Source organism: Pygocentrus nattereri, chromosome 18 (assembly GCF_015220715.1).
Source record: "Pygocentrus nattereri isolate fPygNat1 chromosome 18, fPygNat1.pri, whole genome shotgun sequence".
Lineage (NCBI taxonomy): Eukaryota > Metazoa > Chordata > Actinopteri > Characiformes > Serrasalmidae > Pygocentrus > Pygocentrus nattereri.
The window spans coordinates 21,927,997-22,157,996 of NC_051228.1; the positions used below are offsets into that span (position 1 = coordinate 21,927,997).

The following is a 230,000-nucleotide window of genomic DNA, read 5'->3' on the forward strand; positions in this document are numbered from 1 at the left end:
ACTGAGAAAAGTGGTGAGAAATAGAGTCATTGAGAGTTTTGAGCAGAACACAGCTAGAAAATGTGAAATTAGCCTATTATAGCAGGCCTAAGGACTGCTAATGTGTATAGGCATGTATTGTATAGAAGGACATTATAACACTGTAAAAGCCTCATTATGCCTTATGAAGGCAGTAGTTTTTAATTAACTAGTTTTTAATTACTTAATTATGAAGCATGAAATAGCGTGAGTTAAGAATTCCCAAGGGCTCTTTTATCTGTGTACTTAAGATCATAATGTTTTGCACCTCTTACAAGTTCACTGTTTGACTTTATTAAGGTAGTAACTAATGAACCATGTCAAAAACTTTCAAATACTTTGTTGCTCATTATTACATTATTAGGCAAGAACAACAGCACATTAAATATTTTCCAAAGCATCATTACAGCTCTAATTAAGCTCTATAGAGATAGCAGCTGCAAGCTAACTGGCTGCTCATTACTATGACATAGAAAACACGTCTAAAATTATATAACTCAATGTGATTCAAGAGACTACAGTGGTGTAAAGTAAATAAAATAACTTAAAGTAATTAACAATAAAAGCAACATCAGTTTATCAGTCATTCTTGCATGATCACTTTGTTAATTCAAGTAGACGGAAATCAATTCTTACGGTGTCCATGTTACAGTATTAATATTTATCGCCTTATGTATATCACTTGCATTCAAATGAGCAACATTGATGCTTAATTGGGATTTTCTCCTCCTAGACCTGCTGTTGCCCACAAATCCCCCCATCAATTTGAGCAAACTGGAGGACAAGGAGGCGTCAGCCATCAGCTCCCACTTAAAGAACAGTGGCCAAGCTCAGTATCAGGACTATGAGCTGCTGCTCATGAAGCTGAAGAGGAAATGGACTAGAATATTTTCAGAATTTAATGGTATGTTATAAATACTTTATTAATTGCTCAATATTTTTATGTGAAACATGAAATTTCTCATGTATTGTTGTTATTTACTTAATGGAGTCCATTGTATCTTCTGCTTTGCTGTGTTGTAGCTGTGAAGATGCCTCTGGTCCATCCTCCGACCTCCAGCCTCCACAATGATACCCCAGTAGACCTGCATCTCCATCTGAACACCACAGTGGACTCCACCCTGAAAGAGGAGCTGAAACAGATGGATATGAAGAGGAAGTGGATGAAACGACTGAGGGAGAGGGAGGAGCTAAAGAACCTGACTGACAGTTCTGATGAAAGGCCAGCAGATGTCAGCAACACTGAGAAAAGTGGTGAGAAATAGAGTCATTGAGAGTTTTGAGCATAACACAGCTGGAAAATGTGAAATTAGCCTATGATAGCAGGTCTAAGGACTGCTAATGTGTATAGGCATGTATTGTATAGGAGGACATTATATCACTCTTTTCAAGCCTCATCAGGCCTTATCAAGGCAGATATTGCCACTTAACTGTTTGCTAATTAGTACATTATAAAGCATCAAATGGAGAGTTAAGAATTCCAAAGGGGTCTTTTGCTCATTGCTATGATGTAGAATACACAAATGAAATTGCTTATTTGACTATATTCATGGCATAATGATGTAGTAATTAGCTTTCAGTTAATAACCAATTACTGGCTTGTTAAGGCTCAATAAGATCATTACAGGTCATCTGGAAAATGTTTACTTCACCCCAGTTATTGTTGATTTAACAGGTACTGGATGCTCATTACTACATTTGTAAAGGAATAAATGGTCAAAAACTGAAATGTACACAATTTTCAATGTACAGCAGATGTAGCTGATGAGCCGAGACATTTTGGTCTCCAAATTTTGCGTTTTTAGCACTGGAGTCATGAGTGTAACATTGACAGCAAGCACTAGAAGACAATAGTCACCCATATCCTCTCTGTATATGTCTGTACATATATTCAGCCTGCTAAAACCACATCTGACTCTTTATTAAAGTTGCAAATACATGTCCATGTGCTGCAAGACACCGTATGTCTTACTCTGATCTATGAAACGTCATTGTGCAGCTGAACACTTTTATGTAAATAATGTGCTGATTTCTGCATTACCTGCAGAATTTGACTTCACCACACTTACACACATCACACAGGCCTATAGACACTAGAACACATTCTTAATGTGTGGTTTCTATTTATGAATGCTATATTGTGAGATTTCTTCCATTTTTAAGCAAAACATTTACTTTTCTGTCCAGCTTGCAAAACCCCTGCTGCATGTAAGGCATCTGAAGAGATTGCAGCGTTGTGTAAAAGTGAGGATGAAAGAAAAACAAATGAAAGCATTTAACAACAAAAGTCAAATCAGTTTATCAATCAGACTTGTAAGATCACTTTCTTCAAGTAGAGTTTCACAAATTCATGACAACTAACATTAAATCTAAATTTACAGTGTATGATACACAAATACATTTACTCTGGAAAATGTTAATTAAACTTCAAAAAGCTTATAAAGGTTTAAAAACTTTATCTGCCTTTAATAAGTGCTCTATAAAGCCATTTTAATGTCAGCATATACTGAAGTGTTGCCAGCTATAGGTTACTCAAAACACGTTCTCTAATACTCAGTTTTAGTCAGGACATAAAATAATTACTGAATATTTGATATTTTATTTGTTGATTGTTGATCAGATTCTGAAAGCAAGCAAGCAGGATGTGATGAGCACCTACAGAGTTTGTATTTTTAAGTTTGTGTTTTCTTCTTTGCTGTTTTGTTCTGTAGTTCAGTCTCTGCCTCTACACCCACCACGGACCACCCCTCCTAATGTACACTCACCAGTGAAGGGACACAAACAGATGAAGAGGCACCTGAATAAAACCCGCACTTGCTCTCAGGAACAGGTTCATGCAAAGAAGGCCCAGAGAAAACTGAGCAAAAATCTGACGTAGATGTACAAAACGTCAGGATGACAGACAGAACCCACCAATAAGCATCACAAAAAAAAAAAAACTTTACATGTTTACACATTTTTACACATTTACATATTTTTACATATTTACATGTTTTTACATATTTTACACATTTACATATATTTACACATTTACATATTTTTTTTTTACATATTTACATATTTTACACATTTACATATTTTTACACATTTACATATTTTACACATTTAAATATTTTCTTCTTTATCTTCTTTACACTTTTTACATACTTTATATACTTCACATACTTTTTACATTTTTGTGCTTTTTACTGTTTTTCTTGTTGTTTAAATGTAGTACTTTATGTGTCTATTGCTAATAGTTAATAAAATGTTTAAGAATTGTTGAAATACATTTTGTCTCAGATTTGTGTTCATTGCACAAGATCCTTGTAAAAAAGTCATCATTTAAAGAGCAATATGCAAGATAATGCAACCCACTGTAAATAAATAAAGGGCAATAGGTCACACTTTATTTGGAAGGTCACCTATAGATGCTCTACAGCTATTTAAATCATTAACAAACTTTCTGGTGATCCTCAGTTGATTATCATCAACATTAAGGTTAGGGTTAGGTTTTGCCTTAAGGTTAAGATTAGGGTTAGGTTTAGGGTTTAGGGTTATATTTAATAAACTCTTCCACACTGAACCTCAAGTTCAGTTGAATTTAATGGATATTTATTTGGATGTTATTGAGAGGCAGACTGAGCATTTACAAAGCATCTACAGAGAACCATCGAAGTAACATTCAGCTTCAAGTTCAGTGGCGTGTAATGACTATTCAGTTGAATTTTACTTAAATATTTGCTATTCATTTACAAAGACTCCACAGTGGACCATCCAAATCAATAAAGGGCAATATGTCACTAGAAATTTGTGGTGTCCACTCCTATCGTAAGAAACGAGGAAATTCCCTCCTCCTTCCTAAAACTGCCTAGCTGGGGGTGGGACCTTCAACATGACTCACAATGCTGCTTCTTTTTCCTCTAATTTTGCACTGATCGCGGATAATTATAGATTATTTATCTCTAATATTTGAGTATTTGTGTGTTGCTTATAAACTTGCCTCAATTCATCACCAGGAGTCAGAAGTACCGGTGGTTTAGTGACTTTGCTAAGCTAACGCTAGCCTCTAGCGCAGATGAGGACATTTAAGCAACAGTAACTAGAGCTAACAGCTCTACATGCAGAGACACAGGTGTACTTGCTCAGATGTTTCTTCTCTGAATTTGCGGCTTCATTGGACCTGCACTTATTCAAACTGTAACATTCTAGGCTCCTGCTAATTGCTACCTGCCACCGCTACCTCTAAAATAATCAACTCCATAAGTCATATATCACTGTTCATAACCTACAGGAATCAAATGCTGCCAATCATACACCAATAAGATGTGAATTCATGTGATAATTCATGCTCAATCATTTCCATAATCATTTTTAACAATGTTTATTGTGAATTATTGCAGCTTATTTCGCAATTATACGTTATTTTCACATAAAAGAGCTCCAAATATGTACTAATACAGGTTATAATTATAGTGATAAACACGTTTGAAGTGTCTAATCAATTTTTTTTCTGGAAAAAAAAACAGGATCTTAAACTTCCAGTATGTGCTCCTTGATAATGTGTATATGCTGTTACTTTTTGCTGCACTTTTGCAGGACATATTTATTCCAGTGTTATATGATATTATATAGAATGGCAAGAACACACTTATTGTCCAAATAAATGGATTTAAAGGATTTTCTGATGTGCCATCATTTAGGATTTTTTTAGACGTAAGTTTGGGGATGGCGAAGTAAATCTTTGAAGTAAATCGAGGTTGATTTTGGTGTTTGTTCTGAATCATTATCTGGTTCTAATTACTTTTCTCCAGGTTCTTCATGGACTATGTCACATTTGCTTTCATGTGATGTTGATATTTAGGAGAATTTTTGGTAACACTTTCTATGAATCCGGTATCTATAATGCATTATAAGTGCATTCATAAACATCTATAAAGCATTCATAAGGCTTTATAATGTTTGACATAAGCATTTGTAACTGTACATAAGTGTTTGTAATTACACACATAACATGCTGTATAGTGCTATAATGCTATAAAGTGCTATAATGCCCTATAATATATACATGTTCCTGTTCTCTGGAATATTGGTGAGACCAGCATCATAAAGTTTTATAACAACTGCTTTGTTTATTCTCATAATGCTTTATAAAGATTCACAGTGAGAACCCCATTCTCACTGGCATACTCTCTAATGCTCATCAGTATCATTAAAATAAAAATGACTTTAGAAGTGCACATAACAATTAATGAACATTTATAAGCGCTCCTTACAGACTGTAGGTAAAGTGATGTTATTGATCAGCTCTATATGAACTTATAACAACTTATAAAGCACTATAAGCACTCCTTACAGTCTGTAGGTAAAGTGATGTTATTGATCAGCTCTATATGAACTTATAACAACTTATAACTCACTATAAGCACTCCTTACAGGCTTTAAGTAAAGTAGGATTGCCATCTATAAGAATGCCTAAACAGAAGAGTAAAAGAATTGTACGTTTTTACGGTGAACAGGTCATCATTTATTGATGATTTACATTAAACATGATTTACATCAAACAGGCACTGACTTTTATACATGGATATAATTACTTTTAACCCTGTATTTTTTAATCAAATTAAATTAGGTTTTCCAGTGTAACATAATTTCTGAGGGTTAATCCTAAACAAATATTTTCTTAATACAACAAAAGCTTTGTCATTCAAAACAATATTAAACAACCTCAGTGCCATTTACTTAACAAAAGGTTTTCAAGAATTTAAGCAAATCTAGAAAAACTGCTCATTCCAAAAGAACAAACATTGGAATGTCTTCACTGCTGAACTTTTTTTTCACCTCAGTGGGTCGTAGGTAACAGTTCTCCACAAGCCTTCATTTGCATGATTTTTTCCTTGATTTCGTCAGTTGTGGCCTCACGACATCTATCTACAAATGTGGACAATTTCTCTACTTGGGCATTCCATGGAGGAAGGGCCTGAAAGACACCAGGTGCTGCTATCGCAAGCTCAGGAATTGGTGATGTCCTGGAGATGGTATTGCGATCCACCCCAACTTTTTGGAAAGCCTTCTTCATTGAGCCACCTTGGTTAAAGGCATGTAGGGCACGCTTTGTAACGCATTATTACTCCGCCAACAGTTTTTGCTAAAAAAAAAAAAAAAAAAAGAATATCTTTATTCAGATAAGCCACAGAACCACTGCAAAAGTATATTATAATCACTATTAGTTATTACCTCGAGTTCGACCCAGGTCATCTTGCTTTGTTGATCTTGCTTTCTTTCCTTTTGAGGGAGGTTTCATCTCCTCATCATCTGAGTCATCAATAGTTGATGATTCTGTGGAGAGAACTTGGCAAAACAAAACATCTGGATTTACTAGTCGTCTTTAATTAGGTTATTCCAAATTCAATTTCAATTTAATCCATACTCAAACTGAACTTAAATAAGAAAATAATAATAATGTTAGTAAGCTGTATCATTGTTTTTGATAGTTAGAAATGTAATGGAATGGGAAAAAAATGCAATACCACTATTTAACTGACCAAAAAAATAAATTGTTATTATACTGTTAAAATCTGCTGAAAATGTTTAAAAAGTACAACCAGACATACTGAAATCATTTAACCAAGTTGAACCACAGTTGAATGATCATACCAAGCATGTGTATGTCATTAGTAGAGCATAATTACTTTTTGAGAGTTTTAAAGGGTACATTTTTTTTCATTCATCTCATCTGATTGACTATTTATGATAAAATTGGGACATTTCTCGGCTATTGTTTTATTACACATGACCGCTTAAATCATTTTTCACAGAAAAAGAAAATAATTTATTGGTACTTGTGATATATTCTACATGTATTATTGAGTGAGTAATAGTTTTCATCTTACCTGCTATCTCATCCCTTGACTCTTCCTCCTCTGTTTCAATAGCCTTCTTTCCTGGGTAGAACAAATCACATTTAAGTATTATAATTAGATCAATGACACTAAAAATTGTTGCATTCAATGTACTTAATGTCAAATGTTGGTAATAGATTAATGAAGTATATACCACCAGCAAAATTACTGTTAATCGATGACTTTTTTTGCAATAACATTATATGGAACTTTTTCATGCTGAACCAATATATAGTGTCAGATCTGTGGCAAAACTGAATATCACATTCAAACTGATAAGTACATTTGTGTGTCTCTGTTCTGCAGTACAATGACAAACTTAAAGTCACAGGACTGCAGTGGTGTTACCTCAGGGGGACAGCTTGGGAAGACAAGTTTGGTATTGTGCTGGACTCATGACATCATGTTATATACAAGTACTTTTTTTTGGTTTTATGTTTAGCTATTGTGCTTTATTATGATCATGTATACTGGGATTGTGAAGTTGCTAACTGGACCTTAGAAGAGGACTAGCAACATTTAACGATGAGAGACAATACCAATTGTTTTGTGTTGACAGTATAGTGTACCACAGACCCCATGAAACCATGGACCCTAGTTGTCAACATACCATTGTGCAAGCTGCTGGTGGTTAAATACTGGTATGCCATGTGCATTGCCTTGCCATGCATACGCTGCCCAGTGTTTAGCCTCACTCACAGAATAAAACCCTATAAAGATGTGGGTGTTTCCAAACTACACCCAGAGAAAATGCTATTTCATATTCAATTTACATACTGCTATGCCATGATTTTCAGAATGTGAATGTATTATAGCTTGAACTGTACACTGCAATACATATTTGTGAATAGACATGTGATTCTGCATTACAGTTAGCATCTGTGCAGATTGTAACTGTATACTGCAATCTATCAGTTGTTGTTACAGTGGCTGTAATTACAGGGATATGCCCAGTTTTTACAGGATATCCTGTTTTGAAAATTACAACATGCTCATTTTGATAGACCTTTAAACTCTTTCAGGGTAAACTAAGTGATTGTCCTGAAACAAATATCACTGCTATTTAGCTTTACCGTGAAGGAGGATTTACTTTAACTTGGAAAAAAATACATGATAGTGCTGCTTATAGCCAATTTTCAAAATGTTGACATTGTGTTTTTTATCTCCTTTACACATTTTTAGGATTTATAAAACAAAAACAGCATTAAGAAATTATTGCACACTTAATCATTTGAATTATTTTAATACAACTTTATGTGAACAAGCCATGCATTAAGCATCACTTCATCAAAGTGGTTTTACATCTATAGCCCACATAGGCGTATCATCAAAAAGATTTATTGTTATTTACAACGTAACAAAGTTAGTTGGTAGATAAAATAAATGTATTAATAATGAATAATTAATTCTCCTACATATAGTAATGCTATAAGTCTGCAAAGCTTAACACACAGATCCACCTGGCAATATGGGAAGCTTAAATTAGCACTGTGTAATTTTCAGTTTTGTAAGAACAGGATATGTACCTGTAGTGACAGATCCATTAACAACATCTGATGGGCTGCAGTTTGGTGTACAGTTACAAGCCATCATATTGTAGATGCTAACTGCACTGCAGACACACAATTGTTTTCTGTGCACAACAAACCAATGATGTCTTGTAATTAAAGCAATATCAATGCCCTCAAAATGTAATTAACACAATGGGACAGTCTTAGGCAAACAACTAAAGTTTTATGACTGTCACTCAAGTGACATTTGTTCAGTGTGTTATACACACGTGTGAATGAAGGCAAAAGGTAAAGATTTTGGAGGAAGTGGGTTAGCTTCTTACCTTTTCCTTTTGGAGCACCTGTAGATGATCCTGAAATGCTTGATGACCTAGAATCGCTAGAAGATGAGGCTATAAATGAACAGAAAAAATACATGTTTACACAGTAAACACACATTTTATGCCAAGCAGTTAAGCATATTCAATTATGGGAACATCATGATTAAGGAAACTGATTTTGATCAAATTACAACTTTATGATCAAATGTTAAAATATTTAACTTGTTTAGCTAACCCTTCAATTTACCTGTCATTCGGGAAAGTTGATCTTTCAGGAATTCCTTGTCTGCCTGAAGATGTTTTATTGTTTCCTGAAGACTTTTAACTTTCTCCTTTTCAGCTTCAAGAAGCGTCTTTGCAACTTGTAAATCATGCAAAGCAGTTGGTGATACTGTAATAAATGACAAACAATATTAAAGTTTTTTGGTATTCACCACAACCTGTTACTTGTTTAACAAAATAATCTACATGTTAATGTATAACATCTGTTGATTTTGATGTACTATACTGTATCAACTGCAAAGTAACCCAGTGGATTACAGCAGGACAAAGGATTTGTTAGTCCTAAACTTATTTTAGTGTGTTTTGCACCCCTTACATGGTGACGTGGTTTACCCAATTACATTGTTTAATTTTCAGTTTTGTAAAAACAGCAAATGTACATGTTATGACAGGCACTGCAACAACAGCTAATGGCTTGCAGTGTACAGTTACAATCAATAATATTACAGATACTAAGTGCAGAATGGAAACAGAGGTTTATTAATTATTTTATTAGTTTATTAGAACCCGAAGCGTTGTGTGCGGTTAAAAAATGTCATATTACAGATAACTGCACTGCACTGGCGTATATGGTTTAACTGAAAATCACATATTTCAAGTTGAGGTCAAAAAAGGAACAGATATGGATTAAGGTGAACACACATTTTAATGAGCTTATGATATCATATAATATGTTGCAGTCTGTCCACTAGACACTATTAGATACAGCTTTAGTGTTCATCATAGAAAAACAGAAAAAGCCCTTTCCATAGGTAGGTTAGGTCTGCTCATTTTTCAGCAAGGAATTTGCGGTTGAACCTGCATGATCTTATTAAATCTGACCAGCATTTCAGTTAAAAAAAATTGAATTTGGAACAATTTTCTACACCTCAAGAATGATTTGGTTGTTTCACTAAAAGTAAGCAAACTGGTTATCTTAAAAAAATGCATTGTTGAATTGTAAGTTTAAAAATGTATGGCATAGATTACTTTTATTATTTATTTATTAACGTATAAACCTTAGCTGACTTTGAGGAGTAGTTAAAACTATGCAGCTCTGTGCGTCACCAGAGAGGATTAAGAAACACTGAATTCTGCACAAACATTACAAAAAATAGACATTGTACTAAAACATGTATTATTATTTTAGTGAACTCATACACAGCACATGTAAAACCAACATTACCTGCTTTACTCTGCTGTGGTGACTGAATACCACATCTTTTGCATGAAGTCACGTCAGAAGTACATGACTTTGCATCAGATGTTGTTGGAGACAGGCTTCTTTGACTTCCGTCCACGAGTTTCCATCTAGGAGAATAAAGTTAAATCATAAGCTAACACTAAACTCTGCCATTAGTAGCTAATAAAACAGCTGTTTCGGTTGTTCCATGTTTAAATACATTTCGATGAATGTCGTGTTGGTCTATTTCATGGACAGTGACATTTTCATGTGTTCAACTGTGACCAAAGTTACGCTGTCTATTGCGATCTGCCCAGGAAAGGATCAGGGCATTCTGGCTAAGCTAGCTATGCTAATGGTTGACTAGCAGCGCAATGGGGTATGCTATTGATGATGTTGTTGATATGTTGGCTCAGCTACAGTTACGATTAAAGAACAAGAGTTTTTACGTTTACATAGTTTACATGGCACAATAAAATGCCAAACACCGTCCTATTCCTGACTTACCTCTTTATAGCAGCGAAAAGGTCTCCTTCACTCTTCGCGCCTGAAATGATGTTGTACAGTGCGCTGCTGTATCACGTGACTGCAGGTCCTCCGTTCATGTCAAACATGGGAACGGAGCGATTTCAGAACAGCTCACAGCAGGCTTGGAAGATGTCCTTAATCCAAAGAAAAATTCTTGGGTTGTTACAAGGAAAGGATAGTCCTCGAAATAGATGCAAAATTGTGCGATGGATGCAGAAAAAAGAGATTTTGCACGGAGCAATTAGATCCAACTCTTGCAACAAAAAAATGAAATGACACAAACGGGTCCAGGAAGACGGATATCAGCGGTGAGATTTTGATGGTTGTTTTTAAAACCTGACAGTAGAAATGTGTTGCAAAGTGTTAGATGTATTCAGTGTAAACTACTTCACTTAAGCTTTGTTGCTTTGGTTGTCCAAACAAATATTGCCAGGTGCTGCACAAGAAATGCTCATCATAGTTCCGATGTTACAGCTTCTGTCCGGAAGGGGTCTGTGTTTTTTCGTTCCGGTTATCTCTTCGACAGCACTTAGAGTTCATCTACAGGTAAGCAATTGTGTTTCCTTTGTATAAAATATAGAAAATAGATTTTGTAATTTAAGGGTCAAGAAATGAATTGACTATTAATACTAGTGAACAGCAGCTATAATAACAGTATGGCTACAAATAACACAAAATAACATGTAAAGATTTTCTCAGGGACTGAGACTGAGACACATGGATCTTCTTGAGGATGGAGTTGCGGGCAGTAGCAGAACTCTCATCAAGATGACATCCACATTGAGGAAAGTAAGAGCATTTTTACAGTCCTGGCTATTATTTAACCTCACTTCAAATTATTTTCCAATTAAAGTAGAATGAAGTAGTAATAATAACAATGTTCTTACCATGGCAACATGTCTGTGCTAAAGGTGTGCATCTCAGGGTGTTACGAAGTGACACTCTTTTGCACTCCAAGAGTCCAAGTTTGCACTCCAAGAGTCCAAATAACAAATCCACAAAACCAGCAGAGGTGCCAAAAGGGATAGGCAACAGACGTAGTCGAAAAACACGATTCTAAATGGTCGAAATCACAGTCAGTCAAAGACAATCAAATAACAAGAAGGAATCCGCTCAGTAAGTTTCTAGGAAAAACAATACTTTGCACTGACTGTTTGTCTGAGCAGAGCTTAAATGCTCAGCTCTAATGAGGTACAGGTGACATTCCTTAAAAGTCTGGGGAGAGTGAGCGCTGATAGGTGCGCGTACCGGAGTCCAGAGTCACATGATCTCCCAGGGTGTTCTGGGAGTTGGAGTCCGCTCGTCGAGCTGAATGTGTGACAGAACCCCCCCCCAAAGAGTCCGGACGGGCCACGGAACGGGGACGACCCGGACAACCACTCCCACCACCCGGTCCATGAACAGGGGTCGGAGTACAGCTGTCAGGACGCCGAGATGAAGGGCCCTCCCTGCGGTTCCTCAGACGGGCGGGCAGTGAACAGGGGAGCCCACCACATGGACGACCTCTGGTACGAGGAGCTGGTCTGTCTGGGTTCCGGTTGTGAAAGTCCCGGATAAGTCCTGGGTCCAACACATCCCCAGCAGGTACCCAAGACTGCTCTTCGGGTCCATACCCTTCCCAGTCCACCAGGAGTTGTCCACCTTGTCTCCGGGAATCCAACAAATCACGGTCAGCATAAACCAGAGCCCCTTCAATCATTTCTGGTGGTGGGGGTATGGCCTCCGGAGTCGCTTCGTCCATGGGCCCTGTAATCAGAGGTTTGAGCAGTGAAACATGAAAAGCATTAGAGACCCTGTATCTGGGGGGCAACTCCAGTCTATATGTAACGTCATTGATCCTCTTGATAACCTTAAAGGGCCCTACATATTTGGGGTAAAGCTTACGACAACGCCCCTCTGAACGTCGAAAGTCCTTGGTCGCCAACCAAACCCGATCTCCAAGTTGGAAGATCGGGGTCGGGCCTCGGTGCTTGTCTGCCTGTTTCTTTTGACCTTGTATGACGTTCTCAATTATTTGGTGAGTCTGTTCCCAAACCTGTTCACTGCGTCGCATCCAATCGTCAACTGCCGGCACATCGGTCTGTGCTCCAGTCCAGGGTGCTGACAGGCGGCTGATACCCTAAAACACACTGAAAGGGGGTTAATCCTGTCGTGGAGCTAGTCAAGGAGTTCTGGGCTATCTCAGCCCAGGCCAAGAATTTGGACCAATCTGCAGGGTTGTTATGACAACATATCCGGAGATATTTGCCCAGTTCTTGATTAGTCCTCTCACATTGCCCATTTGTTTGTGGGTGATATCCCGAGGACAAACTGAGTGCCACTCCTAAGTGCTCAAAGAAAGCAGTCCATACTCGAGAAGTAAACTGAGGGCCCCTGTCAGATATGATGTCCTCCAGAATTCCATATAGTCAAAACACCTGCTGGAATATCGTTTCCGCTGTTTCAAAAGCATTGGGTAAAGACCTGAATGGTATGAAACGGACTCCTTTGGAGAACCGGTCAACGATAGTCATGATGGTGGTGAAACTCTGTGATTCTGGCAGGTCCGTAACAAAATCCACAGGCAGAACCGGGCACAGAGGCAGAACCGGGCACAGAGGCAGAACCACAAGAGGCAGAAACGGGCACAGAGGCAGAACCACAAGAGGCAGAACAAGAAACAGGAACAGACACAGACGGAGACACACCAGACACAGGAACAGACGAAACAGAACGAGGACAACAAACGGAGGGAGGACGAGGAGGCACAACACAAAACGACGCCGACCGAGAGACGACCGGAGACACAGGACGAGGAAAACAAGAACGAACAACAGACCATGCAAAAGACAGGGGAATAGGCACCAAGAGAGACACAGGAACGGAAACAGGAACAGAAACAAAAGGAGACACAGGAACGGGAACCACAACAGGAACGGGAACCGAGACAGACACAACAGTAGGGAACAGGACAAAACCAGGGACCGAACAAGGCAGAAACAAAGGAACAGAAACAGACACAGGAGGCACAGAAGGACCACGGGGAACAGAGACAGAAACGGAAGGCCCAGGGGGAACAGACACAGGTGAGGGCGGGATGGGCGGGAACAAAGGGGATGTAATGTCCACGGAGGCAGGCGGGCCTGCTACGATGTCCACGGAGGCAGGCGGGCCTGGAGGCGCGGCGACTAGTGGCGGGTCCGGAGGCGCAGGCGTGCCGCGGGGTGCGGCCACGGGATCAGGAGTGCTGCAGGGTGCGGCCACGGGATCAGGAGTGCCGCGGGGTGCGGCCACAGGATCAGGGGTGCCGCGGGGTGCGGCCACGGGATCAGGCTTTCGGGCTGGGAACCTCTGCTCCAACCTGGAGGAACACACAGATACTGGACCCACTCGGCCGTTCCCAAGGCTCACTCGAGCGATAGGCAGCTCGCAGTGGCGCTTGAGAACGAGCTGAGTTCCAAAAAACGGGTCATCTGAATGCTCCTTCCGTCTGACCCCGTCTTGCACTGCAGGTCGCTCCTCCCTGCAGTGGCGCTCAAGACGGGCAGACCCAAGGCGCTTACCTGAGCTCTCGTCGCCCGGACTCAAGGAGGGAAGGTCCTCTGCTTTCTTGCGGGACCGACGAGACGGTCGTGTTCCCTCAGCGCCAGGGGATATGCTGTCTCCAGCTTGGTGGCGTTGGGACACGTCGAACTCAGGCTGCTTTGAAACAGCCGGAGTTTCGTCCCAACGGAACAACCACATGCCGGAGTCTCGCATACCTGCTGCGTCCTGTGGAGGCCAGTCTTTCTGTAAGGGGGAGCGAGGAGGCGGACGCACACGCTGAGATAAGCGAGATTTATTATGGGCAAATCCAGGGTCGTGGTCATAACAGTCCAGGGTCAATGAGCCGATACGTACAGATTGGGGGACAGACATGACAAAGAACCAGAATCCACATCAAACAAAGACCAGACACAAAGATACAAAGACTGGCAAACACAAGGGGCAAACACAGGGCTTAAATACATGGAACAACGAGGGACAGTTTATTTCCCTGTTTATGTACAAATGGATAGAACAAAACTAATCCCATTTACCTGCTTTTTTTCCGAGTATACAACCGCCTACATGTCCGGCTGGACACTGAAGGACGACTGACTGCCGAGCCCCCCTGCTACCCACTTCAGACCAGCTGCCCACGCCTCAGCTACCACCAACCACCTTGGATGAGCTGCCCACCCTACCCTGATGTTCTCATAGACTCCTAGATATTCCTAATATCAATATTACTGCTGATAATATTAGTAGTATAATCACCTGTAGGTAGTTTGACCAGAGGAGGATGGGTCCCCCCTGGTGAGCCTGGTTCCTCCCAAGGTTTCTTCCTCAGTTCTGAGGGAGTTTTTCCTTGCCACTGTTGCCCCTGGCTTGCCCACTGGAGGGTTTCTGTACATTCTGTACATTCTTTCAGTCCTGTGGAAACTTTGTCTTTTCTGAAATCCTGTAAAGCTGCTTTGTGACAACATCCGTTGTAAAAAGCGCTATACAAATGAATTTGATTTGATTTGATTTGATCAGAGTTACACAACCAAAACACGAGCACATGGACAGGACTGGGAGGGGCCAACCGTGACAGATTCATAGAAAGTATTACCGAATTTTTTCTTCCCTCTATCCCTGCAACATTTCCCTTGCCCCTGGCTGCCATATAACATCATAGCATAATAGATCCACTCCCATGCATACAGTTAACAAGGTGTTCTTTTCATCAAATCCTGTTCTTTTTTCTGTAAACATACCTTTGGTTACTGTGTCCAAATAGTAAAATGTTTGCTTCATTAGACCACAGGACTTGATCTGAAGTGCCTCTGGCTAAGGGTAGTGTTGCGTTCTTTACACATTGACTTTTGCGATGAGCTCCTTAACATCACAGTTACAGTTTAAGCTCTGATTACCTTTCCATGTAGATGACATTTGTCTAATAACACTGCACTGTGGGCGAGTGCATACCTATGCCTGTGCCAGTCATTCCTTTCAATAGGTCCTTTGTAGTGATGTGTGCATATTTGACCAGTCTAAGAGCAAATCTTTTCTTTTGTCTTTCAGATCTTGAGAAACTACTTGACGTCATTTTGGACTGTGAAAATTACAAGTACAAAGGGCTTTAATATCTTTTATAGCTTTTCTTCCTTTGTAAGAGTTGTTATAATTAGTGTCCGATCCTCAGTCAGTGGCTTTGAGGAGCCCATGGCTGCTGTGAGCATAAGAGTGTGTTTGAAGGTTCAGCTCATTTACTACACTCTGGAATTATCCACACCTGACTGGGATCAAGGAGTATTGAATCAAAGCTCTTAAACCATTCAACAGATAACACTAATTTGCAAAACTGTGTCAAGTTTAAGTTTGTCATTCATGTGTTCACATTTGAAAGATACATTTAACATAACTTTTGAACAACGTTTCTCTGAGTTACAGTTGGTGGTCTCTTTTAAATATCATTGTATACATCAGATTTTCCAATGAAAAGTAACTTTGTTGAGTTATTAATGCTCCTTGTTTGTTCACATGTTTGACTGTTTCAAATGTTCTTAACTGCTTTTTGTAAAGAGCCATTATCAGTTATTTTTCCATCAATGAGCTTTTAGTACTGTGATTTTTTTTTCTATGGTTCTACATAGAAGCATTTTCTTTTCTAAAGAACCCCTAAAAGAACCACGTTTTTAGGAGTGTATAGTTCAGTTTTAAGCACGTTTAGTTGTTAAAATTGGCTGAAACTAAAATAGCAAATGTGCACATGCTTTGAGCTACTAAAAAAAACACAAACATAATGTTTACATTAAACGATGGAAGAAAAACCGACATACTGAAAACGTGTTTATTGATTTTAAGCTGATTAATGATCACTAAAGCTACACTTTAGAAAATAGACACATCTTGAAAACTTGTTTCAAGCTTTTTTACTTATAATTAAATCTGCATTTTAGAAAATGGAAACAATTTGACTTCTGATTTAAATGGCTTATTAAACTAAAATTCATGCTCAATAACCTGCATCACAAGTTTTAACAGTGTATTGTTTGTTGTGCATTATTACAATAGATGATGTAATTAGTGAGTTTCACATAACAGACTTCCTACTGTGTCCTAACACAGATTATAATGAGTAAAAATGAGTAAAACTGCAAATAAACCTAAGCTTAAGTGTCTAATATGAGTTCCATTGAACAAAGCTCAAGGCCTTAATGAAGCTCAGTGTCTGCTTTCTTTAAAATAAAGTGCTGTAACACTGACAAGCACTCATAGTTGTTGATATCGTATGTTTGCTGTCACTATTTTGTTCAGGATCAAAACATTTAGAGCAGTTTTATGGAGGCTTTTCTCATCTTATCAGTTAAAATGGCAGCATGTGGTTCTGCTATCAAACTGGACTATTATGACATCATTGGAACTCTGGATGTCACAGGCACCTGACAGAACTCTGGCACTGAGTCAAAATTCCGAAAAACACAGATTTCGGCCATTTTGTTCCTGAACATCGAACAACCAACAGCCAAAATGCTGCTCTGCTGCTTTTGTCGGCCACGAGTTGTGGATGATGAACCAAACGAAGAGCAACCACTTAAAAAAAGAAAATGGTTTAAGAAAGAGAAGAAGAAGAGAGGAGAGAAGAGGGGGAAGCTGGAGGAGCAACTTGAGAAGGAGGTGGAGGTGAAACAGACAAATGAGAACGGAAGGAAGGAAGTGGAGGAGGTGGCAGTTGAAGAGGTGAAGGCTGAAGAGGAGAAAAATGAGGTGGAGAAACAGCTTTTGCTGAAGGAGGTCAGCATTGAGTTAGTGAAGGAAGTGCGGATTGACCTCGAGAGAGGAACAGGGGAGCTGAAAGATGAGGAGACATCTCTGAAGGAGGAGCAGGTGGAGGAACCTGTCCCAGCTGATCCACTGGGTAAGTTCAGACAGGAACACATGAAGGAAACTAACAGACACAGTTCAGATTCAGTATTTAATGGTGGATAAAACAGCTGCTAAAACCTCGAGTATCCTTCCAGGTATCCGAGATGAATCCAGTGATGACTCTGCCAGTCAATCTGAGCTAGCTGGAACATGGATTGAAGGTAAAAAAACTTTCTCGTTACCTCAACACTCAATTCAGCCAAGAACTGTTTGGTGTCTGTGATTCACTTCTGTAATTTGGCTTTCTATAAGGAAACTTTTAGCCCACTACTTAGCACTGTCCAAACTGCCTGCCTAAACTGTGACACACTTGCTTCAACCCACATTGAGTTAAACGGGAATTTCACGGTTTTTTAAAATTGCAGCAATTTTTTTAAGATGTAAATATAGTCATTCAGAGTATTTTGATGTGAAATGATTCTTCGTAGACTTGCTTTGCAGGTAGGGATTTCTCAAAGTGGGAGTGATAGGAACCACACATCCAAATCTTTTAAGGCTTTTAATAGTTCCCTCACAGAAAGTTAGGACAGTGATTATGAATACCCGGCCTGATGTTTCAAACATCACTGTATGATCATTTTGAGAAAATACAGAAAACATGTTGAGTTTCACTTGTCATTTTTGATATTAAATAAAATGTTTATATATGTACTGCCAATATAGTGACCCGTGGTTCCCATCACCACCACTCAGGTATTGTTAATTGCTATGGTTGCTAGAATGTTGTTATAAGGTTTCTGTGTTGTTACAGGTGGTTGCAGTGGTGTTGCTAGGTAGTTGCTTTCGTGTCCCAGGGGGTTTTTAGGGTTTGACTAGCTGGTTTCTATGGTGTTCCATGTGGTTATAATGGTGTATCTTGGTAGACTTATTTTTCTCTGAGTGGTTTACTAGGGTATTGTGATCTGGTTGCTATGGTATGCAAGGTGGTTGCTAGGATGTTTTGTGGTACATTCTGTTGTGTCTCAGTAGGTTATTAGGATTGCAAAGTTGTTGCTATAGTACCCAAGGTGGTTGCTAGGGTGGTTCCAGGTGGTTTCTATGGTATCACAGGTGTTTTATAGGGTGTATTGTTTTGGTTTCAATGGTTTCTGTGGTCATTTTTAAGGTGTTGCCAAGTGGTTGCTATGGTATCTCTGGTCTCTAATGTGTTTGTATCATTGTAATATAAACGGGTACCCATACTTTTGCTTATATTCTGTATTGTGCTATTCTTTGGATCATTTCATCTTCAATATGGCTAATATATATTTTTCTTTTTTATTAATCTAGTAGTGTTAATCAAGTTGTTTTTCCTTCTATCAGAGCTGCTGATTGACGTTGAGACCATCTTCACAGCTCGTGAGAACATGGACAAACAGAATTCACTGGATGCTCACTGTCACAGCAAAGGTGGAGCTCCAGTGGAGGTGAAAGAAAGGAAGGAAATGGAGGAGATGAAAGTGTCAGAGGTGATGGTTCAAAAGGATCAGGAGAGAGTAAGAGAGGAACTGAAAGATGAGGAGATGTCTCTGAAGGAGGAGCAGGTGGAGGAACCTGTCCAAGCTGATCCACTGGGTAAGTTCAGCTAGGAACACTTGAGGGAAACCAGCAGACACAGTTCAGATTAAGTATTTAAAGGTGGATAAAACAGCAGCTAAAACCTTGAATAGGTATCAGAAATTAATCCAGTGACGACTCTGTCAGTGAATCGGAGCTGCACACTACAGCATGGTGTAAAGCTGAGAGTGAAGAATTTGATTCATTGTTTTTATCAGGCTATTAAAATTCTGTATATGTATATGTAGGATTACACAAGGAACAGGTAAAAATCATCAGGTCTGACTGACCTTGGTCATTGTAAGGAGAAAAATAACATATTAGATAAAATATGTGCTCTTTACTGATGTGAGTACTGCAGTAATAATGCTGATGTATATCACACTTCATAAATAGAAGAAAATTATAGCATAATTGGGATTTACGCCTCCTAGACTTGGTGTTGAACTTTCTGGCAAATGTGGGCAAACTGGAAGACAATGAGGTGAAATTAGCCTATTATAGCAATTTTAATATGTCTCCAAAACTCACTTCACCTGCTCAAACCACATCTGTGTTTTCATTAAAGTCGCACAGACTTATCAATGTGGTTTAGGACAGAGTATAAGTTACTGTGATATATGAAATGTTGTTGTGTGGTGGAACACCTCTGTATAAGACATGTTGTGCTGAATTCTCTTCATGTCACTTTCAGACACATCACACAGGCCATGATACTGATCATCTCATGTATGTCACATGTATTCAAATGAATGAAATTGGTGTATAATTAAGATTTACTCCTCCTAGACCTGCTGTTGAACACAGTTCTGGCCAACAGTCTGAGCAAACTGGAGGAGAAGGAGACAACAGCCATCAGCACACACTTTAAGAACAGTGGTGATGCTCAACATCAGGACTATGAGCTGCTGCTCATGAAGCTGAAGAGGAAATGGACTAGAATATTTTCAGAAATGAATAGTATGTGATAAATACTTTATTAATTGCTTAATTTTTTATGGGAAACATGACATTTCTCATGTATTGTTATTATTTACTTAATGGAGTCCATTGTATCTTCTGCTTTGCTGTGTTGTAGCTGTGACGATGCCTCTGGTCCATCCTCCGACCTCGAGCCTCCACAATGATACCCCAGTAGACCTCGATCTCCATCTGAACACCACAGTGGACTCCACCCTGAAAGAGGAGCTGAAACAGATGGATATGAAGAGGAAGTGGATGAAACGACTGAGGGAGAGGGAGGAGCTAAAGAACCTGACTGACAGTTCTGATGAAAGGCCAGCAGATGTCAGCCACACTGAGAAAAGTGGTGAGAAATAGAGGCATTGAGAGTTTAGAGCATAAAATCGCTAGAAAATGTGAAATTAGCCTATTATAGCAGGCCTAAGTACTGCTAATGTGTATAGGCATGTATTGTATAGAAGGACATTATAACACTGTAAAAGCCTCATTATGCCTTATGAAGGCAGTAGTTTTTAATTAACTAGTTTTTAATTACTAAATTATAAAAGAATAAAATAGCGTGAGTTAAGAATTCCCAAGGGCTCTTTTATCTGTGTACTTAAGATCATAATGTTTTGCACCTCTTACAAGTTCACTGTTTGACTTTATTAAGGTAGTAACTAATGAACCATGTCAAAAACTTTCAAATAGTTTGTTGCTCATTATTACATTATTAGGCAGGAACAACAGCACATAAAATATTTTCCAAAGCATCATTACAGCTCTAATTAAGCTCTATAGAGATAGCAGCTGCAAGCTAACTGGCTGCTCATTACTATGACATAGAAAACACGTCTAAGATTATATAACTCAATGCGATTCAAGAGACTCCAGTGGTGTAAAGTAAATAAAATAACTTAAAGTAATTAAAAATAAAAGCAACATCAGTTTATCAGTCATTCTTGCATGATCACTTTGTTAATTCAAGTAGATTAACATCAATTCTTACGTTGTCAATGTTACAGTATTAATATATTTATCGCCTTATGTATATCACTTGCATTCAAATGAGCAAAATTGATGGTTAATTGGGATTTTCTCCTCCTAGACCTGCTGTTGCCCACCAATCCCCCCATCAATTTGAGCAAACTGGAGGACAATGAGGCGTCAGCCATCAGCTCCCACTTAAAGAACAGTGGCCAAGCTCAGTATCAGGATTATGAGCTACTGCTGATGAAAATGAAGAAGAAATGGGCCAGAATATTCTCAGAAACGAGAGGTTTGTCATTAATACTTTATTAATTACATGATTACATGAAGCAGGAATCTTCTTATGTATTGATTTTATTTATTTAATGGAGTCCATTGTATCTTCTGCTTTGGTGTGTTGTAGCTGTGAAGAGGCCTCTGGTCCATCCTCCGACCTCCAGCCTCCACAATGATACCCCAGTAGACCTCGATCTCCATCTGAACACCACAGTGGACTCCACCCTGAAAGAGGAGCTGAAACAGATGGATATGAAGAGGAAGTGGATGAAACGACTGAGGGAGAGGGAGGAGCTAAAGAACCTGACTGACAGTTCTGATGAAAGGCCAGCAGATGTCAGCAACACTGAGAAAAGTGGTGAGAAATAGAGTCATTGAGAGTTTTGAGCATAAGACAGCTAGAAAATGTGAAATTAGCCTATTATAGCAGGCCTAAGGACTGCTAATGTGTATAGGCATGTATTGTATAGAAGGACATTATTACATTGTAAAAGCCTCATTATGCCTTATGAAGGCAGTAGTTTTTAATTATCTAGTTTTTATTTACTAAATTATAAAAGAATAAAATAGCGTGAGTTAAGAATTCCCAAGGGCACTTTTATCTGTGTACTTAAGATCATTAAGTTTTGCACGTCTTCCAAGTTCACTGTTTGACTTTATTAAAAAACTTTCAAATAGTTTGTTCCTCATTATTACATTATTAGGCAGGAACAACAGCACATTAAATATTTTCCAAAGCATCATTACTGCGCTAATTAAGCTCTATAGAGATAGCAGCTGCAAGCTAACTGGCTGCTCATTACTATCACATAGAAAACACGTCTAAAATTATATAACTCAATGCTATTCAAGAGACTCCAGTGGTGTAAAGTAAATAAAATAACTTAAAGTAATTAAAAATAAAAGCAACATCAGTTTATCAGTCAGTCTTGCATGATCACTTTGTTAATTCAAGTAGATTAACATCAATTCTTACGGTGTCAATGTTACAGTATTAATATATTTATCGCTTTATGTATATCACTTGCAGTCAAATGAGCAAAATTGATGCTTAATTGGGATTTTGTCCTCCTAGACCTGCTGTTGCCCACAAATCCCCCCATCAATTTGAGCAAACTGGAGGACAAGGAGGCGTCAGCCATCAGCTCCCACTTAAAGAACAGTGGCCAAGCTCAGTATCAGGATTATGAGCTACTGCAGATGAAAATGAAAAGGAAATGGGCCGGAATATTCTCAGAAACGAGGGGTTTGTCATTAATACTTTATTAATTACATGATTACATGAAGCAGGAAACTTCTCATGTATTGTTTTTATTTACTTAATGGAGTCCATTGTATCTTCTGCTTTGGTGTGTTGTAGCTGTGAAGAGGCCTCTGGTCCATCCTCCGACCTCCAGCCTCCACAATGATACCCCAGTAGACCTGCATCTCCATCTGAACACCACAGTGGACTCCACTCTGAAAGAGGAGCTGAAACAGATGGATATGAAGAGGAAGTGGATGAAACGACTGAGGGAGAGGGAGGAGCTAAAGAACCTGACTGACAGTTCTGATGAAAGGCCGTCAGATGTCAGCCACACTGAGAAAAGTGGTGAGAAATAGAGTCATTGAGAGTTTTGGAGCATAACACAGCTGGAAAATGTGAAATTAGCCTATTATAGGAGGCCTAAGGACTGCTAATGTGTATAGGCATGTATTCTATAGGAGGACATTATATCACTGTTTTCAAGCCTCATCAGGCCTTATCAAGGCAGATATAGCCAATTAACTACATGCTAATTACTACATTACAAAGCATCAAATGGAGAGTTAAGAATTCCAAAGGGGTCTTTTGCTCATTGCTATGATGTAGAATACACAAATAAAATAGCTTATTTGACTATATTCATGGCATAATGATGTAGTAATTAGCTTTCAGTTAATAACCAACTACTGGCTTGTTAAGGCTTACTAAGGTCATTAGGTGGTCTGGAAAATGTTTACTTCACCCCAGTTATTGTTTCTTAGTAATGTATTAATTAGCAGCCAGTTAATTAATAGCTACTGGATGCTCATTATTGCACTTTTAAAGAACTGAATGATTGAAAAATGAAATGTACACAATTTTCCACTAAGCACAGATGTAGTGGATCAGCCGAGGCATGTTTGGTGTCTATATTAGCTTCTTTACTTTAGTGCTGGAGTTGCAAGTTTACTATTGCTAATAAACACTAGAAGTCAATAATCACTGAAATTTTAATATGTCTCCAAAACTCACTTCACCTGCTCAAACCACATCTGTGTTTTCATTAAAGTCACACAGACTCATCAAAGTGGTTTAGGACAGAGTACAAGTTACTGTGATGTATGAAATGTTGTTGTGTGGTGGACCACCTCTGTATAAGACATGTTGTGCTGAATTCTGGCTCCCCTGCCGAAATTGACTTCATGTCACTTTCAGACACATCACACAGGCCTATAGACGCTAAATCACATGCGCAATATGTTATTTCTATTTATGAATGCTACATGGTCAGATTTGTTCCTTCTTTAAGCAAAATATTTACTTTTCTGTTCAGCTTGGAAGATCACTGCTGCATGTAAGGCATCTGAGCAGGCAATTCAAGAGACTTTGTTATGGAGTAAAGGTGAGGGTGATATAATGAAATAACTTAAAGTAATTAACAATTAAAGCAAACTCAGTTTATGTCAGTCTTCCACGATCACTCTGGTAATTCAAGTAGAAGTATATCAATTACTATAATTATAATTATATCAGTGTTACAGTATTAATACTGATCATCTCATGCATGTCACATGCATTCAAATGAATGAAATTGGTGTATAATTAAGATTTACTCCTCCTAGACCTGCTGTTGAACACAGTTCTGGCCAACAGTCTGAGCAAACTGAAGGAGAAGGAGGCAACAGCCATCAGCACATACTTTAAGAACAGTGGTGATGCTCAACATCAGGACTATGAGCTGCTGCTCATGAAGCTGAAGAGGAAATGGGCCAGAATATTTTCAGAAATTAATGGTATGTTATAAATACTTTATTAATTGCTCAATATTTTTATGTGAAACATGAAATTTCTCATGTATTGTTGTTATTTACTTAATGGAGTCCATTGTATCTTCTGCTTTGCTGTGTTGTAGCTGTGAAGAGGCCTCTGGTCCATCCTCCGACCTCCAGCCTCCGCAATGATACCCCAGTAGACCTCGATCTCCATCTGAACACCACAGTGGACTCCACCCTGAAAGAGGAGCTGAAACAGATGGATATGAAGAGGAAGTGGATGAAACGACTGAGGGAGAGGGAGGAGCTAAAGAACCTGACCGACAGTTCTGATGAAAGGCCAGCAGATGTCAGCAACACTGAGAAAAGTGGTGAGAAATAGAGTCATTGAGAGTTTTGAGCATAACACAGCTAGAAAATGTGAAATTAGCCTATTACAGCAGGCCTAAGGACTGCTAATGTGTATAGGCATGTATTGTATAGAAGGACATTATATCACTCTTTTCAAGCCTCATCAGGCCTTATCAAGGCAGATATTGCCACTTAACTGTTTGCTAATTAGTACATTATAAAGCATCAAATGGAGAGTTACGAATTCCAAAGGGGTCTTTTGCTCATTGCTATGATGTAGAATACACAAATAAAATTGCTTATTTGACTATATTCATGGCATAATGATGTAGTAATTAGCTTTCAGTTAATAACCAATTACTGGCTTGTTAAGGCTCAATAAGATCATTACAGGTCATCTGGAAATTGTTTACTTCACCCCAGTTATTGTTGATTTAACAGGTACTGGATGCTCATTACTACATTTGTAAAGGAATAAATGGTCAAAAACTGAAATGTACACAATTTTCAATGTACAGCAGATGTAGCTGATGAGCCGAGACATTTTGGTCTCCAAATTTTGCGTTTTTAGCACTGGAGTCATGAGTGTAACATTGACAGCAAGCACTAGAAGACAATAGTCACCCATATCCTCTCTGTATATGTCTGTACATATATTCAGCCTGCTAAAACCACATCTGACTCTTTATTAAAGTGGCAAATACATGTCCATGTGCTGCAGGACACAGTATGTCTTACTCTGATCTATGAAACGTCATTGTGCAGCTGAACACTTTTCTGTAAATAATGTGCTGATTTCTGCATTACCTGCAGAATTTGACTTCACCACACTTACACACATCACACAGGCCTATAGACACTAGATCACATTCTTAATGTGTGGTTTCTATTTATGAATGCTATATTGTGAGATTTCTTCCATTTTTAAGCAAAACATTTACTTTTCTGTCCAGCTTGCAAAACCCCTGCTGCATGTAAGGCATCTGAAGAGATTGCAGCGTTGTGTAAAAGTGAGGATGAAAGAAAAACAAATGAAAGCATTTAACAATAAAAGTCAAATCAGTTTATCAATCAGACTTGTAAGATCACTTTCTTCAAGTAGAGTTTCACAAATTCATGACAACTAACATTAAATCTAAATTTACAGTGTATGATACACAAATAATTTACTCTGGAAAATGTTAATTAAACTTCAAAAAGCTTATAAAGGTTTAAAAACTTTATCTGCCTTTAATAAGTGCTCTATAAAGCCATTTTAATGTCAGCATATACTGAAGTGTTGCCAGCTATAGGTTACTCAAAACACGTTCTCTAATACTCAGTTTTAGTCAGGACATAAAATAATTACTGAATATTTGATATTTTATTTGTTGATTGTTGATCAGATTCTGAAAGCAAGCAAGCAGGATGTGATGAGCACCTACAGAGTTTGTATTTTTAAGTTTGTGTTTTCTTCTTTGCTGTTTTGTTCTGTAGTTCAGTCTCCGCCTCTACACCCACCACGGACCACCCCTCCTAATGTACACTCACCAGTGAAGGGACACAAACAGATGAAGAGGCACCTGAATAAAACCAGCACTTGCTCTCAGGAACAGGTTCATGCAAAGAAGGCCCAGAGAAAACGGAGCAAAAAAAATCTGACGTAGATGTACAAAACGTCAGGATGACAGACAGAAGCCACCAATAAGCATCACAAAAACAAAAAAAAACCTTACATGTTTACACATTTTTACACATTTACATATTTTTACACATTCACACATTTTTACACATTTACATATTTTTACACATTTACACATTTACATATTTTTACATATTTACACATTTTTACATATATACACATTTTTACACGTTTACATATTTGTACATATTTACACGTTTTTACACATTTACATATTTTTACATATTTACACATTTTTACACATTTACATATTTTTACACATTTACATATTTTTACACATTTACATATTTTCTTCTTTATCTTCTTTACTCTTTTTACATACTTTATATACTTCACATACTTTTTACATTTTTGTGCTTTTTACTGTTTTTCTTGTTGTTTAAATGTAGTACTTTATGTGTTTTTTGCTAATAGTTAATAAAATGTTTAAGAATTGTTGAAATACATTTTGTCTCAGATTTGTGTTCATTGCACAAGATCCTTGTAAAAAGTCATCATTTAAAGAGCAATATGCAAGATAATGCAACCCACTGTAAATAAATAAAGGGCAATAGGTCACACTTTATTTGGAAGGTCACCTATAGATGCTCTACAGCTATTTAAATCATTAACAAACTTTCTGGTGATCCTCAGTTGATTATCATCAACATTAAGGTTAGGGTTAGGTTTTGCCTTAAGGTTAAGTTTAGGGTTAGGTTTAGGGTTTAGGGTTATATTTAATACACTCTTCCACACTGAACCTCAAGTTCAGTTGAATTTAATGGATATTTATGTGGATGTTATTGAGAGGCAGACTGAGCATTTACAAAGCATCTACAGAGAACCATCGAAGTAACATTCAGCTTCAAGTTCAGTGGCGTGTAATGACTATTCAGTTGAATTTTACTTAAATATTTGCTATTCATTTACAAAGACTCCACAGTGGACCATCCAAATCAATAAAGGACAATATGTCACTAGAAATTTGTGGTGTCCACTCCTATCGTAAGAAACGAGGAAATTCCCTCCTCCTTCCTAAAACTGTCTAGCTGGGGGTGGGACCTTCAACATGACTCACAATGCTGCTTCTTTTTCCTCTAATTTTGCACTGATCGTGGATAATTATAGATTATTTATCTCTAATATTTGAGTATTTGTGTGTTGCTTATAAACTTGCCTCAGTGCATCACCAGGAGTCAGAAGTGCCGGTGGTTTAGTGACTTTGCTAAGCTAACGCTAGCCTCTAGCGCAGATGAGGACATTTAAGCAACAGTAACTAGAGCTAACAGCTCTACATGCAGAGTCACAGGTGTACTTGCTCAGATGTTTCTTCTCTGAATTTGCGGCTTCATTGGACCTGCACTTATTCAAACTGTAACATTCTAGGCTCCTGCTAATTGCTACCTGCCACCGCTACCTCTAAAATAATCAACTCCATAAGTCATATATCACTATTCATAACCTACAGGAATCAAATGCTGCCAATCATACACCAATAAGATGTGAATTCATGTCATAATTCATGCTCAATAATTTCTATAATGATTTTTAACAAAGTTTATTGTGAATTATTGCAGCTTATTTCGCAATTATAAGTTATTTTCACATAAAAGAGCTCCAAATGTGTACTAATACAGGTTATAATTATAGAGATTCAGATTCAGATTCAGATTCCTTTATTGATCCCAGGGGGAAATTGCAGTTGTTACAGTTGCAGCCATTTATGTAAAAATAAACACTTTACTAATAATTTAAGACAATATAGAGAATTTACAGTATGTACACCAGATTTAAGTACTTAAGAATATAGTAAGGAGGCGGTGATTGTGATAGTAATGTGAAACATCAGGTATAAAGCAGTTACAATTATTTAAATTATTTAAATTAAGTTAGTGTCCCTCTGAGTTATTGCACACACAATTGTTATTATTGCACATATGAAGAGTTTCGTATTGAGTTTGTGAATCACACACTGAGGGAGGAGTAAGAATGACTTCCTGTGGCGCTCTGTGGTGCATTTTGGTAGAGTGAGTCTTGAGCTGAATGAGCTCTTGTGTCTCATCACTGTGTCGTAGAGTGGGTGGGAGCCATTGTTCATAATGGCCCGCAGCTTAGACAGCGTCCTCCTCTCCGACACTGCCTTCAGCGAGTCCAGCTCCACACCCACAACATCGCCGGCCTTGCGGATCAATTTGTTGAGTCTGTTGGCATCTGCCACCTTCATCCTGCTTCCCCAGCATGCAACAGCATAGAGGATAGCACTCACCACCACAGACTCATAGAAGATCCTGAGCATAGTCCGGTAGATGTTGAAGGACCTCAGGCGCCTCAGAAAATAGAGACGACTTTGGCCCTTCCTGTAGAGGTCGTCAGTGTTCTTAGCCCAGTCCAGTTTATTGTCAATATACACATCCAGATATTTGTAATCATCCACAGTGTCCACACTGACCTCACTGATGGACACAGGGGTCACCGATGCCTTGTCCCTCCTCAGGTCCACCACCAGTTCCTTTGTCTTTGTCACATTGAGCTGCAGATGGTTCCGCTCGCACCATGCGACAAAGTCCTTCACCGTCGCCCTGTACTCATCCTCTTCACCCTTGTTGATACATCCAACTATTGCAGAGTCGTCAGAAAACTTCTGAAGGTGGCAGGTCTCTGTGCAGTAGCTGAAGTCCGTGGTGTAGAGGGTGAAGAGGAAGGGAGAGAGGACAGTACCTTGTGGGACTCCAGTGTTGCTGACCACTCTGTCCAACACACAGTGCTGCAGGCGTACGTACTGTGGTCTGCCAGTCAGGTAGTCAACAATCCAGGCCACAAGGGTGGCATCTACCTGCATCACTGTGAGCTTATCACCCAGAAGAGCGGGCCAGACGGTGTAAAATGCGCTGGAGAAGTCAAAAAACATGACCCTCACAGAGCTGGCTGGCTTATCCAGGTGAGCATAAACTCGGTTCAGCAGATAGATGATGGCGTCTTCAACTCCCAGGCGGGGCTGATAGGCAAACTGGAGGGGATCTAGAAAAGGCTGGACTATCGTCGGAGCTGATCCAAGACGAGCCTCTCCATGGTCTTCATGACATGAGACGTCAGTGCCACTGGCCTGTAGTCCTTGGCGTCACTGGGGCGTGGCGTCTTTGGGACAGGAACAATGCAGGATGTCTTCCACATCATGGGGACCCTCTGGAGACTCAGGCTTAAGTTGAAGACATGATGTGATGAACATGTTTGTAGTGTCTAATCAATTTTTTTTCTGGAAAAAAAAAACAGGATCTTAAACTTCCAGTATGTGCTCCTTGATAATGTGTAAATGCTGTTAATTTTTGCTGCACTTTTGCAGGACATATTTATTCCAGTGTCATATGATATTATATAGAATGGCAAGAACACACTTATTGTCCAAATAAATGGATTTAAAGGATTGTCTTATGTGCCATGATTTAGGATTTTTTTATACCTAAGTTTGGGGATGGCGAAGTAAATCTTTGAAGTAAATCGAGGTTGATTTTGGTGTTTGTTCTGAATCATTATCTGGTTCTAACTACTTTGCTCAAGGTTCTTCATGGACTCTGTCACATTTGCTTTCATGTGATGTTGATATTTAGGAGAATTTTTTCTTCCCTCTATCCCTGCAACATTTCCCTTGCCCCTGGCTGCCATATAACATCATAGCATAATAGATCCAGTCCCATGCATACAGTTAGCAAGGTGTTCTTTTCATCAAATCCTGTTCTGTAAACATACCTTTGGTTACTGTATCCAAATAGTAAAATGTTTGCTTCATTAGACCACAGGACTTGATCTGAAGTGCCTCTGGCTAAGTGTAGTGTTGCGTTCTTTACACATTGACTTTTGCGATGAGCTCCTTATCATCACAGTTAAGGTTTAAGCTCTGATTACCTTTCCATGTAGATGACATTTGTCTAATAACACTGCACTGTGGGCGAGTGCATACCTATGCCTGTGCCAGTCATTCCTTTCAATAGGTCCTTTGTAGTGATGTGTGCATATTTGACCAGTCTAAGAGCAAATCTTTTCTTTTGTCTTTCAGATCTTGAGAAACTTCTTGACGTCATTTTGGACTGTGAAGATTACAAGTACAAAGGGCTTTAATATCTTTTATAGTTTTTTCTTCCTTTGTTATAATTAGTGTCCGATCCTCAGTCAGTGGTGTTAACGGAGTTAACGGAGCAGCTACAGAGGAGAAATTGCGACAAAACCCTCGGTAATACCCTACCATACCTAAGAAACATCTCAGTTCCCGTCTGGTAGTAGGAACAGGAAAACTCACCACTGCACTGACCTTCTCGTTCAGTGGACAGACCTTTCCTTGACCAACTTGTTTACCCAAGTAGGTCACAGTAGCCTGAGCAAATTCACATTCAGCCAAATTTAAGGTCAAGTTTGCCTTTGCTAAATGGGTAAAAACAGACCACAAAGACGTGACTCTCCCAATCATGGGAATACACAACAATGTCATCAAGATAAGCTTTACAATTTGGTACATCAGAAAAGATGGTATTTACCAACCTCTGGAATGTAGCTGGTGCATTTTTAAGACCTAAAGCCATCACTGTATACTGTAAAAATGCATCAGGAGTGACAAAAGCAGATAGTTCAGCAGCTCTAGGGGTTAAAGGAACTTGCCAGTACCCTTTTAAAAGATCCAACTTGGAAATAAAATGTGCAGAACCAATATTATCAATGCAGTCATCTATGCGTGGAAGAGGAAAGGAATCAGGCACAGTGATTGCGTTTAATCTACGGTAATCTGTGCACAACCTGTAAGTGCCATCAGGCTTAGGTACTAACAAGCATGGTGAACTCCATGGGCTGCTACTAGGTACTGCTAAGCCATGTTTCAGCAAGTAGTCTACCTCCCTCTTCATGATTTCCCGTTTCTGAGCATTTACACGGTATGCATGCTGTTTCAAAGGTTTTTCAGTAACTACCTTGATGTCATGTTGAAGAACAGAGGTTTGCTTCGGTACATCACCAAGTATAGTAGGAAACTCTCTTATTAGTGCTATAACACCTGCACGTTGCGGGCCAGGTAAATGTCTAACCAGGGATGAGTGTTCACAATCTAACTGCGCCAACATTCAGAATTTGTTAATCTTGCTTCCAACTGAGAAGCAGCACGCAAAACAAATTCTTCTTTTTCCAAAACGGGGCCATTTTCCACCGTAGAAGCTAAAGCTACAGGCAATTCCACCAATTCAAGAGGTTTACTGCAAGTAGGCAGCCGCTCATAGTAAGGTTTAATCATGTTCACATGACAAATCCTATACTTACGTCTGCGGTCTGGAGTTTTTATTTGGTAGTCAAGATCACCCACCCTCTTTTCTATCACATAGGGTCCAGCAAAACTGGAAGACATGGAAGAGGCAGGAGAAGGTAAAAGCAGTAGAACTTTATCGCCAGGATTAAAATGGCGAATAACAGCCTTTTTATCAAAGCAACATTTCATCTTGGCTTGGGACTGGCACAACATCTCTTTTGCCAAATCACATGCACGATGCCACCGTTCACGAAAAGAGCTGGTAAAATCAAAGACATGTTTACTCACAGGAGCCTGTTCTGACTGAAACATCTCCTTTAACACTTTCATTGGGCCTCGTACAGAATGTCCAAAAACCAACTCTACAGGGGAAAACCCTAAAGACTCCTGCTTGGCTTCTCTTGCAGCAAAAAGAACAAAAGGTACACCTTCATCCCATTCTCGTCCACTATCTAAACAATACTTCCTCAACATACTTTTCAACGACTGATGAAAACGTTCCAAAGCCCCCTGTGACTCTGGATGGTATGGACTAGACATTTCATGTTTGATCCCCAACATTTTGGAAACCTGAGTAAAAAGTTTTGAGGTAAAATTTGAACCTTGATCAGTTTGTACAACTTTTGGAAGACCAAAAGTAGTGAAAAATTTAAGCAAGGCTTTGACAATAGTTTGGCTTGTTATTTTCCTTAAAGGAAGAGCTTCAGGAAAGCGTGTGTCAGCACACAAGATGGTTAAAAGAAACTGATTTCCCATTTTTGTTTTGGGCAAAGGGCCAACACAATCTATTAAAACCCTCTCAAATGGCTCACCAGTCACTGGAATTGGTTGTAAAGGTGCTGGCGGAACAGGCTGATTTGGTTTTCCTATCTTTTGACAAGTATCACAAGAACGACAAAAGGCCACGACATCTTTTCGCAAACCAGGCCAAAAAAAATGTTTTAAAATCCTAGCATGAGTTTTGGTAATACCTAAATGACCAGACCAAGGATGATCATGAGCAACACTCAAGACCAAAGAACGAAAATCAGACGGCACTACAATTTGAAACACAGCATTTTCATAACTGGTAACTGAGACCCACTTACGCATCAATAGGCAGTCTTCCAAAAAGAATGCTACCTGTTTGTCTCCCAATTCATCCGAGTTACACACAGACTGAAAACACTTGTTTAAACTGGCATCCTGCTTTTGTGCAGAAATGAATTCTTCCCTGGTAAATTTGCCTTTAGACAAGGTTGACTCAAACAAGTTTCTCTCTTCTACAGTGGAAGAATGTGGAGAAGACATCACTGATACATCTGGTAAAAATGTTTCTGATAAGTCAACAGGCTCATCTTCACCTCTAGCAAGCTTTTGAGACCTTGTAACTGCACAAGCAGGAAATATACTTCCATCAGTGACTTCACACTGAGCTTCTAGCGATCCTGAAACTACTAAAACAGGGACAACTTTTCCTCCTGCCAAATCATTCCCCAAAATTACATCAACACCCTTTACAGGCAACATGTTTCTAACTCCTACCTTAACATCACCACTTACAAGATCTGATTGCAAAGTAACAGTGTGTAAAGGTACCCGCACATAACTCATCTCAATCCCTTGACAAAGTGCATAAGATCCACTAAAAGACTTTTCAGACAAGGGCACTACACCTTCACGAATAAAAGACTGTGCTGCACCATTATCACGTAAAATGACCACAGGGTAGACTCTCTCAGACTCTGGCACAGATATTGAGCCATTCAAAATAAAAGGATGATAACATTCATCAGGAGATTCAACAGATTCAGCAGACATGCTCTGAATGAACCCTACACTCTTTGCTTGCCCAGTTGACTGTTTACCTTGTCTTTCCTGTCTCTCCTGTTTTCGTTTGAGACTAATACAATCCGCAATTTTATGACCCAGATTGTTGCAAAAATAACACTCCACCGGCTCAGACCTCCCCTTTTCTCTAATATTTCGCGGAGGGGACCTTTGACCATGTTTTAGTGCACCTGAAGGCCGAACTATGAAGCTATTCTTATGGGTCAAGACAAACTCATCAGCTAAAACGGCAGCTTGAGACAAAGTACTCACCTTGCTCTCATTGTGTGGGGGGGTGCTGGAGCCTATCCCAGCAGTCCTCGGCCAGAAGGCAGGATACACCCTGGACAGGTCGCCAGTCCATCGCAGGGCAGACAGACAGACACTCACACCTAGGGGCAATTTAGCATGTCCAATTGGCCTGACTGCATGTCTTTGGCCTGTGGGAGGAAACCGGAGAACCTGGAGGAAACCCACACAGACACGGGGAGAACACACAAACTGCACACAGAGATGACCCCGATCATCCAGCCAGGGAATCGAACCCAGGCCCTCCTCACTGTGAGGCGACAGCACTACCCACCACGCCATCGTGCCGCCTTGCAAAGAGCCATTATCAGTTATTTTTCCATCAATGAGCTTCTAGTTCTGTGATTTTTTTTTCTATCGTTCTACATAGAAGCATTTTCTTTACTAAAGAACCCCTAAAAGAACCACGTTTTTAGGAGTGTATGGTTCAGTTTTAAGCACATTTAGTTGTTAAAATTGGCTGAAACTAAAATAGCAAATGTGCACATGCTTTGAGCTACTAAAAAAACATAATGTTTACATTAAACGATGGAAGAAAAACTGACATACTGAAAACGTGTTTATTGATTTTAAGCTGATTAATGATCACTAAAGCTACACTTTAGAAAATGGACACATCTTGAAACACTGAAAACTTGTTTCAAGCTTTTTTACTTATAATTAAGTCTGCATTTTAGAAAATGGAAACAATTTGAGTTCTAATTTAAATGGCTTATTAAACTAAAATTCATGCTCAATAACCTGCATCACAAGTTTTAACAGTGTATTGTTTGTTGTGCATTATTACAATAGATGATGTAATTAGTGAGTTTCACATAACAGACTTCCTACTGTGTCCTAACACAGATTATAATGAGTAAAAATGAGTAGAACTGCAAATAAACCTAAGCTTAAGTGTCTAATATGAGTTCCATTGAACAAAGCTCAAGGCCTTAATGAAGCTCAGTGTTTGCTTTCTTTAAAATAAAGTGCTGTAACACTGACAAGCGCTCATAGTTGTTGATATCGTATGTTTGCTGTCACTATTTTGCTCAGTATCAAAACATTTAGAGCAGTTTTATGGAGGCTTTTCTCATCTTATGAGTTAAAATGGCAGCATGTGGTTCTGCTATCAAACTGGACTATTATGACATCATTGGAACTCTGGATGTCACAGGCACCTGACAGAACTCTGGCACTGAGTCAAAATTCCGAAAAACACAGATTTCGGCCATTTTGTTCCTGAACATCGAGCAAACAAGAGCCAAAATGCTGCTCTGCTGCTTTTGTCGGCCACGAGTTGTGGATGATGAACCAAACGAAGAGCAACCACTTAAAAAAAGAAAATGGTTTAAGAAAGAGAAGAAGAGAGGAAAGAAGAGGGGGAAGCAGGAGGAGCAACTTAAGAAGGAGGTGGAGGTGAAACAGACAAATGAGAATGGAAGGAAGGAAGTGGAGGAGGTGGCAGTTGAAGAGGTGAAGGCTGAAAAGGAGAAAAATGAGGTGGAGAAACAGCTTTTGCTGAAGGAGGTCAGCATTGAGTTAGTGAAGGAAGTGCGGATTGACCTCGAGAGAGGAACAGGGGAGCTGAAAGATGAGGAGACATCTCTGAAGGAGGAGCAGGTGGAGGAACCTGTCCAAGCTGATCCACTGGGTAAGTTCAGCTAGGAACACTTGAGGGAAACCAGCAGACACAGTTCAGATTAAGTATTTAAAGGTGGATAAAACAGCAGCTAAAACCTTGAATAGGTATCAGAAATTAATCCAGTGACGACTCTGTCAGTGAATCGGAGCTGCACACTACAGCATGGTGTAAAGCTGAGAGTGAAGAATTTGATTCATTGTTTTTATCAGGCTATTAAAATTCTGTATATGTATATGTAGGATTACACAAGGAACAGGTAAAAATCATCAGTTCTGACTGACCTTGGTCATTGTAAGAAGACTTAAAGGAGAAAAATAACATATTAGATAAAATATGTGCTCTTTACTGATGTGAGTACTGCAGTATTAATGCTGATGTATATCACACTTCATAAATAGAAAAAAATTATAGCATAATTGGGATTTACGCCTCTTAGACTTGGTGTTGAACTTTCTGGCAAAAGTGGCCAAACTGGAAGACAATGAGGTGAAATTAGCCTATTATAGCAGGCCTAAGGACTGCTAATGTGTATAGGCATGTATTCTATAGGAGGACATTATATCACTCTATTCAAGCCTCATCAGGCCTTATCAAGGCAGATATTGGTAATTAACTACTTGCTAATTATTACATTACAAAGCATCAAATGGAGAGTTAAGAATTCCAAAGGGGTCTTTTGCTCATTGCTATGATGTAGAATACACAAATAAAATTGCTTATTTGACTATATTCATGGCATAATGATGTAGTAATTAGCTTTCAGTTAATAACCAACTACTGGCTTGTTAAGGCTTACTAAGGTCATTAGGTTAATTAATAGCTACTGGATGCTCATTAATGCACTTTTAAAGAACTGAATGATTGAAAAATGAAATGTACACAATTTTCCACTAAGCACAGATGTAGTGGATCAGCCGAGGCATGTTTGGTGTCTATATTAGCTTCTTTACTTTAGTGCTGGAGTTGCAAGCTTACTATTGCTAATAAACACTAGAAGTCAATAATCACTGAATTTTAATATGTCTCCAAAACTCACTTCACCTGCTCAAACCACATCTGTGTTTTCATTAAAGTCGCACAGACTTATCAATGTGGTTTAGGACAGAGTATAAGTTACTGTGATGTATGAAATGTTGTTGTGTGGTGGAACACCTCTGTATAAGACATGTTGTGCTGAATTCTGGCTCCCCTGCCGAAATTGACTTCATGTCACTTTCAGACACATCACACAGGCCTATAGAAGCTAAATCACATTCACAATATGTTATTTCTATTTATGAATGCTACATGGTCAGATTTGTTCCTTCTTTAAGCAAAATATTTACTTTTCTGTTCAGCTTGCAAGACCACTGCTGCATGTAAGGCATCTGAGCAGGCAATTAAAGAGACTTTGTTATGGAGTAAAGGTGAGGGTGATATAATGAAATAACTAAAAGTAATTAACAATTAAAGCAAAATCAGTTTATGTCAGTCTTCCACGATCACTCTGGTAATTCAAGTAGAAGTATATCAATTACTATAATTATAATTATATCAGTGTTACAGTATTAATACTGATCATCTCATGCATGTCACATGCATTCAAATGAATGAAATTGGTGTATAATTAAGATTTACTCCTCCTAGACCTGCTGTTGAACACAGTTCTGGCCAACAGTCTGAGCAAACTGGAGGAGAAGGAGGCAACAGCCATCAGCACACACTTTAAGAACAGTGGTGATGCTCAACATCAGGAGTATGAGCTGCTGCTCATGAAGCTGAAGAGGAAATGGGCCGGAATATTCTCAGAAACGAGTGGTTTGTCATTAATACTTTATTAATTACATGATTACATGAAACATGAATCTTCTTATGTATTGTTTTTATTTACTTAATGGAGTCCATTGTATCTTCTGCTTTGTTGTGTTTTAGCTGTGAAGAGGCCTCTGGTCCATCCTCCGACCTCCAGCCTCCACAATGATGCCCCAGTAGACATGCATCTCCATCTGAACACCACAGTGGACTCCACCCTGAAAGAGGAGCTGAAACAGATGGATATGAAGAGGAAGTGGATGAAACGACTGAGGGAGAGGGAGGAGCTAAAGAACCTGACTGACAGTTCTGATGAAAGGCCAGCAGATGTCAGCCACACTGAGAAAAGTGGTGAGAAATAGAGTCATTGAGAGTTTTGAGCATAAAATCGCTAGAAAATGTGAAATTAGCCTATTATAGCAGGCCTAAGGACTGCTAATGTGTATAGGCATGTATTGTATAGAAGGACATTATAACACTGTAAAAGCCTCATTATGCCTTATGAAGGCAGTAGTTTTTAATTAACTAGTTTTTAATTACTAAATTATAAAGCATAAAATAGTGTGAGTTAAGAATTCCCAAGGGCTCTTTTATCTGTGTACTTAAGATCATAATGTTTTGCACCTCTTACAAGTTCACTGTTTGACATTATTAAAAAACTTTCAAATAGTTTGTTGCTCATTATTACATTATTAGGCAGGAACAACAGCACATTAAATATTTTCCAAAGCATCATTACAGCTCTAATTAAGCTCTATAGAGACAGCAGCTGCAAGCTAACTGGCTGCTCATTACTACGACATAGAAAACACGTCTAAAATTATATAACTCAATGCGATTCAAGAGACTCCAGTGGTGTAAAGTAAATAAAATAACAAAGTAATTAACAATAAAAGCAACATCAGTTTGTCAGTCATTCTTGCATGATCACTTTGTTAATTCAAGTAGATTAACATCAATTCTTATGGTGTCAATGTTACAGTATTAGTATAATTATCGCCTTATGTATATCACTTGCATTCAAATGAGCAAAATTGATGCTTAATTGGGATTTCCTCCTCCTAGACCTGCTGTTGCCCACAAATCCCCCCATCAATTTGAGCAAACTGGAGGACAAGGAGGCGTCAGCCATCAGCTCCCACTTAAAGAAAAGTGGCCAAGCTCAGTATCAGGATTATGAGCTACTGCTGATGAAAATGAAGAAGAAATGGGCCGGAATATTCTCAGAAACGAGAGGTTTGTCATTAATACTTTATTAATTACATGATTACATGAAGCAGGAAACTTCTTATGTATTGTTTTTATTTACTTAATGGAGTCCATTGTATCTTCTGCTTTGGTGTGTTGTAGCTGTGAAGAGGCCTCTGGTCCATCCTCCGACCTCCAGCCTCCACAATGATACCCCAGTAGACCTGCATCTCCATCTAAACACCACAGTGGACTCCACCCTGAAAAAGGAGCTGAAACAGATGGATATGAAGAGGAAGTGGATGAAACGACTGAGGGAGAGGGAGGAGCTAAAGAACCTGACTGACAGTTCTGATGAAAGGCCAGCAGATGTCAGCCACACTGAGAAAAGTGGTGAGAAATAGAGTCATTGAGAGTTTTGAGCAGAACACAGCTAGAAAATGTGAAATTAGCCTATTATAGCAGGCCTAAGGACTGCTAATGTGTATAGGCATGTATTCTATAGGAGGACATTATATCACTCTATTCAAGCCTCATCAGGCCTTATCAAGGCAGATATTGCCAATTAACTGTTTGCTAATTAGTACATTATAAAGCATCAAATGGATAGTTACGAATTCCAAAGGGGTCTTTTGCTCATTGCTATGATGTAGAATACACAAATAAAATTGCTTATTTGACTGTATTCATGGTATAATGATGTAGTAATTAGCTTTCAGTTAATAACCAACTACTGGCTTGTTAAGGCTTACTAAGGTCATTAGGTGGTCTGGAAAATGTTTACTTCACCCCAGTTATTGTTTCTTAGTAATGTATTAATTAGCAGCCAGTTAATTAATAGCTACTGGATGCTCATTAATTCACTTTTAAAGAACTGAATGATTGAAAAATGAAATGTACACAATTTTCCACTAAGCACAGATGTAGTGGATCAGCCGAGGCATGTTTGGTGTCTATATTTGCTCCTTTAGTTTAGTGCTGGAGTTGCAAGTTTACTATTGCTAATAAACACTAGAAGTCAATAATCACTGAATTTTAATATGTCTCCAAAACTCACTTCACCTGCTCAAACCACATCTGTGTTTTCATTAAAGTCGCACAGACTTATCAGTGTGGTTTAGGACAGAGTATAAGTTACTGTGATGTATGAAATGTTGTTGTGTGGTGGACCACCTCTGTATAAGACATGTTGTGCTGAATTCTGGCTCCCCTGCCGAAATTGACTTCATGTCACTTTCAGACACATCACACAGGCCTATAGAAGCTAAATCACATGCGCAATATGTTATTTCTATTTATGAATGCTACATGGTCAGATTTGTTCCTTCTTTAAGCAAAATATTTACTTTTCTGTTCAGCTTGCAAGACCACTGCTGCATGTAAGGCATCTGAGCAGGCAATTCAAGAGACTTTGTTATGGTGTAAAGGTGAGGGTGATATAATGAAATAACTAAAAGTAATTAACAATTAAAGCAAAATCAGTTTATGTCAGTCTTCCACGATCACTCTAGTAATTCAAGTAGAAGTATATCAATTACTATAATTATAATTATATCAATGTTACAGTATTAATACTGATCATCTCATGTGTGTCACATGCATTCAAATGAATGAAATTGGTGTATAATTAAGATTTACTCCTCCTAGACCTGCTGTTAAACACAGTTCTGGCCAACAGTCTGAGCAAACTGGAGGAGAAGGAGACAACAGCCATCAGCACACACTTTAAGAACAGTGGTGATGCTCAACATCAGGACTATGAGCTGCTGCTCATGAAGCTGAAGATGAAATGGACTAGAATATTTTCAGAAATGAATAGTATGTGATAAATACTTTATTAATTGCTTAATTTTTTATGTGAAACATGAAATTTCCCATATATTGTTATTATTTACTTAATGGAGTCCATTGTATTTTCTCATTTTTTGTGTTGTAGCTGTGAGTAGACCTCTGATCCATCCTCCGACCTCCAGCCTCCACAATGATACCCCAGTAGACCTGTATCTCCATCTGAACACCACAGTGGTCTCCACCCTGAAAGAGGAGCTGAAACAGATGGATATGAAGAGGAAGTGGATGAAACGACTGAGGGAGAGGGAGGAGCTAAAGAACCTGACTGACAGTTCTGATGAAAGGCCGGCAGATGTCAGCCACACTGAGAAAAGTGGTGAGAAATAGAGTCATTGAGAGTTTGGAGCATAACACAGCTAGAAAATGTGAAATTAACCTATTATAGCAGGCCTAAGGACTGCTAATGTGTATAGGCATGTATTGTATAGAAGGACATTATAACACTGTAAAAGCCTCATTATGCCTTATGAAGGCAGTAGTTTTTAATTAACTAGTTTTTAATTACTAAATTATAAAAGAATAAAATAGCGTCAGTTAAGAATTCCCAAGGGTTCTTTTATCTGTGTACTTAAGATCATAATGTTTTGCACCTCTTACAAGTTCACTGTTTGACTTTATTAAGGTAGTAACTAATGAACCATGTCAAAAACTTTCAAATACTTTGTTGCTCATTATTACATTATTAGGCAAGAACAACAGCACATTAAATATTTTCCAAAGCATCATTACAGCTCTAATTAAGCTCTATAGAGATAGCAGCTGCAAGCTAACTGGCTGCTCATTACTATGACATAGAAAACACGTCTAAAATTATATAACTCAATGTGATTCAAGAGACTACAGTGGTGTAAAGTAAATAAAATAACTTAAAGTAATTAACAATAAAAGCAACATCAGTTTATCAGTCATTCTTGCATGATCACTTTGTTAATTCAAGTAGACGGACATCAATTCTTACGGTGTCCATGTTACAGTATTAATATTTATCGCCTTATGTATATCACTTGCATTCAAATGAGCAACATTGATGCTTAATTGGGATTTTCTCCTCCTAGACCTGCTGTTGCCCACAAATCCCCCCATCAATTTGAGCAAACTGGAGGACAAGGAGGCGTCAGCCATCAGCTCCCACTTAAAGAACAGTGGCCAAGCTCAGTATCAGGATTATGAGCTACTGCTGATGAAAATGAAGAGGAAATGGGCCGGAATATTCTCAGAAACGAGGGGTTTGTCATTAATACTTTATTAATTACATGATTACATGAAGCAGGAAACTTCTTATGTATTGATTTTATTTACTTAATGGAGTCCATTGTATCTTCTGCTTTGGTGTGTTGTAGCTGTGAAGAGGCCTCTGGTCCATCCTCCGACCTCCAGCCTCCACAATGATACCCCAGTAGACCTGCATCTCCATCTGAACACCACAGTGGACTCCACCCTGAAAGAGGAGCTGAAACAGATGGATATGAAGAGGAAGTGGATGAAACGACTGAGGGAGAGGGAGGAGCTAAAGAACCTGACTGACAGTTCTGATGAAAGGCCAGCAGATGTCAGCCACACTGAGAAAAGTGGTGAGAAATAGAGTCATTGAGAGTTTTGAGCATAAAATCGCTAGAAAATGTGAAATTAACCTATTATAGCAGGACTAAGGACTGCTAATGTGTATAGGCATGTATTCTATAGGAGGACATTATATCACTCTATTCAAGCCTCATCAGGCCTTATCAAGGCAGATATTGCCAATTAACTGTTTGCTAATTAGTACATTATAAAGCATCAAATGGAGAGTTAAGAATTCCAAAGGGGTCTTTTGCTCATTGCTATGATGTAGAATACACAAATAAAATTGCTTATTTGACTATATTCATGGTATAATGATGTAGTAATTAGCTTTCAGTTAATAACCAATTACTGGCTTGTTAAGGTTCAATAAGATCATTACAGGTCATCTGGAAAATGTTTACTTCAGCCCAGTTATTGTTGATTTAACAGGTACTGGATGCTCATTACTACATTTGTAAAGGAATAAATGGTCAAAAACTGAAATGTACACAATTTTCAATGTACAGCAGATGTAGCTGATGAGCCGAGACATTTTGGTCTCCAAATTTTGCGTTTTTAGCACTGGAGTCATGAGTGTAACATTGACAGCAAGCACTAGAAGACAATAGTCACCCATATCCTCTCTGTATATGTCTGTACATATATTCAGCCTGCTAAAACCACATCTGACTCTTTATTAAAGTGGCAAATACATGTCCATGTGCTGCAGGACACAGTATGTCTTACTCTGATCTATGAAACGTCATTGTGCAGCTGAACACTTTTCTGTAAATAATGTGCTGATTTCTGCATTACCTGCAGAATTTGACTTCACCACACTTACACACATCACACAGGCCTATAGACACTAGATCACATTCTTAATGTGTGGTTTCTATTTATGAATGCTATATTGTGAGATTTCTTCCATTTTTAAGCAAAACATTTACTTTTCTGTCCAGCTTGCAAAACCCCTGCTGCATGTAAGGCATCTGAAGAGATTGCAGCGTTGTGTAAAAGTGAGGATGAAAGAAAAACAAATGAAAGCATTTAACAATAAAAGTCCAATCAGTTTATCAATCAGACTTGTAAGATCACTTTCTTCAAGTAGAGTTTCACAAATTCATGACAACTAACATTAAATCTAAATTTACAGTGTATGATACACAAATACATTTACTCTGGAAAATGTTAATTAAACTTCAAAAAGCTTATAAAGGTTTAAAAACTTTATCTGCCTTTAATAAGTGCTCTATAAAGCCATTTTAATGTACATGTGCATATACTGAAGTGTTGCCAGCTATAGGTTACTCAAAACACGTTCTCTAATACTCAGTTTTAGTCAGGACATAAAATAATTACTGAATATTTGATATTTTATTTGTTGATTGTTGATCAGATTCTGAAAGCAAGCAAGCAGGATGTGATGAGCACCTACAGAGTTTGTATTTTTAAGTTTGTGTTTTCTTCTTTGCTGTTTTGTTCTGTAGTTCAGTCTCTGCCTCTACACCCACCACGGACCACCCCTCCTAATGTACACTCACCAGTGAAGGGACACAAACAGATGAGCTGGAAGAGGCACCTGAATAAAACCAGCACTTGCTCTCAGGAACAGGTTCATGCAAAGAAGGCCCAGAGAAAACGGAGCAAAAATCTGACGTAGATGTACAAAACGTCAGGATGACAGACAGAACCCACCAATAAGCATCCCAAAAAAAAAAAAAAAACTTTACATGTTTACACATTTTTACACATTTACATATTTTTACACATTTACATATTTGTACATATTTACATATTTTTACACATTTACATATTTTTACACATTTACATATTTTTACATATTTACACATTTTTACACATTTACATATTTTTACATATTTACACATTTTACACATTTACATATTTTTACATATTTACACATTTTACACATTTACATATTTTACACATTTACATATTTTTACACATTTACATATTTTTACACATGTACATATTTTACACATTTACATATTTTCTTCTTTATCTTCTTTACACTTTTTACATACTTTATATACTTCACATACTTTTTACATTTTTGTGCTTTTTACTGTTTTTCTTGTTGTTTAAATGTAGTACTTTATGTGTTTATTGCTAATAGTTAATAAAATGTTTAAGAATTGTTGAAATACATTTTGTCTCAGATTTGTGTTCATTGCACAAGATCCTTGTAAAAAAGTCATCATTTAAAGAGCAATATGCAAGATAATGCAACCCACTGTAAATAAATAAAGGGCAATAGGTCACACTTTATTTGGAAGGTCACCTATAGATGCTCTACAGCTATTTAAATCATTAACAAACTTTCTGGTGATCCTCAGTTGATTATCATCAACATTAAGGTTAGGGTTAGGTTTTGCCTTAAGGTTAAGTTTAGGGTTAGGTTTAGGGTTTAGGGTTATATTTAATAAACTCTTCCACACTGAACCTCAAGTTCAGTTGAATTTAATGGATATTTATTTGGATGTTATTGAGAGGCAGACTGAGCATTTACAAAGCATCTACAGAGAACCATCGAAGTAACATTCAGCTTCAAGTTCAGTGGCGTGTAATGACTATTCAGTTGAATTTTACTTAAATATTTGCTATTCATTTACAAAGACTCCACAGTGGACCATCCAAATCAATAAAGGGCAATATGTCACTAGAAATTTGTGGTGTCCACTCCTATCGTAAGAAACGAGGAAATGCCCTCCTCCTTCCTAAAGCTGTCTAGCTGGGGGTGGGACCTACAACATGACTCACAATGCTGCTTCTTTTTCCTCTAATTTTGCACTGATTGCAGATAATCTATAGATTATTTATCTCTAATATTTGAGTATTTGTGTGTTGCTTATAAACTTGCCTCAGTGCATCACCAGGAGTCAGAAGTGCCGGTGGTTTAGTGACTTTGCTAAGCTAACGCTAGCCTCTAGCGCAGATGAGGACATTTAAGCAACAGTAACTAGAGCTAATAGCTCTACATGCAGAGACACAGGTGTACTTGCTCAGATGTTTCTTCTCTGAATTTGCGGCTTCATTGGACCTGCACTTATTCAAACTGTAACATTCTAGGCTCCTGCTAATTGCTACCTGCCACCGCTACCTCTAAAATAATCAACTCCATAAGTCATATATCACTATTCATAACCTACAGGAATCAAATGCTGCCAATTATACACCAATAAGATGGGAATTCATGTGATAATTCATGCTCAATCATTTCCATAATGATTTTTAACAAAGTTTATTGTGAATTATTGCAGCTTATTTTGCAATTATAAGTTATTTTCACATAAAAGAGCTCCAAATGTGTACTAATACAGGTTATAATTATAGTGATGAACACGTTTGAAGTTTCTAATCAATTTTTTTTCTGGAAAATTACTTTTTGCTGCACTTTTGCAGTGTTATATGATATTATATAGAATGGCAAGAACACACTTATTGTCCAAATAAATGGATTTAAAGTATTTTCTTATGTGCCATGATTTAGGATTTTTTATACCTAAGTTTGGGGATGGCGAAGTAAATCTTTGAAGTAAATCGAGGTTGATTTTGGTGTTTGTTCTGAATCATTATCTGGTTCTAATTACTTTTCTCCAGGTTCTTCACGGACTCTGTCACATTTGCTTTCATGTGATGTCGATATTTAGGAGAATTTTTTCTTCCCTCTATCCCTGCAACATTTCCCTTGCCCCTGGCTGCCATATAATATCATAGCATAATAGATCCACTCCCATGCATACAGTTAGCAAGGTGTTCTTTTCATCAAATCCTGTTCTTTTTTCTGTAAACATACCTTTGGTTACTGTGTCCAAATAGTAAAATGTTTGCTTCATTAGACCACAGGACTTGATCTGAAGTGCCTCTGGCTAAGTGTAGTGTTGTGTTCTTTACACATTGACTTTTGCAATGAGCTCCTTAACATCACAGTTAAGGTTTAAGCTCTGATTACCTTTCCATGTAGATGACATTTGTCTAATAACACTGCACTGTGGGCGAGTGCATACCTATGCCTGTGCCAGTCATTCCTTTCAATAGGTCCTTTGTAGTGATGTGTGCATATTTGACCAGTCTAAGACCAAATCTTTTCTTTTGTCTTTCAGATCTTGAGAAACTTCATGGCGTCATTTTGGACTGTGAAAATTACAAGTACAAAGGGCTTTAATATCTTTTATAGCTTTTCTTCCTTTGTAAGAGTTGTTATAATTAGTGTCAGATCCTCAGTCAGTGGCTTTGAGGAGGCCATGGCTGTTGTGAGCATAAGAGTGTGTTTGAAGGTTCAGCTCATTTACTACACTCTGGAATTACCTACACCTGACTGGGATCAAGGATTATTGAATCAAAGCTCTTAAACCATTCAACAGATAACACTAATTTGCAAAACTGTGTCAAGTTTAGGTTTGTTCCATACAGCTGTTATATAAACTTCTTTGCACTTAGAAAATTAACAAAATTTGCAGTTTATCCAGGGGTGCATAACATTTCGCATCATAACTGACTCTAACAACAGGGTCAAAGACAAACACTCTGAAGTTTAGTTATGAAAGGGTTAAAATAGCAGCAGTCATGTTCCCTCAGTCCTGCTCCTTGTTGCAGGTGCGTTTGTACTTTTGAGCTTATTGTCATAAATCAGGCTGCTACCGTGTCGCATTATTACTGATGTCCTGTCATACTGCAAACAAAGTGTTTCACTCAAAATACACTGAGGTGCGATTCAGCAATGATGAATATGTATGAATTTCACAATCCATTGAGGCAAGTGGAAAGACAAACATTTAGTCAATGCTGAATATTTGCATATTGGCTAAAGCAGCGCTGTCACACAGAAGGGCTGAGCGTTTGCAGCATAAACAAACCAAAACCTTGTTAAAGGCATACTTCACCCAAAAACCCTTACAATTCTAATGGCGCCCGACATGTGTGGGTGAAATATCTATGTGTGAAGTGTTACTCTAGTGATCGTTTAAGAATAAGACACTGTTCATTTTGTGTGTTATTTCCAGGTTGCTGAAGGACCTTCACAAGTGTTTAATCTCCATAAGAAATAAATAAATGATTTATGAGCTGTTTTCATTCTACACTTATAATTGGACGACCAAGCTGAGTGCGTTAAGCATACGCATATAAAGGTGCCAAGAATTATTCTTTTGCGCAGTCTCTCTGACTAACCACGTTTGGTTCCTTAACAAGCCTTTCGATTTGATTTTTAAAGTGATTATTGTGTAAAGGTTAGAAACCACCCTTCATTTATTTCAAGCTGACTGGACATGCTAGGCGTGTGTGTGAGTGTGTGTGTGTGTGTGTGTGTGTGTGTGTGTGTGTGTGTGTGTGTGTGTGTGTGTGTGTGTGTGATTGGATATGTCTGTTCATCTGCCCTGTGATGGACTGGCAACCTGTCCAGAGTGTATCCTGCCTTCTGTCCAATGAGTGCTGGAATAGGCTCCAGCTCCCACCATGACCCAGAAAAATAAGCGTCTTAGAAATGTACTTATAAACAGGGTGTAATGTAATCCACATGCATAAGAGGAGACAAAGGAAATAAGTTTTTTTAAAAAAACTGAAGTTTCCAGAAAAGAAATATTAAAAGATGCAGAGAAAATGAGACTCTGAACAACTGCACAAGACCTGGCAGACCACCAACACTGTCCTCATCAGATAAACTGCACTTAAAGCTTCCACCTTTGAGAGAGAGGAGAAAATCAAGCTGCTTCAGACCGGAAAACATCCACAGGAGTTTCTGTCCATCCTTCCACTGTGAGAAGGAGATGTAGCTGTCAAGAGGTCCTCACTGAGAAAAGGAAAGACTGAACTTGGGAGGTGTGGAACAATACCCCTGCAGATTCCTTTGAAAAACTGTGAGCACGTCTACTGAAAAGAATGTAGTGAATGAAAAGATTACACTCAGCACTGAAACCATCTGATTATATTTTGTTGTTGATGATTAGTTGTTGATGGGTGGTCTCTGATTTTTGCACAGTACTGCGTCGTATTAGTACATGAAATATTATAAAACCCTTGTAATGCTGTTATAAAGCTTTAACAAGCCAGTAGCTGGTAGTTCCATGGCTGTTCATTACTACTTAATTAAGCAGTATTTGGACTAATTTAAAACCTTAAAATTACATTACTACGTTTTTTTCCTTTTTTTTGCTTGGACCTGTATGTCCTGAGACTATGCTCAGGTAATGATTCAAAATTATGATATATAATACACAAACAAAAACAAGTGAAAAATTCATCCTAGTTATTGCTTAATACAGTTAATAAGCAGGCAGTTAATAAGGAATTACTGGCTTGATAGGATTAGATACCAGCTGTTGGTTGGTTACACATTCTAATATCTCTCTATACTGAAGTGTTACTGAGAAATATAGTTCATGTTTCCATATATTTATCCAATGACATACAAATTTCAACTGAGCAAATTCAATGCATCCCTTTTTCCAGTGTACCTGTCCTATCATAAGCCACAGCCTGGGTCACATAGCCGAGTGATTTTGCACAGATTGTGTCAACCGCAGGATGCTGTTGTGATAGCAGAAGGTAATGATATAAATCTGTATGTCATTGCGTCCCCAGGTACCTCCATCTGCCTTTAAATCAAATACAAGCTCAGGCAACACTCAGCTTTCAGCAGACATCATGGCTCTAGTTATGGTTATGGCTATTGTTATGGTTATGGTTATGGCTATATTTTATGAGGCCCTTAAAAGTAAATAAAGAAAAAAAAAGGATCTTGATAAACAACAAAAAGGACAAAAAGAACATGCTTACATGAAAGACACTTCTAATGCAGCACATTTGTATTTGTCATGTACATTTATAAATAGCATAAAGTAATGCAATGTAATAGAGAATGTGACATCATATTTCAGACACATCACGAAGATGCTTATAACGCTTCATTCGCTACTGAAATTAGAATTACATTACAATGCTTACTAATTATTAAAATGCTATAATTATTTTTTTTTTTTATGTGGTGCAATGTAAGAATCAATACATCATCATCCACTTGGTAATTATGTTATACTGCATGCTCATTATAAATACAGCCATTGTGCGCCATGCACTACGCAGTCACTGTAAAACGTTATGTTACATAGTTTTCAAAGAATGCAATGCATTGTAACAGTGAATATGACTTCATCATGCATCTGTGTAGATAATTACATTAAACCATGTATTAATTCCAAATACACTCATCATACATCATCCTCATCACACATGCATAGACAGCCATACTGCAAGTTATTGTGAATCTGTTTGTGCCACTTTATTCATAATATATTTATCGCCAAAATAGTAACTTTACAGGAGAAGGAAGAAACATACTTTACTTTTAATGTAAGTCAATGAAACCAGACATTTTTCCAAGTAATTTTGGGCCTCTTTTGGTTCTTACGTTATGAAATTTTCACACAACGTTAAAAGAACAACAGGCATTTTCAAATTATGTAAAAAACTGAAAAGCAACAAAAATGGAGACAAGAGGTTTTGTTCCAATGACAGTGTTATGCTGACAGTCAACTACTGACAGCTACATTTATGACATACATAATGTCATATTAATATGCAAATGAAAGACACACAAACAGATCCCACTGTGAAATGGCATTTTATTAACGAGACAACAATAATTTACAAACTATCTACATTCATTACAACAGTTGACTAACATAACAATCTAAATTACCCAAGAGGTTTTGTCCCCTGGCTGCAGGCACAGCCAGTTATGTTTTCAAACAGAAAACTTGTCTATACAATGTAATAGTGAATATAACCTCATGACACATTATCCAACACTGTTGCCTCACAGGAAGAAGGGCCTGGGTTCGAGTCCCCGGCCGGTCGACCAGGATTCTTTCTGTGTGGATTTATATGATCCTCCTACAATCCAAAGGCAAACTGGAGACACTAAATTTCCCCTTGGTATGAGTGTGTATTGTCTGGGTGTCTGCCCTGTAATGGACTGGCGACCTGTCCAGAATGTTTCCTTTAGAAGTACGCTATAAATTTGCTAACTGTATAGTTATCATACTGTATAGTTATGAATCATTCATCACACTTCATCTACTGCAGAGTTGCAATAAATACACAATAATAAACATGTAAATATTATCAAAAATGATTGGTTAATATGCAAATAACACAATCCACTTAATACTTTAGTTTAGTCATTATAATTATGTTGTTATGTAGCCATTATACCTATAAAAGATTAATTATATAAATATAGCCATTACAATTATCAAAAGGGTGTAAGGCAATTAATGCAATGTAATAGTCAGTGTGGAATCATCAGGGCTTTCAAGGTCTTCATAGCAGGCCTAATGGTCTCTGAGAATTAAAATTACATGTCTGTAATTGTTATCTAACAGAATCATCATGATTGCTCTATTTAAACTTTGTAAGTGCTGAAGTGATTCTCCTGCTTCATTGTTTCTGTTGGAAACCGAAAAAACAAGACACTTGTAGGTAAATACAGCCAAGCAAGCTCAACCATCGGTTAGGACTTCAGGAGCTGGACAGAGATTTTACATGTAAGATTGCTAACAAAATTGGAAACTGGCAGTGCAATCAACCAGTGAGGTTTTCATTTTTAATGAATGGGAGTCCTTTGTGTGAGAAAAAAGTCACAGGGAATGCAAACCATTGTCTAACCAGAGTTGTTAGTTGATAGGAATGAAAGCCAGCAGCAGCTTTATGCTGAAAAATGCACTGTAAAACAGTTACATACAAGGCCAAATATTGTCATATCTGTTAAAAACTTCAAAAATAACATGGAATATCTTTTACAAGCTTTAAATATCTGTGTTTGATCTAGAACAGCCAAAACACTCATATGCACCAGCATTAGATTACCACTGACACTATTAGAAATGCCACAGAGGCTCTAGCTGAAATTAATATATATATATATATCTTTTGATTGAATATAGATACTGTGACTGTTTTTGCCTGAACTGAAGGCCTAGCTGGTCTCAGTTCATTGGTAATAGTGAATAGTCTCTATACTATACCTTCTGCTCATCTCTCATCAGATACCAAATATATGTGTGTTTATGTTTGTCCTTATCACAGGAGTTTAGAGACAATACGCTGGCTCCTAAAGGAGTGTAATGGCATCTGGAGTGCATTTGAGTGCTGTGGATCTCTTGTGTGCACTGAGGGAATGAAAACGTGCAGAAAAGGGACAATTAAAGCAGCTTGTTCAGGGAAGGAGCATAATTGCTGGATATTCAGGCACATCCAGTTATTATGCTACAAATAGCACATTCCCTAACATAACACAAACCTCCTCACTGTGAAAATTGTTACCCTCTATTAATTTATTTATTTACTCACTATAGCTACAAGCAATAACGGCACAAAATCTTAAGACATGCCAATGTTTACTTATTTCATTCTTTTATACTAAATTGACACTTCTGCTTATGGTTGAAGCAGCTGAATGGATAATTTCATTGCACTGGTACTAGTTGTGACTGCAAGCCCAGTTCCAGCCAAAGCATGAACAAAACCAAATGAACATTTCCTGCATGTGTTTGCATGAAGTCGCCATCGCTGTGATGCTAAATGCCACTTTTGTTCATTTCATAATGTTAACTATGCATGTTTATGAAGATAGAACTCTCTGTGTTTGCCAGACATTAATTTGTTTGGCTTTTTTTAACTCCTTAGACTTTGCAGTTGTGCTTATGACACAAAAGCATGATGTAATTTTCTACTGATTATCTAGTGGATTCTAATCATTGGCTGTGTTTACATACACAGATTTTTGCCAATCTGGGAGACTATATTCTGATTATAGATTATTATTATAGTCTTTTTCTGCTTCTTTCTTTGTTTTCTTGTTTCCCAGCACCTTGTGCATTTATGTCCTCCATGTGCTTTTGTTGATATGTTAGCTCCTCCCCTGTGTTCACCTGTTATTTGTTTCCTAGCCCCACCTTTTCATTTGTCTCAGGTGTTCCTTGTTTTCTCAGTTAGTATTTATACTCCTGAGTTTCCTTTGTTCCCCAGCCAGTGTTGTGTGGCATTTGATGTTGTTGGTCAACATTGTTAGGTTGGTTATATTTGTGTTCCTCTTTCCCTGCTCGCATTTTCTTTGCGTTTGTCAAGACTTTGTTTCTTGGTTTATCTAGTCAGTTTGTTTTCCTAGTGGTTCCCTTTGTTGCCTGGTTTTCATATGTTTTCTATGGATACCCATACTGTTTACATACCTGTCGCTTGGAGTATTTACATAAGGCATTTGATAAAACACACTTGCACTTGTACCCCACCTCCCCAGTCTGCCTCGTCAGCCCATTCGTTACAACAAAAAGCATCACGAGTCCAGTCAGAGTGAGACGAGCAGCAGTGAGCAGTGCTTATGTTGTTAATTGCTTTAAAATGATGTTGAATTTACTGTTTATTTTACGAATTCATTTACGAACTTACTGTTTATTTACACTACTCTGATGTGAGAACTTTTAGTTTTGCTACATTATATACATTATATATTACAGGAGAGGCAAAAACACTCTTACCTTTCAATGTAAGTTAATATAAAGAGGTTACAAGATGAAGTAGTTCACTGAAACAAAATATTATCAAGCATTGTGATTGTCAGTTAGACCTGAGTCATCACCAACTGCATTTATAATACTGACCTCAATGTAAATAGTCAAAAACCTGTAAGAATATATATATATATATATATATCACAGCTGATTATTATATTGTTTGAACGTATACTTACCTGTAGTGAGTTACCTGAGGTCCTGGGAGGATCCATTCCACTATGGATCAGTAAAAGAGAGAAATTTGGTTAAAAGCATGTTATTGATAAATTGTGGTTTTATATATATATATATATATATATATATATATATATATATATATATATATATATATATATATATATATATATATGTATGTATAGGCTGGGTCATCCAACTCTCTTACCGGTGTGATAGTGCTGTGGTTTAACAACTATCAGCCATTACACCATCTTGGTTGGAAAATGTAAATGCATTCAAACATGTCTTTGTGGTAAGAATAATGTGTCAAAAAACTCCATAAAATGATCTGTAGAAGAAAGACTAAAAGCAATTGAACAAGCTTCGCCCCATCGCTGTAATACCCACAGACAAGCTGTTTAAGGCTGCACAAAGTACTGGTCACTTCCCAATATGCTGACCTATGTCTCCCAGACAGCACAATACTTTGCAAAAATCTGCAATAACTAATCTGCAATAATAATTATTGTAGAATTGCTGTATATTCACATCTTTGTAATGACATGCAGTAATCAGAAGAGTTTAATAACCTCATGACATCCAGAGAAAGCTTTTCTTTAGTGTTAAAATGCCTATAACATCCACTGTAGCATGCATTTTTAAGGCCATTCCATTACAATATGTATTTCCTGAGCATGAATGGAGAGATTGCAGGTCGTACGCCAGCATGCCTGGACCAGCACTCGTTTCTGCTCAGGTGCTTTAAGTGCTTTTCTGTTCTGAGTGGTGGGATTCAAACCTCCGAACCCTCAGGGCATAAACCGAGAGCCTGAGGCCGCAGTGTTTGCATTACCATCGAGCTGCCAGAGCCGCCCAGCTCAGCGCTCATGGACACAGTGGCAGCTGCTCACTGTGAGCAATGAGAATGAGTGTGTGTTTATATATTCACTCCTCGTTTTTACTGCCACAGTTGCTGGGCACTAGCCTGTAGCTTGAGGCTCTGGACTACCATCAGCTGCAGCATTTATGCCCATGAGTTTTTGTGGTATGAAATGTGGCTCTGAACCTCGAGCTGCTCATGTAAGTTCCTTTAGCGTATTGATACTTCGTGGTGCTGTTATTCAAATTAGCTAATTAGTTCAGGATTATACTGTAAATGACAACATTCTTGACAACTGGATGTCTCCACGTGACTAAAACTGCACAAAAGTGGAGTTTTATGAGAGCGATTGCTACTTCAAGGGCACCAAACTTTGTAAAATTATAAAAAGGTCATTGCATCCAAAAACTGGCATTTAATATTCTTATGTAATAGTCTGTAGTGCAGCACTGCATCCCTCAGCATCATTAGTTTGACAGAGTTCACTATTTTCTATATTGCGGTTTTGTCTATCTCTCATTACAACACCCAGTAGGCATTATTCCAGTATACTATATGGACAAAAGTAATGGGACAACTATGTATTACACTAACAGAAACTTTTATGATGTCCCCTTCTGAATCCATGGGCATTAATATAGAGTTTGTACCCCATTGCTGCTATAACAGCTTCCACTCCCCAAACTGTTCTCACAAAGTTAGAAGCACAGAATTTTCCAAAGTGTCTTGGTCTGCTGCAACACTAAGATTTCCTTCACCGGAATTAAGGTATCTAGTCCAACCCCTGAGAAACAACCTCATATAATTAGTTCCTAATGCACAGTTCTTTTGCTGATGTTGCTTCCAGAGGCAAATTGGCTCTGTGGGTTTGCATGGCCTAGTGCTTTGTAGATAAGCTGTTGTTGCTCCTAAACATCTCCATCTCACAGTCATAGCACTTACAGTTGACAGGGGCAGATCTAGCAGGACAGAAATTTCACAAACTGACTTGTGTCAGAGATGGCATCCTATGACAGTGCCATGTTTAAAGTCATTGAGCTCATTAGTACAACCCATTCTACTGCCAGTGTTTGTCTATCGAGACTGCAAGGCTTTTGTCTATGCAGTGTACCTCATATAAACATCGGCAGCCCCCTCACTGTAATAAAGAAGTTCAGTTTGCAGTCGTGGTCTGGAGGTTAGGGAGCCAGTCATTTGACCGGAAGGTTGCTGGTTCGATCCCCTGAGCTGACAGGACATGACTGAAGTGCCATTGAGCAAGGCACCTTAGCCCCAGCTGCTCCGCGGGTGCTGTGGATAGGGCTGCGCACCGCTCTAGGCAAGTGTGCTCACTGCCCCATAGTGTGTGTGTATGTGGTGTTTCACTGCACGGATGGGTTAAATATCGAGGTGAATTTCCCCCCTGTGGGATTAATAAAGGCTAATTTAGTTTCACTACAGTAACATTAGCTACCTGGTTTCCTTCTGTATCGGCAAATTGTAGTTCCATCCACCTTCATGATACATCATCAGAAGGTGATTGTCCTAGTCTTTAAACTGGAATTTTTTATTTCCATGACTATTGTGACACCACAGTCAAATGTCAGTAGGCATGTTTGTAACAGATGTTGCATTTTTTCATATTGTTTGGAACATCACTTTAATGCAAATCAGAATGCTTAGATTTTCAGTTTTCAATAAATTAACATTCTGTATTATAGGCTACGCAAGTTTATTTAGAAGAAACAATATCATGCCTGTAAATATCCGTGACAGTATTAGTCACACTACGACCCAAAAGGATGAGCAGAAATAAAAATAGAAAATTGGTCTTGGGCCAAAAACGTTGTACCATATCCTTTCAACGATAGTTTGGGGAAACTTTTTAACAAAACCTGCTCTCAGATACTTTGATGAATATGAAGCCAAATGTTGAAGATAAATAACTCCAAAGCAGTAACACATTGCTGTTTTCTTTTTTCCTAAAATTGCAGTTATTTTGTCTCACTTAATTTAACAATAACAGTGAGAAAATTCCATAAGTTCCATAAGAACTCGAGGTATCCCCAAACTTTTGACAGGCATCATAAGCCTCCAAACTGCAAGACCTTTCATACATAGCAATCAAAGTGTAGTACAATAAATGAAAAGGGTTTACGCTGCAATATTCTCTATTCTATATTTGTTATATATTCACCCTGCAGTTAATTTTCTGTCAAAATACCACAGCCAAAGCAATAGACACAGTAGGAGTAGCAGTATTTATCACACTGCAGCACTGATAACTCACAAGTAGAAGAACCCAGAGGCTCTGGCTATAAAACCAAAGCAAAATGGTGCTGCGTCCCTTTACTGCGTCCGTGCCCTTGTGAGCGCAGCACTCAATCTCAAATTACTCCTGAGGGACCCTCACTGTAATTGCAATCTTTCACTTTAGGCAAAAAAGTGTCCGGTAAATTGTGTAATAATAATAATTAAAGCTCCCAGTAGTAGCGTATTATCCTTACAGTGGTTATTGTGATAAAGCGGCATATGTGGTGAAACTACAAGGCAAAAACACTGAAGGAGAAAGCAAACGTCTCCTATTTGACCTGAAACTACATTCGTTTATCGCTTAGATCAGTGCCTTGCTCAAAACATACAATACATCAGATGTGGTGAGTAGGTCTTTTTACGCGGTTACATATACTTAAGTAGAACTTTAATAGATTTTTAATAGATTTCATAGATAGTTTTGGGCCATGTTGGGTTCGGGTTTGTTTTCTAATGTGTGATTTTCTTATCTAGTATATTTGTTATCATTTAAAGGAATATGGCTACATAAATTGCTTTCTGTTTCTTGCACACTCCCCCTTAGTTAGCCAATAATCGCACTGTTCACCATGGCCAAGAGAAAATTAAAGTGCTTGTTAAAGAAAGTGTGAAAAACACCCTTAGTTTTCATGAACAGATGAGGAGACTGGAGGCAGGAGTTGGAGACGTAGAGCTTTTTATTACACCAAACCCATAAATGCTTAAGCCTTTCAACTAGTGCAACAAAATAAGGACTCGTTCAGTTGTGAGTTTTCAGTCTCTGCTCTGCGTCTCTTCGTCTCTCGCGTCTCTGACCGCCTACTGAGAAAAGGCCTGGTTTTAAATAGGCTGTCAGAAACAACACACAGGTGAACACCATCAGCTACTCAGCCCGCTGGTTCAGCATGACTGGCTCTTCATCCTGCATGTGACGCCTGACCACGCCCCCACCTCCACTGTGTGTTTAAGTGCCCATCTTGGAAAACTGACATTTTCACCTTTTTTTTTTAAAGAAATAAAAGAGTTCTGAGTAGTGAACACTGTTAAACACTCACTACCGTTCACTACACACTCTCAGAAAAAAAGGTACGACACTGTCACTGGGGCGGTACCCCTCTTGTCACTGTGGTGGTACCCTCAAGGGTCCATCTCAGTACCTTTAGTCAGGGAACATAACTGTACCAGAATCCATTGAAATGATATTTTCTAAGTTGTTTTGATTCCACATACCCCGCCTCATCTCCAGGGTTTTTATTTTAATGTTCTGATTTAAAACATCCGGTTGTGAAAAGGTACAAACATCTACTTTTCCAAAAGGAAAAACTCATGTAAGGTACGCCATTGAACCTTAAAACCACTGTTGTGCCTATGAGGGTACACTTATATTGTTTGTACCTTGATGAATGAATCATGTACCTGCATGGTATGTTTATTTCTAACAGCACATAGTGCATCTACAAAAACTAAATTGCGAAAAAATTCAAGAACTATAATGAATCTAAAATTCCAGACATGCATTTTTTATTTCACGCAAATCATTATGCCTTCTTTGGAGGCCTTAACGACCCTGAGGGTTCCCCCTCTGATGTAGACCTCTACAAGTTCCACTGCAGTTCTGTAGGAAAATTGCAGGGAGGGGTTTTTGGACTTTTTGTACTTGGCTACTTTTACTTCCTCTTGTGTCATTATTTCAATTAATGTATTAACTTATGGGTATGACTTTAGGCTAGTCCACCCACATCTGCAGCACATCATGTGCCGACAGGGACTGTTAGAGGAATCAGACTGAGTTTATTCACAAAGAAGACTTTACATAAACAGATTAGGTGGAAAGCACAAAGCTGCTGCTGTAGGTCTCCTAATAAAACGTATGTGATTTATTACTCTCAGCCTCAGATCTGTCAGGCTGGTTGTGATTGGTTGTTTTGCTCCCTATTGAGCCTGAAAAGGAAAATAATAGTCACAGACATCTTCTCACAGCAAGAAAAGACAATGAAAACAGCGGCAACAGCAGCAAGAAATAGTTGTCTTTTTAATTAAAGCACCAGCATGTTTCAGTCTGTTGACTTTTCACCTCATTTTTTTAAGCAGACGTATTATCAATCAGCAGGTTTACACATTTACATAATTAGGATGAAACATTCTGGCACAGTCACGGTGCCAAAGCCACCCATTTAGAAATAACAACCCAAATTCAACGTGCATTACAATTGCAACTCCAAGAGTGTGCAGAGAGACTTTATCTATACATAGACTTTTAGTAGTCTGAAGCTATTACTGTCCCATTGCAACATCATTTCATCCTATTTACATTGTAATTACATAGTTTTTAAAATGTAATTACTATGTCAGTACCTGTAAATATTAATTAAATGTAGCTAGTACTGCAAAATGAGAGTAATACCTCCAGACTTCTCAATACATCTATGAAATAAAGTCAAAAGGCCAAGCCTTCAAACCTTCAGTCTAATCTTGTGAACCCTTTGAAGCAGTAACAACCAAAGCAACTACAGTAAGCTCTGACATGTGTCACATGTTACATGTGAGCCCCCTTGCATGTCAACCAAAATAAATCACACAATTACTTTTCATTAGCCTCCTGGGTCAGGGCCGGGGCACCGGGGCTGCACAGCCACAGAGAGGCTGCTGCCCTTCATCTCTTCACCTTCACGCAGTGTTAATGCTCTAAATTATATTGATACATTCCTGCTGCCTTTGGAGTTGGTGAAACTTCAAACTATGGTACACATGTAATCAGATACAAACCAAAATAGTAAACTTCCTCTTCAACAATATACTGTTAGAAATAAAGGTTCTGAACAGGTACGTTAATCATTCATCAAGGTACAAATAATGTAATTGTACCCTCAAAGGTACAACAGTGGTTTTAGGTCCAAATATGTATGTTAAAAACATTTTCCAGGTGAAAAGTACATATTTGTAACATAATGTTTTAAAACAGAACAATAAAATGAAAAGCCTGGAGGGGTGTGTGGAGTCAATACAACTTACAACATAAATATAATTTCTATGGATTATGGTACAATTATGTTCCCTGACTAAAGGTGATTGAGATGTACCCTTGATGGTACATCAAGATGCAATGAAGTTTAAGAGACCCTTATTAGTCCCACAGTGGGGAAATTTCACCTCCGCATTTAACCCATCTGTACAGTGAAACACCACATACACACTAGTAAGGACACACACTAGGCGGGGAGTGAGCACACTTGCCCGGAGCGGTGGGCACCTGGGGAGCGGTTGGGGGTTAGGTGCTTTGCTCAAGGGCACCTCAGTCACAGACTGTCGCCTCATAAGATCGAACCTGGTTCCCTAACCTCCTACCCATGACTGCCCCATAAATCTACACCATGCTTTTGTCATCGCCAGCAGTGATTGTGACACGTAAGGGGTAATTTACAACTAAGACTTCAGTGTTTTACTGCAGATCTGTGGTTGAGTCTCTGTGGGGTAATAACAGGTTACATGGCTGTATTGTACCTGTGGAAACACCAGCTGACTTTAATCAGCACATCATCTTCCTTCCAAAGCTCAGCCTGGTGACTTGCTGTGTTTGCGCATCAGCATGCGTCAGACGGCCGGTCAGGTGCATGTTGGGTGCCGTCCAGCATACGAACGCTTTGATGGTTCCAAACAGATGCTGTCTGTGTGTGGCAGAATTGTGGCAAACTCCCCAAGGACTCTCCAGAGCAATTCCCCCAAGAGCTGGGCAGGCCTGAGGGAAAAGCATTCACACAGCAGGCTGAATATTTCCATCCTCATTCAGAAACTGTTGATCCATGCACTGAGCATAGACAATTCACAAAGCTGGATTTTTAAGGATTTCTAACTTAGGCAAATAAACCAAAAATCAAGAATCCATTAAGTCTGTCTTTTATTTTATCTTGAATTGAGACTTATCTTGAATTGAGCTTGAATTAAAGTTTTGTACGTTTAGTTGTGCATTTATTAATTTACCTCATTCGGTTCTTTAACCCTATAATACACATTTTACTTCCACTCACTGGGCACTTAATTACAAACATCAACCTCATATTTCCACCGACTGGCCACTTTATTAGAAACACCTTGCAGTTCCACTCACTGGCAATTTTGTTAGCAACACCTACCTTGTACTTCCACTCACTGGCCACTTTATTCAAAACACCCACTTTTTGCTTCTACTCAATGACCACTATATTAGAAACACCAACCTTATGTTTCCACCAACGGGTGACTTTACTACAAACACTATGCAGTTCCACTCACTGGCCATTTTATTAGAAACATCCACCTTGTGCTTCCACTCACTGACCACTTTATTAGAAACACCTACCTTATGTTTCCACTCACTGGCCACTTTATTAGAAACACCTACCTTATGTTTCCACTCACTGGTCACTTTATTAGAAACACCTACCTTATGTTTCCACTCACTGGTCACTTTATTAGAAACACCTACCTTATGTTTCCACTCACTGGTCACTTTAGTATACACACTCATTTTGTGCTTCCATTCACTGGCCAATTTATTAGAAACACCCACATTGTGCTTCCACTTACTGGCCACTTTATTAGAAACATCCACATTGTGCTTCCACTCACTGGCTACTTAATTAGAAACACCCACATTGTGCTTCCACTCACTGGCTACTTAATTAGAAACACCCACATTGTGCTTCCACTCACTGGCATTGTCATTGAAACAACCATCATTTAGGTCCACTATCAAGGTATAAAATTATAGATTGAAGCCCATGTCTTGCTGCATAATTCATGATCCTTATCAGACCACCACAGAGCAGGTATTATTTGCGTGCAGTGACATTGATGTGGTGGTGGCATGTTAGTGTATGTTGTACTGGTATGAGTGGATCAGACACAGCAGTGCTGATGGAATATTTAGAGTATGTCAGTGCAATGGGGTGGCAGGCATTTCTTCTCTTTTCTCAAAGCATTCTATAATCACTCTGCTCTAGCTCTCTCTATTTCCACGCCTAATACTTGGCCCTCATTGTATAAAAAATTAGTTAAACATTACTCTGTGCTACACAGGCTTATTTTGGCAGTTACAGGCTTGAAGTGACAGCCCAATCGTAAGCCAGAAAACTAAGCAGGGTGACATATGTACATGCTTTTATTACCATTTACTTTCATCATTCGAGCAGCAAAATGGACGACATAGGACTAACTCTGAAGAACTAGAGGATGACTAACACAAACTGCAGCAACAGATGAGCTACTGTCTCTGACTTTACATTTACAAGGTGGACCAACTAAACTCCAGAAGCTCTGCTGTATCTGATCCACTCATCAGTGTGACTACAATGCTGAGAATGATCCACTGCTCAAATAACACCTGCTCTGTGGTGGTCCTGTGGGGTCCTGACCATTGAAGAACAGGTTGAAAGGGGTTAACAAAGTATGCAGAGAAACAGATGGACTACATTTTGTAATTGTAGAACTACAAAATGTCCTACATTGTTAGTGGAACTGATAAAATGGGCAGAGTTTAGATACAGGGAGGCTGACTTAATAAATATGACTGGTCAGTGTATGTTGCTTTCTGTGACTTCACAAAACAATGAAATCAAAACAGACTGTTTTTGCAGCTGAGTTTCTATATATGGACTGTATGGACTGGGGAGTAAAAGATCTCTCCTGACACTTTCACAGTGTTTATGTACTGCATGAAACTCCTAGTGAGCATGATAACTTCCAAGATTTGGCCCCTTTAATGCTTAGGATATTACAAAGGTTTATAACTTTGTTTATTTGAATTACATTTTGTGTTAAAACTGCTATGAATACATTAAAGCAAATACATTAGACAATTTTGGGTCATTTTCATATGTGGTAAAAATGCATTTCGTAAAACATTTTGCATATGTAATTGTTCTGCATAGACAGCTTCCTTAAACAGCATAGAGGAAAGTATCTCTCTCTCCCTCTCTCTCTCTCTCTCTCTCTCTCTCTCTCTCTCTCTCTCTCTCTCTCTGAGCTTGTGGAAAATCCACTCGGCCCCCTAGAGATGGCGTAGCGCCGGCTTTGTAATGAGCTGCAGCAAAAGGGTGTTAAAGCAGGAAAAAGCGTGTGAAGGTAAAGAGATGAAGGGCAGCAGCTCCTCTGCGGCCGTGTGGCCCCGGGGCCCCGGTCCTCACCCAAGAAGCTAATGAAAAGAAATTGTGTGAATGACTCGTGTGGTTTATTTTGGCTGGGGGGTTAGGGGGGCTTGTATGTAACATGCGACACGTGTCTGAGTGCATGCAGAGCTTACTGTAGCTGCTCTGGCTGTTACTCCTTCAAAGTCTTCGCAGGATTAGACTGAAGGTTCGACTGCTTGGATTTTTGATCGTAGATGCTCTGAGAAAATGAATACCAAGGAAGTAATAAAACAGCTATGAGGTGCAAGATTAAAGTAGAGGCAGTTTGTGCGCTGTTTTAGCCTAATATAATTTGGGTTTATTACTGAAAAGTGATGGCATTGCACAGTGGTGAACCCTCAGGGAATTTCCACAAATTAAAAAATGCATGTTTTGAGTAGAAACAACAGGATAAAACATCCACCTGAAAAATATCTAATGCATTTTTTTTCTCCATGGTATCTGCATAGATACAGCCAAGCAAGCTTTCCCATTGGTTAGGACTTCAGGAGCTGAATTGTAGGCCTTACACGTTAGATTAACTTCATTAGTAGATAATTAGAAACTGACAGAGGAAGCAACCAATCATGCTTTGATTTCCAGTGGGTGCAGCCAATTCTGTGACACGGCACTGTGAAATGGCACTCTTGGCCTTCTGGAACTCGTAGATACGTCACTGACTGTCAACACAAGCTGAAGTCTAACCAAGTTTCAGTCAGTTGTTCAGAAAAACTGAAAATAAAACAGACTGGTAATCTATGCTACAAGCCACAAATAAAATGCTTTGAATGTCTTTTACAAGCTTCAAATACCTTTGTTTAATCAGTCAAAAAAAGCTAATGTGCACAAGCTTTAAGTCAGTGCTAACATACTATTTAAAATCCCATGGGGGCACTAGAAATTAATATTATCATTAAAGTGTGATTTTTTCTTATTTTTAACCAAGCTTTGACATTTATGAACTGAACTGAAGGCTTAGCTTTAATAATCAGGATTGCCATTGACGTAGTTATATACATAACCAGCCTACATAGCACCCTATTCTGTATCATAATATTTGTGTTTACACAATTGTTTTCTATCTGATTTGATCATATCAAATGATAAAAAATCTGGGAAAATGTAAAGCATGATTTTTATTATTTTATTATACAAAAATAACCTTACTAACTTTAAATTTTAAAATATATCTTATTCTACTCAGAGCTATGGAACTGAGTGAAAGTGTAACACACAGACTTAACAGACTTTTTTAAAAAAATCAATAAAAATTGATTTGTGCTTTTTTTTTTCCTTATAACAGGCAATAACTGCGACTTCCAAGCAGGTATTTTTGCTTCTATCATAATCAATGCATGGTTCACATGTGCAATCTAACAAACTAGGTCTTGTTGGTGAAACAGTTATTAACAAATGCAAAACAAAAAAAGAGAGAGAGAAAGAGATTAATTATGCAGTCCACAGCTCATGAGTGCTGTTATGGTACAATGGTGGGAAAATGCATAAGTACTGTGTTCACTCCTTATTAATTTGCACTGCATCAAAAGCAGAGCTGCTGATGGTGCGCCATTTAAATCAAATTGTTCGTCTACTTGAAAAATGAACCAACACCGTGAAGCAATTATGATGCCAATACTTTCATATTATGCCTAATATGATAGTAGCAATGGCTGTCATGTTATTTCTTCCTAATTAGACACCTGCTGAGTTTCAATCACACAACAGAGTGAGATTAGAGAAGAGCAGTCCCAATTGCTTGTGTGATCATCCACCCTCATTATATAATGAAAGGACGTGCAGGAAAAAGGAAAGAAAAACAGAAGCGCTTCGGTTCTTGGATTCTTCTGTCAAACATATTTCAGTGTTTTCTTGGTCTACGACATCTGATTTAACTCAGGTCACTTTTACAAACTACATGAGGTCAAAGTGGATGCAGTCGTCGGCTTTTTAAAGGATGGTTGCCTGAAAAAAGTACCAAAAGTGCTTATAGGCCTGAATTTTTTTAAACATATTTTTGAGAATGACTTCTCTATAACATCTCCAACACCAACAATATCCACTTTGGCACTGTAAGCTAAAATAAAGAGCGTGAACGGATATGCAGACTAAATCGTTGCATAAATAAAGTCTTTACCTGGCAGTAGTGTGCACTACAACTTAGCCAAGCAGCCAACCTAGCAGCTAACTTTGTTAGCTTTTATGTTTTGTCTGTTAACATAATGTGTTAGCTAGTGATGCTACAGGGCATCTAGGTATGTAGCGCTGGCTTGTCAGAAGTAGTAAAGCTTGTTTCTCTGTATTTTTATTAATATTATTGCGATATTACAGTGCAGAAATACGGTTCAAATATTTCCTAAATCTGTAGTATCCCTTTCCATTCCATCTTATCATAAGATCATGCATGACTCACATCCAGAGTTGAGCCAGAATTTGAGACACACACCATCTGCTTCTCATTGTGTGTAACTGGTGGCAGAGGTGGGCAGTCAGTATGTTGCAAGTAACAAGTAAGTCTCACGTCATGAAACTCTTTGAGTCCTGAACAAGTCAGTATGAATTCTTCAGCTAATTTGAGGCCATAACACTAAATAATGGCAACAGTATTAGAACATTTTAATGACAGCATGTTAGTAGTGTATGACTGTATATTTATTTATTTATTTATTTATTTACCCTTCCAACTAAAATACAAAATCCATGGCACACAGATAACCATGACAGGCATACTGTGTACACAAAGAGTTGTCCAGCTACACATGGAAAGAAAAAAGTACTACTACTGAAAATATAATAAAGTAATTTTTGATGATTTTTGGGAACATTGGGTGCACAGGATTAATGTAACAACCTGCTCAGCACTAAAAGTAACTCAGCCAACTTAAGGAAATCACTAGTTTGAATTGAATTTAGACAATAAACTAAAACGAGCATCCTAAGCTGAACAAAGTTTACAGAAAATATAGCAAAATGATGGTGAATGTATGAAGTTGAAGTTAACTTTTTCCAAGCCAACAGCATCTTATTTGAATTTTCCATTCCACCTTAAATGGTGCAGCAGTTATGTTCCCACGTCTAACTGCTGCACCATTTAAGGTGGAACAACACATTCCAATAGGAAGCTGGTGAATAAAAGTCAACTTCAGCCTCAGATGAATGTTGTCCTTGTTTTACCAGCAGAAGCTTAAAATTGTTTCAAATTTAAGTTACATGAATTAAAAGTTAAAATTGTTAAAACAGAGAGAGGTGTGTTTCAAGAAAATGGTCAGTTTGCCTGGTGAGTTTCAGTTTAAGTGCTACAGTTACAGTTTTGTTGTTTGTTGTTGTATGTTTAGCATATCATTGCAGACAATACCGTTTTTGTTGATTATCAGAATCATAATCAAAATCAGGTTTATTGCCCTAAGTGAAGTATGTTGGAATTTGGTTCTAGCTGTCGGTGCCTCTCTAGAATTAAATGCAATATTTATGGCATTTGGCTGACACTCTTACCCAGAGTGACTTACAATTTGATCATTTTACACAAGTAGGCAAAGGTAGTGTTAGGAATCTTGCCCAAGGACTCTTATTGGTATAGTGTAAGGTGCTTACCCAGGTGGGGATTGAACCCTAGTCTTCAGCATAGAAGGCAGAGATGTTAACCACTACACTACACCCACCACCACAAGATACAAACAAAGTACAAATAATTTATAGATGATAATGTTCAATATACACAATATACACATAGCACAAGCAAAATGCGGACTGTATATAGATAAGTAATTTACAGAAAATGTACAGACTATACACAATGTACAAGCAACATACAGATCATGTAGCAGCCCACAAAATACATAAGTGTGTGTGGTAGTGCAAACAACATTAATCTACATCATGTATGAGAATAAATTGTGGTGCACATGGGGATCTAACAATTATCTGGAGAAAACAATCATGAGAATATCACTTCCATAATCAGCAAGACTTTGAATTGCAATCATTCCTGAGTGAGTCACTGCATACAAAGAATGTGTCACTTGAACAAAAGCTGCTCACATGTTGAAGATTTTATGGCTATATATAATTCTTACTGTAGTAGTCGAGTCCAGTCTTAGTCTTGAGGCCATAAATCAATGTGCCTTGGTGTTGTCTCAGTTTCTATATCATTTGGACTTGGTCTAGTCTCAGGCTTGGAGTAAGTTGGACTCGGAAATTGTTCTCGAGACCAGCTGTCTGAGGTAACCGGAAATTGAACTCCTTCCTATTATTACTGAATGTCAACAAAACCTTCAAACAGAACAAACAGTAATTTCTTTTTCATCAGGGGTCTCAAAGTTGCAGCCTGTGGGTCTGCCATGTGCCTGATTCGTTCAGGACACAGTGGTAAATACAGCCTGTCAGAATTAAGAAATGAACAGGATTATAAAAATGAGTCCAGTGAGAACTCATAATTTACTGCTCTCCATGTCCAGCACTTCACTCATAATGTAGTAACTGAACACTAAATGAACACTAAATTGTTTTAGATGCTTTGTGTATTTATATCATTACAATCATCACCACGTAGTAGTGGTGGTTTGTGGTAACAGAAGACATGTTAAACAGAAACATGGTCTAGACTATAACATTCCTTCCTACTATTTTAATCAACATGTCATACAGTGTCTGGAGCCTTTAAAGGACACATGAAATCACTACTCAGAGCTGAACTTACATACATTTGGTGCTTGGTTAGTAACAACATTTTAAAAAGAGCTACTTTTTTCATTTTATAAGATGAAATCGGTGAGCTAACCACCTGTGAACAGCTAATAAAATGCACTGAAATGACAGTTGAAATAGACCCACCTTCTCTTTAACTTTGACAACAACCATTCAATATTCTGGAAGAATAAAGCTGACAGTTTGAGCTCCTTTAAATTATTCTCTGTAATCCCTTCCACTTGCATTACACATATCCTAAAAATCACCTGTAGATAAATAATGATACATTATGCAAGAAAGCAAATTCAACAATTAATAAGGTTCAAAATATTTAGGGGGCTATTTTGTTCATAACTGCTTTTCTCAGAATCAGATCAAATTGGAATCGTTCCATCCATCCATCCATTTTCTAAGCTGCTTCTCCCTTGCGGGGTCGCGGGGGGGGGGGGGTGGGGGGGTGGATGATGGAGCCTATCCCAGCGGTCATCGGGCGAAAGGAAGGATACACCCTGGTACCTTGTCTGGTCTTTTCAGTGTGTTACATGTCATACATGTGTTCACTCACCAAGACAAATTCCTTGTATGTGTAATAATAGAATAGCTCACAATAGAATAAAATAAAAATAAAATACATAGAATAAAGAGTAATAGACGGCTAATGTAAAATGAGCTAAATAGCTGTCTCTATACTTATGCAGGACAGAATAGATATGTAATAACTATTATCTGCAGAATAATCATTATGCTACATAGGGGTTACCACCATAGATGTGTCATCTGCAAAAGTCAGGATCTTCACAGATTGTTCCTTCAAGGCACAGTCGTTGATGTAGAGAACAAAGAGAAGAGGTGAGAGCATGGAACCTTGTGGTACTCCAGTATTGAGAGTTCCTCTATATTCTAGAGGTCTGATGTGTGTTTTCCATGTCTCACCTGCTGTGTCCTGTTTTTCAGGAAGTCCATGATGCACCAGCAGATGGGATCTAGCACAGACAGCTGAGACAGTATGACTTGCAGTAGCTCTGACATTATGGTTTTGAATGCTGAAGTCCTTAAACAGAACTCTAGCATAGGTTCCAGTATTGTTGAGATGTTGAGATGTTAACATCTTGTTGAGATGTTGTAGCATGAAGTGTAGGGTCAAGCTGACCATGTCACCAACAAAAATGTTAGCTCTGTATTGCAGCAGATCCAGCAAAGGGTTTGTAATGGCCTACAGGTGGACTAGGACCAGGTATTCAAAGATTTCCATGACTACAGAGGTCAGGGCTACTAGTCTTTAGTCATAGGCCCAATCCCATTTCTTATTTTTAGCCTTACCCCTTATTTTTGAGTGCCATGCCTTGGTCCTTGGAACTGTTTCACAAGGAAAAGTGGTTGAAATCTTCCCTAAATGAAATGGGATCCTCAAATACAAAAAGAACATTACTATATTAACAGCTACTAGCACTGCTCTGTAGGCGACCCTGCCAGTCTGCAGTGATAGCAGAGGAGGGTAAAGTTCAGCAGCCTCACTGCTGGGCTTTAGTTACATTTAGTCATATGTCTTCAAAGAGCTATAATTATTTATTACCGCCACCACTAATTCTTCAGTGATATGATGCTGAATTCACCAGCTTCTTTTTCAAATTTTCCCATTCCACCTTAAATGGTGCAGCAGTTTTAATGCCTCGGGCATTATGTAACTGCTGCACCATTTAAGGTGGATAGGGAAAATTTAGCTAGTTAGCTACCAAGACAGCATACTACTAGCGATTTTTTATGATTGTTATGAAGAAAAGGGTCAAACCAATATATTAAACCAATATATTACAGTGGCCACTCTAATTTTTTATCAGACAATATAATCACGCTTGTGGCTTTCTTTGGTTGCTTGCTCAGCATGCTTGCCGTTTTTTCTTTTTTCTCACAACACTCTGTTTGGATTATGGCTCTGAAAAACCTGTTTGGAGGGCCATGTAGTCCACCCCTCTATCTCAACAAAAATCAGCACACCCACGACCCCTAAGAGTGAACACGTAAAACGGAAGGGTAAGGGCTAAGTGGAAGGGGAGAAATGGGATTGGGCCATAAAGTCCGGTGTTATTTTGCGGTGAACTAAAATGATGGTATATGTCTTGAAGTTTATAGGAACAGAGAAAAGTTGAAAATCTGCGTGAGTTGGTCACAGCAGTGCTTTAGTGTGGATGGAGCGACAGGTCTCAGGGCTTTATTCAACTTGTTAAAAATCTGTTAACAACCTGCTCGTTGATGGTGAGATGAGCAGGGTGCAGAGGTGAGAGCACCAGGTTGGGGGAGGAGGGTTGGGGACTGCGAGTCCTTGTTCATGGATTCAAAGCAGTCCACCTCTTCACTGTTGGGATGACAGGTTTGTTGGTTTTGAGTTTTTGCCTGGATATTGGGGTGAGGTGAACAAGACTGTGGTCAAAATACCCGAGAGCCGCACCTATTACAGCGCAATAAGCATTTTTAACAGTGGTGTTATGAATTATCCAAAATGTTCTCTTGTGGACAGATGACATGCTGTCTGTACTTGGGCAGTTCTTTTATTAGATTTGTGGTGTTAAAATCTCCCTGTCAATCATGCTAATGACAGACTGATTCACCTATTTGACAGTAACATGTACAATGGAAAAGGTACAGCATTCATTAGAATGCTTTGTATTTGAATGTTTCATTTATTTGTTTGTTTTACACTAAAACATGTAAAATGTACCCCAAGACTCCAGTACCTGGGTTTGGAAATGCTGGCCTATTTTTTTTACCAAATGTCTGAGTCTAAGACTGATCTGAGTCCTGCTGCTAATGAGTGTGATTAAATAGATAGGGCCTATAGGATTGATTCGAAATCAGTAGTCTTTCTTGGAAATGCTGGATAAATGTGCTACAATTCCAGCTGTCTGAAGACAACTTAACTGTCAAAAGGTGACAAGAGCTCTCTCCCAGCACTGCTAAGAGAGGAAATAAGATTAATGACATTTCTGCGATTTTCAGCAGTTACCGCTAAAGCTCCCAGAATCCAGCCACCACAACTGAGGTGCTCTGTTTCTGTTTAACCCCAAACAGTGCCATAAACAGGTCAGTGCTCCAGAGAGGTGATTATCCTATTGTGTGCTTAATGGCCCTTAATGACAGCGCTTAATGAGAATTAATGAAGGCCTTTACGAACACACCCTGCACATGCGCGTGCCCACCTGAGTGAATGTGTAGGCACTGCCTTTCATAACTCTGGAGTCATTTTAAATAACCATTAAGGACACAGTATTTTGATAATTACTGTGCTTTATTACACTTCATGGAAACATATGCACACAAACCTATACTCAAGAGGAGCTGATACTACAGTCAGAATTCCCAGTGATGCGTTCAGCTTCCGTTTCTGTATTACATGCTATATAATAAACTCTTATCTGAGCGAGACTGCACATGACTTGACAAGGGCATCATTAGATTCAGTAATAATGTTCCACAATGTGGGTAATCTTACAGTGCAAAATCATAATCGGATCAGACAAAACATGATGAAAAACACCTTAATTACATCCCCGTTCATTAGTTTGCTTTTGCAAATACACTGGGAAAATAATGAAAGCAGTGCATTGAATGTACCTACTTGATTTAGATGTTTACCCAGTTTATACTTGAATAAAATATATTAAATCAACACAACATCAATTGTTGCCAGAAAGAAAACCGAAGAGCAAATTTCATACTAAATGATCGACACAGGAATGATATAAAGAGCTCATGTCATCGAAAATTACCGTTTTGAAATAATAGTGTTTGATGTCACATGTAATCTCTGTGAATAGTCCACACAGCCCACAGATCAGAGCTGGAACTTCTGGAAAAGAGGGGGCAGTCATGGGCTGGAGGTTAGGGAACTGGCCCTGTGACCAGAAGGTGGCTGGTTTGATCCCCAATGCTGACAGTCCATGACTGAGGACTTGTGTCCTTGAGCAAGACACCTCACCCCCAACTGCTCCCCAGGTGCCGTGGATAGGGCTGCTCACTGCCCCCTAGTGTGTGTATTCATTAGTGTGTATGTGGTGTTTCACTTCATGGATGGGTTAAATGCAGAGGTGGGATTACAAAAGTATCGCTTAATAGGGTGGCCAGGTTCGACCTATAGATTTTTTTGAGGTGGCACAAAGCTAGGAACTAACAAAACGTGCTGTATTAACATGAAAATAGCAATGTATTGTTTTTTTTTCTCTGTACATCTGTGCCAATGTACAACTGAAGACCGTCAGCATGAATTAAAAACATAATTACAACCTTAATAAAATATAGCATCGGCAGAGTTATTGCCAAATAGAAACACATTTGACTCAAGTGAATTCAATGCATCACTTTTATTTTCAGCACCAAACATTAAGTTATACGAACATAAGTAAAATATTTCATGCAGACACTCAGTAGAAGTTACTCATTTAGGCTTTCAGGTTACACATGAGCCTTATGTGTGCAAAGCTAGCCAGACGGCAGGTATATAGTGAGTGAAAAGGCCGTCCTAGCTTGAATTGACCTCAGATTATTCTAGCCTACAACACATGCAACCATTGAGTTTACAGTATATATGCATAATTTGTTAGCATGTCAAATTATTATAGCTAATTTTTGATAACACATCTTACCATAAGACAGCTTGCTTCATAATGTAGTGTGCATTCACTTGCCTGCTTGGCAAAAAGATACACTGAGTATTAAATGTAGCATCACCAGACACTTAGAACTGATTAGTAACTACTCTGATAGAAGATTTTCATTGCAAAGTGTAATGTTCATATAGGGTAGATAGGACTTTTCTCTGGTGACTGCTTTATTGATGAGGGCTGACTGTCTCACTTTCCTTAACTGGAAAGGCCAGAAGAGTGGCAGTGCTTCATGCTAGGATGGCCCTGGCCACCACTGGCCACCCCCTGGCTGTGCTCCTGCTACAGAGAGCCCCCAGCGGGCCCATATGGGCATGTTTGTAAGGTAATGTTATAGTGTTGAAACTTAATAGTAGACTTACTGTCATGCAGTGCCTTTTTACAGCATTTTACAGCAGAAGTAAGCAGAAATAACGTTATCTACTGTCAGTGCAAGTTAATGTAAAAAGATTTAATTCCAAGCAGTTTTGGAGCATTTCTATTGGTCGATTCATCATGAAATTTTCACACAATGTAAAGGACAGCTGCTGAGCTCAAATGATGTAGAAAAGTGAACATGGAACAAAATGGAGATACATGTTTTTCTTTGGACAGTGACCATAAATGTAACCCAATTTATATTTGCTACACCTTAACGACAGCTTGTTATAGGCACTGAGAAGGATATCTGGCAAAAATAAAGCGTACAACTAATCTTTGCCCTTAGCACAGAAATTTGGAGAGCTAATGCAAGCTAATTTAACTTAACTATAGTAGCTAATGGGCTCAACCTAGCTAGTGACTATAGTGGGTGCTAACTAAATTGAACCTAACTCTCCTTCAGGTGGGTAGATGTTTTGGCACTGGCAGTGTTGGTTGACTGCAAGCCTGTATCTGTCATTAGAAATATTACTTTTTTATTTTCCACTTTGTCTAAAATTAAATGCAGGGCACTGATGTATGTGATGTGTTGTTGTTCAGACAGAATGTCTAGTATTGCAACGCAGAGTGTGGAGGCAGATGCATGTGCTGAGATAAGCGACTTTTATTGAGGGCAAATCCAGGGTCATAGTCATGAGAGTCCAGGTTCATATAATCAACATGGAGAGATCAGACATGACAAAATAAACACAGACTGAAGTACAAGACAGAAGCCAGGAATAACAAAACATCCAACAAACATACATCAAACAAAACAAAGGCAAAGACAAAGGGCTTAAATATGACACCGGGAAGACAAGGGACAGGTGAAAACAATCAGGGGCGGAGTCACAAAACAAGGGGGCAGGACTAGGGATACCAAAAGAAAGAAGCATGTGGACTATCAAAAGGTAAACAAAAAGCACATGGGGGAGTGGGAGGGCCAAGCATGATATATCCCCCCACCTAGGCGCTCGGCTCCAAAACGAGCCAAAAAAAAAAAAAAACAGAACAAAACCAAACAGACACCAAGGACAGGACTAAACAGGGACAGGAGCCTGGATACAAGGAACGGAGGACGGAACAGGCACAGGAGCAGGAACGGGAGCAGCAACAGAAACCAAAGTAGAAACAGGTGCAGGAACATAAACAGGAACGGGACCGGAAGCCAAAGGCACAGACACCGAGACAGGAGAGGGAACAACTGGAACCATGGGCACAGGCACAGAAGCAGGAACAGAAGCCACAGCACCAGACACAGGAGCAGACAAAACACAAACAGATGGAGGATGAAACACAGAGGGAAGATGAGGAGGCACAACACAAAATGACGCCGAACGATTGACGAATGGAGGCACAACAAGACGAGGGAAACAAGAACGCAAAACAGACCACGCAAATGACAGGGGAACAGGGACCAAAACTGACGCAGGCACAGGAACGGATACACAGACAGAAACCGGGACAGAAACAGAAGGAGAGACAGGAACGTGCACAGACACGACAGAAGGGAACAAGACAACACCAACAACAGAGGAGGACAAACACAAAGGCATAGAAAATACGGGACACAGAAGCAGAAACAGGAAAAACGGGGAGCAACATACACAGGAGAAATGGGAGGCCCATGGGTAGCAGACACAGGAGAAACGGGAGGCCCACGGGGAGCTGACACCGGAGAAATGGGAGGCCCACGGGGAGCAGACACAGCTAAAACGGGAGGCCCATGGGGAACAGACACAGGCGAGGGCGGGATGGGTGGGAACAAAGGGGCTGTGACATCCATGGAGGCAGGCGAGCCTGCAACGACGTCCATGGAGGCAGGCGAGTCTGCAGCGACATCCACGGAGGGGTGGCGACTGGCGGCGGTTCTGGAGCCACGGTGACTGGCGGTGGGTCCAGAGGTGCGGGAGTGCTGCGGGGTGTGGCCACGGGATCAGGCTTGCCGCGGGGTGCAGCCACAGGATCAGGAATGCCACAGGGTGCGGCCACAGGATCAGGCTTGACATAGGATGTGGCCACGGGATCAGGAACTTGGGCTGGTGACAGCTGCTCCAACCTGGAGGAGCACACAGATACAGGACCCTCTCGGCCATTCCCAAGGCTCACTTGAGCTATGCGAAGCTCACAGTGGTGCATGCCATATTAAGGGTTGTCTGTATGCTCCTTCCGTCTCACCTCGTCTTGCGCTGCAGGTCGCTCCTCCCTGCAGCGTTGCTCAAGCCAGGTGGACCCAAGGAGCTTACCTGAGTTCTCGTAATCCAAATCGAAGACGGGATGGTCCTTCGCCTTCCTATGGGACTGATGAGATGCTCGTGTCCCCTCAGCGCCAGGGGATTAGCTCTCACTGACTTGGCGGCATTGGGACGCGGGTAACTCGGGCTGTGTAGAAACAGCGGAGTTTGGTCCCAACAGAATAGCCACATCCCAGTTTGCAGCTTACTCACTGTGTCCTCTGTTGGCTGGTCTTTATGTAATGCGGAGCGAGGAGGCAGACGCAAGTGCTGAGAGATGTCGCTTACTCGCTTACTTGCTGCGTCCTCTGTTGGCTGGTCTTTATGTAACACGGAGCAAGGAGGCAGATGCATTGAGCAAATCCAGGGTGGTGGTCATGACAGTCCAGGTGCATAAAACCAACACGGAGAGATCACGGGACAGACATGACAAAATAAACAAAGACTGAAGTACAAGACAGAGGCCGGAATAACAAAACATCCAACAAACATACATAAACAAAGACCAGCAAAAATAAAAGGCAAACACAAGGCTTAAATACGACAGGAAATACAACGGGAAAAATACGACGGGAAGAGGAGGGACAGGTGAAAACAAAGTCATAAAACTAGGGGCAGGACTAGGGATACCAAAACAAAGAAGCACGTATCAAAAGGTAAACAAAAAGCACATGGGGGAGTGGGAGGAGCCAAGCATGACATGTATATTCTAAGGAATATACAAGGAATGTAAGCTGGTGTGGGCAAACTTGAATGTCACTGTGGAATCTAGTCTAACGCTTTGGAGTCAACTCTCGAGTCCCGAATGCTTGGAATCGAAGGACTGATTCTTTTTGGGATCGACTCCCAGCCCTACTTAGAAAAAAGCATGATTTGCCTTGAAAGCACTGCCTTTTTTGGATGTTTCTGCTGTTCATACCCAGCCCAGTAAATTCAATTTTGGCTTGATATGATTTGAATATATTAAAATCATATCAAGCCAAAATTGAATTTACTATGAAGATTTTCCACCATTGGTCTAAAGACACAAGGCTAGCTGCTGCTGCATGTACTTTAATATGCTGTTGGCTCGTGTCCAGGGAGCTGGCTCTGCATTTGCTCTTTCCCGCGCCTCATACCAGATTTCTCCCCCAGGATGGAGAGTCCATTTGCGAGGAGAGAGGGAGAGAGACAAGCTGGAGTGGTCAGGTGGCGCTGCGGCCAGCTTTGCCTGGAGATTTGGCAGACATTAGCATGACTCTTATAGGCTAATTAAACAGCCGTCCCTCAATGCCTGTCAACAGAGGGAGAGTTTCAGGGGAGAAGAAGCATGCCAGAGATTGAACCCCCCACCACTGACACTCTGACACCGATTGGTTTGTTTCCAGAACCTCTTTCCCTTCCACTTATCCCTCTACCCCTTTTTATCCTAGCCTTCCTCTCTCTCTCGCTCTTTCTCTCTCTCTCTCACTCTCGCGCTCTTGCTCACTCTCTCCACTCACTTTCAGCACTTGACATTTAGGTTTTTGTTTAGTGCTGAAGTGCAGTGGGGCAAGGCTGCCATCATCTGAGGGGAGAGTGAAAGGTTTCCTTCAGTTTTCACGCAGCCTCCATTTCCTGACAAACACATGCACAGCAGCTCAGTCAAACCATCAAACCTTAAAGGGCCTGTATCCTGCATTTTTTTTCCCTCTTTGAGTTCTTTCCACAAGGTCCACTAATGGCACTTTTTTGTGGCTTTCTGCTCCAAAACCATTGAATGGAACATGGAGCTGACAGTATTTTATTCATGTAGAAACTATTTATGGATTTTGATTTTAATTAAAGGGCCCATCTCATAGATTTTCTTGTGTTTTATTTATTTACTTTTTGTGGGGCGATATTTATGACATTTGCAGCACTTTCTATTTTTATATGACCATTTTCCAACCTCTTATTCACTCTCATACCTAAACAGGCTGTTTGTGTTACTCTGTAAGATGAATATGTGTAAATGAACTCTAATTGGCTGCTCTGTATTGTGCCTCATTCAAAAACCAGTCCAGACTGAAACACTCCCCACTTCAACCTGAATGGACATAGCTGAACTGCTGTAGGCTGAATATGTGAATGCCATGTTTTTTGTGACATCACAAACATTTTTCCAGCTAGTTTCCACATATAGGCTATATGGACTATGGAGTGAGCATGGAACTTTAACCATCTTTATACACTACATCAAAATTTTTCATTTAAAGAGCCTATATTGTACTTTTTTTTTGCAAGCTATTCTTTTTCTTGAGGTCCATTTAGGCCTTTTGTGTAAGTTTATGTACCAAGAACAATAATAATTCATTTTTACATGGCAAATTTTCAACCTCTCTTAATCCTTTACAATTAAACAGGCTGTTATTGTATCTTCATGTGATGTAAGTACAACAGAGCTGACTGGATGCTCTGTATTGTGCCTCATTCAGAAAGCGGTCCAGGCTGAAACACTCTTTATAACATACTACATCAATATATTATATTAAAAACACATTAGGAAAATTAATTTTTCAGTGATACGGGCCCTTTAACCAGCACAAGCCAAACCACGTATCCGATCTCCACTCAGTTAACCATTTCTCTTACACTGGATATTGCAGAGATAATGGACTGTGAAGCTATTTCTAGATCAGCCAGAACTGCCTGCAACTCGAACGTCCCTCAACAGCAGCGTGGTGCAATACTGCCATCTGTTGGTGGAGGCAGAAAGGTCCCAGGGTTTCACACCTCGCTCTGTGATAAAGCGTTCACATTAGGAGCTCCTGAGACTCGTGCTGCCAACCAGTCTGTTGGATAGGAAAGACAACCATCTGCTGCCTTATTCCTAGTTAAGTGTTTACCGGAATACATCATCACCATTATTTTCCCTTTGAAATGTGCTCTGCCTCAGACCATTAGCCTACTCTGTCAAACTGCTCTGCAAAAACCTGCTCACTGTGAGGTTTCTGTGCCTCGTTCAGTGCGTTGTGAAATATGGATTTAAAAGTTTTCTAAATTTAAAGGTCTGCGTTCATTCTATGCACATGTAAAGTGTTCCAAAAGGGGAAATAAAGAACGATAAATAATATTTATCAACGATAAATAAAAGGAAAAAGATGATGATTCGCACCTCTGTGAAATAAGCAATAATGCACAAAGTCAGATGATTAAAACCTTTGGAAAATGATCAGTTGGTTGTTTAAGTGTCCCTTTTCTGAGCTTTTCTGTGGTTTACCGTAAACTATGAAGAGAAGCCCTTGTAGACATTTATTCCGCAGAGTGGCTGGTCAAGAGCATTTTTGGTCAAAACATCACATTAAAGGGGACGTCCGTCCAATTTCCAGAATTTCCAATCCAATCGATGGAAACAAAAGCATTCAGAATGGTTTAATGTGAATTTGCTCAATGTAGAGAAAGGTACTTACTAACAGCTCAGATTTCTTTACAATGGTGGTGATAGGAACCAGGGGTCGCACTGTCTATAACACAAATATGGCCATTTTATTTACTATCCAAAACCACCAGTCAACCTACATGTCTTCCTTTTTGTGTGTTTTTAGATATAATGTTAATAATGACATAATGGTGGTAAATATACGTTTTAGGTCAAAACCTTCTCAAAACTATTATAAAACAATGTCTTACACATCAGCCAATACCTTACTGTGAGGTTGCTTTAAGAAGCATGGAGCTTTAAATGTCTGGTTCCTATAACTGACACTGTGGACACTGTGGACTTGATAAGGTTAGAGTGGAGCATTTCAGGCTAAACCACTCTGAATGACTCCATCTTAATGATTAAATTACACAGACATTTTAAAAAATCAGTGGAATTTCCCTTTAAAATTTAAATTTTTTATATTACAAGCTTCGCTTATTGTCTTTTCATGTTTTTTTTCTCATTTTTTTGGCTGAGAACATGTATTGCCCATAATTCTTGAGGATGTATTTGCTTTACTTTCTCATTTTCTCCCCTCAGTCCTTCCTCTCCAAGCATGTATTAAATCCTTTGTGCTGGAATCAGCCAGGTTGAAGCTGGCTGCCAGTTGCTGCTGCAGTACCTGAAAGCTGGGTCACTTGTTCAGCTTCCACATGCCTACACAATGAGTCAGCCTCTCCGCTCCGCTCTTATCACCACCTCCACTGCTGCTCCCCACAATCCTGTCTGTGTGCCTACAGTCACTGGGAGAATTGCGCTGTTTTCTAATTCAGCAGCTCAAGTCTGAAATGAGTTTGCTTTACCTGCTCCTGCTGCCCACACCGAAAGTCAATGGCCCGGCTGCCTAGGAATGAGACGAGATGGATTCAGTAATATGAGGGGGGAGCAGAAAGCTCTTAAGGCGTTTGTGTTTGTGACTGAGCTTCACAGCCGTCTGGAGGGAAAAAAGCTGGATGTCCTTCACTCTGATGCAATTCATTAAAGTGGTAGGCCAAAAAGGGTCTGCGTTCATTAGGCTGGGCATTTGATTTGATTGCAGGATTATATCTCAGAACAAAAGTAGTTTGGGCAGATGGCTGGACAGAGAGTAACCAACTGCAGAAAGGTTTAGAATTTTCCCAGCTGCAAACAATCTGTAATACACCTGTATCTGCAACACAGAATATGGAATCAGCAAAAAGCAGAACTTCTTCTGCCAAACAGATTAATTCATAAACTGAATATGAAACTACTTTATGACATTTACTTCTTTTGTATCTCTAAAGAATCTTAAAATATATTGATGTATATAAAAAATATATAAATGTAAAAAGTGGACAATCTTTTTTATGGGAAGAGACAGAAAATAGAACATCTATGTAGTGTACTATAAAACACCTATGTGGCCAAAAGTTAGTGGACACTGTAAGCAATCTGGGGATCTTGACCACTAAACTATATATTTCTGGGGGGGGGGTCTTGCTTTTCCAACTATATGTTATTTAATGGTATTTTAAAAGAATCAGAAATATATGCCAGTGTGGAGATTGTTGGTTCTTTTGTGCCTAGAGCTTATCTGTGTCAAGGTTGGGCTCGAGGGAGCTATCAGAGTCAGGCTCTACTCCAACACACACACACACACACACACACACACACACACACACACACACACACACACATACACATACCTACCTGAAAACCTACCCATGCATAGATTAGAGGGGCGACTATCACTCCAATTGACGACATTTCAACGCTTATTGACAATGAGTGTCTGTCTGGTGGGGGTTATTAGTTAGATTAAAGGTTTCTGTGCCTGGAGGCTATCTTTACGATGCTCAAGGCTGTTTCTATCAAGGGAACGGGTAGATGTTATGTACAACTTTAGGCTCCTTTAAGTCTGCACATCCAACACACACACTTACATCCAATAATACATCCTGCGCATCATACACACACACACACACACACACACACACATGAACATAGAGGCACACCTTTCACCTCAATTCATCACACTTCATCTTTAGCTTTAGGTAGTATAAAAATCAGGTATTACAATGTTCTTAGGTGTATTACAATGTATGTTTCCTGAGTGTGCAGTTGGGTCGTTCATCTCTGTAGGCCCTGACAAAGAGGGCTTGTCTCTCTGGCTAATGCTGATTGGGTGAAGAAGGTCACTTCACGCAGGGTTGTTATAAATTCTTTTGGTAAAACCTTAGCAGTCAGTTCGGGCAGGAGCACAGAGAATTGGGACTTGGAGAGATAAGTGGGAACTCTTTGTCTTGGGAGATGGGAGAAAGAGCGAACCCAAGTCCACACTCAGGTTTACTGGGGTCATGGGTGCCCTAAAGGCTCTCAAGCCTAATTTTTCCATTTTATCTCATTTTCTTAAACTTTTCATATTTAGCATTATTTTTCTGTCTTGATTTCTATTTTTCATATTTTCTTCATTATCATAAAAACAGTTTTGTCCAGTGTTTTTTTTCAATAAACTGGTAAAACTCCTTTTGAACTCAGGTTGGGTTTTTTACACCTCAACTGACAATTTTTCCATTTTTACAACACTTATCTATCACACCTATATGAGTTTATTGGACATCCCATTCTAAATCCAGGGGCATTAATATGGAGTTACACCCCTCCCGCCTTTTGCAGCTATACCAGCTGCTACTCTTCTGGGAGCGCTTTCCACAAGACTCTGGAGTGTGTCTGTCAGAATTTGTGCCCATTCAGTCAAAGAGCATTTGTGTAGTTAGGCATTGATGGTGGGTGAAAAAGCCTGGCTCACAATTGACATTCCAATCAATCTCACAGGTATTCAGTGGGGTTGAGGTTATGCACAATGTGCTGATGCTGCTTCCAGAGGCAGTTGGTGAAGCAACTGTGGATAGGTGAATTTTACGAGCTAAGCACTTCAAAACTCAGCAGTCGCACTCTGTGAGTTTGTGCGGTCTACTGCTCTGTGGCTGAGCCGTTGTTGCTCCTGTATGCTTCCATTTCACAATAATAGTACGTACAGTTGACAGGGGCAGCTGTAGCAGAACATAAATTTGTGACTTGTGGTACCGGTGGCATCACATGACTGCACTATTTAAAGTCATTGAGCTCCTCAGTACAATCTATTCTCTAATGTTTGTCTATGATTGCATGGCTATGTGCTTGATTTTATACACCTGTTAGCAAAGTATGTCTGAATCACTTGAACTCAATCATTTGAAGGGGTGTCCACATATTTTTTGAAAAATCAATTAATGTTTACAGCAGTATACAAGTTCTTTCTTGGTGTAAGTAAAGCAAAACTGTCCAATAAAAGCAACGGGTGTCAGGTTTATAAGGGAATCTTTTAGAATAGAGTTGCAGCAACACCTTAGATGCATAGCTTCATTCATTTTACTAAAGAGCTCATTCCATGGAAAATTGAATTTTCCACATAAAAGATTTTGATGTAGTATAAACACTATGAAAGTTTCAAAACAGCATGTGCTATCCAGTCCTAAAGCAGCCTGGTTTGAATTCACTGTTGTTGTTTTTTTTTTTTTTTTATGGTTCCACATATTCGGCCTTTTAGCGATTTAGCTCTGCCCACTCAGGCTAAAGTTATAAGGAGTGTTCTTGAATCAGTAACAATACAGCAGTCAGTCAGAAAATAACTCATTCACATGTTTCAATCTGAGAAAGAAGAAAGGTTGAAAAATGATCATATTACAATTACTTATGACTGTTTTTGGTAAAGGAACACAAACAAATATAATAAGTGGACAAAGGTAAGATATAGACCCTTTAATGCAAACTGCATTCTGATACAGTGATTTAATTAGGAAAATATTGTGATATTATAAACTTGAAAATATGAACTTTTTCAATGCCATTTAGATGTAGGAGCACTTGCCTGTTATACTGCTTACTGAAACTAGGACATGAAATGTCCATAGAGACTAAGATCCTATATACTAAGATTCAGATCTTCCAAATATATATATGGAATATTCTACTGAATTGGTTCAAAGTCAGAGACCTTTTAAACCGTTGAGTGACGCTATAATTATGATTATTTTGTTATGAACCAAATAACTGAACATTCCATTTTGTTAGTACTAAAACAAATCATAACATTATCAAAACTGGATTTGTCAGTATTTATTGTTTCAGTTGTGATCATTTTGGCTAATGTTGAGTCAGAACATGACAAACAAACAAAGCTTTTTTGTTAAACACATGTAATCATCATATTTTTCAAAAAACAGTAAAAAGTTAACTCAAGTGCAGAAAATGTGCAGTGAGTGATACTGTTCCACACTGATTTTGGGAAACATTTACTTCAAAACAATGAGATCTAACTGCTCAAAATGTGGCCATGTTGGACAGGGATTCAGTCTCACTCCCTGCTCTAAAATACAGAGGCTTGGCTAAAATAAGACTCCGTCTATGGGCTACATCTCTTCAGCGATGTATAGAAAAAATATAGGGAATAGAACAGGCGTCAGACACAGCGTTTGTGTTTCAGTAGTGACATGAAAAGGTGGGAAAACATTTCTTTATAAATTAAACTCATGCTAAATCTAAATAAAAAAATAGAAATTTTAATAAAAGAAATCAAAAAGATCTTTTACAAAACAAAATAAAATAAATGTATTAAGTTTGCAAGTGTAAATTTAGTGGTTAGGACTTGGAACAGACACCTCCTTATAGAAAGTACCCTATAAAGGATGAGTTTGTATATATTTAGTTACTATCTTTCTAATTAGTTACTAATGACTATCTCTATTAATGCATTGGGTTTAAACAGATCATCATCCAAGGTCTAAATACTTCACTGTTTTTTAAGATGGGACCACATTTTGAAGTAACTTGGTGGAATGGTTCATCTAACAAATTCACAGTTTCTACTGAATAATCAGAATCAGAATCAAGCTTTACTGGCCAGGTATGCAATGCATACGAGGAATTTGGTTTGGGTTACAGGAGCACACAGTGCACAGTATGAGACAGACATTCACATATAGGGAATAAGATAAAATAAATAGAAAATAAAGTAAAATAACAACCTGCATTCCTCTCACTCACTCAGACACACACACACGCAGTCATACCTGTAAACCTTCCGTTGTGCAATGTATGAGTCTAAAGTTAAAGAGCTGAGTGCAGCGGCAGTTAAAGGGTGTATGGTGGCAAAGAAAGGGGTCAAAGAGGCTATAATTATAGAATTTATAATTATATATTAATAATATAGAATAATATAGAATTTAAAATATGCACACTGGAATGTACCTCTTATTTCCCTGATATTGGTATATTAGGCAAGTTCCTTTCAGAAATAAGTGATGTTATACTCCCTATGGAGGCTCCACCCACTACTTAGAAGTCAAGTTAGAGAGCATAGAAGATTTCAACACACCACTTTCTATGGCTGCATATCTGCTGACACTGGTATGTAAACAGCAAATAAACAACATGAACAGACTGTCCTATGCTGTCACCAGGCTAATTTAGCACTTTCAGTTCACTTATCCTAAACATAGCCTGCTATAATCCTAGTTCAGCTTTCCGTTATGATTAATGTTAACTTGTCTTGGTGCCCTCTTCCGGTGCCCCTGGGCTGAGATAAAGCTACTGCACAATGGATGTGACACGTCGCACTGGACATCGCACTGCGTAGTGTCCAAAAATGTAAAACTATTGTTTTACATGAAGGTACTCACACCCATGTCAAAATTCCATGTGGGAGCTCCGTGACTCCAAGTACCGTTCAGCCCCTCAGACTGTACCCTCTTGATGGGCATGTATAATAAATGTGTTTTATACTGTAATTCCTTTCAGCCCCCTCTGGTGGAGCACCGTGACTAAGACTGTGGAGATTTCCTCTCAGCAGCTCTGACCTGTTATGGATGCACTCATCACATATGAGTCGGAAATGGCATCAGTAAAGCACACAAAATCTAGGATCACACTGCCCAATGTGGTTATTTTCATCAGGAATGGGTGCCAATTACTTGCTAAACCAAGCGTTTGTTATTACAAAGAACATGTAATTATGCGCCTCTGTAAAGCTCTTTAATACAATTCTGACAGTGTGACAGTTAGATAGTATAGCGGATTACGCTGCAGCCTTGCATACTGGAGACTGGTGTTTGAAACTCCGCATGGCCAAAAAAGCTCATATTTTTGGCTGCCTTTGAAAAAATCTTAACACTAGTTTTGTTTTTTCAGAAACATGACTACACTGGCTCTTGACAAGAGCAGCTGCAATTTGAAAGTTTGAAATCCAGATGTTTAGTCAAGGACATCATGTACCAAGAAACCACACAGGGCTCTGAAAAACATTCAATGCATTAAAGGTAACTAAGGCCTCTTAATATGTTTTCATCCAGCTGGAAGACTCAGGTCCCTACATCATTTAACACCATGAATAAAACAGGAAAATGTGAAATACCAAACTGCCCAGCATAAAGGCATAGTCTATTGCTTTGGGACACTGCCAGGACTTAATTTAACAAAAAAATGAAACAAAACTACTGTTTGCAGTAGCTGTTCTGTTATTTAGCTTCTAGCCTAATGGGGAAGCAGTTTCTCTCCATCTTGCTAGGTGATACGCTATAAAATTAAAGGCTAACTAGTATCAAAGTCTATCTAAGGCCTTGTTCATTTTTTGGCACGTCCAAAAATTTGAGCAGGACTGATTCAGTCTAAAAGCAAAAAAAACAGCAAAGGCATATAAAATCAGATTTTTCCAACTGGATCCAAACCACATTTGTAGATAGTTTCAAAGCTAATTTAAATCACATTTCTAGATACGTGACTCAACTTGACTGGTCAGGTCAGATTCATGTGTTTTTCTGTCATTCAGGCCGTGGTAGTTCATGATGATAGAACGTGCAATGAAAAAGCCAGAGGTGCATCTTCATATATTACAGCTTAAACTGGAGAGCAGAAGCTTTTAACAAACATCTTCATCTTCTTTAATCGCTTGATCCAGCCAGGGCTGCGGTTTAACAGATATCTGGGTAACATATTTTACTTAGTATGCTGTAGTTCACTGTGACTGCATCATTAATAGATTTGAACTTAAAGCCTGTCTCTGATTAGTTTGGCGAGCAGGTCAATCTTCACAGATGTCATTTTCTGTTCATGCATGTTGTGAAATATAGCGTGACTGTTCTGTTCGCCAGTTGCTGTTGTTAGGTTTACCTAGTTTTGAACTTGCTTGATCAGCATATGTACATTTGCGTCATTACTGCAGCAACCAGTGTGGATATGCAAGCAAAAGCAACTACAGACTGCCTGCATAAATCAGATCTGGTCACTTGTAACTTGAAATCTGAACTTTTAGTCTAAAATGCCAGGTGCAAAAAAACAAATCCAGTTTGTGATTGTGCACTTTGGCTGTCCATCATCACTAAACCTGGATTTATCACAGTCTGAGGATCTAAACATAAATTAATCACAGTCTGTATCTAAACCTGGATTAATAACAGTCTGAGTATCTAAACCTGGATTACTCACAGTCGGAGTATCTAAAACTGCATTAATTACAGTCTGAGGATCTATACCTGGATTAATCACAGTCTGTATCTAATCCATTGCTTATCTGTATCTAAACCTCACAGTCTGAGGATCTGAAACTGGATTAATCACAGTCTGATGATCTAAACCTGGATTAATCATAGCCTGGGTATGTACACCTGGATTAATCACAGTCTGAGGATCTACACCAGGATTTATCACAGTCTAAAGATCTACATCTGGATTAATCACAGTCTGAGGATCTACACCAGGATTTATCACAGTCTAAAGATCTACATCTGGATTAATCACAGTCTGAGGATCTACACCAGGATTTATCACAGTCTAAAGATCTACATCTGGATTAATCACAGTCTGAGTATCTAAACCTGGATTAATCACAGTCTAAGGGTCTAAACCTGGACTAATCACAGCCTGAGGATCTATATCTGGACTAATCACAACCTGAGGATCTAAACCTGTACTAATCACAGTCTGTATCTAAATTTGGATTAATCACAGTCTGTGTATTTAAACCTGGATTCATGACAGTCTGAGCATATAAACCTGGATTACTCACAGTATCTAAGACTAAATTGATCACAGTCTGAGTATCTAAAGCTTGATTAATCACAGTCTGAGGATTTTAACATGAATTAATCTAAGTCTGAGGATCTACACCTGAATTAATCCTAGCCTGGGTATCTACACCTGGATTAATCGCAGTCTGAGGATCTAAACCTGGATTGATCACATTCTGAGGGTCTAAACCTGGATTAACAGAGAAAATGTAAAAAATGTTAATTCCTTCTGTGAAGTTCCTGCCTAAATTGAACCTGCATTATTAGACTGATCCCAAAAGTTCCCTACTAAAGCGCTATTCAAACGGGATTATCCTCCTGTTCTTCGTCCTCATACTGTTCCTACATATTCCTCACTTCCATTCTATAGCTCTCCCCCCCCTCTCTTTTCTCCTTCTATACTTCTTCCTATTCTTTCTCCTTCTTCTTCATCCTCCATTTCCTCTTCATCCTACCCTTCCTTTCTTCCCCCCTCATGTTCTTGTACTGATCCTTCATCCTTCTTTCTTCCAACCTACCCCTCCCTTTACTTCTTCTCCTCCTACCCACCCTAACCCTCCATTTTCTCCATTCTTGTACTGATCCTTCATCCTTCTCTCTTCCATCCTACCCCTCCCTTTACTTTTTCTTCTCTTACTACAAACCCTACCCCTCCATTTTAGCCTTCTCTCCTTCTTCCATTCTCTTTCTCCTACTTCTTATCCCATTCTTTTTCATCCTACACCTCCTCCTCTCCAACTTACCTTTCCCTTCTTCCCTTCCTCCCGTTCTTTAACCTGTTCTTCAACCGTTCCTTCATTTTCCTCTCTTCCTACCCTCTTTTTCCTTCTCTTCCTCCTGTTCTTCATCCTTGTACCAGAGCCGGTATATGAGGAGCCTGGCCGGCCACTCCCTATTCCTCCCATTATATCAAAAACAGGACTGCTAATCAGCAGAGGGCGCCCGCGAGTGAGTCCTCAATGAATGGGAGTAAATGGAGATCTAGGGCTAAAAAAATAAAGTTAAAATAGTTTCTAATCACTCGCCCAGAACGTTTCTTTAATTTTAAAAAGTAGAAAGATGTATTTAACTAAAAAACAAAGGAATCTTGCCAATATATTTCATTTTTTCTACAGCAGAAGACGTCATGGACATGAGGCGCTGTTTTAAACTCCTATAACTCGAATTAAAAGCTCTTTAAATTTTACAGCGGTGTTAAAATGTTTTATGATGTTCGTTGTTCAGGAAATGACCGCATTTATTTGACATTAAAAATGTGTAAGCATTTATAAACTATGATTTTGCTCATATGCTCCATATCAACCCACTCATTTTGGACTCACTCGGGAGCGCCCTCTAGCGTTTGAGAAAACCGGAATACGTTGCAGAGTGGTAAAATTCTCCTCTCTATAAGGTCTCTGCTTGTACTAATCCTTCGTTTTCCTCTCTTCCTCCTCCCTCCCTTTCCTTCTCCTCCTCTTCACCCACTCGTTACGCATCCTCCTCCCCTAACAGAGCGGCGCGCACGGATGGCGTGGCTGGTTGGGAGGAGGTTGCGCCATTTTGAATGTGGACAGCAGCAGGAGAGAGTGGGAGGAAAAGCTAAAGGGAGTGAATGAGCCGTGTTTCCACTGCTGGGCTTCAACAGGGACTCGGGCAGAAATAAACCAGACAAACAGAACAAACCAAACAGCCCGAATTTCTCATCTTCACACCGTCCACACTCCCTCAGTCTCAGACCGACCGCTTTGCAACAACACAGAACCAAGAGTTGACCGAGACCGGGCTCCCTCTCGCCATGGCAGGTAACCATGCTAACGCTGGCTTTAGCCGCCAGCGAGCTGAACCGACGAGGTGGAAGTCGGCTTCTTATCCGCCACATTTTTGCTCGATAGTTCCTATTCCACGTTAAACGAAGCAGCGGTTACAACCTGACACCCGATAACGTTACTGCTGCACCTTTTAAGGTGGAACGAGAAAATTCGACCGAGAAGCTGATTTCAGCTTTGTGCTAAAAACCAGACGGTAGCTCGTTCCTGCGCCCGTCTGAAGGTGTGAAACACACCGACAGCACCTTTAAAATCTCTCTACGGTTATATAACCTTAACGGTGTCGGTTACCGTCTCTAAAACGTGCTGGTTTAACGGGCGTTTTCGCTTAGCGTGTTAGCTTAGCCACACTGCGGCCGTCCTGCCTGATTTTCCCTCCTTGCTAGTCGAAGCTTTTTTGCTCGGAGTTCGCCTAAAACACACAAAGCAGTGCGTGCGTTTGTTGCCTTTTTCTTAGTTGTCGAAGGATAACGTGCGATAAACGAGCAGTAGTTTCTTGTCGTTATTTGATGAGCTAACGTTAACATTAACGGAGTAGCCCAGCCTATGTCGGTTAACATTAGCCCGCTAACGTTAGCGTGAATTCCCTCGCTGTTTGCCAGAGCAGGTGGATGCGAGGTTTTTTTTTCCATGCGTCTTACTGTGATGTGAAGTGATTTAACATGTTAACTCGAGGTCTGTTCATGTTATTTTTGCCTTGGACTCAAACTACCTACCTATTTGAACTCATTAGTTAAAGTTGGTAGTTGAGTTGCTGAAGCTAGGTAGCGTTAGCTCACTAACGTTAATGAACTTGACCCGGCGTTTGTAGAGTCCTGAAATTGGGAAGTTTGCAGTTATATAAGCTAGTTTTCCAGTCTGAGTACCAGGAAAAATATGAATAGGCTCGTATAAAAGAAAACGTGCATCAAAACTAGGCTGTATTTTTTTTTTTTTTAACGTTAAGGCTGTAAACCGTAGCTAACGCTAACTTCCTCGGAGAGAACTGGACGAGTGTTTATGCAGGTTCGATACGATTTTCACATTTGTGGATAAAGTCGACTCGTTTTTATGTAGAATGTCTCCTAACCAGAGGTGGAGGACATGGCAAAAATATAGCACAATACTTTAAGACGTTTTAATGATGCAGTGTTTATTTTTCCAGATGTCAAACATCATTTTAAGATTTTCAGACACTGAATGAAGTGATTTTTTTTTTATACGGCATTGCGCTTAAACAGGACTAACTGTGCTCGCTTTATAAATAAATCAGCAGCTGGTCGCTGTTGTCAGAAGAAAACCTTGTATCTCCAAAATGGTAACTTTACAGGAGAAGGAAAAAAACCTGTTACTTTTAGTGTGAGTCAAAGGAACCAGACTTTTATCCAAGTCATTTTGGGCCGTTTCTTTTGGTCCATTTATCATGACATTTACAGACAATATAAAGGGCAACAATATATTGCTATGTTGCCCAGCAATACTCCTAATTGTAATTGTATATTGACACTAATTGTAATTACACATTAGAGATGGGTAAAATGGCAAAAAGACTGTCACAATACGCATTATGTATTAGTTTTGTTGGGTTGTAATGGTGCACCAGCAGTGCAACATTGAAAACACTGGAGAAGTATGAATAACACTACTTCTGTTTAATTCAGCATTTCCCGTACTGTGCTGCACCAAATCCCATTAAACGGGACCAAACATACACCCCAATTTCAAATTTTTCTTTCTTTTTAATGAGTCAGTTTCCTTTAAGTTCTGATGATATCCACAATATGCTCAGAATGGAGTACTGAGGTTTACTGACGTCATTTCACAACACAGTAAATTGTCTAATTGCCCAACACAACTACACAGATTTAAGTAAGAATTACATTTCCATCATATACTCTGATAAATGTATGACAGTAATGATAAAATATTGTCCATTGTGGGCAATATAAAAACTTGATCTGTCAGTATAGGACCCCAATGTTGTAGTATCACTTAAAATATGTGCAAATTGTATGAGTCTGATGCTAAACATCAGCTGTGTAAGCTACTGTTTCAGTTTTTGTGTCGAATTGAATTCGCATTTGGTGTGAGAAACCATTGAGAGAGATTTACATTTACGTTTACTGTTTCAGACATTTTTAAGTACTGCATTGCAATTGTTAAAACCGTAGTAGGAGATTCTGCTTAGTTCACACGCTGAGATATCTCTCCAAGAGCTGCTGGAAGAAATTCTATTTTAGCTTCCAGATTATTTTTGTGAAAGCCTGGCGGAAGTGGCTTCCATGTTTGAGCCTCTTGACTCAGTTACTGTAGCTGCATGCAGGAATGAATAGCTGTTTGTTGTATAGCTTTGGCTGTGGTTTTGAAGTGGATTGTTTTTGAAGTGATCGTGTCTCATGTTGGCATGGGCAGGATCCTTACCCTGAAAAAAGTTTAATGGGCTCATTCAACCAGTTTATTGTGCAGATTAATACACTGTCGCATAGGAGTTGCCCAACCTGTTTCCTTTAGCCATCTAATCCTAACGCTTGGGACATGAAGTCATAGGGTGTGATTTGCTCCGAAGAGTATGGTTCTCCTGTGGTGAAGCACAGTGGTTGTGTGTTTTAATTGTACGCAGGTTTTAAAAGACATGCATGATACTGCCGGGTCAGGGACACCCCCACTCTGTCTGTCTCACTTCCATCCTAACGCCTTTCTGTGTGAGCGTCACACATCCTGGTTTTTCACTACCTTCTAGCTACCTCTTTTGCTGGTTGACTCAGCTTTCCCCTTTATTTCGATCAGAGAGCACTGTTTAGCAGGTTTAAGCAGTTTCTTAGCATGACTTGGTTTTTTATTTGGAGCGTATATACAAACAGAGAGGAGCTTTACATTTAGAGTATGATGTGATTAGTACTGGAAAGTATTGATAATTCATTGTTGTTTCCACATATATCACAGTATCACAGTATAAGGTATCTTAATAAATCAATACCTTTGAATACTGGTGCTCTAAGTGGTAGGGGCAAGGGGTGAAATTGAATTGGGTCTGACAATGGTTTACACAAAAATCTGTGAATAATGTACAAGAAGATGTATTGCAGCACAGTTTTAAAATTTTGATACACTATTTTGAACATTCATTTTTGATTTTTCGATACCACATTTAACTAATTACCTTCTCATTAAGGATGAGCAACGGTATTGAAGTCATATCAGGATGGACTGATGTTTAAAATTGCCTGATTTTTCAAACTATTGTTTTTTTTAAGTTATTTTTATTTTATTAACCCGATTTTCTCCCCAATTTAGTCGTTTACAATTCCACCCACTACTTAGGACTCCCCCGGTCACACGATACTACCAATGCTAGGAGAGTGAAGGCAAGCACAGGCTTCCTCCGAGACCTGTGAAACCAACCACTGCTTCTTTTCGAACAGCCGCTCACGCAACAACACGGGACAGCCGAACACGGTCTGAGGAAAGCGCCAACCGCCAGATTTGTTAAGTCAGCTAACAGATGCCTGCACTGACTAGTATCGCATTGAGTGATGTGGGGAGAGAGCGAGGCCAATTGTGCTCTCTTGGACTCCCGGCTATGGATGGCTGTAGCATCACCAGTGATCGAACTCGTGATCTCCTGATGATAGGGCCAAGGCATAGACGATTGCGCCGCTCGGGAGCCCAGCTCAAACCAATGTTTGATGATGCATTTATTGTGCTCCCTGTTTTAGTGATGCTGGGCTGCTATGTTAGTTTTTATCCTCTGGTTTGAAACATTATTTTTGGGGGGGGTTTCATTTTAGCTCTGTGGTTGGAGAGTTGATGATTTGGGCTAGGGTTTAGTGGGCTTTGTGATTTGGGGCGATAATTTAACACAAACTCTCACTGCAGGTGCCGGAGGCGGGGGCAATGACGTGCAGTGGTGTTTCTCACAAGTAAAAGGGGCCATTGATGATGACGTAGCTGAAGGTAAGTGGACCCTCAGATAAAACATTCTCCAAAGCTGTAAAATGTTTACATGCTTATGATGTGCAGTAATGCACTGTGACAGGAGGAACGGTATGTACCTGCTCAGCCTCTAATATACTAATATAATATTTGGATGGAATGACAGTAAAATTGACATGAGCTAAGATCTGTTGCCACATATGACGCACTAAGAGGATAATCCAGAGTTTCACAATCTGTTCTCACTCTTCCACATCTATAGCACCCTATTGATTCCTGCAGGCAATAATTTCCCTGAGCTTTGAAAAGAACAGAAGCCAATATGCAGGAGCTTCTATTATGTGAATGCTTTGATTCAACTTCTTTTTGGTCCTTTACTAAACACAGAGATCTGCATAATTTATTTTCTGTTGTAATCAGTTGTATGCCACAGAATAGAAATATTCCTTTGAGTGGTTTCTTGTAGGGAGAGAGAGGTTTTAATTGCATCTGGAAGGCTTGTGGAATTGACGTGCAGTTGACTGGCTGAGAACATGCCTGAAAAAAGTGTGAAGAAAGTGAGGAAATCTTGCCTCATAATGTTCGAAATGCTGTTCCCACATGGGTGAACTTGATTCTTTTACCGTAGCCATATGTCAGCTCTGTACTTTTCCAGGTAGTGAAGTTTTGATCCTACATGACTTTTGCGAACAGCATAAACACCACCCCGCATGCTGTAGCTTGTTGCTTGGATCCTTAAGTGACCCAGTATTACAGAATCCCACAGGTTGTTCTTTTTCAGAGAGTACATTGTTCTTATCAAGGATTGCATCATCTCTACTTAAATCAGACTCTTTTTTTGCCCTTTTCCTGCACTAAGCGTAAATGATTAGTTGTTTAAGAAATGCTTGGACATTGGACTGATGTTTTGATTTCATTATTATTTTAAAACCGATGATGTATTCACTGCCTGTATAACCCTACAGAAATAAATGTTACATTTCTCTGTGTTGCTGATCTAGGTAGATGTACAACCCCAATTCTAATGAAGTTGGGAAGTTGTGCAAAACATAAATTAAAACTGTTTTTTGCAAATATTCACTAATTTTGAATTTGATGCCTGCAACACTTTCCAAAGAAGTTGGGACAGGGGCAACAAATGACTGGGAAAGTTGAGGAATGCTCAAACACCTGTTTGGAACATTCCACAGGTGAACAGTTTAATTGGAAACAGGTGAGTGTCATGATTGGGTGTAAAGGGAGCATCCCTGAAAGGCTTAGTCGTTCACAAGCAAGGATGGGGCGACGTTCACCACTTTGTGAACAACTGCTTGAGCAAATAGTCCAACAGTTTAAGAATAACGTTTCGCAACATTAAGGAATTTAGGGATTTCATCATCTACAGTCCATAATATCATCAAAAGATTCAGAGAATCTGGAGAAATCTCTGCAAGTAAGCGGCAAGGCAGAAAACCAACATTGAATGCCTGTGACCTTTGATCCCTCAGGCGGCACTGCATTAAAAACCGACATCATTCTGTAATGGATATTACCACATGGGCTCAGGAACACTTCAGAAAACCACTGTCAGTGAACACACTTCGTCACTCCATCTACAAGTACAAGTTAAAACTCTGCCATGCAAAGCGAAAGCCAAATATCAACACCCAGAAACGCTGCTGGCTTCTCTGAGCTTCTCCCGAGCTCATCTGAGATGGACTGACGCAAAGTGGAAAAGTGTCCTGTGGTCTGACGATTCCACATTTCCAATTGTTTTTGGAAATAATGGACGTTGTGTCCTCCGGGCCAAAGAGGAAAAGGACTGTTCGGATTGTCATCAGTGCAAAGTTCAAAAGGATAACTTGCACATCTGTGAAGGCCCCATTAATGCTGAAAGGTACATACAGGGTTTGGAGCATCATGTGCTGCCATCCAAGCAACGTCATTTTCAGGGACGTCCTGTTTATTTCAGCAAGACAATGCCGAGCCACATTCTGCACGTGTTACAACAACATGGCTTCGTAGCAAAAGAGTGCGGGTACTAGACTGGCCTGCCTGCAGTCGAGACCTGTTTCCCATTGAAAATGTGTGCCGCATTATGAAGCGTAAAATGCGACAACGGAGACCCCGGACTGTTGAGCAACTGAAGTTGTACATCAAGTAAGAATGGGAAAGAATTCCACCTACAGAGCTTCAACAATTAGTGTCCTCAATACCCAAACGCTTATTGAGTGTTGTTAAAAGGAAAGGTGATGTAACACAGTGGTAAACATGCCCCTCTCCCACCTTCTTTGGAACGTGTTGCAGCCATCAAATTCAAAATGATTGAATATTTGCGAAAAACAAAGTTTATCCGTTTGAACATTAAATATCTTGTCTTTGTAATGTAGTTTCAGGTTGAGAAGGATTATCTGCCACTTCTGTGTAATATGGTCGATTACAACACACAATAATTTTGCCATGCTTTCTTGTGCTTTGGGGAAAAATAGAACAAAAAGAACAGAGCTTGTTTGATCAAAACAAACTTAAAATAGAAGCCAGGATGCAAAAGCAAACTCAAAGAGCCCGTTGGTTACTTTTGTATGTGTTTTTGAGACCATGGGTTTTCTGTTCAGGGAAGTGCATAGAAGTCTTTGTGGTAATTGGCTATACAATACAGATGCCGCAGATAGAGATTAAGTAGCTAGTTGTGGATTAAAGCATCCTACTAGGCCTTTCATTTAGCTTAATATCTATCCACTGTGTAATTAAGTGAAACTCAGGACACATGGCGCCAGTCTTATTTTTATTTCCTTTGTCACAGTATTCACTGAAATAATCGCAAAATGGAAAGCATTGGCCACATTGGAAGATTACCAGTTCAGTGGTCATCCTGGCAATGCCACAGCCATTGTGTCTGGGAGTCTAGTGGTGTTTTTCCATTGGGCAGCACAATGCAGTCGCAATCCCAAACTTGGACCCATCAATACCCTGACTGAGTACCTGTGGATGTTTCCCATCACGTAACAGAAACGTGGTTCTCTTAAGTTTGTGTGGTCGCACCATTTATCATGCAAATCTATCATCAGTAATCTCAAACAACTGTTGCAACAATGGGGGAGCTTCAGGTTTTGATTGATACATTGTGTTTGGTAATACGTGAGTCACAGACACTATTAATGGAATTATTTTTTTCTTTTAGCAGCAGTTATTTGACTCCAGTGACCCCACATAAGAATTCTTTTTGACCATTTATTGGATTGCTCTGTTACAGGCTCCTACAGTGTTTTACTGCTTGGCACACTTGATACTCTGTCACAAAGGGTACCCAAATTTAGCACGGCTCCTGAGGGATGATGCGGTAGGAAATGACAAAATGCGTGATGACAGATTTGTAACTGTACTGCACCTCACGACTCAGTGGAAAAATGTCGAGTGTATTTTTTTTTTTTTATGGTGAGTAGGATGGCCCATCCTCTTCCCTCGTTACTCCACGTGATGCTAGCCAACTGTTTGCTGAATTGAGCCGTCAGATAAAATTGCTTCACAGAGGAAGGACGTGCTTACCTTTTGTGGTGTGTGTATCCACTGCACCTCATGTTACCACGTTGAGCCGATGCAGTGCGCTACATTGCATGTGAACTGTCTTCTCGGTTTTATTTGATTTAAATTTAAGTACTTTTCCCACCACACCCTTATCCCTCCAGCTTGGTGGCACTGTGTAGTGGTAAAGCCTAGCTTACTGGTGTAAATTGACTGACTGAAATTACGGAGAAAATTCCTGCTTTGATTCCCTCTCTTCATATAACTAGAGTGATAAACTACTCTCAAATAAATGTGATTTATCTAGGCAACTTTTTCTTTTTTTTTTTGCTTTAATGTGGCAGTGTTTATGGCAAGAACCCAAACTATCACAAAGACACTTTTTACTCAGTACAGTGAGGTACGCTCTCTCGCTCATGCCCCTATTTACGTGGTCTAGGCCCAGTGTTCTTCCCATCCCCCCCGTCCAAGCACTTTGTCTATGTATATGCTGTGTTTAAGTCTTTGTGTCTATTATTCCTGATTTGAAAAGAGAAATGTCCTATTCATTTATGAACTTATGGCCTGATGCAGTGCCCCCCCAGCCTTAAATGCTATCCATCTCTATCTTCTTTCCTCCCACTCTTTCACTCACACACATGCATGCAGAGGCCCCAGGGAGTTCAGGCCTACACAAAAGCTCCCTGCTGCAGTCTTTCTGCTGTATTGTTCTTCTGCTCCACTGGCCAGCTAGGGGTTAAATCTGTGTGAGTCACCCTCCATCTCGCTCTGTGTCCAACATCGAGACTCGGGCTGCAAGGCTGCTGTCTTAGCCACATGTCTTGTAGTGTGGTAAAGACAAGATTAAAGCAGTGAGGGGCTGTGAGTGTGGTGTGTGTTCCTCTAAAGTCGTCTGTTCACTGTGCAAGATTGTCATGACTAGTGATTTACACAATTTAGGAATTTCACTTTATTTGGCGTGATCTTAGACATCACACATAACACTGGACTATAACGACACCCAGTACAAGAGTACTTTTATTTTTAAGTAGCACTAACAGCAATGAAAATGTAGCAAAATGTGCAGCTTAACGTTAGCTGATTTTTGTCTAATTTAGCTTGCTGGCTAACAAATATTTTGCGTTAAAGATACTCAGTCTCAGTCATCATATGAATCCACATGTGATTTTAAAAGGTAGCCAATCTGATTCTCTGGATAAATTAATGTAATCAATAAACATGACATACACATTCTTACAATCCTAAAATATTTAACTGTAGAATTTCTTATAACATTGTTATTACTATTATCAGGCCTTCTAGGGCAACATCATCGCTGTAATCACAGGGACACAGTTATTTCTGCTGTGCACTGCAGTGCTAGTGTTGCATGGATTCCCCTTAACGTACTTTATGTGCATAGAATTGAAAATGAATGTGATTGTGTTTTGCAGCTTAAGCTTGCCTCAGAGTGATTAGCTGCAGTAAAAATATTATTGGTTTTTATTGTTTAATCATATTTAGAGATCAACCAGGCCTAGTTCAAATCCCTGTATCTCCTCTTGTTGGTGACCCTTGTCTGTGAAACAAGTTTAAATTGGGATATTATTATTTTCTTCCATTGTTTTTTTTTTTTTTTTTTTTCTTGTTAAGACAGGAAAAGGGGAAATAGGGCGAAAAAGATGAAAATTGAAGATGCTAGCCTTCACTCTCAGCTTGATAGCATTGTGTGATTGACCTAACTAACGGGTGGAAATGGACATGAATAAATGGAGGCGTCAAGTGTTAAATACTAAGTAGTACAAACATGGCCTTATTTAGCATGTTCACTTGTTAAGTGAGATGAAGACAGGTTATGCAACATCATTTTGTAACCTATGTAACGTTCTATGCATAACAGAATATTGAATGGTGTAAAATTGTTTATTATGCCTTAGAATTAAAGTAGCATTAAACACATACATACAGCACTACTTCATAAGAGGACTGTGGACATCCTCCTGTTGCTATATCTGTTTGACAATCCTCTGATTAAAGTGAATGCTTCCATCTGTGTGTGTCTCAGGCTGGAAGCCAGGATTTCTCAAAAAGGGTCAACTGTCCTTTCTTTCACTGTTTGGCTTAAAATGATGAAAGACATTTGACAAGCATGTTTGTCTGTATCTCCAACAGCTGACATCATATCTACTGTGGAGTTCAACCACTCAGGGGAACTGCTGGCCACAGGAGACAAAGGCGGTCGGGTCGTTATCTTCCAGCAAGACACTGAGGTACTCGCTCCTCTGAGTCTGTGCTGGAACATCTTTGCACACCTGCACTCATTTTCCATCTTCCTTTCACCTCCAAAGCAGTCTTTTTCTTTGATTCAATTTAATTTGGTTAAGGTTCTGTAGGACCATGAAGTCATTTTCATTTTATGACCTTAAATTTTCTAACAGATGAATGATGGTGGCGCAGCGGTAATGTCACGGACTGCCAATCCGTACAGCAGCGGTTGGAACCTAGCTCAGGGATACCCTATTAATTTAGGGCAGTCGTGAGCTTGAGGTTAGGGAACTGGCCCTGTGACCGGAAGGTTGCCGGTTCAATTCCCAGCGCAGACAGTCCATGACTGAGGTGTCCTTGAGCAAGATACCTAACCCCGCAGTTGCTCCCCGGGCACCGTGGATAGGGCTGCCCACCGCAACGGGCAAGTGTACTCACTGCCCCCTAGTGTGTGTGCTCACTAGTGTGTGTATGTGGTGTTTCACTTCACAGATAGGTTAAATGTGGAGGTGAAAGTTCCCCATTTGTGGGATTAAAAAGTGTCACTTAACTTAAGTTTTAAAAATACCCTGGATGCATAAATGTGACTAGAAACTATTTGTTCGGCAGAATACTGAAAAGACAATAAATACATTTAAAATGAACATAACCTAAGACTTACTTTTTAGCCACAAAGTAGTGCATAAATGTTATAGTAGACAATTTGATTGTACAGTAATAAAGTTGAAAAGCCACCTAAAAGTTCATTTGTGCATTTTTAAAAATCCTTGTGCTCTGTGTCTTTTTATACTTTCCCCACAGAACAAGAGTCAGCCACAGTGCCGCAGCGAGTACAATGTTTACAGCACGTTTCAGAGCCACGAGCCCGAATTCGACTACCTGAAGAGCTTAGAGATCGAGGAGAAGATCAACAAAATCCGCTGGCTGCCACAGAAAAATGCAGCACAGTTTTTGTTGTCCACAAATGGTTAGTGCAGGCACACTCTAGTGTTTAAGTACAGCGTAATATTTGACAGGACTTGACTGATATACACATTAACTGATACCTGTTGTAAGTAGCTGAAACTTAAGATAGTATAATGATATGGATGATGTTATTTATGTACTCCAAAATGAAAGCAGAACTTTTCTTCATAAGATTGAGTTATCAAAAACATCCTGCCTGCTGTATTCGTTGGCATATAAAATTGGCAGATATTCATCCACAGCATTGTTGGCATCAGTTGTTAGTTGACCCATGACGCACTCATAAACTTTCTTGGGTTTTTAACTTTTAATATTTCTCTACATGAAGAGAACAAACATACAAACGGTAATAAACAGAAACCAAAACCACGGAGCATTTTTGGTAGCTCCACCCTCAGTGCTACAATGTTTATATTGTGTAACACTGAGTTTTGACTGAGTTTAATTAACTGCTTTATATGATGGTAAAGAGTTATTTTTATGTTTCAGTGATTTTAATTTATCTAAAATATACACTCACTGGCCACTTTATTAGGTACCTTGCTTGTAAAAGGTTGGACCCCCTTTTGCCTTCACGACTGCCTTAATTCTTCATGGCATACTTTCAACAAGGTGTTGGAAACATCCCTTGGTTGTAACAAGTGGTTATTTGAGTTACTGTTGCCTTTCTATCATCTCAAACCAGTCTGCCCATTATCCTCTGACCTCTCACATCAACAAGTCATTTACGTCCACACAACGAAACCATTGGACCATTCTCTGTAAACCCTAGAGATGGTTGTGTGTGAAAATCCCAGTAGATCAGCAGTTTCTGAAATACTCAGACCAGCCCATCTGTTACCAACAATGTCACGTTCAAAGTCACTTAAATCACCTTTCTTCCCCATTCTGATGTTTGCACAGCAAGTTGTCTTGACCACCTCTATATGCCTAAATGCATTGAGTTGCAGCCATGTGAGTGGCTGATTAGATATTTGTGTTAACAAGCAACTGTACCTAATAAAGTGGCCATGGGTGTATATAAATTTGTATCAGCCAATAGCATTTATTAGAATTTTTAGCCCCTTAAAATTGCTGTCACCCACAAAATTTTCCTATTGGTTGGAGCTATTAAATACGACGGTTCACATTATTTTCCCTTGAAGTAGTTTTGTTTTAAAGTTTACAAGTTCTGCCTACATTTCTGTGTTAAGATTACAAAATTTAGCAATTTGTCTGTGGGCTTTTCATGAACACCAGAAAATGTTTCACATAGTATTTTATTGGCTGTCTGACATCAGTTATGCTGAAGTTTAAGAGCCCCAGTAATCGGTCTGTGTTTGTTGCTTTAAGTAATGTGTATGGCTAATCACGGGGGGAGTAAATGCACCTGAGATTGCCTCCCGTTGAGAGAACCCAGTTGCAGCAAATCCTCCAAATCAGAGTGATTTTTGCTTGTGACTCACCAGAGCTGTCTGCTCTGTCTAAAAATATGATCCCTGATGTGTTATACAACCGCTTCATATTTATGAGGGCATTTTGGAATGCTGGATTGCAGCTCATCCATTGCTAACCCTTTCTTTCACAGCCAGGAGGCAGCCATTTGTACACAAGAACCTATTACACTGAGGAGGAGTAGAATGTGTTCAAACTGGCAAAAATGAAATCATGATCGTTCTCTCTCCGCTCTGCAAGCAGGGCTTTTTGTAACACACTTTGGCTCTTATTTTTATTTTGGCCTAAATAATAATGGTTAATGGTGCCTTTGTGTTTACTTTCATATCTAGGCCGTTATTCCTTTCATACCGGCTAACACCTTTCGTGTCTAGAGAAAAAAAAACTGCTCAACAATTAGCGCCCTAATTTGAAAAGAAATGTTACATCATGTTTTTGTATTTGTAGTAGAGTCTTATACTCATCAGCCTAGCTGTTCATGCTTGCAAGTCATTTGACTGTGTTGTACTGTGATTGACAGATAAAACTATAAAATTATGGAAGATAAGTGAACGTGATAAGAGACCAGAGGGCTACAATCTTAAAGAAGAAGATGGACGCTGCAGAGATTCGACCACCATCACAACTTTACGGGTATGTACTCGCACACCCAGGCCCTAAAGTGATTTTTTGTGGATTTTCAAGGCCCAGGAAGTAAAATATTATAGTCCCAAAACAGGTGACATGGCTAAACATGACAACGGTGAGAAAATGTTAATGTTAGGTCTTAGCTGCCTTAGCTTAGGTTATTTATTCCTTGAGTTAACATTGAAATTCAGTTAGCTATGAAACTGTGCTGTGCAAAATTCAATGACCACTGTTTTGTGTATTTACATTTCAGTCCAAAAGGGTCACTAAGTACTAGTTAATTTATTTTTTTTCTACTGTCAGTAATACATTTAACAGAAAATTTCACAAAAGCCTCAGCAGGTAAATACAAATACCAAATAAACATTTTCTGTATTTGTGTCCACTTTGTATCTTTGTTACAGCTTCTGTTCTTTTTGGAAAATAGGATTCCTGTAAAAAAAAAAAAATCTGCAGGGATATTTTTCTACAACTTAAAAGTTTAGTCTTAGGCAATGTTTTCATTTTCTGCTTGCAGTCGGCGTAATACCGAGGTCTGGACTTTTTTGTGTCAGTACATTTACTAGGTCTTGCATGGTCTTTAAGATTCCCGTTTTCTCTATAGCTTTATATTGTTGTTTGTGTTTGTTTTATTTTTTTGGTGTTTTTTTGCACAGTAAAGTGTAGCTTTGTGTCAGTCAGTGAGCTTTTACTGCATGCTTTTGTTCTTAAGCATTTGTGGCATTTAGTCAGCCGATGTCTTCACGAGTGTTTGAAAATGACGAGTAGTGGATCTATATTTTAGCACAATATAGAAAATGTCATACCTAAGGTTGTTTATATGATGCTTTGTAATTTTGTTAGTGGTCGATTAATAGTGGTTTACTACAAGGCTAATGTAGCTAATCAGTTTAAGTCTGTTGCCGCAAATTTTTTTTATAATTTTATTATATTAGCCTCGTATCACCAGTACAAAATTAAACATGTAAAGTCTGAACACTAAATGTCTTTTGTATAAAATAACTTTTGAAATAAATAGTGAATTAGATTTTTGATTACCATTCCAATTAAATTGATCACTCAGTAAATCTGGGGAAGGTGTGGGTTTTTTTTTTTTTTTTTTTTTTTTTTAACCCTTTGTAATAAATTTATAAAGACTGTTTATTAGGTTGTAGGTTGTGCAGAAGTGTAGTTTTAAGTGATGCCAGATGTGTAACCCCTTGTTCTGGATGTTTACTCTTTGTCCTCTTTTTGTCCCGTAGGTGCCGGTCTTTAGACCCATGGACCTAATGGTGGAAGCCAGCCCTCGCAGAGTTTTTGCCAACGCTCATACTTACCACATCAACTCCATCTCAGTCAACAGTGACAACGAGACGTACCTGTCGGCGGACGACCTGCGCATCAACCTATGGCACTTGGAGATTACAGATCGCAGCTTCAGTATCCTGCAGACCATTTAGGAGGCATAAAACTAGACATTTTCAGAGTAGGAATCCCGATTTGGGGACAGAGTCCTCTGTGTTTATGCTGATCCTAGTGATAGAGTAAAGATTAAAGAGCTTTAATCAGACCTAAAATTTTCAGCTCAACCCATACATGAGCCAAGAACAGTGAGAACTGTGCTAGCCTGAGCCTACGCTCTGCACCAAGTTTAGAAACTGGCTGTAGCCTGACAAAATTCTTTCCAATCCCAGTGTAGCCTGACAGAATTTTGTCAAATACGGGACTGTTCTTTCCCCTCTCTGAAAGTTAGAGGTGAAATTCTGAGCTGAAGCATATAAAGGGACAAGTCAGCTGAGACATTTAAATGAGAATCTGGGACAGGAGTCTTGCAGGGCTGGACATAATTTCTAGGGTCATTATCATCTTAATTTCAGAGATTCATAAATGAGATGGTGACCACCTTTAAATTCCATCAGGAAGTATTACATCCTGATGTTGTGTACAGATATCAAATAAACAAAATGGAAAATAAAAATTAGTTGAATTAGTAAAATTACATTTGTAGCGAAGCAGGGAAGGCAGCTTTACCCCCAACCCCGAATCATAACTACACACCCATACGCAAGACATTTTTGGTAGAAACTTTACTATGGTGTTTGCATCATGACAAAAACAGTGCACTAGCTCTTGAAGTAGAGAAAGCATCATTTGCTCCTAATTACATGAGAAATAGTGACATTTGACTACTTTCCATTTTGGAAACTTGAAAATACCGTTGAGAGCATCAGTTCATCGAGAAGCTGAAACTTTGAGTGCTTTCACATACAACTGTGATGCCCACAGCCCAATTTGAGTTCCATTTCAGCTGCTTGTGGAGATGCTACTGCCATCCATAAGGAAGCAGAAGAGAAACTAAGCGTCCTGATGTTTGAGAGAGAAAAAAAATTCCATTTGCTGGCACACAGCTGATCTATTAACTTGGTTGTTGCCATGCCAAAGACAGCCATTGTTTGAAGTATCGCATTTGGCATGCGAGATATCATTGCTATATGCATTCTCAAATTAATTTATTGTTGTCAGAATAAATTGCACAAATAAATTGTGCTTAATGTGTGAAAGCCTTAAGATTTTAGGATCCAAACCCATATGTAGCCTGACAAAATTCTGGCAAATAAGGAACTTAAAATTTTACATGCCTTTTACATAAATGAGATTCTGACCACCTTTGATTCCAGAATTGTATTTATTTTTGTTTATTTTATTAGGTGAGAAATTAATTTTGCTGACAAAAATAAAATTAACATCTTGCCCAGATGTCCCATTGTACAGAAAACTCCAGGTTCATGGTGGGTGTAGACATTGTAATAAATTACCTGTTATCAGTACAGCATAGGAGGGAGAGAACTTCTCCCAGTTGTTACAAAAAGATAAGCCTATTTGCCTCTGAGGCTTTTTTCCCCTCTTTTTTCTTTTTCCTGCCCTTGTGACTGTTACTAGAACATATTACATACCTTACATAGCTTAGAACTGATCATGCACTGTTGTTAATAATACAGACAATTTTGTGTTAGTGCTTCCTCAGATAGTGTACTGTCTTTGGAAGCGGTATCTCTTCCTTAACCCAGTGCTAGACATCGTGGACATAAAGCCGGCCAACATGGAGGAGCTGACTGAGGTGATCACAGCAGCTGAGTTCCACCCTCACCAGTGCAACACTTTTGTCTACAGCAGCAGCAAGGGCACTATCCGCATGTGTGACATGCGCGCCTCCGCGCTTTGTGACAAGCACTCCAAGTGTGAGTAGCACCGTGCACTTTGTTACTTACAGTAATGATATTCACAGAGCAGGGTCAAGTTTTCCCAAGGCAAACAGGTTAGATGTTCAACCAGGTGTCACTCTCCGTATTCTCTCTTGCTGTTAAAATTATCTTACCTACAGGTTTGAACCACAGACCTCATAGCTGTTCAATTCAGTGAATCCTGAAATCTCTGCAGTTTAATACCATTTGATTAATTATTTTTGTGCGATATTTTTTTTTTTTTTTTTTAGATATGCACCTTTAGAAATGTAGACTCCCCCCGTCCAAACTGGTTTCTGGTATCATTGATTTTTCATACCATTTGTTTATGTGCTTTCCCTCCTTTGCCAGTGTTTGAGGAGCCAGAAGACCCCAGCAATCGCTCTTTCTTCTCAGAAATCATCTCTTCCATCTCAGACGTGAAGTTCAGCCACAGTGGCCGTTATATGATGACTCGAGACTACCTGTCTGTCAAGATCTGGGACCTTAACATGGAAAACCGCCCAGTGGAGACATACCAGGTAGGTTCTGGGAGAGGCGAATGTGTGAAGCAAATAAAGATCTAATAGACAACTTAAAAGCAAAAAAATAAATAAATTGTACAGCTGCATAGAAGTAAAATTGCAGCTGTACAATTAATTTGGTTGAATTGAAGTTGACAGGTATTGTGTAAAATGAAATCTAGCTAATACACAATGCTTGAGTGTTGAATGCATAATTTTCTGCCAACTTTGTAGACTGAATTGATCAACACTAGTTGATAGTGTTATAGATTTCCAAAGAATCTGTGTGCACAAAATTAAGTTCTCATGTAGGGTGCCAACGGGTCTTGTCTGAAATTACATTTTACGTTTTAAAGGACCTTTCAAACTCCTTGCCAGTATTCAATTACTGAAATCACTGATTGGTTATTTATTTTGTCACAGGAGGACAGAAAAAATATATAGGCCAGCTGTTTAGTGGAGCAGTTTTGTAGATAAGGTACCTTGCCTGATGTTAGCTTTGTTCAGTATTTGTATTTCTCTGAGTACTTCCAAGTAATTGGTTGTGCAACAACATTGTTGTCACCTAAAAAGGTAAGCCTCCAGTCATGCCGCTGTTTTTCCTTACCTGCGGATAATGGTTATTCATTCATAAACCCTAATGGGTGCTCCACTATCAAGTTTAGTTAGAATGCACAGTCCTAAAACCATGTTTGCATGGTCTGACAGCTCAGGTTCTGGCAGGCTACGTCATGTGGAGGTGTGGAGTAAACTATTGTTACCTGCTAGGGCTTAAACAATGCAGTTACCTTGAAGTAATGAAGTGACCAGCACCAGTCAAGACTCGAGGCTGGATATGTTCATGTCATACACACCATTCTGCCTACCTCCCAGCTTAGCACAGTGTTTGCATACCTAACAGAGCTGTTTTGCTGTTAATGGCAGATGATATTTGAGTGGCTTTGTTTGGTTTGTTACACTGTTAAAGGGTTTATCACTGTCATGATAAAATGTGATCAATCCCGTGGAGAGGGGATATGCTTAATGTTGCTGATTAGGGATGTACTGTTTAAGATAAAACAGAACACTTCACATTTTCTATTTTATAGTCTTTCTGTGTACCAGCATTATCTGAACCACTAGAGGGCACTGCTTGGCCTTATACAGTACATGAACATGGTAGTTTAGTGTTTACCTGCATTAAAAGACCTGATTCAGCTTATAAAGGAGTTGGTGTTTGGCTTATGAGTTGCATTAGGTTGGTTAGGACAGAGTCAGCACTAAAATGTGTAGTGCAAAAACAGTGCCAGATGCTGGGTAGGGAAATGCCAGTGTGGCCAGTAGGGAAAAGCTACTGTGTAGGATTCAGAATTTTACAGATTGAGGAATACTTTTCTTCTTCAGTGCCTTCTTATGAGTACATAAGTACATAAGTATGGTATTGACACAGGATTGTTCAATATTTGATGTTGAAATAATTCCGTTGGTACCATGAAAGTATAAGTAAGGCTGGGTGATAAAATGACGATAATTATTGTGATATAACTTCTCAATAGTACTATAAGAAATGTTCAATACATTTTCAATATAAAAGACCATTCTCACACTTTCACGTTCTAGCCTTTTCTATTGCAAGGAAAGCGACACTACTCTGCTGTCTCCAGGAGAGGGCACACTTTTTTTCGCCATGAATAGAGCAGGCGGGACGATGAGTGAAATGAGTCACCAAATATAATTTAGCAATGTCTGAAAAATGGAGTTATGCCCTTCATGTTTGATCAGCGATCTGTGTAAGTGACGAGATGAGTGGTGTAACTGTACTGTCCTACAGTGGACTTGCGTCTTTCCGTACATCCTAACGAGCTTTAGCAGCGTTAAATCACGTCTGCTCCTCACAACTACAGCGCTGCGTTACAGTGCCAAATAGTCATATTTTAGTATTTGTACATTGCCAAGCAACGAAAGTGAAAGAATGAAGTGGGTTCGTGCAAGTTACAGCCCTGATTTAAACAAAAGTAAACTAAAGAAGGTATGAGGCATTGGAGAGCAGGAGAACGCTAGCTTCCCGTGCTAGCTATTTTGAGCTGGCTAACTTGGAGCAGCGTTCAGTCACTCACGCAACACATTGAATTGATATCGTAGATCAAACAAGTCACAGAAGCACAGATTTCTGTTTGAACGTAGCTAAAAGAAGGACTCAGTTTGTCTGGTGTGAAAGCATTAACTGCCGTGTCACTCTTAGACAGCGAGTCTTGGCTATATTGCGGTTCACCCCTCAAACTACTATGATAGAGAAATCACTGCTGACTGGTGTCTGAATACTGCGATATGCTCTGACATGGATATGTTGGGATTGATGGCAGTAAGGCAGGTAATCAATCACTGACCTACCGAACCAGCTAATGTTTGCTGTTCAAATTAAGTTGATGTTGTTGAGAAACTAAACAGTTTACCACTGTTGTTGGCCACTTGTTTAGCATTTGTAACAGACAACTAAAATCATCTGTTTTCTTTCTTAAATTATGACTGTTACAAAAAATGCAGCCATGCTTTTCCAGCTGGTAAAAAAACAACTAATCATAAACTTTCTCCCACTGTCCCAGGACAGATTGGTTAAATGTTCCATTGTTTGGCAAATGTATGTTTCACCATAACGTATAGTTTAAAGTTTGTTAACCACTCTGGAGCAAAAATTAGTCTTCAAACTTGAAAGTAATAGTGATTTGACATTTATTGCAATGTGTCGATATCGAACGCTATGAATTTGAACATATGAATATCAACATTTTTTGGCCATATCGTTCAGCTCTAATTTTAAGGATACGGCTACTGTTTCGTTATACATTATAAATACTTCAACTGAACTCTTTGTGATGTGTTTAAAGATGACCCTAATTTGTATATATTGGTTCATGTGTGTGCCTTGATTATTCCAAAAACCTCAAGAAGTGATTGAACTGAATTGATCATGCTGTGTTTGGCTGGAGACCTATTTATATATTGCTGACTTCTACATCACTATTGAAACGTTGTGATGAGAGTGAACAAGTAGTATATTGTGCAGCTTTGGTCTACAGTGGTAGTTGTTAATAAGGGGTTGCTGTACAAAAATTGTATTATGTTTGACTTCTTGACACTCTGCCGTCTATACCTCCAGGTTCATGAATACCTCAGGAGTAAGCTGTGCTCACTTTATGAAAATGACTGCATCTTTGACAAGTTCGAGTGCTGCTGGAACGGGAATGACAGGTAAAGAGGAGCTCTATTTATGGTTGGATATTTTATTGATGAATCAGCATGTTCATGGTTGCTTGTGAGTAAAAGAATAACAGTTTCGGTCCATTGTCAAAATAAACAGTTCATAAGTATACTGAAATGCAAACCTGTACCACCTTTACGTCTCACTCTCTTCCAAGCGTCTCTTATTTAGCGTCTTTTGCTGAAACTACTATGAGTGATCAAAACTAGCCATCTGCGTGCAGCCTGTAAGAGAAGAGTAGCAGAGAGTTTATTTTTTATCAAATCACATTTTGAACTAGTATCGAACTTGAAAATGTCATTATACCCCTAGTAGCATATAATTAGAGCTTGGTAGAGTCCAGATGTTTTTAACATGCATAAAATAATTACAAATTGAGTCAAATCTTGAAATAATAAATCATATCAGACCTATTATACAAGTGTATTGATTAGGCCTGAAACTGTTTGACTGTTGCCACTGAAGAAATTTGAATTTATGGAAACATAATCTGGCTGCTTTCTCAGCAGGCTGTGACTTGTGGTTAGTAGAGCTTGAAATATAGGCCTAAATGCAACAGGACCTGACAGCTCAGGCAGAGGATTCTTTGGCTGTGTTCGGGTTTGGGCCAAAATTTTTGGGCCTGGTTAAATATCTAGTGTTTACGCACATGCTCTCAAACTACCATGAGATGTATGTGCCTACAAACAGGCCTACTAATCATCCCAAGATCCCAGTCTTGATAACTGCACATTTTTGTTTTCCCTGATCTACCCATGGGAAACTAGTTAATTAGTTACTCAGTAGAATTATAGCAGGCCTGTCGTAGCTCTTATCAACAGAAGCCCCTCTTATCACTGGCTGGCAGGGATGTGGGGCATGTCGCCCTGGGTCAGTTTAACATTGGGATAGGATGTCTTCTGTCGTCAGTTATATTGTCATACCCTCACTCATACTGACCCCACTAATTTTAATACCAAGTTAGCAAAGTCAAATATCTCAAATATATAGTGCAGACTTCAGCAAATCATTCCATGACTCATGAATATGTAAGAAATGTTGTCCTTATTAGTTATCACTAAAACACACCACCTCTGTTGAGACAGTGTCAAAATAGCTCTACATCTATAATCATGGCATGCTTGGTCAGATCAGTCAAATTATAGCTGTATTTTCTTGGGCGTAAATGTCATTTACATTTTTACCCTGTTTTGGTGTAGCAAATTAGCAGTACAATGCATCATACTATAATGTATGCTATTACATCGCTGCGTTGTGGCTAACATGTTAGTTCATGCCCATAGCTTTAGCTCTAGCATTTTAGCATGTGGCTAGCATGTTAGTTCCCAGCTGCAGTAGCATGTCCACTTATCTCTACACATCACCCTTTTCTGTCTGTCAGTGGAACAAGACAATAATAAGTATGTTGCTGTGGTTGTTAAGTGGCCATTCATCAAAAAATCTGTTTATGTAACACTAAAACAAAATTAACCAAAGACTCACCATCACTTTATTATTTGAGCACTGTCTGGCTAACAAAGAAAAACGTCTGATAACACATCTTTGAAATGTTTAAATGTATTTTCATCCTTTTTATCAGTTTGTGTTGTGGTTAGTTCTATAGTGTTGAATTGTTTGACCTATGTTGCCAAGTTTAGTTACAGTAGTCATTGTGCTTTTGTAATGTTGATGTCTAACCATAGAGAGACACCATGTTGAACCAAATCTCATTCTTTGAGTCATTACACCACTAATAAATTATATAGTGTAATTTGAACTGCTGTAATTCAGAAATTCTTTTTAATAGTGTGTTTACATGACAGATGGACCATAGCAAACTGATATTCCATGTTTTTCCATCAAGAGTAGAATTTTCAAGCTTCTTGCAGATGTAACAATAAAATGAAGCATGTTAGGGGTGGGCAATACCACATCACAATACCTCGAGACATTTTCTCAGTATATGAATGGTATTTTTTTTTTTCCCCCCTCAGAGTTTGATAAGTTGAAACAGAAAAAATAACAATCAGTATCTATAATATCATTTTTATTTAACATCGTGTTGCATGGAAGTACATCAAATTAAACTGGACTTAAAAACACTGACAAATAGCATGTTAAGTTGTCAGTGTTTTAAAATATACATGACCGCCAAGAAAACCAACCCTGCTGTGTGGATACTTGTTTTGTTAAGTGCAACATTAAGGCCGTTAAACACTCCAAACCACAAATATTAGAAACATTTGTATTATAATTTTTTTTTATGGAATACGGTCATGCTGTCCATGGAGGGAAAAAAATGCGGTAGAATAACGGGGTAGAATAAAATGTTTTGACCAAAAATGTGGGCTTTATTAACTATGTAACTACGTCTCCAGATTTAAAGTATTTTTTAACGCTTTGTATTTGATGTACCTGTGTCTCTTTCCTTTCAACTGGCCAGCGTGGTGATGACTGGCTCCTATAACAACTTCTTCCGCATGCTGGACCGTACACAGCGGAGGGACGTGACCCTGGAGGCGTCTCGAGAGAGCAGCAAACCGCGGCAGGTCCTGAAGCCGCGGCGGGTGTGCGCCGGTGGCAAGCGCAAGAAGGATGAGATCAGTGTGGACAGCCTGGACTTCAACAAGAAGATCCTACATACCGCCTGGCACCCACAGGAGAACATCATCGCCGTGGCAACCACCAACAACCTCTACATCTTCCAGGAGAAAGTGAACTAGCGCGCTTGGCCATCGTGGCGATAGATAGATAAACCGCCGAACCTCTGTCTGTGTGTTGGGGAGGGCGGGGTTGGGGAATGAATAAATGATGAACTAGCGAAGAAAAATAATCGTTTCTGTGGCCACCACCACCACCACCACGACCACAACAACCAACACCACCACCATCGTCGTCATCATCACGTACCAACGGGCACCTGCTCCAGGACAGGGTGAACCGGTGGCCCATAACCATGGCAACCAATAGTGAGCCGGTTCAGACTGATCTGGAGAGAGGGCCACCGGACATCCGGGCTCCGGGCTCTGTGGCAACATGATGCACGCCTTCCTCCGGTGATGTGCCATCTGCTGTCTGTACCTACAATCCCCCTTTCCCCGCTTCGCCCGTAAGACCCAGCGGCAGGGCGAAGTGGGCAGCAGGTTCCAGTATCTGTCAGACATCAGCCATAGTTTTTTTTTTTTTTTTTTTTTTTTGTTTGTTTGTTTTTCTGTTTTTGTATTCTTCTTTTGGTTTGTTCAAGGTGTCTGTGTATAAAAACAGAAAACTGAACTTATGGATGTGTCCCTGTATTCTTCTTTAAGCCTCAGCTTATTTTGTGCCATTGTACTTTTTCTTTTTTTTTTTGTTTTTTAATTTTAATCTTCAGTGAAACTGCCAAGATGTTTAGGTTGTTTTAATTCTGTTTAAAGAATGTTTCTTTTTTTCTTTATTATGCTCAATAAATTTTCTTCGATACTGTCCTTAAACACATCTGTTCAGTTAGAAACTTTTTTTTTTTTTCCTTTCTATAAATGCAGTCCTTTTGTGAAACAACATAGGCTGTGACTGAAAGGGATCTCTACTCCATTACTATTACACTGTATAGCAAGGGGAGAACTGTTTAGGTTACTAAATAGTGTTGGAAACATGCATTATTAAATAAATTTGGACATTTTATCCTCACCCTGCTTCAGTATTCACCAGTCACATAAACAAATCAATCACTTGCTTGAGTGAGGCTGAACCTTGCCATGAACATGAGCATGACTTTAGAAAAGGAGGAGAATCAAGGTTTGTTTCTTTTTTTTGGTCCATAATTGCAGTAATCGGTGTTAAAATTTTCATTTTTAAGAGCTGCTATTTTAGTGTTTCTCCAGTTTGTTTTCAGTGGCTCAGGCCTGCTTTTTTCTCTCATTTTTGGGTGCACATTCAGCTGATGCATTGTGGGAGATGTAGTAGCCAAAAGTAAAAATCACTCCAGAATTCAATTTGTGTGATTCAGACACTTAATAGAAAAAAGCCGACGTATGTAACGGTGTCATAAAATGTAAACAGGGATCCATTTCGGTCACAGCCACACATCACCCCAAAGCTGAGTAGTCTCTGCAGACAGGCTCACGGCAGAAGTCTTGTAGTCGTGTGATTTGTTTGCTGCAGTTCATCTATACTCAAACTAGCACAGCCCTGTAGACTGATAATTGGCGTATAAAAACTGTTGCCCGTACTGTACCCTTTTTTATGTTTGTTTGTTTTTAACCCCTTTGTTCCCCACCCTCACTCAGTCTCTCACCCCCTCTCTCTCTCTCTCTGCAAGTTGAGAAAGATTATAGAGATTACGATAATGAAAAATGGTATTTATAAACTGAACAAACATTACACTCAAAGTTGTGTCTCTTTCTTTCCAGCAGTTGACTGGGCATTACATTGCAGTTTAATTCTGTGTAAAGTGCATCTAAGTTGTGTATGACTGTCCATATAGCATCTCATGTGCAATAGTGTGGGACCAGTGCATTTCCCCCCTACTGCTTTAAAACTGGTAAGCAGAGAAAGCCACCAAAGATTGTTGCATATGCAGTTTTTCTCTGGAAGATTTAGGTCAGACTTAGCAGTTATTGAAGGTTGTGAAGGGTTAAGGTTGTCCCATTTATTGTAGGTTTCTTAAAGGAGCACTCTGCCCAAGACTAAACATGTAGCCATTGCTGGATCTGTTATAAACATGCCTACTCGCCTCTTATAACAGTGTTGCAGTAGTCTTTACAGCAAGGTTTTTGCTTTTAAAGACCAGGAAAACCCACTTCTGAGGATGTACCTTGAAAAGGGGAGGAACTTTGGAAGAACCGCATGCGCTTTGGGAGAATATTTGAGGCCTTTACATGACTGGCTGTGCTAGTCAGGCTTTCTTTTGATTCCCAGGTGTGTGACGTACTGTAGTGAGATAAAGGAGTTTTAGTCTGAATCACCCTTTTACCAGTATTATGAAGGCAACTGATCTAAGCTCAAGAAATGAATGAAGTGTTAAGGCTGTATGCAGTTAGTGTATCTCCATCTGCTAATAGAGCATACATTTTTTGGTTTCAGTGATAGGCTAAACATTACCCTAGTCTATTTTGGGTCAACCCTGCCCAATATAAATAACTAGCATTATCTTGTACCATCAAAGAAGGCAGCAGCATCTAGCGGTGTGCAGAACCACTCGTAAAAATTGCTGAACTCTTCTGTGAGAAGTATTGTCAAACACGCTTACCCAAATACAGACAGTTCAGGACGGAAGAAAGTTGATTGAGTACAGCAGCTATCCAAAATGTGGCTGTAGTCTGTTGCAGAATGAAGTTAAATGAGAGGTTTTAACTGCTTTTAGAGAGATCAAGCCAGGTCCTAGAATTAAAAGGCCCATAGCCTACATTTTGTTCCAGAGATCTGCCTAGTCTTATCTGCAAAGGGCAGGTGTGGCTGAAGGTTTTTTTTCTTCCCCCAAACAAGCTGAAATACATCTGAAACCATCTGTTAAATCAGTTGGTCTTAGTCTTCAAACTTAATCAGGTGATCTGCTTATTTGGAGTGAAAACCTGCAGTCACACTGGCCCTCTGCAGATAAGAGTGGACACCCTGGCTTCTGATGTTTGGATGGGTTTAGGTACCAGCAACAGTCGTAATTGATTGACTGCCCTGCATTGTGCCTCATTCAAATAGCAGTCAAGGTTAAAACATGCCTTATAACACGGGGGCCCAATCCCCTTCCTGGAGATCTGTCAACCTGGAGAGTTCAGATCCACACCTGGCTGGAATACTCACCTGCCCCTGAAGGCATTCATTACCTGAATCAGGTGTGTTTGATTAGGGCTGGAGCTAAATTGCAGGGTGGTAGATCTCCAGGATAAACAATGGGCACCCTGCCTTAAAACTTCAGCAGAAATGGGTGGAGCTCAACTGCTGTAAGCTGAATTGACAGCTACAAATGTATTTGTTTTTGTGACATCACAAAAACAGTAAAATCAAAAAGGGTTTTTTTTTGTGGCTCATTTTGTGTATGTGGACCACATGGACTGGGGAGTGAATGGTACAGTGTGAAACTTAATACTGCATGAATTTGTTTTTCAGAAAATTCAGTTTTCTGTTATATGGGCCTTTTAATGTGGATTTTTAAAATGAACCAGGGCCTGTAATAGTGTGAGTGATCAGTATCCTGGAGCTTTTTGGTTGCAGTCACAGTGCTGCTAAAGGTAACCAGGTCTTGCTCAAATGCTGCAGTGACGCATATCATTATGCTGGAAGTAAAGAGTTGTGTTTTAAGATCAACCAGGTTCTCCTTTATTCTGTTTCCTTCCCTGAGCTGTAACTGCTTTGCTCTCTAAAGAACAAGTCATTGCTATAGGATGCATTAGAGAGAGTACAAGTGTAGAATGACAATGAGGAGAGTGGTAGAGAAAGCCTAGCCTGAGCACTGGTCATTCTATGCAGTGTATACACTCAATAGATTGGGTGCAGCTGCTGAAACACTCTTTCTTTATGCATTACAGCAAAACAAGTCCTTTGACAAGCAAGACACCTGAATTTTAATCTGTGTAAGACTCCAGCTCATTTGAACTTATTTCTTTATTCATGTATGTATTTGTTTATTTGTATTTTCTTTTAGTTATTTATTATTTATTTAACGCCTAAATTCAGTTCTCTATTTGTGTAGAACTACAGTTGTGTATTTGTTTATTATCTATGTATTTAACACCTAAATTCTGTTCGGTATATAATTCCATGTATTTATTTACTTTGCCTTGTTGGCACCAACCACAGTACGCGCGTTGCTGTAACCCTCAGCCGCGGATTGGTTCGAATCTCGTCAATATCGCTGTGAGGCCCGCCCTCTTTCAAAATGTACGCATCCTCATTGGTTAAAACAACTGTCAATTTTCAAAAACCGTTAAACGGTTCAATTCCCTGTAATCTTTCGTCACTGAAAGGCTTGTAAAATATACGAAAAGCAAAAAAAAAAAAAGTTTTAAAGTTTTAAACACGAAAACTTAAGTTAAAAACAGCATGCTATTCCTGTTAGCTGCACTGCGCGTCTACCATCTGTTTATCTTTTTCTATCTTACTTCGTTACGTAATCGAGTAGCGTCGTTTTCATTGGTCAGCTCCGCGACTGCGTAATTTCAGACGACGGACTGCTCAACTTCAAAACAAACCCTCATCTGTGTTTTTTTTTTCTTAGGGAGGGCGAAACGGGGCCTTTTTATACCAGAGACGACTTATCCCTCAATTTAGACGATCTCAGGTCAACCCCCTTCGCAGCTACGCGTCTGTGTGCACGTCCCAGTGCGTTCATGTGGTGAGGGACTGACAGTTAGTCTTACGCAAGCCTCCCTGTACGCTGTACACTTTAAACCATGTCCGACACTGCTGCTCCGACGGAGAACAACGGAGACCCGGGATTAAACGGTACGTTGAGATGTCTCTGTACTTTATACTATTCTGTCATTACCAGAGAATTAATGTGAAGCTTTCAAGACACGAAAATGCGTCTTTGTAGGGACTCCTTTGCCTTCGTTTTACGTAAAATACGATGTTATCTGAGTTTAATACTTCTGCGGAGAAACGGTGGGCTCTCATTTGATTGAAAGACGTGCTAGCCAATGGGGACGCGCGAGTTGTAAGAATGGGCGGCTACAGAGGAAGGAGCGACAGGTTCTCAACCAATCAGCGATCGTGCAGTATTAAAAGGCGTGCAGTGCTCGATGTCAACAAGACGAGGCGACTAAAAAAATAGACATTGTTGCTAGCTGCTGCTGTTCATAACATATAGTTTGTTTTACACCAAGTTCTTCTTTAAAAGGCCGTTTTCAGGCAAAGGAAGTTTATATGAGCAAAGCGCTTTTTCCGCCTTATTTATTACGAGGGTTCCTATTCGGTAGTTTGTTCGAATTTTTCCGTTCCACCTTAAATGGTGCTGCAGTTAGTCTGGCGCTTCTGGCGTTATAATAAGAACTACAGCAACATTTAAGGTGGAACGGGGAAATTAAAACAAGAAGCTAGCGAAACTGAGTTTAGCTTTATTTATTTTTTTCAGGTGATACCTTTAAACCTTTTGTGTAAGCTTTGATAGCTAGCTGGCTTAGGTAGTTAGCGTTAGCTGACAAACCCAAGACTGGAGTGATGTGGTTTGCTGAAAACCCTGTCCGTTTTGTAGGATTCCTCACGGGTGTATCATCTCTCTTAAACCCAAACTGAAAGCAGAGATGTAAACATGGAGCTCTGCTGAAAGGCCTGCAGTCTTGTACCTCCCATAAGATATCATTTAACTTGGCTAGTAAACAACTCTTGAGTGGTGCATTTTAATTTTCATGATGGTAGGATATATATTACACACTTTTACACACCTGCCACTTTGGTATATGCAGTCCCTGCATACCTGGAATCATCAACAGGCTTTAAGAGCAGTTGTGTTTTATATGTTGCCCATTTGTGTCTAAATATTGAGACAAGCTGTGTGCAGCTAAGACATAAAGACATTTTCTGTCTTGTCTGTCACACCATGCTGAGAGCAAACAGCAAGTCAGCACTTTACTGGTGGCTGAGCTACAAGCTGGCAAAGAGACACTGACTCCCACACCATGAGTCTAGATCTCTGCTGGACCTCTGGCTACTCTATTTCTGGCGGTGGCAGAGCGTACGTTTTGGACGTGTGGAAAGTGAAGAAAGTTTTTTACGAAATGGAAAATGTAACCAGGGAGATGGTTAGGAGTTTGCGCCCTGGCATTTCACTGTACCATGACTGTTTCTTTCTCTGTTACATGACATGCAAGTTGCTCTGTGTTAAAAGTGGTTTACTGTGTCATCTGTGGTGATCCAGATGATTATGTGTAGAAAATAGGTTAAATCCTTTGGAAATTATCCTGTGGCTAATAATATCTGGCTAGCTTTTTGTAGTTGTATAAAAAGGCTATATATGATCAGCATAAGTTTTGTTTTTATTCATTTTCCTGACTGAAGTACAGTGTAAAAGGTTTAGGTGCCAATTTTTCTGTCTATAAACAGTTGGGATGTCAGGGGAGAATTTATGCCAATGTATTACGTGCCCAGTGACACGAAGAAGATTAGGCTCTGATCCAAAGATTAACCTTCTTACAGACTTCACTACAAGTTCAGATTTGCATTTAGTGCTGGGTGGTACTCAGGAAATTCAGAAAGAAAGAGCTTTCATTAATGAAGTGAATGCATTTATGCTTCATAAGTACTGCTACATCTTAGAATCCCAAATAAATTTTTTTGGCCTAAATCGAAATCACAGTTCTCAATTATGTACCACATTATACCAGTTTAGTAAAGAACTTTGTATTTTTACTAAAGCTGTGCCCAACCATGCGTGTATAGTAGTAGCTTGGAGATCAGGCATAAACAGCTATTACAAATATATCAACAAATTCATGAACAAACTGAGTCGATTTGCATTAAGTAACAAATCGAGAAGCTGATTTTAATACTTCTTTTTATGCAGCCCTATCTGAAGCACCCAAAAAATGACACAAAACTAGTTGGCGAACAGCCAGGTCAGATCCTGCAGATACACCATATCTAAAGTGCACAAAATTCAATTTTATACAACTAAAAAAAACTGCTTAGCAACAAAGACACTTGTTTTCTTCAATAGAATGTTGTCATGGATATAATGCTTGTTATATCAGTAACACCTGGTTAGGAATGAATGATGCATCAACTCACAATTTGAAAGAGTGCAATTTTTAATTTATGTCCTACATTTCATCATTCACTATTCCTGTCACCACTATGACAATGATTACATAATATCTTATCACTATTTGAGATGATCACAACTCTAAAAGTTGACTGCAGTCATTTTCCACAGTTGTTAGATTTCACAGTCGAGTTGGATTGTGGTGTACAAAACACGTATTAAGTGTTTAGTTGAGGCAAATAAATGTAAATAAAAGCAAGCAGTAAATGCATTCATTGACACATCATTGGAATTATGAAAACATAAAAAGGTCTTACTTCTTGCCTGGTGCTGTGGGCAGCACTGAGTAATGTTATGCTGCCAATTCTAACGTTTTAGCATGTTTGTTAGCTGAATGTTTTTTTTTTTCTTTCTTTCTTTCTTTCATATATTTTTACACTTGTGAAGAACACAGTTTTTCTTAACGCTACACCTAATCTGTGTAACTGTAGACCAGGGTGTCTCTCCAGTGACCAGGGCTTGGCACCTCAGATGTAGACATTTGTGAGATTGTGCATGCAGTATTGATTCAACAGCACAACCAGTATTAGCAATGTAAACGTAAAGAAAGTAAACATAGCCAGCAAGAAAGGGGGCTACTCAGCCAATTTGGCTTGTATTTTAAAAGTTGTAAATAGTAAACAATAAAATACAATAAAATCATCAATCACAAGCTAAAATGTCGTAACCATGACAGCCCTAATATTCACTGTCTTAAAAACTTTTAAGTGAACAAATTTAACCTAGTAGAGCTTGTGAACTGGCAGTGAGTTCTGAACAGTGGATATGCTGGTCTTGATGATAAAAGGCCCTGAAATTGGATTTAAGTGGTCTGAAAATTTACGAATAGATATTTTTCCAAAGTTGTGCTGAACAAATTATTCACTCGGTTCTGTTTTCTCTGTTTCCCCATCTCCTTTCTGTTCCTTTCTCACTTTTGTGTTGTTCTAAAAAAAATTTAAAAAAAATAAAGCTTGCTCAGTTCCTCCTATAGCCCAGCATTTTTCCACCAGTGTTCCTGGAGCATGAATTAGCCCAAAGTGTTGTAGAAATGGTCCATTTCAGTCTGCAAGTGTTCCTATGTATAAAAGCCTTGATCACTATTTGCCAAAAACAGGACCACAGTTGCACTAGGATTAGCCCTGAGTTTATCAACACGCAGTAAACATGCATGTTGTCTGTTTCTGAAGGACCTGACAGTACTTTAGGATTAACAGCATGTCCATTAGACATTTTTGTTTTAAGGAAGAGTGATGTAAAGACTTTCTGAGCTGCTGCTGGGTTGTATCCAGTGCCTTTGATCTCCCTATGTAAACCTGTATGACAGCTGAAGCCCTTGTGACTCAAGCCTGGCCAGAATGTTCAGCCTCCACTACGGTATGGCGACTATTTGCGAGTGTGGTTGCGAACAGAAGCTTGTGGACAGCAGTTTAGTAATAATCATTCCATGTTCTATGTCAAGGTTAGAGTGGAGATTAAGTGTTGCTTTTGGGTTACTGAGGTTAAGGTTACCTATCGGTACTTGCACATAATTTCTGTGAGAACAAGACCTCATATCTCCAAAACAATATCTTTACAGGAAAAAGAATCGTTCTTAACTTTCAGTGGAACTTAATGTAAAGAGATTTTATTCCAATTAAATTTTGGTGATTTCAGTTTATCAAAAAATATCTTCGTATTGTAAAGAGTTGCTAGATTTTTTAGATTATATAAAAAAGAGGAAAAATAACAAAAATAGAGAATATGCTTAGATTATTAGATTTTTATTTGTTTTTTGTCATCATTTGAAAATGACAGCTGCTATTTACACTGTCTCAAAAATTATTTCATAAAGACCTTTAGACATATACATGTTTACACGTATGTATGGCGGCATAGGGGTTGACTTTGCCTATTGCCCAGTGTTCCTGGTCACAATACATTAAATTGCATGGCCACAGATGTATGAAAATCAAGAATGGGTCGCTCTCAGAAGCTCAGTGACTTCCAGCATGGTACCATGAGAGGATGCCATGTGTGCAACAAGTCCAGTCGTGAAGTTTCTTTACTAGTAAATATTCCACAGTTAACTGTCAGTGGTATTATAACAAAGTGGAATCGATTGGGAACGACAGCAACTCAGCCACAAAGTGGTAGGCCATGTAAAATCAGCAGGGTCAGCGGATGCTGAGGCACATAATGCGCAAAGGTCACCAACTTTCTGCAGAGTCAATCACTACAGACCTCCAAACTTCATGTGTCCTTCAGATTATCTCAAGAACAGAGTAGAGAGCTTCAAGGAATGAGTTTCCATGGCCGAGCAGCTGCATCCAAGCCTTACATCACCAAGCACAATGCAAAGTGTCGAATGCAGTGGTGTAAAGTGTCCCACTGGACTTTAGAGCACTGGAGACGTGACTAATCACGCTTCTCCATCTTGTGCCAAGTGTAAAGTCTGGTGGAGGGGGGATTATGGTGTGTGGTGTTGTTCAGGAGTTGGGCTCAGCCCCTTAGTTCCAGTGAAAGGAACACCTAATGCTTCAGCAGACCAAGAGATTTTGGACAGTTTCATGCTCCCAACTTTGTGGGAACAGTTTGGGGACGGCCCCTTCCTGTTCCAACATGACTGTGTACCAGTGCACAAAGCAAGGTCCATACAGACATGGATGAGCGAGTTTGGTGTGGAAGAACTTGACTGGCTTGACCTCACAAATGTGCTTGTGGAAGAAAAGTCAAAAATTCCCATAAACACACTCCTAAACCTTGTGGAAAGCCTTCCCAGAAGAGCTGTTATAGCTGCAAAGGGGGAGTTGACATCATATTAAACCCTATGGATTAAGAACTTTTGTCACACCTTTTGGCTTCTAAAAATGCTCAGGTTGTGGCTGTGTGGCCACTTTTATTAGAGATTTTTCTCATTCTTTTCCCTAGTAATGTGTTAAATAAGCAGCTGTTACTGTGAGATTCTGTTTGTCACTGCAGTAGCTAAACACTGCCTAATAGCTTAGATCAGAGGTTGTCAAGGTGAACCTGTTCAGCAAGGAAGACCACCACAGTAAGCACAACAGCATTAATATTTCTTTTTTCAAAGCAAATCTTGGCTGTTTTTTGATACTAAACCAAGCTTGTTAATTGTAAATACAATGCAAATATGATCACCATGTTATTATTGTGGCCACAAGTTCTTCGTTTTGGCCACTAAACTCTGGCTTGGTGATCTGGCTATAACATCTTTATCTCAGTCTCACTTTCTGACCTGAGTCAGTGGGAGTTCTCCAGTCACATGACCTCAGTGTTTACTCAGTTTGAGGAAGTCATGTGCTCAGCCTGTGCATTCTTCCTTTCTCCTTTTCCTGGGAAACAGCACCAGAAACTTTTTTTTAGTTTTGCCCAAGTCGTGTTTCACTTAGTCAAAAGTGCAAACACAGAACTTGTGATAGGTTGCAATGAGGCAGCAAAGCAGGTCAGAGGCCACCGCGAGACACGGAAAGTTCAGCTCCTCTCTGCCAAGTCACGAACAATAAAGATAAGTGTATGTGTTCCTGCCTTTGCTCACGTAGAGCCCTGAGCAGTGAGCTCAGACATGGCTCGTATATCAGTGAGCTTGTTCAGGGAGGGAGAGGGAGGCATTTACTGTTCTTTCACCATGCTGTAAATAGAGTTTAGGCCAGAACAGCAGGGGCTTAAGGGGAATCCCTCTGTCTCCGTTTCTGTCTGTGGCTATTGCTATAACTCATCTCTTTTTGGATGGAGGGTGGGTGGTTGCGCACCACTTAGAGATCTCAAAGTGATGGGTTTATTAAGGTTTATTAGTTTATCATTACTTGACTCATAACTCGTAAATCAAATAGTAAAGTTGAATACCGTTCTCATTATATTGTACAAAGATTAAACAAACTGTTGTTTACAAAATATTAGAAAAAATACTCAAATTGCATTAAAATTGATTCCAAAAACACTAAAGTACTTAAATAATTTAATATCCATTGCTTTTTTGAGGTCATACCACATGATGTAAAAAAGTGGCAACGACATGCCGGCCATTAAAAAGGCTATTTTTACCAAATTTCAGAGAGATTTACAAATGCATTTACATCTTTTTTAAACTGAAAAAAATGCTGTCGGACAGAAAGTTTTGACCCATTGACCCAACTGACCCAAATACAGCTTCTAAGAATTCTTGGATAAAGAAATGCAGATCCTAGAGAAAAGTTGCTGTCAAGGCAAAGTTTATTTATGTAAGGCTTTCTATAACAGGTGTGGTCAAAAAGCAGCTTTACTGGAAATCCAAGCCCTAATGAGCAAGCCAAGAATGATAGTGTGCAGTTTGCAACACATTTTACTTATGCAACTATTGATGGAGTGAAGAGTGAGCAGGTGAGTTTAGAGGCCTGTAACAGAGCAGTGGACACTGTACATGCTTGCTGTATAACATTGGCTGCTGGTGGTTTTGTAAGCTGTTTCGACATCAGTCTAAAAATAACCTAAAGCCTCTCGAGGGCGTGCTACTGTGAGCTGGAAAGGAAGGAACTCTTGACAATGAAGATATCCAAGATTTGTTTGTGTAACTGCTAACTCCTGTTTTGCAGAGTGATTCGGAGAAGCGCAAATAATAATAGAAGTTGAGGGAAGTTCATTCATGAGTTTAGAGCTTTACTGGTTTGCTTAAACGTAGAGAAACAAAATGTGCTCAGAAATGCTGTTCAGTGTTTTTCCAGCTCCTGCTCCCTTGATTCAATTCGCATTGGCCTTTTCAGACTTGATTTAGGACTCTTGTAACGTTTGCAGGAAGATTAGATTAGAATAACACTATTGTCTACCATAATGGAAACTTCTAGTTTATTGCCGTATTTATAGTTCTGTAAATATGAAGTCAAATTGTGGCTTTATGCCAAAAATGTACACTAAGATTGCATATTTTAGCAAATTTTAAGATGATAACACTCAGTTTGACTGTCCATACTTATTGTAGTGCCACAAATATGTGGACGCTGTGTCAAAACACAGCTGGTTTAGCTTTTTGCTACGCACAAGATTCACTTCTATTGTTTTAGTAGATCTTTTGATTAAATGATGACTGGCAGAAGGATGGTTTGTGAGAGAGTGTGTCAGTATATCACTCAGTCAGTGAGAGGGTCATTAAGGGTCAAATTGTTGACTTCAGTCTTGGCAGTTCTGCACTTTAGGATGTCCTTTTCTGAGTAACAGTACAGCACAATGTACAGTATCATGCAAAACGTCATGTATTTGATGTCAAGTCAAAAAAGCTATTACATACAAAGTGTTTGTCACTGTTAGAAACAAACAGAAAACGTGTTTACAGAAAAAAAATCAGTTTGTCTGTTCACTCTACCTTTATTTCAGCTTTCATTTGTTTCAGCTGACTTGCTTTCCGTATTTCACCGGCAGGGTTATTTTTCCACACCTTCAAAGTTCATTCTTAGACGTTCGTTCTGCACTTTCTACTTTTCACCATTCACGTTATCCCAAACACATTCACATCCCAACTGGACTCTGGGGTGGTCAGTGCTTTGTTCTGAGAACACCAGCGACTTCTTTGTTTCATACGTCTGTCTCCTTTTCTCAGTGAGGCTTCTTGACAGTTACACATCCTTTCAGACCCATGGAGCTAAGTTGTCTTGTCACAGTGGAAGCAGGGAAAGAAACACCTGTGGAATTTTCCAGATCTGAATCAAGATTGGAGCTTGATTTTGTCCTGTCTTTCAAAAATGAAAGCTTTAAAGTTTTTATCTGCTGATCCTTCAAGACTTGCACAGTCACATATCTTATATCCAATCTCCTCAGAAAGATCTCCAAACAAATGAATGAATTAAAGTCTGTGTTGATTGGAAATTGAATAAATAGTGGTCTCTGATTAGTAACATGGTCTAGAAAAGTCCTAGAAAATGATTTTATAAAAAGAGTAAGAACCCTAACCTCAAATAGCCAATTAGTAGTGCAGTTCAGCAATCAGGCGGCTTCAGGTATGGGGTAATTTCAAAAGAGAAGGCAAATAAAAAGGATTGCAGTAGGACAGACCTTGTTCTTTTTTCTCATCATTGTCCCTTTTCCTCAGGCTCATGGGTGGAGCTTGAGATGAACAGAAATTCAGGAGAGTCTCAGGCTTCGTCCACCAACCTGGCGACACCGGCTTTAGCCCAGGTAGTGGAGGAGGATGATGGGATAGTAGGTGGACTGGAGCATGTCCCCTCCTCATCCTCCATTCATAACGGAGACATGGAGAAGATCTTGCTGGACGCTCAGCATGAGTCCAGCCGCAGCAACTCTTCCTGCGACAGGTAGGGGACACTGGTCAAGTCTTCATTTTTTTAGCATTGTCACAGACACATCATCAGGTCCTGACTTCTATTTCTTAGAAGAAGTGGAATCATTTTACATTGTTTGTGTGCTTATTGAATATAAAGCTTTGGTTTGGCATTATGTGGAGAAACTTTCGTCTTTCAAATTTCAGGCTTACATGAGACTTCATTTCAGTGTCGTTGTGCAGTGTAAAGCCTCCTGCTTGAAACCTGTTTGATAATCTGCTGCAACCAGGGATGTGTCAGAATATTTGGCTTTTCAATAATTGAAAAAAATGTTAATGGTAATATTTTTGATCGTCACATTAGCTTCACAGTAAAATTTATGCATATTCATATTTAAGATTCCTGAGATATCTGAACTGTATTTAATGTTTTAGTCAGAATTTTTATCTGTTGAGTCCAAAGTAGGAAGCATAGAAAAACTACTGCAGCCCTACCGCACAGTGGATGTGAAGCTCTGCTGTAGTAGTAGTAGTAGTAGTAGTAGTAAATGAAAAAAATGAAAACGAAAATGAAAAAAAAATTACACTCTACTTGTACAGACTTGTATTAATTATTTAAAGATTTGCTTGTTTTGCAGCTAAAGAATAGGAGGTGAAATTTGATGTGACTAGGCTGGTAACATTAGCAGAAGTGAAAACAGACTTTTAGCATTTTAGACTGAGTGCAGTTCTCACTGTAAACTTCAAGCCATCTCGCTTACTCTGGATTTGGTCTGGGGTCGGGTCCAGTATAGTACAGCAATACTAAGGCTGTCTCAGGTTCAGTGTGTCCAGTGTGCAGTGTGGGGGTAGTAGAACAGTTCAAAAGAATTTTAAATAATACATTACAAGTTTGAACATGAAACTGGATTAAAATGTCCATGTTTAGTCTCAATTTACGAGATAAAAGTTTTATGGAGAACCTGTGGGCAGCACGGAATTCTGCTCATATTGACATAAACATAATCTGTAATGACTCCATGGAAGCATATGTCCAGTAATAAGATGACATAATCGCTGATTTACATCACATGTCCGCGTTTAATTTAAACATTGTGACATGTTTCATGACTATTACTGATAATGGTAGCATGAGACTGTTATATTACTGAATATAATCTGTCATGACATCTGATGATGACATATGACACCTGCTATGACATGTTTATGGCAATGCTATGTCATTATGTGGCAGAGTTCAAGTAAAAGTTACCAGTTTTTGTTAGCATGACAGCTGTTTGATTAGTTGTTTGTTCTGCTTTGTTATGCTGTTATTATGATCTATGTGGCTGGTTTGGGCAACAGCAGATAAAGCCCAAGATTAACTGGACAAATGATATAAAGACACTAAAAGATTTGGATGTAAAATGTATGTGAAAGGTACTGGCTATTTCTCTTTATAACTAGTGGAAAAAATGTTTCATATAACTGTCAAGTTGCACATAAATTGTGCTGTATGCAGATCACAACTGCAGCTAGATTTCAGCATGTAAAGCCAGCCTAGAATGTGGACATTCCGTGAAGCTTAATGGGTTAATTTGTTCAGCAAGGTACCTGAAGTACATACTAAGGTTCAGAGAAAGTCTGTGTTTCACTTACACAGAGGTAGAGCCTCGATTCTGGAGAGCACAGCTCTGAATACTTTACGCCTGATTAAGGTCCACAAATTATCAACCAGATTTCAAACCTCAGGAGTGGAATCAGGCATGATAGAGCAGGGAGCGGCCACCCATGCACTCATATTTATACACTCATATGGTATAATTGGAGTGATTTGTTTGTTCATCTCATTCGAGCTGTGTACATAATGTGGGCATCATCCTACAAGTTGTTGTGTTCGTGTTAAACATGCTGTTATAAAAACACTCTTATCTGAGTCAAGCTCTGTGAGTCATCTGGCCGAGTGTTTACCGAGAGTCAGAACGATCAAAGAATTTTTCATCATACACAAACACACTAAATACTCTCACTATGTCCTGTCACTGTCACTCTCACACAGATACATTTATGAGATGAAGGGTTACATACATGTCCATATAGCGAAGAAAAATGCCCAAAAAGTTAGTTTGCAGTGTTTCCCAACACTGAAGCAGATGTTGAAGCAAACCCAGTGATGGTGTGTGGGTTAAGGCTTGATCTTTGTCAAATAAAATAATGTAATAAAAGCAGCAGTAAATAACTAAATAGCATAGTTTAAAACATCAGTGGTACAAAACTGTAATCAGTCTAGTTAGAAAGAACGGAACGGCAAATGTCACAAACTTTGGCGGCAGTCATGGGCTGGAGGTTAGGAAACTAGCCTGTGACTGGAAGGTCGCTGGTTTGATCCCATATCTAGTGTGTTTGTGGTTTCACAAGAGCTGAGATATGAGTATTTTTCTTGAGATCTAAAGCTGTTTTGTCTGATGTCTGACACCCAAAAATGTGGTCTTAGGATGCAGATGTTACCATAGGTGGCTTTTTGTACAGGCATGATATCTGCCTGCTGCAATGGCACACAGTGCGCCCTCCCTGGTCGTGAAATTTCCTCTCTACTAAATATTCCACAGTCAACTGTCAGTGGTATTATAACAAAGTGGAAGCGATTGGGAACAACAGCAACTCAGCCACAAAGTGGTAGTCCACGTAAAATGACAGAGTGGGGTCAGCGGATGCTGAGGTGCATAGTGCATGGAGGTCGCCAGCTTTCTGCAGAGTCAATAGCTACAGCAGCTGCATCCAAGCCTTACATCACCAAGCACAATGCAAAATGGCAAATGCAGTGATATAAATCGCCGCCACTGGACTCTAGAGCAGGCAGAGAAGTGTTCTCTGGAGTGACAAATCACGATTCTCCGTCGGGCAGTCCGATGGACAAGTCTGGGTTTGGTGGTTGCCAGGAGAACGGTACTTGTCTGACTGCATTGTGCCATGTGTAAAGTTTGGTGGAGGGGGGATTATGGTGTGGGGTTGATTTTCAGGAGTTGGGATTGGCTTCTTAGTTCCAGTGAAAGGAACTCTTAATGCTGCAGCAGACCAAGAGATTTTGGACAATTTCATGCTCCCAACTTTGTGAGAACGGTTTGGGGACAGCACCTTCCTGTTCCAGCATGACTGTGCACCAGTGCACAAAGCAAGGTCCATACAGACATGGATGAGCGAGTTTGGTGTGGAAGAATTTGACTGGCCTGCACAGAGTCCTGACCTCAACCCGATAGAACACCTTTGGGATGAATCAGAGAGGAGACTATGAGCTAGGCCTTCTCGTCCAACATGTGTCCGACCTCACAAATGTGCTTGTGGAAAATTGTGGAAATGTTCCCATAAACACACTCCTAAACCTTGTGGAAAGCCTTCCTAGAAGAGTGGAAGCTGTTATAGCTGCAAAGGGTGGGTCGACATCATATTAAACCCTATGAATTAAGAATGGGATGTCACTCAAGTCATGTGTGTGAAGCCAAACAAGTGAATACTTTTAGAAATATAGTATGTGTGTGTGTGTGTGTGTGTGTATGTGTGTGTGTGTGTGTGTGTGTATATATATTTATGCATAGTATATCAAAACACACAAGCATTAAAGAGCAGAGATGTATGATTGGAATCAGCCAAGATCTGAATCCTTTTGTTCAAAACATGAAATCCACAAAATCAGCTAGTGTATTTTTATTTTGGCAGATCTGTCTTGCAATTTATGAAATATATATTTAACATATTTAAAAATGTTTGAAAACGCAGGTGGTTACTGTGGTTTTGTGCAAGATGAACTGCATTAGATCTGTCTTGGCCTGCCATGTGAGATTTGTTTGTTTGTTGTTTTTATTGTTTTCTGTATTACAGGAGGAATGCACATATATATATATATATATATATATATATATATATATATATATATATATATATATATATATATATATATATATATATATTTAATAATCCTTTATATTCAACAATAATGTATTGAATAAAACATTATTGCCAGAATACCTGCATGTTTTCAGTTCCCAAATCAATTAATCAAAGACATAAGCCATTTTTAACTGGCACTAAGTTTTCTTATTTATGTGTCTCTCTTTATTTACGTTTTTTGGTGTATGTGTGGGTGTGTGTGTGTGTGTGTGTGTGTACAGAGGATTAGCAAAGAATTTCTAGAATTTCTAGAAAAGCTAATCGATATAGTTGTTAACTGCAGCTATGTGACATAATTTTTCTCATGTTTGCTCACATTAATTACTTCATAAATTGCAAGACAGATCTGCCAAAATAAAAATACACTAGCTGATTTTGTGTTTTGAACAAAAGGATTCAGATCTTGGCTGATTCCAATCATACATCTCTACTCTTTAATGCTTGTGTATTTTGATATACTATGCATAATTATATAAATACAAGTATTCTGTTTTATATTATTTGTCACAGACAGCATATTAGTATCAGAGGGGGTGTCTGTATTGGGCTGATATCAGTAGAAAATGCTGGATGAGGTTTTGAAGTGAGGAAAAAAAATGACTGTCATTTAATCCTTTGACAAATCTATCCTGCAGTAGCCCTCACACTGTGTCTTGTGATGCTGTTAGCTGTGTAATTCTTCCTGTGGGGCTAATAAAGTGATGGAGTGGCTTCAGCATGATAGACCTCTTTACGTTGATCACCTCAACTAAAGTGCTTCAATTAAAAGCAGCCCATTTTTAAGGGTAGAAGAAATGTTAGATTGGTATCTGCTGATACTCAAGGTTTTACTGTCAGTATTGGAGAAGAAAAAGTGGTATTGTGTCATTAATATGTATACAGATATATATTTAGTTTTATACGCATACTGTAATAATATGGTACTTTGTTACTGTAAGGTCATGTTGTCATACACTGATTCTTGAGATGGGTGAGTTGGGAGTGGTGTGTTGAAACACTTTATGGACTGTGTGTTTTCTTCCTGCAGTCCCCCTCGCCCCCACAGTCCTCAGGATGAAGGTCAGATCAGCTTCGACGTAGACAGAGGAGAAACTCAGGTACTTTTGATAATTTTGATTTTGATTTATATATGAACAAGTTAAAAAACGCAATGCACTGAAACGAAGTACTTCTAACCGATGATGATATTAGTAGTAGTAGTAGCAGCAGTAGCAGTAGCAGTAGCAGTAGCAGCAGCAGTAGTAGTAGTATCATCTTCATTATGTGAAAACATGAATTAATTCAATTTAAACTGCATTTTGTCAGATGCAGTTGAAAAACAAACAAAAAAATACATACATAGGGACCCTGAATGGCTGCTCATATCACTTATAGTGAGAAACAACTCGGCTAAAGACATTGAGGACAGTAGATGACAGCCTTATTTTCACTTGTGATGACCACAGATGCAGAAGTGCTGCTATGCCTCTTAATCATGTAATAGCATCTATTTATGACGTGTTATCCTTTCCCTGTCATTATACCTTTATGGTGGTTGTGTTATTTATGATGTTTAATTTATCTTGTATTCATTTTTATTTATTTATTTATTTTAATTTTTTTAATTGCTTTTTTTTTTTTCTTTTTTTTTTTTCTTATTTCTGTGCTCGGTTCAATTTCCCCACTTTAAAGGTGAAGACATTGATGTAGGATATAATAAATGGTAGCCCTTGTAATTAGAAAATTGCGCTCTTTCAAATGAAAGGTAATCGTTGAGGCCTGTTGTAGCAGCTGTGTGGAGAGATTAAGATAATGGGCTTTAACATTTGAACTAATTGTATTTTTACTTATACAACCCCAATTCCAATGAAGTTGGGATGTTCTGTAAAACAAATAAAAACAGAATGTAATGATTTGCAAATCCTTTTCAACCTATATTCAATTGAATACACTACAAAGACAAGATATTTAATGTTCAAACGGATAAACTTCATAGTTTTTTGCAAATATTCACTCATTTTGAATTTGATGCCTGCAACATGTTCCAAAGAAGTTGGGACAGGGGCATTGGGATGTCCTTGCTTATTTCAGCAAGACAATGCCAAGCCACATTCTGCACGTGTTACAACAGCGTGGCTTCATAGTAAAAGAGTGCAGGTACTAGACTGGCCTGCCTGCAGTGCAGACCTGTCTCCCATTGAAAATGTGTGGCGCATTATGAAGCGCAAAATACGACAACGGAGACCCCGGACTGTTGAGCAACTGAAGTTGTACATCAAGCAAGAATGGGAAAGAATTCCGCCTCCAAAGCTTCAACAATTAGTGTCCTCAGTTCCCAAACGCTTATTGAGTGTTGTTAAAAGGAAAGGTGATGTAACGCAGTGGTTACATTAAATATCTTGTCTTTGTAGTGTATTCAATTGAATATAGGTTGAAAATGATTTGCAAATCATCGTATTCTGTTTTTATTTGTTATACACAACGTCCAAACTTCATTGGAATTGGGGTTGTAGTTCCACACAGTTTCACTATGTGCTAATACAGCTCTGCCATTTCACTTGTGCTGTTCTATGAGTGTTTCTGTGTGTTCATGGACCTGTTTGGTGCCCTAGTCAGTGTGACCTCCATTCTCATCATCACAGACTATACGTGCTGTATCTTCTTTAGGCTTGATGATTCAGCTGGAGTTTCACGTTCAGATAGTTGTCAAAAATCATGATGGATTGGTTGAAATCCTATATTAATTAATAATATTAATATATAATCTTAATATTAAAACAACGAAAATATCTAAAACTGTCTCTGTAGTAATTCCTCTATGCTGTTTTGTGTGTATATTTTCATTTGTGTTCAGGAGGTGCTGGAAAAGATGAGGGATGATGATATTCTGATGAAGGATTCAGATTGGGTGGCAGATTGGTCCAGCAGACCAGAAAACATCCCCCCTAAGTGAGTACCATTTACTCCAGTGCTCAGGGGTCTTTCTACCCTTCTAGCTGATGCTTTGCCGTGGGCTTGGTGGCCTTAGCCTAATGTATGGCTGATCCAGAGAATCCTCTTATACTGATAACTGCTTTTCTATGGAGATTGTACAAGCTGTGTATGCGTTATTGAAAACCTGTCAGAAAATGGTTAACCTTAAAATAGCCAGATTCACTCATTCGATGCCTTTATAACTTGTGTGGACATGGTGTTCTTTTCAATATCTTGTTTTAGAATTATACAGTTGTATGTAAATGTTTGAATATCAAATTAGATATGTTTTTGATTTAAGTGAAAATAAGTTCATTATAATAATTTCCTCTAAAGTGAGCAAGCTTCAATATCTGTTTTTTTTATGCACGTTTTTACCATTTTGAGCAATTGGAAGTTAAAATGTTGGAAATTTAAACATTTTGTGCCATAACTTTTGCACAGACAACTTTTTTAATATGTTCGATTTAGCCAATGAGCAATAATAGTCCATTAAATTGCGCAGAAGAGTGTTTTGTGTAGAGAATGTGTTATAAGAAAATCAACATAATAATTTGACCTAACCCACCCAAACTTTTTCATATGACTGTATGTGTACCATGGAGCATTATTACATTAAAATGACTTGTTTCCTCAGGCTGTACTGAAGCAGGACATTATAACAAACAGTGATTTTGTTGTGAAAAAATCAAAACTGATCATAATGATAATGAATGAATGAATCCTGATGATAATGAATAGTATTAGTGAGTGTGGGCGGGGTTTGTGTCTTTTCAGGGAGTTCCATTTCCGTCACCCCCGGCGATCAGTGACACTCAGCATGCGGAAAACAGGAGCAATGAAGAAAGGAGGAATCTTCTCCGCTGAGTTCCTGAGAGTGTTCATCCCCTCGCTGCTGCTCTCACACATACTGGCCCTGGGGATCGGGTGAGTGCATATACACATACACACACACATACAGCAGGTACATCGCTTATACAAGTGAGTGGTGTTGGGTTTAACTGAGCTATAAAATGGGTTTTAAAGAGAATGCATTTGAAGAGGTACAGTAGTAAAGTAGTTTGAACACCCCTGATCAAATTGTTTTGTTGATTTTCAACATGAAACTAATTTAACACATTCTCTACAGAGAATTCACTTAAATATGGCATTTTTTCTGTGTTGCATAGTTTCTATTTATTTTCTAGAGTCTAGCATAAAATATTCCATAACCTTCACACGGGCACAGTTAATGTAAAGAGATTTTATTTCAGTGGTTTTGGAGCTATTCTATTGGTCAGTGACTGCTGGGATAGGCTCCAGCACTCCGTGGCCCAGGAGGATAAGCAGCTTAGAAAATGTATTCCTATCATGCATCACACACCTCCTAGTGACATGGTGCTTCTCAAAAAAAAAAAAGAGGAAATTTGTTGTAAATGCAGACGTAAATATAATGTAGCATAAAGGTTTTATCCCACAGTGAGTTTATTCATAGTTTCCTGTTTTGGCCAGTAGAGGGAATCCGAACACTGTGGGAGCGGCTGCACAAACTGTCTGCATGTCTGTCTGATTCCCTCCTGAACACACATATGTCACACAATTAAAGTCAGATTGCAGAATAACTGTGCTTTCATCTCTGTCTTAAGCATCCAATTAATCTGAAATCCTTTGATTTTTTTTTTTTTTTTTTTTTTTTTTTTTTTTCTTCTGTCTCTCTCAGGGTCTATATTGGAAAGAGGCTGACGACTCCTCCTGCAAGCTCCTTTTGAGCCACAGAAGCAATGAGCCTCAGCCTACGGCCCATGTGGATTTGTGGGAACGTTGCAGTTTGTACGAGGGATTGCGCCCTCCTGCTCACCCCAAAATTAACCTGCCCCCTCCCTCACCCGTCTTAATCTTTTATTGGTAAAGTCTGTTTGTGAATCTCCTGTTTAGCCCTTCCAGGGTTCTCTGCTGGCCTGGAAAGTGGCATGTTATAGGAGATTAGACAGACCATTTTTATTTCCTCCCCCTTTAATTAGTGGTCCTAATGAGTGATTGTTCAGTTTCCCTCATGGTCCTATTTAGATGGTAGTGTTAGAAAGTTTGGGGTGTAATAAGGGGGCAAAGATAAACCAAATCCATGAGAGACTTCCTTTCAGCAGCCGTTGAGGATGTGACCCAAAAACTGAGACTATCGCTTCCATTTAATGGCTGGGTAATGCACTCAATCCCAAGGAAAAAAGCAAACAAAAAAACATGACCCTTTAAAAGGGATCAGCCAGACTGAAAGTGCGACTAAATACATCAGCATGCCTTTATAGTAGATTATCCTTTGACAAGCGAATAGTTATTTCACAAGAATCAATGATTGCAATCATTTATATAGGCATTTTAATTTATTCTTCAGCAGCTGTGCTTCACTGATTTGATTGATTTGATTGATTGATTGATTGATCTGTTGGTTGAGACTTGTATGTGCTCAAGGACTGGACTTGCCATAGATTCCATACCCAGCCAATTCAAACGACCTGGAGTTTTGAAACTTTCTAAAAATACTTGTAATCTTGAAGACATGCTTGTTGAGACCTGTTACATGTGAAATTAATGTAAAGTGTTTTGTATGATGTATTTAATTTAATGTTACACAGAACATGGCTCGATTGGTGTGGGATGGCATCTATGGGGGCCTGTATGAAGAGAGAGAACATTGTTGTGTCTGTCTTTCTCCATGTGTTTTTGTTTTGTCTCGTTTTGCTTGCCACATGTGTTCCTTTAACTGCATATTAGGGTTGTGCTAAGCATTTCTTACAGTGAAATACAGTGAAGTTTCTCTGCTATGCAATTGTCTCCGTCAAAAAATGTTCCCACGATTCAGCTTCTGATGGCTTTATTTGGTACTAAATGGCATAAATCTGAAAATCAGCTCAACCAACAGGAAACGTGGCACAGCTAGTGTTAAAATGGGAATATACTCGCTGCACTTTGACAATATAAGCTGGTGCTCAAAAGTTTGGAATCAATCTGCACATTGACAATTTTTTGTTGGTTTATATACAATAGTGACCTATACAACATGGATGGGAATATTAGATAATACTGTAACTACACCCCACATGCTTTATTTAATATAATAAATAAAAAATGTTATTACAAGATTAATAATCTACCTTAATTAGGCTTTCATTCTTTTTGTCAAGGTTGCTGCCTTAGATTTGATCAATGATGAAATATGATGAATTCTGTACGTTAATTTCATTAGACTGAGTTCTCAGTGTTCTATAGCTTTGTCATTTAAAAAAAACCTGATTCTAAACTTTTGAACAGCGGCATGCTTAGTACATACCGTCACATGCAAAAGTTTGGGCACCCCTGGTCAAATTACGTTTTGTTGATTTTCTAAGTGGAAATAAATTAAAACATCCTCTACAGAAGCGGTCACCAGACCTGCTCCTGGACATCTACCTTGTTGCTGACTTTAGCTCTAACCCTAATAGACCCCCACCTCATGAATTTCATTAGTTCCTTCAGGTGGTTCCTTGGTTAGATAAGGGATGTGTGTTAGATGAGGGTAAGAGGTGAAACCTGCAAAAAGTTAGAATACCAGGAGTAGGGTTTGTGACCACTGCTCTCCACTGCACACTGTAATGCACAGTTACTGGCTGTTTTATGTTTAAGGATGTGTTTACTTGTTTTCATTTTAAAAATCAACAAAACATGATTTGACCAGAGGTGTTGAAATGTCTGCATATGACTGTGTGTATATATATTACAGCATATTAGTTTTGCCGGAGACACTTGAACACTCCATCTCCAGTAGTGTCTTAGTGAAAACATGCATGCAAACGCACATGTACATCTGAGGTGGAACATCATGATTATTTTCTTTTTATTTATTCAGATCAACAGCAACAGGTTAGGCAATGTGAACATTTGATGTTTTTTGAAGGGTGGGCCATTTGATGAAATTATATCATTATGGTAACTGGAAACTCTGAACAGAAAATATGTTGGCATTTTTAAGCTACTTGTAGATTATACAAAAACTATAAAACTAAATATCACCATATGCGTCCTGTGCTCTGACATCTTCTGGTATTTTAATGTTATATTTTTCACTGGATTGCCCAACCCTTTTCAGATGTTCATGCTCCTGTTTAGCCAAAAAAAGGAACAAAATTTTTCTTTTCAGCATTGTAAACTGCTTTGCTGTTGCCAAACGCTTGTCTCATAAAACCCTGTGCCTGACCTTACCAAGTCCTAACCCAGTTGCTTTTGTGTTTCAGACAGTGGCCATTTGCGTTTTGTCACTAAGCTTTTCTTGCTGTATTTGTCGGCCCATGAACATACGTGGCAGTTGGGAAGCTTTTCGCACGCATGTGTATTTTGGTTCATTTTTTTTTGCACTCTTCAATACCTGAGATGATCCAGTCTGCAGAAGTTCCAGTGCGAAAGGTATGCAACAGGCGTCATAGAGAAATGAAGGGGATTTAGATTGATTTTGTTTGCATTATGTATTTTAATTATGGCTGAGGAAGTACGGAGAGCTGCTGTGGAAATAGCGCTGCCTAGAGGCTGACAAAAGCCCCTTAACAAGTCAAAAAGCAAGTTTTATTGAGTTGACAGTTTTTTTCTTTTTTTTTCCCCTGGACAATTAAGATTGTTTTGACATTAAAATTTGAAGAACAAACTGCACTATGGAAATATTTTCTTTTTGTTTGCATGATATTTATTTAAATATGATTACTGTGATTCTTTTTTTTTATTGTGTTGATTAGTATCAATATGGTGCATCAGCAGTAGTTATGACACTTTGAACTGAAGCCCATTTTGTGCTTCCTCTTTGGCTTTGTTGAATGAAGCATTACATTACATTACATACAGATGTGAGCAAAGATTGCATACGAGCAGTGGAACACTGTAGTCCCTGTGAAACGTGTTCCTTGCATACTGTCCAGCTCTGTGTCCTCGCATGCCCTGTTAGATCATGGTGTTCTCTCAGTGTGTCCACTCTGTACTCAAGGGAGTGTCTCTTAGTGTTGCTTTGCTGGACAGATTAACGCAAGTCCTGAGCACAGCATTCTGTAATTTCTCCACTGAAATACTGAACATACTTATTCCTTTCAGTTGAGAATGCTAGGTAGTCCAGGTCTAGGCTTAATTTCTGTCAAAGAAAGCAACCATTAAAATCTAAGTTACAGTTACAGTTTCCTTCTTACAACAAAGTCAGTTGACTAAGACATGTTTGGTGTAAGTTATTATTATGACTATCAAATGTGGCAGTTTTCCAAATAAGAATATTATAGATTTTATTAGGAATATTATAGATATTCCGAATATTATATTTTGCTTTTATGAAAAAGAAGTGCCTAAACTTGAATGGGTTTGTCTGGTGCTTCAAAGTGAGTACAAAGTGAATGGGTTCCTATAGAGCTTCTGTACAAAACAACAGTAGATAATAGTTTGTGAATTCCTAATCATTTTATACAGAGAAAAGCACAATATTCACAACAGAGAACAGCATAAGATAAGATAATCCTTTATTAGTCCCACAGCGGGGAAATTCACAGTATTACAGCAGCAGCAGAGTAACAGGAGTAAGGCACTCAGTAATAGAAATGGGAAACAGTATAAACATTATCAACATTATAAATAATAAAAATTAAAGCTAAATCTCTAGACTATTTACAGGAAAATAAAATAAGAGTTGCATAGAAATCTGTATTGCACTTAGCATATTGCACAATGAAAAATGTTCGCATTCTGAATGTAAGTGTATATTGTATGTGTGTGTGGTCTACTGGGAGCAGTGCTGGTTGAACAATCTCACAGCAGCAGGAAGGAAGGACCTGCGATAGCGCTCCTTCACACACTTGGGGTGAAGGAGCCGGTCACTGAAGGAACTGCCCAGTGCTGCCAGAGTCTCACGCATGGGGTGGGAGTCGTTCTCCAGCATGGATGCTAGCTTGTTCAGCATCCTCCTTTCTCCCACCGCCTGCACTGGGTCTAGAGGAGTTCCCAGGGCCGAGCCGGCCCTCCTGATCAGTTTGTCCTGTATCTTGCTGTCTGCAGTGGAGATGCTGCCGCCCCAGCAGACCACTCCATAGAGGATGGCTGATGCCACCACTGTGTCGAAAAATTTCCTCAGGAGTGGCCCCTGCACTCCAAATGACCTCAGTCTCCTGAGCAGGTAGAGTCTGCTCTGTCCTTTCCTGTAAAGTGCAGCTGTGTTGTCTGACCAGTCCAGTTTACATAAAAATACATTCAAAACTGCTGTCCTGTTTCTGAGTGCTTTTCAACTTCAGGTCTTTCTATACCAGCTTATGTGCATCAGCTGATCAGCTTGCCTACCAGTCAACTCTCAGTAGCAGTAATGCTAACCAATCAGCTCTCAGTAGCAGTAGTGCTAACCAATCACCACTCAGTAGCAGTAATGCTAACCAATCAACTCTCAGTAGCATTAATGCTAACCAATCACCACTCAGTAGCAGTAATGCTAACCAATCAGCTCTCAGTAGCAGTAGTGCTAACCAATCACCACTCAGTAGCAGTAATGGTAACCAATCAGCTCTCAGTAGCAGTAATGCTAACCAATCAGCTCTCAGTAGCAGTAATGCTAACCAATCAGCTCTCAGTAGGGGTAATGCTAACCAATCAGCTCTCAGTAGCAGTAATGCTAACCAATCACCACTCAGTAGCAGTAATGCTAACCAATCACCACTCAGTAGCAGTAGTGCTAACCAATCACCACTCAGTAGCAGTAATGCTAACCAATCACCACTCAGTAGCAGTAATGCTAACCAATCAGCTCTCAGTAGCAGTAATGCTAACCAATCACCACTCAGTAGCAGTAATGCTAACCAATCAGCTCTCAGTAGCAGTAATGCTAACCAATCAGCTCTCAGTAGGGGTAATGCTAACCAATCAGCTCTCAGTAGGGGTAATGCTAACCAATCAGCTCTCAGTAGCAGTAATGCTAACCAATCACCACTCAGTAGCAGTAATGCTAACCAATCAGCTCTCAGTAGCAGTAATGCTAACCAATCAGCTCTCAGTAGCAGTAATGCTAACCAATCAGCTCTCAGTAGGGGTAATGCTAACCAATCAGCTCTCAGTAGGGGTAATGCTAACCAATCAGCTCTCAGTAACAGTAATGCTAACCAATCAGCTCTCAGTAACAGTAATGCTAACCAATCAGCTCTCAGTAGGGGTAATGCTAACCAATCAGCTCTCAGTAGGGGTAATGCTAACCAATCAGCTCTCAGTAGGGGTAATGCTAACCAATCAGCTCTCAGTAGGGGTAATGCTAACCAATCAGCTCTCAGTAGGGGTAGTGCTAACCACTGTGTTTCTGCATTAGAGCTCAGGTTTGGCTTTGGCATGGCATCTTTGTTAAGTACTCTAGCTGATGTTAGCTAAGTAAAGAAACTGATATGTATAATTCTCCTGCTTTTGATCTTCTACTTGTACTTTAATACATGCAATCCAACATGTTCTCCTTCTCTTTCCAGTCATGCTGCTCTAATACATCAGCTTTTTAAGCTCAACTTGTATATCCTGACAGAATTCAGCACCGTTTTCCTCCTTTTCCTTTTCCTTTCATTGGATCTGTATATACAAATTGCATGAAGGAGTGGAGAAAATCCACTTACTACTGAGTCCATTTGTTGTATTGGTTTGGCATTAAACTGTAGACAGCTCAGTCCATATGATTATCTGTCCAACCTGTTCTGAGTGACTATAAACCAATATAGTGTCCCCAAATGGCCTTTTCAGCTTTACCTGATCTGCCTCTCTCTCTCTCTCTCTCTCTCTCTCTCTCTCTCTCTCTCTCTCTCGCTCTGTCTCTCTCTCTCTCTCTCTCTCTCTCTCTCTCTCTCCAATAGCACAGCTTAGCAGTGTGTTATTGGCAAGAAAACAGCTGTCTCACTCTTTCCTTTCTCAGTATTCTGCATGTGCTGTGCTCTTGTGGTTAAGAGGGGAACTGCAGGGCGTGTCTCAGAGTCTGTGATAGAGCAGCATCAACCTAAAGATGCAGCTCCAGCCATGAACAGTTACTAGCCACTTTATCATCACCCCTTTCCTTGTAGCTCCATGCTTATAGCATACAATTACAGACTGTAGCCCAGAAGTTGATCTGTTGATGCAGTTTCCCCTGATCCTGCATCCACACTGGTAAAAATGGTCCTTTAAGGGTTCTTTAGTGAAAAAAAGTAAATGGTTATAAACCAGGAACACTCAAAGAACTATTTGAATGTATAAATGATTCTTTGCATGGTTCATTATTTCTTCCCTTAGACACGACTGATATAGAGTGTAGCTACAGATGAGCTCCGTTCAGTAACTATATTCACTTACCAGCCTAAAATTTGCTTCTTCAAGGGTTTTTTAGTGAAAGCAATGGTTACATATAGAACACAGAACACTGAAAGAATCATGTAAATGCATGGTCTGCTCCATAATGGAAAACCTGCGCTATGTAATCGCTGTTTGATTTTTCTACATTATGTGAAATATTTGCTGTCCTATATGTCATGTGAAAATTTGATGATGAACGTGTCAATAGAAATACTCCCCTTTACATTCACTTCCATTAAAAGTTAAGAACATTTGCCTTCTACAAGTTAGTCATTTAGAGTGTTACAATCCTTTTTTTAATAGTGTATGAAAATAAATGTCTTTTTCTTAGAGTGTACAAACTTAACCTATATGGTGGGTGTTTCTGATAAAGTGGCCAGTAAGCATAGGCCCATGGTAGGGATTTTAACTATACGGTCAATACAATGTAAATCACAGCATTCAAAGCTCTGCAGCCAGAAGACTGCACAGAGGCAGAATCTGATGAATCAGCAGTCTGTGGTTTCCTTCTTTTACCAGCACAGTGTAACATGCTCGGAGATGAACTACAGCAAAAACATCCATCACGTATATGTGTAGCTCTTGGCCACACAAGCACAGCTGATGTCTGCCAGATGTTACTTCTGCTGTAAAAATGATTATTTCTTGACATGACTTCACTGATCACGTTGGTCTCTTCATTACAGGCCAAGACCTTCTGAATTTAGACTGCACTGTTATCCATATTTATAGATGACCATGTCATGCAGGGTCAGAAGGCACATGAGCTGTATTAGCCTCGCAGCTCCAGTGTAAAACTAACAAAGCAAGCCAAACTCATCTTGGCTGATGGCCAACTTCTGGCTTAAAAGGAAAAACTGGAAATTTGATTGGGTTGAATTGAAGTTGTAATATTGGCATAATAGCTTAACCTCATGCGTTTGTCTGCAGACAAAGTGGATTCATTTGATGCAACACTTCAACAGTAGTGTATATGCTCACACCCTCACTGCCACCTCCCAGTGACCCAGTGACATCACCAGTGGAGCTGAGGAGGAGGCGCTTACAGGCTGCTCTGTTATGATAGGCTTAAACAGGTGTTATGATGCTGTCTACAGGGACCGTGGGGAAGTGGGCGGAGGAGGATGAGGAGACAGTCGGAGGGGGGCCAAAGTGTGTGTGTGTGGGAGGGGGGGGCAGGGATGTTCAATAAGGATTTCTCAGTGGCTTTAGATCTGCCTCTTTAAGATAGTCCTGACTTTTGAACTTGAGTTTTCCTCATAAAACGTTCCTTAATGGTTCTTTGCTTGGGTACACAGTTACCTACCATCCATCCATCCATCCATCCATGTTCTAAGCCGCTTCTCCGTCAGGGCCGCGGGGGGGTGCTGGAGCCTATCCCAGCAGTCTTCGGGCAAAAGGCAGGATACACCCTGGACAGGTCGCCAGTCACACAGTTACCAGTTACCCTTAATTGTTATAGACCCTTTACATTATGTGGATGTTCCTAAAGGTTTAGAACGGTTCTTCATGCTCACACATCTCATTTACAAAGACGGTTTGTTGAGGAACTTCCAGGTAATAGGTTCCATGTTACCTAAAGTGTTCTTCTCTTTGAGTTCCTGCTTTAAAACACAGAAGTTCCACTGCATTGCAGGTTTTCTCAGTTAACCAGATCACTTGAGCTAGAAGTTATATAGCTTGTCCAATAAGTGAAGAGGTCATTCATACAAACCAGAGAAATACCTTGAAAACAAACTACAGTGTATTCAATTTACATTTTGGAGAATTTCCACAACATTTAGCAACACATTTCATTTTCACTGAGCCAGAGATGCTTATGTCGGGAAATCCTCACTTCGGGCTTAAGTTGTCCTGCTTAGTGAACTGTGTTCATACGTACCAAACTGTGTGCAGAGGGTATTATGAAGTTGGTTTAAAATAAAACTTTTGTTATTTAAACTTTAATTCATCACTCTGAATCCTCTGCAGCACAAAGCCATGAGCTCTCTGAGGGGTGAGGCAGCCGGACGCAGCGTTGTTATGGAAACTGGACTTAGGATCCATCAATTATGGTGGGGTCGCTTTCACAATGAAAACAAAACAGTCCTTGTGTGTGTTTCAGACTTTAAACTGTGCAACGATCTGATCTGGGGATTCTCTTATGGTATTATAGCTTAACAACATTAAGCAACAGTGCAACTAAATTAATAAATAAATGCTTACAGACATACATGCAATAGAAACTTGTGTTATGGCAGGTGTTTGTGAGTTTTAGTCCATAGAGCTTCAAGAAAACTACAACTTTGTGTAGTATAGATTAAGATTTTAAGGCTTTTTACACCTGACATTCATAAATGACTGTAATAATAATAAAACAAAATAATAGTTACAGACATACATGAAATACATTTGTTCTAAAATGCATGGGGACATATTACACATAGAAATGTACCATAGAAAACTAAATGTATGTAAATGTAATTATCAAATACATTTGAAAATGAAAATAACCAAATTGAAAAAATGAAAATAAAGCCAAAATAATATCATATTTTATTTATATAATCTAATAATAATCTAATGCACTTTACTGTTTCGATACCTTTGGAATTGATTTGTATTCCAGTATCTTTCATGTATTAGCAATGAACCTTTAGCATGGCAAGAACCAGTACTGCAGGTATTGATAAACTGTAAAAATGCAGTTTATTTATAATAACAAATAAACTTGTTTATTTGTAATACATGTTGTGTGAGCACTGCAGTCCACATACGCAGGTATTATTTATACCTGTAACCTTTGTTAACACTGCATTCAAATTGAAAAACATATAATAACAAACACAAATGTATGCATTTTAAACTAATATAAAATAAAAAGAAAATAATACATTTAACAGATGCATGTTTGGTCATTTTCATACTGTTACATGTTGAAAGCCAAAGGAGACGAGAGGGCAGGACGCAATTGTGAGCTAGCTGTTTTATTGTTGTCTTTGCGGAAGGTAGCAAAGAAAAAACGAGAAACAAAAGAAAAGCAAAAGGATGGAAGTATTAAAGAAATGATAAGAACCACCAAAAGCAAAGAACAGAGAACAAAATGCATAGAAATAACAACTCGACCTAAGAATGAGCAAAACACACAGCAAACAACTCAGATCAATAGGAATACACAGTCAAAGAACACATGAGAAACACCTGGGGCTAACGAGAAGGCGGGGCTACAGACAACACACAGGTCGGACAGATGACTGGGGAGGAGACAGACCAAAACAACAAAAGCACATGGAACGACAGACATCATGGGAAGACACACCAGGGAAGATAAACAAAGGCAGACAGACAGAAATGAGAAAAGACTAAACAGGGCAACGCAGGATGATACACATGTATTGCATTGTTTTCTGAACCTGGAAAAGTAAACAACTTGTACTTAATGGCCATTTTGTCTGGACATTATGTACATGAATGGTGGTCTGTGACTTTCACACGGTACCATATGTCTCTCTGTCAGAGTTCCACCAACCTTACATGTTCACGAGGTACATAAATGATAGACTCTAGCCTGTTGGCACCCCTTTCCCCCATTCATCATTGGTCAGTTTCTGATCGCAGGACCACTGTTGACCCTAAATTATTTGGGTGGTGGACTATTCTTAGCACTGCAGACAGTGACATGGTCATTAAGCACAGAAACCCTGTACTCGTATAGTAGCTCCACTTTGCTGGTGTACAGTTAGAGACTGTAGCTCATCTGCTGATGCAGCCCTTCATCAATGGGCAGTTTCTGACCACAGATCCAGTCTCGGCTGGATATTGTTTAGGTGGTGGACCACTCTCAACCTAGCGGTGGCAATGATGTGCTGAGAATGGTCCACCACCTGGCCTGTGGCGGTCCTGTGGTGGTCTCTTTCCACTGATGGGTCCAGTGTGGATGGTGCAGCTGGCAATGGGAAGATACTCCTTTGCAAGCCTCAATAAACATAAGGGAGATATGCTGGAATGGTGCAAGATGGTCATTGGTCATCCCAGTGGTCATTGGGCAGAAGGCAGGAAACCCCGGACAGGTCGCCAGGGCGGAGAAAGCAGCCCTTCCCAACATTAACTGTGATTGTTGATTTTGGTGCACATGCTTCCCTAATATCAACAAGGCTCTTCAGGAATTCTTGACACTGTAAAAACAGAAGAACCCTTTTTGGTGCCAAACAGGATCACATACGACACAGTCTCCATCAATCTTTTCACCATGCAAAGAACCACTTAGATGATTCTATCTAGAACCCATAGTTCCAAACAGAACCACTTCCTCCAAAAAGCCCTGAACCTTCTTTTCTAAGTGCGGAATTCTCCTTAGAGTAAACTCAGTGAACCCCTCTTAGACTGCAGTGGGCGCGTGGTGCTGAAGGGACAGCGCCTGGCCTGGGCGTGGCCACGGGAGCAAGGAGCCTCCCGCATCTCAGCTGGAGGTGGAGGCGGGAGTGAGAGACAGAGTGGTGGGAGAGTTTCAGCGCTCGAGCTGCAGCTGTAGGGGCGTTGGTGAGGCTGGTGCACCCCAAACCTCTGAGGTTCTGCTGGGGAAAAAGAGGACGACGAAGCTTCGCGCGCCACGAATGGACCCTTAGTTATGGATTAATTGCTTTTGTGAGCCTCTCACAGCGCGTCACTTCCGGCCAAGCCCCACTGCTCCGAGCTCCGTCCAGCAGTCTCGAGCTCCTCCTCATCTTCCTCACCATCCTCACCATCCTCACCCTCGCGCCCAGCGCTCCTGTGCACGGTAACGCGCTGCTCTCTCTTCGTTCCTCATGTCAGTCTGCGTCACTTTGCTGTTTGTGCGTCGGTCATTCCGTCTCCTCATCCGCACAGCGCTGATACCGGCTTCATGCAGAGCTCGCGGGAGTCTGATTCGCCCAGGCTGCTCTGCTTTAGTGGTGTCCAGCAGATTAACCGAGCCGGGCTCTGTCCAGCTTTACATCAGTGAGAAACCCAATAGAGAGACAGAGAGAGAGAGAGAGAGAGAGAGAGAGAGAGAAAGAGCACTGCTAATGCATATGATCCTAAAACTCTTTCATCCGCTGTTACAGTAATAATCATCATTATTCCTAGTCATTTGAGCCAACTGTACGTTTAATTCTGCTTCTTAGCCTTTATTGAATATTCTTATTATTTTAGAACTGTTCTTACCTCTGCAGCTGCTAAGTGTGCATTTCCTTGTTGTTTTCAGTCTCTTATAATATAATATAATATAATTTCTATTATTATTATCATTATTATTATTATGACTGTACATTCTGTTTTGCTCCTCAGTCTTGCTGCATTAGTCCCTCTGTCTCCACCTGTTGGCCTTCACCATGTCCCTGTCCTCTGGAGCCGTGTCCAGTCCTGGCTCTGGCCGGTTCTGTGGTTTGTTGTGTCCACTGCAGTCCGAGGCGGAGCAGAGCGTGCGGCCAACAGACTCTGGGCGGGTCATTGAACGGCAGAGAGACGCTCAGGGCCGCAGGGTGGAGATCCGAAGGAGTGCAGGGAAGGAGCTGCTGCAGAACATCAACGACACGGTGAGGAGGAGCGGGAGGGAAGGGGTTAAACAACTGCTGACTGTCTGTCTGTGTGTCCCAGCGTCTGTCGTACTGATGAACCATGTATCTGTCTGTCAGTCTGTCTGCTTACCTTCCTGTCTGCTTGCCTGTCTCTTTCTCTGTGTCTTCATCCATCTGTTTGTCTATCCATCCATCCATCCATCCATCCATCCATCCATCCATCCATCCATTTCTCTGTCCAGTTATATATCTATCTATCCTATGGGTGTGGCCATTCCATCCATCCTTCCATTCATCCATCCATTCATCTGTCTGTCTATCTATCTGTCTATGCTTTGTATCTATCCAACCATCACTTCACCCATCCATTTATCCATCCATTCTTCCATCCATCTCTCTGTCTATCCATTTATGTGTCTGTCTATCCTTTGAGTGTGGCCAGTCCATCCATCCATTCATCCATCTGTTTTTCCATCCATCTATCCATGCACCCATCCATCCATCTCTCTATCCATCCATTTATATGTCTATCTAACATTTGGGTTTGGCCAGTCCATCCATTCATTCTTCCATCCATCAATTCCTCTATCTATCCATTTATATATCTATCCTTTGGGTCCATCCATTCATTTATCTGTGTCTATCTATCTGTCTATGTTGTGTGTTCATCCATCCATCCATCCATCCATTTATCTGTTTGTCAATCTGCCTGTCTATCTGTCTATCCCTGCTTTGTATCCATCCATCCACTTATCCATCTGTTCTTCCATCCATCCTTCCTCCTATCCATCCATTTATATGTTTATCTATCCTTTGGATGTGGCCAGTACATCCACCCATCCATTTATCCATTCGTTCTTCCATCCATCCATCCATGCATCCATCCATGCATCCATCCATCCATCCATCCATCTCTCTATCTTTCCATTTATATTTATATCTAACCTTTGGGTTTGGCCCATCCATCCATCCGTCCATCCATCCATCCATCCATCCATCTATCTGTATATCTATCTGTCTATGCTTTGTGTAGATCCATCCATCCATTATTCCATTAATCCATGTATCAGTCTGTCTATCTATCCTGTGTCCATCCATCCCTGCATGCATTTATCCATCTATCCGTCTGTCTGTTTATCCATCCATTTATGTCTATATGCATGTCTATCTGTCTATGCTTTGTATACATCCATCCATTCATCCAGCCCTCCATTTATCCATCCGTTCTTCCATTCATCCATCCATCTGTCTGTCTCTCTGTTTATCTATCCATCCTTTTATCTGTCCATGTGTCTATCTATCCATCCATCTATCCAACCATATTTCTGTCTATGTAAGTGTTTGCCTCTCTTTCTTTATATCTATATTTCTATCTATCATGTACAGAACTGTCTTAAGCAGTTCATATGAATGTGAAACTGTAGAGCTAGGCTGGGGGTTAAGTTACTTCTTTACAAGTACAAACCAGTGATTGCAGCAACAAATCAGCAACATGACCAGAAAAGTGACCGTGTCTTCAGTTGCTGAGTCAGTCGTCTTCCAAAGTGCTGGACATTCATCTGTGTTAAACCCATTGTGAATGTATGAAAGTAAAACACATCACTTTTGACATGAAAGATTCCATTATCACACTAATGAAAATTAGTATAAAAGCAGTGCGCTTAGGCATTTAGGTGAGTAATGCAGTAGGCAGCCTTAGACGAAATGTAATAGAATTACATTCACTTAATGTGATTCATGCAAACGGGTGCAATCTACTATTAATCCTGGTTCACTGTATTGTGTATTCAGTATGCACATTGCATCATATATTCTGAAAGTTGTATAAATGTGAAGCATTTTTATGAACATATGCCATTTTCTTACCTGTGGCAGATTAGTGGTATTTTTTAAAATACTTAGCAAGTAATATGACATTTTTTTTCACTCTATAAACCTGACACACCTTTCTGAGAGCTCATACTGATTTCCATTGCCTCCAAAGACATGCTAAGAAAGCAGCAAGGCCTCTGTGTCTAGGATGCAGTAACCATAGTTACACGGCCAGCGCAGTGGTGGCGACTGATGGCTAGCAATGAAGTTGACAAAGAATTTGTGGAGTAGTGATTCAGGAGAATCTGCCTTCACTGTTGCATTGAAAAAAAAAACATCTCTACAAGAAAGCGCAGAGAACGGCTCTAAATATGTCACTCACCATATCATCATATATCATCCTGTGTCTCAAATCAAATACTTCTGCAAAGTTCTAGCCACTTACGCAGCAAATATTGGGCTCACTGGAAGGATGTACATACTAGAACAGCTGAAAAATGCAATGTTAGCACCCAGTGGCTGCAGCCTGACACAGCTTAACACTTGGGCACCTCTAGTTAATTGATACATTCATTGTCTCAGTGTAAGTAAGTTAACAAATTCTTTTCAGGTAACATATTTCAGTTCAGAATTTCTATTGTATTTGCTAGATTTAACATATTTAGCAAGACAAATACAGCACAAAATGTGGCATAAAGCTTTGCACCTTTTGTACAAGGCACATTATGATTACTTCAGCAAATAAACTAAAATTGTGCATTAAAATACGCAGACAGTCTCCTGTAGAGGATGTGTTCAAAACAACAGAACTTATACGGGTCCTTATTGCTTTACTACAGTTCATTTTTATAACTGTTTGATTTCTATAGCACTGTGCTATGTAAGTCCTGTAGTACTGTTTCTCTTATAGCTCAGCAGAATAATCTGGTTATTCTGTGATGGCAGTTTGCTGTCCAACTTTGACTCTGACCACATTTCAGTCACTGAAGTCGCTAGAAAAACCAGCATAGACCAGCATGGCTGGTGACCAGAAAAACATGAAAAACCACAGCATATGTTGTGTTTTGGATGTTAGTAGGGTGGGCAGCAGCAATGGAAGTTAATAACTAATTAACTAATTACCAGCTAAACTAGCACCAGACCAACATAAACAACCATAAACCAGGTAATACCAGCATAGGCTAGTCTCTGCTGATTTTTTATCAGCAGGTGACTGTCTTACACATTAGCTAGCTGAAGTTGATCTCCTGTGTAACAGTATGGCTAAACATGCTGTGTTTAGGAAGGTGTTATACAGTGGAATGAATTTAGCTAGCTGACATGGAACCAAAAAAGACCACTTGATCATCGTCTTTACATACTGTTTACTCTCTGAATGCCAACCACTGTGAAAGATTTTCTTAGTCTGAGAACTGCTGTAAATTTACTTTGTCAATCATCTATCCAACAGGGCTGTCCAACAATTTCAGTCACACAAAGAAGCAGACAGAGAAGCTTTCTTAGTAAATACACTGCTTTGTTCATTCCAAAGTGAAGGGTTTTAGCCACTGTGAGTACAGCAGCTAATGCAATAGCTAACTTTTAATCTTAGACGACGGAGTCATCTGCATGAGGTCATGTTGGCTTCATGATAACACTGAGAACAGAGAAACATCTTTTCTAATTTCAGCTAGCATGGTTAGCCTAGCCTAGCCACACTTCAGACTTCACAGTTAAGTCTGTGGCACATTAAGGCACTCGTGTTTCTTAATAATGTTAATGAATTAAAATAATATGAAACAGTAAGACACACTGAGTGAGCAGGTACTGAATGTCCGCCTGCAATGTATCTCCAATGGGTCATTTTATCTACCGCGCCTACTAAATGCTGACTTAACTACAGGTTGCTGGGCTAAACATCGAGACGTAACTATAGTGTAGCGGAATAACTATTTGTATGGTATCAAGTTTTTTCAATCTGAACTATTAACATTTACAATTCTTTGTCTGAGAAGTTGACCCAGCAAGAATGTTGTGTCAGTTTTTTACAACGTCGGCTATTTTCGTTAGTTTGCTAGCTGGTTTGGTTGCTAGCCCAACATGAACTAATTAGCTAATAGCTAATTGTTGCTGTTGCATTAATCAGTTTTAGCTCTAGTACTACAAATACAGCTATCATTCTAAAGCTACACATGCCTGAAAGAGCTCTGACACTCTGAGGATTGACTTGAGGATTGAGAAATGCCTAGTTATGTCCATTATATCAGCGCATATTACTTCTCATTCACACTTTACATTCCATCTTAAGTGGGGCAGCAGTTTGGCAGCAAGAAGCAAGTCCTCCAGAATATTCCTGATGCATAATTTAAGGTGGAATGGAAAAACAAGAAGCTAGCAAATCAGAAGCCAACATTTAACTACCAACTCACACACTGTAGGGGGCTGGAGTGCAGTGAGTGAGAAGCAGCTCTGAAGGAGTAAAAAGGACATCACTGATGAGTAGAAGGGCTTTGCTAGAACCATTCAGGAGCCCTTTAAGCCCACCCTGACACTTTCCATGCTTCACAGTACTGAGATACACTATATTGCAAAAAGTCTTCACTCACCCATCCAAATCATTGAATTCAGGTGTTCCAATCACTTCCATGGCCACAGGTGTATAAAGACAAGCACCTAGGTATGCAGACTGCTTCTAGAAACATTTGTGAGAGAATGGGTTGCTCTCAGGAGCTCAATGAATTCCAGCATGGTACCGTGATAGGATGTCACCTGTGCAAGTCCAGTCCTGAAATTTCCTCGCAACTAAATATTCCACAGTCAGTGGTATTATAACGAAGTGGAAGTGATTGGGAACGACAGCAACTCAGCCACAAGTGGTAGCCCATGTAAAATGACAGAGCAGGGTCAGCGGATGCTGAAGCACATAGTGTGCAGAGGTGATCAACTTTTTGCAGAGCCAATCACTACAAACCTCCAAGCTTCATGTGGCCTTCAGATTAGCTCAAGAACAGTGCATAGAGAGCTTCATGTAATGGGTTTCCATAGCCGAGCAGCTGCATCCAAGCCTTACATCACCAAGCGCAATGCAAAGCAATGAATGCCGTGGTATAAAACGCCACCACTGGACTCTAGAGCAGTGGAGACGTGTTTTCGGGAGTGACGAATCACTTGTCTGACTGCATTGGGCCAAGTGTAAAGTTTGGTGGAGGGGGGATTATGGTGTGGTGGTTGTTTTTCAGGAATTGTGCTTGGCCCCTTAGTTCCAGTGATAGGAACTCATAATACTTCAGCAGACCAAGAGATTTTGGACAATTTCCCAACTTTGTGGGAACAGTATTTGGATGGCCCCTTCCTGTTCCAAGATGACTGCGCACCAGTGCACAAAGCCAAGTCCATAAAGACATGGATGAGCGAGTTTGGTGGGATGAGCGTGACCTCAACCCAGTAGAACACCTTTGGGATGAATTAGAGTTGAGACTGCAAACCAGGCCTTTTCATCCAACATCAGTGTCTGTCCTCACGCTTCTGGAAGAATGGTCAAAAATTCCCAAAAACACACTCCTAAACCTTGTTGAAAGCCTTCACAGAAGAGTTGAAGCTGTTATAGCTGCAAAGGGTGGGCCAACTTCATAATAAACCCTATGGGTTAAGAATGGGATGTCACTCAAGTTCATATGCGTGTGATGAGCAGACGACCAAATACCTTTGGCAATATAGTGTATATATCTGCACTATACAATATCAGCTATAGCAGATTTGGTGGGCAGACGTGGGTGAAAGTTAGGGAACCTGGGTGTTGTGGGTGAAGGTTTAGGGAACCAGCCTGCAACCTGAAGGTCGCCAGTTCAATCAGTACATGACTCAGGTGCCCTTGAGCAAGGCACCTAACCACCAACTGCTCCCCGAGCACTGCGGATAGAGCTTCCCACTGCTCCAGGCAAGTGTGCTCACTGTCCCCTAGTGTGATGGGTTAGATTGTGGAGGTGAAATTTCCCCATTGTTGGACTAATAAGTGTGACGTAATCTTAATTGCTGCTGAACAACTGCAACTCATGATCCCAAATCATTCCCAGTCATGCTTGCAGAGTGCATGCAAGATAAATGTGCTTGTTTTTTTTTTTTGAAAAGTGACACAATACTGGGCTCCGGTTACACCCTTGGTGAACAAGAAGCTTCTGTCATTCTCCAGTGTGATGGAGAACCACTGCATTGCTTTTTCCCTCTTACTGATGGCCTTTAATGACAGGGCAGATCAATACCATGCTGTTGAATGGTGCAGTATATAACCACAGTACAATCAGCTGTACTAAAGCTCTATAATGTCTACAGGAAACATATTAGCAGTAAATGGCATCAAAAGAGAACCCATTCTGTTGACTTATTTAATTATATATAATAACTAAACCGTTACTTTATAAGCTGCAAAAAGTATATATTTGATAAGCCATACATGTTATTCCAATACTAGTGTGGAGCCAGTAGGTTGGTGTCCAGAGAAACAGCATTTTTCAATTGCAAGTATATCACAATGTAAATGTTCAAAGGAGATCAAACAGAATTTAAGACAGATGGACATCTTATGGTTCGTATATGGCACCATTTCATTTCTACTACTCTTACATAATAATCCATTCTAAATTTTATGTTATATAGACATTTTATGTTTGGCTGGAAAACATCACGAGTCCGTTAGTTAAGGTAAAGTGTGTTCAGACATCAATCATAAGGGGCAATGTGTTCTAAGCCCTGAATGATACAATTCTCATGAGGAGATGTGTATAGGAGGTATATGAGAGGTATATGGATAAGTTAAGCAATATGAGGCCGTGTGTAATGGGATATAGAACTCTGTGTTAGATATAACTTTGGTTAGGTAATGTAGGACATATGGGTAACATGGAACAATATGTTATATAATATGGGTCAGTGTTAAGTTTGATGTGTTAGGTAATAAGGGACAGTATGTTATGTAATATGGGTCAGTGTTAAGTATGATGTCTTAGGTAATATGTTTAGGTAGGATGTTAGATATGGTGTGTTGAGCAATATGGGACAGTGTGTTAGATACAGTGTTTTAGGTAACATGGGAAAGTGTGTAGGGTATATTGTGTTGGCTAGTATAGGACAGGGTGTTAGGTAATATGGGATATTGTGTAAGGTAATATAGGAGAGTGCGTTAGATACTAAATGACAGTGTAGTAGGTAATACAGGACACTCTGTTAGATACTATGGAACAATAGGTAAAGTAATATGGTACAGTGTGTTACATTGTTATGGAACAATGTCTTAGATAAATGACAGTGTAGTAGGTTATATGTTGCAATGTGCAAGGATGGCATAAGGCACTAAGGGATTATATGTTACTAAATGAGGCATGTATATCATAAATCCTGAATGAGAAAGCCATTGTTTTAATTCAAGTTCTCAATCAAAACAGCTTTGTAGATTGAGATGTGTAACCAGTACTTAATGATTAAGCCATGTTCAGATTTAGAATAATAAAAATGATGTAAGGTATTTTTTGGGGTTGCATGATGGTTGGTAAAAAAGTACTTATGGATTGTTATAGGCAGTAACGACAAAAAGAAAGAAGCAGTACCCTGCCTTGTACACATCTTTGCTGTACTATAAGCATATTTGTTTGACTTATGATAGTCATTCGTTTTTCCTTTTACTTATTAACAGTGATCTATCTATCTTTAATGAGGACTTTGCTAAAATATCATAAGAAAAAAGCAAAGGACAGTGAATCCTCGTTGTCAAAAAAGTGAAAACATGAAGAAGCAGAATGAAATTAGGACAGGTGACAGCAGAAAACCTGACAGCCACTGTAGGTTCTGTGACACGTTTGGAATGAGAGGGGTGAGGGAGGGGTATTCAGTTGGCTGCAGTCTGCAACCTCCCTGCTAGATGCTATTAAATATTACACACTGCTTCTTTAACAGCACTGAATAATACATTTGGTGTCAGAAGAAAACGTTTCAGAGATTCAGACTATTCGGCCGATGGCCACTAGCAGCTAACTTAAGCTGCATGGCTCTGAGAAGAGAATGAAATGCTCTGTTCGTGCGCAAATAGAAGAGGGAGTTCTTGCCATGGGAAAGTCAGACTGACCATGAGTGCAGCGAGAGGGCTGTGGAGGAAGAAAAGCTGCACCTGTATGTGCCAGCTTGCTTGAAGGCTAACCGCCATTGTGTGATGTTTCTTTTTTCTGTGATATCAGTGGCAAATCCAGGTGCAGATGTAAATAGTGGTGGCGGCGCACCTAAACAGCATTTAGCGGTAAGTGCTAAATCTCTAAAATACTCTAATAAAGCAGGCTGGGAGGTTTCCCATGCACAGTTTTCACTGGAAGCCAAATCACTGGATTGGTCAATTGAACAGAAAGTCCTGCAGCTAATGTTTTGTTAGACAGGTGATGCAATAGTTTGCCTGCTAATGATGGACCATAGCAAGAGGTGCATGCTGGCCTGAACTCCTCTGCTCTGTACTGGGTAATTGCTGAAGACAAGCAGAGGAATCATAACAGCCCTAACTAATGATATTAAAACTTTAGCTGTACAGGGCGAATTAGCCTGAGACATCTGGCTAGAGCTTGTCCATTTGTGGGAGAAGTCAGTGGGTAAGAATGCTGCCCTGGCCAAAAAGTACAGCGCAGTCAGTGAAAAACAGCGGCCATGGTGGGGAGAACGTCCATTTCAGACTTTTGGCATATTTCTGTTAAAACTGAGGAAGTTCCATGCACTGCTGAGGTGGACAAGGGGTCGACACTTACAGTCAGTCAGGGACAAGAAGATGCGCCATTTAGTCTAGATAGCTGAGATCCAAAATGCATTCTAGACCTAGAGTCTTTGAGAAGCAAAAGGTGTCAAATGGACCCATGCTGAGTTTCAGATGTAGCCATTCGGTGAAGCCACTAGATGCTTGGTACATAGTGGAACATGCAGCATTAGACCTGGTTTGAGGATCTCTGGGGGTAGAGTTCGCTATCAGGTCAAAGGCACCACAGCTTTTTGTGGGCTCTGCACACAAGCAGCACCCCCGCTGGCAATGACAGCGCAGACAACGTCCAAGAAAATGAAAGGTGGCCAAGAGGAGTGCTGCTATCGCTGTTATCACCCCTAGCCACAACGGACTAGATGCTGTGAGCTGTAAGAAGTTCTGCCGTAACCAGGAGGAGGACACGGAGCTGTACGTACATTGCTGTGACCAGTGTGTGGCAAAAATTCAGGAGCGCTGCAGCACGAGCAGGCCCTGCTTCAGTCTCTCCGCACCGATGTTCCAATGGAGGGGATGCCAAGGAGTGGGTCACTGGAGGAGGGGCTGGCCCTCAGTTTGGTTCAAATGCTTTGAGGCCCTCAGGGGCGAGGATGTTTGTAAGGGCCAGGGATTAGTGCATCATGTTGTTATGTATGCTACTTCTTGATTATATGTTCCACAGCATTTATTCACTGGGTTTTCTGATAAAGACTCTGATTGTGAAGGTGGGGCTATGGACTGTGTTTCTATGTGAGCGGGAAGAACTGGAGCGAGCTGAGAGGCTGTAAGAGCAAAGCTGTGAGAAGAAACACTCCTAATGTACGGCCTAGCCGTGACCAACAACAGCTGGACAATAAAGCGCATGACCTGTGTGAAAGCTGTCACTCAATAGCAGTGAGCGCTATAATATTACTTCTGATCATTTTATTAGTTTTATTCACATAAAGCCTTGCATATTCGATGTTACACACCAGCAACACTTGGTTTACACAGTGTCCTCCACCCTTGTCAGAACATATTTGCACTCCTGCCAATATGAAGGACTGACAAGCTGCACTTACCAGCCTTACAGGTTCACCAGCGCCACTATTTGCTGACCAGCCACGTTAAAACCAGTTTTAATCACTCAGTGCTGTGTTCGATGACGCTGTGCTGGCAGCGTTAAAGCGCTGGACATGCCTCTCACTGACCTCCCCACCCAGCCTGAGCAGGAGCAGGAGCAGGGCGGGGCCGCGCGCATGCGCACTCCGCGGCGCTCCGTGTCTAGGTCCGTCTGGGCGACTCCGCGCACCAGCAGCAGAGGAGAAAAGGGAGAAGAGAGGAGGAGACGGCGACGGTGCTGTTTTATTTTCCTCCTTTACGTACTTCTTCTGCTTTGGTCTGTTTCGCTCACCTCGTCCCGGAATCCGTCTTTTCGTCTTTGTCTTTTTGTTCCGAACCAAGCCGTTCAGCCCTAAGGAAGCCTGTTAGCAGCGGTGAAGATGTCTGGATATCAGGGCAAGAAGAACATCCCCCGTATAACTGTGAGTCCAGAGCAGTGCGTTTCGTCTCTCATGCACTTTGGGTCTTATTTAGCCAAACGCAGTGGACGCTGGGCGTCTGAAGGGAGCTTGTACATGCTGAGCAGCTTCACTGCAGCATGGGGTTGTGTGGAGTTCATGCCTTTCATTTGCTGCTGCATCCTATTGTGATGATTGGGTTTTGCAGCCTGCCAACTACCTTCTGGTTTTGGTCTAGTAAGAACTAATAAAGCAGAATTCGTATAGTTTGTGTTCATTTTGGCCAAACAGCACTGTCATTTATGCCCTTTCCCTTTGTTGAAACTATGGTTGCAAACATAGTACAACAATAATGCAATACATTTCTATTCATTGCGTTGGCTTTATGTCCAGTTTGTTCGCTTTTGTATTGCTGTGAAGCAGTAGGAATGCCTTTATTGCACTGTGGCCATCCAGAGTTTTCCAGTGAAGAGTTTAGAGGGTACAGTTGGAGATCATGACAACTGGGAGAGGTGCAGGATGGACTTATGGAAAAAAAGACAGATATTTCCTCATGAACAGTGCAGTGTGCTCCATTTGCTCTCCAGACCCACACTGCTTTGATTTTACCTGACTCAGATGTGCACATGGAATATCACATCAACTCAGGGCCCGTCTGTCATTTGACTCGCTTTTTCCCATGCCTGTATGGATAAAGTATCATTTTAATCGTCTAGAAACAAAAATATTGCATCAAGTGAATTCAGAGCAGCATTTAAGTAGTGTCTGGTTGGTTTACTCTCTGTCATCTTCCCTATTGATTACCCCACCCCACCTGTAAAGTAATGGTTTAGACTGTACCTGCACAAACAGGTGATACATATTTACCCCACCGCCTTCTTGTGTTCCACACTTATGGGGTGCCAATTCCCGAAATGGAGTTGTCGCTTGAGCTGGGTGGCTGGTGCGTGTCTTTGTGTCTTTACAAAAGGAGGTGGGCTTTGGCAGGCAGCTGCACGGGGGAGGGCTTTGTGACCTCCCCCCAACACTGTCTCTATACTATGCTGAATAAGAATTGGCCCAGGATTCATTCTCAGCCATTGTGTTGCTAAACCCACAGCAAGCCGCTGTTAGTGAGCAAAAATCAGAGGCTCTTGAGGAGTAGCACCTAAAACTAGGCACATTTTTGGAGGGCTGTCAATATGAGTGAATTCAACTTCATTATTTTCATAAAAATAGTCATACATTAAAATGTTCCTTCTCAGTGAATCAGCAGTTAGTAGTTAGCACGGCAGTAATGAGCATTTCAAACTCTGACACTAGCTTCTTTCACAGTAAGAAAGAAGGACCTGGTGGACACACCCATTTATATGCATTATCAGACTATTATTGTTTTCATTTTGTCCAGTCTGTGTTGCAGTTATATGACATAAGTAATGCAAGGCAGGTAAGTGCAACTTCACTGTAACTGAATATATCTAATTGACCTCTACCACATGTTGTATTAGCTGGTTTTTTTCCATTTAAAATGCCTGTTAAAATACTGGTGAGTAAATTGTCCAGAAAATCAGGCCATTGGCAAAATCAACCATAAAAAAATGTATGATTGGTGCAGTTATAAGTGTTATTGTTATAAGTGTTGTGATAAACAATATCCTTTGGATATTCTCAGGATATTTCACTAAAAAGAGAAGATAGTCCTTTTCAGTTAGATTTAGTGCAGCACAGTAGGTGAAACATTTTGAGAGTGTTTTTAAATGTGGCACTACTAATGCATTGTGTCTGTTTGTCAAAATATTGTGATGCCTTAGAGGTGGGCAACATGGCGAAAATATAATGGTGTGATTTTCACGATACATAATATGTAATGCTATACTTTGACATCCGATCTGTTGGAACAGAGAAAAAAGAACTAGTAGTGCTACATTTAAAAAATTACTACCAAAAAACTGAACACAGTGATTTTTATTCCATATTTTGCATACTGTGTAGCACAAAGTCCAGTTAGACAGAATTAATTCTGCTTCCTTTATAATGAAACATACAGTTGGTCAGTGTTCTACAAGTACTGCCTTTATCATAATAATGATATGTATTGTCATATCACATATCATATGATATGTATCGTAAAAAAATTGTGATATGATATTTTCATATCACCCACTGCTGGATGCGCTTCTTGTTGTAATGGTCTAGTTAAGTCCATTTTTGTTGTTTGGCCTTTTTTACAAACTGATTGCTTGTTTAACTGCAGGAAAAGTTTTATACTTGCATAATCGTTGCATATGCATGCTTTCTGCACAATCACAATCTAAACAGAGGTCCTGGGTTGTATGTTAAGGGGTAGAGATAGACAGGTGAAAAATGTATATAGGAAAGAGAGAGAGAGAAAGAAAGAGAGAGAGAGAAATAGAGAGAGATAGAAATAGAGAGAGAAAGAGAGGAGGGGTGAGTATGTAGCTGTGAGCTGTGTGTGAGCTGTATGTGCCACACCCCATATTACTCTGTCCATCAGTCCCAGCTGCCTCCTCGCTGACAGCCCTGCACTCCAAACACACCCACAGTATTTACACTGCTGTCCACTGGACTACAGCCTGCACGTTTAAGACCAAACACCCACAGACAGAATGCATATGCAAGGGATGAATGAGTCATTTGTTTGACTCGTCTGCCCTCAGCCAGGCTAACAGGTTTAAAATTTGGCGCCCTCCAAAAAGGCTGATCTGCATAATGAGAAACAGAGTCAAATGCGTTGAGGATTAGGAGGTAATGATTTAAAAAAGAGATAGGCTAGCGGTATAATGCTAAAACTGGCAGCAAAAAAATGAACTGATTTTTGGGAGGCTTTAGCCAAATGTGGGCCAGACCAATTTTATAGACAGACAGACAGACAGACAGACAGACAGAGAGATAGACAGATAGATAGATGCAGCATGCCACCTGCTTACTGCTGACTTATCAGGAAGGTGAATTTTAGTTGACAAACTTTTCTTTTGATTGAGTAATTGATGTAAATCAACCCTGGTGGTCCTACCGTCACGCTAATGATCCATTCTGAGACTTTGACGTTGTTCTCATTAACTAGTTGAACTCTGCCACCAGAGAAGTTATGGCATGTGGATGTTCACATTAGACACAGTGAAATGTATCAGCATGTAGAATTGGCCTATTCTGTGCACTGTCATGCAACTAACACTGTATAAAAGATGCACAAGGCTTCCTTTATTGTTGGACGCACTGTGATTTTCACTGAGTTGATGCGCAAGCTCATTTAAAGCACAATTATTATTACATGAGGTATTAGAGTAACAGAAAAGCACGACTGATGCATGGCGTATATTGATGTTTGTGTTTTCTTGTTCAAAAATAGACTTTGGAGAGTGAAATTTTATTCTATTACATGCTCTTTACATGTTCTTCAAATAAACCGGTACCTCAGGTCAGTCAGCTCTCCTTTATCACTCGCTCTGGAACACCATGTGCAGAAAAAACACATGGAAACGTACTTTCAGCAGAGACCCCTAAGCACAAACTGTGTATAATTGAAGAAAGAGCAGAGAGGCAGATAGTGACGTAAGCAACTTCTACACACTGCACCACAAACCCACTCACACACATACAGGCTGACCATAATGACACGGCCGATTGTTCACTTTAATCCAATTTGGAGGTAATTTTGGGGCGATCAAATGATTAGATTTGCATGCGCTGTATTTCCTCTAATTTGTGTTCCAGCCTACACACTTCAGACTGTACTTACATGCACAGAGCTGGAGCAGAAAGGGGCTAGTTAATGGGGTGGGGCAGTGCTGGTCAGCTGTTCAGACAGCAGTAGACTGTGACCCCTCCATCCTATCATTAAAAATGAATGACATGTTTAATTCACCACCTGCCTGCCTTTCCACTTTCAGCTCAAGCCGGCTGTCTGGGAGGCCGCAGTGTTTTAGTGAAAAATCTTTATATATTTATGTATTTATGTGATCACAGTACAGTGCTGTGCAAAGACATACAAGAAAGTTGTGTTTAAAAAAACTGTTTATCTGGGCAGTAACCACTTATTTGCTCAGAAAAACATTATTATTATACTCCCCTTGTGGTAGCACAGTATTATTCATAGTTGTCATCTCAATATCTGGTTTAACTAATCTGTGTTTCATTATGTCCAATCAAGTGTTGATGGAATTGAACAAATCCATGCAAAAGCTTGGGGCATTGTTTGGAACCAAGCTCATAAAATCTTTTTACTTTTTGCTCTATTTATGTTTATTTGTATGTATTCTAATATTATATAGTGCTTACTACACACAAACACATTTATTTACTATTGAGATAAATACTTCACAGGCATAATTTTAGAAGTTAAACCCCTTTAATTTCACGTTATTGCTGGTTATCACCCCGACTGGTCTCACTTTAGGAATGGGAAGGTATGAAAATCTCCTATAATGATACCAGTAACTACAGTCATTACAGCTTTCAGCGTTAACATGGCATTGTTAAAATATGCTGAAAATGTTTAAAAAGTAATAATTGTAATAATAACAATATCAAATTTATTAATAACAACCAAGTTTTTCCTTTCAATTTATATACTTGTGCGTATTTGTTATGCGGCACAGCAGGTTTTACTTACTTTACATACACAGCAGTGAGTGCCATACTGGTGCGCTGGTTCTTCACTTTTCTTGTGCTTTTCAGTGCGAGTCCAACATATACTGTGGTCAACAGCCCATTCTGCTAAAAACACAGCACAAAAATGCCACCAATGCACATCAGCTTTAGCTCAGAGCATTAAAATGCTGCAAGAGCAACTGAATCAGAATGGCATGTATCTGTTTGGTGGAAATTTCAATGACTCTTCATAATAAAAAAATAGTCTTTATCAGAAATTTGTCCTGATTTATCAATTTTTCAGAATTGCTTATCATCCCAGCAGTGCAGTCATTCTAGTACAGGTGTTATGTTGAGGGTGGCACGGTAGCACAGTGGCATAGCAAGAAAGCCCTGGGTTTGATTCCCCAGCCTGGTGACCAGGGACCTTTCTGTGTGGAGTTTGTATGTTCTTCCTGTGCCTGCGTGGGTTTCCTCCCACAGTCAAAGAACATGGTGTCAGGCATGTGTCAGAAATGTACGTGCATGTACCCTTTTTACTTATTCAGTAGCTTTTCTAGTTACATTTGTGTGTTAAAGGTATCTTTAAAAAATGATTTGGAATCAAACACATATTAATCGTTTTTCATAAAATTGCACCGAAACCTGAAATTTCATAATGCACTGAATCGTAATCGGATCATTGTGAGGTAGCAGATTCACTCCTCTGATGATTGGCTTTCGTGGAACTGCCACAAGCTTCTTTTCCACTGGAATCTCTTTCCCAGTCTAACCGTTTGGTTGCCATAGCGACAGGAGCAGCTCTGGTTTGTTGTCCCGTGTTCGTCAGACAGCCGCATAAAACCCCGTCTCTCACACACTGGCACACTCACGCACACTCTTCCTCCAGGAATGTGTGCTCTCACCGGCCACACTGTGTGTGTCAGGATTTCCCCCACTTAGAACAGGCACTGGAGCGCCTGAGGGGCTATTTTTTGCTCTTCAGAGGAAGAAAAAAAGCATTAAAGAAAAGAAAGGCAAATGCAGACTGGAATGTGGGGCTATTCTGGTAGACGAGTGTAGGACTGTAACGCTGAATGTTTAGACTGCTCTGTGCCACCGTTCCGGTGTCTTTTAAGAGGATCAAACGCTATCCGCCTTCTTTGACAGACTGTTAGCTCAAAAAACATTTTTTTAATCCTTCTTCTCCATGTGTACATCTGGTTGTGTTTGGGTTCAGGGAAAGGAGTGGAGGCTGTAAAGCATTGGGGCTGGAAACTGTAGGCAGTTGGGGATCTGGGGCTGGAACATGTAGGCCTATAAGCATCCTGGAGTAGCTGGCTGATAATAAGGGTGGATGAAACCTAGACATTTTCACAAATCTCTTAGGCCCAATCCCATTTCTTATTTTTACCCCTTCCCATTGTTTTTGAGTGTCACCTTGCCCCATGGAACTGAGTTACAAGTTGTAGTGGTTGAAATCTTCCCCAACAAAATGGAACAACCCTCAAATAAAGAAGACCATTACTTCATTAACAGGCTACTAATGATGCTCTGTAGATGACCCTGCCAGTCAACAGTGACAGCAGAGGACGGTAAAGCGGGTAAAGCTCTTCACTGCTGGGCTTTAGATAAATTTAGGACATCATGTGTCTTCAAAGGGGGGCCGGTGATAATCATTGATTATCGCCCACCCTAATTCTTCAGTAATTTGAAGCTGAAATCGGCCATTTGCCTGCTTCTCATTCAGTTTTTTCTGTTCCATCTTAAATGTAGCAGCGATTCCATTCTGGTGCATCAGACATCAGTTCTGCTGGAATATTTAAGGTGGAATGGGGAATTTAGCTAGCTAGTTAATGAGACATTAGCATACTGTAGCTACTGTAATACAATGTTTATTGTATTTTTAACAGAGAAAATACTCATGTTTGTTTTTGATCACTTGTGATCTTACCAGTTTTCCTCATCACTTTTGTTTGGAGTGTTCCTCTGAAAACCTCCATCTGGAGGGCCATGTAGCCCTAACACTTCACCCTACCCCTCCATCTTAAAAACAGTCAAGACACCTTACCCCTAGACATGAACACGCAATACGGAGGGGTGAGGGCTAACTGGCTAAGTTGGCCAAGGGGTGAAATGGGATTGGGACTTAGTGTCACAATACTAAAGCTATTAAAAGAGAACCTCAGCTGTGGTCCATCAGACAAGACTTGTTTAGCGTCTAAACTTGGCTACTTTTTTTGGCATTGGAGCTATGAGGCTAATATTGATAATAAATGCCAGTAGTCAATAATCACCCAAATTGTCTGTTACATACATTGCCAAAACTTCTCTCAGTGTTTAAACTGCACCCAGGTCTTCATTAAGGTCATGCACACAGCATGGATTACAGTCATGTACAAAAGTTGTTTTTATTGATTTTCGAAGTGAAAATACATACATTTATAAATTAGAAACTGAATCACTGAATCTATGTTGAATGCAGTTTTGGGGATATATTTATGGAAATTTGAGTGCCTATTTACTTGTAGAGTATTTACTTGTGTTGTTAGCAACCTTAGCCTAGTAGTTTTGTGCTAAGCTAATAAAGCATGTACGGCTGATTGACTTTTTCCTTTCAGCAAAAAAAATAATAATTTACTGTCAATGGCAGCAAAGCAGAACAAAAGCAGCAACAAATGACCATTTTCAGAACAAACAGACAGTAGAAATAATTTACTCTAGGACACATACTGGGCCAGATTCCTAAAAGTCAGCAGTAAGAGTCCTACGCCACTCAAAGTGTGCAGCAGGGTAAATACGAGCTGTTCATAAAGTCACCATAGCCATTATTTTGAACACAGCAATATGTTTATCAAGAGCCAATCAAAATCCACATGTAAATTAGGTTATGCATATTGAAGACCTGCCAATTGACGCTCAGTCTTCGGTTGACTGCCAGAATGGATGCAATGAAAAGAACTAAAACAATGAAAACAATGAAAGAGACAGAAAACCAAAATTCTCTGAAAAAAACTTTGTTATGAAATTCATTTTTTTTTCACTGTGTCATTTTTTACACAATAAGAAATGTAATTGACTTGCTGCTAAAGTCCCATGACCCTGAGGGAGAAGCGGCTTAGAAACTGTGTGTGTGTGCTGAAGTTCTAATACTATGGAAAGCTGTTGTAACGAAGAGCGATGGGGAGGCGGACGCACGTGCTGAGAAAAGCAAGATTTATTCGGGGCAAATCCAGAATCAGGGTCGAACAGTCCAGGGTCACTGAGCCGACACGGATTGAACGAGGGACAGACATGACAAAAAATAAGCACAGACTAGAAACACCATGGAGGCCGGAATACACAAAACACCACAGGAGAAAACATACATCAAACAATACTTTCAAAGACCAGCAGACACACAGGGGAAAACACAGGGCTTAAGTACAACAGGGATAACGATGGTTCACAAGACACAGGTGGAAAACAGTTGGAACAAATCAAGGCCGGAGTCAAGAAAACAAGGGGGCCGGACTGGGAAGGAATCAAAACAAAGAAGCACATGGACAAGACTGGGAGGTAAACCCAAGCACATGGATGTCTGGGAGGGGCAAATCGTGACAGCTGTTTATATTGTTAGTCATCTTAATCTCAGGAATTCAGTTTACACACATGAAAACTAAATTTCCACTCGCAAACTTGATATCAGGAATTTCATTTGAACCTTGCTTTCCATAAACATGAGGAGAGGTTTGCAGAACACGGAATTTAACACAGGAATTTAAATCAATTTGAAATCCTCGTGTGTTCCTGCAGCAGCAATTTGAAAGTTTGCCTAGATAATAACTACCAGAGTGGTTCAGGTGTTATAAACTGCTGTGGCCATGTGAATGTGCGAATCTGGCATTGCGTTTTATGAATCTGGCCCACTGTCCGGTAATAATGCAGGAGATTTTTTTGTATCCCGTTATATATTTAGGGTCATCTGGGGAGACACACTTAATACAGGACTTTCTAATTCGTGCCTGGCTCAGATGTGTGTGTCAGGGAGAACAAACTATACTGGCTGGGGTCATTAGACTGGATTTGGAAACTCTGGCTTGGCTTAGTGCACATGTGTCAGGATCCAGTCCTTGCGGGCCAAAAGACTGCAGACCTCAGCACACTGCCCCTTTAAAACACACCTGATTCAGCTCAACAGCTGATTAGCAAGGCCTTCGGGAACTCAATTCATAGAAGTAGATAAGGGTAAATGCTAATCTTCACAGCACTTTGGCCCAGAAGGTAACCAGTTTGGCATGCCTGGCTGATTATAACAGTAGGGTTAATAAACCTAACACTCATAATGGCTTTTCATTCAGAATTTAGCTTCATATATTGCAATATTTTTTTTTTCATTTATTCCAACTGCAAGGATTGATTAGTTTGTCACACCCATTCTGAGCATCTACAGGTTGTTCCGATTTGTTTTTAAACGTTCAGTGGCTCATGATAGTAATTAAAATATTGTACATGGTGCATTTTTTTGTGACAAATGTGACATGTTGCACTGCTAAGTGTGGTATGTGTTCAGCAGAGGGGTCAAACCTCTTCCTCACAGGGTACAGATGTGTCCAGACGTTTAAGCCACAACATATGTCTTCATTTAGGTCTAGCACCAGTCAAACTGAGGTTTGGAACTGTGAGAACAGTGAGACGTTCTCATCCCCTGGGTTCTGGTTTTCAATATGTTCTCATGTGTGAAGCATCCATCACTAAAAGTGTCTCCTGGCATTGGTCCAACAGTGCACAGCCCTGGGAGCTTTCGCTTCAAACCCACCCTAAACAGCCTGTGATTTCTGCCACTTTAATGCTTTATTAAGATGATGATGACATGTATAAGGATCCTAACACCTCTCTTATGGTTATGATGAAGCGCAGCTCATATGTAATGGGATAAAAATGATGGCCAGGGTTATGTAATGGATGTGGCAAAGCAGCTGTTCTGTGGCTTAGTGCCAATTTCAGGGTTAGATGTGTGCAGCCAATATGAATCTCACACAGAGCTCAATAGAAAGGCATTGAGGCCAGATTCAGGGCTAAATGCGTGTAGCCAGCTGGACAGAGCCATTGAGTCTAAAGACATTTACTAGAAGAGTATTGTTTATGCTAGAGGTGCACGATTGCAATCAGCCAGAATCAAACTTTGTAGAAATCTGTTCTACACATGCAATCAGCAATTGGACAGTTAAGTATTATGATTTTGTCCAGGCCTCATCATTGTATAATTACAATATGTTATTATTTCATTCACTTCTTGTTCACAGACATCTTGGATTTTTTAAAATAAAATAACTTTTGGTGAAATGTTCTTAAAATTTAAATCCAACTTAAATCCAATACATTTCAGAAATTATTATTCTATATGACATAGCAAAAGTTGTTAATATGGCATGATATCAAACTAGTGGATATAATGTGCTGTATGAGTAATTACTGAGCCTGAGCCTATTAGCAGTGTAGTATCTACATTCAGTTCTCATTGTTTAGCTGTAGTGAGAGATGTTCTCTTGCCATTGGCTGCTTTTTTTTTTTTTTTTCATCACTAGTGCGTCAGGGCGGGGCTGAGGGGAGGCCTGAGTTGGCCTGAGTTGCTGGGCTCCCATCAAGCATGTAAAAGAGCCAGGGGCTGGGACAGAGGGGTCTTTGTCTATGGCCGAGGCAGTGGGCCTTGTGACCATAATGGATCCTGCGCCCTTTCAGGGAGAAATGAGCGTTCCTCTGGGGCCATGCATGTAAAGAGCCTGGGGAAGGATGCGGGGGTGGGGAGCTTGGTGGGTGTTGGTGGTCCCCCTGGCAGTCATGCAGGATTGATTTAGAAGGAGCTGGATGCTGGTGACTGGTTTAGCTCCACTGCATCTGGCAGTGAGTAAAGGCCAGGCTTTACTTTCGTAACGTTACTCAGGAAACCACAACGGGCCGAGACACCGAACGCGTAACCCAAAACACTTCACTCCAAGCGCACTCAGCATCCATTTACGTGTTCTCAGTAATCAATAACAGGAGCAAATATCAAGCTTCCCCCAGTTTGAGTGGTGTTTTTTCCTCTCTTTAGTCTATGTTTCTTGTTCTGTTAAGAAAAATGCAAGAATACTTCACTCACAAATACATGGGTGTTCTCACAAAACCTCCAAAATGGTAATGTTATATGAGAAGGATGAAACATCTTGAGCTTTTAAGGGTATGTATTTTTTATGTATGTATCAGTCTTAAAGTCACAGTAACATAAACTTGATAAACTAGACATATCTGAAGTTCCTTTTCATTTGAATTTCACCTTAAATGGTTGTACATGTGCTAGAATTAACACAACGCTGCCGGATAAGGAGAAAACATCTTCAGACAGGAAACAACATTTATTGGCATTTTAAGCAGGCCTGAGAGACGAGGGGTATCAAGCAATGTTGATCTAGGCTTCAATTTTTACTATTTCGCTCAAGAAAATAAAACATTCCTGATTTACGCTGGTTTTTAAAAATGCTTTTTATTTAAAAAAAAGATTAAGGGAATAATAAACCATTCATAATCGTCAAAAATAGGTTCATGTGATCATATGGATCTAAAATGGTTTCATATGAAAAACGTATGTACCATAATATATATACTGAGACTGTCAGTAAATTGAATTATACCACGATGCAAATGTTAGTTTACTGCCCACTACTAGTTACAGTAAATGTGGTATTAAGGTAGAATGTCACATCACTCCACTTGTTTAAAGGTTCAGTAATGTTTATGTGTAGAAATACTGTCTTACTGCCAGCTGCATGAAATTAATCAACAAACAAAAAATAAATAAATAAAGTCAGATTTTAAGATCATGGCGGGCTGTTACCACAGTAACTTGGTTAACTTGCAGCCGGACACAGGCCTACTTGAAGACATATTTGTGATAGGCTATATAATGTATAATATCGCAGTATTACATTTTTTCAGGTCTGGTAGTGAATGTAGTGTAAATAGCCCTAGGACTGTCTCAATTTAAAAATGGCATCCAAAACTATACAGTAAAATGTTTTTGTACAGTACAATATTTTTTTATTGTTTTTTTATGCTTTGTACAGCATTGAAGGTAATTCAGCAAGACTTATTTTGCAAACATGCACTTGATCATTGTCTTTTAAGTACCCATAATATCCACAATATGCACAGAACTGCATATCGTCACATAATTTATCACTATAACAATAAAATGTGATGTTGCCCACCCCTGTTTGTAAGTGCTTTTAAAGAGTAAGCAGGAACCACTGGGTCTGAAAGCGCTGTACACTGTGTATTCTGAGACCAAGCACAGCAAACATGGTCCACCAGAGACCAAATTTGGCACATGTCAGGATGTAGCAGTGGAGCAGCCCATAAGGGCGTAGCGGTGATGACCGTTGGACATTGTGTAAATTTGAGTTGTGGGCAGGGACGGGTGGTAGCTGCAGCTGGCTAAATCCTGCGGTTTAGTTTTAGCAGGCTGTAATTGTAGTGGTGCAAAATTCACTGATGCATCTTATAAAGAGCATGCCTGGTGTTCCACCGAGGCCAAACACAATACTCCGCCTCGTAAGTGAGTTTTAAAAGGTTCCTTTTAATTTAGTACCATGCACCACTGTGTTATATTTCAGACTTTATTGCACAGCCTTGTGTTTAAATATTCATCCCCTTTTTTCTGAGATTATATTTAATTACAGTTCAGTGTTCATAGCAGTTTTGCCTTTATTTTATCAGTGACTGTTGAGGTGTTGTGGAAAAGACCATTTTGAATTTCCCAGTTCAGCAGGCATAGTAGTAGCCTCTTCATGCTGGTTCCCTCCACTTTAAAGACAAATTCCAGTTTATTTTTATAAATATATGCATATTTGAATTATTCATGTGTGAACAGATCATTCAGAGTAGTTTGATGTAAAATGCTTCATTGTAGGGCAACTGGTGGTGATAGAAACCTGGGGTCACGATATCTACAACACAAATATAGACATTTTATTTACTTTAGTTTACTTTATTTACTTTTATCATGAACCAGTGAGCCTCCACATGTCTTCTGAGCTTTTATATGGAATGTTAGAAAAAGTGATAATAAGTTTATTTTGTGAAGATGGTCATTTTGTGATATTTTTCACAAAATAAAACTCCCATGTCTGCTGACCACTAATATTTACTAGATTAGTGCTGTTTTCAGTCTGACATTGCTCTTAAGTCTAATTTTGACAATATTACAAAGTTCTGAGTGAGACAGTTCGCGGTCATTTTTGACCGTATTTGATGGACTGCATTTTTTTTGTTTATGGCAGCTGTTATTCAGTAGTACACACACCTCTCCTGAGTATTTCTACCTCAAAAGGCCATAATGCTCATGTTGAACATATAAATTACACTGTGATTTTTTTCATGCTATTCCAGTCAGACAATACGAATCCCAACACAGCAAAACGGTATGTTATGAATAAGCATGTAGAATTCCAGGGACCTCTATGGCAGTCCTAGGAGTTATGAAATTCTGGCCTTTTAAATATTAAAAGGCCAGAATTAATGCACTAAATTTGTGATATAAATGAAGCAGTGATAATACTACAGTACCCGCAGACCAATAAGTCATCCATTATCTCTGCAGTTGGTTTTAGGTCAGTCATTTTTTTGAAATTCAGTCTGACCTAATTTAGGTCATTAACAGCTTGTTTTAGATGTTGGAAACATTTGGTCAGTCAGAGAATGGTCCTGTGTATTTGTTTGCTTGCTCAAAGTCTTAGTTTGTAGCAAAAATTGTGAATTTCATTTCACTTAAATATAGATATGATAACGTTTAGAGATCATGTTACAGAATGAGAAGTGTTAATTAATCTGAAAAGTTAACGAAATTAGACATTTTTTATCTGCTTTGTCTAATATGGACCAATATGATTTTTTTTATTTCCAGAGTGACCGTCTCCTAATTAAAGGAGCTAAGATCGTGAATGATGACCAGTCCTTCTCTGCAGACATCTACATGGAGGATGGCCTCATCAAGTACGTGTTCTGCTACAAGCGTATTTCAGGCGCGAATTGATGTGGCAGAAATAATGCCCTTTTTTTTTGCTTTCTTTTGATGTCACAGTGTTTGCAAGACGACTCTAAGAATAGACAGTTTATAAAAAGAATAAGATTCTAAAAAGAAACGTTCCAAATATAGACATTGGCTGAAAATAATCCTTCCTGTCATCTCATCCTTTCTTCTCCTCAGGCAGATCGGGGAGAATCTGATTGTTCCTGGTGGGGTGAAGACCATCGATGCCCACGGTGGGATGGTAATGCCAGGGGGCATCGATGTCCACACACGGTTCCAGATGCCTGACCGAGGCATGACTGCGGCTGATGATTTCTACCAGGGAACCCGCGCAGCACTGGCAGGGGGGACCACTATGATCAGTGAGTGCCTACAGGAGTGCCAGTCTGAAATCATTACAGATCCTCTGTAGACAAACTGAGATCCTAATCCTCTGAATTAATCATGGTACATGGGCAGAATCAGAAACACTTCACAGGTAGAATCAGAATAGCTTTACAGGCAGTATCAGGATCACTTTGTTTGGACAGTCAGAATGACTTTAAAGGCAAAATCAAAATCACTTCTTAGGCAGAATAGGAATCACTTTATTGGTAGAATCAGAATTTATTCATACAAAGAATCAGAATTATGTTGATAAGAATTAGAATCACTGTTGGTAGAATCAGAATTAATTAATGAGCAGAATCAGAATCACATTGATTAGAACCAGAGTCACTTCATTTGTAGAATCCCAATAAATTAATGAGCAAAATCTGAATCACATTGAATCACAGTGAACCAGAGTCACTTTATTGGTAGAATCCAAATAAATTAATGAGCAAAATCTGAATCACTTTGATTAGAACCAGAGTCACTTTATTGGTAGAATCCAAATAAATTAATGAGCAGAATCAGAATCACTTTGTGTAGAATCAGAGTCATTTTATTCATATAATCAGAATTAGAATCAGAATCGTTTTATTGGTAGAATCCAAATAAATTCATGAGCAAAATCAGAATCACTTTGTGTAGAATCAGAGTCATTTTATTCATATAATCAGAATTAGAATCAGAGTCACTTTATTGGTAGAATCAAAATTAATTCATAAGCAGAATCAGAATCATGTTGATTAGAATTTTTTGGCAGAATAAGAAAGAGAATAATTTTGTTGGCCAAATCAGATCTCATTTTTTGCCAGGTACGCTTGCTACTATGAATCATTTGTTTTGGTGGAATTTGTGTAAATGGACAAGAAAAAATTACAGTGAAAGTGTTTTCACCAAGAGTTGCCGTACACTGAATTTGATTTTCAGTGGCATTTTTTAGCTTTATGAGCTTTATTTGTAAAATATATCAAATTAATTTCATTATGCGGACATTTTCTGATCTGGAATTTTTGTGATTTGTGAAGCATTTTTGAGCGCAGATTCGTTTTTGACACTGCAAAATACAAACAAATACATACAAATAAATACAATACAGCATGATGTAATAAAATTACACAAGTGGAAGTATAAAAAGCATAAAACAGAAATATATGAATATTAATACAAAATAATCCATACGTGTGAAACTCCAGTCTACAAGCAAGCAAGTTAACATAAGTGCATCTTCACATTCATAGCCACACACAAGGCTGTAAGAGGGCTTTTGTGCTGTGTATTTGTGCTGAGTCATCTCTGTAATTTATAAGGATGTTTTCTGTGCAGTGGAGTGTGGTGGAGTTGACAGCACTGCAAGAGCACTGAGGACACTGTGGGCTTCACATAAACCTCACACTGCTAATGCACCAGTCATGATTTTTTAATGGCCATTTGGCTGGTTTTTATTAGCCTTTCTTCTTATAGCAGACGTTTACACTCTGCGGGCTAAATGAAAATGTGGAACACTTTAGTACATTTCCTGCACTTTCTATTAGCCAAAATCACAAAATAAACAACATGATTTCTTCTTTAATCAGCCAAACTGATATTTTAAACTTGCAAAATCAGTTACATATTTAAATAACATGGACCAAAATAAAGTGCTCCATTGAAATGAAGTGGCAACTAGATAATTGGCAAAATGAGTCTTATGTTATTTTGCTACACAATTTTGGTAAAGGTAGTATAGCAGCAGCACGAGTGCACATACCGGCCTCACATTATTTACATCATAAAACAGCCACACAAACTGGGTGATTTTTGGAACAAAACTCTGCCAGTTCCGGTCGTAGACCCCAATTCAGCACATTATTAATATCAGTTCTTTAAAATATTGTGATTATATCAGTAACTATAGCTTTTAACTTTCCATGACTGTGTTTTGCTGATGCGCATTTGTGTATTCATTTCTGTATATGCTTTTTGCCTGCATGTATACACTTATATTGAGATGTAATATAACTACTTTTATTTTGATCACATCTAGAGTATAAATAGTGTATGAATAGTGTAATTAAGGGAAGGCTTTATACTAGACGTTGGAATGTTGCTTTGAGGATTTGATGGCATTCAGCCACAAGAGTCTTAGTGAGATCAGGTAATGATGTTGGACGGTCAGTTCCGATTCGCTCCAACTCATCCCAGAGTAACTGGATGGAGCGACATCACTCCAGAGAATGCAGTTCCACTACTCAGTTCCACTACACAGTTCAATGCTTTATACCCCTCAGGCCCACGTTTAGCATTGGGCATGTGTGGCTGCTCCTGAGAATCCCATTCTATTGGTGAATGTTTTTATATGAAGATTGTACACACTTTTGTCAGTAATAAGTTACTTTTGGAAATATTGGGTCTCATTCACCAATATGTATTAAATCTGTTCTTAAGAAAGGTCCTAAGAAAAGTCTGTGTCAGATTCATGACTTGTTCTTAAATCTCAGAATTGTTTGCACCTTTATACTTTTAAGTGTGCGTAGATTCTTACCTAAGAACAAATCCAAATACACAAGAAAGAAAACATTAGTAAATGTCAGAATCTTTGTAAAAACTGTGTAAGTGGGTTTTAAGAAGAAATGTCTTGTGAAGAATGGTTGGTGAATGAGGCCCAAAATATATACTGTATTAAGCCTGACTGCAAACACTGCTTCATTTTAGCCGAACAATGCTCATCTTATTTAATGTTATACTTGTTATGTTATATCTTGTGTTTGTGAACAGTTGACCATGTAGTCCCGGAGCCAGGGACTGGACTGATGGCAGCGTTCAATCAGTGGCATGAGTGGGCCGACAGTAAGTCCTGTTGTGATTACTCGCTCCATGTGGACATCACTGAGTGGCACAAAGGGATCCAGGAGGAGATGGAGACACTCGTCAGAGACCATGGTACACTGTTTCTGTCACATTACATCAATGTTTCTTATTCACTCACTTGTAGGGCTACAGCACTGCCCACCTTGTATTTCCTGCTCTGATGCTTCTGATTGATACAGTTGAGTTGTCTATGAAATGAATTAGGTTTAGTTTTGATTAGGAGGTTGCATAATATAATGTGATGTGATTGGTATGGAATAAAAGATCTGTGTAAGGTTGAAAGGTAGCAGTCCAGATGTTGACATCAATGCTGCACATTAGGATACACTCAATAATAATAACACGGCTGTGCTTTGCTCTTCGTTTAGCATCAGAGTTGGTTTGAAACAGGATTGTTGTTGTTGCAGGAGCTCAAAGTTCAGCCAAATACATTATGATTATAAAAGCTACACATAATATAGATTCATACTGGATTAAAATCACTGCACAATTATTACTGTCAAACTGTAAAAACTACACACACTGCAGATTCATACTGAATTCAGATCGCTCCATAATTATTACTGTCAGACTGTAAAAACTACACACGCTGCAGATTCATACTGAATTCAGATCGCTCCATAATTATTACTGTCAGACTGTAAAAACTACACACGCTGCAGATTCATACTGAATTCAGATCGCTCCATAATTATTACTGTCAGACTGTAAAAACTACACACACTGCAGATTCATACTGAATTCAGATCGCTCCTTAATTATTACTGTCAGACTGTAAAAACTACACACGCTGCAGATTCATACTGAATTCAGATCGCTCCATAATTATTACAGTCAGACTGTAAAAACTACACACGCTGCAGATTCATACTGGATTAAAATCACTCCATAATTATTACTGTCAGACTGTAAAAACTACACACGCTGCAGATTCATACTGGATTAAAATCACTCCATAATTATTACTGTCAGACTGTAAAAACTACACACGCTGCAGATTCATACTGGATTAAAATCACTCCATAATTATTACTGTCAGACTGTAAAAACTACACACGCTGCAGATTCATACTGAATTCAGATCGCTCCATAATTATTACTGTCAGACTGTAAAAACTACACACGCTGCAGATTCATACTGAATTCAGATCGCTCCATAATTATTACTGTCAGACTGTAAAAACCACACACACTGTAGATTCATACTGGATTGAAATCAGCTTCAGTAAGACTTTAGACATCACTAAACAGTACATTGTTGTGGTTCTCCAGGCCAGAACAGTAGCATTGCATTAACACAACTCATGTTTCAGCTTTTTAAATTTTATTTTTACAGGTGTAAACTCTTTCCTGGTCTACCTGGCATATAAAGATGTTTTCCAGCTGACCGACTCACAGGTATGAACAAGCTAAATTTCTTACTGACCGTCCGATATGCTTGCATTGCACAGCCTTTGACTGAATAGAGCCAGTCCCCATTATTTACATCTTATAGCCCTCTGAGACACAATGTTTCCTTTAGAATAGAGGGCTTCCAGAAACACTAGTAAGGATGAAAGAACGCTGGGAAAAGTGTATTGGCTGCCTTTCTGACTCATTCGTAAACAAAAGGGACTTGGGTGGTGTAAAGCCCTGTTTTGCAGCTGTGTTAACCTTACAGCCAGGACTTCTGGCAGAAAATCCAGAATGTCTGTCAGAAGCGGCTCACGAAAATATGCGTGCGTGTTCTTCTGCAGGTCTACGAGGTGTTCAGTGTGATCCGAGACTTGGGCGCCATTGCGCAAGTCCATGCTGAGAACGGAGACATCATTGCTGAGGTAAAGAAGAGTTCCAACTTTCAGGCGCACCATTAGCAATAAACTGTTTGAGACTTTAAGTCAAAACACATGCTTTGTAATGAGCATTCAGACTTTATGCTGGCAACGTTAACCAAAGCAAAACCCCTTTATGATTTCAAGGTAATTAATGAAAACATACATTTGGCTCTGGACAGTTTAAACCTGTCACAGTGAACTCTAAAAATAAGAAACTCTGGGAACAGAGGATTATCACAGAAAATCAGAAAGAAATATAATAGTGTAATTTTCGTTTATCCTTAATTAATCCAAGAGAAACATTTACTCTTTCATCATTGACAAGTGCAGCTGTTTTTACATCTCTCTTTCTTTCTGTGTCTCTGTGGTATTTCTTTTACGTGTCACAGGAACAGCGTAGGATTCTGGAACTGGGCATCACTGGACCAGAGGGACATGTGCTGAGCCGTCCAGAGGAGGTAATGGGTCAAGTTCATATTCTTACATTGTCTGCTAAAAGCTTGTGTACACCTGGCTTTTTTCAAGTGTTTTCATACCAATGAGACTATTTTCTCATTCAATAACATATCATAAGAATTAGAAAACATTTCAGATCTTGACCTTTTTCTTCACAAAAAAAAAACAACAACTTATGAACACCTGTCAGAACTACCTGAGGAATAAAGCCAGAGGCCCAAACATAATATTCCCTTATTCTGATGCCAGCATTCATCAGCTCTCAATCCTTCAGCTGTTTAAACCACCTTCAGGCCAAAGGTGTTTCAATATGTGCTTTTAACTATAGTTTGGAAAAGGAAACTGCCGAAAGGCAAAACCTGCTCTTTAACCTGCTGTAAAGAAGACGCTGTGATGAACAAGAGGCTGAGTGTTGCAAAGTTATATCAAACAGCTGTTTTCTTTTAACTATAGCTTTAGAGCTTTTTTCTTACTAATTTGAAAAGTAACAGTGAAATTTAGTCAGTGTGTTCAGAGTTTTGTCAGACAGTGTACATCAGTGTACATGCTGTAATGATATGTGGTCTCATGCCCACTGATCTAAGTGTTACGTGTTCATATACCTCATATACCTATAAAAATGAGAATGAGGTCTAAGCTGGACTCAAGCTCTTATAGAGTGTTGCATAAAGTTTCTTACCTGTCATTTCCTTTAGAATAATAACTCATAGGTTAGCAATAATCCAACATATATCTTTGTTAGAAGAGAGATTTTATTTTAGGCTGTGAGAATATGCAATAAGCTTTGCTCTGCTCTGCTCCAGCTGTAGAAAATGATGAGCTTTTTTGTTGAACTTGGCCAAAATCTTGCCCGCTTTGTCAGGAAAGGGATTGACCAACCACAGGGTATTTTTGCATGACATACAGAGTCAGTCAAAACGTTTAAAAAGTACCCTTGTGAATCAGTACATTTATGTATGCTGACTGTATTAAAAAACAATCTGAGGGCATTTTTTCCCCCATAACTTTTTAAATTCGCTTTTAAAGGATATGCTCTTGGATATGAAACCATACCCATATGTTTTATATCAAAATGCTCATGTTATCTTCAACACTACTTTCCAAAACTGCTGCAGCAACTTCAGCAGCTGTAAACTCTCTGCACACTATTTCACATATGTCTCCGATGTGAACTGAATGAAGAATGAAGGGTTTCCGGTGTGATGGGTCAGTCCTTAGTGATGACCGATTACTGCCCAATGGACACTTAGTGAGTGTCCATTGGTCGGCCTCACACAAAATGTAGACAGACACACGAATCCACCAGTTTCATGTGTATCTCAGCCCCTCTTCATAGTCTGATAACTCTAGATGTGAATCACATATGATCTCGTGATGAGATGGAATGGAAAGAGTAACTCTACAATTTCAGGAAATGTTTGAACTATACCGTTTTATTGCTTTACTATATTATCACAAACATAGAGAAACATACATAGAAATATAGAATTTGACACGCAGACCAGTTAATAGGCACCAAAGGGTTAAATGTTTCCAGTAAAATTTCAAGCCCATAGTTGGAGATATTTTTCTTGTTGACATCCTGGATGATACTCTTTGCAGATGGTCAAACTAAGCAGTTAATTTTTCATCTTGGCTGGAACAGCAGCTTATCAAAGCTGATTTTAGGAGAGTCAGTTTCAGTATTTAGCTTTTGGTGAGTTCTGTTTATAAGGGAACGCTGTCATGGATGTCATGGAGGGATTTTATACAACACCCTTACTGAATTTCCATTGTTGTTCATAGTTTAGGGAAACACTTAAAGCAGGTGTGCACAATCCTCATCCAGGAGATCTACAACCCTTATTTAACACATCAGAACCTGGTGGTGAAGGGGCATCTGAAGTCTCCAGGGTAGAAGATATCCGGATCCAGGATTGGGCACCCCTGTCTTAAGGTTTAATGCAACTGGCAACATGTTCTTAAACCCAAGTGTTCAAATAAAATGAAAGGCATAAACTTTAACGTAACAGCTGTAATGTGCCAGCTGAAATGTAACAGTACTCATTTAACAGTGATAATGGAATATCTTTAGCAGTTGTAATGTAACAACTTAAATGTGACATGTAATATAAAAGCTGTAGTGTAACTCCTTGAAAATGAAACATTTGTAACAGTTCTGATACAACAGCTGTAATGTAACAGTAATATTGTAGAGTAACAGCTCTAATGCAACATCTGGTCTTTGGTGGTGTCTAGGTGGAGGCAGAGGCAGTCAATCGCTGTGTGACAGTGGCCAATCAGACCAACTGCCCTCTTTACATCACCAAGGTGATGAGCAAGAGTGCCGCTGATGTCATCGCCCAGGCGAGGAAGAAAGGTGGGACTCTTGCAAATAGTGTTACAGTTAGCTTAGAGACCTCTGTTTCAAGAGACCACACTACAGACCAAAACAAACAATGAGAGGTTGCTCATGAATATTCCAAAATGTAGTGCTATGTTACTAAACGTTTTTGTTTATGTTATTGTCTATTATATAATGTTAGCATGATTTTTTATTTATTTTTTTAACAAAAGTTAGTGTTGCTCCCAAACCTTTAGCCTGTAGTGTATGTGCTGTGTCAACTAAAGCTATATAGTCTTATAAGTCAGGGTTAGTGTGACTAAATTTATGATCAGAGGCATAGTGAAGTCATTCAAAACATACATCACAGCATGACTCAACTGTACTTGGCCAAACTCCATTATATGACCTTATGGGGAAGAGGCTCCAGAATTAGACTAGAATTGCTGTATGATTATGTGGTAGGATTAATGCAAACTCATTGGACTTTACAGGCACTGTGCTGTATGGAGAGCCAATAACGGCCAGTCTGGGCACGGACGGCTCACACTACTGGAGCAAAAACTGGGCCAAAGCTGCGGCTTATGTGACGTCCCCGCCCCTCAGTCCAGACCCCACCACACCCGACTATCTGAACTCTCTGCTGTCCTGGTACGAAACATTCTGTCTGCTCACATTCAGTCATTGTGCATTTCTGATATGCTTTTTGGCAGCACGGCGGAAATAAGCACCAGCCAGTGACAATTTTAAACCACTGAGGAGTGAGCCTGAAAAAGAGGCGAGTAAAAGCCAGAAATAGGAGAAGAATGAAATACCCACCCTTCTCTAAAGCTGAAAAAAATACTCTCAGCTTTCTTCACTGACTGGCATTAACATGCACTGTTTTACCTTTCTCTCTCTCTCTCTCTCTGCTTTTCTTGCTCTCTTTTTATCTCAACTTATTCTTATTCTCTCTCTTTTCTCTACTTGATTTCTCTCTCTCTGCTTTTCTTGCTCTCTTTTTATCTCAACTTATTCTTATTCTCTCTTTTTCTCTACTCGATTTCTCTCTCTCTCTCTCTCTCTCTGTCACTCTCTATCTCTTTCTGCAGTGGTGACCTGCAGGTGACCGGCAGTGCCCACTGCACATTTAACACTGCCCAGAGGGCCGTGGGCAAAGACGACTTCACCCTGATCCCCGAGGGCACCAACGGGACGGAGGAAAGGATGTCCATCATCTGGGATAAATGTGTGGTGAGTTGGAGATGAAAGGGCTGCAGTAAAATAAAGCCATGTGGATTTATTTACCCAGCAGCCAGTTCAGAAAGATACAGCACTCTAGGCCTGGAGATATCTCACTGTTGTGGGCAAGTAGATATCTCAGTACCCCTACACACGCACACACACAGACAGTGGATTACATCATGGATATTTTCCCAAATTACTAGAACTGTGCCTGACTAAGAGTTTTCATGGTTGGGGAAAGGGCTGATTATTTACTAGTCTAAAATTCCAAATGAAGAAAAATACATGTACATACACTATATTGCCAAAAGTCTTCACTCACCCATCCAAATAATTGATTTCAGTTATTCCAATCACTTCCATGGCCACAGGTGTATAAAACCAAGCATCTAGGCCTGCAGACTGCTTCTACAAACATTTGTGAAAGAATGGGTCGCTCTCAGGAGCTCAGTGAATTCCAGTGTGGTACCATGAGAGGATGCCACCTGTGCAACAAATCCAGTCATGAAATTTCCTCGCTACTAAATATTCCTCAGTTAACTGTCAGTGGTATTATAACAAAGTGGAAGCGATTGGGAACGACAGCATCTCAGCTGTGAAGTGGTAGGCCAAGTAAAATGACAGAGCAGGGTCGGCGGATACTGAGGCACATAGCGCGCATAGTCACCAACTTTCTGCAGAGTCAATCACTACGGACCTCCAAACTTCATGTGGCCTTCAGATTAGCTCAAGAACAGTGCCGAGAGAGCTTCATGGAATGGGTTGCCATGGCCGATCAGCTGCATCCAAGCCTTACATCCCCAAGTGCAATGCAGAGTGTTGAATGCAGTGGTGTAAAGTGTCGCCGCTGGACTCTAGAGCAGTGGAGATTTGGGGATAGCCCCTTCCTTGTTGTGGAGTTTGGTGTGGAAGAACTAGACTGGCCTGCACAGAGTCCTGACCACAACTCGATAGAGCACCTTTGGGTTGAATCAGAGTGGAGACTATGAGCCAGGCCTTCTCGCCCAGTGTCAGTGTCTGACCTCACCAATGTGCTTCTGTAAGATAGTCAAAATTCCCATAAACACACTCCTAAACCTTGTGGAAAGCCTTCCCAGAAGAGCTGAAGCTGTTGTAGTTGCAAATGGTGGGCCGACATCATATTAAACCCTATGGGTTAAGAATGGGGTGTCACTCAGTATAGCGGACAGTATAGTGTATATGCAGTACAGTTCTGTGCAAAAGTCTGAAATCAATCTTAATTTATTTAATTCACTTTTACCTTTTCAAAGAAATCTGCAGTGATATTTTTCACATTTTTCACACACCAAAGTTACATTAATCTGTGTCCCATCCAAATAATCCCAGATACATACAGTGATGTTAGGGTATTGACTTTGAGGTGGTCAAATTGTTTTGAGAACACTAACAGTCTGAACAACTGCATTTGCCTGCTCATAGTAAAAGTATGGACAGAAACACCTGTGGATTCTTTTCAGATCAAAGCAAGAGTGGAGCTTGATTTAGGTGAAAGCTTTGGTGGGCTTGCAGATCTATTAAGGGTCCCTTTTCCCTGCAGCTTTTAATCATTTTAACCAAATCTCCAGTTTTGGAAACTGTTGTCTTCTTACTTATTTTCCTTTGATTTCCTCCTTCCTTATGCAAATAGATAATCTTATACCTATCCTCTCAGAAATATCTGCTGAATAATAATTAACCTGTCCTTAATGGCTGTTTTGAATGGAAATTAAATAAATGAAGAGTGATGTCTTGCACTATACTATATTTGATATCTCAATTCTAAATGGAAAAAAATGTATGTACACACATTTCCTAATATTCAAAATTAAATGAAATGATGACATAAATGTGATGTCTGTGCAAAAACAGAAACAGCCCTTCAAATTACTGTTACGTCCTTCCTCTCAGGTGACTGGTAAGATGGATGAGAACCAGTTTGTGGCTGTGACCAGCACAAACGCAGCTAAGATCTTCAACCTGTACCCCCGTAAGGGCCGCATCGCTGTGGGATCAGACGCAGACCTGGTAATGTGGGACCCTGACGTTACAAAAATCATCTCCGCCAAGAGCCACAACTTGGTGAGTTCGTCCAGCAGAAGCCCAACAACAGCAGTAGCCCCACAAGACGTCTGTTGATTTTTAAGCCGTAGGGAAGCTCCTTTATTCCTAATAGGATGATGCTGTGTTCTGTGGAAGAAGTGCACTGAGACTGCAGTAATGGCATTTTACATCCTAATAAGGTGTCCTTTTGCTGATTGGTGGCCAAAGCAGTGTTTTATAGAGGGGGTTTTTAGTGTTGAATGTAGATGATTGGTTGTGTTGTTCACCAGAGTTTGGGTGTGGGACTCTGACTCATAAGAGTGATGTCATCTTTTAAAGCTGCCTGAGTGTTGGATCAAAACTCTGCTGATTGTTAGCAGCCATAACACGTTATGTGCAGTAAGTGTGTGTGTGTGTGTGTGTGTGTGGTTTTACACTTTTTCAGGACAAAACCTTGATAGTGAAATCAAAGAGAAACAGAACAAAAAATGTGGTCCTGACTTTGTAAAGTGTGATTTTTAGATTTAGATTTAAAAACTATTTTCTTGGTTACTGCTCTTAAGGATTAAGTTTAGTGTTAGCTTCAGAGTAGCTCTGAAGAGAGCTTAGAAAACTTATATAATGCATATGTTACATATCATCAGTATATATAGGTAAAATATTTTATATAAATAAGACTTTTAAATTATAAATAATTAAATATTGTTGCTGTCGGGACAAAACTTAATGTTTTCATTTTTCACCTATTTTGTCTTTTTTTTAATTAGTTAAATTTGTAAACACCAGCTGCCCTTTACATTGTGTTAAATGTCATGATGAATGACCCACGGATATATTGAGGTCACACATTAATAATATTGAGGCCATTAATATATTGAAGCCCCTTAGTGGCTCTGTTGTATGGTACATATGGGACATAGAAACATCACCTATAAGTACTTACAGTGCATATTGTTGCTGATTGGATGAAACCTTGTATCTCCATTTTTTTGTTGCTAATCACCAGCTGCCCTTTAAATTGTGTTAAAATGTCATGATGATGAAAAAAAATATATATATATATGGATGCCATGTGACCACAAGAAGCTTGTGGCTTTGAAATAATACATTATCACCCCATGTCCTGACACTGTATAAATACAAGTGTGATGTTTTTAATGGCTCACATTCACTTTGCTGGTGAATTTTAATTATATTTTCCATTTGACCAGGAAGGATACTGTTCTATGTAAGGAGGTACAGGAAAACTGGATACTGTGTGCGTGTGTGTGTGTGTGTGTGTGTGTGTGCACATGGAGGACAAGAATGAGCTCATGTTCTTTTTTCATCATTTGGGACCTTACCATACCACCACTGGCTTTGTGGCAGTAATATTTAGCAGGGCGGCCTCACTGCCACTGAGAACTCACGCACTGCCTCTCCCTGCCGCCCCGTCCAACTTTCCCTCCGCAGAATAACACAGAGCACACCAGATTGTAACACATCATAAAGTGTTAAGATGGAAGAATAAAGATTACAAAACCTGAACCATGAAGAGCAATGTAGGAACACAATCAGGAAGTGGCTTTAGAGCAATTGGTAGTTTCAGATAACCAAAAAACCACTCGCGCCTACTTTAAAGCGAACATGATGTTGATGTCATATCTCTCCTATAGCAAAAAAAACGCACTCGGTGCCGAGCAGTTCAGCTGGTCTGCTTATCTGTCCTTCATTCCAAAAAAGGTCACTGACTGTTACACAGATTTGAACACTTGTTGATGAATTGTCTTTCATTGCTTTTTCCAAAAAGCAGAGATTTCTCAGATCCAGTGCTGGATGTGGGTTTCAGGCCAGTATCAGCAGAACATCCTGAGAGAAATTAAGCTTCTATCTTCTGACCTGAGGATGGTCAGCTCTGTCCATTGTTTGTCCTATCTGCTGATCTGAGGTGGTCAACTCCCTGCATTGTTGGTATGGCCCTTTGATTGCCGACCATAAGGTCACACAGTAACCCTCCAGGGTGGCAACCATCAAGGAGTGTTGATGTTCGCCATCCTTGCAGGGAGTCGGCACCTCTGTCCTTTTGATAGGGTAATCATCATCCCCCTGCTTAACCCCCTCTTCTTTATCACCCTCATCCCCCTCGCTTACCCCCCCTAAAACTCCTCACCTTTATCCTCCTCCCACAACTTCCAGTGTATATAAGGTCCTCCTAAAATATCCCTAATCAGACTGGCTGTGATAGACTGGCTGCGATCGACTAAGCTGTGCCCACATTTCCTGTGTGTCAATAAAATCAAGTCTACGCTGAAGGTCTCCGGACTTCTGAATCCTGAAAGCTGAATTTCTAACAATCCTCTCACACTGTGATGTGATGTTGTTAGCTGTAGCTTCCTGTGGGGTAGTTGAGTATTCAAGTACTTAAAGCATCTTAACCATCTAAAGTGCTTCAATTAAAATAGCTAATTTAAGCTTAATAATCAAGTAATAAGTAACAATTTTATTACATTATTGATTAAAAACCTAATTGTGTTTTTCTTTAAAAAGTGGTGTTAATTATAATTTCTATAATCTAATATTTATTGTGTACGACATATATTGTGACAGAAAAATTTGTGAAAGTGGTCTATAATGTGTTTTGGAACAAAACCCTTCTATAAAGCATGACTCATTGCCCTAAATAGTCAGTTTCATTTTACTTTTAATGTAGCACTTTATTTGATTCATGATGTGTAAAATAGAAAAATATATTTTCATTTACAAATTTAAAATGGGAGTTATGTCACAACTTTGCCTTTATTTAGTTTACGGGGTGAGAACTTTTAAAAAAGGATAATCAATGTCGTTGACTAATTTTGGCTGTAAAGAAATTGGCTTTAAAAACTTGTGGTGCATCTCTATGTGCAGGATTTGAAGTAATTTCTGACCTTTTTTGGTTTATTCAATATGAAATTCACCATTAAATGTTTACACAATGTAAATGTAAAGGGCAACTACTGTTTTATATATATATATATATATATATATATATATATATATATATATATATATATATATATATATACACTGCTCAAAAAAATAAAGGGATCACTTAAACAACACAATATAACTCCAAGTAAATCAAACTTCTGTGAAATCAAACTGTCCACTTAGGAAGCAACACTGACTGACAATCAATTTCACAGCTGTTGTGCAAATGGAACAGACAACAGGTGGAAATTATTGGCAATTAGCAAGACACACTCAATAAAGGAGTGGTTCTGCAGGTGGGGACCACAGACCACTTCTCAGTACTTTTCTGCTTTCTGGCTGATGTTTTGGTCACTTTTGAATGTTGGTGGTGGGTTTCACACTCATGGTAGCATGAGACGGACTCTACAACCCACACAAGTGGCTCAGGTAGCGCAGCTCATCCAGGATGGCACATCAATGTGAGCTGTGGCAAGAAGGTTTGCTGTGTCTGTGTCCAGAGGCTGGAGACGCTAACAGGAGACAGGCCAGTACACCAGGAGACGTGGAGCACTGCCAGAGCACTGCAAAATGACCTCCAGCAGTCTACAAATGTGCATGTATCTGCACAAATGGTTAGAAACTGACTCCATGAGGATGGTATGAGGACCCGACGTCCACAGATGGCGGTTGTGCTCACAGCCCAACACTGTGCAGGACGCTTGGCATTTGCCAGAGAACAGCAGGATTGGCAAATTCGCCACTGGCGCCCTGTGCTCTTCACAGATGAAAGCAGGTTCACACTGAGCACATGTGACAGACGTGACAGAGTCTGGAGATGCCGTGGAGAGCGATCTGCTGCCTGCAACATCCTTCAGCATGAACGGATTGGCAGTGGGTCAGTAATGGTGTGGGGTGGCATTTCTTTGGAGGGCCGCACAGCCCTCCATGTGCTCGCCAGAGGTAGCCTGACTGCCATTAGGTACCGAGATGAGATCCTCAGACCCCTTGTGAGACCATATGCTGGTGTGGTTGGCCCTGAGTTCCTCCTAATGCAGGACAATGCTAGACCTCATGGGGATGGAGTGTGTCAGCAGTTCCTGCAAGATGAAGGCATTGAAGCTATGGACTGGCCTGCCCATTCCCCAGACCTGAATCCGATTGAGCACATCTGGGACATCATGTCTCGCTCCATTCACCAACGCCACATTGCACCACAGACTGTCCAGGAGTTGGTGGATGCTTTAGTCCAGGTCTGGGAGGAGATCCCTCAGGAGACCATAACAAACAAACAAAGTATTCAATGAGAATAGTTCATTCATTCAGATCTAGGATGTGTTATTTGAGTGTTCCCTTATATATATATATATATATATATATATATATATATATATATATATGTGTGTGTGTGTGTGTGTGTGTGTCTGTGTGTGTGTGTGTGTGTATATATATAGAGAGATAGATGGATTAAGTATTTCTCCTAAACAATGTCCATCCAGCACATTTTTCCCTCTATATTTTTACCATTTTCCTTTTAATTTTTAATGCAAAATTAGCAACTGTTAGAGTTGTTTGTGTGTTTCCCTCTCTGGTGTGCAGGCAGTGGAATATAACATCTTTGAGGGCATGGAGGTGCGTGGAGCACCATTGGTGGTGATAAGCCAGGGAAAAATCGTGCTGGAGGACGGAACCCTCCATACCACAGAGGGCTCAGGACGTTACGTGGCCCGAAAACCCTTCCCCGACTACGTCTACAAGAGGATAAAGGCCCGCAGCAGGGTACAGAACAGCTTTCCTTTATATGATCCCTTTTAAAGATGTCGGTTTGACTGTGCCAGAATCCCTGTATGTTACGGGTTGGTTAATGGTAGGTTTATTTTGGGCTTAAATACATGGTTACTTAGTATATCTACTCTGTACTGTACTTACAGATGGTTAAATCATGTAAACATGAATCAGAAAGCTAAATATACATTGGCTTTGGTGTGCTTGCTGTTACTTTGTACTTTGTTGGTGTTGACTGGCTCTCAGACTACTGTAGTGCTTTAATGATTGGATATTAGAAGAATAAAAGAATGTATCAAGTTCAATTCCATTTCAAATCTATGCTTTTAGCACAGTATAATACAAAACAACATAAAGTGAAATAACATGATAAGAACACTAGCCACATGTAGCCTATGTAATCTAGAAACTTTTCGCGATACATTGTCACAATATTTTTTTCTGACACCTGAAAAGTTGAAGCCACATTAAAATGCTACCAAACTCTGTGAATCTAATGATTTATATTGCACATTTTATATACAGTGCGACACTAAATCCAGTTAACTTGACTAATTGTGCCCTATTTTAATCAGACATGCAGTTATTTAGTGTTTGAAGTGCAGATGATATCTGCAAAAAGCATATTGTGACATAATTTATCACACTTGTGACAAAAATATTGTCATATTGCCCAGCCCTAGCTGTATTATCTGTTTTACACTAGAATTACAATATTATTAGTAATTAATACATAAAATAATCAAATTTTCTTTCTCTCTCTCTGCAGTATAATTTTTTTTTTGATGATGATGTAAAGCATCCTTGGGTTTGTGAAAGGCGCTATATAAATTGAACTTATTATTATTATTATTATTATTAATTTTGCACTGTAAGTGCAATTTCAGTTTTTTAGTTGAATTTTGAAAAAATGTAAAAAAAAAAAAAAAAAAGCTTAAAAGTTTGGCTTGAGCAGTTTTAGATGATCTTGATTGAGTTGAATTGGTACCAGTGTCAGTACTGATATTAGCATTGAAAAAGGTGCTTCTGTGCTGTTTCTGTGTAGTTGAAACTCATGTTAAAATCCTCTCGTTTCCCCTCTGTGTTTTGCAGCTTGCTGAGTTAAGGGGTGTCCCACGGGGTCTTTACGATGGGCCGGTCTGTGAGGTGTCCGTGACCCCCAAAGCTGTCACTCCAGCTTCTTCTGCCAAAACTTCTCCAGCCAAGCTGGCCGCGCAGCCCGTCCGCAACCTGCACCAGTCTGGATTCAGTCTGTCTGGTAAGTCCTGTCAAAAGTCCTCAGGAATGAGCACACAGCCACAGAACTACAGTAAATCAGTGTAATAGTCTAGTGCTGTACAGCCTAATGCTAAATAAACATACTGATCACGGCCACAACAAAGACAGAAAGCACTGATGTGATCTTAGTAGTGAAAGGGTCTAATCAAAGCTCTCCTATGAATGAGGTAATATAACTATAATGGACCAAGTTCATTATAACACGAAGTTGGTTTTTATAAAATTGTACCGAACATGACGTGATAAAACATTTCAATGTTTAATAAATACTTGTGCGGTATTTAGGGATGCACTGAAATTTCAGTCACAGAAAAACAAAAAAATTGACAAACATTAAATAGGCCTACAAAAGCTGTCAAAATCTAAGACTTTACTAATATTTAAATAAATGAATGAATTGAAAAAAAGTGGTTAAAAGTGTTATTTTCTTAGTTCTCCTGCAAACTATTTCGTGATTTGTATGAGAGTTTTTGTAATCAATGAGTGTGTTTACATGCACTTAATCAGGTAACTGCAGAAAATCAGATTTTGTCAATAATCCAATCAACGGGTTAATATCCACTTGGGTAATCGGGTAATGTGAAGCCCTGGGTCTACACGAGTAAGGCAGTAATCCAATTTCTGCTTGGCAACCAGCCAATAAACTAAGGATGTGATGTAAATGTAACATAAACCTCAAACGTCATGCCGCTGGTTTTTTTTTTTTTTTTTTTTTTTTTTTATAAACATCACTCTGCTTTACCTAAAATTATGAATATACATCATATAGAAGATGAAGATTTAAATCCTTCATTGTGTCAGGCATGCAATTGTTCAGCGTCGCTCCAAAAGTGTTTTGCTGCGTCTCACAGCAACACTGCTTGCCTGTTTCCGGTACTGCCATCTGTTTTCACACATGTGCAGGCAAAGAAATCCAAAAGAGACCAGAGTAGCTGAACAATCATAAAACTGCAGAAATCCAATTATCAGATTATTGAGTGCATGTAAACACACTCACTGTTCATTTCCAGTATTTGATAGTTTGATACCACTTAGAAATCCCTGTTTCAATTTGTTATCTCAGCCTCAGATTTTGAAATGCTAAAAAGCCTTGAATGACTAACTCGGTGGAAAAATAAAACATAAATGGTGGTCTGTACTAAAGTCGCACATTTTATATTTTATGCTTCATTTTCTTCCAGTATCAGAAAAAAATGGAAGTGTGCGCTAAAATTTACAGAAAAAATGACTATCAAGTTTTTGACGAGGCTCTTGTGCATTTGTGCTCATTTAAACACGTTTTTTACGTTTTCATGTTTTGGAACATGACTCAGCTACATGACTTTGCTGCTTTATACTGATGTGTCATCTACTGATTTGTTCTCAGGTGCTCAGGTTGATGACAACATTCCACGCCGTACAACTCAACGCATCGTGGCGCCCCCTGGTGGCAGGGCCAACATCACCAGCCTGGGCTAGACCTCTCCTCTCTCTGCAGGAGATCAGGGGGTTGCAGGCGAGGGATGTCTGCAAGTGGAGATGTTTTCAACATCATGCCTTGAGCCAAATTGTCCAAGGGGCCTTTGACTCTCCACTCCCCAAATCCTGTCAACCTCCCCTACATTTTTCAGTCCCCTACACCCCCCAGCTCTCCCCATCCTTTCCTCAACGTTGCTCCCTCTCCTTGAGGAGAAATCTAGAAAAAAAAAAGAAGTATTTGCCTCATGTGAAGATAAAAGGAAAAAATTAACACTCCATATTTGAGCACCTCTGATTGTATGATTTAGTGTTTTTTATACTGTACTTTTTACCTACCATGTGTCATTTTATTATTTTTCTATTTAACTTTTTTTTTTGTTGTTTTTATTGGGAGGGTCCAGTTAGACTAGGCAGAGCTGTTAATGTTTACTTTATTTAACAAGGTAACTGGGGTAACAAGAGTCCTAGCTTTGAGCACTTCCAGTGGCCTAAAAGGTGTCTTCTGTCATTACTTGTGGGTCAGTGTTTATAAGGAAGAGATGGAATGTCAGGATTCATTCAAAAGTTGGTGCATAGAAGTCAAGGTGAAATGTTGAGTGTACTTCAGTGATGTAATTTTCATGGCTTGTATTGTGGTCAAAAATACGTCCAGATTACACAGAATGAAGTAACTGCAAATGAAGAAAACCACATGGGCAGTGTGGTACACCACAGAGTGTGCTACCTTTCATTGTGTATGACTTTAAAACTCCATGACTTCATGTATGCGAGCAATGAGCAAAGCCTTGTTTAGACAAATAAAGAGGACGTGGGTGTTAAACTTGGCTTCCTCTATTGTTTTGGAAGTTGCATTTCAACAGGAACATAATAAACAGTCGTGCTCCATATGTGGAAAGTGGTTTAATGCATCATTGCTAAGAGTCCATGAAAGTGAGGGTTGTGTTTGGCTGTGAATGAATAGCGCACTGTTTTTGCCGCTTCAAGGGTGAAGTTTTGGAAGTCGGTGCCCTGTGAGGATATTTTTCTGGCAGGGCATTGAAATCGTTGTAATGAGAGAGTTAGATGCAATGGCAGGCAACTGTAGCACAGGAAAGGAATTTAGGAAGGCACAGGTGGGAAGTGACAAAGAAATGAAGGACGTTTGGGCTTTGATGTCTCCCTTGTGGCTGGTTTAAACTCAGGAAATAGGGAGGTACAGAATGGAGGTGTGGCTACTAGTGCTGGAACAACAACTTCTACCACTTCTGTAAAACCAGTGCTTGGAGCCAGTGTTGTCGTCTTGGCTTGTAACAGCAACATTTCAACTGTAAATGCAAATATTGAGGTTTTGAACATTTATCTTAAAAGAAGTGTTTAAATGTTTTTTTTTGGTTTTTTTTTAAGCGTCACAGTGTTTAGTTGGGCTGTTTGAGAACAAACTGGAGAAAGCTTAACTTACAGGAGGCCTGTCACTATCATGAAGTGTTATCTGACAATTAATTTCCAGTTAAAAATTGCCTGAAGTTGCCAAATTGGCTGCTTAGCTATATTCTTATTAACTCTCAGCTGACAACAGACATCAAATAAACAAACATTACTCATTACTGCCCTTTAACTAACATCAACTCAGCAAATATTAATCACCACTCTAAAGGTGTTTTTAACAAACATTACTCACTGTCGCCCTCTAAAGGTGCTTTTGACATATAATAAACAAACATTACTCACTGTCGCCCTCTAAAGGTGTTAATAACAACCTTCAAATAAACAATTATTAATCACCACTGTCCTCTAAAGTTGTTTACAACAAACATAAAATGAGCAAACATTAACATAAACACTCTAAAATGTTAATGACATAAAACAATTAAACATTACTCACTGCTGCCCTCTAAAGGTGCTATTGACATAAAACATTTAAACTCTGCTGCCCTCTAAAGGTGTTATTAACAAACATTAAGTATAACCAAACATTATTAACTATTAACAAACACCAAATAAACCAATATTATGTCTATATTGTAACACCAAGTTAGTTGTTTGTATAACACCCATGACATCACAGAAATGTGTGCATGTAATGCTTCCTCTTATTTACGTGCATTTCTCTCACTCAGCTGTTAAACACGAACCCACATTCTCTTTCTAATTAGTGCTACATGAACATATGATGGACAGCTAGTAACTGCGGGAAGCAATTGCGATCAAATAATTGTGATGATGACACCACAAGATCTGTGCAACCTAAATGCTGTGAACATTTTCATCCTTTTCAAAAAACAGCTCAGCTAAAATGCATGATATACAAAAGGTTTTTACAGCAAAGTTTCTTTTTTTGCATTTACAGTGTAGAATTGCTCTCAGTGCAGTTTGACTGTATTCGAGTGGCTTTTATTCAGCCGTTACTGCCTGTGTGGGTGAATGTGCTGCTGGCGAATGAATGTGGCGTTCACATCGACGGAAATGGAAATGAATGGGTGTCTTTCGTCTTTTATGTTTTTACACTAACCCTAGCTTTATGCTTGTGCCTAAAGTCACAGAAGTGTACTGACCATTTTTTAGTCCATTTTGATTTTTTTTTTCCATTTTTTATTTTTTTTTGTAATTATTATTGATGAAAAAGAAGACTATAAATGTACAATAGCCGATGTTAACCGATGCAAAGGTGCCAGCTTTTTCTCCCTTACCCCTTTTCACAGTGCTCTTGTTTGAGATTCTATCGCAGTGCCATTGTCGATGTTAGTGATGTAGTGCAATGAATGATATGTAATCAATGTGATCGCACTGGTTTAATTCAAATAAGGGACTTTGATGATTAACTTCAGGACCTCCAGAGTAAAGGGCACACCTTAACTGACCAGTTTTCCCTGCGCTGAAAAGAAATAGTGCTTTGGATGTACTTGACTTGATCTCCACATGGATAAAAGGTTTTCACTTATTGCAAAAAAGACAATTGTACACGGTTAAATCAAGTAAATTCAAAGCAGTTCTTTTCGGTGTAGTAAATGCTACAGTGCGGAGTTGCTGAAGGGCTGAACTAATTGTTTTGAGAGTGGACCATGTATGATGTATAATGTAGTTGTAGTGTAGTGAAAAAGTCTCACGCTGGATCAAGTGTGCCTCTCTGTACGTCTCTGACGGAACCCTGAGCGACCCTGGTGGACCAATGCTCAAATCTGCACTTTTTTTTGTTCTTTTATTGTGCAGTCTGGTTCTCATTTAATAAACCCATCCTACAGCTGTTCTGTTTTTTTTCTCCTTCTCTCAGACGTCATGTTCTTCTTACTTCTATCTCCCTGTGACTACACATACAGTGGTGAGCATAGTAGCCTAACCCGAGTTAAAAGGAATCAGGTCTAAAAATCAGTTCCTTAAAGAAGTGCAGTGAAACGTCTTAGTACATCCAGCATCTAACAGTTTAGTCACTGAAGCACATTATTTTAGATCCTTTTGGTCTAAAATAAGGTGCTAAAGCTCCGGAGCGAGAAGTGTGACAGCAGTAAAGCAGCCCACTTTACTGTAATAACAAACAGAGCAGAATGAAGTTAAACACCCAAAAAAGGAACTGAACTGAATTGAAAGGTAGATGTAGTAGACCTGCCGTATAGGTTGACCTGAAATAAATGTATTATCTACTCAAAATGCCCACAGAAGTAAAAACCCATCAAAAATTTGCTTAATTACAGCGGGGGGGGGGGGTTATAACGTGTGGCCTGTGTGAAAGTTATATATTTGGAAAAGAAACAGAAGTTGTGCACTAAAACTTGCAAAAAAGAATTCCATTCATGTTTCATGCATGTTTCTGTGTAATTAAATCACTGAGATAAAGTCTTTCAGAGCGGTTTGATGTGGAGTGTGCTATTCTTGAGAAACTTGCCATGTCACAATAGTCTTTAAAAGCTACATCATGTAAGATCATTGCACGGACTGGCTACAAATATGCTATTACCTGAGACGTTTTACAAACGGTTTGAGAAAGTTTTGACCTAAAATGTATTTATTTTTTATGGTTCATTAGGGGTGAAGAGGCACATGGGACAACAGCGCACAAAGAAAACTTTTTTCTTCCAGATTTGCCAGTTTAGTCATAATCAACATTGCATATGTAAACTCTGAAGGCACATGTAAGCTCACTGATGGTTTTGAATAGTAAATGGTTATAATTGTGTTGTAGACATGGTGACCCCTGGTTCCTATCAGCACCCCTGTAAAGAAATCGGAGAAAAATGAATGTTCCAAAACGTCATTTGCCCCTGGGGTGTTCAAACTTTTGTACACAACTGTGAGTGAATGCATCCAATTACTATCCATCTACACACACACACACACACACACACAGCAAGTTCTGGCTTTCTTCCCACAAACCCCCATACCCCCCACCCTCCCAACCTTTCCTCACGCTTCTAGCACAGATTTTTGAAGCTGCTTTTCCTCTCTAAGGAATCTTGCATAAGATAGCAAAAGACATGCTGTTGACTTTCCAGAGCCTGAGTGAGGTAACCGAGGGGATTTCCGAATGTCAGCTTGCAGAGAATCAGAAGAACAGCACTGAAATCTCTGCAGCATCTGAACCTTGTAATATGACCCTTGCCTTTGTTCTAGAGCTTTTTAAAGATGCACTCTTAAAAATTTAGGTCCCAAAAAGCCTCTTTGGAACAATGTCAAAGAACAACTGAAAGACCCAGTCAAAGGATGAGACTTTAAAGGAGCGCTGAAGGAGTTTTTAACCTAATCTTAAGCTGCTGCATCTGTAGCGTACGATTGATTATCACTAATAAAAATGTACCAAAAAGAAAAAAATCTAATTGCACTGCCCATTAGCTTCTATTATAAGTAGGGATGAGCTTGATGAACTGTTTAAAATATTTCATTAGTGATAATAATTATTATTTTGATACCTGAATTAATTTTCCTAATACTTTTTTATATTAATTACAAACTGGAAGTGTACACTATATTTCCAAAAGTATTCAGTCATCTGCCTTCACACGCATTTGAGTGAGATCCCATTCTTAATCCATAGGGTTTAATTTGATGGTGGCCTGCCCTTTGCAGCTATTACAGCTTCAACTCTTCTGGAAAGGCTTTCCATAATGTTTCAGAGTGTGTTCATGGGAATTTTTGACCGTTCTTCCAGAAGTGTAAGGCTTGAATGCAGCTCCTACGGCCACAGAAACCCATTCCTTGAAGCTCTCTACTCTGTTCTTGAGCTAATCTGAAGGCCACATGAAGTTTGGAGGTCCGTAGTGATTGACTCTGCAGAAAGTTGGTGACCTTTGTGTACTGTGTGCCTCAGCATCCGCTGACCCTGCTCTGTCATTTTACGTGGCCTACCACTTCGTGGCTGAGTTGCTGTCGTTCCCGATCGCTTCTACTTTGTTATGATACCACTGAGAGTTGACTGTGGAATATTTAGTAGCGAGGAAATTTCATGACTGGACTTGTTGCACACATGGCATCCTCTCACGTTACCACGCTGGAATTCACTGAGCTCCTGAGAGCGACTCGTTCTTTCACCAATGTTTATAGAAGCATGTGTGTGGTTTTATACACCTGTGGCCATAGAAGTGATTGGAACACCTGAATTCAATGATTTGGATGGGTGTCTGAATACTTTTGACAATATAGTGTATGTGGCTTAAACCAGAAATGAGTATGAGGAGCTGGATGTGATGTATTTACTAACCACAGCAAGCTGTAGACAAATCCCAAAGGGCAAATGTTAATAGCATGCATACGGAATGTAATTTAGCCAGCCGTTCAGTGGTGTTGGTTTTGGAACAGGCATGCTTACTGAGGTGGTTTATACCTGTCTACATATGTTTTATGCCTGGATTGTATCTGGATAAAGTTTGGCTGGATTGTATTTACACATTCCACTACTCGCAAATCACATTCAAAGGTTTCAAATGGTTCTATATATAATCACTCTCTTTACTAAAGAACCTTTGAAGAACCCCCTTTTTAAGGGTGTAGTATTCATTGAATGATCATCTACGGAAGGTTGCTGTGGTGTATTAATACTGCTGCCCTTTTTGCTGCACCTGTCTGGGTTTGATTCCCTGCTTTGGCACACAACACTAAACCAATAAGCATCCTTGGGCTGGACTCCTAACACTGCATTCAACTACAACCATAATACAGGGAGATTCACTTGAAAGAGGCCCTGAATATTCTATTGTAACTCCTGTTAGGATGAAGCAATCTTAACCAAAGAAAATATGCTACACACCATGCCGTATGTGTAATCCATTGCACTACATGTGATGCTGGAAGTGATCTCTGTTTTCTTCCAGACACATTTTGATTTGGTGCTCCATGTTCCTGAATGTATCAGCAAACATTTCCGGAAGAATAGCAGCAATTTCATGTTGGATGTTTTCCTGCATCCCAGCTTGTTCGGAGCTCTGTATACTGAGAAGCACATTGTATGTTGTTTCATTCAGATTGCTTCATCCTAGCGAGAGTTCTTACAGAATATTCAGGGCCTCTTTTGAGTCAATATCCCTTTACGATTACAGCTGTAAGTTGCTCTGGATGTCTTGATCGTATCTGGATAAACTTTGACTGGATTCTATTTACACGTTCCGCTTCTTAGATCCCCAGTTTGACCAGTTCAGATTAAATCTTATTATACTTAATTTTGTAAAAAGCACATGAGCATAAATATTATTTTTTGTTCTTAATCTGGTTTACTTTTTCCTTGGTTATGATACAACAAGCTTTGCTCGAATGCTTTCATTGACCCAGAATAAAAGGAGTCTCTTAGTTTGGGGATAACCTTAGCCTTGTGTATCTTTCATTTTATTGTTTATTCTGTCACTTGCTAATCAGCACTAGACTTCCACTTACATCACTGTAAATGAACATTTAAAGCACATTCTGTTTACACTTCTGTTAAATGCTGGCAAGATTCATCTCTGACTGCCTCTGAATGTGATTTGAGTCATCCAATCTTAAGGCGACCTGTGTGTGTTTACACCTGGATTTTCATTGGGTCAAATGAAATCTGAACAGCATCCAATCACCGAAAAAGCATGTTGATACAAGGTGTCTCAAAGACCCCTTTGTATGTTTAAAGGGTTTTTTGAATCATTAAAGGATTTTCAGGCTGATGTAGATTGTGCTGTAGATGGTTCTATATAGCACCCAAAAGGGTTCTTCTGTTGTTATGGTGTCATGCTTGTAACAAGAGAAGGACCATTGTGGGTGCTATATAGAACCCTTTTCAAAAATTCATGCACATTTTCCATCAATGTAAAGAACCCTTTCATATATATATATATATATATATATCTCCCCCTGGGATCAATAAAGGAATCTGAATCTGAATATAAAGGATGCATTAAATTTTATGCAAAGATGAGAGCAGATCTTCGCTTAAAGAACACGCCATGAACCTGACTTTTTCTTTGGACCTTTCGCAAAAACACATTTAAGAACAAACTTAGGAGGGAAGCTTCCACAGGGAAGCTTTCTACAAGATTTTAAAATGTGTCTGTGGGTATTTGTGGCCATTCATCCAGAAGAGCATTTGTGAGGTCAGACAAGTTCTCTCCAAGTCAATCACCCAGCCTGGCCTTTATAGACCTTGCTTTGTGCACTGGGGCTCAGTCATGCTGGAATGGAAAAGGGTCTTCCCCAAATGGTTCCACAAAGTTGGAGGTGTAGAATTCTAGAATTCTAGATTTCCCTTCACTGGAACTAAGGAGTCTAGGCCAACCCCTGAAAACCCTATAGCATTACCCCCTCTCCCCAAACTTTACAGTCAGCACAATGCAGTCAGATAGCTAAAGTTCTCCTGGCATCCACGAAACCCAGACTCATCCATCAGACTGCCAGATAGAAAAGCATGATTTGTCACTCCACAGAATACATTTCCACTGCTCCAGAGTCCAGTGGCGGCATGCTTTATGCCACTCTTTTGTCTATATAGTGTATAAGCATTGTCCTTACTAAATAACCTTTAAAGTACATTTTGAAAGAGTAGTATTCCTTTGAATGATCATCCACTGAAGGTTGGTGTAATGTAGTAATAGTGCGGCCCTTTATGCCACAGCAGGCTAGAGTTCCTTCTTAACTAAAACTAAAACAATATGTGTCCTTGGGCTAGACTCCTAACACTGCACTTACCTACAACCATAATATGATCACAATTGTAAGTTGCTCTGGATAAGAGTATCAGCCAATTACATAGATGGTGGAGGGTTCTTCATTGATCTAATGGTGGTTCTTCTATGTCAAACCACCAAAGACCCCTTTATTACTGGGAGTACACAGGATGAAAATGCAGAGGCAGAACATTTGCATTTTTTCAGCATGAGTTTCTCTTTGTGATTTGGAATGTGTATCTCTCAAACAGAGGGTGCCACAAGGTTAAACATGATTAATTTCACTCTTGATTAATGTTTTTTTCTTCTTCTATAATGGGGTTGTGGAGGGGGGATGCTGGGATAGGTTTCAGATTGCAATTTAACAGAAGTTAAGCAGAATTTCTCCTGAGATTAAAAGGCATTTCTTTGTAAGCTATGTTTCAGTTTTTTTTTCCTCACTTACTCTTTTTTTCTCTATCCTTCCTGCACTCACTGTTATGCTGCGGTTACTATGACTACTGGACCCTCTGGTCATCAAGGCCCGGCTCTGTATTTGTCATGGCAACACACTTGACAAGGTGGAAGTTGCCCATAGCAACCCTTCTGGACACAGTTCTATTAAAACAACACTGATTCATTTGGCCCTTGAGTTTAAAGCACTCCAGATAAAGACACATGTTTGCTTCTTTCTCTTTTAACTGGAAACTCTTAACGTTTCATAATGCATAACATTCACCTTTTGAGCAACATGCTGTTCTCCTCCTGTCTGGTGTTATGATATGTAATCATTATTGTGACATTTTTTACATTTGTTACAGTTAGGCAATCATATGTCTTCCAAAAGGTACAATTATTTCTTATCCCCCACCCCTAATTCTTCAGTGATATGAAGCTGAAGTCAGCATTAACAAGCTTCCTGTTTGAATATTCCCATTCCAACTTAAATGACATATTTAAAGTGGACTGGAAAATTTAGCTAGCTGGGTCATTCCACTAGAATGGTTCAAATTGGACTTTGACATTTTCAAATTTTTTGCTTAAATGTATCATTGATATACCTCACAGTCAAACATGTAACGGGGTTGAGTGTGACGGGGTTGTGATTTTTGCACAAAATGGCCGCTGCTCTACATACTGTATACCAGAGAGAGAGCACATGGCATGCATGAGATTCAGAATTAGCATATAGTTTTGAAATAAAAAAAACTTTTTTTATAAGTAATAGTTTTCTATCTTTTTTTCATGTGACGGTTTTGAGTCACTGAGTTTGGCGACCACAATATCACAAGATAAATGACCAAAATTAAATAAAAGAAGGAAGCCACTTGCCTGTCTTTGCTGTCCTGTTGTCCAAAAGACTTGAGTGATGTCACTTCTTGATGTATATGGATCATATGGATCATACCATTGTTTTTGTGGGGGAGATTCATTTGTGTTACGGGGTTGAGGGGTTACTTAGGTACAGAACTAAATAATGTGATTTTAATAAATAATTATCAATTAATTTTGAAAAATAATATCACAAACAATTAAACACAGACAGTTGTTTAGGTTGACATCAAAATATATGGACTTTTTTATAGTTGTATTTGGTATATTCTAAGTATACTTTCGTTGAAGGCCATGAGGGACATGACAAAATAGGTGGTGTCAGCAAAAATAAATAAATAAACAAAGTTCTCATAAAAAGATCAAATAAAAAAAAAATACACTGTATTAAAGGAGATATTTCAATGTATGTGTAAAGCTGTTAAAATATAGATTTTTGTGACCCAGTAGATAAAATACACCTAAAGAGGAGATGAGGACTCAAAATGTGCCATTTCCATGGAATGACCCAGCTAGCAACTGAGACATCAGCAGACTACTAGTGATTTTTTATGCCTGTTATGAAGAAACGTGTCATAATACATTGAAATAACATTAAATTAAGATAATACAATGGTTATCATTATTAAAAGATGAAAATTCTTTTGTGGGTCTCTTTGGTCACTTGCACAGCCATCTTGCCGGTTTTTCTTTTTTTCCCACAACACTTTGTTTGGCTTGTGCCTCTGACAAACCTTCATTTGGAGGGTCATGTACCCCTACCCCTCTATCTCAAGAAGAATCAGGACACCCCACCCCTGGACATGAATGACAAAAAAATCAAGGGATAGGGCTAAGTGGTAGGGGCAAGGGGTGAAATGGGATTTGGCCTACGACTGAATTTTGAAGGTGTGGAAAAATATCCAGCAGGTTTCTTTGGAAACTGAAAGTCTGAGAGTCTACCCTGTAGTATGTGATGTAAGAGAAATGCTGACTGGGGCTGAGAGGTGTTTCAGTCTGAGACTGCTCTGCCGTTAGAATCCTACTCATATCTGCTCCCTCACCTTTACTAAGATCCTCCAACCTTTAAAAGGTATGAAGAACCTCCACATCATGCAAAGGTTCTAGTAGAAGATCTTCAACTGGTATAAATACTGCTGTGATACTGGCCGACTGTAGAATATATGAATGTACAAAATTACATATATTGCCTCTTCACACAATCATAAAACAGCAAACTATCATTCATGAGATAAACTAGACTGATTGTGATGAGTGGTGTAAGTTTACAGTGAAAAATGAGTCATATGAGTTTCATAGTTTACAGTCAGCAAGTTCGTTTATGGATTCATGTCCATCAGTACAGTAAAATTCATTGTAAGGCATTTTTATACGCAGCAGCAGCTAAATATATTTTATGAACCAAGTGCTTGGCACGTTGAGACGACATCTGTAGTTACGCATGCAAGCAAAACTTCCTGAAACTGCTGATGATGAGAAAAGCATGTGTCCATATCACCAGAAACAGTTCTGAGCTTTGAATAGCGCTTCACAGCACAGACCAAACATTCCTCTCTCCAGAGATGACATACTGCTCTCTCTGAAAGGGCATTTGGATAGTTTTCAGTTTCTTATAGGGGAATTCCACCCAAATTCCTCATAATTCAGTGGTTGAGACGTAAAAAAAAGTCATTCAAAGTGGTTTGATGAGGAAGGATTCACTCCGGAGGAGGAAACTTCTCATTGTTTCCCCTTGTTGTGATGCCAGCGGTCATCAGCACTCCAACCTTTCAGGTGTTTTGGGTCAAAAGAGTTTCAGTCTGTGCTTTTAACAATAGTTTGGAAAAGAAAACTGTCAATTCATTTAGACAAGCACTGGTTTCATACTGAGGAAGACACTTTGATAAACATGACACTCAGTCATAAATATATCACCAGCAAACATCTGAACTGTGTTTACTAAGCCACTGCTAAAGGTACTTTTCTTAATTGACTGAAAATTCACAGTTAAAATCAAACATTACACTCCTAAAACAGAAGTACCAAAACGTTTTTTTAGAAAAACGACTTCTGCCTCCCTAGAGAACCTCTCAAATTATGGTTCTTTAGAGAATCTATTTATAAAAGAAATATGTAAATTTGTAAACCGTCTTAAAGTTTAAAAAATTCTTATATTGGTATAGATGTTTTACATCTTATGAAGGTTCTTTAATCCTTTAAAATTTACAAACAACCTCTAGGAAGAACCTGTAAATTGGAATAGAACCTTTATGTTATGCAAACATTCTTTAAACCTCTGAAAAGTATAAAGTGCCTTCATATAATGTAAGGTTTCCAGGATGAAAGGTTTCCTTAAATCAGTATAGAACCTTTACATTATGGGAAAGTTTTTAAACCTCTAAAATACATCAACATAATGTAAAGCATTTGTAAAGAACCTTTACATTTTGTGCAAGTTCTTTAAACCTATAAAATGTATTTTAAAAAACTCCATATGATGTAAATGTTCTAAGATGAAACCTTAAATTTGTATAAAACCTTTACGTGAAGGATCTTTACACATTTAAAAAGTATGAGAAACATAATGTAAAGGTTCTAGCAAGAACTTGGTATAGAACTTGATCTAGAACCCTTACACTATGTGAAGGTTCTTTATAGCTTTAAAAAAAATGCAAAAACATCCACATGATGAAGTGGTTCATGCAAGAACCCTTAAATCAGTATATAACCTTTACATTTTGTGAAGGTTCTTAATAACTTTAAAAGGTGTAAATAATTTCCACATGAAGGAAAGTTTAGGAAACCAGCCCTGGTTCTAGCCCCTGAGCAGACAGTATGTGAGAATCTTTACTTTTTGTGAAGGTTCTTTATAATCTTAAAAGTATAATCTACATGATATAAAGGTTCTTGGAAGAACCCTTAAACTGGTTTAAAAAAAAAAACCTTTAAACTGTGTGAAGGTTCTTTAAACCTTTAAAGAGTAAGAAAAGTATAAAGACCTTCTAAAAGTTCTTTAAATCTTTGTAAGGAACTTCATTTTCACAGATCTCTTTTTTCAACATAGTTCTTTAGGGAGACAAAAGTGGTCCTTCTATGGCACCAGCCCAAGAACTCTGTGGCACACTTTATGTTCGATAGAAGGTAAGGTGTCCCCAAACTTCTGGTGGGAAGTCAGAATGAAGGGCAGAGATGAGAAGCGTCCAGCAGGTGGCACCATAGACCTTAAGGTTCTCTTCTGACTTCAGCTCTCTGCTTTTGTATGCTTTGTATGAACAGAACAGTGCTGAGTTCTCCTTACTTGTAGCCCACAACATGATCCATTAGCACATCAAATGTGAATCAGGAATCAACATACACTTTTTACAACACTTCAGTCAAAAGTACTAATGACGCAGTGAATAAAAGCCAATAGCCATCAGTTAGCATTATGCAAATGACATCACATTAATTCATGGCTACTAACCTTCAGTTATTACCCACATTAGCATGTTTGGTCCAGCTAGTCCTTTAAGAAAGTCCTCAGTGGAGTCCAGCTGTTATATTAAAATCAATAATGATGGTAAACTCTTACACAGCTTGCCCTCCTTTCATGCCCATGACCAGGTGAGTCTTTGGTGGGGCAGGACTTGTGCTGTCAGACAGCTGTAGACATGCTGTGCTAGTAGATTTTACCTTAGCATTGAAACAGCAGGCCTTCAGAAGGCTTGTACCATGTGATCCTGCCATGCAAGGCTGCTCAGTGGTCACCATGGCAACAGGAGAGCCACTCCCAGCCCTCAAACCCGCAGAAGGAGTAGCAGAGTTGGAGGATGAGGCAGTTTGGGAGGATGGTGGCGTAAAAGAACCCACAGCTGGGGGGCTCCAGGGTCTAGCCACTCTGTGAAAGCAGTGACCCCTCAGAACATTCTGGAAGGCCTTCTTAAACTCCTGGCTGAAGCAGGGGTAGATGATTGGGTTGAGGCAGCTGTTGAAATAACCCAGCCAGAAGGTGATTTTAAACACGGTCTCTGAGGGCCGGTGAGACGGGAAGATGGAACCTTTTAGAAAAAAAAAGGATTGGAAAGCAGAAAGTGTAATAGCTATGAAATGATCAAGCTGTGCATTGGCCTAGATCACTGTTAAGAAAGCCATTTTTCAAAATCAAGCAACCTTGGGAGCCACATTTTATGTCCATTGTGCCCTCTTGGCTGTAAATATGCGACAGTATGTGCTAATGTACTAGCATAATCTTAAAAACATAATATAAATGAAAATGCAGGCTTACTTTGCTCTGCTTTAAGCTTTAGCTCAGCTATAGCTGCTTTTCTCGCATCTCTGGCAGGAAACTTTTCCTCAAAAGTAGAATAGTTTCTTGCAATATGTCTCTCAACATTCAACTTTCTATGAGGCTGAAGTCGGTTTCTCATTCTCCAGCTTCTTGTTCAAATTTTCCTGTTCCACCTTAAATGATGCCTGAGGCTAACTGCATTTAAGGTGGAACCAGCTAAAGTGATTATATACACAAATAACATAATATACATTCATCTCTAAATTATCAATGTTCATCTTAAATCTTGCTCTTTCGTGTTAGCTACTGGCTAGGTGAGACTGTTGTCTGCATTGCTATGTGACCAGCAGTCTGCATGCCAGCATTCAGGGTTAAAGGGTAAATTATCAGTTCTACATTAACTTCAGCGTTTAAGATTATTTATTGTTAAAACTGTGTTAGAACGATCAGCAGAGCTTCATTTTACTGCAAAGCAGGATACTTTACGTTTAATCTGCAACAAGAAACTAACAGACACTAAAAAGTCACAAAGCTGAAGTCAGCTTCTTGTCCAAATTGTGCTGTTCCACCTTAAATAGTGATTGCTGCACTATTTAAGGTGGAACAGGAAAATTAGAAGAACAAGTTTGCGAATGAGAAGCCTTCTTATCAAATTCAGAATAAATCCAATTAATATACATTAAGGAAAAAGCAATACATGAATACCTATGTAGTTTATTTGTACAATGCATTTAGTAGCCTATGTGACATGTTGCCTCGGCAAAACATCTCAAAGCAGATGCATTCATTCAATCGCACTGAAAAACTTTTTTGTTACACAACAGGGCTCTGCAGGTCTGATTATTCATGGACCACCAAAAAACAGAATAAACATGCTTTTTTGCTGATTTTACAAAATCTGACAGTAAAGGTGGGAAACGTGGCAAAATAAGTCATAATATGTAAAGATATTAGATTAATTTTGCTGAGGTTTGTAATCAAGCTGGAAATGACAAAATCAGGCTAACAGTAGACCTAAAAGACTGAGAAAATCTGTGAGGTCAGATCTTACATATGGGTAACCAGTGTCTGGACCCACTCAGCAGCACCAAAAGTGGTGGTTTGAAATGTGTACATTTAAATGATGTTAATATTTTAAACTTTTTGGAATATTTAGTTTACGTACATTTTTTTTTCACACGTCAGAACGAGTCCTCAGCAAAACCTAGACCTTTTCAGCAAATGGTCTTAGGTTATTATCCGAGGCTTTGTGGTGATAGAGCTCTATAGCTCTAATATTCAGGGGCACCACAGGATCCTGGCTATGAGTGCAATGATTTAAATGAAACTGAAGGAATAAGAGGGAAAAAAAACAATCAATAAATAAATAAAATAAGATACATATTATAACAGGCTGACACCCAAGTCCTGAGGGGGCTCAAATACTTGGGGCGATTCAGTGCAGATATAAGCATTAGATGAACAATGCTTACTACTAAGGCCCCTCAGGTTTTACATTATCATTCATTTTGTTGCTGCAATTCAAATGAGATATTTTACTCTTTTAATATATGTAGGGATTTTTCTAATGCTGCATTATGACTTTTTCCTTTGGCTTAAAGGAAAAAGAGAAGTACATGTACATTACTTATGTGCATATATTACGAACAAAAAAAACACAGACAAAAACCATTACTAAGTTTTGTGTGTTGACACAAAAGCATATCAATAATAAGATTTTGTTAATCTCACTTTTCAGGTAGTTTATGTACACATGCACACACTATATATATATATATATATATATATATATATATATATATATATATATATATATAGTGTAATGGCTAGAGTTCTGGTAGGCCTCCAAAAATGCTGGTGTCCAGGGCCCTCGCAAGACCACAATTCATGTCTGATAACACATCATAGGGTCCACCTTTAATTGATAGGCCTGCCACAGCCAGCACAGAGAATTAATGATCACTATACTAACCAAGGGACAGTGTGGTTTCGGTTCGGTCCAGTAGAGCATCCAGTATCTCACAAAGAAGGGCTTTCTGTGTAACAGTCCTGATGTCCCTAAAATCCTAAAGTTCTTTTGAGTAAGGAGGAAGAGTTATAGAACTTAAGAATTTATAAGCAGATGTCAATTTTCACATACATGTTTGATGTGAAAAGTTTAAAAGGCCAAAATTTTGCAGATTCTTTTGCTTTAAAACTCTTCTAAGATCTGTTTGATCTTGAAGTAAAAACATTTCTAGAGAACTACAGCAGATTTTTATATATAAAAACCAGTCTAAAAAAAGCCTCAACTTTTTCCTCCCAAATATTGAACCTGCAACCAAACAAGTTTCTATAAAAGATTCAGATGGAAGCACAAAATACCAGTTTGGCAGGAAATGTGCTCGTAGATCTGCCTGAAACTGTTGTTTGCTGAAGCACGGCAATTCAGTTCATAAATAAACATTTGCCGATGCAGCGTAACGCGAGACAAAAGCCCATTCAAACAAATAGACGACTGTGTTTACACCTTTTCCCATCTTTCATTTTCTCTTTTATGTCAAGAGCCCCATTCAAATGCGACCACAGGCAGCCTTAGAACAGCTGTTTATGAGCCAATTTTCAAGAAAGGCTGAAATAAGATGGGATGGAATTATCAGGTCATTTGCAAACCCTTCATAATACATAACACAGAAATATAGGTTTACCATTCAGTCATAAACAGCCTTTCCAGCACACTGGAATGCAGTTCTGTCTGTTTTCGAGATTCAGTTAAGCTATGCAGTTTATAATGTTGATGGTATTTATTTAATGGAAATGTCTATAATTTCCAAACAGATTTTCATCTGGTTCACAGAAACACATTTTGCTTCATATGTAGGAGACAAGTCAATATTTCCATGCTGTTTTTTTATTGTGGTCATTTTTCACTGTTTTTTTGACATGAAGAAAGCTGCAATTGTCTCTTTTATCTTGAGCTTGTGGAGAGGTGTGAATCGTTTTCACAGCAGAGGGTCTCACCCCTTCCCTCTCACCCCTCGTTGCTTACCAGCTACTGAAGGAAGAATCTTTAATCTGAAGTTAATATGATAACAGAGTAACAAGGAAAAATACTGTATTTTATTATATTATTATTATTAATATCAGAATTAACTTCCGTTTCACCAGCTGAATGGCCACTAGAGGGCCTGCAGAAAGAGGCTATGCTTATGCTATTAAAAATATATCGCTGGTTTTGTTCCCGACAGCGGTGATATATGACAAACAGTATTTCTCTACATAACAGAAACAGTGTGTTGACAAATATAATACAATAAACAATTAAGTCAGCAACTGAGCCCTTTTTTCAAAAAACTCCATCTTTTTTTACAGCTCTGTATTTAAAATAAAAGGGTCATGAAAATGTAAATAAAGCATGATTTGACTTGATGAAACTGAAACTAAAATCAAAATAAGTGATAATCCAAAAAAGTGAAACAATTAAAATGTTTGTTTTTTTTTTGTTGAAGGGTCTCAATCATTAGCATTTAGTCCTCATAATATTAGTAATATTAGTAATGGCTAATCATAATTTTAACAGTGTCTACCGTAGACAGTAAGTCTAATATCACTAACCAATAAGTCATTAACTTGCATTTAGCAAAATATCGAATAATTCAATGCTAAATTCAAAGAGGACTTTCACTGATTTTTCTAAATTTTCCCGTAATGAAATGGTTCAGATCTAAACAGAGTAATTCAGAGTGGTTTGATGTGAAATGCTGCATTCTAGAGAAACAGAATTGTGGTGGTGAAAGGAACCAGATGGCTGATGAGCTATTGCCTGTAAAAGCTTCCTCACAGATGTTATCAAATGAAATGGTTATGAATGCACGGCCTGACTGCCTAAGTCATCGTTTACAAAAGTTTAGTTTGATGAAAAGCTTTTGGCCTAAACTGTATCTGTAAACTCCTTTTTAAAAAGATCAACAATTCATATAAAACCTTGAGTAGTTTCCACGACAGTTTTAAATTGTAAACCAGAATTCAATACAACATTTATGCAAAACATTTGAGCACGCGAGGTCAAATAACATTCTTACAGGGAACACAACTATGTATGGTGGTTTCTTTTAATGTTAAAGCACACATTCTGTTTATTTATTTGCTTTTCTCCACTGAGATTAATTTTTTACCTGTTTCCTGAAAAAGAAATACACAAAAAATGTTGTAAAATGTGCCATATCTTTCACGCAGGCTACATTTTATGATTTTGATTTATTCCTGACCTGATATTAACTAGGTGGTGATCCATTATCAGCACAGCAGTGACACTGACATGGTAGTGTGTGTGGTGCTGGTGTAAGTGTAAACTTTTACTGTAAGTGTAAAGTTTTAATCATAATAAATGCACTAGTTTCTGCCGTATACTCACTGATGGGCAGCACGAGAAAGAAAGGAAGCCAGCAGAGAATGAAGCAGCCCACCACCACGCCCAGGGTCTTTGCAGCTTTCTTCTCTCGGGAGAACGTGAGCAGCCTCACAAGGCTGCAGTGGGAGCGACATTTCCCCACAGCCGCTCCATCTCCATTCCTGCTGTGAGCAGAGGTCAGAAACCAGTTCCATTTACTCTGTTACACACACTTTTAAGGACAATTTGATGGATTTACACTTTCCTGAGTATTTCCATATGTTAATAAAGGGGACTGGAAATTTTGAATACATTTAACATTTAACTTCTGAAGAGTTTAAACATTGAGAAACTAAGTCATTCTAAGTGGTCACAGTGTTTCTAACACAAATATAGATTTTTTATATGTAGCTTATAAAAAGTATATAAAATAAAATTTATAAACTGTCATAAAACAATGTCTCAGACATCAGGCAGTGAATTCATAATCGTGTGATGTAATAACTTTCTGTGAAGGAGCTTCTAGAGGTTGAGGATGTCTGGTTCCTGTCACCACCACTGTGAACTATTCTGACTCAGTGAGTTCCTCTAGAACAGAGAATTTCACACCAAACCACTCCGGATGACTTTGTTTACATCTTGTTATGCAGATAATTGGAAAAAGTCTGTGGCACACTTAAGACGTTCCACTGTAGTTCTATAAAATATTCAGTACTCCAGGATTTTGGGACCTTACTTTTCAACTGAAGTTGTTTTTCCAAATTTAAGCCTTTATTTTATTCAAGTATCAATATTTTTACACAATATAGGGTTCCAGCAACTCAAAGGTACATTTTTGACTTCACAATAATAACATTCAATCACAGTTCTTTATGAAATTAATAAATGCATCATGAACTCTGAAATTTCATCATAGTATTATTCAATTAGATTATTTGTGACTGAAAAAATTGTTATTTGGAGATCCATTCCTGACTGGTAGAAGAGAAAAAACACATAATTCATATTTTTTCTCTCTTCTCTTTCTAGCAGCAGTTTGTCAAAATTTCCCTTAAAATATGGACTTCCGATGTCAAGGTCATGACTCACTCTGACTTTATATCCCATATAACGACTTTTTAAATAAATACTTTTTATGACATTTAATTACTCATTCCTTCAACACAATATTTCAAAAACCTGAAAAAATGCAATCAAATAAAAGATTTTTCATGTCAATATTTCAAGAGCATACATAGTTTTGAAATATCAAGTCAGTATTTGCTGATAATCAGTCATTATTTTGATGTACTAAGTAATTCTTTTGAGAAAATAAGTCACTATTATGGGATATTTTTTGACATATTGCTTCCAGAAAAATAGTGAGATACACAGAATAAAAACGATGCTTTTACAACACATTTCCTTTTTTTTAACCTTATTGGTCACTGCCACTTCTCATACACTAGCAAAGTCTCCCAAATCTGAAGATAGCTACTTTACTGAGTTACAAATTTATTTCCAAAATCAATGCAGTCCATTCACCATTCTCAGACTGATACTCACCTCTGGCCATGAGCCTGACAGCGCTGAGTGTTTCCACAGTGGATTCTGAGTGACCCACCGTCCTGCTGCCGCCCATCACGCAGACTCCGGCTCTTCCTCCAGGCTACCACATACACCCTGCAGTACATGACCAGGATCACAGTCAGTGGGAGGTAGAAGGAGCATGCGGCTGAGAAGATGGCGTAGCCCGGGTCTTCATTTACCCTACAAACTGACTCGTCCTCCGGCATCGGCTCTCTCCATCCGAAAAGGGGCCCGACCGAGATGGCAGCTGAAAGGCTCCAAACAGCGGCGACTGCACCCAAACCGCGCCCGCTGGTGGCCAGAGAGGGGTAGCGCAGTGGGTAGCTGACAGCCAGGCAGCGATCCACGGAGATGACTGAGAGGCTAAGGATGGATGCTGTGCAGCAGAGGACGTCCAGCGCCGTCCAGGCATTGCACAGCGGCCGGCCGAACACCCAGTAGCCCAGGAGCTCAGAGGAGGCCGAAAACGGCAGCACCACAGAGCTCAGGAGGAGGTCGGCCACAGCCAGGTTTGCAATGAAGTAATGGGTGACCGAACGGAGGTGCCGATGGCAGGCCACAGACAGGATGACCAGGATGTTGCCCATCACACCAAAAACAATGAAGAGCATGAACACCAGCCCCATGACCACTGCCTTTGGAAGGTCTATGTGGTAGGATGATGGAAGGCTGCAGTTCGCACAGCCATCCAAAAGTGGGACAGTGGTGAAATTATCCTCAACTGGCACCATTTTGGCTCCAGCATGAACTGGAATGTTAGAAGTTAGTTCTTTTGGTGTCCTCCCATATCAAACTGTAGTTAGATTACAATGCACAGCATCCGTGTCTGGAGAGATCCTCTTCCAAACGAGTTAGGACTTGATCTCGACCTTGAAATAAATGAGCACATATAGTGTACCATGAGAACACTCAGCCAGAACTTGGAGAAAAGGTCTATAGCTATATACATACATAGCTAACCACTAAACTCTTAAGGGGCCCATATCATGGAAAATTGAATTTTCCTTGGTTTTTTTTTGTTTGTTGTACTATATAAACATTGTTCTCAACACATCGCAGTCAGTACAGTCCATATCTGCAAAAGCATAGAGTTGAATTCACTGTTTTTTGTGATGTCACACAATTCACAAATATCCACTTCTTCAGCATTTAGCAGTTCAGCCCTGTTCATTTACACTGAAGTTATAAGGAGTGTTTCATCCTGAATGAATTTTTGAATGAGGCACAATACAGGGCAACCAAGAGAGAGGTCTTGGAACAAGGTCATGTAAAAATATATGACCACTTTTATTTGGTGTGCAGAATGTAACATACCTTATAAGCATATTTCACAAGGAAAAAATAAAATATAAGAAAAATGGAGACCATGAGCTCTTTAAATGAAGCTTCATTTTCCCGCAGGGTTGGCAATCGCACATCGCTCCTTCCCGTCTTCAGTGATGTATTGCTCTTCTAAAAATGCGCTGTAATCAGAAAGAAGAAAACCACAATTATGTAAAGTGAAGTACATCCTTACATTCTTGATTTGATTCCCCCTCATTCAGCCTCTCAGGGTCTCTAGAGCTGCATGTTCAGCACACAAAGAATATCATCAAACAGCATTTAATATCAACGTGGAACATGGCATCTCTCGGCTAAGATGATCTTAAGACTGTGATGAATGGAGGAAACGGTAGAAGAGACACTAAAGGTGATTCTGAATGCATCACAGCCTATATGTGCTATCTTGCTGTACGTAGTGTTCACATTCGGAGGTGGTAATATTTACAGGGTGGTATTTGCATTCAGAGATGATATTTTGTCATTACGCTATAGTATGAACTATGAGGCTCCTGGACACAAGGGCCATTTTAAGCTTGGCCAATAATGTGCTAGGTCTACAATGAATGTACAAATAAATGTATTCTCTGAAGCTTTGAGGGCTGACCAAGTGATAATACTGCCATTCTAATATGTAACATATGAAAAATGTTCTGCTAAATCAATAATGTAACATGGTTAAAAATTAAAATAATTTACTTTTGTTGGATTATATGAGTATTTCATATATCTGGACCTGTGATTGGTCAGGATGGTCATAGTGATCATACTTGTGATTGGTGTTAGGAGGGCTCGCTTGCATTTTGCTCTGCAACAAAGGCCAAAATTGCAACAATGTTCATCTCTGCATGGTGGCTATAAGTACAGCAACTCCACCAGGAAGAGGAGAAATAAATCACCCATGTTTTTTAAGATACTAAATAAAATACTAAGTGATCACTTTGAGATTCTAAATAAAAATCTTGCAAAAATCATCATTTTGAGAAACTGTTATTATATTAAGATAACGACTTATTATTTTGAGAGACTAAGTAAAGATGTTGACAGAATGTCTTTATTTTGAAGCCAACATTTTGAGAAAACTACATTACTTTGAGATACTAAGTCATTATTTTGACACAGTAAGTAAACATTTTGAGAAAATGGCATTATCTTGAGACACTTAGTCAGTATTTTAAGAATATATATATATTTTTTGAAAATATAAGTCATTATTTTATCAGGACAAGCCAGAAACAGAGAAGTTTTTTCTTCTGTACCTGGTAGGAATGGACTTTCATATATAACCCACCTGGCATCAATATATAGATCTAGTCTAGTCCATAGTATGTCAGACAGAGGGTCAGTTTCCTCATTCAGAATGTTGTTTACTACAGGACTAGGCTTAATCCCTGTTTGGAAAAGTGACCTAGAGTGTTCAAAGTGACCATTTAATCAAGTCACTGCTGAAAAAGCTGTGGAAACCCTGCCAGTGCTTGTGCTCCAGGAGAGAAGACAGATGGGCTTTGGGCTCTATAGACTTCCTTCCCACCAGCATTGGAAATGTAATACACTCAAGAAGCCTCTGGTTTGTTTAATGACATGATTAAAGCAACAAGACACAGCTGTATATCACTGCAAAGCATCTTCTTTCAAAAACAACAACTTTCCCAAGAGTTTCCGACTGTTTCGGCTTGATTACTGCAGAACTCAGCCAATTTCAGCTCATGCACACAAATAGACAAATAACATTGAACTAGTCAGCAGCAGAGATTTGAGAATGGAGTGTTTTAACGGCACATTTGAGATAACTGGCATGGTCAAACATTCACATATGAACTTGCTAAGTTGACCGATTAACCAAAGCTGCGCACTTTTGCACGCAAAATCATAATACACAGTTCTCTGCCTTAAGAGTTAAACCTTATGATCACACATAAGAAGCTCTGCGTGAAAAGACTGAGGACTTACATAAAGGAGCTGAACCAAGCTCTCTCTGTGGCATGCATTTCCGATTTTTCCCTGCATAAGTAATTCCTGCACGTCTCCTGAGCGTCTGGCTGTGATCCAGGATGCACTTTGCTCTAACAGACCCCTTAGTGGGCCACAAAGGAGGGGCCAATGTCCTTAATGGATTCTTCACCGCTCAAATGGACATGCGCAACAGTTTTAAAGCATGTCCTTCACATACTTGCTGACCATGCTGATCCATCCGGGGTAACAAAGATACTGAACATTCCCATCACACTAGCGGAATGCTGATTTTCACTGCCCTCAGTGCACATTTTCCCAGAGTCAGTGCAAAATAAGAAACTGGCAGGATGCAGAATGTCATTCAAAGGTTTGCAATCCCTGTTTTTTTAAAGATGCAGCTATAAAGGGATTCTAATATGACGTTTCAGCTAAGGAACTTAGTAAAAAAAATTGATTACATTACGGATTCGCTTTATTTTGCACTGATACTCCACACCCTTAGGGAAATTCCTTTGGTAATAGCCCTGGAGGCCACTTTCAGCAAAGCAATCCAATTGTATCAATGATCCACTCTTACATACCATTTACAGCAGGTCTCATCTGACCACAGTGGCCAATTCCAGGTGGTCCAGCTTATTTCTCCTCAAAAGTAGAGGCTGTTTTGTATGTTGCCATGGCACTGATAGCCCTTATATATATTTTTACAAGTGTGTATTGGATGTTTCCACCCTTCTGTTGTTTCCTTGCAAATTAATTGTTGATCAATCACTGATCTTAAATCTTGAAATTATTGCTTTAATGGTAGATATTGGAATTTTGAAGTGCAGTAATCATCTGACTCATTTGAGCTGTTAGTTTATTGATGTTTGATCTACTGATGCTTGTACATGTGTATCACGTTATGTAGTCCTTCACAAACCCTGAAATGGTCATGTGGATCTACTCCAGGGGTACCTAAAATTTTGTATAGGATTTTTGTGGTGGGCCAAAAAGACAGCACAGCTGGCTTGTTACAGTTTATGTTTTGTATGTACATTTAGAGCATGTGTGCTTTCATAATGATAACATTGTTGTTAAATATTGTTTTTTGAACGCTGCAATGGTTTCCTTACATATGAAGCAGACAGTTTAATCATTAAACTCCCTGAAAAGATATCGTTCGTTCCAGTTGTCCTTAAATGTCCTCTGTGTGCTGCTGCCTGTCATGATTTTTGTCAGTTTCTGTCTTACAAAAAGAATTTCAATGAAAAAAATCTTAAAAATAAGATTTAGGAAGTTATATAAAAAGTTTATTTGTGTTGAGGGATTAAGGGCAACCTCCTGACAGGCCCAGTCAAAGGTCCTTGCTGGCCAACTTTGGCCTGTGGGCCTCGCTTTGGCCAGTTCTGATCGACACTGCCTCTTTATCTTCAACATCTCATCAGCGTAACCCTGCTGTCCTGAGATTTTCTCTCTTGAATATAAGTGACATGTTTAGACTCGGCACTAAATCACATCACTCTTCAGTGAAAGGGAAAAAGTCTCCTGCCAAGACATAATGTCACTGGCCATTTCTTGATTAAACAGCATTTTCTCCCAGTGAAGAAACTATAAAATATGCTGAAATACTGCAATTTTTCATCCCATGTTAAACAATGCTGCAGTAACGTCATCTGACCAGTAGACAGCATTGTTCAGTCATTTATAAAGTGACCAAAACATGAACAGGACTATGTAAAGGTGGAAAAGGAGTAAACAGTAAAAAGCTGTACAATTCTCCTTTTTGCCTGGAACGTATCAGAAGGTAGGAAATCTGTTTTAAAAGCTCACGATCATAAACCACAGCACGTTAAAGTGCCGCTAATGTTTCTGGCTCAGGCTGAGAGACATTTACCTCAAACACCTGATAACGTCTCTCACTAGTTTGATCATTTCTGGTCCTGCTATTTACCTCAGTGTGAAATGAGTGAGTTCTGAAATGAAATGAGTTTGAAAAATTATTACAAAACTAAGGACACACTAAGTAAACACACCTGAATCTCAAACTGATTGAAATACATTCTTTCCTCATTTGTTTTGCTAAATAAATGACATATTATGTCTCAGCATTCTGATTTCATACTTCACCTCACGCTTGTCCAGTTTCCCCTCAAGTTAAATGAGTCTACTTTTAAAAACAACAAAAACGTACCTTTGACTCAAGAATCCTTCTCTCGCAGTAGACTGAAGAGTCCCAATGATTGGAAATGGTAGTTTCATTGAGAAGAAAGAGAAAATTGATTTGACAGCAGCATCTCTGCACACAGCATTCTCCCAGCTCCCCACAGAGTGAAGGAGCCTCAGACCATTCCCCCACCCCCTGCTTTTCTCTGCCATCATTTGCTATAGGAGGGAGGCTTTGGTTGGTTGCCTCTGTCTCTCTCTCTCTCTCTCTCTCTCTCTCTCTCTCTCTCTTTCTCTCTTGAAATTTTGAAAAAAATAATTTCCAATAATTTTATTATAAAGCTACCAATTGTAAGGAGGCTAAAATATGCTATATAAACAGTATTTTATATATACTACAATATATTGCCAAAAGCTGTGATGGACTGGCGACCTGTGCAGGGTGTACCTTGCCTTCTGTCCGATGACAGCTGGGATAGACTCCAACACCCCCTGCAACCCAAAAGGAGAAGCAGCTTAGAAGTCAACTGTCAACGGTATTATAACAAAGTGGAAGCGATTGGGAACGACAGCAACTCAACCACAGTGAACACCAAGTGATATGTCATGTAAAATGACAGAGAAGGGTCAGCGGATGCTGAGGCGCATAGTGTGCAGAGGTTGCCAACTTTCTGCAGAGTCAATCACTACAGACCTCCAAACTTCATGTGGCCTTCAGATTAGCTCAAGAACAGTGCAGAGAGCTTCATGGAATGAGTTACAAACCTTACATCACAAAGCGCACTGCAAAGCGTTGAATGCAATGGTATAAAGCGCCGCCACTGGACTCTAGAGCAGTGGAGACGTGTTCTCTGGAGTGACCAATCACGCTTCTCCATCTGGCAATCCGATGGATGAGTCTGGTTTTGGCGGTTGCCAGGAGAACGGTACTTGTCTGACTGCATTGTGCCAAGTGTTAAGTTTGGTGGAGGGGGGATTATGGTGTGGGGTTGGTTTTCAGGAGTTGGGCTCGGCCCCTTAGTTCCAGTGAAAGGAACTCTTAATGCTTCAGCAGACCAAGAGATTTTGGACAATTTCATGCTCCCAACTTTGTGGCAACAGTTTGGGAATTAGCACTTCCTGTTCCAACATGACTACACACCAGTGCACAAAGCAAGGTCCATACAGACATGGATGAGCGAGTTTGGTGTGGAAGAACTTATGAATTAAGAATGGGATGTCACTCAAGTTCATATGCATGTGAAGGCAGACGACTAAATACTTTTGGCAATATAGTGCATATATATAAATGGATCTGGCATAACATTATTATCCTTGTTTCTTGTAAATTTTTTCATCTCTCTCTCTCTCTCTCTCTCTCTCTCTCTCTCCATAAAAGCTCCAAAAACTCCAGCAGCACTGCTGTGTCTGATCCACTCGCACCCGCACAACACACACTAACACACGGTGTTACTGCAGTGCTGAGAATGATCCACCACCCAAATAGTAACAAAGTATGCTAACAAAATAGGCAGAGAAACAGATGGACTACAATCTGTAACTGTAGAACTACAAAGTGCTCCTATATAGTAAGAGGAGCTGATAAAATGGACAATGAGCATAGAAACAAGGAGGTGGCCATGTTATGAATGACCGGTGTGTATAAAGTGTCTAATACAATGACAGTGACAGTAACAGTGAGTGGAAACAGTGCTTAAGAATTCCAGCATCTGTTACCCTCTTTCATCCTGTTCTTCAATGGTCAAGACCCCACCAGGACCCCACAGAGCAGGTATTATTTGTGTGGTTCATGATTCTCAGCTCTGCGGTGACGCTGACGTGGTGGTGATGTGTGTTGTGCTGGTACGAGTCGATCAGGCATAGCAGTGCTGCTGGAGTTTTTGAAACATTGTGCCCACTCTCTGTACCTCATCTGTTGCTGCACAGTCATGAACTAGTCCTTCATCAGTGGTCACAGTAGGCTGTTGTCTGGATAGTTTTGGTTGGAGGACAATTCTCAGTCCAGCAGTGACATTGAGGTGTTTAAAAGCTCCAGCAGAAAAGTCACTGAGACAACAAAAACGCGCTCCAAGAAGTCCAGTATTTAATCAAGTAGAATTAATATTTTAATCAAGCCTTCATTAAATGAAATCAGGTGAAACTGTATAAATGAAATGAAACTGGATAAATCTATGAGATGGATGGAATGCAGCGAGAAGGAACCAGATCTGTGTTCTTCTAACTGGATTCTTCAAACCAACATAGTAATAAGTATTAACTTATTCAAAAAGGTGTCCAAATACTTCTGAACCTGTACTGTATGCAGCTCAGATGTGTACAGTGAACTGTAGGTTTTGTTTACATGCTCTAGTGCAGGGTTGAGTTTCCTCCTCTAGCTTTCTGCTGGTAAATGACTCGTCGATGGAAGAGCTGTTATTTGTCAACAAGTGATCATTATAGCAGCCATCGCTGAAGGTCACTGCTGCTAATGAAAGAGAGCGGAGCAGCACTGAGGCACAGCAGAGTGATTTATGGCTTTATGAACTTGTGACATGTCGACCTGTGGCAGTGAGGGGAATTAAAGTCTCTCTCTCTCTCTCTCTCTCTCTCTCTCTACCTTACATTCTCTTTCAATTCCCCCTTACCCCCTCTTCCCTTGTCTCACACTCTCTCCTCTCTATCTCACTCTCTTTGTTTACCTTTTCCTTTCTTTTCTTTGTGTACTCTCTTCTTCTAGTACATTCTTTCTCTCTCTCTCTTTTTCTGCTTCTCTCGCTTTTTTCTCTTTCTCTCTCACTCATTTCCAGCTTTTCTTTCTTTCTTCCTTTTCTTTTCATATCTGTCCCCTCTTCTTTATCTTCCTTTTTCTCATTCACACTCTCTTTCTTCTTTCTCTTTTACTGTCTCTCTTTGTCTCTGTCTCTCTCTCTCGCTGGACTGACTTGTTATCCATCATTGTGATTTGTTTTCTAATTTCTCAGTATTGGCTCTGCTTGATGAAACATGGCCGAACAATCAGAGCTCCTGACAGCTCTTCTGGAGCCGAGCCCCTCGAGTGGCAGTATAAGTGCTTTAATATTTATACTGAGAAATTGTATTTTTTCATCAGTGGTAAAGGCCATGTCTGCATCATACCGTCTCTAAACTCCATCTCCTCTCCACTTCTCTCACTCTATGGAAGCGTGCTCAGAATTTTAAGAGTTTTGCTCAAAGATTGTTCTGGAAGCAGCTCTGGATGTAAACCAACACTGGCACTTGCAAATTGTGCAGAGACAGAGTTTGCCAGGCCAGCGTGCAAAGAGCAGCTGAGGAGACGTCTGCCAAAAAAGTTCCTGGTCTTTGGCTGCATTCACAAGACGTTTTGGTGTCCATCAAAAATAGAAAAGTGGTTTATTGGCTGCATGTTTGTGGATGGAGATCGATGTGAGCAGGAAAATCATTCAAACACGAAAGCTTGTGAATGAAAACTGCTGGCGAATGCAGCTCTTTTTTTTATTTGAGGAAGCAAAATCAATGCGAGTTTCAGAGGGCCCATGTTATGGAAAAACAGGCTTCTCTCATTTATTTGAAATAGTTTGAAGTAATATGTAAACATTATTAACCCTCCTGTTAAGTTACGTCTCCAACTGATCTGTTTTAAAGTTTTAAAACACAAGACAAATATTTTTAATCATTTTTGGAGCCTGAAACCTTTTCTGCTGGACTCAGTGGAGTGATTTGGAAGGGTCAGTTCCACTCAGAACAAAAGATATGTTTTGTATGTATTAATCGACATGACAAAAAATAAGTGTCAAATAAGAATAAATAACCAAATGTGCTGAATGTGTAGTTTTCATCAATGCATGTGTATATATATATATATATATATATATATATGATGTACATTGACTTTGAACTAATTTTTCTTAAAAAAAATTATATATACATATATATACACATATATATGAGGTAAAAAACTTGATTACACTAAATAAGGATATTAATTGAGCTAAAATACTGCAGCACTGTTTAGCTGGTAACTCACTTGCCATAGTGGCACTGATGCTAACATAACTGCAGCAAAATGTTTGATTTAACTATTTATCTTTTGGAAATGCTCTGTCTTATTTTGGTAATGGAATCTTCAACACATCAATAGAGATCGTACACATCTCCTCTTCTGTTTCCCATTTGAGAATTGAATAACAATTCACTATTTCCACCAAACTCTTGGGTGAGTTTTCACATTTACAAACATGCTACAGCATACTGTACTTTTTTTTCCTAGAGGTATCTCAGGCATAGTTACAGTTGTTAGGCTATGAAGGACCAACTGGGTGAACCACTTTACTAAAGCCACCTTGAGGCAGACCAGAGCCATATTGCTAGATAGTCAAGAATACCTAAACTGTTAGAAATAAAGGTTCTGTGCAAGTACATTTTCCTGTCATCAAAGCACAAACAATGTAAATGTCCCTCAAAGGTACAAATCTGGTTTACTTGTGTACCTTAAATAAGTTTTTCCGGTAACACTTTCTATGAATGTCATGTTTGTAAGCATCTATAAGCACATTCATAACCAGTTATAATGCATTCATAAGGCATCATAAACATGGCTATAAATATTTATAAAAATGTATTACATGTTATAGCCAGGCTTACTATGCATTATGAATTGTTAATGTAATGCATTATAAATACAGTTCATGACAAATTATAAAAGCTCATAAGTTGCATGTGTCTGCTCTAAGTACAGTGACTAAAGCCTTCTCCAGTGATAAGAGTGAGGCTTCAAGGTGAAGTATTTACAGAAGAATTTACTGAAACATTAAAACACACACAATAAAACACATTACAGTCTACAAGTCTCAGAATTAGTTGTTCCTACCCAATGTAGGAAAGTCAATGTACACCACCATTAGCTTGGCACTAACTTAACACTGCATATTCAATAGAATGCCAGCAGAAATTAGCATTACTGTACTGTAGTGTAGTGATGATACAGAGTGAAGGGTTCTAGTGCTTGAAGTTAGAACCAGTGAGGGAACACATTACAATGAGAGCTCTCGACTATCTCACCTCTCCTTCACTCCACAATAACTTCATGTCAGGGGGGCTGACTGGCACTTGGTTTGATGTGATGTAATGTAACATTTACAGTGAAAGTGCTGGTTAAGAAAGGCACATCATAGAAATAAAATACTGGAAATCTCAGGGAGTAAAAAACTTTGTATTTGTCTTGACTGTACACTCTCCAAGCTGGAACTGACTTCTTTGGCACTGACAGTATAACATGTTATTAACACTACTTATAATGTATTATATTAGTAATTCATAATGTATAAAAATACAATTTTACTTTGTAATTCAGTGTAATACATTTTAAACCATGTTTATAATATAAAATGATATATAATATCATAATTCCTTATGAATGCATAAAAATGTGCTATATATGTGTTTATAGATGCTTACAAACCTGACATTCACACAGTGCTACCATTTTTCCCAGTGAGAAAGTACACAATTGTATACTTTCATAATCTAATGTTTTAAAACACACACACACACACACACACACACACACACACACACACACACACACACACACACACACACACACACACACACACAAACACACATCTTCTAAGCATCTTCTCCTTCTGGGTCGTGAGGGTTGCTATCCCAGCTGTCATCGGGCAGAAGGCAGGATACACCCTGGACAGGTCGTCAGTCCATCGCAAGGTGTTTTAAAACAGAACAATAAAATAAAAAAATGATACAATATTTCTGGAGTCAATACAACAAAATATAATTTCAATGGATTATAGTACACATATGTTCCTTGACTAAAGGTACTGGGATGAAACCTTGAGGGTACCACCCTGGTGACGAGAGGGGTCCTGCCCCAGTGACCATTTTGTACATTTGTGTAAGATACAAGCTCACCAACTGTGGATGAATCAGGCTAAACAATTACTTCTCCATGAAGTTGTATTTTAAGAGGCTCAAAATATTCTGTAATTCTCTTTAGACAAAGCAATCTGAATGAAACAACATGCAATGTGCTCCTCAGCATGTGGAGCTTTGAAAAAGCCGGGAGGCCCCTGCATCGGAGCGGTGAGGTAGGTGGCAGACAGCCGTTGTGACACTTAGCCTCCATTTGCAACTTCTGTGTTCATACCCCTGTACCCCTTCATGTGTCTGGCAGAAAACAGAGCTCACTTCCAGCACTGAGGATATTGCAATCGATTACGCATACGTCAAGGTATTCAGATTGCTTCATCCAGACAGGAGTTACAGCAGAATATTTGGGGCCTCTTTCAAGGGAATCTCCCTGTGTAACGTCCATAGAAAAGCATTGACCAACAGAAAGGGATGATCTGGAGCAGCTGCACATGAGCCTGAGGTTACAATGCCCAGTGTGAGTTCTCTGGGGTGATGGAGCTCCATCCAGTACCTTTGGGATGAGTTGGAGTGATCCAGATCTAATCATCCAATAACAGTATATGTGGCTGCATGCAATCAGATCCTCACAGGAATGTTCCAACGTTTAATGTAAAGCCTTTCCCAGAAGAGTAGAAACACTGGATAAGTGGATATCTGTAAGCAGTTTGTGCCTAAATAAACAACTTGCTAAATCCAGTGTGCGTCAATTTGGACTGTTCAACTTATTGAATGCGCAACTTTCAGAATCAGAAACTCCACCTTTATTCTCTTCCTCACCTGCAGGTTAATGTATGCTAATTTATTCAGAGGAGGCTCATTTGTGCTAAGTTATGCAGAACAGGAGAAGGTGGCTGCTGGGAGATTGCTCGGGCCAATTGTCAACTTAGTTGGCTGGAAGTGGAAGATAAGCCACACTAATTTCCAAACCATTTCAAAGTCAAATTAATTCACCAAATCAACTGGGTGGGTGTTTGAAATTCTCAGACGAGGAACAAAAGTTTGAGACTTGCTCTGTGGGCAGAGAATCCATGCACATTTTAAAATGTATACAGACCTGGACAACTAAGTTCTGTACTGAAGTGTACTGTATATGTATAATTTGAAGAGAAATTAGCTATGTGTTTGTGCAAGAATTCATTTTTTGAGAGGATGACAGTTCTATGATGTCACTTTCAATAATGTGTCGGTACAACCTTTATCTCTACATATCTCCACAGTACTGTGCAAAACATGTTAATTTACTATTAAGTTCAAATTTATTTTACAGCATCATGAAACACATAAACAGAAAATTAAACAGAATCATCAGTGGTGGACAGTAACTAAGTAAATGTAATTCGCTACTGTACTTAAGTAGTTTCTTCATGTATCTGTACTTTACAGATATATTTCCATTTTGGGTGACTTCTTACTTTTTACTCACTCCACTACATTTCCAAGTAAAATATCTGACTTTTTTCTCCACTATATTCTGCAAAATCAGTTGTTCCTTTTTATTTACTGTGTATAAAAACGTAACATGTCAAAACTAAAGAAACGCAAAGCAAGACCACCAATCAGGGCTCAGCAGCACTTTGTTTTGGTCTTGTTTTGACCTGTTGGTCATACCGACCCAGTGCAAGCGTACGGTTCAACGTCAGTGCGGCAGGTAAAATTTTGGGTGAGTCTATTCAACATAAATGATGAACTAACCTAACTTTGTGTAAACAGACCACAATATAGAAATATGTCCACATATGCAGTCGTGACTGACGTGTCTTTTTTCTGGATTTATATGAACACTATTTCATTTAACAATACATTTGTTTTGGCTAGTTCATGTTTATGAACAGAGACCTACAGATGCAATATAGTAAAGGAAACTCATTTGCGAACCTGAGTTTAAAGCCAGTTTTTACTTGCTTAAAAACTTAAACTTGTAACTAAGTTGCAAATAAATCTTAAAGCCGAAACTCTGCTTGTTTGTAAAAAGTGATTTCAGAGCCACTCGGTTCTCCCTGATGGAAACTGTTTACCTTCAGTGTTTTGTGCTGATGATCATTTTAATAGATGTCAGCGTCACTAATTAATGACATTGTATTAATAGACTGGTTTACCAAGAGAGACACTGGAGGACTTTCACCTAAAATGATAACAGGACATCAGAGTTATAATTAATCTTTTGGTACTTTTACTTTTGATACTTAAGTACATTTGAAGCCAAATACTTTTGTACTTTTACTCAAGTTGAGGTCTAGAGTAAGGACTTCTATTTTTACTGGAGTAATATTTTACCTTGGGTATCTCTACTTTAACTCTAGTACATGATTTGTGTACTTCATCCACCACTGAGAATTGTCAACAACAATACCCAGTACAAGTACAATGCCCACCATATAATGTTCACTCTTTACCTTTATTACAGCTTTCATTCTTTTCAGGGGACTCTGAGTTTTTAAAGAAATCTGCAGGGATATTTTGTCACTTTAAAGTTCAGTCATAGAAGCTGGTTCAGCATTTTCTGCTTCTCACCATCCCAGTGATCCTAATTACACACCTAGACTCCTCCGTCCATAAAACTTCACGACTCCACATCTCAGATGTCCAGATTTTGCTGGAAGGTCACAGCTGCAACTCCATAGTTTTAGAATTAGAAGGACAGAAGAGTTGAAGTGGAAGGTGCAAAAGAGTGGACAAATTAAATACTGATATATTTAATATTATGATTGGCTTTGGAGGCTTTAACAAATTTTCTGTTAAACTGTTTCTGCTTTTTGTTCCTGGCAAGGTAAAATGAATAAATGTTTCCAGCTATTAAATATTAAATAAATGAAACGATGAGTTTTTATAGTATTGTATTCTAGTATAGTATTATTTGGTTGATATATAAATTACATATAAATCTTCAACCTCTTGAGTTTGTTCAATTAAAAAGTTTTATTTCAAAATTGCTGTCCCATATTTTCACAACACAAAACACAAAATACAAAGCATTTTAGCCTTTAGTCTGTAAGTCTTATTTTAGCCACATCTACATTTTAGAATTAAGAATGCTTTTAGATTTCTGCTCAAAAAAAATTGTCACTACTGAAACAGTCATTACTGAAACATTTGATAGTGTTTCAGTAGTGTTATGGTTGTTTCAGTAGTGACCAAATGGATTATCCCATCATTTGTTTTTTTTTTTTTTTAAAAAAGGTTTAGGAACAATCAAAGCAATAAATAAATAAATAAATAGTCCAAAGTAGAAGTCAGTTAAAAGTCTGAAATGTGTTTTTATCTCTGACTTTGAATAAATATGGTGGAATCATCTAAATAAAGACATTTACATATATACATTTAAGATAAAAGAGTTTGATGTGCTGTGCAGACACTGTTAAAGTTTCAAAATATACAATTCACCCCCCAGTCCATACTGTCCATAGACAGTCCCTACAGTCCATAGACAGTCCCTACAGTGAATAGACTGTCCATACAGTCCATAGACAGTCCAAACTGTCTATATGGTCCATAAAAGGTCCATACAGTCTATAGACAGTCCATACAATTCATAGACAGTCCATACAGTCATAGACAGTCCATACAGTCCAAAAACAATCCATACTGTCCTTAGAATCTATAGAAGTTCCATACAGTCCACTGAAAGCCTATAGATAGTCTCTACAGTACATAGACAGTCCTTACAGTCAACAGAAGGTCCATACAGTCATAGACAGTCCATACATTCCAAAAACAATCCATACTGTCCATACAATGTATAGAAGTTCCATACAGTCCGTTGAAAGTCCATAGACAGTCCATATAGTCCATATGGTCCATAGACAGTCCATAGACAATCCCTACAGTCCATGTATAGAATCATAGCTGCAGAAAAATCCCATATTAAATGAACTAGTTTGATAATGTTACAAAAAAAACTGCATTCTCATAAACCACCTATTCAGCTTACAGCAGTTCAGCTCTGCCCATTCATGCTAAATGTATAAGGAGTGTTGCAGCCTTGACTGCTTTTTTAAAGAGGGCATCCAATCAAAACAGAGGCTATTTACATAAATCTTAAAGTCTTATAGGAACAGTAACCAGAGGTCTCTAACTCTAGGAATAAAGAAAAGTTGGGAAATTGTCATATAAATATGAATTATGAAAATTGTAGGACATGGGCCCTTTAAGCACCACTGTTACTTTTCTCCCTGAATAACAGGTAATGTAAATTGTTATGGGTACCTTCCCTGATGAAATGTACCCTGTTGCTTTGCCCTCTTGGTTGTACCCATGAAGCTGCAGAACTGATGTGAGGTTGTTACCACAGATGCTGATTTTCTGCCAACAGGGCTGATTATGTACGCTAATGGCAGAGGTGAATTGGTGAGCTGTGAAATGGCTTTCTGCCTTCTCCATCTTCCAGTATGATATTAAAGCACATTTTGATCTGAGGAGGAGGGCAAATATTCAGAGCCATGAGAGACAGATAAGAAACCTGAACGTCTTGAACTCATCTGCAGCTTTTGTGAATAACAATGAAGTCGGAGTGTGCTGTGGACATTTCAGTAAGTGCGACTGAAATTATGGAGATTAGATGGGACGTAATTCCATAATTATTCCTCGGTGAGAGCCGCAGACAAAATTCATCCTTTTCAGACACGTCTATAAAAGTGTGCAAACTGCCTGTATTTCACAGTTCTTTAACGACGGCAGTGCTGAAGCTAATGTTTCATTATTCCTCTGGCATCTGTAAACTGTCAGTTTACATAATATATAATAAGATATTTAATGTATTTTATATACACTACTCAAAAAAATAAAAGGAACACTTAAACAACACAATATAACTCCAAGTAAATCAAACTTCTGTGAAATCAAACTGTCCACTTAGGAAGCAACACTGACTGACAATCAATTTCACAGCTGTTGTGCAAATGGAATCGACAACAGGTGGAAATTATTGGCAATTAGCAAGACATACTCAATAAAGGAGTGGTTCTGCAGGTGGGACCACAGACCACTTCTCAGTACCTTTCTGCTTTCTGGCTGATGTTTTGGTCACTTTTGAATGTTGGTGGTGCTTTCACACTCGTGGTAGCCTGAGACGGACTCTACAACCCACACAAGTGGCTCAGGTGGTGCAGCTCATCCAGGCACATCAATGCAAGCTGTGGCAAGAAAGTTTGCTGTGTCTGTCAGCGTAGCGTCCAGAGGCTGGAGGCGCTACCAGGAGACAGGCCAGTACACCAGGAGACGTGGAGGAGGCCGTAGGAGGGCAACAACCCAGCAGCAGGACCGCTACCTCCACCTTTGTGCAAGGAGGAACAGGAGGAGCTCTGCCAGAGCCCTGCAAAATGACCTCCAGCAGGCCACAAATGTGCATGTGTCTGCACAAATGGTTAGAAACCGACTCCATGAGGATGGTATGAGGGCCCGACGTCCACAGATGGGGGTTGTGCTCACAGCCCAACACCGTGCAGGACACTTGGCATTTGCCAGAGAACAGCAGGATTGGCAAATTTGCCACTGGCGCCCTGTGCTCTTCACAGATGAAAGCAGGTTCACACTGAGCACATGTGACAGACGTGACAGAGTCTGGAGACGCCGTGGAGAGCGATCTGCTGCCTGCAACATCCTTCAGCATGACTGGTTTGGCAGTGGGTCAGTGATTTCCATTGATGATTTTCGTGTGATTTTGTTGTCAGCACATTCAACTTTGTACAGAACAAAGAAGATCTAGGATGTGTTATTTGAGTGTTCCCTTTATTTTTTTGAGCAGTGTATAATAATAATATAATTCAGTTTATATAATGATATATAATAATATTCACTCATCCTAAGGCGTATTATTAAATAATTAAAGTCTATTATTCAGGAGCTACTGCGAAAAGTTACGTTATGTATTTGAGAATCAGGATATTATACTTTGAGAAAGTGTTTTTAAGCATTCTGGAGCATCAAGGTAGGACAAAATATTGTTTACTTCGACAGTGTCTTCTGATCTGTGCTAGTGTGCTCTTTTTCAGCATTCAAAAGTTAGGAATCAATGTTTACAACAATATAAACCCAGTTTGATTACAGATAACTATAAAATGTACTTTTCTGTACAATTTGCCAAGTTTTTAATTATTAATAAGACATGAATAAGACAAAATAAAGTGTTTTTTATGTGTGTCTCAACATTTTAAAGGGGGAATTCCAACACTTTTTCACATTTCCTGTATTATTCAGGATTTGAGAAGCAATATAACTTTCAAGTTGTACATCAGTGTTGTCGGAAGAAAACCTCGTATCTCCATTTTTGACATTTTTCAGTTTGTGATACATTTTGAAAGCACACATTGTCCTTTACATTGTGTGTAAATTTCATGAGGAATGGCCCAAAAGAAATGACCCAAAATGACTTGGAAAAAAGTCTGGTTCCATTGACTTACATTTAAAGTAAAGTGTGTTTTTGCCTTCTCCTGTAAAGTAACCATTTTGGAGATACAAGGTTTTCATCCGACAACCGCGATATGTAATGCTGATAATGATAAAAATAGAGGTAAATCCAAAAAAGTACATTTTTTATGGACGGACCAATCAGTGTTTTGGGGCCGATCCTGATCGCTGAGCCAACTCATTATTATTATTAAAATAGATATGATGAGGCTGAAGTTGGCTTTCTGTTCGACAAGCTTCTCATTTGAACATTTCCATTGCGCCTTAAATGGTGCAGCAGTTACATTCAGGCAAAATGGCTCATATATTTGACATCACTGATCAGCTCTCAGCATCGGCTAAGTTAAAGAAATATCATTCAATCGCATATTTATGCTGCAGATCAGCCGATACCGATACGTAGCCTGGGGTCAGTCGTGGGCTGGAGGTTAGGGAACCAGCCCTGTGACCAGAAGGTTGCTGGTTCAATCCCCTTGGCTGACAGTCTGTGACTCAAGTGCCTTAAGCAAGGTACTTAACCGCCAATTGCTCCCCGGGCACCGTGGATAGGGCTGCCCACTGTTCTAGGCAAGTGTGCTCCCTGCCCCCAAGTGTGTGTATGTATGTGGGTGTTTCACTGCATGGATGGGTTAAATGCAGAGGTCTAATTTCACAGTGACAAATGGTTGTAAATTCAATTCAACATAGCCGGTGGATCCTTTCATCTCTTGTACTGCTTTGCCTTTCAAAACCCTACAAGAATTTACAGAATTTATTTTTTAAAAATAAATAATTAGGCCAAAACTACCATGAAGCAACATCTCAGGTATCAGGAAGCATATCCATAACCATTTCATACCATAACCTCATGTAATGCAGCTTTTAGAAGCATTAGGCTCTTCAGACATTTGGTTCCCTTCATCACCACTGTGAACAATTCGGACTCTACAACTTTCTTTAGAACGTAACACTTCACACCAAACCACGCTGAATGACTTAGTTTATATCTTAACGATGAATTAAAGCTAAAATTATGAAAAATATTTGCCATTTTCCTTTAATTTGACATCACCATCCACAGCGCGCAGCTGCGAGCAAACAGGAAGTAAACAATGTAGAGCGCAGTATCGAGTAAGTAGCTGGTCAGCTAGCGTGGCTGACTTCTTCATCTTAGCCACGATTCTTTAGTTTTCTCGACTTTGTGCAGTCTGGTAAGAGTACTGCAGCTTTAGGAAGCATATGTAGTACCCTCACGTGCTCGTGTAATCCTCTAATCAGTCTTTTTCCCCTCTCTTTCCTCCTTTTGCCCTGTACCTAGTAGGGTAAATTAGCTTACGCCAAAACACTAACCTATCCGAGCTGATTAGCTTAGCTAGCTAACTTTGTTTACTGTCTAAATATGAAATTGTCAGAGTATGTTGATACTGCAAAGCCTTATCAGTGTGATTTTATATCGTGTGCTTGGCAGCCGGTGTACGAAGCTGAAGTCCGTTTTATTCGCCACCTCGAATTTTGCCGTTCCACCTTAAATCGTGCAGTAGCGAATAAGAAGCAAACTTCAGCTTCGCCGCATGTTGTCAAATTGGACTGGTTGCATTTGATGGCTAACAGTGCTTTATTTAGGTGTAGATACTAATGAGGTACTAGCTTAAACTTCAGCTAAACCAAAATACACTGATGTTCTTTAGTAAAGGGAATGGTTTTATTTAGGACCATGAGGTCGGAATAGGTGTATTACATGCTTAAACGGTTCATTGCCTGGTGAATGTCTCTTCAGATTGGGGGAGAATGTGTTGTATACGGTTCTATATGCAAGTCTCTGGAAAATGGCTTAGCTATATAGCACCAAAAAACGTTCTGCTGTTCGTAAAAGCTTGACATCGTAACAAAGGATCCTCTTCAAACATGAAATGGTTCTATGTAGAACTTCTCATTCTAAGTAGCACCATTCCCTTTACTTAAAGATCTCTTGAAGAACCATCTTTTGTAACTAGCCTAACTAGAGCAAAGTTGTTTTCCTTGTCTAATGCTGTGTTCCTGGACTGGATTAGCCACAAAAATATGTCGTAGTGTTAGTAATCCTGCACTCATTTCTGTCAGAGGTGGATGGAGTACTAAAGCCGTACTCCAGTACCATTAATAATGACTCCAGTAGACAGGCCTGCAGCTGAAAGTGACAGGCTTCTAAAACTGAACCTCGTAGATGTGGTGAAAATATCACTGCAGTTTCTTACTGAAATGAAATATAATACAAGCATTGTTACTGCAATTAAATAATGACTCTGCTATACAGGTCCAAAAACTCCAGAGAGTACATTCAGAATCTCAGCCAAGTTTGTTATAAAGTTAATTTGGTCTAAAATGAAATGCTAAAGCTCCAAAGTGAGAGCAACAGCAAAGCAGTGCAGGAGCTGAAGCAACAGAATGAAGTGAACTCCACAAAAGCAATTATGTTAAAAAGCAATTCCACCAGTGTTTTAATACTGCTGTATAATTCAGTTGTTGAGATTGAGTCAATATGGGTTAATGTAAAATGTGCCTTTCAAGAAGAACTAGCTGACGTTTTTTTTTTTTTTTATAGTGGTGGTGATAAGAACCAGGGGTCACAATGTTCACAATCTGGCAGTGTGTTCATTACCATTTTATATAATAACTCTCTGTGACGGAGTTTTTAGAGGCAGTAAACTCGTCTATGTATGGTTCCTATTAGCACTGTGAACAATTCTGACTCATTAAGATTCTTTAGAAAGGACTGCTTTACAACCCCAATTCTGAGAAACTTTGGGTGCTGTGTAAAATGTAAATAAAAACAGAATGTAATGATTTGCAAATCTCATAGACCCATATTTTATTCACAATAGAACATAGAACACATATCAGATGTTGAAAGTGGTGTCGTTTTTCCACTTAATGAAAAATATTAACACATTTAGAACTCGATGGCAGCGTCTCAAAAAAGTTGGGACAGGGCCATGTCTGCCATTGTGTAGCCTCCCCTCATTTTTAACAACAGTCTGTCAAAGTCTGGGACATGAGGAGAGAGGAATGTTGTCCCATTGTCTGATGTAGGGTTCTAGCTGCTGAACAGTCCAGGGTCTTCTTTGCTATTCTATTGTAAATAAATTATGGGCCTAAGAGATTTGCAAATCATTGCATTGTTTTTATTTACATTTTACACAGCGTCAGCTTTTTTGGACTTGGGGTTGTACATCAAACCACTCTGAATGACTTTGTTTACATGGTCCCAGTTGAATTATGCAGAAGTTTTGAAGAATTGTTGGAATTTCTCTTTTAGGAAAAAAAGAACTGAGTAAAAAGTTGATTACTTTCACAAAACTTGGGTAGAAGTCAAAGTATCATTTGAGAATGCTCAGAGGAGTGTAAATCCATTAAAAAGTTTACTTACATACATGGAATTGAGTAAATTCCTGTTTTTTTCCTGTATTGCTGTTCATCAAAGTGAACAAAACCTGTCCGTACCTCTGTATGGCTGACTTTCTGCATATTTTGAGGGGTCACTATATTGCATTTTTATCATGGCATATAACCACAACTTGGAAGCTACTCTCATGAGAACTTCAGTGCTGATGTTGTAGTGTCCTGCACTTATTATGTCCTCTCTTTGTAAGGTCAGATTATAATGTCCACTCGAAGCGGGATGTCTAACGGGGGAATCTCAAACAACAAGGTGAAGTATTCCAGAGTAGCAGACAGCGATGAAGGCTACATTGACCTACAGGTGAGGAACACTGAAGTATTTTCAAACTTGGCTTCACATTTTAAGCTTTTACTAACCCTTAGATTCTACAGTTATTACTGTTGCTTTGCTGTACAGGTTGAATGTAGTTGCATGATTACATGATTAATTACATTGTAATGACTTGTATATGTACTTGATTCTGTTTAATTAATTTTTTTCAGTTTTTTCAATTTTCAAAATTTCAAAATTTTGAGTTTTCTTTTTGCAAAACGACTGTACACACAACAGTAACTTTTATCCATTTCAAATGTTAATACATTTCTCTCCTCATAAACACACACAGCGCATCAATTAAAAAATGACCATCTGCACTTTTGAAACAAAATTTTTGCTTCTTTAAAGGAGCTGCGAGTGAGAAATAATTTATATAAAATACAAATTTGTTATTTCTGGCAGTGACTGCCTAAGGTTTACTATTACGCTCACTCATAATTATGACTGTTCATTGTTTCACAGTTCAAGAGAAGTCCACCCAAAGTTCCATACAAAGCCATCGCACTGGCAACGTTCCTGTTCCTGGTTGGGTCTTTACTGATTATTATTGGATCTTTGCTTTTGGCCGGCTCCATTGAAGTTACGGTGAGTTAACAAAACAAATTTCAGCACCTTTTGCACTCTGTCATCTTTCTGTCCCCACAAGCATTCTGAGGTCATTCTGCAGTAGTAAGATCAAAAGTTTATTGGCTCCCATCTTGATAATCAACTGAACTGAACAGTAGCTTGTCTCAGCCTTCAACATGCTGATAACTGGATTCTCTGCATCCTTTCCATGTGGAATTAAGTAAATCACATTTGACTTAAGGAGACTTATTGAGATGTCTGTCTGATTTCATTTAATTCACTATAAAAACTCATATTAGAATTTCCTTATATGGCAGCCCAGTTATTTCAGCATATCTTTAAGCATATTAGGCATTTAAAATGTGTGTATATATATATATATATATATATATATATATATATATATATATATATATATATATATATATATATATATATATATATATATTATATTCAGAATGTTTTCCTTTTTTTCCTCAGCATCGAGATCGCACGATTCCCGTCCTCATCATCGGAATCCTCATATTTCTGCCTGGTTTCTATCACTTGAGGATCGCCTACTACGCCTCCAAGGGTTATCGTGGTTACTCATATGATGACATTCCAGACTTTGATGATTGACCCTGCTGCAGGCAAACATGGCCAGCATGCTGATCAGCCATCTGAAATCTTTGGACACCTGCTGTTTCCTTTGTGTCCTTATGGCCAAAGCTGCATGACATGCCTTTGTATTTTCTCCCTGTGTGAATCTTTAGTTTTCCTCCAGCAGGGAACCAGCAGCCAGCTGTAGATTATCTGAGGTACAGCATGAGCACAGGAGTGTATGTGCTTCCTTTAGTTCTTGTACCAAAGTCTGAATGTACCTCTGTGTTATGCAAAATAGAGTATTTATTTTAGCACTATGTATGAAAAGCCAAAAAAGAATAGTGGACATCATCTTATCCCTTTGCTGTATTTGCCCCTATGAGGAGTTTCTGTGATGATGTGTATAGAGCTGCGAGAAACAGTGTTGTTTTGCAAGAATAAATAGTTTTTATGATGTTCTTACTTTGTCACTGGTTTGAAAAATGAAGAAGCAGCGGTTGTGGTTGCATTTGGGGTTTTGAAAATGTATTCACTGTTCAGCATTTGTGAGAGCAACAATGGTCTGTTTTATGAGTACTTTCAGAACAGAAACATGCATAATTCATTATTTTTAACATAGTAACGCTTGTCTGAGTAAGAGTAGGGCTATGATGGTCAATTACAATTCATCTTTTCTTTGAACTGGTGATCGTTAATGCCGCTTTGCCTAGTTATGTTTGCATAATTAATATATCTGCCGATGTTGAGGTAGATACATTAACATTGATCAGATTTAGAAATTTTTTCTATTATTTCTAAAACAATTTCTATTGGGTTAGAAATACAGATGTTTTAATGTATCAACCCAGCATCACCTAACATTCTGCTCTTCAGTAGCACAAAAATAATCTTTTAAGCATATATTGGCCGATACCAATATGATTCTAATATTGTGTATGTCTAATGCATCTCCCACAGCCCTTACAATAAGAAACAGCCTAATGGACATATCCGTTTATATAATTTTGGCATCATAGTATTCTTAGACTTTTTTGTCATATCTGTTTGAAGGCTGTATCAGTTACTTTTTGTTTTCAATAAAGTACTTTGGAGTCGTTGAAAGGCTGTACATGGTTTGCTATGATTCAGTTAAGTCAGTTTGTATCACACATCTTCTAAATACTCGATTTATTGTCAAATCAAGTAGCTAATTCAGTTTTAATAGTGTGAGTACCTGGATGGATGGATGGATGGATGGAGTGTTGTGAGTGAACTGTTTTGGGGACAATGAAGTTCAGAGGCATAAAAAAAAGCAATGCTGTACTGCCCTCTAGTGGCGATTAGCTGCCATGAGATGCCTGTGAGCACTCAAAGTTGCGCTTGATTTCCAGATAAAACTGTGGTCATATTGCTTTAATATGAGAACGTGTACATGTTCATTACCACCAATAAGTGTTGATGGGGATTAGCAGAGCTTTTCAGTCTGAATGCTGCAAACCCACAGCTTTGAGCAGTTTACAGTTTACTCGGGCACACCTGGTCCAACTTTTCTGAGCTGAGTCAGGTTTCACCAGGCAGGGAAACCAAGAACCTGCAGAGCCACTGCATTTCCACAGAATGAGCGACTGTTTGCTTTTACTTTATGTGAATCTAGTTACATTATTTTGCTGCCCTTGTGCGTATTTGCCTGGCAACCAAACAGGCTAATGAAGCTAAGCTAGCAGTTAATGAATGTGCCTGCCTATTGTTATTTATGGCTGTTCAGTTTCATTCATTATCAATATTAGCATTTTTGCCTCAGATATACTTTATGTATAAACCAGGTAGATGGTAATAGAGCTCAGAGGTCTTACCAGAGAACTTGTAGGGAGAACTACCATCCTGTAATGTCTTAGGGGTTTCTCAAACGCTAGAGGGCGCACCCGAGTCCAAAACGAATGGGTTAAGATGGCGCATTTCAGCAAAACAGAAGTTTAGAAACACTTAAATATATTTAATGTAAAAGAATACATTCATTACATGAACGCAGAACAGCCTAAAACATTTTAACACCGCTGTTATATTTTTAAGCTCTTTCTAACTCCGGTTGTACAAGTTCAAAATGGTGTTTCATATACGTTCATGACGTCAGTGAGCGCAAACAGCCAATGAGCTGCTCCGCTCGCCAGCCAATCAGCACTCAGTAGCAGTAATATTAGCGTTCTGGGGCCCAAAACCCGTTTACAGTAAAACAACAACAACAAAAAACAGCACATAGAAATATAAAAGCCTCTAAACTCCCACATTTG

The 230,000-nt window shown here is 39.2% G+C and overlaps 6 protein-coding genes across 11 annotated transcripts; 5 read left to right on the forward strand and 1 right to left on the reverse strand.

Annotated features, from left to right (window-relative positions):
- Positions 1-17,059: 17,059 nt before the first annotated feature.
- Positions 17,060-43,424, forward strand: LOC119265943. Its single transcript, XM_037546992.1, has 17 exons — positions 17,060-17,119; positions 17,315-17,606; positions 17,710-17,775; positions 18,917-19,168; positions 19,940-20,110; positions 20,229-20,459; positions 26,183-26,301; positions 31,724-31,763; positions 35,105-35,398; positions 36,727-36,795; positions 37,016-37,186; positions 37,301-37,531; positions 38,246-38,416; positions 38,531-38,761; positions 41,275-41,445; positions 41,560-41,790; positions 43,252-43,424. Exons 1-17 carry the CDS (start codon positions 17,060-17,062, stop codon positions 43,422-43,424), a joined length of 2,973 nt encoding a protein of 990 aa, XP_037402889.1.
- A 43,278-nt stretch (positions 43,425-86,702) lies between these two features.
- ppp2r2ab (protein phosphatase 2, regulatory subunit B, alpha b) lies at positions 86,703-111,058 on the forward strand. The gene is made up of 10 exons (XM_037547637.1): positions 86,703-87,042; positions 90,922-90,999; positions 96,631-96,728; positions 97,525-97,690; positions 99,644-99,756; positions 100,992-101,169; positions 102,804-102,968; positions 103,323-103,492; positions 106,611-106,702; positions 109,135-111,058. The coding sequence occupies exons 1-10, from the start codon at positions 87,036-87,038 to the stop codon at positions 109,412-109,414; spliced, it is 1,347 nt and encodes a 448-aa protein (XP_037403534.1). The 5' UTR covers positions 86,703-87,035; the 3' UTR covers positions 109,415-111,058.
- Positions 111,059-113,822: 2,764 nt separating this feature from the next.
- On the forward strand, positions 113,823-134,173 carry bnip3lb (BCL2 interacting protein 3 like b). Its single transcript, XM_017697249.2, has 6 exons — positions 113,823-114,107; positions 122,456-122,678; positions 127,596-127,665; positions 129,402-129,496; positions 130,298-130,447; positions 131,220-134,173. Exons 1-6 carry the CDS (start codon positions 114,056-114,058, stop codon positions 131,266-131,268), a joined length of 639 nt encoding a protein of 212 aa, XP_017552738.1. The 5' UTR covers positions 113,823-114,055; the 3' UTR covers positions 131,269-134,173.
- An 8,169-nt stretch (positions 134,174-142,342) lies between these two features.
- On the forward strand, positions 142,343-188,759 carry dpysl2b (dihydropyrimidinase like 2b). 2 transcript variants are annotated; one of them, XM_017697247.2, is made up of 15 exons: positions 142,343-142,592; positions 143,123-143,370; positions 166,892-166,980; positions 167,195-167,379; positions 170,141-170,305; positions 171,570-171,631; positions 171,970-172,050; positions 172,437-172,505; positions 174,742-174,862; positions 175,321-175,477; positions 175,918-176,059; positions 177,959-178,129; positions 182,618-182,797; positions 183,896-184,061; positions 185,448-188,759. In XM_017697247.2, the coding sequence occupies exons 2-15, from the start codon at positions 143,167-143,169 to the stop codon at positions 185,537-185,539; spliced, it is 1,884 nt and encodes a 627-aa protein (XP_017552736.1). In that variant the 5' UTR covers positions 142,343-142,592; positions 143,123-143,166; the 3' UTR covers positions 185,540-188,759. The 2 variants fall into 2 exon arrangements, with proteins under 2 accessions (XP_017552736.1, XP_017552737.1); XM_017697248.2 differs by lacking the exons at positions 142,343-142,592; positions 143,123-143,370 and adding an exon at positions 153,151-153,426.
- A 7,488-nt stretch (positions 188,760-196,247) lies between these two features.
- On the reverse strand, positions 196,248-210,715 carry adra1ab (adrenoceptor alpha 1Ab). 3 transcript variants are annotated; one of them, XM_017697221.2, is made up of 5 exons: positions 210,568-210,715; positions 206,439-206,587; positions 205,101-205,993; positions 203,580-203,737; positions 196,248-198,956 (listed from the first exon to the last, which is right to left on the reverse strand). In XM_017697221.2, the coding sequence occupies exons 3-5, from the start codon at positions 205,853-205,855 to the stop codon at positions 198,487-198,489; spliced, it is 1,383 nt and encodes a 460-aa protein (XP_017552710.1). In that variant the 5' UTR covers positions 205,856-205,993; positions 206,439-206,587; positions 210,568-210,715; the 3' UTR covers positions 196,248-198,486. The 3 variants fall into 3 exon arrangements, with proteins under 3 accessions (XP_017552710.1, XP_017552708.1, XP_017552709.1); XM_017697219.2 differs by having other exon boundaries at positions 203,580-203,740; XM_017697220.2 differs by lacking the exon at positions 210,568-210,715 and adding an exon at positions 208,395-208,525 and having other exon boundaries at positions 203,580-203,740.
- Positions 210,716-223,891: 13,176 nt separating this feature from the next.
- Positions 223,892-228,834, forward strand: tmem230a (transmembrane protein 230a). Of its 3 annotated transcripts, none has more exons than XM_017697245.2 (4): positions 223,892-223,958; positions 226,457-226,566; positions 227,044-227,166; positions 227,629-228,834. In XM_017697245.2, exons 2-4 carry the CDS (start codon positions 226,468-226,470, stop codon positions 227,767-227,769), a joined length of 363 nt encoding a protein of 120 aa, XP_017552734.1. In that variant the 5' UTR covers positions 223,892-223,958; positions 226,457-226,467; the 3' UTR covers positions 227,770-228,834. The 3 variants fall into 3 exon arrangements, with proteins under 3 accessions (XP_017552734.1, XP_017552732.1, XP_017552733.1); XM_017697243.2 differs by having other exon boundaries at positions 223,952-224,038; positions 226,462-226,566; XM_017697244.2 differs by having other exon boundaries at positions 223,953-224,038.
- The last annotated feature ends 1,166 nt before the right edge of the window (positions 228,835-230,000 follow it).

Excerpts from the sequence above, each read along its gene's own strand:
- LOC119265943 (XM_037546992.1), top strand. The coding sequence starts at position 17,060 with ATGGCAGCATGTGGTTCTGCTATCAAACTGGACTATTATGACATCATT. Across the intron at positions 20,111-20,228 it reads AATATTTTCAGAAATGAATA|CTGTGACGATGCCTCTGGTC; the intron begins GTATGTGATAAA and ends GCTGTGTTGTAG. Across the intron at positions 26,302-31,723 it reads GCACTTGCTCTCAGGAACAG|GGTCCAGCAAAACTGGAAGA; the intron begins GTTCATGCAAAG and ends TCTATCACATAG.
- ppp2r2ab (XM_037547637.1), top strand. Across the intron at positions 96,729-97,524 it reads TCTTCCAGCAAGACACTGAG|AACAAGAGTCAGCCACAGTG; the intron begins GTACTCGCTCCT and ends CTTTCCCCACAG. Across the intron at positions 106,703-109,134 it reads TGCTGGAACGGGAATGACAG|CGTGGTGATGACTGGCTCCT; the intron begins GTAAAGAGGAGC and ends TCAACTGGCCAG.
- bnip3lb (XM_017697249.2), top strand. The coding sequence starts at position 114,056 with ATGTCCGACACTGCTGCTCCGACGGAGAACAACGGAGACCCGGGATTA. Across the intron at positions 129,497-130,297 it reads CCAGAAAACATCCCCCCTAA|GGAGTTCCATTTCCGTCACC; the intron begins GTGAGTACCATT and ends GTGTCTTTTCAG. Across the intron at positions 130,448-131,219 it reads ATACTGGCCCTGGGGATCGG|GGTCTATATTGGAAAGAGGC; the intron begins GTGAGTGCATAT and ends TGTCTCTCTCAG.
- dpysl2b (XM_017697247.2), top strand. The coding sequence starts at position 143,167 with ATGTCCCTGTCCTCTGGAGCCGTGTCCAGTCCTGGCTCTGGCCGGTTC. Across the intron at positions 166,981-167,194 it reads ATGGAGGATGGCCTCATCAA|GCAGATCGGGGAGAATCTGA; the intron begins GTACGTGTTCTG and ends TCTTCTCCTCAG. Across the intron at positions 170,306-171,569 it reads GACACTCGTCAGAGACCATG|GTGTAAACTCTTTCCTGGTC; the intron begins GTACACTGTTTC and ends TTATTTTTACAG.
- adra1ab (XM_017697219.2), bottom strand. The coding sequence starts at position 205,855 with ATGGTGCCAGTTGAGGATAATTTCACCACTGTCCCACTTTTGGATGGC. Across the intron at positions 203,741-205,100 it reads TGTCAGGCTCATGGCCAGAG|CAGGAATGGAGATGGAGCGG; the intron begins GTGAGTATCAGT and ends CTCTGCTCACAG. Across the intron at positions 198,957-203,579 it reads CTTTCTCGTGCTGCCCATCA|GTTCCATCTTCCCGTCTCAC; the intron begins GTGAGTATACGG and ends TTTTTCTAAAAG.
- tmem230a (XM_017697245.2), top strand. The coding sequence starts at position 226,468 with ATGTCCACTCGAAGCGGGATGTCTAACGGGGGAATCTCAAACAACAAG. Across the intron at positions 226,567-227,043 it reads AAGGCTACATTGACCTACAG|TTCAAGAGAAGTCCACCCAA; the intron begins GTGAGGAACACT and ends ATTGTTTCACAG. Across the intron at positions 227,167-227,628 it reads CCGGCTCCATTGAAGTTACG|CATCGAGATCGCACGATTCC; the intron begins GTGAGTTAACAA and ends TTTTTTCCTCAG.